A 285,305-nucleotide genomic window follows, 5' to 3' on the forward strand; every position below is an offset into this window, starting at 1 on the left:
CAGGCTTTGTACATGTGTACAATTCAGGTCAGGTTAACCTTACTGCATTCAACAGTACAGGGGCAAAACACCCTGTATCAGCAGCTGTCCCCAAGGACAACCCAACAACCACCGATGTATTCAGAGAAGCCAGGTACCTTCAAACAAACACCACTGTAAGACGACGACACAAGAAAATCAGAGAAAACTAAATACAGAATGAAATCAAGAGAACAATTTTTCCTTCGTTATAGTTCTTCCTTAGGTAAAGTTTCTGGAAAAGACTGACCGTCTGACCTGAAACTTATCCTAGAGATTCAGAGCTCTGAGCCATTTAATTTTCGAGCTCCTCCCATTTGAACTACACAGTGGACAGAGAGAAGAAGGAGAAAAAATAAAGAAAAAAGAAAAAAAAACCATGGCCGCCTCCATGTTCTTCGTTTATTAGCAACACGCTAACTAGCAATTCCGCTTTTGATTTGGTAAAACTTGCAGAATTCGGAGGAATTGAGAAGACCGCCCCTAGCTCCTGAGTCAAGGTAGAGGTTTTGTTGCTGGTTAAGAAATAGGAGTTAGAAGGAGTTGGGTATAAAAACCACATAGCTCAAATATTCTGCGTTCCCTCAGAAGAACCAGAAGGTCTCTCTGCATTATTTGTGGCTCAATTAAGACCTCAAGCTTCCCAAACTAAAACTAAACTATTATTAACAACATACCTACACATTCATTTCATTCATTCATTTCCAGTAACCACACTGTTCCTGGAATCCCGTTCAGTCTTGCACCAGTACAGAGTGTGTGTGTGTGTGTGTGTGTGTGTGTGTGTGTGTGTGTGTGTGTGTGTGTGTGTGTGTGTGTGTGTGTGTGTGTGTTGCAGGAATACACCCTGGACAGGATGCCAGTTCATCACAAAGCACCACACATTCACACCCAGGGGCCAGTTAGAGTCACTGCCATGTACTGAGATTCGGGAAGAAAAAAGGCCTTTAAAAGGACAAAAGGAACACAAAAAGGAAGCTACAAAACCCTACACAGACAATTTCACACAATACATTTTAACACCATCTTATATAATAATCCATCTCAAAATTAAGGGACTGAACCTTTATCTCCACAACTTCTTGATGAAGATTAATTTCTAATGCTCCCGGATCCTCGTCTCCTGCCCAATTTGCAGCGGTACGAGCACAAACGTCACTGTCACGATGACACAAGAAGTAAAATACTGAGGAAAAGTGGGATGAAAGCCTACATTTCCACACACAGTCTGATTCTCTCAGTTTCCTTTAAATTGATGAAACGTGGTTCAATGAATATTTTAGCCGAATAAACAATATGAAAAGAAAACAGAAAGAGAACAACCCCGAATAAGGAGTAGTAGGAATTCGGCCATTCAAACACGCCCTGCTAAATTGCGAATCATTTGGTGCACTTGAGAATCGCTGCGAGGTGAAACCAACCAGACCTAATGAAAGCAATTCAACAGCACAAACAATTAAAAGAAAAATTGGTGCAGATTTTCAAAAATTAAATAAGAGCACTTTGATAATCAGCAGCTCGAGTTAAACACTTGTGACTGTCAGTGAGAAACTACTGAGTTCTTAGCTTTAAAAGCAACCTTCTGTTCATCTATATGCTTATCATTTCCTACAGTTGAGTCACTTCTGATAAAACCAACTGCCAAATAAACATGTCGAAAAAAATGTATTTAATCTAAGGCATTTATATACCACTTACTTTAAACAATGGAAATTACTTTGCAAATTATTATGTCTGCAAAGGCCAATCTGCTACCCAGGGTTATCATTATTATAACATCAAACAAACAAACAATAAATAAATAAATAAAAATAACCCATCAAATAAATAAAATTATATTTTCACGTTTTTAAAAATGTGATTAGATATTGCAGCCAAAACAATAAATAAAAAAATATTAATTCGTTTTTCATTATTATTTATTTAATCCAATAGTGGAATAGTGATGCATCTTATTGGAAATGGAAATGTTTCCATATAATAAAAAAGCATTATGGTATTTTTGTTAGGATGCTATTTTTATATATATTTATAAATAACACATATCGGCCACGTCTAAAAGTTTATTAAGCAAAAATATTAATATTAAAACTTCTAATCAAGGATTCAGTATTATAAGTAATATTCATATTATTCAGTAATACAAATCTTATAAATATAAACGTCTCATTCACTTATTTTAGCCCGTATGACTTTCCCATCCTTGGTGTTTCACTAACATAACCAACAGGTAACTGATGCTTCCAGCTACTTAACATTTTGTCTTCCAACTTTGGCCACACCTTCTGAGCACTTAAAGATCAGCTCTTTTGCGCATGCGTCAAAACCGCAATCACTTTCTCCCAAGCGACAGTAGGAAACACACAGCACTGTTTTTTTTTTTTTATTTTGTACGATTTACCGAAGTCATCGTGCTGCACAAAGTCGCGTTGTTGGTTTACATGCGCTTTAATTGCTCTTGGTAAATCATTCGGACTAATAACGTGTCATGTTGAAGCGCCTTGTTATTCTAAATGAATGAACACGGATATAAAAGCAACTCCATTGAAGTCATGTTGACGGAATATCTTCATAGCAAAACCGACCTGCAACGCACGCGTCACCTTTTGGGTTCTCTAACCATGATGCGTAAAATAAATCTGGTGTAAAGCGAAATATTTAAATTCCCTACAACACAAAACAACCCTCTACAGGTTGCACCGTAGCAGAAGGGAATTAGTTCAGTAGGTTAAATCTGATCATATGCGTCCTATTGAACATAAATACTGTAATACGATATTAATGTACAATAAAATGCACAATAAAATGTTTTTGTGACCTGTGTGTGTGTGTATATATATATATATTATATGTGTGTGCATATATGTATATATGTGTGTGTGCGCGCGCGCGAGCTGAACTGCGGTGTTGCCGAAACCCAATGCGCGCTTCTGAACTAAATATAGTAAAGTTTAAAATACGGACCATTTTTCTATATAAACGCACATGACGTGTAATAGTCTAGATAATTCAGAAGTGCATGTGTTTTTATAAATCTGTTAGCTAGCTAGCCACAGACGTTTGGAGACGCAGCTCCTTCTCCATAAGCGCGAGCGAAATGTGGGTCATCACCAGGCCTCCGGACTGGACAAGCTACAGGGACAACAAATAATAACAGCGCCGGGTTGTTTTTCCTGGGTTTTTTTCTTCCCAGTCAGCGTTAAAACAAATGCTGCACTAGACATTTGCCTGGTGTCTTTTTTTTATTATTATTATTTTTTTAAATCATAAACATGCAAAACGCCGTCCTTACCTAGTTTATTCGCCGTCATTAGGGGATCTCGCGCTCCTTGTTTTGGTTTAGACGCCTGCGTTGGATTGACTGGAGTTACAAAAACAGCAGGGCCTACCCTGGGCTTCCCGAACGCATGCGCAGTAGGCACTAAGCGACAGCAGTAGCAGCAGCCTACACAATCTGGCAACCCACGAGCGAGCTAGCGCGAGGAGAATATTTAACCACATACTTTTAATATTTTATATAATAATAATAATAATAATAATAATAATAATGATAATAATAATAATTCTTTAGCAGCGCAATCATATGATTCCTCATCATTTTACAGTAATCATTCTGGAAAATATTTTTAATCTTTAATTCCAAATTTGTTTTCTTTTTTGATTTATTTCTATATTATAACATAAATTTATTTTATAATATATTTTTTAAACCGAACGAGCTTCGTTGTGTGTGTGTGTGTGTGTGTGTGTGTGTGTGTGTGTGTGTGTGTGTGTGTGTGTGTGTGTGTGTGTGTGTGTGTGTGTGTGTGTGTGTGTGTGTTATACAAGCGCCCCCAATCTAATGTGTCTCTCATTCTTTTGGCGGAAGGCCAATTAGGTCAAACTCACCAGACAGCCAACCTTGACTGGTAGCGTGTAAAAGTTGTGTCAGAATTCTGAATGACACTGAACTTGTCCAATCAGAGAGTCGTGCGTGTGTGGGCGTCACCATAGGCGGAAGTGTGTGTGCTGATATTCGGAATAACTCACCATTTTATGTTAGTAAATGTTTTTTTATGGATTTTTTGTTTTCAAAAATCACACACGTTTGTACTATTGCAAATATTAAATGTAAAATATATATTTGCATTTATAATTATAATCATATATATAAGAACATACCTAAAATTCTAATTCCTGTATAATTGCAGTATAATTATAAATCCTGTATAATTAGATGTATAATTCAGGATTACTAAAGGGATGAGATATCTTCAAGCAATCCATCCTTCCATTTTCTGAGATCACTCATTCTCATGTTCAAGTGGTAAATATCATACATCTGCCACCAATTAAGTGTTTCTGTAGGTTTCTGGTAGAGAAGGGGGACTCAAGTCATATGACTTGACTCGAGTCAGACTTAAGTCACAAATTTAAGACTTGAGACTTGCTTGACAAATATTTAAAAAAGACTCGACTTGACTTTGACTTGACATTCATGACTTGAGACTTAGCCTACTTGTGACTTGCACATGTGTGACTTACTCCCACCTCTGGTTTCTGGTGAAGTTACAGAGCTTATAACGCAAATATAGGCTCTGATTAGGGAAAGGTATCGATCATAAGAGTTTATGAAACTCCATTATCAAGTAGGACTTTGTCATGACTATATCACCTCAGACCATGTGTCAAAATAGGTCGTGGTCTGTTGAGAACTTTTGTGGCTTAATTCTGAATTATATTTTTGGCCCAGAAACAAGAGAACTCATCCCCCAAAGACCACATTACCTGTGGTGGAGCATGGTGGTGGTGGCACCATACTATGGAGCTGCTTATCCACAGCTAGGACTTGGATAAAGACGATACACTAGAATATATTTTTGCAGCATATTAATACATAATATACAATTTGATGTTTGTAATCACAGTATTTTTTTCTTCCTTACTAGATACAAAAGAGAAATGTATTTATTAATGTTAACAATGTCCTCTCACTGAAAAAAAAATACATCACCTTGACATAATTATGAAATGGGTTTCTTTATGGGGTTCTAATGAACTATTTCTTTATACAGTTACACACACAATCACACACACTTTTTTTGCGTTGGTCCTAAAAAAAATCTAATGGGGTGTATTTTGTTGTGTTATACTGTATATATTTAATACATATATTAAAAACGTTATATGAAAGTTTCCTAGATTCCTAGACACTTTGAGCCATCTAGTGGCCATAATGTAGAGCTTTATGCTGTGTGTTATAGTCTTGTTTTAAACGTAAACACACAGTAAATATAATACATTTAGTTCTTATGAAGCTTATCCCATAAACACTATTTATTAAATTGATGTGTGAGGAACATCATCAGAATTTTTGCTGTAGACAGTGTCAATGTTCTGACTTAATATTAATAATATCCACAAGATGGCACTGGACATATAAATGATATTGCCACACATTCTTTTCACAATGCAAACACAACGCATTAACCTTCATGAATTCATCGTTTAGAAAACTCTTCAGACATCATCTTTCTGCACAGCTTTAAACAATACACTAAATATGGTTCTTCCTCAAACTGTTCCAACAAATTTGGAAGCACACAATTGTACAGGGTGTGTTTGTAGCATTATTACTTCCTCTTTACTGGAACCAAGAGGCCCAAACCTGTTTCAGCCTGACATTGTGAAAAGCTATGAACAAAAAGTGAGCTCCATGAAGACATGGTGTGTTAAGGTTGGAGTAGAAAAACCTGAGTGTCCTGCACAGAGTCCTGACTCAACCCCACTGAACACCTTTGGGATGAACTAAAACCCCAGGCATCCTCACTATTACAACATCAGTGTCCGATCTAATGCTCTTGTAGCTGAATGATTACTAATCCCCATAGTCATGCTTCAAAATCTAGTGGAAAAGCCTGATTGATTTAAAATGGCTTGAATGTGACGTGACACGTACGGTGACCCATACTCAGAATTCGTTCTCTGCATTTAACGCATCCTAAGTGCACACACACAGCAATGAACACACACACACCATGAACACACACCCGGAGCAGTGGGCAGCCATTTATGCTGCGGCACCCTGGGAGCAGTTGGGGGGGTTCGGTGCCTTGCTCAAGCATCATTCGTGGCCGGCCCGAGACTCAAACCCAAAACCTTAGGGCTAGGAGTCAGACTCTCTAACCATTACTCAGCCATGACTTCCCCCAAATATATAGACAGCTCTCTGGCCTTCATGCTGGTTTATCCTTTTTAACAACAAATACAGATTTCACAGGCTCAATACAAGCATAGTTTCAGAGATATTAATTGTTTAACCAATCTTATTACACCCTTTTCATCATTAGAAAAACGAGTGGGTTAAAAACTAAAGTTAAAAATCTAAGTTGTTTAACACAACTAGAGTTTTTGATTACACACACACACACACACACACACACACACACACACACACACACACACACACACACACACACACACACACACACACACACACTCCCACATGCACAAAATGGTGTTCTTATTCTCTGACCTAGTAAAATAACACGAGGATGTGTTTCTGATAGATTTCAAAAACTCTTCTATAACACTTCTGTAAGTCTATAGCTAAACACTGTGAACATCATAAAATTAGTAGTGCAGATTAGAGAAAAGTGCAAATTATATTGTTTGGAGTTTACAAGTCAATGTAAGTCAATGTTTAGATTAAATTTCTGTGGTGTGTGTGTGTGTGTGTGTGTGTGTGTGTGTGTGTGTGTGTGTGTGTGTGTGTGAATGAGAGAGAGAGAGAGAGACAGAGAGAGAGAGAGAGAGAGAGAGAGAGAGAGAGAGAGACTTGCTGCTGATTATAATTCGAAATAAATATTACTTTCCATGACTTTATATATGTTGCAAACGTAAACTGAATGAAAGCAACTATATCATTGAAAATTTAAAGTATGGTTTCAGACTGTTTTGGCAGAGAGAGAGAGAGAGAGAGAGAGAGAGAGAGAGAGAGAGAGAGAGAGAGAGAGAGAGAGAGAGAGATTCACAATAACCAGTTTCTCAAAATCACATTGCAGAATGACTTTAATTTAAAAGACACAACATGTTTACACGATTAAGACCTGTGGACCAAAAAAAAAAGATTTTATTTAATTTTTTAATTAATTCTATTTACATTTAGTATCACTATACACCATATAGGGGTGATAAGCGGACCAAGGATAGGTGCCTCAGGGTTTTCTGGTTCTCCTTAAAGGCTAATCAGCTGCTCCACAGGAAAAGGACCATGTTGTGGTACAAAGACAAAATGCCTAAGATTTACAGCAGAACATACAGGTTAAGAGAAGGTGTTCAGGAAGTGTTCCATTGCTCATTGGGTTTTCTTTTTGTTCTCTATTTTTGTACTTTTTTTTTCTTTTTTCTTTTTTTATTATTATTATTATTTATTTTTTTAACACATATTCTGTCGACCGTCTCCCATTACGCGGCTGTGAAGAAAAATAAATAAATAAATAAATGACTGGATGTACTCTCAGTAACATTGATTTTCCATCACAGTTTGCATCATTTAGTGGTATGACTTTATAAACACATGAAGAACAAGTGAGTAATCATTAATACCTACCCTATATAAGAAGTATCCTCTACTCTGGATAAGGCGTGGGGTCTCCTGTACAAAAAGAACACTTTGTTAGATATACACCACAACACGAGCAAGAAATACAGAACAGGAAACAATTCGCTTTTCGATAAAGTAATGTACAGTATTGTTACCGGACTGTTTCCCATAAAATACCGTACAGTACTATTATTATTCATCCATCCAAACTCCTGCTAGAAGGGATATTTTCCCACTGCTGTATTTTAAGCTACTATACAAAGCAGAAAAGGAACTAAACGACTCAATTTTGAATCAGTACTGAATCAGTATTAACATCACTGGTTTAAGGATCTTCAGTGATTTGATTTGATTCAATTTAAGTTTATTTGCAAAGCACTTTTAAGAGCGGACATGTGCGCCAAGCAGCTTTACGGAAATATATCAATTCAGGATATAGCCTATATTTTTTTGTTTAGAAATGAACCCCTAATGAGCAAGTCAGAGGTGACATTGATGAAGAAAAACTCACTGTCGTTCCTCATCTGTATGACACCGGACAGTGTGATTATAAATCATTTCCCTTCTGTAACTTATATACTGTGTATATATATATATATATATATATATATATATATATATATATATATATATATATATATATATATATATATATATATACACACACAGTATTTACTTAAAAATGTGCACTAATGTGACCAGAAATGTCCTACAAGTTTAAAGTCTATCTTTCTGAAGTTATGAACTGTTCACGGATGGAGCTTTGAATATAAAACCGCATCGCAGTTCATTGCAATTGCAGACCAACTCCATCTTCATGCTTTCTTAGTGGTGATGTCATTTTCCATGATTCTAGTGCTTTTGGCTTAGCTGTGTGAGACATCGAACATTCTCCATGATTCATCTTCTTCTGAATGTACAGTCATAACCCGGACATGGCGTTAAAATGTTCATAAATGTTTTGAGTATAAACAGGATCTGCTAAAGCAAAGCAGGATGTTTACAACCTAGACTTTTTTCTTTTTTTTTTCATTTCAAGAATTGTGCCCCAAAGTCCACAATGTTTCTATCCACAATGTGTATTGCTGAAGCTTTTATATACTGTAAGACCACAGGTGAACATCCTTAAATTGCTTGAAGAGTACAAGCTGCTTGACATGCCTGCTGATGCTTTAGTATCTGTGCTGTACAGTGCTGGTCAGGGCGGATAATTTTAGTCGATAATAACCAGGCAAATGGAAAAGAACAGCTAATTCCACTAATTTTGAAGCACACTGCAACATTTATGCTTGGGAAGGGATGCGGGGAAGCAGAAACGAGCGCAAGTGCATCCGCCAGAGACGTTCACACACACGCTCGGTCTTTTACAGATGCAAACGTTATGGGGAAATTTTGCACAGCAAAGTATACAAAAGATCGTGGATATAAATATTCCGTTGAACGTTAGTATTCATCTTCCTGGATCCCAACAGATTCTCTCACAATCACAACATGAATTAACTAATGAGAAGGAGAACTGCTTATTCTCCTGGGGTCCAGAGGTGCGAGCGAATGAAGTGAATCATTATGGCCAAAGGTGAATCAGAACCTATTAAATAAGAATTAAATTTCCTTTTAGAATGATGTCACCCTGCAGCTCATAACTGAAAAAAAAAACAATAAACAACAACAACAAGCAATGAATGACACAGTGTGACATGGTAGATTACAACCAAATCCGTAATAGACGTAACAGCATTGGTTAATTTTAGTAGTAGTGTGTAACTCTGTCATTACGCTTGCACGATAAGATGTAATGCTGATAAAGTGTCAATTAAGGCATCGCAACTATCTGAGAGATGTAATGTGTGATTCACCAAAGCTCAACACAGCGGAAGTGGAGAAATAGAGAGAGAGAGAGAGAGAGAGAGAGAGAGAGAGAGAGAGAGAGAGAGAGAGAGAGAGAGACCGGGAGAACACGATGCGTAGCGTGATCGAGAGCTAGAGATCCAGATAGAGAGCGCGCAGCGCGCGCGCGAGCGACGACGAGCTCGCGATCTATCATCTCGATACACCTCTACACTCTCTCACATTCTCACTTTCTCTCTCGCTATATAGATCGCGCTTCAGCCTCGACAGCTCTCTATCTTGTGTGTTTTGTGTGTGCTCTCGCTCTCTCTATCCGACTACCCCTATACACTCTCGCTCCCCTCGCCACCGTAGTGTGCGATCGCTCCGCATCGCGCGAGCGCGCGCGCGCTCGTCAGAGCGCGAGCTCGCTCTACTCTCTCGTCTCGCACCTGGCGCCTTCTCGCGTCTCCGTCGCCAGTCGCGCGCTCGATCGCTCGCGCTAGCGCTAGCGACTGCGGCGCGCACGCGCGCACGCGCGAGAGCGCGCGCGCAGAGCGAGCTCCCCGGACGCACCACGGAGCACAGTAAGAGCGCAGAGAGCGAGCGAGCGCGCGACGACGAGCGAGCGCGCGCGCGCGCGCGCGCCACAGCTCCACCGCAGCGCACGTCGACACTGAGGGGGGGAGAGAAAGAAAGACGGCAGAACATGAAATGCAAGAATGAGAGAATATGTGTGTGTGTGTGTGTGTGTGTGTGTGTGTGTGTGTGTGTGTGTGTGTGTGTGTGTGTGTGTGTGTGATTATTTTAGAGTATGAGATCAGACTATATGAAGAGAAAGAAGGCAGAGGATACATACATGTGATGCTACTCTTCTGCGTCTTCTGTTATGGAGCTGCGGTATTAACTGCAGGAGAGGGTGGAACACAGAAGACTGACACACACACACACACACACACACACACACACACACACGCACGCACACACACCCACACACACAAACACACACACACAAACACACACACACAAACACACACACACACAAACAAAAGGGACACAAAGAGAGATGACAACCATGAACAACTGCCAGAAGTATTAGGGTGTGGATCGCAAAGAAGATAGATGATAGAGCAGACACACCCACACACCCACACACCCACACACACACACACACACACACACACACACACACACACACACACACACACACACACACACACACACATCAGCACTTTTCTTGCTCTAACACTCAAAGCCACAGGAGCAGTGTAGTAAAGGAGTTTGTGTGTTTTGGTGATTTGGAGCAGCTGCTGCAGCACAAAAAAATTATGTTTTTGACTTTAATAGAACCAGTATAGCTCTACTAATATATAGTTAGTACACACACACACACACACACACACACACACACACACACACACACACACACACACACACACACAATGACAGTCAGTGCAGTCCAAATAACGCAATTAAAGCCTTTGCCAGGAAAAAGCCTCTGCTTTAGGGTTCAATCATTTCATTAAAGTCTAAATCTCAAAAAAAAAAAAAAAAAAAAATCAGGACCAGCTGATAGACAAATTATTTCCCAGATTCTTTAAAATATTCTAACTTTGGATGAAAACGACAGCAACAACAACCAGCACATTTGGTTTCATCTATAAACATAGGTAAAATATCATTTTATGGCTTATTTTAATAGCTGTATGTACATGTCTAGTGGCTATGAACATCAGCTGGTCCCTTTAAAAATCCTTTATTACTGCAGTGAGTTGAGCTGAAAGACTTGATCGTGTCCTGTTAACAATACAGTGATTATACTCTGAGCTCTTCACCTCTTCAGAAGCAGAAATGATTTATTTATAGAAGTGTCCTTATACTAAATTTATATACTGATATATACTGAACCTTATACGGTGCTTTTTACATCCCAGCAGCAAACTTATATATCATGTCTAAAAATGTATAAAACCTTTACATGTAAAATTTTGACATTTAAAATAAAATCTCCTAGAAATTATTGTTAATTTTCTATTGAAATAAATAGATAGATAGATAGATAGATAGATAGATAGATAGATAGATAGATAGATAGATAGATAGATAGATAAATGTTTTGATAAGCTGAATGATATTCAATTGTAATATAAATAAACTCCATCTAAGAATCCTACAAAACTTCTATAATTATTTTATGTGTTGTAATTTAAAATAATTATAATTTTAACTGCTCTGATTTAAAGAATCTCCTCTTCCAAGCAATATATTATGTTGTTAATCCTTGGATTTGTTATAATAATAATAATAATAATAATAATAATAATAATAATAATAATAATAATAATAATAATAATAACTATTATTATTATTATTATTATTTTATTTTTTTGAATAGTTAATAGTAGTTAATGCTATAATTTTCCTCAAGTAACTAATTGTTCTAGTTCTATTTATTTATTTATTTAAGTGTAATGTAACAACCATATAACATCGACACTGTTAGACAGAAATATTTTAGAGATTTTGGCTCTAAATAATAATTTGAATTGAATAATGCACGCAAACTTTAAGATTTGTGGCAGATCTCGAAAAGCTGTTGGAAGCAGGAGTAAATGTTGTCTTTTCTTAGAAAGTAAAAATAAACTGCCGATTTTTTGCGCTTTCGGTCATGTTAGAGATCACAGCTCTCAAGTAAGAAATTTATAACGACCGGGATTATAACATATCATAGACATTCACGGGAGCAAGTGACTAAGACTAATAATTTAGGAAACTTTATATGAATGTCATTGAATCTGTAAGATGCTTTAATGCATTTTATGGAAATGTTTTGAGGAAACTATATGGAGCCCTGTTGTGGTGAAATGTACAGACTTTAGAGACTGTAGTCATCACCTCAGTAAGAAATGAATGTATCTACAGACCATATAAAACTCCTGCCAGTTCTATCTCATTACCATGATGAAATGTTTAGGGTTGTGACGAACGCAGGCTGTTCAGTCGCTGTCTGTTTTGTTGTAAAGCAACTGTGCAGCTCGACAGCAACACAAACTGCAAAATTGACAGTACTGAAGTAAGACAAACTGAATAATGGATTTAGTTTCGTAGAGTCCCTTTGATTTTCTTTTACTATACATTTGTTAGCGTTGTTAGCCAAGACAGCCAATTAAAGCAAGCTTCAGTTCTGCAGAGGTGAAGTGAAGCTCATTGTTCTTCATCCCTGTGTGTGTGTGTTTAATGTGTACAATGTGTGTGTGTGTGTGTGTGTGTGTGTGTGTGTGTGTGTGTGTGTGTGTGTGTGTGTGTGTGTGTGTGTGTGTGTGTGTGTGTGTGTGTGTGTGTGTGTGTGTGTGTGTGTGTGTGTGTTTAATGTGTACAACGTGTGTGTGTGTGTGTGTGTGTTTAATGTGTACAATGTGTGTGTGTGTGTGTGTGTGTTTTGTGTGTACAATGTGTGTGTGTGTGTGTGTGTGTTTAATGTGTATGTGTGTGTGTGTGTGTGTGTTTTTAATGTGTACAACGTGTGTGTGTGTGTGCGTGTGTGTGTGTGTATGTGTGTGTTTAATGTGTCTAACGTGTGTGTTGTGTTTGTGTGTGTGTGTGTGTATGTGTGTGTGTGTGTGTGTGTGTGTGTGTGTGTGTGTGTGTGTGTGTGTGTGTGTGTGTGTGTGTATGTGTGTGTATGTGCGTGTGTGGTGTGTGTGTGTGTGTGTGTGTGTGTGTGGTGTGTGTGTGTGTGTGTGTGTGTGTGTGTGTATGAAATGCTTTACTGCCTTACAGATAATAATAATACGCAGCTGGGAGACAATGTGCAATGTTGCAGTATAATGACAAGTAAGCAGCAGATTAGTAACAAGAGCTCTTAAAAACAACGTACCGTCCCATCAGGCAATCCAGTATTCGGCTTAGTGTAATGAAATAAAAACTACACAAACGCACATTCAAACAAAACGCACGTTCAGGTCGAGACAAGAGAGAAGACGCACCGGAGGATGTAAAAAAAACCCAGAAAGAAACACAGTAAAACATAGAAAGTACATGTAGGCAAGCGTAAAAAGACGTGCACAGGTACACAAACATGTTTACAGGACCACAGGGAAATAGAAAAAAGGTGGAGGTTATGATGCTGTTAGACAGTAATTAAAGAAATTAGTGAATGTTTGTGTGTGTCTGTGTTTTCGTGTGTGTGTGTGTGGGATCTTACCCTTTTTGTTGTTTCTCGGGCTTCCGGCTCCTGTATATATACAGATAGAGTCAAACTTTTCCTCAACTAGATAATATAATTTGATAATATTCAGTGATTTAATGTAAACAGGAAAGATAGAAAGATTTTACCTGAGATTTAGGCAACAGTCCCTGCATCCAGTCACACAGATCCCACAGTGTGTCCAGTGTCTGCAGGAGAAGTGCAGAGATACCGACAGTTTAACTGCACAGGCTTCATGCTAATGAATGGTTTCAGGCTAACAGAGACGTTTCCTGAGCTTTATACGGAGCCGAGACGTCCTGAGAGAAATGTTTATTTGCAGCATTTAAGGCTGTATGAAAAGAGCCTCACTCACCCTGAGGGGTCGTTCTTCAGGAAGGAGGGATGAGCATGCGCTATCTATCTGTGTATATAGAAACAAACATCAACCAGAAAACCTCAACGGTAGAAAATCACACAAAGGGTCATAAGCTTTAAATGTTAAACTCTCATTGAACTGTTTCTACATTAGATATCACACACACACACACACACACACACACACACACACACACACACACACACACACACACACACACACTCACACTCACACTCACACACACACACACACACACACACACACACACACACACACACACACACACTTACACATACTTTCTCTCATTCTTGCTTTCTCATGTTCTACCATCTTTCTTTCTCTCTCTCTCTCTCTCTCTCTCTCTCTCTCTCTCTTTCTCTCTCTCTCTCTCTCTCTTACTACTGCTTTTTCTCTCTTCCTCTCTCGGTGTGTCTCTCTTTCTCCTGCTCTCTCTCTCTCTCTCTCTCTCCTGCTCTATCTCTCGCTCTCTTTCTCCTGCTCTATCTCTCTCTGTCTCCTGTTCACTCTCTCTCTCGCTCTCTCTCTCTCTCTCTCTCTCTCTCTCTCTCTCTCTCTCTCTCTCTCTCTCTTTCTACTGCTTTTTCTCTCTGCCTCCCTCTGTGTGTCTCTCTTTCTCCTGCTCTCTCTCTCTCTCTCTCTCTCTCTCTCCTGCTCTCTCTCTCTCTCTCTCTCTCTCTCTCTCTCTCTCTCTCTCTCCTGCTCTCTCTCTCTCGCTCTCTCTTTCTCTCTCTCTCTCTCGCTTTCTACTGTTCTGTCTCTATCTCCTGTTATCTCTCTCTCTCTCTCTCTCTCACTTTCTACTGTTCTCTCTCTCTTTCTCCTGGTATCTCTCTCTCTCTTTCTCCTGTTATCTTTGTCTCTCGCTCCTGCTATTTCTCTCTCTGTCTGTGTCTGTGTGTGTGTCTCTCTCTCTCTCTCTCTCTCTCTCTCTCTCTCTCTCTCTCTCTCTCTCTCTCCTCTTTCTGTCTCTCAGTGGTTAGTCTCTGTTTACAATATTTAAACCAAAATAAAGACCAAAATATAGTTATACATTCTAAACAGTATAAAGAGGACAGAAGCTATTTAATTAAATTATGGCTGTACAATAATATCTTTAATGTGTGTATTGTGTGTTTGTGTGTGTTACATGAATTAAAGGATAGCTTTCATACCTGGTTCATCAGCTTGTCATTCTCTGTAGTAGCTAGATCGAGAAACGGTGGAGCACCTATTTAACACACACACACACACACACACACACACACACACACACACACACACACACACACACACACACACACACACACACACACACACTTCTGAGTGCTGAATTAACAGCAATAGCTTTTGTGGATTTATGTAAACACTGTGTTCAGTGTTAGTGGTGAGTTTTGCACTCCACTAGTAATCTACTGTAGAGTTACCAATGGTCAGAAAAGCATTTAGAAAACTACTATAGCCAGGATTTTACTAGACACACAGGAGAGAAAAGTTTACCGATTTCCTTTTTTGATTACCAAGAAACAATCCACTATACAAACCTGAATTAATTAATTGTATGTATTTATTGTATGACTTTATAACTTGGTCAGAAACAAATGTGGAAAAAACCCAGATATCAGATATCCTTGTAGATCAGATATCATTTGTTCCTCTAAAAACATATAGGTTTTGACTTTAGGGGGACATTTGGTTGGTCCACATGCATAAATCTACTGAAAAAAATTCAATTCACAAATAAATCAATAAATAAAACATGCAGCTTTTATTTACAAAATAAACAACCAAACAAAATCTATTATTAGGTTAGAATAAGAATTATGACTTGATATGAATAGCAACACAAACGTGTGTGTGTGTGTGTGTGTGTGTGTGTGTGTGTGTGTGTGTGTGTGTGTGTGTGTGTGTGTGTGTGTGTGTGTGTGTGTGTGTGCGCGCGCTCACGTCAAAACCCCACACTGCACCAATCCTGCGTACAATCAACTCTCCAAATGAAAGTACAAATTTACAAGAGCTTGCGCAAAGAGTTTACACATTAATTATTCTTTTTTTTAATTAAAGCGCACAGATTAAATAATAAGCGCACTGCCTATAGGTCTCAAGTCTCTGTTTACACTCTTCCTGTTTACACAACGGAGAAAAATCAGCCCAAGTGCTAACGTTTTAACGCAGTATTGTGTTTCTTCACAGCTACATTGTGGTCCTGTTGCACTAAAACACTTTATCAACTCATCCTTTTAATTTAAAGAAGAAGAAAAAATAAATCTGGCTATTAACAATAATCAATTTTAGATGAAATTATATAGACTGGAATAGAAAGATTTATTTACTTTAAAGCCAAATACAGATGAAATACAGTCGGAAATGACTAACACACACAAAAATGAATCTGTTTTTGCAGTGTAATATTTCTTGCTTGCTCTTTAGTCTCTCCGCTGTAATACTTTGTTACTTTACTGGTAATTATGTGATGGTTAAAAGTCAGGATTGTGCGTTTTCTGCACCAGTCACTCCTTTTACGCACGGACTCTCCATAACGCGCGCGCGCTGAGTTTCTAGCAATAAAAGGAGGAGTATAAATAAATATAAAACTTGTTCTGTGTTGAGTAAAGAGTATATGGATACAGATATATGTACCTGTGCAGGGGGCTATGGCTGAGATGAGCAGTAGGGCGAGTGCGAGGCTTGTGCTGTGTGAAGGACTCATCGTGCCGACGCTGCCGCTTCCCAAAGCTCCTTTGCGCCACTGGTTCCTCTTCATGGTTCCTCCTGCACTGTTTTCGTATGCCGCAGGTCCTCGTGCTTCAGGCACGTTCTTCCTTCTGATTTCCTCTTGCTTCCAACCAAAGGATTTTGAAGGCTTGAGGTTACACCCTTTTCTGCAGACTACATCAAGTGATCTGCGTCACCGGACCACGCAAACTTGCAATTATTTCTTTACGTGGGGTGGTGTTGTGATATCTCTGTCTTTTTTTCCAGTGGTTAATTAGTTTGTTTGAGTATTTATGACGTTAAGGGTCATTGTGCGTTGCTTTTATGATTGTGAAAGCAACAAACGTACAAACATGGCACTAAATGATACTTTGATTATTGTAAACATTATAAAAAATAAAATAAAAAAAACTCTGGTTTTGCCATCAGAAATTTTAACCATTTTCTAAGACATTAAATACGTATTAGAGGTCAAGCCTAAAATTATTACGGTTTAGAAATCTGCTGTTAAATAAGCCTGTTTCTACAAAAAAAAGGTAGATGGAAGTCCAAGTCCAATACAGAGGTAATGTACAACACAACACGCTCTCACATCCAGAGAATTTAGAACAGTATTTGTGTTTCAGAGAGCAAGAAAATCTACTAGTTGCATTGTTCAAAATAAATGTAAATAAAAATGAAGATTGAATATCACACACTTGGCCACAATATTCTCCAGTAGTTTTCAGCAGTTTGCTATACTGGGGATACTGGTTCTTATTTTAATTAGATTAAGTCCATGCTATGAAAGACTTTAAAGATAATAAAATGATTCTGTTAATAAGAGTGTAGTGATTAGGACTTTAACACGCATTATAATTTACAAACACTAATAATAGAGCGTCTGTCCTGAGCCAGTAGGCTCATTCAGAGTAGTGGTTCATGGGACATGTGAGTAAAGAGATAAAGGAAATTAATAGGGAGTACATGTCTGAAGAGAAATTCGAGAAAGGATAAAACACTGTATATTAGAAAGGTAGAGCGATAACTGTAGGAGAGATCAAGAGATCATCAAAAGAATTATCAAGGAAATATATACTTTAGGAAACACTTACAAAGCTCAGAATTAGAGATATACTTATCTTAACTTATCATAACTTTTTAAAAATTTGTAGCAATGACTTATAATGATGAAGTGTCATAATGACTTGTAGCGATGAAGTGTTATGACAACGTGTAGCAATGGTGTAGGTTTATGATGACATGTAGCGATGACTTCTGATGACAAAGTGTCATGATGACGTGTAGCGATGACGAAGTGTCATGACGAAGTGTCATGACGACCTGTAGCGATGACGTGATGATGAAGTGTGATGATGATGAGTAGCAATGACTTCTGATGACAAAGTGTTATGATGACATGTAGAGATGATGAAGTGTAATGACGGCCGGTAGCGATGATGTGTGATGACAAAGTGTCATGATGACGTGTAGCGATGACAAAGTGTCAAGACGATGTGTAGCGATGACGTGATGATGAAGTGTCATGATGACGAGTAGCAATGACTTCTGATGACAAAGTGTTATGATGACATGTAGAGATGATGAAGTGTAATGACGGCCGGTAGCGATGATGTGTGATGACAAAGTGTCATGATGACGTGTAGCGATGACAAAGTGTCAAGACGATGTGTAGCGATGACGTGATGAAGTGTGATGATGACGTGTAGCGATGACGTGATGAAGTGTCATGATGACGTGTAGCGATTACGTGTGATGACGAAGTGTCATGTAGCAGTGACGTGTGATGACGAAGCGACATAACGACGTGTAGCGAGGACAAAGGATCAGAACTATGTGTGCCATTGACATGTGGTGATGTGGGGTGAGGAAGTGTAATGAGAACATGCAATGATGAGGTTTAACGAAGTGTGATAACACAGTGTCATGACAACAATGATGTAGCAATGATGTGTGATGACGAAGCACCACAATAACGCGTGATGATGACGCATGACATACAATACAGATGTGCAGACGACTTTAATTAACACTCGATTCACTAACAACAATATGAGTGAGGTGTGTGATGATTGAAACATTTATTTATGGTCATTTGTTCTCAATTTAAAATACTATATTCGAAATCGAGTGTAACACATACACAGCGATGTCAATTTAATAACATCTCATTAAGAAAGTCTTGTGCGTTTGGGCTCTCATGGGCTCAACAGATCAGTAATATATGGAATTAAATGGATTATTATCATATGAAGTTGGGATGATGTTATTAATGATCATTGTCTACACAAGCTGTCATCGTCCTGGATGTGCAGCAAGAATGTAAAGTGGGATTTTGAAAATATGTCTAAGGCTGATCTTTAATATTATTGTATATAATCTCTCAGGATTGACACTTACATCTTAAACCGCACATATAAATATCACTCGTGTGTTAGAACGTGTATGTGTGCACTCATGCCTGATAACGCACTGGAGGAATAAGATACGGAGCACAGCTAGGCAGCACTCCACTGGGAAATATACTCGAAATCTAAAAATGAATAAATAATCGGAGAATATCATTTGTAAGAACGTTATTACTAGATCATACACCAGTGTCGAGTTTTATGGGTTTCACTTTGAGGATTCGTTTTTTTTCTCCACAACAAATAAATCCATAATCATAAAGGTGGGCAGAGGTTACAGAAATTGAACAAATAACTCATAAGGTTTAGGATAAATCATGTGGCTAAACTCTTAATTAAATGTATGATAAATACATGGATGAGTAGAAGAAATGTTAGTATATTTGCACCCTAGTCAACCACAGTTCTTACCACTAACCAGTTAATAACTGGCCGCGTCTGCCACTCTTATGGCCCACAAACAACAACCTCTTGCTGAACTTTGATTGACAGTCAAGAAGCGTGGGAGTGACTCGTGTATGTTGCTTACTGTTTTTAATTGGTTTACACCCTTTCGTCTTCCTCTACTCATCCATCTCTCGATCTCTTGCCTCATGAAGACATTTGACCAGTGTCCTAATAACGCAACCAATCATTTTCCGATAGCAAAATGAAGAGAGAGCGAGAGGGAAGACGACAAGAAAACGGTTCAGTCGTTGGAGAAAATGGTTAAACCAAAAAATTCCAGATTAGGTTGAGAGTTTACGCTGTTACTTACAAAACTGTTACACACAAAAAACAAAAAACTTTGTTCTTCAAAGCAATAGCACTTAAAAAGGAAAACTGAACTTGAACCATTGAACAACATTCACCATGCTTCTGAACGTTATGGCTGTCCACAAGTCGTGCCGTTTGTTTTTTCGTCTTCCTTGTATGGATTTACTTTCCTCTTTGCCCGTGTTTTCCACCTGTCCCATCTGGTCATTACTTTCTGCTCTTGGTGACTTTCTACTCTTCGCACCTTGTTTGTTTTGGTTTTTTTTTCTCGTTATATCTCAGACTTTCTTGGTTTCTGTTATGTTTTCTTGTTTCTAAGGTGACTGCAACCATCCAGTTTTCCTGCCAAAAACAGTTTGATTTTCGCACGTCACCGCAGCACCAGCTAGTACTCTGTGCTTTATACGTAACCGTATATTACTAAGCTGTAAAGTATAAATTCTGGAGTAGCCCTGTCCAAGCTAATCATCTGTAAGGGTGGGGATTGTTTAGTTCATTAGAACTATAATTATGGGTGGGGAGCAAGTATTGATTGACTCCTGTAGCCTGTGACCTAATTGCCCTAGCTATTGGAAGGTTTGGATGACCCAAGAGCCACATGGGAAAAACAATGACTCAGTAATGAATCAAGCAGGTGATTACAAAGAGGCTGACTCATACTAATATACGTATACCAGCTCATACCAGCCTTCTTTCCTTTCATAATCATTCCTCCATCCATCATTACATTCATGCCCACTCACACCACTGATCCATCGCTGTCTCGTTTTATGTTTTCGACTGGAACGCAATCTCACTGAATGGCTGCACGTCTCTACTTCTCTTTTTCTTTTTCTTTTTTGTGTCATTATGGAGTAACAATTACTCCAATACTCATCCATGAATGCGTGCTTCATTTGCGCTAATTTATTCCTTCATGTTTTTTTTTTCTCCGTTATTTTTATTCTCCCAAACTCTTATGCTTTCTTCGGAAAATGTAGCTGTTTTCTAAATAAACAAAGCACAAAATATTTGACCAGCAATATCGTTCGGTTATTAAAAATAAAAACGGACTGATGCCGGTGATGCCGGTGCTGCAATTTACGAGGAAATAATGTTAGTAATTGATTATAATTGGCTGCAGCGCAAAGCGAAGCATCATGCCGCGAGCTGGACCGAATGATTCCACCGCAACACTAAAGCAACCTTTAGCAGCGGTAGAGATCACATCGGTTTCATCTGTTGAAGATAGAAATGGGAAGAAACTGGTCTCTGACATCTCCCTCCCTATGAGGCCCACTGACAGGATGTAATTAACCTTATCAATATGGCAAGCTACTGACATTATTTCATTTCTGAATCACACCACGACTGAAAAGATCAATGAGTATAAAAACATGCCAGAGCTGTTTTAGCCGGCCAGGTCGAAGCTATCTTGGGCAATTAATGCTGTGCTTCTGGAAGGATGTGGGCTTTCATACTTTTCAATACTGCCCCCTCTCACTGAAAGCGTGGACGATGATATTTGACGTCTTGTTGAGCTAGAAAGAATTATGATCTATTGACGTAAGTCAATGGGGCAGGTGGTGCAGATCCCTGTCTTGTCTATCACTTACTCACCAACTGTTACTTTTCATTAAATCCTAATTCCCAACTCCGTACATTTTACATTCTGAATAAATACTCATTTTTGAGTGTCCAATCATTGTTAAGTTTTAATTTGACAGATAGGGGGCAGCTTAGTGGTTAGCACGTTTGCCTCAAACCTCCAGGTTTGGGGGTTCGGTTCCCTCCTCCGCCTTGTGTGTGGAGTTTGCATGTTCTCCCCGTGCCTCGGGGGTTTCCTCCGGGTACTCCGGTTTCCTCCCCCGGTCCAAAGACATGCATGGTAGGTTGATTGGCATGTCTGGAAAATTGTCCGTAGTGTGTGTGTGTGTGTGTGTGTGTGTGTGTGTGTGTGTGTGTGTGTGCCCTGCGATGGGTTGGCACTCCATCCAGGGTGTATCCTGCCTTGATGCCCGATGACGCCTGAGATAGGCACAGGCTCCCCGTGACCCGAGAAGTTCGGATAAGCGGTAGAAAATGAATGAATGAATGAATCCTGTGACGAGATTATAAAATTATATATGAGATTATACAGGCATTTAATAGGCTGCTGTTGATACAAATCAGTTGATAATATCAACCGAATAGACGTCATGTTAAACCTAGGGTGATTTCCTGGTTACACACTGACCATATAGTACACAGTCACACAGATGTCACACAGATGAGGATGGGTTTCCTTTTGAATCTGGTTCATCTCAAGGTTTCTTCTTCTCATCATCTCAGGGAGTTTTTCCTCGCCACCGCCACCTCTGATTAGGGATCAATTTATAAATTCAAAATTTAGATCCTGAATTTATGTGTTATTTCATGTTATGAATCAAAGGAAAGGTGAACAAGACAGTAGTGAGAGCAGCTCTGCTGTATGGGTCAGAGACTGTAGCAGTGAATAAAAGAGATGAGACAGAGACGGAGGTAGCAGAGATGAGGATGTTGAGGTTCTCTTTAGGAGTGACGAGGATGGACAGGATTAAGAAGGAGCACATCAGAGAGAGGGACAGCTCGGGTTGGCTGTTTTTTAGGACAAGGACAGAGAGGCTAGATTGAGGTGGTTTGGACATGTATAGAGGAGGGAGATGGTTATATATGTAAAAGGATGATGGAGATGGAGCTGCCAGGTAAGAGATCAAGAGGAAGGCCAAATAAGAGATATATAGATGTGTTAAATGAGAACATGAATGTAATTGTTGTAAGCGAAGAGGATGCAGAGGAAGGTGGAAATAGGTGATTTGCTGCACCTAGTGGACAGAAATGGAAACTGCAACAAATACTAAAAGAAGTCCATTGGGAAAGGTTTTACACTGTCCCACACTCATTATTGCCATCTGTGTGTGTGTGTGTGTGTGTGTGTGTGTGTGTGTGTGTGTGTGTGTGTGTGTGTGTGTGTGTGTGTGTGTGTGTGTGTGTGTGTGTGTTTACTGCTGTTTCTATATTGTTGTACTATCTGTACACTTTGCATTTGTTGCATCTCTGTTCAAATTTTTCCACTATACTACTTTTATTATTTTCCCCAGTGAACAGAGTAGATTTGTATTAAACACAAACACACCTAGCCAGTAAAATGACTCTGATTCAGAGAAGCATCTGCTGTCATATTTATGTCTCTTTTTGGGCTACAACTTGTGCTTCTTCTTTTTGTAACTGGTTTAACATATAATAATCAGACGACTCTGTACAGTAATTGTCAACAGTGGCCACATGTGTGCAAGTCTATACACACACACACACACACACACACACACACACACACACACACACACACACACACACACACACACACACACACACACACACACACACACACACACACACACACACACACACACACACACACACATACACACACACACACAAACACACACACACAAACACACACACACACACACACACTAATTATGCAGTGCTCATATTAAACTGCATAATTTTGCTCTCAGATTTAATTTTATTCCTCAGTAATTGCTTATCATCCTGCATTCCCTCTCGTTGCATGCTAAAATGACAGTTTCAGCCATAGTCTTTTTTTTATTGTCATAAAATCATAAATTTGGACATCCTCCCTGGCCTTATCTGCACCGTTTCTGCACTAATTTGTTATAAAGACATTTCCTTGTGCTTCAAATGTTATGGGAACCTCAAGTCAGTCTTTCAACAGGCGATAACAATAACTGTATGTCTCTGGTTCAGGGAATCATATCAAATTCATGTCATGCAAAGTCAAAGCTGTTCAGGAAAGCTTTCTGAAGCAAATAGGTAACATTAGAAAAATCTCTGAATTCATTCAGCGTTCTTTTTTCATCTCATTCAGTGTTCTTCCTTGCAAAAACCTTAATTTTCAAAATACATAGTCATTACATATGTTATTATTGTACTCGAGTTATAAATGTAGGAGACAACATTCATTCATTCATTTTCTACCGCTTATCCAAACTTCTCGGGTCAAGGGGAGCCTGTGCCTATCTCAGTTGTCATCGGGCATCGAGGCAGGATACACCCTGGGCGGAGTGCCAACCCATCGCAGGGCACACACACACTCTCATTCACTCACACACTATGGACAAACCAGAGATGCCAATCAACCTACCATGCATGTCTTTGGACCAGGGGGAGGAAACCGGAGTACCCGGAGGAAAACCCCTAGGCACGGGGAGAACATGCAATCTCCACACACACAAGGCGGAGGCGGGAATTGAACCCCCAACCCTGGAGGTGTGAGGCGAACGTGCTAACCACTTAGCCACCGTGCTCCCACTTAGGAGACAACAGCTAACTTGTAAATAAATGTGTAGTAAAGCAGCACAGCAGACATTTTGTTATTTTCAAGTTTAGAACTTTCAGTTCTTTTACAAGGATCTGCTCACGTTTAGCTAACACCAGCACCTGTGCACTTTTTAAGTGCCAGTTCATTTGTAGAAACTGGAACTCTCAGGCTTTTTCCATCAGACGTTTCCTGTAGAGGTGAAGACTCCAGAGTGTCGTTTTTCGCTGCTGAAGCGAAGAGTGATTGGATATCACCTCTGACAAAGCCACAGAGCATGATGTCCATGCTAATGTGTGTTAATGGCGGTAATTGATTATCTCTGTCATTAAGGGCTTGTTGGGGCGTCAGTATTAAAATTGAAATAACACAGTTGTAAAGAAATTGGGACTATGCTTAAACATACCAGATGAAAGAAGAAATTACCCCTATAGTGTTATTATTATTCAGAGCCAATTTCACAGACACAGCTAATAACAACAAATGACCAAATTGGATTCGGAATATATTTTGGCACAGAGGACTGTCAATACATCTGAACAGTTAAATTATTCATCCTTTAAGCTAAGTTAATGAATTATGGTAGACAGCCTTCTAAATTGAACAAGAATGGTGATTTTGTAATTCCAAAAAAAAGGTAATTAGGTCTCTTTCTGGACCTAATTAGAAAAGTGATCTCAGTAAAAAGATTTCAGCAAGTGACAGCAAGAGTAATGTGCACGTAATGAAAGCAAACCATTGTGACTATATGAATAGTCTGCTTACAAAACACAGATTATACCATTTTCATGACATAAGAGTAAAATAGGCCAGCTTACCTAAATGCGGTGGTGAAAGAGTGCTGAAGATTTGGACCTCAGTAAGTTGAACTGCTACTGTACTGTGAATTTAGTTGAGAAAATATATGACACTTACTCCACAGACTCGAGTAAGACTGTATATCGCTTGCAGAAAAACTTGACTAATTACTTTCTAGGTAACTTTTTGATATGTATGTGTTGGTAAGCAGCACAAAATCAGCCAGTAACCGTTAATATTTCAGAAATCATAGAAGCAAACGAAAATTCTAATATTTTTATTTCCTGATCATATGAAGTATATTGTTTTTCACGTAGCAAAAGGACTGTTAAAGCAAAGTACTGTATCCCACACCTTCTCCTGTTCGAACGAAGCCATCGATCTAGCCTGCTGTTTTTATTTAATTCTATAAGGCTTTTACACCTGTGAGATGGTCTGCAATGAAAACACTATAATAATATAATATAATATAATATAATATAATATAATATAATATAATATAATGCCCTTTTTTCATTCTGTAATAAATGCTATTTATTTAAATATCCAGTTATAGATAAAATGTAATATCTTTTATATTACATTAGTTTGTGGTTTTACAAAACCAATGTTTTTTGATGATCATTATAAAGCCGTTGATCCATTATAAATGGTTTTGCTGGCGTGGCATACATTACATTCTCATCATTAAAACTAGGTTTAATTTCACCATATGCTGATTTTATAATGTAAGTGCACAATGGTGCCTCTTAGTGCCTAAGGAAGATTAGTGCAGATACTGATTCAAGTGCATAAATATGCTCTCTAACGTTCCACAACAACACAGAAGGTTTAAGATGTAACAGCAAGTAGAAGTTTATATATACTTGGGTGTAACAAAGAGAGCATATTATTAATGACATACACCTTACAGAACATTTATGTTCTTTTCACATATGCCAGCTTAGGAATTAGGAAATCCTAATATTTTGATCAATTGCCCAAATATCTAGTACCAGCTTGCATCCAAGCATTCCTGTAGCACTTATACTACACAGGGTCAATCCCAGGAGACTGTGGGCACAAGGTGAGAGACATCCTGGGCATGGTGACAGCACTTCACAGTCAAATCCATACCCCGGAAGAGGGAAGAGAACATGCACACACACACACACACACACACACACACACACACACACACACACACACACACACACACACACACACACACACACACACTCCTTTGTACCCTGCCTTTTAATATTCATTTCATTTTCATTCGGAGAGTTGATTGTACGCAGGATTGGTGCAGTGTGGGGTTTTCACGTGAGCGCGCGCACACACGCACACACGCACACACACACACACACACACACACACACACACACACACACACACACACACACACACACACACACACACACACACACACAGGACAAATGTGGGATTTGAACCCCAAACCCCAGATATGTGAGGCGAACGTGCTAAATATTGAGCTGTCTGCCATTTTTCTCATCATGTATTGTGTTATTTTGCTGTCCTGACTTTAATAAAGACAACATGGTTTAGGTGACAGAGATCACACCTTTAGGTTCATCTGGAGGCGCTGAATCAGGAAGTGTGTGTGTGTGTGTGTGTGTGTGTGTGTGTGTGTGTGTGTGTGTGTGTGTGTGTGTGTGTGTGTGTGTGTGTGTGTGTGTGTGTGTGTGTGTCTGACAGGAAGTCGAGCTGTTGGAGTGCACAGTGTTTACGACTGCGTCCCTTACATAGATCCTGCTTTCACTCTAAATAATTATGCGTAAATAGGAAAATAGCAACTACAACAGAAAGCTTGTAGTTCAACTGTATTTCCTCGGCACAAGTCTGTTTTGAGGTAAGCTAGTCGAACTAGCCTTTTCTGTATCCGGTATTGCTAAATGTCTAAGCTGACTAGCCAGTTATGTTTAATAGATGTTATTATCAAGAGCGATTCACTGTGTAGCAGACAGTTAATGTCCCAGCTCCGTTGGACGAGCTGTGTTAGCTATGGAAGCTGTATGAGCTGTGTTCGTTATGTTAGCTATGTTAGCTTTGTTTGCTATGTTAGCTTTGTTTGCTATGTTAGCTATGTTAGCTTTGTTTGCTATGTTAGCTGTGTTTGCTATGTTAGCTGTGTTTGCTATGTTAGCTGTGTTTGCTATGTTAGCTGTGTTTGCTATGTTAGCTTGGTTTGCTATGTAAGTTGTGTTAGCTATGTTAGATAAGTTCGCTATATAAGCTGTGTTAGCTATGTTTGCTGTGTTAGCTATGCTAGCTATGTAAGCTGTGATTGCTGTGTTAGCTGTGTAAGCTATATTAGCTATGTAGTTTTGACAGGTATGTATGTGTTTGGTAAGTTGTACACCGTATAACATGTATATTACAACACACGATGTTTATTGAACCTTGAGCTGTGTTTGTTTATTGAACCTAGAGCTACTACAGAATAAAAAAAATGACAGCATCTAATAATTTTGTCACGAATGAGTTTGTTACGTTTGAAAAGGAACCTCCTAAACTGTCAAACATAGTTTTTCTGTGTCGTTGTATACAGTTTCTTACAAGCAAACAAACAAACATGAAGAACAAGAAATATAGTTTTACGTTATATCAAATTATTAAATATAATTTTTTCAGAATTTCATGACTGTTCATTCATCTGATGGACATTTTTTAATCCTGAAACACTGATTACTTATTATTTGTGTGTATATAACATTAGAATGTGTGTGTATATGTGATATAGTGTTTAAATATGTGTATGTAATCTTATTTTACTTTTATTATACTTGACCTCGTTGCATCAGGCAGCATAAATAAAACCACTTGGTCCAAATGTATGTGCTTGAATTATAATAAACATGTTCTTTATTATTTACATAATTTAATCTTCAGCATTTTTATTTACATGGTTGAATTTTATTTATTTATTTATTTATTATATGTTATATTTCTGGCATTTTGACAAAATCAAATTTCATATCACACATTTTTATTTATTTACTTATTTTCAGTAATAAAAAAAACCAAATAATTTTTAACTTGATATTTGAATGTTTCTGGGTTGAATCTATTTAAAAGTATAATATTTTCCAGGAAGCAGAATGACTGCCATAAAACACGCCCTCCAGAGGGATATCTTTACACCCAACGATGAGCGCCTGCTCAGCATTGTCAATGTTTGCAAGGCAGGGAAGAAGAAGAAGAACTGTTTCTTGTGTGCCACGGGTAGGCAATAAAACACTTAAAGCTGTGTGCGTTCTGCGTGGATCTGATATTAGATTTTATTCACATCAGGAATGTAACTTATTCACAGAGCACAAACAGTCGTATGCAAAATTTAGGAACCTCTGACAATTTCCGTGATATTCATTTATAAATATTTGGGTGTTTGGATCAGCAATTTTATTTTGATCTGTCAAATAACTGAAGGACACTAAAGTAATATTTCAGTAGTGACATGAGGTTTATTGGATTAACAGAAAATGCGCAGTATGCATCAAAACAAAATTAGACAGGTGCATAAATTTGGGCACACTTGCCATTTTGTTGATTTGAATACCTGTAACAACTTAGCACTGATTAACTGGAACACACAATTGGTTTGGTGGCTCATTAAGCATTGAACTTTATAGTCCGGTGCATCCAATCATGAGAAAAGGTATTTAAGGCGGCCAATTGCAAGTTGTTGTTCTGTTTGTCTCTCCTCTGAAGAGTGGCAACATGGAGGCCTCAAAACAACTCTCAAATGACCGGAAAACAAAGATCATTCGTCATTATGGTTTAGGAGAAGGCTACAAAAAGTTATGGCAGAGATATAAGCTGTCAGTGTCACTGTGAGGAACATAGTGAGGAAATGGAAGACCGCAGGCACAGTTCTTGTTGAGGCCAGAAGTGGCAGTCCACGTAAAATATTGGAGAGGCGAACAAGACAACGACCCAAAACACTGCTCAAAATCTACTCTGGCATTCATGCAGAGGAACAAGTACAATGTTCTGGAACGGCCGTCCCAGTCCCCAGACCTGAATATCACTGAACATCTGTGGGGTGATTAGAAGCGGGCTGTCCATGCTCAGCAACCATCAAAACTAACTGAACTGGAGATGTTTTGTAAGGAGGAATGGTCCAAAATACATTCATCCAGAATCCAGACACTCATTACAGTCTATAGGAAGCATCTAGAGGCTGTTATTTCTGCTAAAGGAGGCTCTACTAAATATTGATGTGATTTTTCTGTTGGGGTGCTCAAATTTATGCACCTGTCTAATTTCATTTTGATGCATATTGCACATTTTCTCTTAATCCAATAAACCTCATTTCACTACTGAAATATTACTTTAGTGTCCTTCAGTTATTTGACAGATCAAAATAAAATTGCTGATCCAAACACCCAAATATTTATAAATGAAAATCATGGAAATTGTCAGGGGTACCTAAACATTTGCATACGACTTTAACGAGTCTAAACAATGGCTGCACTCGATCTGTAGCATGTCATTTCTCTCCGGTAATTGGTTAAAGCTGTTGTTCTTTTTGGTTATTAGTGACGACGGAGCGTCCCGTGCAGGTTAAAGTGGTAAAAGTGAAGAAGTCAGACAAAGGAGATTTCTATAAGAGACAGATGGCCTGGGAACTACGTGACTTGTCAGAGGTCGATGCCAAAGATGCCACTAAGGTGAGATGAAGGTGGTGGATTGTGAGGAGACAGATAGTTTTAACCGTGGACTTTTACCAATCTTAGGTTGTAAGTTTAGTTTAGTTTGCTCCTTACTTCCTTTAGTTATTGCAAGTTAATCAAGCATAATGTCCCTTTTTTGTACAACATGATGGACTTCATGACATCACAGAATTAGCACAGATTACTGCACTGTTATGCTGCACTGTTATGTTAATTTTAGCAAACGCCCTTATTCGAGCTCTGGAGTCTCAATCAAAACCACATCCTCATACTAGCTCACTAGGGCGGGAACTAAAAACACCATCATGAACATTTTTCTGAAAACCATTCATTGTATATTGTTGGCACCAAAAACGGAAAAACAAACCCGTAAATGAAGACAAAGTTCAACGAATGATTCAACTAGGACAAAATAAATGCCGCTGTTTAAATAGAGGATGAGTCGTTCTGGCTAAAAAAAACCAAATGCCTCACCCTGTAGATGAAGTGCTTGCTTATTATGTTTATTAATATTAATGATATATCATTTACATTCTTTAATAGCATAGAAACGAGTCATAATAACCATCCGCTTTTAGTCTTTCTCTGTGTTTACTCTGTTGAAACCCAGGTGTCTGTGCATTTGAGTTTTGAGGGCGTCACTCAAATGCAAATGTGATGTGTCAGGAACACACTTTGAACTTTACAGATGATCAGCAGACGAAACGATAGTGTTTCTGATTTTTCTCGTAAATCCAGCAGAAAATGTTAGTATGGTTTTGCTTCACAAACATTTACTGACAGTTGAATAATTTAAAGTGTATTTGTGTACCTTTTTAATACTAAACCTCGGCCAACTGACACACGAAGATTTGCCTAGTGAAAACGCATCTCATTTAAATAAGGGAAGGATTAGGATTGCTGTGTTATCAAGGCATTCATATCAAAATCCCACCAAGAATACAATTTTCTTTTTCTTTTTTTTTTTTTTGCTCCTCCTCTCTGAGAGGAAGATAGACGGGTGTAAATCTGGTGTAAATAATTCTTGAGTAATTACACTGCAGTGTATTACCATACACACTCATTGTTTGAGGTCATAACTGGCTGTTCTTGTCTCTCCTCTGTAGGAGAACCCAGAGTTTGACCTGCACTTTGAGAAGGTCTACCGTTGGGTGGCCAGCAGCACGGCAGAGAAGAACTCCTTCATCTCCTGCATCTGGAAGCTGAACCAGCGTTACCTGAGGAAGAAAGTGGAGTTTGTTAACGTCAGTCCCCAGCTGCTGGAAGGTAGTGCCTCACTGAAAAGTCAAGACGTAATAGCACGTGCATCGAATTCAATGAGTGTTTGGATCGTGTCATTGCCAGTACGCATGTATTTAGTCATGGAAAAAATATTCAGTATGTAACTAATAGGTGCATGTAGACTGACTGAAAATGTCTGTTGATGCAGCTGAAATGGACCTTGTTGACCTGAATAAACACTCTCTTTCTCTTTCCCTCTTCTTTTTCACTAAGTGACTTTATAATGCTTTATAACCTCTCTTCTGCACTCTTCTCCCTAAATCTCTCACTGGCCAGAGCTCCCTGAAGGTTGGTACAGTACCTGCTTTTCCTCCTTTTTTTTTTCCATTCTCCATCGCCATTCATCTATTTGTTTGTGTTTTCCCCCCTCATTGAGTTGGAGAGACATCCATGATGGTTTTTTTCTGTTCGAGTTCACCTTCATGTAGCAAAATGTTTTTATTTTGTCTGACATTGAATTTTGCACAAAGAAAGCTTTTACTGACTGTGTGTGAGAAAATATTATTTTTAATAACAGTCTACATTTCTACCCTAATACTAATTAAAATTCCACCCTATGCATTATGTGTACTGTCTAAAGAAGTAAGTGTGTGCGTGTGTGTAAGTGTGTGTGTGTAAGTGTGTGTATGTAAGTGTGTGTGTGTGTGTGTGTGTGTGTGCGTGTAAGTGTGTGTGTGTGAGTGTAAGTGTGTGTGTGTGAGTGTAAGTGTGTGTGTGTGAGTGTAAGTGTGTGTGTGTGTGTGTGTGTGTGTGTGTAAGTGTGTGTGTGTGTGTAAGTGTGTGTGTGTGTGTGTGTGTGTGTAAGTGTGTGCGCGCGTGTGTGTGAGTGTGCGCGCATGTGTGTGAGTGTGCGCGTGTGTGTGTGAGTGTGCGCGTGTGTGTGTGAGTGTGTGCGTGTGTGAGTGTGCGCGGGTGTGTGTGTAATTACAGTTTACTTGTAGATATCTTGTATCATCTCCATCTGTCCATCTTTCTCAGAGTCAGTCCCTAGTGGTGAGAGTCAGAGTGTTGCCGGCGGCGATGAAGACGCTCTGGATGACTACCAAGAACTGAACACTCGGGAGGAGCAGGACATCGAGAACATGATGGAGGTGTGCGAATACGCCATCTCTAACGCCGAGGCCTTTGCTGATAAACTTTCCCGAGAGCTGCAGGTCCTGGACGGGGTGAGTACCTGTAGGCCGTTTATAAAAAAAACGAAAGAAAAATCCTGTTCAATCTTTGTGGTTAAATGTTTCCCTACTTGTCCAGGCAAACATCCAGTCAATCATGGCATCAGAGAAGCAGGTGAACATCCTGATGCAGCTGCTGGACGAGGCGTTGTCCGAGGTGGACGCCATCGAGGGAAAGCTGCTGAGCTACGAGGAAATGCTGCAGAGCGTCAAGGAGCAGATGGATCAGATTTCCCAGAGCAACCGTCTCATTCAGATCAGCAAAACCAACAACGGACAGCTGCTTGACGAGATCCAGTTTCTAGTGGTGAGGAACCATGGATGGATGAATGGATGATGGTGTAAAGACACTGTTGTCGTCTTTGCAGTCAAATCACAGTGCAACACTGTGAAGATCAGTACATTTATCAGACATACTGTATAGAGACAAATTCTGAATCCAACACAGTACAACTGAAACACTAGATTATTTAAATCATGCCGCATAGAAGTCAGCAGTCAGTCTGAGCAAGTCGAAAGACATCGTCTGTGACTTTTTTGTCCTTACAGAACTATATGGATCTGTCTAAAGGGCACATCCGAGCTCTACAGGAGGGAGACTTGTCTTCTCCTAAAGGTATCGAGGCCTGCATCAATGCCTCCGAGGCTCTGCTGCAGTGTATGAACGTAGCACTCCGACCAGGTGCGTGTGAGAAGCGTCCGCAGTACGACATAGACGAGTATCGCATTTTGGGGGAATAAATAAATAAATAAATAAATATCGTCAAAGCAATAGGCAGAGTTATTGTGGGTGAGCATATATAACATGTAACATTGAAGGATTTAAACCCTGCAATGACTGTGTGTGTGTGTGTGTGTGTGTGTGTGTGTGTGTGTGTGTGTGTGTGTGTGTGTGTCAGGTCATGATAGCCTGTGGGCCGTGAAGCAGCAGCAGAGCCTGTTTGCTGATCTCAGAGACAATTTTGCTCGTCGCCTCACAAACCACCTGAACAATGTGTTTGTGCACCAGGTAACGGTCCATGTGCACACGTCTTTTAAACCTTTCGCTTAATTAATCCCTGTTCATTTTCTCTTTCTCTCTCTCTCTCTCTCTCTCTCTCTCTCTCTCTCTCTCTCTCTCTCTCTCTCTCTCTCTCTCCCCCAGCCTTTGACTGTGTTTCTATTCTGATTTATCTTCTTCCTTCTGTGACCAGTCTGCTGCTATTCTGAACTGTTCTGTCTCTCTGTGCCATCTCGCTTCACTCTTAGTTCAACCACTTCAGTCACTTCAAAATGACCATTCCTCAGTTCTATAGGTCGTCCTGTCTGTCACTCCCCGTGAGTACACGTTCCCCCCGTCTGTCCTGCCCACTCTAACCGAACTTGTGTGATCTTCACTGCCTCCACTAACATCCATCGAATGCCCTTGCTTCCACAGAAGCATGTGTGTGGTGTCTAATCCTTCTCAGGATGTCTACAAGCCCATGACCTCACCAGTACCACCTGCAGGCTCTGTCTGTATTTAACATTCTCTCACACACCACCTAGATATGTGGAGGAAAAAAAAAAAGCACTGCATTGTTTCGGTCGATGGGAACCGCCTTTTTTTTGCTTCCTGGTTATGTGGAGTGAAATACTTTTTGGAGTATTTTAAAAAGAAAAAGATGCATGCTATAAATGTGGGCCATATTCAGAGTCGGTGATTTCGCCAACTTGGGTTCAGAATATACACAGAGAAAGAACTACAAACAGTTTCATTCAATTCAAGTGCCCGAGCCGAGGGTCTGAAATATCTATTTACAAGATATAGTTTGGTCAGTTTTGGTTATCTTGAATCAACAGTGTAATACAGTGTGTTAGTATTAAACCCCCCCTGCACACACACACACACACACACAATGCACGAGCACACTGTACATTTTCATGTTAATAAACATTGCCTTACTTTCTTTGCGAGCTGAAATTCGACCGCCAGCTCCCACACGCACGACAGACACTTTGTTGGAATCGCAGTCCTCGTACACGGCTCTAATTTGACCAAGTAAAAAAAAGGTCATCCTGCTCAGGCATCAAGTCCAAGCAGTGATTCATTTTGAGGTCAGAATACTAATCAAGCGATTTCGTTATTAACTCCCGCTTCACTCAACTCTGAGTACGGCCCTGTAGCTGCCCGACGTGAAGTAGAGATGGAGGTTAGTGCGGGGGGAGAGAGGCAGAAAGCACGGCGTTCCATTTAAGAGAGTTAAGCATGCTTCCTAGTGTCAGGAGAATAGCTCTGATTCCCTTACAGGGATGAAAGGCTGACTGGAAGCGAATGTTAGTTCAGACTAACCGTCTGTGTTGGATCATCCCTGTAGGTTTGCCTGTTGTCACTACCGGGTTATTTCTTACAGTGACGTCTTCAGAAGCTGTTTTACAGCATATACAGCTCTGCTTAGAGGTGCTTATACGACGCAGTTCTGTTTTTTTTTTTTTAACCATGGTATGCGTCCGTATGTGTGTAGGGTCACGATCAGAGCTCGGCGCTGTCTCAGCACACAGCAGAGCTGACCCTGCCTAAACACAGCCCACTACACAGAGACCTGCTCAGATACGCAAAACTGATGGAGTGGCTGAAGAACACACAGAGAGAGAAGTACGAAGGCCTGTCCAGGGTGAGCATTTCTTTCTCACATGCATCTCCACCAAACATCATCATCATCATCATCATCATCCTAGGCAACAAAGCATCTCCTGTCTCTACTGTGTCTTCTTGAACATAGACCTACGTGGACTACATGACTCGGCTGTACGAGAGAGAAATCAAAGACTTCTTCGAGGTCGCGAAAATCAAAATGGCAGGAACCACCAAAGAAGGGAAGGGAAAGTTTGGTAAGAATCGTGTCTCTTTTTAAGTGCTTAGTTGTATATTTCCCTCATTATGCAGATTCTACATTGTGCTCAATGTTTGTCCTGTGTTTGCACCGGCCTTTTGCTTGTACTTGTGCATTTGTCTGACTCTAATGTGATCTAGAAGGTAGAGTTGTCATTGCTTGCTCTAATGTTGCTCTTAACGAAACAAACACACTTTAGTTCGTTGACGTCAGAGGCGTCTGGCATCAGACCGGACAGACGATCTGAATTGCTAACGGCTCATTATGAGTCTCAGAGTAAACACTCGGGAGGTTAAACTGTCTGGTGTGTCTCAAAATAGCTAAAATCACAACTTTTTAACGTCTCATCATCATCATACCGCATTATTTATGCACATGTTGTAATCCAGTGATTTTATCCACTCAGTAGAAGGTCAAAGTGCAAGTTCAGGTTCATTATAATTCTGAATATTGTTTGAATTTAGGGCTGATTAATGGGATTGTTTTTAAAATATATACATTAGCAACAATATTTACTTAAATATATTTCAGTCAACCAAATTTAGCAGCTATGTGTCATACTGTACCTCCAATGGACACCCTGGTTTGTTCAGAAAAAAAGAACACCACATATCTAAAAGATTCTGCATTAGTTTAGTTTGCAGTCTCTGTGTCGTGTGCAACATCTTAGGCGTGCAGAATCAAACCGATTCTGTCAGAGCCGGAAAATCTCGTTCATAAGCATGATTCGAGCACATCATGCAGTTTCTCACAAGTATAATGATTACAAATTAAAATCGTGTTCTGTCATGAGTGTAACAGAATTGTGTAAACTAAAATGTTTTTATACTTTTTTCTTTTTTATTACTGTAACATGCAACATGACTCATAGCTCGGTCCATCGAATAAATAATCACTATCTACTACCTACTTTTAACTATTATAATTAGTTAGTTAGTTAAACTATACGAAATGCTGCACTAATATCTATATAGTGATAAAAGACACTCAGGACTCGAAAGCTTTATAACAAGCGTTATAATTCTCAGTACAACGCTATCAGACGGACGAAACTCGACTTCTCGGTTGCGCGGGAAACAAAACGGCGTAGAATTTTGTTTTCGAGCAAAGTCGACTTAGGATAGATACAGCAGAACATGTCATGGTGTATATCTCTGACCTCATGTCTAACCGCTAACCCCTGAATGTCCCACTGCATGTCATGAGCCTAACGTGTCTCTGTCTCTGATGCCTGCCTTTCTAACTGGCCTGCAGCCACGCTTCCTCGGAAAGAGAGCGCTCTCAAACAGGAGACAGAAAGTAAGTACCACGCAGCATCTTTCAACGCTTCATTTTCTCAAAATGCCACAATGCACCTCATGCCATTTGTTTTCCCCTCTCTAAATAAACCCTTCACCTTCTATTCAGCCAATATGCATTAGATATCTTATTTTAGCTATAGGTTTCTGCACTAGTGTGCAGAATAATTTAGCCACACACACACACATACATACACCTTTTTTATCATGTCACTCTCAACAGCTCATGCTTGTCATTCATGTTGCATATGTATCTTTTGCTAGATGTTTGTTTGCAGAGCTTCACAAAATGTCTTTGACGGTCAGGCGGACCTCGAAGGTTTTGTTTGTTACGTTTAGCTTTTTGTATTGCCATTTCACTTTCGAAGGATTTGTTTGTTTTAGTGAACCGTGAGCACATGGAGGCTGTTTTCTGCATTATTCCTGTCTAATATACTGAATTTTAGCATGAGGCGTAGACAAGTTAATAGAGTAAATATATGTGATTAGACGTTATAGGTCGCTGTTTGTGATCAGTTGTAGTTCTTGTGCTTTGTCAGTGGGAGTGTGTACGTCTCTCTCTCTCTCTCTCTCTCCGTATTGTGTCTCTCTGAGTGTCTGTATTCTCTGGGACTCTCTCAGGTCTTCATGCGAGTTCAGGGAAGCTCACTGGCTCCACCTCCAGTCTCAACAAGTTGGCTGTCAGCAGTTCCAACAGCCGTCGTTCACAGTCCTCGTCTTTGCTGGACATGGGCAATATGTCAGCCTCTGACCTGGACGTGGCCGACAGGACCAAGTTTGACAAGGTAAGGACGGAAAGTCCATTACAGCTGTTATGTTAATCGTGTCATTCATGTATTCATCGATGGAGAATTAAAAGCACCGTTGCACGTCGCTCTGGATAAGGCCGTAAATGTAAATCCAGATAAATCTGAATACGCTCTATGTTTCGGTCTTGTTTCCATGATGAGGAGGGCTATTTCGGTCTTGTGACTTCTCAAATTCAATTAAAATCAAACAACTTCGTAGTTTTTCCCGCAGCAACAATTCCATCTCTTCATCTGTCCATTTTGGAAAGTTTTTCCTTAATGTTGCTGCATCAATTCAGAGTCATAAAGTAGGCCAGTGTAGATTTAGGTGGATAAATGTGGACGTTGCCGTCTTCTGCGTTAAGGTTTGGATAAAAATCTTTTGTACCACAGCGCTGTTGAATTCCTAAATCTAATTGGTCAGAAGAAGAAAAAAAAACAGTAGAACCATGATCCTCTTCAAATTAGCTTTGGACTGTTTAGAATACTTTATTGTATTGATCTGAACATGTTGGTGTTTAAGATGGAATTGTAATCGTCTGCTGTTTGTGCATGTAGATATTCGAGCAGGTCCTCAGTGAGTTGGAGCCTCTGTGTCTCGCTGAACAGGATTTCATCAGCAAGTTCTTCAAACTGCAGCAGCAGTCAGGATCAGCTCAGGTGAGTGTGTGTGTGTGTGTGTGTGTGTGTGTGTGTGTGTGTGTGTGTGTGTGTGTGTGACTGTGTGACTGTGTGTGAGTGACTGTGTGTGAGTGTGTGTGAGAGTGTGTGTGTGTGTGAGTGAGTGTGTGTGTGTGCGTGCGTGTGTGTGTGAGAGAGAAGTGACAGAGAGAGAGGGTGTTTGTGTGTGTGAGTGTGAGTTTTAGTGAGGTTAAGCTACATACAGTATTACTCTGGATGATGTTTAGGGAGAAACCACAGATGACTTGGATGGAGCGCTGCAGTCCAGACCGGCCAGTGAACACAGACACTCCATATCATCAGAGTAAGTGAGCACTTGTATCTCTTCAATCATACATACTTCACATAATTTTCCCATAAAGACATACTTGTCATTGTTGTCTTTCTGTCGTCCAGCTTAATACTCGTGTGTGTGTTTGACTCTTTGGCTTCTTTAAACATTCATGTAAAATTCTTCATCATCTACCTTTGCTTCTCTCTCTCTCTCTCTCTCTCTCTCCCTACCTCCATCTCTATCTCCCTCTGTCTCTGTCTTTCTCTCTCTCTCTCTCTCGTCTCTTTCTCTCTCAGTAAGGACATGGTGCGACAGATGATGAATAAGATCTTTCACAGCATCGAGACGGAATTAAACAGTCTGATCGCTCTGGGCGATAAAATCGACAGCTTCAACTCGCTCTACATGCTGGTGAAGATGAGCCATCACGTGTGGACGGCCGAGAACGTGGACCCTGCGTCCTTCCTCAGCACCACGCTGGGCAACGTGCTGGTCACCGTAAAGAGGAACTTCGACAAGTGTATTGTGAGTCAAAGGTCACAGGCAGCTTAGAAAGCTAACGATGCTACAGATACATTTAAATGCGATTTAAACTGGAATAGTTATAATATATAGATCAAAATAACGTCTCTCTACTTATGCCAGAAAATAGTTATATTTCTCTCATAACTGTTGCTAAGATGAGTTTTAAATAATAATAATAATAATAATGAAGATAATGTAGTGTATATTGTCTATAAGTCTATATTTTTCCCCTAAGTCTGGACAAATCAGGCAGATGGAGGAGGTAAAGATCTCTAAGAAGAGTAAAGTTGGGATCTTGCCCTTCGTCAGAGTCTTTGAGGATTTTGCGGAATTGGCTGAGACCATTTTCCGTAACGCAGAGCGACGAGGTGACCTGGATAAAGCGTATGTCAAGCTCATCAGAGCCGTCTTCATGAACGGTGAGACTCACAGCTCAGTCATATTATTCAGCATTGTTTAATGAATATATAAATTTGATAGATCTGTGAGACGGCACAAAAATCCCTTGGCCATGAAAGCGATTTACGGTAGTCTGTATGATTGCTCTAATTGGACATCTGTACATCATTCAGACAAATATTAAGACTCACCGTGTGTGTGCAGTGGAGAAAGTCGCCAATGAGAGTCAGAAAACCCCTCGTGATGTCGTTATGATGGAGAACTTCCACCACATATTCTCCACTCTGTCGCGCCTCAAGATCTCATGTCTGGAGACGGAGAGGAAGGAGGCCAAGCAGAAATACACAGACCATCTTCAGTATTATGTTATTAACTCTCTGGGCCAGCCTTTGGAAAAGCTCAACGTAAGAAGCCATGATTTACAGAACTGATTCTTTCTAAACCACTAAAATGACCTTTTGAATCAAAGCTTTTAAGAGCTGGAATAATCAGTGTGGTCTCAGTTGTACTGAACTTTTCTTTTGTCTGTAAATGTTAGAGCAAGAAAAGAAACTTAGAAGTACTGTACATGTATTCAGTGTGTGCGTGTGTGTGTGTGTGTATACCTACTGTAGCACTTCTTTGAGGGAGTGGAGGCACGTGTGGCTCAGGGGGTGAGGGAAGAGGAGGTAAGCTACCAGCTGGCTTTCAACAAACAGGAGCTGAGGAAGGTGATTAAAGAATACCCTGGAAAAGAGGTGAAGAAGGGCCTGGACAATCTCTATAAGAAAGTGGACAAGCATCTGTGTGAGGACGAAAGCCTTCTACAAGTGAGTGATCCAGTTCTGTTTGTATATGTTGTATATTTTCTGATGAGGATTTTTATTATTGGTAGAAGTAATTATTAATATTCTTATAAAATAGAATAGTAATAATTTGAGTAATAGTGCGCACACAGAGTAGAAGTGATGGCCGTCTGTGTCTGGGAACACCCGGATCTTGTTCATTGTTAACATTTGGTAGTCAAGACTAAAATTTCACAATTACATCCGATATCTCAGTCAATTTTTATTTTGTGCATTTTCAAGGCAACATTATAAAACCTTATTGTACCGGGTTCAACAGATTCAATGCACATTTTGGTTTAAACCAAAAATATCCAAGATGCGAAATCAATAACACATCATGAACAGTGTTGCCATGGTGAGGAGGTCAGATAACATCATGCCGCAGACACCGGAAGGGAGGCGTAATTCCACTATTCATAAATTGCTGTTTGCAACCTAAATGTAGAAATATGCAGCAGCTTTGTGATCGGGTGAAGATTGATGGAGTTCGGGACAGAAAACAAACCACTGATGTGTTTTATTCTGACTAGGTGGTGTGGCACTCCATGCAGGATGAGTTCATCCGGCAGTATAAACACTTCGAGGGGCTGATAAACCGCTGCTACCCCGGCTCAGGCATCACCATGGACTTTACCATACAGGATATGCTGGAGTACTTCTCTAGTATCGCCCAGTCCCACTAGAAGTGAAAAAATTGAGGGGTGTGAGAGAGAGAGAGAGAGAGTGTGAGTGAGTGAGTGAGTGAGTGAGTGAGTGTTTGTTTGTTTGTTTGTTGTGGGATCCATATATGCAGTGCGTCCTAATCTGCGTACATATATTAAAACACTAAAAGCAGTTTTGTCAAGTTCAAGTCTCCGATTAAGTCACAGGATAAAAGAACACTGGACTGGACCCTCTTTATAAATGTGTAATATATAAGTGGATGCAACAATGAATTAAAATGACTGAATTTGCACACACACACACACACATCCCTTTTAACTCCACATTAAATCTGTGTTAATTTCCATAACTGTTAATGTTAAGTAATAAAAAAAATCTCCACATGTAGTTCTGTATTATTGTGTGTGTGCGCGCGTGTGTGTAAATCTGTATGTATATTTTATTGGGAAATGATTTAAATATTGGCTTCATTTTTCTGTTAAGATTGAGAGAATAACCACGGTCATGAGAATTAACAGTGCATTAAGTAAGATTAGGTCTCTAACAGTTATGTAGAAGGTTTGATGAATGATTAATTATGATTAAGTTAATTAAATATTAAGTAAATGTAGCCTATTTTGACAAATCTCTCCTGGGATCTGCGCCGACTTCTAGATTTACATTTATGGCATTAAGCAGACAGACACCAGAGTGACTTACAGTTTTTATTTCAATGTATACATCTGGGAATTTAAGGGTTAATAGAGCTTTAATAAGGGGCCCAGCAGTGGCTGCTTGGTGGAGCTGGGATTCGAACCCATGACCTTCTGGTCGGCAATCCACCGCCTTAAACACTGAGCTACAAATACTGGTCATGGCTTTGAGTTATTTCGACGTTAAAAAACCCGACTATTGTAGCTTTACTGTAGAGGAAAATCGACAGTCCTAAATCACCCCTAAACCAGCTAATCTCCACCCACACCACAGACTACATGCACTAACTACATTTCCCACAATCCCACTTTTCCAAAATACTTTTTCCCCCCATCGAGAACTGAAGTAAGAACTCGGTGAGGTCCGATAGCGGAATGGACTCGCGTTAACTTTGCCACGTTCGCTCTTATTTTTTTTTGTATGAGAACGGCACTGAGCTCGGGACAGAGTGAGTAAGAGACAGAGCGGGAGACAGAGAGAGATTATCTCTCCGCTATGCCGGCACGGAACCCGGAGCGCGAGGCGCGCGGCGCGAGCGGCATTTCTGTACCGCGCTTCAGTCCCGCAGTGAGCTCGCGCTCCACGCACCGCCGCCGCCGCTCGGCCCTGCTGCCCACCGTGCTCACGTTCGCCGTGATCGTGGCGTCCGGAGGCCTGCTGCTGCTCATCGAGAAGGGAATGCTTAACGGCATGCACACGCCAGCGCCTCTGGCCAACGGCAAAAAACCCGAGTACCGGCTCGCGCCGCGGGATCCAGATGTGGACGTGGAATCTCAGGTATGTGTTGCATTAACTCTCTCAAGCGCCACCGGAAACGGTGCAGCCCCCAGCTGTGGGCTACACGAGATCGTAGCGTTTTTTGTCTGCTTATTTCTGCTCTTTCACTGATATTCATTTTAGTTTTAGCCTCACAAACACTTTGTCCTTTGACAGAGACAGAACTCGAGCCTGGAAGCGCCTTCGACCACTTTAACTTCATTATACATTATTTCAGGAAGGTCACATCTGTACGTTAGTCATAACTCCACAGAACTGTGTGGTTACATCTGGAATACCTCAACTTTTTTTTTCTTTTTTTTTGCTTAATCACTAGCTACTAAATGTCACTAAATAAAGGTTTGGATTAAAACAACTTCATAATAAAGTAATCATCACCTGGGATCAGCCTCATTGCTTATGCTTTATAAACCTCTCGAACCAGGACCAGGATTTATCTTAAAAAGAAAAACTGATTTTTTTTTTATCTGAGATTCTCAGCTCAGGTAAATTTTCTACAAGAAATTAAATTTGTCTCTCTTTGTAAACCATTATAATTAGACTAAAAAAAAAAATCCTCATCCTCATGTATTGATTCCTCATCATGACATCAATAACATGATGGAGATCCAGTACAGACGAAAGAAGAGCAGGTTTATTCCGACATTAAGTGCGTAAAAGCAGAAGAGTCCACGTCTTTACTCACGTATTAAATATATATATATATATATATATCCATCATGTTATTGTTCAAAAGCTTGCATTATATATATATATATATATATATATATATATATATATATATATATATATATATATATATATATATATAAATGCAAGCTTTTGAACTATTTGCTCACCTTTTGACCTCCTGGGACGTTTTGTTCAGCTCCCATTGACCTACAGCTGCCTCATGTCCACTTAGGGCTCCTTCGGATCTCTCTATCGCCTGCACACAACCCTTACAGCTCTCATCTAAAAGGGTTGAGTGTTAGTTATAGATGTTAATAACCTTTTTTTTTTTTATACAAATGGGTTCAAAATGAAGATGTGAAGATCATCAAGCTGTCCCATTTCATATACACAACATATACAGCAGAAATATTGTAACTCGAATGCTTATGTAACATATTTACCGGCACGTTGCACTTTACAAAATCACGTAGCACTGAGTTTGTCGTCTATATGCTATTACACGATCATCTGGAGGTCAGTAAATACACCACACACTCCAGTCTCACTGAGTTTGAGGATTACTCCAGAAAGAGGGCTCTGTGAGGTGAATTAGCTGAATCCAGGTTTCTGAAACCAGGTTAAAGATTTGACCTCAACCTCAGGCAAGCAGACAGAGTCAGTATTAAAAGTCATCATCGGCCAAGTGCGGAAAATGTGATTAATTATGGCTTGTAGTGAAGCGACCCTGACCGGGATACAGCGGTTACTGAAAAAGAAAGAACGAATGAAGAGAAACCGCATATGACATTTTTTCAGAATGAGAACAAAATGTGTCAGTGCAGTTGTTTTTTAGTTGTTTTAGTTGTATAGTTTTTAACCTGATAATGAAAATAAAAAAAGTCAGTAAAACAAAAGACAGTTGGTCAAGATGGCGATGACAAACTGCTGATGAGAAGCTAGTGTCGTTTTTAGACTGAAGATGGGTTTATAAGGTTGTGAATTACAGCTTAAATATTCCAGGTCACACTTTATACGTAGGCTGAACTATAATTATCTAACAGGGAAATATATAGGACAAAATGCTAGTTCCTTCTTGCTAGTCCCACCGAAGAGCAGATCAAGCATTGGTTATGGAAGGTGGATCATCAGCGATTCAACAGGACACATGTGCGTTTAAGAGTGATGAATCCTGTCAAATTAGGCTTGTAGTAAATAACAACAGAACAGATTTGCATGTCCTTCTTTCTGTGAAAGCTTGTATTCTGAATCAGAAATCTTCTTGCATGACCCCAATCCTTGTGTTGTACACCTGTAATGTAACTTTGTGTAAACTGCAAATGTGGGAATAAGCTATTGTTTGTGTTAGCTGTGTTGACTGGCTCTAGCTAAACACTGCACACATTATTTTAACCAAATGGAGGACATTTTGGCATGAAAGGAGTTGAGGACACTGTTCAGAAATGAATCACGGTTAGACGTAGACAAAGAAGACATTGTCGGGCAAAATGTCTGGCTCGACTATTGTGAAAACAGCGGCTTAATAAAGGAGCAGAAAAAGTGTTAGACGTTTTGGTCACGACAGTTTTTTTTTTGTTTTGTTTTTTTGGATTTGTTTCTCTGTTTCTGTAACTTCAGACTACCGAAGGAGTCTTTAGGCTGCTGCTACATACACAGCTTGAATTCTAAGAACATCCTACATGTAAATAAATTCCATTTCCCCTCTGACGCAGCGTACACAAGAATACAAAGAAAGCTTTAGAGGAACCGAGAGACTGAAGTCAACATTTTGTCTTGGAAAAAAGAGCCCATGCATGACCATGCCAGTGGAATGCTTAGTGTAAATACTGTCTCGGTTTTAAAATCTGCTGGTTTATCTCTTTATCTTGCTGCTGTGGAAACGGTGAGCAGTACAGCTTGTAGCCTTCTCTGTCCTTCCTGAACCATTTTCTGAGACGTTGCTTCTTCATTGCTGTGGTGTTTAGATGGAACTGGAAACTGCATTTATTTACACCTTTAATTAACCATTAAAAGCAATGCTTTACTGGATAGTTGTGTACTGCATGTGGATGAGTGGAGCTTAAGTTAAACCTGGTGTAGGTCTGGCTCGGAGGTTGCTTTTTATGCTTCAAGTCCAGGGTGCATGTGGTAAAATAAGTGTCTGACAAGCAACGATCCTCAATCCTGTTTAAAAAAAAAAGTAGAGTTAAAATTGCTAAGTAAATTAAAGATCAACATTTTATGGCTCAGTAACATAAAGCTGAAATATAACTTAATGGAAAAGTCGAATACATTGTAGCCACTTGTACGTATCTAGTAGTTCGAGATCTTTGAATTGACGTGTGTTGAATATTACAATAGATAATGTATCCAGCTGATGGCTGATTGTTGTTGGATGTTTTCTTATCCCTTAATAACCACCTCCTTTTCCTCAGATTTTGCAGGATATCCGTAACCGCACTATCCGTGCGATGTGTGGCCACCAGAACACAGCTCACAGCGTGTGGTCTCTCAGTTCACTGCAGAGGAAAACCCTGCTGCAGCACATCCTGGTGAACGAGAAGTATGGCTTCCTCTACTGCTACGTGCCCAAGGTGGCCTGCTCCAACTGGAAGCGAGTGCTGAAGGTGCTGAATGGCGCGCTGGCTGACGTGCACGTCCAGGTAAAGATGGACCACCATGCCGACCTGCTCTTCCTCTCCGACTTCTCGCCTGACGAGATACGCCACCGTTTGAGCCACTACTTCAAGTTCATGTTTGTGCGTGAGCCGATGGCACGCCTGCTCTCTGCTTACCGGAACAAGTTTGGGGAGATCAAGGCTTACCAGCACAAATACGGTGCAGAGATCGTCCGGCGTTACCGGAAAGGTTACGCAAAGAATACAAAAATAGCCGGGGACGACGTGACGTTTGCGGAGTTTGTGCGCTACCTGCTGGATGAGGAACCGGAGCGTATGAATGAGCACTGGATGCCCATATATAACCTGTGTCAGCCATGCGCTGTTCAGTATAACTTTATAGGATCGTACGAGAGGCTCGAGAGTGACGCAGCATACGTGTTGGAACGCGTCGGCGCTCCTCAGCATGTGCAGTTTCCTGAACGTCAGGCGTGGTATAAACCTGTTACAAAGGAAACGTTACATTATTATCTATGTACGATTCCTCAGAAGCTGCTTCGAGAACTTTTGCCAAAGTACATTCTCGACTTTTCTCTTTTTGGTTATCCTCTGCCCAATGTCACCACCGAGTACTGTCGACACTAACAGAGACTTTTATACGAACGCGTATCACAGCCGTTTCCTTTTATACCGTCTGTGAAATTACAGTATTTTGACGTTTTGTTCTATTTCTTTATGAAAAGATTTTGTACAGAATTGGGAATATATTTCATTCTGACCTCTGAATAATGTGTTGGAAAGCTATTTAAAGATTAACCACTATTTAGCACTGGAACAGAGGCAAAGTTTTTAATAACTGAAATCTATTTTTTATAGACATCATGACTAACAGTGTTGCCACATAGTTGGGGCAAATTATTTCAAGTTGTGCTGGGCACAAACTGACTTTACAATGCATCAACAAGCACAAGAGTTTTCATTATCATTTCATTATTTTGCCTGTGTGCCTTTCCCCATGCATAATATTATAAACCTTTTGTTTGGAAAAAAATCTCAATGTAAATACACGTATTATATAGTGGACACGATGTATTAAGCCATATCCAGATGAAAAAGAATCCCCTCTTTGAGACGGTCTTGAGTTAAATCCCGTAAGAATGCGGTCCCTTTCTCATCCGAAAAAAAAAACCATTTCCCATTTGGTTGTGAAATTGCATTCTTAAGAGATGTGAGCCAGAGGAAATCTGGGGAAGTCGACTGTATGACTTAAGCTTGCTTTTAAAATTCAGGAGAACTCTAAAAGCAGACTGAAAGCCAACCCTTGTAATGAGCGCTGCCTGACACGACTGCTTAACAAAGCCATAATTAAGTGAACATGACCGATGTTTACAATAACTACAGACCGACGATGTTTGCTGGGAAAACGTATTGTGTGAATTATCTGTTTGCGTCCATTCATTAGTTCATAATTTTAGCATTTTTTGGAGAAGATTTTATTGTTTCTTAAAGGATCCAACAATCCAATGTGAAGTTAAAGAAATCAAAGTTTTTGTTTAGCAGTGGTCATTTTCCTCCTGAAATCTTGCATCTTCTCGTGTTGATAATAAATAAACGTCTGACTGCTGAGAAAGAAGTGCTGTAAGAAACTATTTACATTTTTATTCGAGTTAATAAGTTAACGATTCAAGTAAACACATAGATGATTTATGAAACACAACACCAGTCATAAGTTTGGAGCTTTCTCATTAACACTGGCAACCCTGAGGACTTTTGTTTGGTCTCCTTCAATGCAAGTCCATTAAAAGCTCTGTACAACATAGATCTGACATTTCATATCAAAATACTAGAATTTACAGAATAATAAAAATAAAATAAGTCCCAGGAAATAAATGAATTACAAATTCATCTATCCATCCTATTACTAAAGCATGTGTTTAAAAGTTCACAGAAAAATAGTAACATATAAAAAAACACTGAGCTCATTTCCTTCAAGATATTTATAAAAAAAAATAATAAAAAAAATATAGACAATCTGTGTCTTTCTGTTTGGCTTTGTGGCATGATTGGGTTTGTCCCTGTTAAAGCATGTCAGTGCATTTGCCATCTAGGAACAATTTAAGTCTTCTTGTTCTCGATAAATACAGAATTAATGCAAAAAGACACCAATCAGCATTCAAGCCACAGCAAAACAAAGTACTTTAACCAGTCATCAAAAGGTTTCTCCTACCAAATTCAAAACAATAGGGATGACGTGAGAGCGCATTCCCAGGGAGTAACACCTTCTGATAACACCCCGCTTTCCGAAGATCCTCAGCTTTTTTCTCTTCTCTCTAGTCCTTAAAACTCACACTTCTGAAATGAAGCACAAATAAGGTCAAGATATACGATACTTCAGTAAGATCTAAAATGTAAGTGCTATCACTTATTTTTCTGTTTAAAACAAAACCAGTGTCGCATCTGGTCTTCTGATTATATTCCTGTTTATCGACTGTGTGATAAGTAAATTTCTTTCTCCATTTCTTATAGGTTTGTAATCACCACAAAAAGGCTCTGTTGTGGGTGGGTGTGTGTGCAGTATGTGTGTGGTGTGTGCATGTGGTGTGTGTGTGTGCGTATGTGTCTGTGCGGTGTGGTGTGTGTGTGTTTTGTGGTGTGTGTGCACATGTGTCTGTGGTACATGTGTGTGCGGTGTGGTGTGTGTGCGTTTTGTGGTGTGTGTGCGCATGTGTCTGGGGTACATGTGTGTGCGGTGTGTGTGTTTTGTGGTGTGTGTGCACATGTGTCTGTGGTACATGTGTGTGCGGTGTGTGGTGTGGTGTGTGTGCGTTTTGTGGTGTGTGTGCGCATGTGTCTGGGGTACATGTGTGTGCGGTGTGTGTGTTTTGTGGTGTGTGTGCACATGTGTCTGTGGTACGTGTGTGCGGTGTGTGGTGCGGTGTGTGTGTTTTGTGGTGTGTGCGCGCATGTGTCTGGGGTACATGTGTGTGTGGTGTGTGTGTTTTGTGGTGTGTGTGTGCGCATGTGTCTGTGGTACGTGTATGTGTGATGTGGTGTGTGTGTGTTGTGGTGTGTGTGCGCATATGTCTGTGGTACGTGTGTGTGCGATGTGTGGAGTGGTGTGTGCGCACGTGTCTGTGGTACGTGTGTGTGTGATGTGGTGTGTGTGTTTTGTGGTGTGTGCGCGCATATGTCTGTGGTACGTGTGTGTGCGATGTGCTGTGTGTGCGATGTGGTGTGTGTGTGATGTGGTGTGTGTGCGATGTGTGTGTGTGTGATGTGGTGTGGCACGTGTGCACCAGATACTACACCAGATACTGATTCACCAACTAGGGAGATATGGAGCTGATTGAGACACACACATTGTTTTCATTTTCTAAAGGGCCTGTGTTTATTAAACAGGCTAAATATTACAGAAACCAACCCACACTGATACTAACATCTGCACAGCATTCTCAAAAATATATTCTTTTATTAAACTCTTTATAATGATAAGAAAAAATGATTATAAGGCCACTTATAGGGGGGGAAATGGAAAACCCACCCCCTTTGTCAATGTAATATAAATGGCTTGCTCGCTTTGTTTTGCTGCGTCTTTATAAACTGCCTCTGGTCTCTTTCATATCCTCTGAACATGCTCTTCCTGTTACGGCAGTTATTTCTCTATTCTGGAGAAGAATATGTCTATTCTTCCTGACCTATATGTTATGGCCAAACATTGTTTAAACAAAATTCTGCTGTTATTATCCATGTTGTGGCTTGTGCACGTTACAGGATACAGTCTAGGGTTTAGCAATGTGAACACCAGTAAGTATGCATCGGTCATAATTTGTTTATTTGCTCTATAGCCATGACATGTATTTATTTATTTTTATTTATATTTTAATAATCACTTTCATTTGCTTACACGAATCGTTTGTGTAAAATTAACCCATGTAAATGCAGCACTCACTCACTTTTCTGGAGATTTTTCAATTAAGCGTTCCGGCGTGCGTAAGGCAGAAGGTTCAGGGGATGATGGGCGTGGACTGTGTGAGGTACTGAGGGGGGAGGAGCTACGCAGTGATGTGAAAGACACACCTTGTCTCCGCATCTCCTGGACTGCCCTTTCCCTGGCGAGAGATGGGTTGAAGAGTCAGTTGTCTGAATTACAGTATGATGTAGATAAATGCTATGAATTGTGCGTAAGGTGGGTCTGAATGTCTGACCGCTCAAATCGCTCTGTTGTCAGTTGCCTCTTCAGCACGTCCATTTCTGTCTGGAGCTGAGACAATTTTCCGCGCAGCTGAGAAACCTCTCTAGCATGACTTGCTCTGTAGCAACCAAACACACAATAATGTTCAATGAGATCCTTTTGCACACAACACATTTTTTACTGCATGTACCAGTTTATAACATCCAGAGAATAGACGGCGTTGTTGACTATCACATCACCGCCATCAACTGTGCTGAGGAAGGAAAACATCAACATTCATACAATTATCTATTTAGCCAATGATGTGGCCGTAGCACAGTATTTAAAATAAAATCATGAGGATGAACTTCAAGAGCTTCGGTTAGCATTCACGTCAAACATCAGGATTGTGGAAAAATGTGATCTTTTTGGCCGGGGCATGGTTGTTGGTGAAAGATCCATAAGATGGAGTATTCACAAATTGCTGATCTCTGGGAGTTGTTAATGAGCAACAGTCTTTAGCGTTTACACAGAACAGTGTAGAAAAACAAAACAAAACAAAAAACTGCTCCAGTGGACGCTGGTTACGTGGGTGGAGACGGCTCTTTGATTAGAGGTCAGGGGAGAATGGCCAGACTGCTCCAAGATACAAGGAAGGCTGTAGAAACTCAAATAATCATTCTACAACCATAAAAACTGGACACCCTGCAGTTTCAGGAAGATTTGTCATTTTGATGAGCTTTTACAAGAGGTGGACTGAGACTTTCTGACACTTACGCTTTGCTGTCTGCGAGAGCCAGGCGGTCTTTGAGCACTTTCAGCTCCGATTCCCTCTCACTTGCACTGAGATGGTTCTGAAACTCTTTCTGTCGGTTGGTGGACAGCAGCGTCTCCAGGTTACGCACGGTCACCTTCTCGCTTGCCAGCTGCTTCTTCATGAGCTCCATCTCTGAACGCACATCCTCCATCTCACCAGTCATCTGAGTTTACACACCATAGACTTTTAATAACTTCTTCAGAGAGCTCCCCCTTGTATGATGATCTGAGATGGTCTGCTTTTAACAGTGCGTATATGTGAATGCTGAGAATGTGTATTCATTGTCTAATACTTACCCTCTCCAGCTCCATGCTCTTGGCAGCGAGTTGTCGTGTGGTCAGCTCTTTGCTGGAGTCTAGTTTAACACAGAGCTCACGTACAGAAGCGAGATCAGCTAGCACTGATGCTTTCTCGACCCGTGCAGCCTGGAGCTCGTCCTCCAGCCGAGACGTTGCCCGCATCAGAGAGGATACCTGAGCCTCATACGCCTGTAGTGCGTTCATGTGCTACACAATCAAGCAAGGAGCCCAAGGATTATATATAGGCCTAAAGTTTTCTTCAGCTTCTTCAGGGTAGTTTAGTAAAATAAACACATTTTCTCAATTTAAATTTGTCATGCAAAAAAAAAAATCTATATACATTTTGCAAAGTAGAGCCACAATTGAACAGACTACACATAGCACTGTTTAATATGGCACACAGAGTCTTCTTATCCCCTTAGTATCCTCAGATGTTGGTACATATTACGGTTGAAAATAAATCAGAAGTCTTCCCAAAAGATTTCCCAAACATCTTAAAGGTAGACTCTTAGCTGATAGCACCATATTTAACCCTTCCCTTCTTTGTTTAGGAGATAATAGACTTATTTTTTATTTCATTCACACCTCAAAACGCTATAGAGGCATATTTCTTTATTTTGATTGTATCCAGAATCTCCATTTGGAATGTAAATAAATATAAAGTCATAAATATTGAAATAGGCAAATTTTCACACTACCTCCTGTATCTCTCGTTCCTGTAGGGACACTTTCTCTCTGAGGTGTCTGCGCTCTGTGTCTGAGGAAAGAAGCTCCAGTTTGATGGAGTTGTTGAGACCCTCAGCCTGCTGCAGTTTTAGCTCGCGCTCCTCTGCGTCCGTGTGCGCCGAGCGGAAACGCTCCAACATCTCCCTGTTCTCCTGTTCCTGTTGAATAACCCACATATAATTCAGCTGGTGTGCTTTCACAATAAAGCTGCTGATTAGTGATATGCTTTTGTCCTAATTTGCACAAATTGCTTCAACTGAAAGAAGCCTTGCTCACTGGAGGGCTGACAATACGAAATACACAGTACACAAATCTTTTTTCACCCGATACACAAATTTGAGAAAAACACAAAACCCATACATCACACTGAAGCGAAATAACAGGACATAAATGTGGCTTACCTTTGATGCTATCAATTTTTCGATCTTGGCCACTTCAGAAATATAGGAGTGGACTCTCATCTTTAGGTCATCCCTCTCTCTCAGTGCCTCTTCCATTTCTCTGTGCACTGCCTTTACACAAGAGCACAGGCACATTGTATATACCTTAATTTTCATAGAGCTGGATTTTATTTTCCATCATGTCCTACAGCGTCTTGCGTGTATACCTGGTTTTCTCTGGTCATGGTGACCAGGTCGTCCTGTAGTCGGCGGTTTTCTCGAAGTGCAATCTCTCTGTCACGGCTGACGGATGAGAGCTCCTCCTGCGACTGATCTAGCTGTCTGCGCAGACTAGCTATCTCCCGCTCGCGGCTGCTCAGCACCCCTTTTAGTTGCCTATAAAATACACACCACACACAAAAAATGCACTGACAAATATAACAAATAGAAAATATCTTTTCTACTACGTAAAGACCGACGCACACCAGACTTGTGTGTTCACATAAACATGTGCTTTATACAAAAATAATATATAATTTATATTATTTATATAATTTTCATATAACTGCACATTCACTCATGTTACAGCCAAATCAGACCAATCAGAATTGAGAATTCAGCCACACACACACACACACACACACACACACACACACACACACACGCACGCACGCACGCACGCACGCACGCACATACATGCACACACACGCACGCACGCACGCACGCACACACATACATGCACACGCACACATACATGCACACGCACACATACATGCACACGCACACATACATGCACACGCACACATACATGCACACGCACACACACACACACACACACACACGCACACTGACTCACTCTAAAGAGTTCTCCATTTCTGTTATGGTGAGACGAACTTCTGTCAGCATCTTCTCCTGCAGAATATTGGAATCTCATGAATTTAGTTATCACCACAAATAATAACTTACATCTCACAAGTGGTTAACTTTATAACTATATGAATAAATTTTCAATATTCTGGCTTTTTAACATGGCCTAAAAGTATAAAAGGGAAGCACAAGGAACGGCATGGAGATTTTAATATGTTGCCTCAGTGGTACGGTGATAATATTTATTATGTGATTAGATGAGTTACTAAGATACCTTCTTGTTTAGTTGGTCCTGGAGTAGGACCATGCTCTCTGCCTTGTGGTCCACAGCCTCCTGCAGTATGTCCTTCTCTCGATCCAGAGATGCAATGGCAGCCTGCAGCACTGCCACCTCATCTTTTTGAGAAGACCCATTCCTAGTCAGGTCAGCTAAAAACACATGAACACCAACCGGCTTAAGATGTGCTTATTAGAAAACCTGTGAAAACTAATAAATATAAATAGTAGAAGTGAGTGTTGCATCGGTCAAATTGTGTAGGTCAAGACCCATAGGAAAAAGAATAATGGATGAATATATGTGAGCATGTTAGTATGATTCCTGAGAGAGACTTACAGATTCTTTCCTCTAATTTGTCCATATGGTGGTGAGCTGCCTGTAGTTCGCTAGCCTTTACAGACAATCTGTGCTGAACATCGGAGAGAGACTTCTCCATCTGCTCCTGCAGCAGTCTACGATCACAGACATTTTAGTTTTCTAAAAGCCGAGGGTTGGTTTAAGCAGCACCTGGAATCCAAGAGATTGTACATCGCCAAAGACACAGATAGACACTCAGTACCTCAGCGTGCTGTTCTCAGACCTTTGCTGGGCCATCTCTTCTGCGTTCTGGAGCAAGGCTGCTGAGCGGGCCTTCAGCTCATCTTCCAGAGCTACACGGCTCTCCTTTAATACGGACACTTGAGTGCGCAGATCTGACCGCTCTCTCTCCAGCTACAGTTCACAAGTCAACTCCAGGTTAAATTGATAAACTTACGGTTACATGTCGGACCTACTGACGTTATATCATAAGACGCCACTTTAATGGATGCAAGTACATTTTTGTCAGGATAAACCATACAATGAGAAATAATAATTGCAATCTCGGGTTATTATATTAAGCTGCACAGATTTTTTTTTTCCTGCAAAGCAATGGTTTCAAAATTATTGGTAAAGATCTATGGCTGTCTTAATCTTGCTGCAAAGGTTTTGTGTTAAATATCTTAATATTAAATGGAATCCAAGATGCCACCAATATTCCCAAAAAACTCTATATATTAAAAAAAAAAAACCCTATAGTGATGGATGACAAAGACAGTTGTACATGTAAGCTACATGAGATCATTAAATAGATCTTTAATGTTTATTTAATTCTTACTATTTAATACTTAACGGCAATCTTGGAATCTGACCTTGTGAGATCTCCAAACCATATCTTATTCTTTGCTGTACACAATTACATTAAATCAAACTTAGGGCCAAATCTACATGCATTAAACACAGCAGAAATACATCAGCAAGTATACAAACATCTGTTACCATCAGTACATAATTACTGATAGAGTAAATAGATTTGTACCATCTGAACTGTGTTCTCCAGCTCCATTATTCTTATCTCCTCCTGCTCTTTGTCTGTCAGAGATGAAGTCTGAGCCACCTGAACGTCAAACACACACACACACACACACCGTTGACTGTTTTGACAATAAGACAGGTTCCCCTTTCAAATGAAATCTAAGAAAGACACACTTACCAGTAACATATATCTACTCCAGAACTTTCAACCTAGTCTCTATCTACCATATCTGTAGTGAATATTCAATTAAAATTTGAATACTGAATACTCACATTTGTATGTATATGTATACAATAACCTCCCATGGGAGATCGGCAGAATAAAAGTTAGTAGACCTTCAGGCTAATTCCCAAAACAATATTAGTATTATATTGTCATATTTTTTCATTTAGAAAGTAGCCTCCTCTCTTAAAAGGTGATGAAGATTGATATTCTTTCAACTAAATATTTATAAATTATTGATTATTGTAAGCACATTGAGTGAGAACAATGCAATCACTGCCCCAACAATTGTGCTACATTTGCACAGTTTTATTCAAATGACTCACCTTTTCTTTTCTTAATACAAAGAAAAGCATTCAAAATGATGGTTATGGTGATAAATTAGACATTACAAATGTAGTAAATAGAGATTAAATTGAAAAGTCATAGAGTATTCCCTTTTGACATTGGTATGGTTTGGCAGAAACAGACAAACTACTCTCCCATAAATTTGCAGTGGTCTACCTCACACATAAATGGTCTCAACAAACCACCCACACAAACCTTGAGTCTCTCACGGAGTGCGTCTCTTTCTGTTGTGACTTTATGGAGCTCAGTGTCTGCCTGCTCTCTCTCCTCTCTCACCCTCTGCTGCAGCTCTGGAGAAAATGTCAACTTGCTACGAACACTCTGCAGCTCCTCCTGGGCCTAAGCACGCGCACACACACACACACACACACACACACACACACACACACACACACACACACACACATACACACACACATACACACACACACACACACACATACACACACACACACACACACATACACACACACACATACATACACACACACACAAAACAGTAAAGACCTATTACATAAACCACATACATATGTAATGTGCTAAACTCCTGTGTTTGTTACCTGCTGATACTGAGTGCTGAGTTGGTCTTTCTCAGTGGTGAGCAGTTTGACTTTAATCTGAATGTCCTCCATGTGTTTCTCAAATTCCAGCAGCATGGCTTTCAGCTCATCTCTTTCTCTCAGTGCACGTGACAGTTCACTGTCTGCATTCTCTCCCTGCATAAAAACAGCCAGCAGAATAAAAGAAACATGATACAATAGTAGCTATTTTTTCCAAGCATCTGTTTCTGCAGCATTGTTAATCAATGTTTGTGTATGTACAGAGTGTATCTTACTCTTACAGGCCAGCTCCCACGCCCTCTGGGACTCCTGCTCTTAGAAGGACTGGCACTGTCTGCCCCACTCCTTGTCTTTCTGTATTTCTCTGCCTCGTGTCTGTAGTGGTCCCTTTCTTCTTCCAAACTCTTTACGAAAGCGTCCAATCGAGATGGAGAGCGCTCTTTTCCACACGTGCCATGCCGGGCACGCATGCGCTCCAACTCCAAAACCATTTCTTTATCTGAAACAAATTCACAGACCTACAACGTGAGAACTGCAAGAAGCATCCACTGACTGATGTATTCTTGCAGATATGATTTAACCTCATTAACAATATCAAGTCTTCAATTCATTCTGCTGTCTTTACACATCCCTTGAATTAAAGATTAGTTCTCACCAGCTCGCGTCATTTTCTCCACTTTGTCCTGCAGTCTCTTCTTTTCCTCTTCCAGGAAATTCATCAGTCCTTCCATCTTCACATTTTCCTCCTTCAGTGCCGATAGCTGATCCATCAAACGGTCCTTCTCGTGATTGCCTTCTGCTTGGTTCTGAAGCGAAGACATGTAAGTATTTTAAGCAGAAACCTTAAATAACCACCCAGAAAAACAAGGATTCAATCATTCAAAACAGAAAGATTTGATCTAGAACATGTTTACATTAGAGAGTTTGCAAATCGTGAGAGGAAAGCCAGACGAATGGACTGAATCTGGAATGGGATGTTTAATAATCACAGATAAGTGACATGTTGCCAGGTGTCTGCATGCTTTTGGCCATATACTTACATACTGCAATATTTAAAAAATCCTCATTTAGCTGGCACTTACACTAAGATACAGTTGAACAGTTTAAGCAGCTCCCTTAACTTAGCAGCTTTAACCCCTGAGCTACCATGTCCTATCTGTGAAGCTAGCCTTTCATACGGCAACAGATGGCTAATTTAACAAATGATTTCCCATGATAAAGTGAGAAGCAGAGTTTCAGGAGCCTCTAATACCTACCTGTCTTAATGTAGAAATGACCTCTTCCAGTGCTTCTGTTTGTTTGTGCAGCCGCTGAATCTCTTTCTGAAAACAGGCAAGGGCATCATAAAGGGAGCATTGTGGCATTCATTAAAAAAAAATATATATATATATATATTCATGTATCGTTTAACAACCCCAAATTTCATAGTTGTATGCATGCTGTGCTCTATAAAAGTTTTGCCCTGTTGCTGAGATTAAGCATAGATGTAAACACTACACATACATATGCAGAAATATTGGCACTCTTGGTTAGAATGGTTAAAATGATTCATTCGTGTTGGTAGTTCAGTCTCGCACTGAAAAATATGGGAGAAATATAAGCTTTAATAAAGTTTATTCCAAACTTATTTTTTCAATCCACCCCTCTCCCGTAAAGGGGACCAACGTCTCTTTGCCAGCATACCAGCAGTGATAGTAATCCAGAGTTTACAGGTTTTCAATGATTAAGGCATGTAACCATGCCACTAGCTTGATTCCTCTGGTCATTAAACCATGTTAGTGTGGATTAGGAGGTATGATTTAAATCACCGTTATGTTTGAAGTTCCACAACCTAGATACAGTTTCTTAAATGTGTGCCTTTCTGAACATCCTCGTATCTGTGTTAGACTTGTGATTTTGTCCAGAAAGGTTCATTACACGTGCTTCTTCATATTTATTTCCCTAATAGTGAATTTGGGCCACTTAAGACATGGGACAATGCGTCTAACGTTTTCTGATACAAACTTCTAGATGGGCAAATAATTGCAATGAGGTTTTGTTTAAAAATGTTGTTTTGTTAATGTTATACAGATTTTTCCATGACCCTCTATAAATGAATTCCAGTTTTATCTTAAAGCAGCACGTTAGAGGTTTCCTTACCCTGGCCTCCTGCAGCTCCATGTCAGCTGTCTCCAACACCATCTCTTTGTCTCTCTCTAGCTGCTGTGCAAGCTGGTCTATCTGTGTGAGCTCACTGCACAGCTCCTGGTTCTTGACGCTTAGGTCGGCCACTTCACTGGAAAAGGTCTTTTTCTTCTGTTGCAATCCTTCCACCTTCTGTTCCAGTGTCCTGTTTGTTTCCTGCAGGTACTCAATCTTTTTAAGAGAGAGAGAGAGAGAGAGAGAGAGAGAGAGAGAGAGAGAGAGAGAGAGAGAGAGGGAGAGATAAAGCTCTTAATGACAAGGCTTTATGAAATAAGTACAATATTAGACATTTATGCAATACTGCTTTAACAAATGTATTATTATATATTGTAGTATTAACTTAAACCAAGTCCTTAGGGCACTTTAGAAGAAAGTGATACCAAAACGTCTGCACTGGGAGGTGTATTGATTAAACATGGCACCTGAGCCAAGTTGGTGCACATATATTTATGTGAACATTTCCTTTATTTCTCCCTGAGCACTCGGAGGAGTGTGTGCGCACATGTGCTCATCCATGAGCAGCCCAAAGAGAAAACCAGAAGAAATAATAAAACAGAATCATTTGTTTGGAACACAGTTTAGAACTCATAATATGCCATGTTTTCTAAACGGCATGCTGCAGCTGTAGTTTCCAGCAAATCATAATCAAATCATGCATAATAGTATTCCAATAATATTAAAGGCATTAATTTAATACAAGTGTAATGGATGTAGGACAACATTACATCATACTTCTGGTGATGAACTTTTAGTAGGGTATTATTCAGACAAATAATGAAGACACATCATTTTGAGCATACTATTTTGGCAACCCAATTATAGAGAATTATGATGAAATACAGTGTTTTCCTTTCTTTTTTTAGTCTGTTCTTTTTTTCCCCACAAAAGAGGAAGCATTTCACTTCATCTTGCAAAAAGTGCAAATTAGTTCCTTTGAATTAAATACATGCAAGTTAATAAGCATTAAGGAGACCTTCAATTTCTTTCTACATGCAATAAAAAAAAAAATATTCGGTACAACATGCAAGTAGTCACCTGTAAGTTTAAGTGAGCAATGAGCTTTTCATTACTGATGTTCTGAGACTCCAGAGAGATGACATCATACGGTCGTCCTCCATCTAGAGCTCGATTCAGGCGCTCGATCTCTTTATCTCGCTCCTCTACCTATGGACAAATAATGGCCAAACAAGCAAAACATTTTTAAATGGAAAGTTACTTGTATTTAAAAGGTATTGTAGTTTGTGATTTCAGGGGTTATCATTTTTCGGTCTCGGTTCTTATGAATATCACACACACACCTGAGCATTGAGGTGCTTGATTCCCCCCTGGGCTCTTTCTAGATCCAACTTTAGTGCTGTCACTTCCTGCTGCAGCTCCTGAATCCTAAAAAACCCCCCAAAAAAACAAAAAAAAAAACAGCAGACCTCACTTATGCAAACTTTATTTAAGCATAAAAAGAACACATCTGTTGATGCCCTTTATATAACGGTCAATCTGGCTGTAGTAATAATCTGTCTCAAACCTGTTGTCTGCCACCTGAAGAAGATCAGCAATGTACGGGTCATCTGGCTGTGCCACGGCTGAAGAAGACATGCCATGGGACGCAGGGAGATGCTCGTCTATCTGCATCCGCTGGCGTCGGAAAGGGATTGGCCTCTTTTTCCCTCCTGTTCATCAAAATAATCCACGCATTCATAACATCATCTTATTTTATAACGTTCTATACTTGGTTAGCTTGTTGAAGCATATTGAATGTTGTACAGCTGAGGTGCATGTGCAGCACATACGAAGTCTGGTGTGAGAGTAGTTTTATGTTATAAATATTTGAAATGCTGCCCACATGCCCAGGATAACTGATCACACATGCTGGAGTCTTTGGGAATGTTTACAGCATTCGATTTATGACCCATGTACAGTCATGAGAAAGTAAGAAATGTTGAACATGAAATGTTTCTCTTGAATTATTACATACATATACATTTTCTATAACTGTCTAGCAGTTTCTGCTATCTAGCGGGAAAAATTTGCAGAATTCTTTCGACTGTGCTATGTTTGCGGGATTTCTTGCATGTGAAGCTTGTTTCAAATATCTCGGAGCATTAGAATAGGATTCGGATCTGGCCTTTGTCTAAACCATTCCATAATCCCCCGTATTTCCTTTTTACCCATTCCTTGGGGGATTTAGTTTATGTTTGTGATCATTATCCTGTAGGAACATCTTTTTCATCAGCTTTAATATTTTGACAGTTGGCCTCACATTCACCTCGAGCAGTCTCTGGTATGAATACGAAATCATAATCAATTGCAAGTTGGCCAGGCCCTGAGGCAGCAAAACAGCCCAGAACTTTTCACCACTATGGTTTAGAGTTATGCGAACTCATGCTATTTTAATTTTTCTGACTTCGGGAACTGTCAGCAAACAATTCTATCTTTGACAAGGTCTGGTCCTTGCAGTAGTGTTCTTTAGCAAGTTTTACTCTGGCCTTTATGTTCTTTTCAGATAGGACAAGTTTCCACCTGGCATAGCTCCCATGTAGATCAATCTGGTAAAGTCCCTATCTAACGGTAGCAAGAGCTACCTGCAGATCCTGTGTTGAAGACTTCTTTTAGCATCGTACGATCTGCTATTGTATAAGATTTCCTGAAGCTCCCCGGCAGTGGTTTCGATACTTCTCAACTTGTAACTGATTTCCCAAAATGACTGAATGAAAAGTATCAGTCAACTTCTTTAATCAACTTCTTAAACCCAATCCCAGAACCACAGGCACCTACTACCACCTTTCTGAAGGCCTCAGAGAGATCTTTTGCTCAAATCCTCAGGTATCAGCACACGTGTGGGTGTGCTAACTTTTTCCACATAAGAAACCTGCATTTCTGTTTATTTCCATTAAACGACAAGAATGTTTTATCCCTTTTATGCATAATTGTTATAATGAAGACAATCTCTGTATGTCCAAAAAGTTTGGATAAAGTCTAAACATGTAATGGGGCTACAATTACTTCTGCAAATGATTGAATTGGATAATTAACTTATGTCTATTTAAGTCTTTTCGACACACAAGCATGCCAGGATCCACAATAAATATTCACACAAAGCTTTTTTTTTTTTTAGATGGTTTTAAGGAAGCCTTCATTTTACAGTATTTGTAAAGGAAACCACACACACACACACACACATATCTATATCTATATCTATATATCTATATATCTATATATATATATGACAAAAGTCTTGTCGCCTATCCAAGCTGTAGGAACAACAACAAATAATAACTCGACTTCTAGTTGATCATTTGGAATTGGATCATTGGAAGTGGCTTATATAAAAGGCAAAGGCCTCCAGATTACGCTTATTATACCAAAATAAAATCTTATCATGCCTTGATTTTTAATTATTTAATTAGGACAGAAAGGTCAGACTTTGCTTAGACAAAACTCTTGTCACATCTTTAAAGAATTCAACCAATCACAGATTAGACCGTCACCTGTAAGAAATACTGTAATTAACACATTCCCAGGTGTGTAGGTGAAGAACCCCAGCACACCCAACCTTCATTTGAAATGCATCCTGACCTCTAACAGCATGTCAAAGATTCAGCCACAGACCAAAGTGCTGATCATTAAGAGCCCGAAGACCAGGTCTCGTGTCTCCTGCTACAGCTTTAATGTAAACTTCAGCAGAGCTACATAATAACTGGTCACCAGAAACCAGCATTAAGCAGAAGACAACTAAAAAAATATGGTGTTGTGTTTGCCAAGGCCCACAGCTTGCAGGAAGGATGGACTGTGGAAAAGTGGCAGGTTTAATTTTCTGATTAATCATCTATTGAACTTCATCCCAATCTTCACAAATACTGCAGAAGACCTATTGGAACCCACATGGACCCAAGATTCACACAGAAAACAGTCAAGTTCAGTGGAGGAAAAATCATGGTTTGGGGTTACATTTAGTATGGGGGCGTGTGAGAGATCTGCAGAGTGGATGGCAACATCAACAGCCTGAGGTATCAAGACATTCTTGCTGCCCATTACATACCACAAGAGAGGGCAAGTTCTTCAGAAGGATGCCGCTTCTTCTCATACTTCAGCCTCCACACCAAAGTTCCTGAAAGCAAAGGAGGTCAAGGTGCTCCAGGATTGGCCAGCCCAGTCACCAGACATGAACATTATTGACCATCTCTGGGGTAAGATGAAGGAACAGGCATTGAAGATGAAACCAAAGAATCTTGATGAACTCTGGGAGTCCTGCAAGAATGCTTCCTTTGCCATTCCAGATGACTTTATTAATAAGTTATTTGAGTCATTGCAGAGACGCATGGATGCAGTCCTCCAAGCTCATGGGAGTCATACACAATATTAATTCTTTTTCCACTGCACCATGACTTTATGTTCTGTACTGTCCATTATTTCTGTTATCTGACAAGACTTTTGTCTACGCAAAGTCTGACCTTTCTGTCCTAAATAAATAATTAAAAATCAAGGCATGATAAGATTTTATTTTGGTATAATGTAGAGGCCTTGCCTTTCATATAAGCCACTTCTGATTCCAATATATTACACAGATGACAGGATATTTTGTTAGAGATTACATTGTTGATGGACCCCTTGTGGTCCACTACATAATTAAAGGGGGTCTGTGGGATTGGTCCTAAGTGGCATTTTGATAATTAGATATTTATAGAATCAGTAAGCCACACTTTTTTATTTCTACTGTTTATTGTTTATAGCAAAAAAAAAACATTAGCAAGACAAACAAGACAGCTTTTAATATTTGCTGAATTTGGTTGTAACAATATAGTAGACAATGTGTGTGATCCCACCTGGTGTCTGCACTACAGCCTGCATGTTCTTCTCTTGCAGCTGCTGAATGCGTTCGCTTTTGGCTTTGCTATCCTTCTCCAGTGCACGGACCTTATGCACATACTGATTGTTGAGGAACTTTAGATCTGAGGTCTCGTGGTCTAGTTTCCTAATAAAAGCCTTTAGTTCTAGTCACATAAAGAAAGGAATCAGGAGGATTTCAGAAATACAAAGTATATTAAAGAACCTGGATAATCTTGGATGTTGGATTTGATGTATGTGATGTAGTGCGGGAAGAACTAACCTCTAGTGGTTCGTCCTTTCTCCTCCTTCAATCTGAGAAGCCCTAAGTGCAGTTCGTTGTTCTCTCGGACAAGCCGGGCATTTTCTGCCTTATACGGCTCCAGCAGAGCGTCGAGATTTCGACTCTCCTTTTCGGTCTTCCCAGCTGAGAGCCTGGCATTTCGAAGACTTTCAGTGGTGTGGACTAAATCACTGGCAAAGTAAATCACTCCACAAAATGAATGCTAAAGTACAAAAACTGAATACACTGCTAAACAAAACATATGAAAAATCAAGACAATCAATTGATCAAATGTTAGAGATGATCATTAGAGCTCACTCACCTAAATAGCTTTTCAACCAAAGGCAAGGACTCGATGGCTAACGGCTGCCTGTAGCCCAGCTGGTCCAGACGCTTTCGCAGATTTATAAATTTGCGCTCTGCATTGGTGCTCATGGTCACGCTCTTGAGCGAATCTTCTGTGGATGTGGATTGTTTTGATTTGTAGTGACAGTAAGTCTTTAAAAACATAATAAAGCTAAATCATTTCAGTTTGGCATATATCCAGCCTAAATAATTCACAATGACTTCTGCATTATCAAGCGAGGCAAGGACAGGCAAATAGATAACAGGCATCAATTTTTTCCTGATATTTCCTTTTAAGAATCAATAACGGACAAAATTTGGGGTTATTTTGCCAATTTGCTGATAAACTGCGATGAGCGATAAATGATAAGTACCCAATTGTGATTAAAAACTAAACCTGTAGAGTAGATAGTGTGAGAAGAAATGAAGAGATACAGTTGGCTCTCTGGAAAAATCCATCAGATTTCACTGTGGTTGTAAGAGTGATGACACTGATGTTGTAAGACTGAGGAGGTCTGGGATTCAGTCAGTGTTCCAGTTCATCCCAAAGGTGTTCAAGTGGGGTTAAGTCAGAGACAGCGCTTAACACGCCATGTCTTATAGAGCTTTGTGAATAGGTACACTGTCATCCTGGAGCAGTGGAAAATTGTAATGCTACAACAAACAGACACATCCTATACAATCTGTGGAATAGTTTGAGAAAGAAATAAAAATAGGTGTGAGGTGATCAAGTGTCCAAAATCTTTGGCCGTTATGTAAGTAGTAGAGGAAAATGTCCAAACTTTGCCTCCAGTTTTTCACCTTCCTCCAGTGTAGCAGCCTATTTACTAATAAAAAAACTTTACTTTTTTCACCCAAGTGTCGTGATAATAGCTACACAAACATGTTCCTAACCTGAACATAAATGATACAGAACCACTTACCTAGTAGTTTTCCTTTTCGATGTGTTTGTATTAGCCAGCTGTCAGCTAGCTAGTGAAGTAGCAGTTTAACGAACATATTAGCACTTAGCTTGACTAGTTAGCTACGTTTACAATGCACAAACAGAGCGGATATTATGGGTTTGGGATTCTGTTTTTCTGCTTTTTAAAGCGCACGTTTTCTCAGTGGGCTTCGGAAATTTGGTTGTTTGTTATTTCTTTCTTTCTTTGCAGCTAGCTGTTTCCTTTTCAGGGTGTATGTCTTCCGGCGGTGGTAACGCTGTTTGAAAATGGCGCCCAACGCATAACAGGATTGCCATAGAAACGAGGTTGTCATGGTTAAACAGCACCACCACGCGGCTAAGTTGTGAAGCGCTGCAGTCTATAATAGCATACTACTCAGAAGGCTAGTATGCATGCGTACTGTTAGAGGTGCAGTCTATTATAGCATACTACTTAGTAGGGTAGTATGCATGCGTACTGTTAGAGGTGCAGTCTATTATAGCATACTACTTAGTAGGGTAGTATGCATGCGTACTGTTAGAGGTGCAGTCTATTATCGCATTCTACTTAGTAGGGTAGTATTCATGCGTACTATGAGAGGTGCAGTCTATAATAACATACTACTTAGTAGGCTAGTATGCATGCGTACTATTAGAGGTGCAGTCTATTATAGAATACTACTTAGTAGGGTAGTATGCATGCGTACTACTGGAGGTACAGTCTATTATAGCATACTACTTAGTAGGGTAGTATGCATGCGTACTACTATTATAGCATACTACTTAGTAGGGTAGTATGCATGCGTACTACTGGAGGTGCATTCTATAATAGCATACTACTTAGTAGGGTAGTATGCATGCGTAGTACTGGAGGTGCAGTCTATTATAGCATATTACTTAGTAGGCTAGTATGCATGCGTACTATTAGAGGCGCAGTCTATTATAGCATACTACTTAGTAGGCTAGTATGCATACTATACTGAGGTAGCTGGTGTGCACAGCGACACCATAAAGGTTTCGATGTACAATGGACTACTTTTCGTGCAAGGCTCCCGGTGCCACACCCTCCGGCACGTGCAGTCGTCGTGCGTGATCCAGCACGCGAAGCCCAAAGCGAGGAAGAGGAGGAGAAAAGGGGGAAGGAGGTAGATGAGAAGGAGGAGGGGAGGAGAACGACGAGCGCGCGCAGCATCAGCAACACACACAAAGAGGTCGGATGGTGTGAATGGGAGATGACGGAGCGCTCGAAACAGGACTGATACACACCATCATACGCACAGGGAGGTAAGACATTTGTCGCTTCATTGTGATGGCTTTAAGCACAGACGCATAGCTTTGTCTGTGATGTTGACCTTGTCGAAGCTCATAGTGTTGTATAGACTGTTCCGTACAGATGTAGGGGGGTGGGGGGTACTGTTGGGATGGGGGGACCGGGGCACGGATGTGTCGACGTGCATCTTATTTAAATGTAAAAAAAAAATAAAAAAAAGCATTATATACCATAATATACACAAGTGACACCTTCTTATATCCTATTTACGCCTTGTGTTGTTTGTCTCTGTCTCACATCTTGTGTTTTCTCCAGCGTCTCATTATGGCTTATATTCTAAAGACATCGCCCATCATTTTCCATACAACATAAAGCACCATATTAACGGGGTTATTTTGTCCTGTCACCAACGTGTGTGTGTGTGTGTGTGTGTGTGTGTGTGTGTGTGTGTGTGTGTGTGTGTGTGTGTGTGTGTGTGTTTTGTTTGTTTATCTATTTCTTTATTTTGTATGAGCAGGAAAAGTCATGGTGATTTAACCCTATGATTTATTTGCACATAGATGCATTTGCTTTTCAAATGTACAGATCAGCCGTGCCACCTTGTATGCTATTGTGCCAAAAGCATGCCAACAACAGCATGGACAGACCGTCCAGACATCAAGACTGTTCTGTCTTACTGCGTCCTAATAGCTAACAGGAATCAGGTTTCAGAATATATCCACAGCTGTGGAATATCGTGTACATCTGCACTGATTTTTTTTGTTTGTTTGTTTTTTTGTTTTAGTAATATTTGGTTTTCTGCAACAAACCCCATGCATTTGTGCGATGATGTCATGTTTGTACTGTAGGCCCACAATACGCTCCCTAACAGGGTATGACATGTATGTACGTTCTGAACTGTTCTCATATGTTGACAAATAGGTGCCTTAGTAATGTAATAGAGTCTAGTGTAAGCTATATACACTCACAATGCACTTTATTAGGATGACTATACTGATACTGAATAGGGTCTGGCTTGCTCTCAAGAGGCTGAATGAGTCTGAGGCTGAATGCTTTATTGCATGGGTTCCACAAGGTGTTGGAAACATTTCTTTGAGATTCCGCATCATTTCAGGTGCACTTTCATAGGTTTTTTGTTTTATCTCATCCAAAACATGCTCTATTTGATTCAGATCCGGTGACCAGTAAAGACCACTAAAGATCAGTGAACTCCTTGTTCGTGAAACCAGTTTAAGGTGACTTCTGCATTGTGACCTGGCACATTAAGATGTTGGAAATTATAGTCATGAAGTCATGCACATGATCAGTGACAATACTCAAATATGCTGTGGCATTCAAGTGATGATTGATTGAGATGATCAGGACCAAGTTAGCTTTCCCACACCATTTCAACACTTCCACCAGCCTGGACTATTGACACAAGGCAAGTTGGGTGCATTGATTCATACTGCTAACAACAAATTCTGATCAAAAACAGTCCAGTTTTGGTGAGTCTGTGCCTACAGCAGCATCAGTTTGCTGTTCTTTGCTGACAGAAGCATTGTAGACGATAGGCCTCAAGGTTTGACGTGTTGTGCACATTGACATGCTTTTCTGCTCATCACAGTTATACAGAGAGGTTATGTGAGTTAGTCTGGTCATTCTTCAGTAATCTTTTACATCAGCAAGGCATTTCTATTCACATAACTACTGCTCACTGGATGATTTTTTCTATACTGCACCATCTTGAGATACTGTTGTGTGTGAAAATCCCAGGAGATCTGCAGTTATAGAAATACTTGCTTTTGGGTCGTGTCTACACAATTCGATGACCTGATCGGCTGCCACACGATTGGCTGATTAGATAACTGCATGAATAATTATGACTCCAGGTCTTCCTAATAAAGTGCTCAGTGAGTGTAATTGATGTTATGATTTTACACATTTACACAGGTTCAGATTACAATTACACACCACAAACAGCTAAAAAACATATAACGTTGCATTCGGTGGTAAAATGACAGTGACATAAATGACAGGTATGTTTAGATTTTAGGCTTCTCTCAGTCACCAAGACAGGCTTATAATCTTTCTGCTGAATCTCATGTCAATTAAAGTTTGTTGCCCAAATGTAAATAAATGGATAAATAAATGAAAATTAAAAACGGGGGGCACGGTGGCTTAGAGGTTAGCATGTTCGCCTCACACCTCCAGGGTCGGGGGTTCGATTCCTGCCTCCGCCTTGTGTGTGTGGAGTTTGCATGTTCTCCCCGTGCCTCGGGGGTTTCCTCCGGGTACTCCGGTTTCCTCCGCCGGTCCAAAGACATGCATGGTAGGTTGATTGGCATCTCTGGAAAATTGTCCGTAGTGTGTGAGTGAATGAGAGTGTGTGTGTGCCCTGCGATGGGTTGGCACTCCGTTCAGGATGCCCGATGTCGCCTGATATAGGCACAGGCTCCCCGTGACCCGAGGAGTTCAGATAAGCGGTAGAAAATGGATGAATGAATGAATGAATGAATAAATAAAAAACAGTGCTTATGGCCATATTTTGAATTATATTGTCTATAAACCATGTCATTTGTAATTAGGTTAATATTACTAAAACATCTTCAAAGTCTGACCTGAGGGCAAAAACATTGATTTCTTCTCAGACTAATTTGTCTTATTTTACTTGACCCAGACAACAACCTTGCAGAAATGGAAAAATATCCGAACGTCAATGTTCTGATCAGAATAAACGGCGGTTTGCTGTAAATGCTGTATTTAATGTATCAGAAGACGAAGACTGCAGGACACCTACGGTATGTCTGTTTCAGTTGGACAGACATGATAGAACTAAAACAGGAGGAACTTGTGAAAGCCTTAAAGTACTTGGCGCTCTATAAATTACTAAAGGCTCTTATTAAGGATTTTCACAGGATAATATAACTAGTCATCTGTGATATTAAGGAAGTTTCATTTAGGAACAAATTAGCAGATAAATAGCAATAAACAAATGTGTCATTTGTGAAAAGCAGGATTAATAATATCTGTAAAGTAGCGTTGGTTTCTTATATATTGAGAGTTTAGTGTCGTAGTGACAGTGGGGTTATTTTTATTTTTACATTAGCATCCAGTTGGGCTTCTTCTGGGTGAATTGCCCCTATGTGAATGTGACTTTGTGTGTATGTGTTGGATTATTTAGGATTGTTGGTGCATCCACGCTACACTTACTAGCCGCACATTATTGACAAATATGATTTAGGTATCTCATGGCATTCCTTGTAAATTTGGTCAGTGAATAAAAATACCTTTGGCTTTACTGTTTTTTTTTTGTTGTCGTTATTTTAAAATATGCAACACGATATATTACAAGTTAATGAAGGCGCAGATGCCAGTTAGGTTCACACTGACATATCAGAGAGCTGAATATAATATTTTTAGCCAAGGGTTACTGTCTTAGTGCCTCCAGGGAAGCAGAAATGACCACAAAATCTGTGATATTCTGAGTAGCTATGATTTAGGGCAGATTTTGCGCAGATTTGGGTGGAGACGTATCGCAGGACGTCACAACGCGCTTTGAGCCGAAGCTTTCTTCCATTCACGTGTGGATAATACAGTATAGCTCAACAGAAATTCATTACATACAGTACGCGCCCTTACTGCCAGGAGTTTAAAAGAAGAGTCATGTGCTTGTGATTTCATCAGTTAGAAAGAAAAAGCACAAAGCACTAAAAGCAAGTTGCATCAAAAATTTGGAAATAAAAAGCCGCAAATAAATCAAGCGTTTTTAACCGAAACGATCGCCAAATATCTTTTTTGCATTTCTCACATTGCTATGTTTAGGGTGTAAAAATTGACATAAAATCTATGTGTATATGATCATTGTCCTTCAGTCTTGTCAGTTCAAGACAATAAATAGGGCAATCGATCTATTTATTGATCCCAGGAGATAAAATCAAATGGCCCTTTGGCCACTGATATATATTCATTAGTATAGATACAATCATATACTGTGACGCCGAAACCACCAGAGATTCTGGCTACATGGCCTCCAGGCTACGCTTCAACTAGGCCAATCCAAGCACGACTAATTTGATGTATACATCAGTAGGAAAAAAAAATCTTGCACAATTAAAGAGAAACAGCAAATGCAGATTATCGAATTGTGGTTTTTCCGAATGAGACAGTAAAGTGTTGAAATACACAATCGGGGCAGTAGGACATGCTGATTGATTGTAAACGATTGGCAGCTCGATCGTGTGTCCCTGAACGACGAGAATACACGTGTACACGTCGGGAGCCGAACCCTTTCATCCCTCACACAAGGAACAGAACATAGCTGATACTGACATGCCCTATTAGCTGGGAGGGTTTTTAATAAATGATACCTAGAAGGCAGAAAACTGTTTATGATGGATGTATTTAACGCTTTGGTTATGCATAGAGTGTTTTTTTTTTGAACGAGGGACAGCCTTCTCTGTTAGATGAGCCCTGCTGAAGGGAAAGAGGGAATTATTGAACAGTGAGCACACCTGCACACACACACACACACACACACACACACACACACACACACACACACACACACACACACACACAAACAAACACACACACACAAAAGACATGCTGAGAAGAGACAATACAGAACAAAAGATATCAGACTGCTGGTTTGATTTTGATTGAATTCTACTCAGAGAACAATACTGACACTGACAAGAACGCTGTCAGAGCAAGAAAGGAATACAAAGGAAAAAAAAACAGTAAACAAGATATAAGACGGAGAGGATAGACATTAGACAGACGGGGCAAGTTGCCAGTATATTAGATAGTAGACACCCTCAAGGTGTATATAATGAAGGGTTAGTAGGGCTTTAATAAAGGCTATGTCTGTATGATTGTGTGGGTGAGACCCTGATATTGGTTTTTCAGCTCAGAAAGTCCCCATTGCCTCATTCATCAGATTCCAGTTGTGTTTCTGCTGGCATGGACTTTACTTTACATAGATAACGTGTTTGTTATGATTAGAGCGAGAGAGAGAGAGAGAGAGAGAAAGAGAGAAAGAGAGAGAGAGAGTGATAATTTGCTAAAGATACACTTTAATTACATTTCTCTCTTCACCTTGATATCTCTTCTAATTTTATACAGCCTCAATACAGTGTAAGTAACTCACTGTGATGATATGAATACACACAGGGACTAAGGCCTAGGAGTGCTTTCTCTCTCTCTCTCTCTCTCTCTCTCTCTCTCTCTCTCTCTCTCTCTCTCTCTCTCTCTTTCTCTCCCTCTCTCTCTCTCTCTCTCTCTCTCTCTCTCTCTCTCTCTCTCCCTCCCTCTCTCACATGTACCCACTTTCTTCTAGCTTGTTGTTGTGAGAAAGAACAACAGGATGCTGACACATACCACATATTTCAGCATATAAACACACACTATCTCTAACGCCACTCAAAGTGAAATAGTGAAGCGTCTCTGATTTCACTGAAACCACAAAAACAAATTGCCAAAAAAAAACAACCTCAGCTAACCCGTGTCTGTGTCTGAGAACAGCGACCGCATTCCAGCATGAGCTTATTACAAGAAGAAGAAAAAACAACAACAAGAAGAAGAAGAAACGTCTAGGCTCTTTATGTGCCTTGTTATTTAATGCTTATTACAAGGTTATATTTTGTATTTCTTTTTTTTAAGTCAGAGAGGCAGCGTGCATTCGATCATTTTGTCATAATGGACAATAATGTCACGGAGTCAGCGGCCACCCAGCTAGCCTCGGCGCAGAGGTGCACGTTTAGCAGGTCAGCGAAATCTAACATCTGCTAACGATGAGGCTAAAAAGCTGCAGTGGCAGATTGGGCTTCACTGCCTTCACTGAATTTGATAAACCAAGCACTTCAGATGTGCTATCAGAGTCAGTTTTGTTTTTGGCCATTCGTAAGAATGTGTGAAAGAAAATATTCACCCTGAATAACTTTTAATTGACTTTATAGAGCAAGATTTATTCACGGAAACCCCTGAAGCATAGGAAGAACAAACAAACTCCACATACACACACACACACACACACACACACACACACACACACACACACACACACACACACACACACACACAGAGGAGGCAGGGATTGAATTCCCACCCTGGACATGCGAGACAAACATGCTAATCACTAAGCTACCAGATCACCTCCTTTTTTTCCTTTTGGTTAAAGGTTTACTACATTACCCACAATACTGTTCAACTACCTGCTGCAAAAAAACCCAAATCTCTACCTAAAGAGAACAACACAGCAAATTTTTATTATCCAGGTCTTTCACCTTCTCATCTATAGAATAAATAGAAGCCTTTATTTTTGTCACACATACATTACAGCACAGTGAAATTCTTATTTTGTGAGGTTGGTGTCAGAGCACAGGGTCAGCTATGATTTAGTATCCCAGGAGCGAGGAGGGTTAAGGACCTTGAAGCTCTGCCAAAGCCCCAACAGTGACAGCGCTAGGGCTTAAACCCCATCCTCCAATCAACAGCCCAGAGCCTTGACTACTTGAGCCACCATTGTTCCCCTGTACTCGTTGCCGATCAGCTTCCATAACTTTCATGTTGACGCTGCTGTCATTTACATTTACACCATTTGGCAGATGCTCTTATCCAAAGTGATTAACATTTATCTCTTTTATCCAGCTGAGCGCTTGGGGTTTAACGGCCTTGCTAAAGGACCCAGCAGACACAGCTCGGAAGTTCTGGGATTTTACCTCACAACTTCTAATCATTTGTTCAACACCTTCATTGGAAACGGTGAATAAGTGAAAATGCTTTTTTTTTCTTTGGTAAAACCTGACTGTTATCCCTTATGTCTGAAGTTGCTGAAATTTCTTTTGTCCTATTAAACACCTCGGTAACAGTCTGTATGGGAGTTGTCTTTTATGGGCAAACGTCTTGCCCTGTTATATGTTACATGTAGAGATTTATTTTGGTGTTTATGACGTAGTGGGTAGTTGTAAGTGGGTAGTGGGTAGTGGGTGGGATGTGGAAGCTCAGTGGTTAAGGTGTTTGACTACTGATCGGAAGATCATTGGTTTGAATCCCAGGTCCACCCCTGAGCAAGGCCCTTAACCCTCAATTGCTCATGTGTATAAAATAAAAAAATAAAAATGAATAAATGTAAGTCACTCTGGATAAGAGTGTCTTGTGAATGTTGTAATCCTTCCTTTACAGTGTTGCTTTTAAAAGGTGGGGCTCATATCGTAGCTTTATATAGTATAAATTCTAGGCGCTAGAAATTTTGACACGTTAGCTAACTAGCAAGCTAAGCATGTTACGTTCGTACTTAGCAACCCTTATGTTACTTAGCAACCCTTATGTTACTCATTTTTTCTGGAGTAATTTTGGGATGTGTTAGGTCTAAACAAAGATGTTACATGGTTAGTTCTGAAATATTTCACTTCACACTGTAAAATAAGGCATGTGTGTGATAGACCTCGCATTCCACATAGTCTCAGAGCTTAAACCTCAGCGTAAACGAGACACTGTCTGAATTTCAGCAGATTCTGACCATAAAATAGGTCTCGTGTGTGACCCACAATTCCTGATTTGTCTCTGAAGCAGCGAAAACCTTTATGAGCCTTTATGAGGTATATTATCTATGTAAACTATCACGATATCGCTTAATGTCATTAAAGCCCTGCAACAGAATGAACACAGCATTTCCTGTGCTGCGTGTCTTTGGCTTTAAAGCACTGGTCTGTGTCGTCAGAAGCAGCGTTATAAAACCATGCCAGCCTGTGGCCCAAGATGGATCACTACGCTTTTTGATGTGCAGTGAGCCCAAGCAGCACGTCCTATTCCTACATGACTATTTAAAACCGGAACATCACAGAGAGACTGATTCAAGAAGGGAAACTCATTTTAACCCACACATGAGCATTTCGCTCGACATACTGTTTGTCCAGTCCATATTTAATTCAAAGTTAGGGGTAACTAAGAATCGAACAAAATATCTACGAATACGAATATCTAACTATCGTACTGTAGCTATGTTACTGTTTGTGAGCAAAGAACGCTGAAGCTAGTTAACTCAAATAGTTTGATTGAAGCGCAAGGTATTTAGTGTTAGAAACTATACATTGCTGTGGTGTACCACAAGTTTCTGCATGTGCACAAGGACGGAAGCGCGCACACACGCATGCACTCACTCACACACGTCTTGTGTTAGCGTTTATATCCCTAGAAAGGGATTTTAAAAACACACACAAACATATAGACACAGATTAACAACTCTTTGTGACATTTCCACAGACATATCACTGAGAAAGTAATAAATAATCAGGTTATAATTATTTGTTCCCTGTGCTTGAACAAGTGGAGAAAGAAGTCTTCTCCCTACTGACTTTTAGCACAAAAGAAAACCTTTCGTACGATAAATGTAACCTGTTAACCAAAGACTATTATCCTGATATCTTTTAATTCGCTTTGGACCCAGTTCTACCATCTTCTTGTTTTAGCTTGATGCAGGCCAATAATTTGCCCCTTTTGACACCCAGTAGCATCTTTCCCACAACCACAGGACACATCTTCCAACATGGCTGTACACACTAAAACTACACATCGCATCGGTTAGGGTTAAAAAAAATGTTTAAAGAAATTTTGTTTATTTAAATGCAAACAATGACTTTTTTCACCATGCAGTGTATCAACAGCTCCCGTCAACATTCAGCAGAACCAAGCAGATACTACACAAGAACCCCAGAATCCTACCTTAACAACAGGCAGAGATTAAATCCAATAGTCTGATCTCTCGCATTTAACAACATACCAGCCTCCGTGAACCGACGATGCGGTCTGGCTCTTTGTAAGAAATATCCTACTAAATGTCTTGCTAGATATTCGTTTACGAATCAGAAGAAAAAGGACGTGAACACAAGGACAAACTACAGTACTGTGGAGCACAGATACTGTTATATAACTCGAATGCTAGAACATGCAGCCCACCTCGCATGTAAAGCCCAATCGAGTGAAAACGAAGAAGATAGTCAGACTCAGATACTGTTGTTACATGCGACATGACGTCCGAGCGCATTGTCGCGGTAGCTTTTTTGTTGTTGTCGAAGGGTCAACGGAATACTTCATGCCGAGCGTTCATCCGTTTTAAATGTACTCTGTATTAATATATTGAATCATTAACGCTTATACTATAGCGTTATACTATTGTATAGCAGCTTAGACAGCAGTTTCAGCTGTAACATGAATGAGTTTTAATATGTTATTGTTTCTATAGTTAAAACTCATACACAGGGAATTGTTAAGTGGACACTTCACAATATCAACACATAGTACATTCGCCTCACACCCTCATCGTTCGGGGTTCGATTCCCGGCCTTGAATTTGGAGTTTCCGTCTTCTTCCTATGATTTGGATGGTTTCCTTCTCCAGTCCACAAACATCCGTTGAAGGTTGATTGATCTCGTCCATAATACGTAAAAGTTCCTGTGTTTGCCTCTTGATTAGTAAGCACCTTGTTCCAGGGGGTACTCTCCTTGAGGCCCCTGGGATAAACTCCAAGCTCCTAGAGACCCTGTGTAAGATAAGCACTACAGAAAAAGGTTAGATGGATGGATGATGTGGTGACGTGGTGACATTTTGTTAGGACAAAATTCATTTAACATTTATGAAAGGAGTCTTGCTGATAAGCTTTGTAAGAAAAAGTCTTCAGGACAGAGAAGTTTACGCTTCTGGTTTCTCTAGACAATGACAGGCAGTGTTTTTAAGGGGGAGGGGGGGCTGCTACAGGAACTGTTTATCACGGTTTTTAATGTCATATGCTAAATATAACCTGTTTCACTTAGTGCTTAGCACCTGGTTCTAAAAAACAGGAACTTACTGGTCTTTTAGATGTACCACAACATTAAATTTACCTATAAGCAAGCCAATAAAATGTTCATTAATAAACACATTGTGTGCTTATATAAAACAAAATAAAGCAGCATGTTGTGCCATATCCCACCTCCCTCCCAAGCTTATGTTATTATTGTACTGTATTGCAGTACAGTACAGTCTGCTGTAAGTTATTTCTTACTGAGCCAACACTTTTCAGCCTTGTCCATTGGTTGGCTAGTATAGAGAAAGCACACTTAAGCAGTTGTGTTACACATTTTGTGGTGTCAAGAAGTTAGCAAGAGGGTGGCTTAGTGGTTAGCACGTTCGCCTCACATCTCCAGGGTTGGGGGTTCGATTCCCGCCTCCGCCTTTTGTGTGTGGAGTTTGCATGTTCTCCCCGTGCCTCGGGGGTTTCCTCCGGGTACTCCGGTTTCCTTCCCCAGTCCAAAGACATGCATGGTAGGTTGATTGGCATCTCTGGAAAATTGTCCGTAGTGTGTGAGTGTGTGAGTGAATGAGAGTGTGTGTGTGTGTGTGTGCCCTGTGATGGGTTGGCACTCCGTCCAGGGTGTATCCTGCCTTGATGCCTGATGACGCCTGAGATAGGCACAGGCTCCCCGTGACCCGAGAAGTTCGGATAAGCGGTAGTAAATGAATGAATGAATGAATGAATGAATGAATGAATGAAGTTAGCAGAATGGCATCTAAAAACAATGGAGATATGGCAAAAGGACAGACAATTGTGAAAATTGCATGTATTGTTTGATTAACAGCTTCAAACTGTGGTGGCTATTGCTGAGAAGTAGCGCATGAGCTTTTGTTTACAGTGAGGGTGAGAGGTCAAGCATAGGATAGTGCACTGACATTAAACACAGCGTTCAGGCTCCCGCGGTCCGGTTCTCCAAAATATTGTCTGAAGTCGGCTTAAAAGCTAAAAGTTCATGGCCTCATTCTCAGGCACTGTAGATCAGAAAGGATGCGAGCTGGTGTTATTCGAAAGCTACTGAGGAGCTCTTTTTAACGGTCCTAACGTGGCACATGTTGGACATTTGCGAAGGCTATCAGTCACACGATTCCTATTTTGGTGATGTTGTAGAAAGGCTGTCTGTAAAAAGGCTTTATGATCATACAAAACCTACACCTAAACTGAGAGAGTTAACTGAGAGCCCTGTAACCTCAGATTTGGATTTGGATTGGTTTACCTTCATCTCCCCATGAAGACAAGATAAATGTCCTCAGGAGGTCCAAATTATCATGTATTTCTTTCTATCTTCATGAGGACCTGGTCCCAGTAAGGAGAGGAAATCTCTCTCTCTCTCCCTCTCTCTCTCTCTCTCTCTCTCTCTCTCTCTCTCTCTCTCTCTCACACACACACACACACACACACACACACACACACACACACACACACACACACACACACACACACACACACACACACACACATATTTACAGTTTTTCAACAATTCTGGTCTTTGTGTGAGTCAGGCAGTTTAAAATGATCAATGCCCATCTGTTCCTCCTGCCTTGTGAAGCTGGCTGAGGAACAGAGTGGCATTCTGTTAGCAGAAACAGAGATGGCTGTAGAAACCAAACCATACCACCTCAGTATCACCCACTCTCTCTCTCTCTCTCTCTCTCTCTCTCTCTCTCTCTCTCTCTCTCTCTCTCTCTCTCTCTCTCTCTCTCTCTCTCTCTCTCTCACACACACTGTTTGGTAATGCTCATAAATATACATGGACACATACTGCACATACTGAACATTATTTCCTCTTCGTTTTCGTTTTCTCACGCTCACAACCCTACATACAGACACGCTTTCCCACACACACATATCCAACGCATGCAGTATACATACTCAAGAATTTTTATATTATTATTATTATTATTATTATTATTATTATTATTATCATTATTATTATCATTATTATACATTTCTCCTACTTTTTAAAGTATTGAAATTTTATTTGTACAGTAAATATAAGTGGAGTAAAATGCACGTGTGAGTTGACCAACACTCCCAAACACTCTTCAGGTCGCAAAGTGACACCTGACTCCAGATAATGCCCCAGTTACACAACAGCAGGGAGGTGGAATGGACACACACACACACACACACACACACACGCACACTTAGATGTCCTTTCACTAGGATACTTCCATAAGAAGGTAAGCCTACGTTTTTGTAGCTCGCATCCGTTTTACAGCTTCCTTTTCTACATGTTAAAATGTTCGTCTCTAAAGGACTGTAGTGTAGCCTGTTAGAGCACAATGCACTTCTGTTCTCAAGACAGCTATTATTTACCATCCTTGTCACTCTGAAATCCTCACAGAGGTCTGTGCTGTTGTTCTACTGTAGCGTTCGGGATACAAAACGACTACACACGAACACATCAGAGATTTTACTGGGGGATTTGTTGGAGTTACTAAATAACAAATCGGATGAATAGCTGAGTACGGCCATCTCTTTACTGTGTTACAGAGGAGTGTGGAAATGTTAGATATCCAGGTTGTTATTGTTTTATATTGTACAGTATCTTTGGGTTAAATCCATTTATTTGTATTAGATAATGATCTGCTGTTTGTTTGGGGATTTTTTTTTTTTTGCATGTACTGTCATTATTATTTGGCTTTAAATGTACATATGTGTATGTGTGTGTATGTGTGTGTGATCCTACACTCTTAAAGGTGGAATGGTTTATACAGAACTGAAAATAATTCACTTGTTTCATATAATGAACCCCAAAATGGTTCTTTATGTGAATAGGTTTCTTTGACTCCGAGTTAGAGGATGCGTTAAGAATAAGGGGTTCTTCTTCCGTCTGCCTCTTCTTCCTCCTCTCCCCTTTTCTTCATCCTCTTCCTTCTTTTTCCTCCTCCTCCTTCTCCACCCTCTTCTTCTTCTTTCTCCTCCTCCCTCTTCTTCTTCCTCCCTCCTCTTCCTCCTCCCTTTTCTTCTTCTTCTTCTTCCTCCCTCCTCTTCCTCCTCCCTCTTCTTCTTCTTTCTCCTCCTCCCTCTTCTTCTTCCTCCCCCCTCTTCTTCTTCTTTCTCCCCATCCTCTTTCTTCTCCTCCCTCTTCTTCTTCCTCCTCTTCTTCCTCCTACTTCTCCCTCCTTCTACCTCTTCTTCTTAAACAAACTAATTCATCTTTTTTGAAATATTCTTATTCATAAACACATGGTTTCAAATCATCTCTTTATTCTGAGATACAGTTCCACACATATGTAATGGCACTAATTTTACCTTACATTACATACTCTACTTTTTTGTGTGTGTATGAAAACGTTTTAAATTGGCCAAGTATATGAACTACTCTAAATAGAACCCTAAGTATGGACTTTTTCTTAATGTTTCTTCAGCATTATTCTGTTTTTCCTCCTCACCTTTATTCCCTCAGTGTTCTCGAATACCAAAAGGAAGTAGCTTTGGTAGAGTAATGTGGAAATGACAACACGAGCTTTTAGTATCTTAATCCATTCTTACAAACCTGTTGCCAAAGCTAGCTTAAAAAATTCATCACCCAGATTCACCCTTCATCTTCTTCCATACATTACCTTATGACTAGCGGTTATCACGTAAGGCTCTTGGGCTTCTGTTTCATCGTATAAACCTCGTCATCACACATCAACCCATGACATTCATATAGACCCGATTCACAGGCTGTGTTATATTTTTCTCCTAAGTCTCAAGGTGCAGCAACAGGTGATTGTAAAGCTACCTGAGGAAGACCGATCCCATGTTCCCTAAGGTTTTCCTTCAGTGGTATGCGGCATTTTCTTCTTGTGCAGCTAAATTAGGTAAAGGTGCACTTTCACGCACCGGACATTGCATCACTATGTATGCCTGCTTTGCTACAGCATTGCCCATAAGCTGTAAAGCCGCTCCGCTGCAATGTAAAGACGTAAGGCGTTAGAAATTTACTGTGTTTTTTTTTTTTTGTTTTTTTTTAAATATGTCAAAAGTGTCAAAACTGTTCCATTACTTTAGTTTACCATGTGGAGAGAAAGTGTACATAAAGAAATATACAAATACAAATACAGCAATTAATATTCTAGAAAAATAAACAACTATGAGATAAAAAACTATTATACCCTGCAAAACTTTTTTTTAAATACGCACATTTGGCATGACTTGAATGTGTTTAGTTTATAAATATAATCATTACCTGGAGCTTACACATGAGATGAAACTCGAAACCATAACGCTGATGTTTTAAAACAAAAGCATTATCACGGCACTGTTTATTAGTCGTGGCTTAAAGAGTTGAATTTAACACTATACTTAGTCATACTGTAGTTCCTGTAACCTTTTTACTTTAATACCGAATTCACGAATTAAGCACGTATAATAATAAACCTCGTCTTTTATTTAAAAAAAAAACACGTCTTGGTTGAGAAACGTAATATTTTTATGTGAACGATACATCTTATTTTTTCACATTCCCTCTTTAGTGTATTAAAACAGGGGGACACGGTGGCTTAGTGGTTAGCACGTTCGCCTCACACCTTCAGGGTTGGGGGTTCGATTCCTCCTTGTGTGTGTGGAGTTTGCATGTTCTCCTCGTGCCTCGGGGGTTTCCTCCGGGTACTCTGGTTTCCTCCCCGGTCCAAAGACATACATGGTAGGTTGATTGGCATCTCTGGAAAATTGTCCATAGTGTGTGAGTGAATGAGAGTGTGTGTGTGTGCCCTGTGATGGGTTGGCACTCTGTCCAGGGTGTATCCTGCCTCGATGCCCGATGACGCCTGAGATAGACACAGGCTCCCCGTGACCCGGGAAGTTTGGATAAGCGGTAGAAAATGAATGATTGTATTAAAACTAACGCAATGCGAAAAGATAGGAAACTATCTGGCAGTGTAACGGTACCAAAGCTATGTTTCCGTCGATTTTAATTCTTTAATGTATTAATGAAAAAAATGTACTTGTCAGTAGTCCAATGCTTCGTTCACACATGCACTGAGTCATAGTGACCAATTGGGATATTCATTGATCTCATGACTCATTTTCAATTTGACCTGGACAAATGAGCCACAGCGATGTGTAGTTAGTAGACGTGGGCAATAGGAGTTATGCTAGTAGAGGTCACGTGAGCCGTCACACCGACACACTGTTTCTCCATCATCTCGTATGATGCAGTAGATATAAACGCCAAAATCTCCCTCCAGAACGTTTCATTTTGAAATATTTGAAATGCTAGTTTCTCTGCCCACTAATAATAAATGTTGTTAATATGGCAACCATTGGTAGAAATGCCTGAAGACTTGTATATATAATTTATAAAATAAAATCACTATGTTTGAACGGAGCTTTAGATTATGTGGCGCGACTGTCATGTGAGCTGTTACTATAGAAATAACAACATATTATAAAGCGTGCATTAATATAAACCTGTCATTCATGTTACAGCCGTGGTGGTAGAATTACCTAAAAATCATTAGCACTTAAAAGTTGATAGCTTTAAACAACCCGTATTTGAAACGTTTTTTTTTGTTTGTTGTTTTTTTTGCAGTGCACTGTGGGATTTTTTAGGGAGCGATCGTTCCACAGCACAGATTTAAAAGGTGCCCTGACTAGTGAACTAGAGCCGATTGAAACACGCCCTAAGACTTTGAATCGTGATGTAAAGAGAAACTTAACCTAAGATCAAAACACTTATAATCATTTCACAATTTTATTTTAAATTAACATTTAACAAATGATTCACATTATTTAGACATGAGAAAAATCACACATGAAGGATGTTTACTAAAGTACGACAAAAAATATGTACACAGAATTAAATGTGCAACAGCATAAAATCTAAATTTATGGAACTCTAGAAATTAAAAAAAAAACAAAAAACACAAAAACAACAATAAGTATTAAAAGCCAGAGAAAACTAAGTGAGCGTTGAGGGCGTGTCACGGCGGATGTGCGTGTTACGTCTCGGCTTACACCGCTAAGGTTACTGTCCTCTCCATTCAAGTCTGCCAAATTTGCACTGAGCGTGAGAACTGCTGGCTTTTCAATAGACTGCTGCTCTTTTATGTTTTTCTTAACATTTCTCAATTCTATTGGGGGAAAAAAAATACTTCTGTCGAAAAATATATCAGGATGCCGATGTCACATTGGCATTTCGCTCATATTTACTGATTTAAGTGAAGATACCTGAAGCACAATAATTATGAAGAAGAGGGCATTGATATCTGATAGTCTGTTGGTCCAAGTGACACAAAAGGAATAAGTGGACGGATTTAATAGACAGCAAATGAGCATTCAGGCCTCAAGACTGATGTGTTGGACAAGGGTAATGATCTGAGTGACTCTGACAAGGGCCAACATGGGTCATGGGGACCCAAAGCTCAATGGCACACTTGAGTCACACAGCTTCAGTGGCTCTGATAGAAAGGTGTCAGATGTTAATGTTATGTCACTATCTAGTACTACTGTAGCTAGAGAAGTTTAGCAAGCTGACAAATCAGTGATGTGATAAATCCAGAAACCTGGGTAGACTGGACACAAGGCAGGAACACACACACAGGATGAGACAGCTAACCTTACCAGCTAGTGCTAAATAAGCAATATTAAACTATGAGTCATTATTGTAGATAGTTTCACAGCGTTTAAAGTATCGAAACTTTTGACAAGGAAACACTGGGACCTTTGAGTTTCCTTAAAACGTAACAAATCTTCATACTGCTTCGTAAACCAAGCAGAAAGCCCCACAGACAGCACTCTATAACTGAACACCGGTCTATTCTAGGGTCCAGTGGACAAGCCTAGTCTTACAGAATTATTATATTAACCAAAATATAGTGATATCAACCAAAATAAGTAATACATCCTCCTCACAGATTCAGGGTTTCCCAGACCAGACCTGAGCACAGGTTACTGTCCGATTAATGCCGGGTTTCTTCCTAAATCCAATAACAAGCCCGGTTGATAAATATATGATTGTGTACGTGCACAGTGCTTTGAGACTGAGGTTCCATCCAGGGTATTTTCCAGCCTTCCGCTTCGTATTCCCAGGACAGACTACAGATCCAATGTGACCCAGACTAGGATAAACAGCTACTGAAAGAGAGAGTATGAGTGAGTTAGTGAGTGAGTGAGTGAGTGAGTGAGTGAGTGAGTGAGTGAGTGCAGTAACATCAGACAGAAACACCAGCTTCTATTGTCAAAGCCAGTAGTTTGTATCTTCCGGTTCATAACAAGCCGACGTGTGAGCTTACCTGCGAGTGCACACAAGCATTAAAGCAGTCCAGACACCCAAGTGCCACAAATATGTGAGGTGAAGGCAGATTCAAGTGCAGACGAATTTATAGTGAAAATGCAACAAAAATAAAAACACCTAATACATTAAATATGGAACTATGAAAATGCAAAAAACAAAGCCTATCAGTGACAAACAGCATGAGGAAACAGGCAGAAACACAGCAGTGTGATCAGTAATATGGAACATGGTCATGTGACTTTCTGGGGCTGATGGGTAACGTAGTTCAGCTCCCAAATGATCGCCAAATACTAAATTAAAATCATATGTAATTAATTAAATTTGTTTAAAATAAATAAAGATAAATTCAATTAGTAATAATTTAACAATCAAGTTGCATTTTGTTTGTATCTTATTTTTTTAATGATCACCAAATTCTACAAAATAAAATCATGGTAAACAATGGTAAACTAAAGAATGAATTGGAAATTGAATTAGTTGATAAATAGCTTTAATTTAAATGACAGAATTATTTGTAAGATGTTTCATTATTTCTTATGATTCTTTTTCTTCTTCTTCTTCTTATTATTATTTATTGTACTTACTGTATGCAGTGCTTTGCAGAATTACAGAATGCTTTCATTAGCGCAAATATGCTGACTAATGACTACACTCATAAAGTGATACCATTATGCTTCTGCCGCGCCAGACCCGGTGTGTGTGTGTGTGTGTGTGTGTGTGTGTGTGTGTGTGTGTGTGTGTGTTGCATATCTTATCAGGAATATCAGGAAGTGCCATGAAATCCGCTGCGCAGGATTGATGTGTCGTCCTCAATTTGTCCTCAGTATCTTTGCGTGTTTATCTCAGAATATTAATGATTGTCTAGACATTTCTAGATGTCCTAGACATTTCATTAAAATGATATTTTCTGTTACAGGAAACAGGGAAAAACCCAGCTAAGATTAGTGTGCACTTGCATGCTGCATGAAGCTGAGTTTGTGGGCTAAGTGAATCATGCTTCTGTTAGCCAGAAAGCTGCAGCTGCGCGCGCGTGTGTGTGTGTGTGTGTGCGCGCGTGTGCATGTGTGTGTCTCTGTCTGTCTGTCTGTCTGTCTGTCTGTCTGTCTATCTGTCTGTCTATCTGGCCAGGGATCTGTTTCCTAATCTGAAGCACATGCTGTACTTTGTGCTTTCTAGCATCATCCCATTCACAGCTTCTGCAAAACACACACACACACACACACACACACACACACACACACACACACACACACACACACACACACACACACACACACACACACTAACTCATTCCATGAATGACAAAAGACTCATATTCATCTCAGTCGTGATACAGTGTATGAATAGTTTATATTACATGTATATTATTGTTGTATATTATTATTATTATTATTATTATTATTATTATTATTATTATTATTATTATATTGCACTGCAGGGGAGTAGAAAACCGCAAAAACTCCCCAGTCCAAAGACATTTGTTGTAGGCTGATTGGCATCTCTTAATTGTCTGGAGTATATATATATATATATATATATATATATATATATATATATATATATATATATATATATATATATATATATATATATATATATATATATACACATTAAACATTGTGCAGTTAGCTATATAGGTTGGTTTGTCAGGTGAAGCGTTTCCCCACAGAATCTGAACACTTTTAAACTATCAGTCTCAAGGCCATTTTAATGAGTTAATGCATTCGAGTAAATTTCTGTAAAATAAAGTACACTGATTTCATACAGGTCACTGTCTGGGGAAGGAAAATAATATAGATCACTTATCACATTTACTAACAAAAGAAGAACATGGAAGCAGCAGTTTTTTTCCCTTAAAAATTAAATTTAATTAAAAAAGGAAAAGATTTTTTTAGAGGAGAATCTGAGAGAAGACAAATGATACATAAAAAAAGAAATAAAGAAATAATGTCATACCGAAGACTTACTTTATTTAGTGCGTTACCATTTATTCCTCTCTGTAGTAAATTGCTCTATATGTGGAAAACGTTTTAGATAATTATTTGCGTTACACCAACGGCGTCCAGTCTAATCCGGTCAGGTCCGGTGTGGGTCTGGGTTTTCATTCCAAACAAACAGGAGACACACCTGATTCCACCTGTTTAATCAGCTGATCTTGAGCATTCAATAAACTCAGGTGCGGCTTCTGATTGATTGGAAAGAAAGCCTGCATTTACATTCACACTGGATCATTCAGGATTAAATCAGACATCCCTTCTTTTCAACGCTTGCGTGTGTGTGTGTGTGTGTGTGTGTGTGTGTGTGTGTGTGTGTGTGTGTGTGTGTGTGTGTGTGTGTGTTTGGATGTGCTCAGGTGTGCATCATTCTATACTGTAAGATGATAACAGTAAGTATCTTCATCTCCAGTCATTAATCTGAATCTAGCAATTACTCCCTTGACTGGCTCATCTACATTATCTATAATGTAGTAATGACCTAAATAATCTAATGACAGCTCTCTTTCTTTCCATATTATCATTATGATGGAATTAAATTACACACACACACACACATACACACACACACACACACACACACACACACACACACACACACACACACACACACACACACACACGCACGCACACACACGCACAGAGGTGTGTAACTTGAGCCTGTAATTCAATTCCAAACTTGAACAAATACTCTGTCTGCCATTCTCTTTTGCCAAAGCAGTAACACATTAATTGCATTTTGTTTAATCCACTTGTTTAAGGAGAATTGATTACAGATGTTTTTTACTCCTTAAAAAACAGAGTGAGATAGACAGGACGCTTGGGGATGGAGGAATATAGTGACGTTGAGGAAATAAAGTGGTAAAGCCGTTGATGGCTTAAGTGAGGAGAGGAATTAGGAATTAGTAAGCTGAAAGATAAAAGGAGAAAAAGTTCAGTTAAGGTGTGTGTGTGTGTGTGTGTGTGTGTGTGTGTGTGTGTGTGTGTGTGTGTGTGTGTGTGTGTGTGTGAGAGAGAGAGAGAGAGATCAGACGCAGGTGAGCCATCAGCATCATGGTCTCCCTGAGCAACTGAGAGCTCACATTTCTTCTAATCTTCCTCACCTCCTCCCCCATACACTCCTCAAATCCAAACACTTCCACTTCTCTTCACACCAGATCCAGCACAAATATCCCACGTGTTCATATTTCTCCTCACTCTCTACCTTTGATGCAGGTAAAAAAAAAAAGCTCTCCGTAACCATGGTGATGGACAGTAAGGAGGCTAAGCGTGACGCACGTGTAGAAGTAACCTTATCTGAAGGCCCAGGTAAACAGAGCAGCCATCTTAAAGAGACAGTGCTCCAACCAAAATTATGTCACTGTGTTAAAGTGGAGCAGTTAAAGGTGATAATTACCTAATTTAGTGCTGTCTCTTTAAGAGGAGTGTGATGCTGATGGGGTGTAAGTGCTCATTAAAGCTTACAAAAACCCACTCAGGACTTGTGTGCCGTGCTCCGTGCTCTTCCGGTATATTCCGTTGCTGTGTTTCGTGTGATGCTGTGCATCTTATGATACTACATATCATTACCTTTCCATGATTTCAATTTAAAGTGTCATCTTATTCCAGGTCCAGCTCGATGTTTCGAAGATGTTTTGAGAGGAAAGAACTCTGTGCTAAATGAATAAGGCAATATAATGTTAAGGAGCCATTAATAACTGTTTTATAGTATATTGAGATGAAGTAAAGTCTGTAAGTAAAGAATAAATAATAAAATAATAAAAGAACAACGACATTAATAGGATAGAAACAAATCCAGAAATTGTCAACAATACGCCAGGTTCATACACAAAGGTTTGATATCAGAATGCAAACTCAGTCCAATCCATGAATTGAACTTAGAAGCATGAGAAAGATCGAGTCATCATACATATGGCTCAAAATTTACAACATAAACGGGCGAATGTTGAGACTTCCATAGTGTACCGATAAAACAGTAGGAGAAATACACAGACGTCCTACTGCTTTGCTGAGATTCCTTGCATTGATTCCATGCAATAGGACAGGTGGTGTAAGTGTTATAGGTGTTAAACTTTGTTCCTTTTGGTTAAACTGTACTTTTTTAACAACACCTGAGCTGACATGTTGAAGGTTTAAACAAGAAAAAGAAGGTGTTTTTTTTTTTTTTTTTTTTTTGTGGAAAATATATATCCAGATTTATACTACACACATATACTGATCAATAAGTGGAGCTGTCTTTACTGAGTTGAATGCAATATGTACTGAATTGCACCTTCGAATTGTGGCCTGAAACCTAAAAGTGTTTTTTTGATATGAAGTATAGCTGTACTTGTAGGTTAATTGATGCAGGATTGATGAGGAGTTGTGGCATTGAGCTTTGGGGTCATTCTCTTTTAACAGAGGCCCAAACATTTTATTTGCTTCTGTTTTGTGGTGCTCATGTTCAGCATTGACTGCCTTTGTCACTCCACAGTTGTGGTTAATGACTCATATAAAAGTAAATTAGTCATTGAAAAGTAAAAATAAAAGCGTTTGTAAGTAAATGGTAATATCAAACCCATCTCTGTAGTGTTATGTTTCATGAAGAACATACAGAACAATGACAAAGCATAAAAAAATCTGACAATTTAATGTATTAATGTTAATTAATGTGTTAATGCACCACGCAGGGTAAAGAACTGAGTGTGTGTAAAGTTTTGAACAGGTTCATGGTGTACGTTCAGGAATTATTCTGTCTTGTGAAATATACGTGTTGCTTGTTGTTCACTATAATATTTCTATTCCTTAAATTCGAGTTGATCGTTATTTTCATCATTGGTGTAAATGCACTGGTGAGTTTAGATGTACTGAGCTGTTCAGTGGATTTGTCTCAGTGTAATTTTTTGATGGTGTGGATTAGCGTCATCGCCTCCGGTTGTTCTGTAGTATTGAGTCGAGTGGCACAGATGCGTCAAGCGGCACCAAATGCCTCTCTCCTGGCAGAGTGCTGTCCAGTTCAGTTCCACGCCTCAGTGACTGAACATGCCTGCAGAGGGAGAGAGAGAGAGAGAGAGAGAGAGAGAGAGAGAGAGAGAGAGAGAGAGAGAGAGAGAGAGAGAGAGAGAGAGAGAGAGAGTTAATAAGTGGATAAATAGATGCATAAGAGTGGCGGAAATGGGGCTCAAGGAACTGGGAGAAACACAATTCTCTAAAAGAGTCTGAAAGAAAGAAAGAAAGAAAGAAAGAAAGAAAGAAAGAAAGAAAAAGAAAGAGAGAAAAAATACGCGATGGATGTAGATAAAGACGAAGCGAGATGAACAAAGCGATAGAGAGGGAGAGAGAAAAAAGGACTAAGCAAATACAGAATATAAGTGACGTGACATACGGCTAAGTACAGTGACCCATACTCAGAATTTGTTCTCTGCATTTAACCCATACAAAGTGCACACGCACAGCAGTGAACACACACACCGTGAACACACACCCGGAGCAGTGGGCAGCCATTTATGCTGCGGCGCCCGGGGAGCAGTTGGGGGGTTCGGTGCCTTGCTCAAGGGCACCTCAGTCGTGGCCGGCCCGAGACTCGAACCCACAACCTTTGGGTTACGAATCAGACTCTCTAACCATTAAGCCACGACTGCTTAAATAGAGATATAAACAGAAAGAGGAAGAGTGAGAGGGCGATAGAGAGACCTGAAGAAAGAGAGGCAAACAGAGGCAGGAGGATAGAGAGAGAAGGGGGGGTTTTAAGTATAGGTCTTCACGGGCCCACTTAGATCCGAAAACCCGAGGTCCGACCAGAGACCCGAGCGGGTTCGGGTCTAAAAGTTTCATGTGTACCTCGGACGCGGGTCGGGTATAATAATATCGGCGTCGGGTCTCGGGTAATTTAAAATGAATGTGTTTTTACCGAACGGACCCTAGAAGACCCGAACTACTGTATCTCGGGTGTGTTCATCGACTCGAGTCCTTTTCCAACCTCTTCTCTGTTTGCCAAGACCGCTTGCGACATGTGGCTGGTGACGTGTGGCTGGCGGTAAACTACAGTAATTTTCGTTGAAACACACCTGTCAATCAATTTTGAATCCATGCTGTAAGCTGTTACTTTAGTGTAGAGTAAGGCAACATTCGGGTCCAGTCGGGTTAAAAAAAAAAAAGCCAACGGGTCGGACTCAGGTTTGTCTCGGGTCGGGTCTTTCTTAAAAAAAATAAAAATTATGCACGTCGGGTTCGGGGGAAGCTTCAGCACTGTCAGAATATTGTTGAATATTCGGTCTTGTCGAATATGTACAGTATACTGTATAGCATGAAAACTAGCAATGTTACAGAAACGACTCTACTCGAAGTGGTGATTTTAGAGATCTTAAAGATCTAGAGATTTTAAAGAACATCACAGGAACACATGAATCACTGACACTGTTGTCGTTCTTCCACACGGCCTTTGTGTAGTAAAACACTATTTTGTAACTCTACACTTTCTTTCCACTTTTAGCCTGTAACAGATCCACCCAGGTCCCTAAACGCATTTACTGTGTCAGTGGTGTAGGGTGGCCCTTTAATGAAAGAGATCACTCACACACACACACACATACACACACACACACACACACACACACACACACACACACACACACAAATGCAGACATTTGAACTAGACTCTTATCTATCCATCTCTATGGGGTTTATGGTTGAACATATTTCGATGGCAGGCCCAGACTTATAGAAGAAACCAAAGGTCCTTCTCTTATCTTTAATTCAACCCTGTTACATGGAAACAGTCACAGAGAATGATTCGGAATGACATGGCTGTGAAAGTGTTGTGAAAACTCTGTTACAATTGGTAGGTCAAAATACTTTTTTTTTTAATGTAATTTAATTTCGAATATTTTACATGAATACAAATCTGACATTAAATTCGAGACCTACTTACTGTATTAGCAAGAGAAGTGAGAGGGAACGTATAAAAAAATAGCTTTCGGTTTTTAAAATCCACGTGGAAATGTGGACATATTCGACTGCTGTAGAAAATGATTAGAATGAAATAAATCCTCTTATTCACTTTAGATTAAATTCGCTTCAGCAGATGAAGAGGTGCAGAGCCGGGAACGGGTAAAATAACGGGTTTCATAAATATTGTAGTTAACCAAATCGATTCTTTTTAATAACCGTACCATCACTTTGCGACGACTTTTGTGATCGTATCACAGAGTTTGTGTTATGATAATAAATTGCTTGAGTTGAAATGAACTGAACACAATACAAATAAATTGGTGTGTTGAAATAAATAAAAGATGACTCATTCTAAACCAATCATTTTATTTAGATGCAGTTTATAGTGTCTAGATATTCACAATACAGCACCCAGTATTAGCGTGGTAATGAGTTCATTTGATGTGGACTTTAGAATAAATGGACTTTGGACTTATTTGATAATAACTTTGATAATAACTTATAGATTATAAATAATCAACTAAAAATAGTCTGTGTATGTATACGTGGTTAAAATTTGGATAATGAACTGAATGAATGTATATAGAAAGGATTTGGATGAGTGTGTGTGTGTGTCCTGCGATGGGTCGGCACTCCGTACAGGGTGTATCCTGCCTTGATGCCCGATGACGCCTGAGATAATAGGCACAGGCTTCCCGTGACCCGAGAAGTTCGGATAAGCGGTAGAGAATGAGTGAGTAAGTGAGAAAGGATTTGGGCAGAGCATCCTATATATTTGCTCTACAAAATACAAAGAACATAACACTATACATTTCACTCAGATGAACCCGAATCTCTGCCTGCGCTTTTCTGGTTAAAGATGCCCTGCCACACGCATTTCATTACTTTTGTGGAAAAAATGCCTTGGTTACCTTCTTTCAAGCCATTCTAGTGTGGTATAGAAAGCCTGCAGGAAAACTCAGCTCGATTTGCGCCGGTTCTCATTAATATTCAATGAGCCATGCTGCTTGGCTCCGATTGGCTAACCGCTAGGATATGAGAGCATGACTATTCATTCACACAGCGCAATAAGTAGCCTAGGCTAGAGGAACCTTGTTTACAATCACCTGGAATTGCGGCAGAATGGCTTCTTCAGGTATATTGACGTTCAGCCATCCTTGCTGTATAGGAAACTCATGAGCTACACGAATTCTGTGGGCGCGGTCTCAAATGGGAGAGCTCATGAATAGTAATGAGCTCCATCATTTCTACGTCACTCTGAGCAGCTTTCCTAATTGACCTGATTTCTCCGCTTATTTCTTTTCAGTGGCTAGAGCTGACCGGGGAGGTAGCAGATCATTTTCAGTTCAAGTAAAAACGGTTTTGTGTGGAAGGGCACCTTTAAAGCAAAATATGCATCCATAAAGCACACATATCTCCACTTCTCATGGTTCATCACTGCGAAATCTAATATTGTATAGGAATTTATGAATAACATTTGTTAGATCGTCTTATATGCACCCCAAAGCTGTATTCAGTGCAAGAATGCATTGTACAGTGAGCTTTTCCACTGAGAATTAAGTACATTTTGATTAATCATGGTGGTTAATCACAGCGGGCAGCGTTTCTGTCGTATTGCTCAAGGGTCCACAGGGTTTTAACTTGAGCTCGGCTTAATCGTGTCGATATTCGTGTGTGCATCTTTGTGCATTGAATAACTTTAGCCTGGTTGTCTGTAAACCTTCGAATGTGACCTTAACTTTTAAAATGTATCTGTTGATTTTACATTGTGACAAATTGGTGGTATAATTTATATATTTCTTCAATTCCAACCGATTGCTTACTGTTAGCTATTAACTTCGAAGCATTTTGCCTGGTATCTGTAAATGTCTGTAGTGTATGAATGGGCGTTTGTGCGTGTGATTGCTCCCTATGACCTTGTGTAGCATAAATGCTACAGAAATGGATGGATGGATGGATGGATGGATGGTAAGCAGTTGGAAACCAGACTTGAAGTGTGTTTGCTCAGAGTTCCGACACAAACAGCATAAAAACATATATGTATATCATTACGTTCTTTTCGACTTAAAAACAGAACTTCAAAAGGATGCGTGTGTTATGTTATAATTCTCTGAGGCTGGATTAGGTGTGACTAGTGAGTGACATCATCTGAAATAAACCTCAGTGGGTTTTTTGTGTGTCTTGGTTTAAAAGACGCAAAAAAAAGTGTCATTATTCAGTAAGTGAAATAGTCGATTACCGATACGCACTTACACTTTCATACCTTCACGCCTTCACACTTCACTCACAGTCACAGAACTAAAATTGTCTCTTTCATCACATGATGATGATGATGATGATATCTATTTTCTGACTTGCAGACCGGCGGCGGCCAAGTAAATTCCAGCCATTCCGCCGCCTGTTCGGGAGGAAGAGGAGGAAGGAGACAGAGCAGGGGTTTGAGGATCCCAAACTGAAACCCAGCCACTCCACTAGTGATGTTTGCAATGGGGTGGTCTCAGGCCTGGATGAGTCCAAACAGCATCTGAGGTTATAGAGCTGGCAGGAATGTTCCTAAATCATTCGGAAAAAATGAATATGAAATACTAGCGTTTCTTCAAATATTGACTTTCATGACGCATCAGCTTTTTCACCTAAATACTCTGTGTGTGTGTGTGTGTGTATGTGTGTGTAGCGAATTAAATCCCCTGGGGTCTCGAGCTTTTTCACATGAAAGCATCTTCATCCCTGAGGATTCTGTAGAGAAGCCGGGCTCAGATTTGACCATGTCTCAAGAGAACGTATCAGACAAAGTCAGGAACCTGCAAGTAAGTGTATTTAATGATTCTCTTATACAGATTAATATATGTGCAAACACATATTTTAAGTTGGATAGGCTGTTACAATAATGGAATACAACACCTCATTTCATGCTGTTACAGAAGATAATTAATGACTGATGGTGTACACATAACAAATCAATCAATCACAAAAATTGCAAATATGAAGCAAACAATAATACTAAGCATTACATAACTTAAATATATTTAAAGAAATACAGAAATTAATATAATATAAACTTAGAAGTTCAAGCACTCATCAACTCCGAATCTCCCCATGAGCTGTTGGATGCCGCGCTGAGCAAAGAGCCACAAATTAACGATCTAACACAGCTGTGGAGACAAAGCTCCTACCACCCTACTACAAGGAATTCTCAACAATCACTATTTTTAAAATTTTTGTATTTTCAAATACAACCTAGCACCACTTAATCACATGTACCTCATAATATAACTGAGCTCTATATCTTGTGTTTAATCCTACAGAAGCAGATAGCTCATAATATAAAGTTCGGTCAGAAACCTCCCTCACTAAGAAAAAGTGAAGGAGACGAAGGCAGCTCGGATGAAGAAGACGTACCGAGAAGTCCGTTGCGAGTCCTGGCACAGGTGGAGCCAGAGCCACAGGACTCAGAAGCCAAGGAAAATGTAAGAAAAAGTCTTAAACATCAAAAAAAATGGACAGAATGCTCAGCTGTAAGAGAGACTAAAGCATGTACGGTACACCGAAGGTTCGTGGATGCCTGATTATCACACCCATATTTGTGTTATGAACATCTCATTCCAGATTTATTCCCCTGTTTGCTGTTTTAATGTGATCCTCTCTTCTGGGAAGGATTTCCACTAGATGTTGGATTGTGGCTGTGGGGATTTTTGTGATCATTCAGCTACAAGATCATTAGTGATGTTGGGTGAGGATGTCTGGGGTGAAGTCAGAGTTTCAGTTTATCCTAAAGGTGTTCAGTGGGCTTGAGGTTAGGGCTCAGCACTCCCATTATCGTGCTGGAACAGGTTTGTGCCTCTGAGTACCAGTAAAGGAAAATTGTAATGTTACAGCACTGTAACAACTGCAGCAAGACATTATACGTATATATACGTATGTATACAATTATATGCTTCTGACTTTCTGATAATAGTTTGAGGAAGAACCATATATGGGCGTGATGGTCAGATGGCCACATATTTTGGGCCATATCAGTTATATTGTCACTTATTAATAATCATTTCTGTACATATTCAAAAACTTTTTTGAATGTCACCGCTTTATACTGTTACTCTTTACTGTTCCATATTTAGGTTTCAGCTGGTGCCCATGATGTGGTTCAGTACAGGACCCCTGTGAAATCCCCTCGTACAAAGCGTCCTCCTCCGCCTGGTACGATTGAATCGATTAATCTAGACGCCGTTCCCCAGTCCGCTCCACGCTTGGACAACACTGCTGCCAAACATAAACTATCCGTCAAACCGAAAAACCAGCGAGTGTCGCGCAAGCACCGCAGATTCACGCAGGTAAGAAAAGAAATTCTTTGATGATGCATGGGAAGGAGGGAAAGTTTAATAACATTTTACATTTCAAAATATAAACCAAGAATTGATCTTGGAAGCAAAGGGGTCAAAAATACCATCAAACAATTGTATAGCATAAAAATAAAAAGTGTCAAAACAGCTATTGATCCATAACAGGAGACAAACAATTGGCAAGACTTTGCAATAATAGCTCCATGTTCAGCATAAATAGCATCCAACCAGGAAGTGACCAGGAAGTGATGTGCAGCAGAAGTAACACTAATAGTCCCCCCCCCCCCCCCCCCCCCCCACCCAAAAAAAAGAGAAAATCTCACGTGTTTCTTTGTCAATTTTAGGAGTATCTGGAAGTGCAGGAAGAGACAGAAGTGCGCAAACTTGCAGATGAAACAGAAGTTTGGAGAGAAGGGCATGTAAGAAGCCACTGGACCAGAGATGACCAAGAGCTTCCTGAAAAATCTAAGAAGCTGAGACTTCATGAAGAGGAGCTGGAGCATCTTGAGCTTCAGAGAATCCAGGAGCAAGAGAAACAGAGAAGGAGAGAAGAAGATAGAAGAGCTGAGGAACTGCGACTGGAACAGGAGACAATGCGCAGAAAACAGGAAGAATGTCAGCGAAGGGAGGAGGAGAAGCAGAGGCAGTGGGAAGAAAACATGAAGAAGGAAGAGGATGAAAGGAGAAAGAGGGAGGAGGAGGAGGAGGAGGAGCAACGCCTGAAGGAGCTGGAAGAGAGGAAGAGACATGAGGAAGAGGAAAGAAAAAAAAGAGAAGAAGAGAGACGGAGAGCAGAAGAAGAACGAAGACAACAAGAAATCATGGCAGAACGCCATTTCCTGGAGAAGGAAAAAAGAATGAAAGAATTGGAGGAGCAGAAAAGAAAAGAGGAAGAGGCAGAAAAACTAAGGCTTTGGGAGTTAGAGAAAAAAAAGGAGGAGGCTGAGATTAAAAGAATGGATGATGAAAAGAAAAGGAAGGAAGAGGATAAAAGAAAGAGGCAGCAAGAGGAGATGAGAGGTCCTGAGGAGCACTCAGCATCCTCTGATCCAGAGTGGAAGAGGAAAGCAGAGGAGCTGCGATGGAGGGAGATGGAAGAAAGGCAAAGACCTTTCACTTTCAAAGTGTCCTCTGGTGAGAAGCAAATCCTGTTCCAGAAGGTTAATCTAACACCAGTTACACCAGTACCGGCTCAGCAGGGAGAAGTTGCTGCTGAGATCAGGGAAGGCACCGCAGGAGTTCCTGATTCACCGACTTTATCTTCATCCCTGTATGTTCCTCACACTGCTATATTAGTGACTGGAGCTCAGCTGTGTGGTACGGCAGTGAATCTCGATCAGATAAAAGATACGGCCTGTAAGTCTCTGCTTGGTCTGTCAGAGGATAAAAAAGCCTTTGGGACACCGACAGGGAAGAACAAGACATCACCAGACCGCAAGTCTGGAAAAACCAAATCTTTAAATGAAGCTTCTTTATCTGCAGACCAGTCTAGTGCTGCTGTCCTGGCAGAGTGGGCTAGTATACGATCCAAGATTTTTAAAGGTGGCCTAGATGGAAAGTACCAGGAATACCCAGACAAACAGGTGCAGAGCCGAACGACAAGCGAAGACATCAACGAGCCACCGTTTCCTCACACTAATCTCAGGAAAACCGTGTCAGCAAGTGCTAAGTTTTCCATCACTCCAGCCAGAAAGAAGTTTGCTGACTCTAATAAAAATTCTGAGGTTTTTAGTCAGGAAGAGACAGAAAGAGGTCATGGGGAAGTACCCTCTACAGATTTGGCTCCTAGTCAGCGTCTACATTCACCTTCCTCTGCTAGTAAAAGTCAGAACAAGGGAGCAAAGATGGTCCGTATCTCAGACAGTACAGAAGAATGCAAGTTTGCCAAAGATCTCCCTTCCTTCCTGGTTCCAGGTCTGCCACATGGATCCCCGAAAGCTCTGACATCTGAAACGGGACCCTCGAGACAGCCGTTATCAGAGGACTCGGACACAAAGGATTATGGGGAACCCAGAGACCAGAATGGTGAAGAGAGGCCCTCACCATTTGGTATCAAGCTGAGGAGGACCAACTACTCCCTTCGTTTTCATAGTGAGCAATCCACAGAGAAGAGGAAGAAAAGGTATAGTGCAGGTGACAGTTTTGAAGGAGTACCAGTGCCCCTCACGTCTACTGACCAGTACTCTGAGCCTTCTGCAGTCTCTGAGAAGACCAGTATTACCTCTCCACTCGGAGAGAGTGAAATGAAATTCCAAGGAACCTCTGGTGTAGAGTCACGCTTCAGACCTGGTAGAAATGCTTCCTCTTCGGCATGTAGTGAACGTGACAAAGTCAACTCTAAGCCCCCACTTTATCAGAAACCTGCCACGTTTCCCAAACCATCCGATGGTGCCACACCTCCGCCTTCTCCCTTACCTAAACCTAGTAGAAAGACTCCTGGGGACATGCTTTCCCCAAGATCAAGTGGGCCAGAATCGCCAGTCTCCGAAGAGCACGTTGATCAAAAATTAGAGCCCTTAGAATCCATGCAGTGTCAGAGGAATTGTCAGGGTGATGATGAGCCAAAAGAAAAGAAGTCCTTCTTTCCATCCATCAGCATTCCATGGAGAGAGAAAGCAGATCGAAGGACTGAACTAATAAGAAGAGGCAAGTATAATCTTGACTTAAATGTCATCTTAAATGTCTCGAACACAAACAAATATGTGTACAAATGACATGCAATTCTATAATAGCACATGATGTACCACAATCAAAAGCTTACCGAATATCGTTCCTTCCAAAAATGGAAAAACACTGTCCGGAACATTGTTGTGGTAATTTTGCGGTCTTTGCTAAGTGTGTCTCGAGTGGCTCTTAAAGTAGATGCAAATTGTGCTCCTGTCTCCTTTACAGAAAAGCCCTCTCTGCAGAGTAGGCATTCCTTAGATAGCACACGGACACAGGAGAGGGAGACGGGACCATTATGGATCACTCTGGCTTTGCAGAAGCAGAAGGGTTTTAGAGAACAGCAGCAAAGCAGAGAGGAAAGGAAAAACCAGAGAGAAGCCAAGCTGGCTGAGAAACAAGCCAGGGACAGAGAAAGCGTAAGTCTACGAGCAACACACATATCTGTTCAACCTGTAGATCCAAGACATCAGAGCACACAGTACATGACTTCTCTCAGATTCTCTCAGAATAACCGTACATTTCAAACCACACGACTTTAAACAGACAGGCATCGGAGGTTTCTTACTACTGTGCTTGCAACTGGTTGCAGAAGTTTTCACATTATGGGATTGTTAGAAAAAAAAGTGCAGGGATCTACTATGGTACGGGAAACATCTCAGGGTTATCTTACAGGGTGGAATAGTAAGCCCTACAGAGGGGAAGGGGAATGGAAACTCCAGTACTCCAAAGGCACAAACCCCGGAAGAGAACAAGAGACCAGACACGTTACTGACTCGCTTCGATCGTCGTGACAACTTAAAGAAGGCCAACACCTTACCTACATCTGTTACAGGTGCTGTTTTTTTTTCTTTTCTGTTCATTAGTACGTCTTTCAAAAAAATACACACACGTCAAAGTCGAAAATAATAGTTAGATGTAAAATGTAATCAAGTCTATTGTACTTTTTGTTGTTTTCAGTTGAGATCGCAGACTCTACACCATCACCTCCAGCAGCAAAGGACATAACAAAGCGCTTCCCACCCAGTGACACGCCACAGGTTTCCACCGAACCAGCTTGGCTTGCTCTCGCCAAGCGTAAGGCCAAAGCATGGAGTGACTGCCCACAGATCATCAAGTGATAGGTTCATTTTGAAACAAGCTTCTAATCAGCTTGTTTATTCCCCTGGTATCATTTCACCAACTAATTACAAACTACCACAATACACACCTGGAGGAAATCTGCATTCACTTTGTGGTTGTTGGTTTTTTTTTTGGTGCCATTTCCACCCCATAAAATGGGTAGCAAGTGACATGTATAACTAAAACATTGACATTCTTCTAACATTCTAAAACGATCCATAACCACAGTTATGTTTCCGATCATGCCGCCGATTAAACATACAGTTCCGGATTCGAGAGACAGACGTGAAGAGCAAAGCATCTCAGTTGAACTCTTTTATTTATTTATTCTTTAATTCGCATTAAAGTAAAATAAAATGAAATGAAATAAAAATACAGCTTTCGATCGTATATCTTCTAGTCACGACCCAGGAATCTAAGCCCAGCAGACCTATTCCTAGCAAATCATTTGTCGGAATATATTAGGCATGCGTAGTATACAGAGAAATATTACTGAAACAAATGTCTTCTTTAACAGTTTGAGATAAACTCTTTGGGGAGTCTTTTAAGAATTCACTCAAGGGCTAAAGCTGCCCAGTAGATATCACCATGACAACTATCTTACTTCACCCCCTGATGTATTACAAGCATGGATACTGTTTTTGTATTATTATTATATATATTTTTTATTTATATAATCAAGATACCGGTCCTGCCATCTTTCAAAAATGTATTTGTTAAATTGTCTTAACACCTGTTGTCTAATATGGACAAGCTCAAATCTCATGTTTTATTTTTAGTTTTTTGTGTGAATATTTACTTATTTGATATCTTGGCCAAGATTTTCACTGTGTGACAAATGACAACTGGTCATTTAAGCCATCACCGAAAATAAGCGTTAATGATGACGGTCACTGTGTTTACTTGTGTAAATAACATACATAGTAAATGTTCTGAACAACACTTCTGTTAAACCACCAATGTTAAATCACTTAACTGGAAACCATTAAGCAAAAGAAAAGTTAACGAACTCTCTGCTTGCTCCTTGCACAGTGTTTTATGTCCTTCAGTTTCTTTGGAAATAGTTCATCTTCAACACAGACTGCTTGCTTGCTGTAATAGGTACACTGTTATCCCGTAGCTTGTCCTAGCGCTTCTCGTATCTGACATTAAAAAGCAAGTCAGTAGGAGATCAGTGCTTTATAAGGAAAGGAGGAAAAAGAAAAAAAAAACAAAAAAAAAAACGTCCTGCTGGGGGAAGACTAACCAATGACTTCGCAGAGGAAATGACACGATTCTCAGAAAGAACAACAGCTTCGAACTAATACAGAGCTTTTGGTCTTAAAACACAGCAAAAACACACCAACCCCCTGTACTTAACGTAATATTTTGTACGTATGTATGTATGTAATGTATGTAGGTATCTATGTACAGAGGTGGACTGAACCGCACTGTGTTCCTATGAAGATCCCGGAGTTCCGTCGCTTTGTTTTTAATTCGGTCCCGTGCAATCGTGTAGCGTCACAAACGGTGTTGTATGTAACATTGAAATAAAAGCAGTTTGTTGGTAGTCGCACTTTTTATTTGTTCCATTTACAAAAGGTTCTCATTAAAGTAATGAAAAACCCATTAAAGACATGGTTGATGTTCATTCATTCATTCATTCATTTTCTACCGCTTATCCGAACTTCTCAGGTCACGGGGAGCCTGTGCCTATCTCAGGCGTCATCGGGCATCGAGGCAGGATACCCCCTGGACGGAGTGCCAACCCATCACAGGGCACACACACACACACTCTCATTCACTCACACACTACGGACAATTTTCCAGAGATGCCATTCAACCTACCATGCATGTCTTTGGACCGGGGGAGGAGACCGGAGTACCCGGAGGAAACCCCGAGGCACGGGGAGAACACGCAAACTCCACACACACAAGGCGGAGGCGGGAATCAAAGGTGTGAGGCAAACGTGCTAACCACTAAGCCACCGTGCCCCCTCATGGTCGATGTCTTGATTTGAAATGCCTGTTTTTGACCCTAATTATAACTTAGGAAATATTACCAAATAATACGGACATTTGTACAATTTTATTTATAGAGTTTTATACGTACATTATATTACAGCCATTTACACATTTCATCTGTAAAACATTTTACACTTGAGAGAAGCGTAGTCTAGGACTTATTCTATCCTGCTAGTCAGTTCCAAGCAGTACACGTAATCATTCCGACATCCCACGACTAAAGCATGACCCCACATGACAGGAGAAGAAAAGAGTTCTCCAGGTAAAACGAAAGAGGCTTTCCGTGTTCCCTGTTCCCCATCTAGTACCCACAAGGTTCCGTCAGTCGAAGCCGCGGCTACCAGGGTTCTCAAGCCCCAAGGAGATCCGTCGAAAACAAACGGACTGGAATACACCTTGCCTGAGGTTTGGAATCGCCATAGTAGCGACCCGTTAGCAGAGTTGATGCAGTATACAGAGGAATCGTGCGACCCACAAAAAACAGCTGAACAAGACGGTGATAATGTCGTGCAAACGTCATCGATTCTCTGGTTGATTAAAGGTGGCGGTGAGGTTAGGCATGGCGATGAGAAGACGGGTCCATCGGTCAGAAAATCCCATAACTGAGGAGAGTTAATTAAAGTAATTAAAAAGTTCACTGACATCTCTATAGAAACTTTTTCCATATACATTCTCTTACCACATTTCCATCATGGCTTAATGCAATGATGCGTCCGTTCACTGAACCCACGCAGACGCAGGAGTCAGAACACGAAGGAGAGGAGAAAAATGGAACATCGGTGGAATATGTCCACAAGACTGTACCATTGTCCTATAAAACAAAACAAATTAAATATTTAAACGGCTTTTTATTGTTTTGATGTTTGTCACACTTTAAATGGTTCAGATCATCAAACAAATGTAAATATTAGTCAAAGATAACACAAGTAAACACAATGTGCAGTTTTTAAATGGAGGTTTTATTAAAGAAAAACAAAATCCAATCCTACATGTCCCTGTGTGAAAAAGTGCCCCTAAACTGGTTGGACCGCCAAACCTCTCATCTTTGTAGAATTGTTGTAATTCTGCCACATTGGAGAGTTTTTGTGCATGAGCTACCTTTTTACTGTCACGCCACAGCATCTGAATAGGATTCGGGTCAGGACGTTGACTCGGCCACTCCAAAGTCTTTATTTTGTTTTTCTTCAGCCAGTCAGAGGTGGACTTGCTGGTGTGTTTTGGATCATTGTCTTGCTGCAGAACCCAAGTTCACTTCAGCTTGAGGTCAGGAACAGATTGCCGCACATTTTCCTTCGGAAGTCTTCCAGTTCTTGAACAGCAAAACAGCCCATCACACTACCACCACCATATTTTACTTTTGGTATGATGTTCTTTTTCTTAAATGCAGTGTTACTTTTACAAGCTCACCTTTCCTCTCGTCGGCTCACACGGTATTTTCCCAAAAGTCTTGGGGATCATCAAGATGTTTTCTGGCAAATCTGAGACGAGCCTTTATGTTCTTTTTAGTCAGCAGTGGTTTTTGTCTTTTAGCTCTGCCATGCAGGTCATTTTTGCTCAGTCTAATGTAATGAACACTGACCTTAACTGAGGCAAGTGAGGCCTGCAGTTCTTTGGATATTGTTGTGGGGACTTTTGTGACATCTTGGATAAGTCGTCGCTGCGCTCTTGGGGTAGTTTTGGTCGGCCGGCCACTCCTGGGAAGGTTCACCACTGTTCCCTGTTTTCGCCATTTGTGTATAATGGCTCTCACTTGCGTCTTTTCCTCCGATAAGAACCGGGTGCTGGTTCAGAGCTAGTGCTTGTTCAAAGTTGGTTCCACTGGCAAACCTTCCTTCTAAGAACCGATTTGCCTTTCCACAGGCTAGAGAGCCATCACAGCGCCGAGTGTGACGTCACTGTATACGTGTCACGTGTCCCAGCAACTTTAGCGCAGCAGCGGCAAACACAAACACAACAACAACAATGGCGGATGTTGCTTTACTGTTAATGCTCATGGCTTTGTGAACCTACATTGGCATCCAAACACGGCGAATAAAACGTGTACGTGCGGCTCCGTGTAATCTGTATAAACGGAGGTTGTAATCGCTAAAGTACATAACGTTATTTTATCATTAACACAGATAAAATGTAGCCTTAGCATGTAGCTACCTACTATCATGTGTGCTGATAATGTATCATATCATGGTAAAGTAAAAGTGTATTAAACATTAGTATACTTAAGGTACATTATCAAATGCGCTAACAGTAGCCCCGCCCACAGCCCCGCCAACAAGCTGTTCTGAAGTCTAGACCAGCAACGTTTTGGTGCTACTTAAGAACCACTTTTCCTGGTTCGGAGCCGGTGCTTTGGCGGTCGAAACAGAAAGAACTGGTACTAAATTAGGCTCTGGCTCCGGACCAGCACTCAAACTGCCTCGGTGGAAAAGGGGCAACTGTGGTTTGCCGAGTCCCAAAGCTTTAGTAATGGCTTTATAATCTTTTCCAGCCTGGTAGATCTCAATTACTTTCTTTCTCATTTGTTCCTGAATTTCTTTGGATCTCGGCATGATGTGTAGCTTTCGAGGATCTTTTGGTTTACTTCACTGTCAGTCAGGTCTTATTTAAGTGATTTCTTGATTGCAAACAGGTGTGGCAGTAATCAGGCCTGGGTGTGGCTAGAGAAATTGAACTTAGGTGTGATAGACCACAGTTATGTTTTAATGGGGGGCCAAAACTTTTTCACACAGGGCCATGTAGATTGTGTTTTCCCTTAATAATACAAACCTTCAATTGAAAACTGCATGTAGTGTTTACTTGTGTTATTTTTGACTAATATTTAGATTTGTTTGATCTTAAACATAAAAGTGTGACAAAAAAAAAAACAGGAAGGGGGCAAACACTTTTTTTTACACCACTGTATATAAAAAGAAGGCTCGATAATCACCGGATTGAGGCAATGGAGCTGTCCTCTTAGTGTGGCCGAGTATAGCCGTCTGGGTGAGGAGTGGACACAGGGGGAAGAAAACACCGCACCACCGCCACAATAGTGCTTCCACACACACTGCTTCATCTTAAACACACGAGATCAACAAACATGATATTAAAAACAAGCAGTCTTTGAAAACACCAAATGATATTCACTGAAGTATTAAGTAGATGATAACAGCAGTCTGTACCAGAGGTTCTAACGCGTAGACATGTCCATCATGGGAACCGATGATAATCAGGCCGGTATGAGGGTCTACAGCAGGGGAACTTTTCACTGCGTCTCCCGTCTTAAACACCCAATGTGTCTCTCCCGAGTCCGTGCTCAGAAAATACACCTGTCCATCATAACACCCTGAGAACAGAGGCCTGGCATAAGACCATCAACAGTAGTAGGAGCTATTTGTTCACCTAATATTAGCACGGTCAAATCCATCAGCTTTAATAATCCAGGCTTTAACAAATTCATAATAAGTGTCTTCTGATCTTAATGCTTCTCTTAACTCTCATGTTCTTCCTACGGACAATAAACAGTGCATAAATTCACTAACATGTAAGTATTTAAAATATGCACCTATCTGTATCATAGGGGGTTTTTTACACCTGGTCACTTCAGGCGTTTTCTGTGATCAGATAGCTATCCGTTGGTAAAAAGACCAGGTCTGAAGGTCTAACGTTTTCGAGACGGATATAAATCCGATCGCTCAAACCCCTTCAGGAGGTGGTCTGGGACGCGTTTCAGATGAAACTGGACAGGTGTAAATGAATGTGGTTGTTCAAGCCACATACGTCAGCGCTAAACTCCTCCCAAACGGAAGTACGTCATTCGCAGGTGACTCACGAGTCGTGCATCGCGCCAGAAACAAATAAATGTAAATGCTGTTTTTTGTAGCATAACCATCATAAGTTTTTTCGTCGTCTTTTAGATTGCATTCTGAAAACCGCATACACCAAAGCGTGTTCCATTTCAATTACCCCGGAAATGAGGTAAAATATATTAGCATTTTGGGCAGGAGTAGAAAGATCGGATCGATATCCGATTCGCCGAGACGCGTTTATGTGGCCTGATGTAAATGGAACAGTTTTAACAAATCAGATAGCTATCGGGTCAGAGACAACACACGAAGTGACCGGTTGTAAAAAGACTCCTAAATATAAACTTTCCAACGTTCAATAAATGTCTCTTAAAATGCTTCTCATGCTACGTTGACACGTACAGCGACACACAGTGACAAAGCAACTGGAGATCATTCATTTTCAATGGGAACTGGTGGCTTACTGTGCGTAACAGTGAGCCTCGGTGACTAGATGTGGGCGTGTCCATATCAGCAACATGACAATGCTGAGAAAAGCTTACCTTTATCTAAATACGGAGAGACCCCGTGAAGGGACTACCGATGGGAGTCAAGACCGTCGAGGTCATGTGATCCATGCGAAAGAGCAAACACTGCTTCTCCTGATAGGATGCAGATAATCGCTGCTGAGTTTTATACACAAACACCAAATCTCCATGCAGAATGATTCATTTTAGAAGTCAGAAAACTGATTTGTTGTCAAGTCAAATGTTAGTTGCTCCACCTGCTGTTCAACGATATTAAGAGTAGGAGTAAGACCGCCTACTGACGACTTCATAGTACAGAGTCTGGCGACTTGCAGAGATAAAATATCACTGTACGTGTCAACGTGGTTCTAGATAATCTTAAACTCTAATATGCTATATTGCGGAAACAGAAACTACATTCCTCCAGATGTGCACTTGAATGGGTACGAATACAAAATGGGGGTTGTGTGATCAAAACTTAATGAGCCAAAGATGAATAATCAAGTTTTTGGATAAACAAGACATTAGGGTCAAAAATCAAGCCGTTCGTTTTAATACTGAATATAAGTGAAGAAAAAACTCGTTTCTAATTACAAACCTACTGCCACCAGGGTCCCACATTTTGAGACAGCAGCAGAAGACTCCAGTCTGTCCCCTAACACACGCTCCCACACCACCGCTCCACTGCTGAGGTCCAGAGCCTGCAGTCTGTGTGAGTGAGAGCCGATAAACACAGTGGCTCGCTCAGGACCAACCAGTAGCGCTGGTGAAGCGTCCACACATCTGCCCGTGTCAGAACTCCAACACATCCGCAGGCCCAAAATTTGATTGTCTTTTCTAATGCCTGCTTGTGAAGTAACACCACTGCTTTGTCCATCCCATGATGGTGTAACGTAAATGTCCGTAGATCTTACAGAACAACTGCTCGTGGCTACAAGACTTGATTTGTTAATAGATAAAGGGCTGAGATCAGCACTCGGATACTCCTCTTGTATCCTGTCCATGCTGACACTCAGTCCTTTTGGATTTCTGTTTGGAAAGTAATCCCAAGATACAACTCCAGCTCTACGAACAACTACAAATCTCTTCCTGCTGCTCTCTGAGGACGTCTCCGGTGGCAAAATCCCCTCAGGACCAAAGTTCGTCTCAGCTTCTGTGTGAAATCTCCTCTTATTCAAAACAACAGATGCAGAATCTTCAGACAGTCTCTTGCCTGATGTCTTCATAGGATTTTGGTGGGTTGCGGTGATGTGTTTCAGGACATCTGAAAAAGAGCCATCTAGGATGACCTCCAGCAGACCTACAGAAGAGGTTTCCATGGAAACCGTGATGTAATCCAAGAGGCGCAGGGCTTGGAGAGAATCCCCGCCGCTTAACATGAAGTGTGCATCGTCTGTGACAACCTCGTCATCACAAAGTCCTAGACATTCCTATCACACACACACACACACACACACACACACACACACACACACACACACACACACACAATATCAAGGACAAAAAAAGCCTCTTATACCCGAGTTTCATCTGAATTAATCACAAAAAATGAAACATTTATCAACATCTGATTTTTGACCAGGACACCCGAGACAAACAAACTGGGAAAAACAGTTGCAAAAAAGTGGAGGCATGGTTTAACAGGAGTGTAGAAGGAGGGTATAATCCCTCAAGATCTAAATTGTGCCACGCCATTTGCCCTGTCCCCGGGTGACTAACATGCGGAGTGCCAACGGGGTACACATCAGGCCTTGGTGATTGTAGCTGCTTAAAGGCGGGGTCTCGGATGTTTGAAAGCCAATGTCGACATTTGAAATCACCAAAACAAACACGCCCCTAACACAAATAAGCCCCACCCCTGTATTGATAGCTCCGCCCACACATACATACGTAACCCAGGCAACTAATGGAAAGAAACGTGTCTTTATCATAGCTGAAGGGAAGAACGATACGATTGCAGATAAACAAACAAGCAAAAATGACACACAAGCATAATCATGTAAAGGACAAAGGCATATATTAGTTCTGTGTAACAAAGCAAAACCAACGTTACTCACCTATCGAGAAGGAAAAAAGCGCCTCGGCGTCTTAAGTAAAGTCAGCCACATATTCACAGGTCGGAGTTTCCCGAGTCAATAACTCCTGAGCTAAACGCTGTTACTACACAAAACACAGTTGTAGCTGCCTCTCTACATTACTACGATAGAAAAGAGGTGTTATTTGTGTAGTAACAGCGTTTAGCTCAGGAGTTATTGACTCGGGAAACTCCAATCTGTGAATATGTGGCCAACTTCCTGCTCCTTCAGTTCTCTCCAGCGCTGGAAAGCTGATCCTATATTAACACGTCCTACTTCTTGCCTTATCGTAAGTCTTTCTTCGCTTTCTTTCTTTGTTTTTATCCTCCATGTCAATGTTAAACCCGCTTTCTGCTAATGTCACACATGCGCACTGAACACTCTCCCCTGAACTTAACACAAGCCCCACCCCTTTCTGCTCATTGGCTACACGTTTGTTTTGATGCTTGTTTTGATTTTTGTTTATTATTTAGCCCGACTCAGTTTTCTGAAGCAGTCCCTGCCTTTAATTACGACTGCTTGTCGACTCTGATCAACCGAGGCTTCGTTTAAGATTGCATTGGACAGTAGTGATGGTCGGGTGAATTCAGAAGAACATATGCACTTATCTTGTGGAGACTAAAATCCTAGAATAAATTATATGTGCTGGCTAGTCCTTGTATTTTCCAACCAGAAACTTTAGGCACCGATTAGCCACGGTTTACTCAGTTAGCACTAGTTTTAGGAATGTCCTATTCTGACCTGTAAAGCAGTTCACAGTGTGCACGTGACTGTGGCAGACATCTTCCGGGTGCATCACACAGTACCGACTAAGAGGAGAGGACAGGGGACTCCAGCAGGACCTTCTCATCACAGAGCCACCAGCAGTCCTGAGTGCCTCTGGTTCACTTGCATCAATCAGGTGACAAAAATCGATAGAGAGAATGTTTCATGGGCATGTTAACATTCCTTATTGACGCGGTTTAGTTGTCACGTCATGACAACTAAACCGATGAAGTAATAATCCTGCCGTTGGTTCCAGACATTCACAGGGAAATGATTTTCTATACAATTCCTTTAGTTTGTTTATGTTTGGTTGTGCATTCTCAGTGACGTGCATCAATTGTGTGCATCTTGCTTTGAATGTCAGCTGGTGAATCCATCAACTACCACAAACTAACCAGAGTGCCCTCTTCCCCTTATTATGGAGGATGGACATGGGGAGAATTAATGAGTTATGGATCTTTATAGAGAATGATGGAGTTATGGATCATTTCTTCACATCTGTGCATCCTGAAGCAGTGTCTCAGTAAAAGCATGGCTGAGCGAGTGTTTTTGGCCTGATGGTGATGGTGGATGAAGCACATCTGTAATTTATTTGAACACATCTGTACTTTGTTTTCTCTGCATGGGACTCAGAGTGTTTGTGTGTTTTTGTGTGTTGATGTGATCAAAACAAAAGCCCACGCCAGGGCTGTAAAATGTTTGCTACTCGAGATTCATTACAAAAGCTTGTTTACGCTTTAACGTAAGATCGGCTGAGTTACGTGAGACACACACTACTGAGATTGTTACAATAATCCCACAAAAACACTGATTCTGAGTCTGATTCACTCTGGAAGTTGTCACAGTACGGAATACTGACTTTACCGGCTCTTTCACAAAACCTACCTGAGGATTTAACCATTTAAATCATTTATAATATAAGTTTGTCATGTATTTTAGATTATAAAGATTTTGGTTGGTCATCCAAGCAATAAGTCATCTCCGTACCTTCCATAGTGCTTGAAGTCTTTCTCTCATAGTTTCCATGTCTCTTGTTTTGTTGTGCTTCCCATTAACCTCTTTCTGTCTCTCATACATCCTCATCAGCTTCTCCATGGCCACTTTACCTAATGAATACACAATTCAACACAAGCATGAGAGAGATTTTTGTCCTAGACGGCTTCATCTTCACTGCAGAAAGGGAACAAATCCGTAACTCATTACAAAGAAATGTGTTCCAACATTCATTCATTCATTCATTTTCTACCGCTTATCCGAACTTCTCGGGTCACGGGGAGCCTGTGCCTATCTCGGGCGTCATCGGGCATCGAGGCAGGATACACCCTGGACGGAGTGCCAACCCATCACAGGGCACACACACTCTCTCATTCACTCACACACTATGAACAATTTTCCAGAGATGCCAATCAACCTACCATGCATGTCTTTGGACCGGGGGGAGGAAACCGGAGTACCCGGAGGAAACCCCCGAGGCACGGGGAGAACATGCAAACTCCACACACACAAGGCGGAGGCGGGAATCGAACCCCCAACCCTGGAGGTACGAGGCGAACGTGCTAACCACTAAGCCACCGTGCACCCCTATGTGTTCCAACATGCAAGGCTTTTTTATTTTTATGAGGCATGCGGCAATAAAACGATACTGTGATTTACACAAGGAAAGAAAAAAAAAAAAAACACAGTGTACCGTGATTAGTTAGCGGCAAAGCAGGGATCAGTAATACGGTATCTGGAATGCTGTGATTGAGCACAAGTTGCGACAGCCCTCGACGCACTTCCGTCTCAACACGCATGTTTTCATTGTCCATGTGCTGTTCTTGGTTGCTGCTCTGTTCAGATGACCTGGTTCTTGTGTCAATTTTGGGCACCACAAAAGCCACCAATCTGCTACTCTTGTGTAGTCCGACCACACCAGCTTCTACCTGAGGCAGGCTTTCCATGGCCTGTCATGGAGAAGACACATTACAATACAGAACAGTGGGTAGATGAAGATAGACTGATGAAGGCTTTGTTCTTTTATACGAAGCTCAAGATACATTCTTGATATTTTCACTACGGGTATCTCACCTGCTGTAAAGCATCCAAATGTAGCACCTGACCATGACGTTTGACCAGTCGGTCCTTCCTACCCAAGTAAAAGAGGTGCGAATTCTGCACCATCACCCAGTCTCCTGTAGCACGCATCACTCCTTCGGTAGCAGTCTCATCGTCTAGCAAGCATACCCGCTCCTGACCGCCTGCAACGCAGTTCAAATACACACTCAAATACTTCTGCTAACATGCAGGATTACACGCAGAACTCATTGGTGCTACACTTGTACAGTCCTTTATTTTACAAACATCTGTGCCTGAAATACCCCCAAACTTTACTCCAAACTGGAAGATCAGTCCCAAAATCTCATCTGCTGCTTACGATGATTGTTGGGAAAATAATTCTCCCTATTATTATTATTATTATTATTATTATTAATTATTATATATATAATATATTAATAATTATATATATTAATATATATTATTACCTATAAAGACTTGTCCCTCTCCTTCAGTGACCAGACGTCCATTCTCGTCTCTCACTTCCACAGCAGTGTCCATAAGCGCTTCCCCCAGAGGCACAGATTCACCGTCCCTGTCAAATACGACACTCTAAATTACCCACAATGCACTGCGCTAAATGCAGTTTCAGCTTGCGTATCTCAAAGTACTTTACACCTTGTTCAGCACTTTATCTCGTATAATACACTTTAAATTATGCCTCTAAAAGCTCAGGGAAACTTCTAAATGTGAAGAGAAACGTTCATCGTTGATATATTACTAATGACACACTCCTGTAGTAAAGATCAGTAGAAGTCAAGCAGTATTCACGTGTGGTTTGAGGAGACTGTGAGATCGTCTGGCAGTTTGTAGTAACAAGCCCAACAGGAAACCTCTGTGGTGCCGTAGAGATTAAAAATATGCGTCTTGTTGCCTGCTTGTCTCCAGCTGTTGAGGAGGAATAGCGATGGACAAACCTCTCCCCCCAAAGCCAACACCCTCAACGAGGAGCCTGCACTGAGTATCTCCTCCTGCAGGACACGTCCCCCAAAGCGCCTCATTAGAGTCGGAGTGGCCTGATGAACAAACGAGACTAAAATGAGAATTTCATCCAGCAAGAAGAAGAAGAAGAAGAAGGATATTTTATAATATTTATAATTTACTACATTTACAATGCAACTTGTGTGAACGGGTGTTTCAGCTTAGTTAAAATAAGTTACATAAAAACAATAATGCTTAGTAATTTAAAGAAAACTAAATCAGATGTGGAGGGCACGGTGACTTAGTGGTTAGGACGTTCGCCTCACACCTCCAGGGTCGGGGGTTCGATTCCCGCCTCCGCCTTGTGTGTGTGGAGTTTGCATGTTCTCCCCGGCCTCGGGGGTTTCCTCCGGGTACTCCGGTTTCCTCCCCCCGGTCCAAAGACATGCATGGTAGGTTGATTGGCATCTCTGGGAAATTGTCCGTAGTGTGTGAGTGTGTGAGTGAATGAGTGTGTGTGTGTGTGTGTGAGTGAATGAGAGTGTGTGTGTGTGCCCTGCGTTGGGTTGGCACTCCATCCAGGGTGTATCCTGCCTCGATGCACGATGACGCCTGAGATAGGCACAGGCTCCCCGTGACCCGAGGTAGTTCCGATAAGCGGTAGGAGACGAATGAATGAATGAATGAATGAATGAATGAATATCAGCTGAAATCTTGAAAAGCTCTTTCATCTCTAGCTTTAGAAATATCTGCTGTGTTTTTTTCATTAATGAAGCTGATGCTAGCTTTTGGATTAGTTCAAGCTTGAGTAACTCCCTGAAATGGAAATGTTCTTGTAGACACTGACCTGGAAAACAGTGGTGGCGTTTCGTCTGAACAACACATTAGCTAGTCGCGCAGGCATCCTTCTCACAACGGAGGGAACCATCAGAAGACAAGCTCCAGAAGCCAGGGCCAAGAACATCTCCACCACCGAAGGGTCGAAGGTTAAAGGTGAAGCGAGGAACACGACATCATCCGAGGTCATCTGAAATAAAGAGCTGAAGAGATCGAAATTTTAGCAGCTCACAGTCAACAAGTTTATATGGCGGAAAGATCAAACAGACAACATGGCAAAATAATTATAGCAACATCTGGCAATGATAAAATCATTGCTCAGATAGGGTTTTTCATGGTAGTCACGTAAAAGTAAACGTTATAAAGCTATTCATGCCTTTTATTATGTGTAAAATACAGAGCTCTCAGGTAAACTCACCCGAGATGTACTATGTTAGGCACAATACACTTGTGAGGAACCTTTACTATTTTAGGAAGCCCAGTTGTTCCAGATGTGTGCAGAACATACGCCAACTCTTCCGCCTGCTCTTTCTTTTCACGATCATCAGCACTGAGACCCTGCTTTTCCTCCTGCTCGGTATTTAATGGCAGATTATCTTCCGTTGGCCGACTTTCGCTTGCTACAGGCAGTGTTGGTGGATTTTTGTGAAGCTTTACTAACGTAAGCTTAAGCGTTGACCAGACTTCAAACACTTCGACTGACAGTAGACTGGAAAAGGCACTCTGAAATTGCTGAACAAAAAGAAAAAGGTAGGAAAAGGTGAAGAAGGAAAAAAAAAGTCAAAAGTAAAACCTGCTTTTAGGGTTTTTATATTTGCATATAAATAACTTTCAAGCTGCTTCACATGCAGAGCCCCAGAAAAAAAAAGAATACTCAAATGTCTTTCTGTGAGCTTGTGTGGTCCAACAACCATGTATAGAGTGTAATTGTTAGGCAGCAGTGATAGACACACTTTTCCCAGTTCAAATGTAGATTAAAAACTCTTTAGTCAGGTGTAATCCCATAATATTGTGCACTATTACATCAGACTTGCACATTTTTATGAACAGCAGATATGTTAATCCCTCTCCACTGCTTCTCTCTTTCTACCCATCCCGAGGCATCCAGACATTGTACCAGCTCCGATCGTCTTCGTGCGATGGAGATTTTGGACCTCCACTGAGACGAGGCCGACTCTGTGAAGATCCTGAGACATCTACAGATCTACCAGCTCCAGTTGGACTCTGTGATACTAAAGACGAGATGTGAACTCCATGTGATCCTTACACCAATACAACAATTGTCTGACTGTATATTTGTAATAACACCCTCCAGTGTCACCCAGATGAGGATGAGGTTCCCCTTTGAGTCCGATTCCTCTCAATGTCTATTGTAAAAAGCGCTATACAAATAAACTTGAATTGAATTGTTGTGTCAACACCGAGAACAACGGTTACTATAAAGTATTTTACTATTAAAATGTGTGTGTGTAAAGTATATGGTTTAGGCATATAGCTTGGGATTTATCAATTAACCAATCAATCACTCACATAAACTAAACAAACATTTTTGTCACATATGTAAAATTCAGTGTTACAGCTATTACACTACAGGGATGGAGCTGAATAACAAAACCTATCTAAGTTAAAATGTCCAGATTGAGAGCAAAGCCTCTTTCTGTGTTCACTTAAATTCACTTTAAGAAGAACTGAGAATAGTTTGTTTAAAAAAAAAAAAGATATGTGGAATAACACCGTAAATGCCTTTCCTGTTCATTTCATTCTAGTTAGTTATACAGTAGCTCAAAATCTAAAGGTACTCAGTACCTGCAGCAAAGTGCTCTGTATCAAGCAGAACTTCAAATGACATCTGTCCATTATTCTCAAGGTAAGCAGAGGTGGTGAGAGCGGGTCCAGGGGGACATAAGCAGCAGGCACCTGCAGGACACTGACCAGTGAAGAGACCGTGACTTAGAGGGAAACTGAAGCAATAATGTGAGTTGAAAAATTCGGCTCATCATGTTTACACAGAATGTGCATAATATGGCCAAAATGATGTGGACACCTGAGCAATCACACCAAAGTGAATGTTTGTTGTTATAATAAGCTCAATTCATACAGGGGGGCTTTCCACCAGATGTTAGAGTGTGTCTGTGGGGATTTGAGTATTGTGTATTAGTGAGATCTAGAATGAGGAGGTCTGGGGTGCAGTCAGTGTTCCAGTTCATCCCAAAAGGGGTCAGTGGGGTTGAGTCAGAGTCAGTTCTCAGTGCAGGACAGTCTAGTTCCTCCACTCTAACATTAACACACCATGTCTTCATGTCAGCTCACTTTGTGCACAGAGAAAAGGATTACATCCTATGCAATTGTTCTCCAACAGTTTTGGGGAAGAACCAAATCTGGATGTGATGTCAAGTGTCCACATACTTTTATCCATATAGTGTATCACAGACTCACATACCCAAAGATCCAGACCGGAAGGAAGATGTTCACATCACAGAACACACCGAAAACCTTTTCATTCTTCCCTTCTGTTCCTTGCAGATTTGTGCACAGCTCGTTTCCCAGAGCTACGAGTTCATCATATGTCAGGTGAAGAGCAGGAGACGCGCCGGTGTCGAAAACAGCAGCACGATTAGAGCCGTGATTAACAGCAGCCTCGTGCACCATCGCGTGTAAACTCTTCATGATTACACCGTTCATCCGCCGGTAACCAATTTAAAATCCAATGTAAAACATCTCGTTTTTAAAATGAACCATAACACGAAAACGCTATGACAGCTCCAAAACATACGCATGGCGTCGCGTAGAAATGACGTAAAATCACGTTCTCTCCAAACCGCCAATCAGTACAGCCCATTTTAAGTCTGGGGAAATTTGAATGTTTTTTTCTTTTTCAGATTAACGAGTGACGTTTTTTGCTCAACTCTGTCGTAGAAGCGGTTTAAAGCTTGTTTACACTTTTATTTACACTTTTAAATGGAGATCGTGAATCAAGATGTATTTTCAGATCAGTTTAAAAAAAATGCTGAAATATTTAGAAACACGATGGAGCGGATTTTCCAAAAAGTGAGTAGCTTTCTCTTGGCTAATGCTAGCCTGGCTAATGCTAGTTTGGCTAAAGCTAGCAAAAGTAAAGAGTTCAGATAGATTGTAAACAATAACAACACATCATCTCTTACAGTACTCGAATTTAGATGATCCGGGACCTGAAGTCTGTTTGAAAACAATGACCGTCACATCTGAGAAGGGTGAGACAATATTATGGCGATGGATATTTTAATAACGGTTTAATAACGGTTTTAATCCCAAACCCTACGGGGGGGTGTTAATGAGTTAAAAGCAAAAGTGTGTGTAGTCCTGACCATCACACCCGTAGGGATGTGGTACCCTAGTGTTTAAGATGCTGGGTTAATGACCGAAAGGTTGTGAGTTCGAATCCCAGGCCTACCAAGCTGCCGGGGTAAAGCAGTGGCAAGTTGGTGGATCTGGGATTCGAACTCCGTTGTACAAATTGAAATAAAATGTAAGTCGCTCTGGATTAGTGCGTCTGCTAAATGCTGGAAATGTAAATATAAATACCCATATGTGAGCTTTTCCTCAAAGATCGGAGCGCAATTGAAATAATGAATGTCACAGTAGCATTACAATTACAAGCTGCACCTGTTTCCGCATGACAATGTATAAAACTGTGAATACAGTGAGCTCCAGACATAAAGACATGATGTGTTAAGGTTTTAGTGGAAGAACTCGAGTGTCCTGCACAGAGCTCTGACTCAACCCCACTGAACACCTTTGAGATGGACTGGAACTCCGACTGAACCCCAGACCTCCTCACTCTTACACCATCAGTGTCTGATCTCACTAATGCTCTTGTAGCTGAATGATCACTGATCCCCACAGACACACTCCAACATCTAGGGGAAAACCTTCTCATAGGAGTGGAGCACATACATAACAGCAAAGGGGGAAGAACTGGGATTGGGATCCTGGGCGTCTACATACTATCGGCAGTTTTGCATACGCTCGTGTCTGTGGAAAGTTCAGGAATAAAACATTCTCTAATGGCTTCAATATATATCAAGAATGGAGGGTTGAGTCAGTGTGTATGCATGTCTCAGGCTGTGTTTTTCTGCAGGTTCTGTGCCTTTGAACAGTATTACAGGAGAAAAGGAGCTACAGCACCTAAAGGTTAGAAGAGATCACATAACATTTAACAACGTTCGACCAGCCGTCTGCTTTTGATGGGCATTTAGATCAGTAAACATACAAAGTCTGTCGGTTAGAAAGGAAAGGTTGTGTGTTATTGTACCGCAATTTACAATGAAAATAGCTTAAAGGTTGAAACTTGGAAGAAGGTAATTTGTTTATGATTCACAATTAAATTAGAATAAATAATTTTTAAAAAAAAATGCTTCTGTGAAAAAAAATGCTTCATCTAAAAATGAATTATGCTTCAGTTTTTACACGTCTGGCTTAATCCAGGACATACTGACTTTCTTTGCTTAAACTTTGCTTAAAAGTTTCCTCACATGTGCTTTGTTTTTTACAGAATCGGCTCAAAAATAAGCCGTTGCAGGGTAGGTTTGATTTTCTGTATACTTATTATTAATTGCTTTGCAATAGCTAATCCATTCCATGCTTTTTTTTTTTTTTTTTTTTCCTTTTTCATCTAGTGTCAGATTTTTCTCAGGAAGAACACACACTCTTGTATCAAAACGTGACTTCATCTCTGTCTTCATGTCAGGTGGGGTGTTAAATAATACACGTCATTTTTTTCTTCTCATTTCAACATATGATGTAATCGGACTTTTTTCGGGTGTGGGCAGGATGGTTTCTATAATTTGAGTTACAGATAATACATTTATCAACAGATTATAAATGATTATTTATTTTTAAATACATGGATTTTTTTTAATTATTATTAGTAGTAAGTAAAACATTTGTCGTTTGTCTTAATTCAGATGGATGAAACCTTGGTTAATATTGACCGTTCCAATCAGACAGAAAACAGCACTAGCAGCCAGTGTAAGAGCTCCAACCTTTATACTTCTACACCAGTAACCAGTTGTGTACAGCTTTGCATATAACAGTTCTTATTAAATAAGTGTAGAATCTGAATCCACCCTAACAACACCACTATGCTTGCCTCGATAACAGTGTGTGGTTCGGAGGCTTCTCATCTGTTCGTGAATTCCGCGAGCAGCTCTCGTAGCTGCTTATGGGATGAGTCGGCTCAGCCTGAGGAAGAGGACCAGGATCTGGAGAGAACCTTAAACAGTAACGGCAGCACTCTATTGGATGTCTATCCCAGCATGCTTGACCAGATCGGCAAGGCGTACCGACGTCAGCACGTGAACAACGTGGCTAGCGCTGTCTTGCGCAGGTATCATCGTAGGCGCTGGCAGTCTTCCCAAGCACAGCAACACAGTCATGGTTTCAGCAAGAATCATAATCTCACGCTGAACAGAACAAGAGAGGGTCTGCACACTGCCCCAAAACCAGCCCGTGATAACATCACAAATCACCAGAAAAGTACATTCAAATATCAGGGATCTTCACCCCACAAAAGCAAGCTAGACTTTTCATCACTGCAGGGTATCAATAGTACGTCCCATGTGTCCACAGCTTGTTTTTATTCGCCAAGAAAAGACGATGCAGAGAAAACTACGGGGGTGGAAAACCGATCGGCCCGTTGGACAGGCCAGTGCTCGAACAGCAAGTCGCCACATCATCGACCCGTTCGTGTGCTGGACCTTTCAACGCCTCCGTCTCCTGGTTCTTCCTCTCCTCGTTGTCGTTCACCAGATCTCAACCAGACTTTTATTATTGAGCCCGTCTCTTTGCCAAGATCTCCCAGGGTTCCAGCCCCATCCGTCTCTGGCGCAGCATGGTCACCATTAAAAATGGCCAGAATGTTATCTCTTGCAAACCAAAAATGCAACTCTGTTAATCCCTCGCCATCGTACCATTACTCAGGCCTGCGCCGTGACCACGTTCGTTCTCCTGCCACCTCCCCTCAGAGAGCTATCAGTGCCTCACTTTCTCAAATAAGGAGTCCTTTAAAGACCAAAATAAGCGACCAGCAAACATCCTTCTCCTATCTCAAACAAGCATCACCCATGATTCATACCTCGGAGGTGTTTCGATCTCCTTACCGAGGTCAGAGATATCCTCCTTCTCCTCATCAGAAGACTCCAACCAACCAGCTGAAGCAGCAGCCATCCTTCTCCAGCCACTTTACCCCATCCTCTTCCGTCTCCCGGATCGATGCCGAGTTCATGAACCTTTATCATCATTTTATCTGTCGTAGAACAAACCCTACATCTTCCTGTCCCCTCTGCAAAAGGCGATCCGGAGTTCAGAATCCTGCTTTCTCCTCCAACAGCATGTCCGCACTCTCTCTAACTCCGGTACGAAGCCGACTTAAGAAGAGACCTCGTGAGCCAGAGGTTGTGGAGTCACTGAGATTTAAGCGTTTCCGCGAGAGCTGTTCACCACGACGCACCTCACAGTTCTGGCCAAAGCAACAGCAGCAGCAGGAGGAGAACAGATATGTGAATTCTGCAATGGTGGATCCCAATGAGGACAAATACACCTGGAACAGGGCTCTTCTCTTGCAGTGTCCCAGCCCAGGATTTCTCACAGCCATAAGACGAAGTGGGTCAGAAAGCAACAGATGGAGACTAGGATCCAGACTAGACTTGCAGACACGCTACTCTCCATCATGGGTGAGACGACGTGGGCAACGCAGTATGTTAAAATGACCTAATTATCACTTTTTGGAATAATCTTTCATTTCTCATGCTTGCAGAGAGAGTCGTTGAGATGTGGTGCTGGTGAAGGTGGGAATTTTGAAATGTCCGAAGGCAGTAAGTACCAGGATGGTGGCTGTTTCTGTTAATCCTTCACTCAAGCTTTGGTGTGTGTGTGTGTGTGCATGTGTGCACCAATTTGATTTAATGAACTAAATGGGTTTTAAAAAGGTACTCCTTTTTAGGGGACCTAATGAATTGAATAAATAAACAATCTTAAATGAATAGTCATGATTGTCATGTTTTGGTAGCAGTTCAATGACAACCTGATCTGTAGATGCCACATAGTGGTGTGTAGACACATCTAATGAAGTCCTTTTGCCTTTTATTTTATTTATTTATTTATTGCATTTGGTCTTAAGTTACGTTCCCACATACAGCAACCGCACAACCAGAGCGCATTCAGTTTCGATGAGAGCCGGCGAATGTTAACTACTAGATGTTTATGTGTCCTGCGACACGAACAAAGAAAAGTTGCACTTTATGTGAAATACAGAACGATTCAGAAGCAGCGACTACCAGCGGGAGTGAAGACAGTAGGGGTCACATGATCTTTGACAGAAATAAACACAATGAATTTTCCTGATTTTCCACCTACCTTAATTTTACCTCAGTTCCTGCCCAATAGTCTGGTTAAAAAAAAAAAAAGTAATTGTAGGTTGAGAGGATTGAAGACTATAACCTGCTTCCCCTGAAGGCATTAGGAGGAAAAGCAGAATATTGCCTCTTTATTTATTTATTTTGCATACATCAGCATCCATGATTGCCCAGTGTTGCTATGATTAATGAGAGAGATCATGACCGGTCCATAAAATGTTTCTGCTGTTCCTGGTCTGATGCGTGGACTTTATTTTGAATTAAGATTTTGCAGGTAAAAAAAAGTTATATGGGGGGAAAAAAACAATGTATGTGATCTCTGGTTTATGTTAATGAAACCTGGTTTCAGCCTAATGCTTGATGTTAAATCGAATATATAAATGGACAAAAACAAGGCAACAGATGAAAAAAGCCAGATCCTAGACTGCACTGTGTACACCGTTACATTAGAACACCAGACATGCTTGCTTATTACTTTAGTTATTTAATTTATTTATTTTTTTCCATTTACAGCCAGGTCACAAGCGAGAGCCTGGGATCGAAGTGATGTCTCGGTCTCACCAAGGTAAAAAGCCTACACACCGAAACGCCTGTATTTACTGACTCGATTCATTTCACCTGACTCAATGACCGACTCGATTCTGTACTTTTCAGGCTGTCGAGGAGGCGACTTCTATATTCACATTTCCAGTGATTCCATTTCCCCGTTTATTTTGGATGGTTTGTTTATCACTGAAACAAACATTTTTTAAATATTGTACATATTTGATTATAGCAGTAATTGTGCTCAGGCCTGTTCAGTTTAAGTAACATTACTTTTGAATCAAATTCCTCTAACATAAAAGTTTTTAATATACATTTTAAATCCATTTCTTTCCTGTTAAGTGTACACAATTCTGAAGAGTCTAGCTGGTTGTTATCTTTATCACGCCGCATGTAAGCTGAATTGAATAAATAACTTTTCTACAATGGGACAATCGAGTTTATTTCAACATGCTGTTGTGTGTTTAATTACGCTGGATTGCAACAGGTTTTGTTACACAGTTGAAATGGACCAAACAAAAGCAGCTTTATTTCACACACACATTTACTTTGACAATTCCTCGTGACATTCCTTGACACACGCTTTGTCCGATGTCCGTAACAATGCTGTGGCTATAAGAAAGGCTTATAAGAAAAGAGAGATACAAATGATGAGTAATATTACACAAAGTAAACAACTAAACAGTCTAGATGTAAAATGTTCTTAGTGTAACTTGGAGGCATCGCTGAAACAAGACCGTTCAGAGGTTGCAGCTGCTCGAACCATGTGATTGGTGAACAGAAGGCGTTGGACAGGAAGTGGGGGGAAAATGAGGGGCAAAATAAAGTGCTTAAATTTGCATACAAGTGAACATATTGAAGTATATAGCACATCACGGTAATTGTCAAAATATACAAAAGGGTGAAAAACTGAAATGTCCTTTAGAGAGCAGAAACCCTTGTTATAATGCAATCATGATTACCTTTCATACCTCCCAGTATAATGGAGCTAATCCGTCTGTAATGGTTACCACTCATCACAGGCTAGGTTTTCACGAGGTGCAACGTCGGCTGTTGAGTTGCTGTGTGTTTCATCACCACTCCAGCTCGACGGGGTATTTACCAGTCAGGCAGGCTGTACAGTGACCCAGTTTTGTGCTAGCTTTGCTGCTGGAGCTGATCTGCTTCTTGTCGCATGTCTCAATCCCACTCTGAACTGCAGACACAAGGCCCTCGACGGACAGGTAACGCACACTGGTGGCTCCTACGCAACACAAGAACAGCCACACGTTGTCTCAAACCGTTCTCTAATGCGAGGTTTGTGTGTTAACAGGATGGTTTCACTCGCAATTCACACACAAAAGCAATGGATGGGTTCAACAACAACAAAAAAATCCACAGTGTTGTCAAGCATTTCACAAGGAAGCAAAACTGTCCTTCGAACCATGCTCGAAGGACATTATTTACTCCTGTAAAATAGTGTCCTTAAAAATATGCCGGAATTTAAGTAAACAATTCCAATATTTATCTCGACTTACCAATATAGTTTGCGATGTCCTTGAATTCTGGTTTGTTAGCAATAAGCTCTTCTTTGGTAGGAATGTTGATGCCCATGTAGCAGGGGAACCGAATCGGAGGAGACGCCACACGGATGTGGACCTACTCATTGGTTTTCAGCAAAAGATTAAGCGAATTAGTGAAGCAGAAGTATGTTTATATTAAATGAATGTGAACTTGAATGAAATGGAAAACTCGTACAAATCCTACCTCTGTTGCTCCGGCCTCCTTGAGCAGTTTAATGATGGGCGAGATGGTGTTGCCTCTCACGATAGAATCGTCGACGAGAACAACTCGTTTGCCAGAAAAGTTGTCCGTCAGCGCCCCAAATTTCTTAGCCACCCCGAGCTGACGCAACCGAGTATTTGGTTGAATAAACGTCCTGCCGACGTAGCGGTTTTTACACAGGACCTCGACATAGGGCAGGCCAGACTGGAGAGACAGGACAGTATCCAATCAAGTTATATCACAGAGTACAGAATGATGCATTGGGAGAAAGCAATGGAGTGGTAGGAAACCAGGCTAAACCCAAGAAGATGCTGTGAAGGTAAAAGGCATCAACATTTAATCCAAGGTAACTTTTATTAGTGTTGTTTGTAAACCATCTCCTCAGAGTGACAGTGGCTCATAGACACAGAGAGAGGACCTAAAAATTCCAAGAATTTGAACTTGCTCAATGTAGCTGCAGGTTTTGGTTTTTTCTGTCTTCCGACTCACATCATACCTTGTGATTATGTGTGTGGTTTGTGTCGTGCCCCCCCCCCTAGTCCATGCGCATGCATTTTTCCCCATTTTTGTGCTTCACTCTTCACAGCAGATGATTTGTGTGAAAACTGCAGCCGAAGCAGTGACTATGCAAGAGCAAGTTTTTTGACACTACTGCATACTGGCATGTGTCCAAAGCAACAAAAGAAAAGCAAGGGATTTGTTTATAAAGTGTTTGTTTCCCGTGAACAGGCTGTTAATCAGCGAGTTTACACTGAAGTGCTTGACCATGGGAAAGAATCAGGGCAAAAGGCACACGCACGGCACACGCGCACAACACGGCACACGCACGGCACATGCACAACACGGCACACGCACAACACAGCACACGCACACCTTTTCTCTTCAGGCTCATTTTTAATTTCAGGAACAAAAACAAGTGAAATCCATTGAGCATGATAGACGTGAAGCCCTTACTCTTTCTTTTTTTTTTCTAAACTTTACCTTAGATTAGGAACGAGTCCAAAATTCAGTAGTGCTGTGGTATAATCGGGAATTATTGCAGGAATAATAACATCATACATTAGTAATACATTAATATTATTTATAATTATACAAATCTTTTACCACTTGTGCGTATCCTAAAGCAGCTGGAGTCGCAGACTCGGGCACTGTACTGACCACGTCTGCATCAGTCGGGGCCTCGATGGCCAGCTGGCGTCCACAGCGTTGCCTGACTGTATAGACCATCTGACCTGCAACACACCACCAGAGACTGAGTGAAGATGATGAGGAGTTTGATGCTTGAGTGTGAAACAAAAGCAATCATTTCTGTTACTCATTTAACACAACAGATATAATAAACACAGCTTACTTACAGTGGACTGCATTAGATTCTCACACTACGACTGTTATTTGTATCACTAGATCCAGTGCTTGTACACCAGAGAGCCTCAGAGACCACGGATGTATTTACAGAGTTCTTACTACATAGAAGAATCTAGAATATTAGTGCATAAGAACTAATAATAATAATAATAATAATAATATACAGAATAATATACGTAAACACAGTCCGTTTTGTATCCGGACAATGTCTTAAAAATTGCTCGTTTTATGGCAGCCTTTTTGTCTTATGTAGAAAAGAGGCAAACTTCTGAAATTCTACTTCCGCAAGTACTTTTTCTTTCATTGTATCGACGTGATGTTAATAGTATACACGTGATGGGGAGCAACAGAAAGGCTACATTATGGAGTAATGTAAAAAAAAAATAATTGTACAGGGAATCAGCATTTGATTTGAATCCTTGTTCGAATGATGCACTTACCTTCAAATATGGAGTCTGGCCTGGCAAAGTAGACATACTCAAATATACAGAAAGCTGGGGGATCTCCCTCGGGACGGGGGATCACGTTCAGGCTCTTGACCCCATGTTTGGAGATCTGCACGATTTCTCCAGGTTGGACTTCACGGTAATACCTGTGGACAGAGACACGGGAAGCGTCCACCTGCTGTACCCAAGTGTTGCCAGTTTCAAAGTGACACGGTTAAAAGTCTCACTTGGCGCCGATGGACTGGAAGCTGCAGGACTCTGAGGAGACAACCCAGCCTTCTGTGTCTCCTTCTCCACCTCCTGAGGAAGACGGAAAGTCATGTTTTCATCATGATCCATTCTTAAAATCAATAATATTCTCTCATTTTTATCCTTCCGCTCATTTTAACATCTTTTTTGTACCAGAGCTGTGTAGTTTGGAGATGGGCACCAGCCGTCCGATAGACAGAGGTCTGTTGCCGTACGGGTCTCGCACAGCGTAGATCACGTCTTTGTGCATTATCAGTAAGGAGTACGCAGTTGGTGCCTCAGTCATCAAGTTCTTAATGCTGAAATCAAACAAAAAAAAACAATTATATTGGAATATTCTACACTTTACTAAATTAACCAAGATGTTGAGTTGGAATGAATATAATGGGTACGGTTTCACGTGCAATTAAACAACGACCATTAAAAAAAACTGGTGATGTTGAAGAGAGGGAACTGACCGTGCTACCCAATCAGGAGTGTCAACCTCCTCCATTGGTGGAGTCAGACAGAGCAGCTGAGTAATGAGCTCGCTGTCAGAACTAGTGGAAAGACCTACACCATGTCTCATCACCTATAAAACACATGAATGTGATTTTTTTTTTTTGTAAATGGTAGATTTTAAAAGATTATTTTGCAAAATAAAGTATTAGTAGTTATAATAATAATAATAATAATAATAATAATAATAATAATAATTATAAAAATAATAATTTTATTCCTTTTTATAATTTCCATTTTCAAATCATGATAAACATTTTAATAATTTAATCAAAGAAAATAGGCTTTTATTTTCTGCTTGCAGGCAGGGCAATTATAAAAAAAAAGGTTTTTAGATAATTCGACAGTGATGTTCAGTAAAAAAGGATATATATAGCAGTACATTTTCCATCTAATCCTCTCTATCCTTTTTATCCGTTCCGTCTAAAGTCAATTTTCTAGACTCCACCTGGCTGACATTGATTTTCTTTTAAATAGCTGATGCTGTTCAAATTGCTTGAATGTGTCGTTCTCTAACCACGTAAAATACTTAATATGTATAGTTATCTAACGTTAAATATATATGCGTCTAATGTTATATATTAGATAAGAAACAATAGTCTCTAATAAATAATCTCTGTTGACACAAAGCCGAGGGCACTCGCGTGACTAGACAAGTGCATGAAAAAATGGTGGAGAGAAAGGGGCAGGTCTCCAGGAGATTTCAGTTAATATGTTAATATGGGTGTAAACCACCTGCATGAATTATTATCCTATTTCATTGGAGAGATGCAAACTGCTCTTTTACTTACTACTGAGTGACACTACAATTTTTTTAATTGAAACTTTTTAACCTTAAAATCTGAAAGTTGTAATCGTCACTGGAGATTATGGCAAAGTACATAAAGAAATGATTTGGTATATTTACATGTACATCATTTGGCCGATGCTCGTATCCAGTGTATATCACACGAGCCAAATCTGGTCAGTGTTAAAATTTAAAAAAAACACATGCAAGTGGTACTTTTGAATTGTAAACATTTAAACACCGCCATGGATTCAGACTCATGAACTTCATAGTATCTTAAAAACATAAATAACCGCCTGCCTTTCTGCGCAGTGCAGCAGCGTTGACGAGTTCTCCGTTGTGTGCCACTGCAATCTTGCCATGCAGAGTGTCTACCACAAACGGCTGGCAGTTTTGCAGCTCTGACATTCCCGTGGTGGAATAACGTGTGTGTCCGATCCCCAAGTTACCATATCGCAGCTTCAGCAAATCTTCAGGTTTAAAAGCCGAGCTGACTAACCCCATGCCCTAAGGAGAAACAGAACGAACAACAACGGTGAGAGAGAGAAAAAAAAAAAAAAGATGGATGATCTAAGCTTTCTTTAGATAGGAGTTTGTGAAAAGCTCAAAATACTTTCTCTATTTAAGCATAAGGTTTACTACTTAAAATCAATGAGAACAACAAACATCTTTGAAACAGATATTACCTTGAGGGTGGTGTATGTGGGTGGACTGGAGCCATTACTTGTAACAATGCCTGCACTTTCTTGGCCCCTAATTCAACATAACAAAAGCAGTGTTAATAAATGTCAATAAATGTGCTAATTGCTCTTAAACCATGAGCTTATACAATGTTTTTAATCTTCGGGGTTATGTTGTACAAAGTCATGCATTTCTCTCTTTTTAAAAAAAAAAAAACTACAGTGTCATTTCCCCTCCTTTACTAGCATGTTATTTTAAGTGATTTAATTGGATTGAGTATTTGTTGTTATATCAGAAATTCGACCGTGTTTTTTATGTGGAAAAAAAAGATTAATAGTGTGCATACTGGTTCAGGCAGCGTTGCAATAACATGCCTTGGCATAGCTGACAAATGAAAAAGGAACAGGGTGGAAATGTCTCCCCTCCCCTCCATGCTCTGTTTCTTCCCCTCTTCTTTTCCTCCCTTAAAACCGAGCAGAATCAAACAAGCGTGCTTTTCCAGCCTGTTTTATGACTCAGCAGCTGCCTCGCTTTAAGCCCAAAGGCAGATCAAACTGGTTAGTGAGTGAAGTGGGTTTCAAAAGAAAGAGGGCGGGTGCAGGGGGAAGAAGAGAGAGAGAGAGAGAAATGGTAGAAAAAGAAAGGGGGAAATATTTGCAGGACATTATGAAACAACCTGCCAACTGCATAGAAACAGCAGACATGGCTTTAAAACCTGACAAATCTCTCCCACGCACCCGAAAGCTCTCAGTCGTTATCGCTTTCTCTATAAGTAAGGGTTCGTTCTGCAGCTGCAGCTTTGTTTGCCAAGCCACTTCTCACATTTCCGCGCCCCCTCCCCCCTTCAGCTTAAGCCAGTCACAAAGCCGCTCTCGGTCACATGACCAGTCCTAACTGGCTCAACTGTCTGGTTGCCTAGGACACTGAGCTTAAGGCAAAGGGGGAGGGAGAGAAAAAACGAGAAGCAGAAATTCAACAGAAGCCATTTCCAAGCTTCTAGCTCAAAAGCATGGAACTTAGTACAGAGCACAAAGCAGGCAGAGAGGAGGAGGAGAGCCAAAGAGAAGCAAATAGTCGGTGGGGAGGGGAAGAGGTTAGAGCTTTGCTAGTGGTGTGGAGGGAAAGAGAGGCCTGGGATGAGACTGAGAGCAAGGCCAAGTATGAGGCCATCTCGAGCCGCCTAAAAGAGATGGGCGTGCACAGGGACAGGCTGAGCTGCCAGGCACAGAGCAGAGCCATGGCACTACCTGAATGGAGACCTCCAGCCATTCGTACGTCGCTGGACAACACCATAACCCAAAGGTCTTACGAGATGGACGAGGAACAGATCAGTCCTGCCAGCAGGAGACAGGGCAACTCTTCTCTGAGCAACTTTCAGGAGGGTAAATATATTGCCACAAACTAAACTGAATTTTTTTTTTCTATAATGAGGAACTTTTCTTTTTAGAGAGTTGACCTATTATTCCCTAAGCGGTCAAGTACCTCAGAAAAAATAGTAGTAGTACTAATTCATTCTACAAACCAAAACAAATGCTTACATACACTGAAAATGTATTATTTTAAACACAAGAACAGGTTTTTTTGATGATTTTTTTTAAATAACGAGGAACTTTTCTCTTTAGAACATTTTGCCTTATTTCCCAGAAATTTAGACTTTCAGTACCTCAGAAAAAAAATGTGGTAATAATAATTGATACCTTAAAATTACCACAATTTGTTTTCTGAGGTACTGAAAGTCTTAGCTCATTTTTACTATTTCTTCTGGATGAAGGATCTTCTACACATTTATTTTTTTCCCCTAAGCTAACATCATATTAAACTTATAAAATGTACAGTACAAGAGAAATGAGATGACAAAAGAAGCTACAAATAGCAAGTGCTATAGTCTTGCTGTCACATTTATTCTTTAGTCTCACTTTACCACTCAGCATGATATTACAAACAGTCTATATTTTCCATCAAGGTGAGTGCTTTCGCGTTCATTCACACTATTAACATTATGCGGTCAGATGTGTTCCAGAGTGATCCGATCACAATGAGACACACTGGAGCCCGTTCACACCTGTAATTAGTCAACTAATCCAATCCTAGTTTAGATGTCCTCTAATATTCCACTGTTCTCTCTTATTCAGGGAGTGCAGATCAGCATTTTGTTCCTCTCTCAGGTATGGAGGGAGGGAGACACTGGTCTGATAAAGAGATTCGGGCTCTCCTTAACATCTGGGCTGACAGGGAAATGCAGGTTCGGCTGCAGAGCACCCACCGAAACAAGGCCATCTTCCAGGAGATGGCACGCCGCCTGGAACTCCAGCATGGGGTCGTGCGGGACTGGAGACAGTGTCGCACCAAATACAAGAACCTCAAATATGACTACAAGGTCAGCAAGAATCAAGGTCGAACAATGCGCTTCTTTGCAGAGGTGGATGCAATCCTGCAGGGCAAGGACATTGAGGATTTCCTAGAAGAGGAAGAGGATTCTCCCAGGAAAGATCCAGAGGGAGACCAAGCAGATGAAAGAAGAGATCCAGGAGAAGCTAACTATATTAAGATTGATGATGGTAAGAAAATAAACAGGAGCTAAAAAAGTGCTAGGTATTTTGATGTTCTCTAAATCAAGTCTGATTCAAATTGTTTTTCCATTCTTAGTTCCGATTCTCATTTTGCTTTTGCAACTTCTTATTTTATTACAGATGAGAGTCTGGCAGATATGCAAACAATAATAAATACCGGTTCTCATCACCTCATGACAAAAGATACAGGTGCGTAAACAGCCCAAAATACATATGATTGGTTCAGTAGGCGAGCTAATGTTGTTTACAGTTATACGCATTAACCGGACTTGCTGATCTGCTATTTTCTGATCCAGGTTCAAGTGTATCACCAGGTGCTAGAAGGACTTCAGACGAGGAGAACGTGATCACCGTCCATGATTCGGGCCGAAATTGGTCTGAGGAAGAAGTGGCAGCGCTGCTTAATATCTGGGCTGAGGAGGGAATTCAGCAGCAGCTGCAAGGCTCGACTCGAAACAAGGACGTGTTTGTGCAGATATCTCGCCGTCTCCTTCAGCAGGGTGTAGAGAGGGACTGGAAACAGTGTCGTACCAAATACAAGAACCTGAAATATCTGTACAGATCCTTGCAGAGGGGCAAGGCTGATATCGGAGACACCCGGCGCATCATGAAGTTTTATACACAGCTAGACAACATTCTGTCCCGGCCAGTCAGAGGCCTATACAGAAACCAGGAGATGTTCAGTCCTCCCACGTTAGACGAGCACTCCATCTGCGAGGTGCCTGCACATGAGGACAGTGACATCATTGCCATCGGTTATGATCAGCGGGCCATGGATGATACCATGTTTAGAAGGTCTCCAGGCTTTGGCGCCGCTAGAACAGACAGCATTTTGAGGCCAGAGGAACTCCCTGAGACAGACTACGAAACAGAGGATCAGTTAAATGACATGCTGGTGAGGTCTAAAGATACAAGATACGAGGAACAGCCTTTGTCCAGACATTCTATTACAGCAGGTACATATGAAAGACGCCAGGAATATAACGGAAACTCAGGTAATTACACTGAAGTAGAGGGACATGTACCATTACATTAAAAAAAATCCTGTTAAGTAACTGGAAGTAAAGGGTGTGCGTGTGTGTATGCACAGGTGATGGAGAGACAACATTCACAGAAAGAGAGCATGCTGTGTCACGAAGAGGAAAAAAGCGGAAGGCCACAGAGGAAGGTCCTTCAGTCTTCATACTTTATAATGAAGACATAATTATAAAATAAAATGAATAAAATTAAATTAAAAGAATCTTTACTGTGACTGTAGTCATGTGACTAGAAAACATGAATGTGATATGACCAAGACAAAATAAAAAATAAATCAAAAGTCACAATATCTTTCAAAGCTTAAAAAAGTCACATGGTTTGTGCAGCTAAGAGAAAAAAAGTCTTAGCAAAAAAAAAAGGTTCAGTCTGCGATTCAAAATGTTCTTGATTTTGTCCCTCTATAAAGAGCGTAATATTTCCTAACACTGATGTAGAATATGATATGACTAATAAAAAAATAAATAAATAAAATAAAAAGAACTCAGCAATTAATTTACAGCAAATAAATGAATATAACTGAAAGCTAACACTAAAGATTGTGATCTTACATCCATGTATTAACTTAAGGTTATATAAATTTATTTACACTCTCCAATTCTTGTGTTTACAGATTACAGCATTTTGAACAAAAGGTTTCAGGAAAGTGTTGATGACGGAGACAGCAGCACAGACTGGTCTGAGCACATCGACTATCAGTGCAAAGAGGAGCAGGATCAGTACATTCCGATTATGGAGATCAGCTCTGTGCGCTCTATGGCCGACAACACCGATAACCTGGTGAGCTGATCAGTACAACACACATCAGTACACTGACAATCAGTAATCCGTCGGTTCCTGTGAGGGAAAAACTCTCATCTTTGCCTTTTATTATAGAAACGATTATTATTAGTAATATGGCTCATTATGGAGACAGATACTGTGTGTTACAATATCTACCTTGTTCCTCTGGTAAACAAACTAGTTTCAAATTGCACATTTATTCTGATCCTTATTAAGTACTATAACTGTAATAGGAAACAAGTTAGTTAGAGTTTATAAGTGTTTTTAAGGAAGATTAAGTATACCGGTTGTGTAGCAGTCTTCTATATTTTCTAGATTAATACACACTTTTGAACGTAGGGTGAAAGCTTTAGATTTAAGATGCAACTCATAACAACAGTCATGATGACAACAGAAAGTTTTAACAAAACTCACCACCAGTGTGTTTAACGTTGCTGTGAATGAAATCCATTTTAACCCTTTTAACATTCACCGGGAAACCTGATGGGCTCACAAGTGAATGTCAGCTCTAGGCTTATGTTCCTGTTTTGCATTATAGCGAGTGTGTAGGGTGGGGTTTCTTCTTTTAGATTTTTCTATAATATAAATTAGCTTTTTTAGTCAGTTATGTTAGACATCATTGTAATGATCTTATTAATTTTTGAAACATTACCGTAGTCATATATTTATAAATCTGGATTTTTTAAAAAAAAAAAAAGTATATAGTGGCAAGAATCTTACTTTCAGAACATGCGTAATGTTCATTTAAGGTTGTCTGTCAATGTAGTTCAGGAAACCAAGCTGAGATCAGGGCAATAACTGATAACACGGGTTATAGTGTCATGTGCTGAATATTAGTCCTTGTCCATTCATTAAAAAAAAGTCCTTAAATACTAATTAATTAATTAATTGATTAATTCTATATTTATTCTATAAAAGGACAGTGGTGCCAGTTTGAGAAGTCAGGGCTGAATCTTATGAGAACACGTGCATTGGAGGCTTACACATCAGATTCCTTACACTTTGGAAGCGTTTCAAAAGTATTGGCACCCCAGATTAGCAGATGCCTCCTATTGGTCAGCTGTTTCTGACAAACTCAAGTGGTGTTTGCAAAAAAAAAAAAAAAGTTTCACATAAAAAAAAGTCTTTTTTTTTTCCAGGTGTGCTTTAGTTTTAATTCAGTCTGCCTGTAAAGACTAAGAACACCTAAGTGTTCATGCATTATTAGTGTATGAGGGTTCTTACCTGTGCTGCAGAGCTACAAGCCCCAGGGTTATAATCTGGGCAACTTCAAGCTGTGTTGGCCATTCTCCTGCAGCAACACAGCCGAAAACTCCACATTCTTCTCCGATACCGGATTCTTCAAACTCCATTTCTAATACAACTTTAAATTCCCCCAAAACCTACAAAACTTCACTCCCCGAAAATCTCCCAATCCAACCACGTGCTGCTTCACTGGCGCTTTAGCCGGAATGTACCATCTACAGAAATAGGTGGGAGTTCAAATCCCTGCAGAATCGGCTACAAGACACACGTGAGCTCGCAAACAACTTGTCAGTTTTCAGTTTAGTAAAAAAAAAAAAAAAAATAGATAAAAGATAAAAATCTGTCGGTTAAACAAACTTCTCCTCATTAGAAATCGCAGAGAATTTGCTGAGATATGAACTCAGTATTTGTTTAGGTTGTTGAAACCGTCCCACGTGGTGAAGATGGCGTCACTGACTCTTTTTTTATAAAGTGTCGTAACTTTGTATTGTCAGTCGAGTCTTGTGGCTTCTTTCTCTCCTCAAACCTCACGTGGTTCCTCCATTAAGAGCTTCAGTTTACTGACCTGCAGGTAGCTTAATTTCTCTATTGTCTAGATTTTGGGGTTTTGTGATTAATTATAATCTTCTGATTATTAACGTTTTTGCAGGACAAGAAAATTGTAACCGAAATGGCGTCGACAGGAGGAGGTATGTAGTTGTGTAAAGCTTGCACTGCATTGTGTGTGTGTGGGGGGGTAGGTGGGTGCGCGCGCGCGCCATGCTTTACCCAGATTGCTGCATTGAAAACACCTTGAAAGTTTGTTTTCTTGTTCATTTAGCTGTCATTCTGCGCCGTAACTAACTAGCAGTAACCTGTCGATTGGCTTCCGATATTGTTGTCAACACAGTAATGTTAAAATCACGTGTAACAAAGTAAAGGTTTGATCCATTCATATTTCAGGGAGGAAGCTCATACTTTGTGCATTATTATTATTATTATTATTATTATTATTATTATTATTAGGATCAGAGTTTTAGGTCTTGATCAGGTCATCTACTTGATCATTGTCTACCTTACCACGTTTTGGGGCTTCATTTACTCTTAAACACAAAAACTCAGCACGTGTCCCAGCATGTAATCCATCCAAATCCACAGCTCTAAATCATGTTTTTCCGGTATGTAATTTACAACATTTTAGGAATGGCATACCATCATAATAAGATGCACAACAGTCTTGAGATATGTGTGTGTGTGTGTGTGTGTGTGTGTGTGTGTGTGTATATATATATATATATATATATATACACACACACACACACACACACACACACACACACACACACACACACACACATACATACACGTAACGTGTATATACTTCAGGAAATGCTTCAGAGAATGTCATATATTTATTATAATAAAATAGGAATCAGAATCAGATTTATTGGACAAGTGTGTTATCACACACAAGGAATTTGGTTCCAGCAGTTTGTGACTCTCAAAGGTACACACACACACACACACACACACACAAATTTTATTTATATATATATATATATATATATATAGGCCACTTACAGTGATAAATTCCGGGTTTTTCCTGGGTCAAAATTGGTCTTCGGTGGTGGCTGACCGACATATTTTACATGTAAACATCATTGATACCAAAGTATATTTGAAATGTCATAATTATAAATTCCAAATTATATATAGACTATGCAATTATCAGACACAGATATTACCGGTCACTCTCACGGTCATCCTTTCTTGCGCTCTTTGCAAAAAAACCTGTGATTTTTCCATGACTGGGTTTCATAGTTTTGAAAGAGAAAATCCTTTTTTGATAGACCTGATAATTATTTTAGTATAGTCATATCAATTAAAAAGCAGCATTAAAAACGTAGCGTTAGAAGGTGTAATAGCGTTTTAATAATTTTTTACCATATAAAATTAGCTAGCAACAGCTTGCTTTGTGCTTTGATTTAGTTTCATCTCACTCATCTCACAAACTAAATGATTTTATAGGTAATTTACTACACATTGTCATCGGCCTATACATACTGTGGATTATTAAGGCTAAATTTTACTACACACTCTTGCTAAATGGGGTAAGCACACTTACTTTGTCATTTATGTGTATGTTCTTCTAAGAAGTAAAGATTTGTTACACACCGATTCAGACACTGACGGCAGACGGATTGCTTTAACCATTCATTATAATGAGTCGGCTCAAAGGAGTCATTAGGTCAAGAATCGGACTTTAGTGTTGTGTGGGAATCCTGGCTGTTCAAGACATCGCGAAAGATTTGTCAACACACACAAAACGCTTCATAACTTGGTAGATTTTTTTTTTTTTTTGAGTTTATTTAAAGTTGTTAGCTGCATGTGCTGAATGCTTGTCACAAGTTGTAAGAGAAGATAAGGCAACTTTTTTTTTTACTGCAATTCACACCCAGCGTTAATTCGGCAAAAGTATACTCCCAAAACCCAATTACACATCAAATAAGGCCTTGGTGGGTCAAAAAATTGTTTTGGCAGCCGCCAAAAAAATTTCAATGTAGGAAAAACCCTGAAATTGGGAGACTAGGTGGAATCATGTTCCTCCTCTGCGACTAGTCAACCTTTTAATGAGTTTCATTTGTTTTGCTGTTCTTTCTCCTGCTTTGTAGATCTGAAGCTTGGCAAAAAGCTCAGCGAGGGCAAGACCAAGCAGATCTTTGAGCTGCTAGACATCCCAGGCCAGGTTCTGGTCCAGTCCAAAGACCAGATCACGGCGGGCAACGCAGTGAGGAAAGACCAAATGGAGGGCAAGGCAGCAATCTCCAACAAGACCACCAGCTGTGTCTTCAAGCTCCTACATGAAGCTGGTGAGCTCGGTCACAGGTTCAAGTTGTCCTTTCTATGGGTTGTTTTCACTGAGGTCACGATCACCTACGTAATTACCCACAATGCAACATGTTTTTGTAACTGTGTGGCCTTTTGCTAAATAGCCAATAGACTGGTTTTGGCTTCTCATGTATCAACATTTTATTAATTTGACCGTATCTATGGCAATGTGAGGCTGAATGTCTTAAACCGGTGCATAATGCTTCATTTTACAGTAATGAGCCATCAGTGTTTTATCACAGTCACATTGAATGAGAAAAGAAACCTTGGCCTAATTCAGAAGTCTGTTTCAAATCATTTGTACTTATATGGAGGAACTGCAGCTTGTCTCTAGCTCAAACACGCTTGTGTTTGTTAAATCAGTACCTTGTGACTTGTATTTTGTTGAATTAAATGAAATGTGATTCACACTCCCACATATCCGATCATGCTCAGTTAGTCTGTTTATTGTCAGTATTGTCCTTCTATCAGATACTAAAGTCCTAATCTGTCATGGCTGACCCACCAAGTCACTTTTTGCTAGCGTGAGTGTGGTCAGTTTGATACCAACACGCTTTGTGTTTTTGTGTAAAAACTTGTACACCGTTTCTCACTGACCTCCATCTTCTGTTCTGTCAGGAGTTAAGACTGCATTTGTAAAGCAGCATTCGGAGACGGCGTTCATAGCCAGCCACTGTGAGATGATCCCCATCGAGTGGGTGTGTAGACGAATCGCCACGGGCTCCTTCCTAAAAAGGAATCCGGGCGTCAAAGAAGGCTATCGCTTCTCACCACTGAAAATGGAGATGTTTTTCAAGGTGGGTCTCTACTAGAAGTTTGACAAAGAATTCCTGACACCTTGTACCTCTGATCAATATGTTGCCACATGCTTGTACAAGAACACTGTAAACACAAGTAAATGATTGGATTGCATCATGCAGTTATCAGTGGAGTGTGAAGTCAGTTTGCAGAAATAATATGGCTTGGAAATGTAGTAAAAACAAAGCAGTTTGGCTCTCAGATAAGAAACAGTATTTCTGGAAATGATCTATTATCAGATGATGATTAACCATTACTCCATATTTGATTCATGAATTAAATGTTTGATGGAACCGATTCCTTGCAGGATGATGCCAATAATGACCCGCAGTGGTCTGAGGAGCAGCTCCTAGCGGCCGCCTTCGATCTGGCAGGCCTGAAGATCGGCCGCTGTGAGGTGGACATCATGAGTAAGAGCACAGTGGCTATCTTTGAGATCCTGGAGAAGGCCTGGGCCACCCAGAACTGTACGCTGGTAGATATGAAGGTACATTTAAGATAGTGTACGATAGTGAACAAAACTGTTCTTTTTATATTCACCTACCTTTCCATCATCATTTGATTATTATCCGTCCAAGTGTTAAATCCCAGCATGGACTCGTTCTGTTTCGTTTAGATCGAGTTTGGTGTAGACGTGTCGACCAAGGAAGTGGTGCTGGCTGATGTGATCGACAACGACTCATGGAGACTCTGGCCGGCTGGAGATCGCAGCCAACAGAAAGATAAGCAGGCGAGTTTCACATTCACAGTGCGGGACTGTCATTGCTTAAAGTCTGAAGTCTGACACTTTGTGTGTGTGTGTGCGTGTGTGTGTGTGGTGTTGAACACAATGCTTTAACTTCCCAGGCCAGCTCCCTTTCATCCATCCAGTTATAAAGACTAGTCAAGAAAAAAGCATGTAATCACACCGTTGCCAGTATTTTAACAGCTGATGGTTTTCATGTGTAGTTTGTGCTTCACAAGTACATTTGCTTTATCCTCTAATACAGAAGCAATTAGAAAAGATATTTTCTTGTCCATCAAATTGATATACTAGTGTCTATGGTTGTGCTGGTGTCCTTGTGAACCTTGTGGTTTGTTTCCTTGTGCAGGTTTATCGTGACTTAAAAGAGGTCACACCTGAGGCCATGCAGATGGTCAAGAGAAACTTTGAATGGGTGGCTGAAAGAGTACAGGTACACGCACACACACGCACTTCCCTCACATGCCATAGTAATTCTTATTTAATGACCTGTCATGCCAGGTGAACCTGGTGTATTTAGGACGTTAAACATTCACTTGCTGACTGAAATTGCACAATTTGTCCTCGTTGTTCATGTGAACTCTTCATATCTCTGTGTACCCGCTCTTCTTAACCTTCAATAAAATCCATAGGTTTCACAAGACTTCAGTCTCTGTGACCCTGAACCTTTTTAGGGTTGATGTATCTTGTTTTTTTTGTAATCGTTCCTTTAAAGAATGCCAAATTTTACTGCATTTTCAAATCAAAATTCATTAGCTTTTGGTCCTAGACGTGTGTATAAATATTAGTATGTGGTCAGTACTTTGGCGCCACCACGTGGTGTAATAACAGTAGTGCACAAAGAGCATTTTCATATCTGGCTTAAATATCCCAATGTGCACTGAGGACCGATACTGGGTCTTGTTGCTTACTGCTACCGTGAGCAATGGTGAGACCAGTCAAGCCGTGCTGGAAGATCTGTGAATGTTAGTGTTGTATTAATCCTTTGCCAGGATTCTGCTTGTGACTTGCATGTTTGCATATGCCTTTAGCTGCTCCTGGAGTCACAGGCGAGCGGGAGAGTTGTTGTACTGATGGGCTCTACATCTGACATGGCTCACTCTGAGAGGATTCAGAAAGCTTGCGGCTCCTACGGGATCCTCTGCCATGTCCGTGTCACGTCTGCGCATAAAGGCCCTGATGAGACCCTTCGCATCAAATCAGAATATGAAGGTAACAAAGACGGGGGAAAAAAAGCTCGGAACAGTTTACGTAAAGCTTGTAGTTACCAGTTTGAGGTTTGAATAGAACGTGAATAATAAGAGTGGTAGCATTAAAACCATAGTTTCTTTCCCTATCTTATGTATTACTGTGCTTTTATTTCCTCAGGTGATGGCGTCCCAACCATTTTTGTAGCCGTAGCAGGGCGGAGTAATGGTTTAGGTCCGGTGATGTCAGGAAACACAGTTTATCCTGTGATTAACTGTCCTCCTGTTACATCAGACTGGGGAGCTCAGGATATCTGGTCATCTTTACGCATGCCCAGTGGTAAGTATTATTCTGCTAATATGCACAAGCAATGTTGCACATTTAGCTTGACAATAAACCTTTTGAAAATAGCTCAGATTTTTTGATACAGAAAACACAATTCTCAATTTTATGGTGCTGCACATTATTCTGCAATAAAGTCAGGAAGTATCACTAAGTAATGCACAATTATCCTAAAAGCCTGTTTTGGTTTTAACTTTTCCCCAGAAGCAGAGAGAAGCATAAGGGCTTTACACAAGGGCCCAGCAGTGGCAGCTTGCCTGTGCTGTGGGATGTGGTAGCCTAATGGTTAAGGTGTTGGGCTGCCTATTAGAAGCTTGTGAGTTCGTCTCCCAGGCAGTCCAACACACCTTAACCCCTAGGCTACCACATCCCACAGAACAGGCAAGCTGCCACTGCTGAGCCCCTGATCGAGGTCTTAAACATTCAAGTACTGTTTTTAAAAAAGAGAGAGAGAATTTAGGCCACTCTGGATAAGGATGTGTAATCAACTAGTCAATTTCCAGCAGTTATTGAATTGTGGCTGAACTTTGCATCCTTATAAGGATGTGTGTATGTATTGTGAGTTTCTGGCTCTTCCAGCTCTGATGCCATTTTAGTTGTTCCACTGCATACATGAGCTTTAAAGTGCCTCTCCCAATTGCCAAAATACGTCTCCACCCATTCATTAATGTTCTCTTTCTTCTCTTCTTCAGGTCTGGGCTGCTCAACAGTTCTCTCTCCAGATGCAGCTGCCCAGCATGCCGCTCAGATCCTGGGCCTGACTGATCACCTGGTGTGGGCTAAACTGCGTGCCTCTATGCTCAACACCTGGATCTCTCTGAAGCAGGCTGACAAGAAGCTTCAGCAGTGCAGCATCTGAACACACAGCACTTCCGTTTTATTTTAAGCCATTCCTGCTGTTTAACCATTCCATAACACACTACCGCTAAGGCATTTCACATTATTGAGGCTTGTCATCTAGAGTCTGAAAATAATCTCTGTTGTAGATGGAACTAATAAATGCATTTACAGAAAACATTTGTGTACTAATTCTTCATGCAGCTTAGACATTACTGTACTCAAATGGGAGTCTTCCCATTTTAATTCGGAATGGGATTTGTCCTTAATTTGTTTGTTTTTTTTTGTTTTTGTTTTTTTTACCTTTTACATAGAATGTGGGGGGAAAAATCCAATTCTGAAATTAACAGGAGAAAAAGTGACATATTTCAATGATGCATAGATTTTTTTTATATTTTGAAGAAAAAATTTCGACTTGGATCCGATCATATCAACACCATACACCCCACCCACACACACACACACACACTACTGAAGTCTGTAAACCAGCTGTTCAGAGAGCAAGCCATCATCTGGGGTCCTGGACAACGTAGAACGGAGGAGGCTGTTTAACAGGCCATGACTGTATAACCTATAGAATGCACATACCTAACACTGAAATCTCACTGTAACAACAATAGCATGTTTTTCACTCAAGAGCATTGTTTAACATCTGATTCCATCAACTGATCGTTTTGTTTGATATTCTTTGCTAATGTAATGACCTCTTAAAAGTAAAAATGTTCTAATGAATTAAAAGCAATTGAAATTCAAGACTAATACTCTAGGAAATATTACTCATGCCTGTAATCAAGTTTTTCACTTTTAATGTTATTGACTGTATTTTTATAGGAGCAACTTGTCCTAAAATTAGTACACCCTTTAACTCAAAAAAAAAAAAAAAAAAAATATTTAGGGACTTTATTTTACATAGCTACAACAAAGCTGATGCACACAATTAAAGCATAACTGGACAAATGTAACACTTCTATTCTGGGTTTAACATAAGTTAGTCAGAAACACCTCATTTCAATCACACCCATAGGGATCCTGATGGTATGCAGTCTTTGCTCCACCCATCTACACCTAGAACCAGGAAGTCAGGTGATAAAGAACACAACTCGCCTACTCTCCTCTCAGATGTTAGTAAAATGGCTGAGGACAGTAATATTTCAGTGGACCATCTTCAATTCAGCTGTTCGATCTGCCTGGATTTGCTGAAGGATCCGGTAACGACTCCATGTGGCCACAGCTTTTGTATGTTGTGTATTAATGACTTTTGGGATCAGCCTGTTCTGAAGGGGGTGTACAGCTGCCCTCAGTGCAGAGAAACGTTCCTGCCGAGACCTGTCCTACGCAGGAATAATGTCATGGCTGAAGTGGTGGAGAAGCTCAAGTGGAAAGACCTAAGCGGTGGTTCTGCTACTTGTTCTGGCTCAGAATCTGGAGATGTTGAGTGTGACATATGTACTGAGAGCAAAGCAAAGGCTGTCAGGTCCTGTCTGGTGTGTCTGGCTTCTTTCTGTAAGACACATCTCAAACCTCACTACGAATCCCCTGTTTTTAAGAAGCATAAGCTAGTCCAGGCATGCAAACATCTGCAAGAAAAAATCTGTTCTCGTCATGACAAACTGGTAGATTTCTACTGTCGAACAGACCGGACGATCATATGTGCACTGTGTATGTTAGATGAACATAAAGATCACAATATGGTTTCACTTGCTTCAGAAAGAACTGAAAAACAGGTAAGAGGTGCATTCTCTAGAGTCTAGCGAAACTGTAATCTGATATGAGCATGTTTTACATCTAACAAGAAAAGCTGTGAACACCTATAGTGCTTGTTTTGTAATGACAGTTTTATTCTTATCTCCATTCTGTACATATCATCATCATCATCATCTTTGGACCACAGAAGCAGATAAGGGAAATTCAAAGGAAATCCCAGCAGAAGATCCTGGACAAGGAGAAGAAACTGCAAGACCTTAAACAGGCTGTGAATACTCTTAAGGTAGGTACTAGTCCCAGGGATTGTTGGAGCAGAATTTAATTTCAGTCAGTCGTTTTCTTTAAATGTGAGGGAAAGTGGTTGAGAGGCTGGAACTCAAGCGCTCTTCTCTAACCAGAGCTCAGCACACGCAGCGGTGGAGGAAAGTGAGAGAATCTTTACTGAAGTGCTTCTCTTCATTGAGGAAAAGTGTTATGAGGTGACCGAACTCATCAGGGCTCAGGAGAAAGCTGAACTGGATCAAGCCGCAGGACTGCAGGAGCAACTGGAGCATGAGATCGCTGAGCTTAAGAAGAGAGACACTGAGCTGGAGCTGCTATCAGACACAGAGGATCATGTGCATTTCCTGCAGGTATGGCCTGAAAAATTAAGTAAATGTCAGGCGTATGAGGATTGTCAGGGAAATTAAATAATTATATAATAACCGTTCCATACTCTAACGAACAGTAGAACATTCTGTAACACACAGTCAAACACACCCATATCTTGTAATCTGATGTTATTCTCACAGTACGTAACTTATAGCTTTATTTCTGGCTTCAATATAGAGTTTCAAGACTCTCTGCTCCACTACGAAAACTAAGGAGTCACCCATGATGACTATAAATCGACATATCTCTTTCGACGGAGTGAGCAAATGTCTCTCGGACCTGAAAGAACAATTTGAGGAAGTCTGCGAAGATAAATTCAACAAAATCAATCCAAACGGTAAAAGAGAAAATGTTCAACATCATAACATACTAATAAACAATTCACTTAGTTTATATGCCAAAGTAATGCTTTACACATGTCTATGACGATGGTGTAAAAAAAAAAAACCAATACATTTATATCATATCTCTATCATTGCATATCTCTTTTACACATTTATTCCAAACAAATATACAGAGTTTCATACTGTATGCTTTTAGGGGAAGGACTCTTTATTAGACACATGTTGTTGACTGGAAAGTATTAATTGATAAATTGTATTCAACCGAGCAACAACAATGACATTTAAATAATACCAGCAATGCTGCTGTGCTCATTACACTCATATCAACACCACATACACTATCTGGCCAAAAGTATGTACAGTACACACCTGACTATCACACCCATGTTGAACATCTCATTCCACTTGAAGTCATAATGAGCTCCACATTTCTGTGAAGGGTTTCCACCTGATGTTGGAGTGTTTGTGTGTGTGGGGATTAGTGATGATTCAGCTACAAAAGCATTAGTGAGATCAGACACTGATGGTGTAAGAGTGAGGAGGTCTGGGTGCAGTCTGTGTTCCAGTTTATCCCAAAAGGTGTTCAGTGGCGTTGAGTCAGAGTCAGGGCTCTGTGCAGGACACTCGAGTTCTTCTACTCCAACATTAAGACACCAAGTCTTCATGGAGCTCTGTTCTTTGTGTACATTCTTGTCAGTTTGATGAAGGCCCACGTTATTGTCTGATAGTCGAATGTCTACGTACATTTAGTCATATAGTGTACATACCATCTCGGTGTCAATAAAGACAAATAAGTTGCCTGTGACTTGCTCATTAGGGATATGTACAAATCTTTAATTAAACTTCATTATTAATCTGAATTGATATATTCCACTAAAGCTGCTTTGTGACAATGTCCATTGGTAAAAGTGCTACACGATTAATATAGAATTAAATTGATAAATAGTTGTTTACATGTTGATCTATATGATAGGTTTAACAAATGACATGATCAGTGAGTTTACATGTTTATGTACTTGACATACTGTATATTGCATGTTTTTGCCCTGTATGTTTTTAACTACTTTAAAATGAGATGAAATATCACTACAGTGTCACTAGTTAATGTTTATAATGTCATATTTGCCTGTATACCTTAATAGTTGCCAAAATCCAGATGATTTTTCCCAGTGAACCAAAGACCAGAGAAGAATTTCTCCAGTGTAAGTGTAAAAAATATAATAATAATTAATATAGAACAAAAATTTGACAATATATCTAAATCTAAAAAAATATCTATACAGTTATTAAATTGTTAGATGTACATTATATGTATTTTATATACAGTATATAACATGTTTGAATTATTTTTTTATGTTCTTTAGATTTTTGTCACCTGAATTTTGACCCCAACACAGCAAATGAGGCGCTGTGGCTTTCTGAGAACTACAGGAAAGTATCTCGCAGTGGGAAACTAAACCCGTATCCTAATCATCCGGAGAGATTTGATGGTTACGGTCAGGTGCTGTGTAAACAGAGTGTATGTGGACGCTGTTACTGGGAGGTTGAATGGAGCAGGGGTGGATGGGTGTACATCTCAGTGGCGTATAAAGGGATCAGCAGAAAAGGACGTGGTAAGGAGTGCTGGTTTGGACACAATGCTCAATCCTGGAGTCTGGAGTGTAGTTCCTCCCTGTCGTTCTGGCACAACGACGTTCAGACAAAGATTCCTGGCCTGCTGTCGTCCAGAATCGGAGTGTATTTAGACCACAGTGCAGGAACTCTGTCTTTCTACAGTGTCTCAGATGCGATGAGTCTCCTATACAGAGTTCAAACCACGTTCACTGAGTCACTCTACCCTGGGTTTTGGGTCAATGCTCTTGCAACTGCTAAGCTATGTTACTCTGTAGAATAGAAAAAAATACCCACACCTTATAATGCTGTCATTATGAATATGTGTTATGAGAAATGTGTTCTGCAGTTGTGTAACTGAATACACATGGTTTGTATTTTAATACTAGGATTATAATGACTGTAGCTCAGTAAGTACTGTGGTGGGACAGTTATTACGATTCTGTGCTGTTGACTAGAAGGTTGTGAGTTTAAATCCTTTTGCTGCCACTGCTGAGTTTTTAAATAAAACCCATAGCCTTTCATTAAACTTTACAGCTCATAAAGGTATCTGGCAAATGAATAATTATAAATATTATTAACATAAGAGCAGACTGGAAACCAATTTAAATGTTTACTGCTATAAAATAATATAATAGATATTTATTTCTTTTTGGGTGTAATTGAGTGCAAAAATTGTTTTTATGCTGATATCTATGCTCTGTGTGTGTGTGTGTGTGTGTGTGTGTGTATGTGTGCATGCATGCGTGTGTGTGCATGTGTTTGCGTGTGTGTGTGTGTGTGTGTGTGTGTGTGTGTGTGTGTGTGTGTGCGTGTGTGTTTATTCAAGAACGTAGAAAATGTGTGGGATTTTTATATGTAACATTATAAAACATCCAGTACTAAAGGAGAACATCTCTAAATTTAAAATCATAAAACTTTTACAATTCTATTGATTTCAAAAATCTCAGTAACCAAATTTCTTGTATACAAATATATCTTCGAGACATTTGGGGCACTTAACATTTGCATGCTATATTACAGGAAATATTTCGGGAAACGATAGATGCAGCAGAGGCAGTGCTTTTGGTTTCTCTCTTTCAGCCTGTGAGTGTGGTAAAAATGGCCAAAGCCAGTATTTCATTTGATCAGCAGCATTTTACTCATCCGATCTGTGTTGAAAAAAAAAAGCAAGTATGCAGACTGGCTATGCTGAATTCCCTGTAGGTGTGAATGAGTGAGTCAGTGCATGTGTACGTGGTGCCCTGAGATAAACTGACATCCCATCCAGAGAGAACTAGACCACATTTCAACAACTGCATGGCTTCAATCTGTATAACAGGAAATAACAGATGCCACACAGCTACTATCCAGGCTTACGTTATCTCAAAACTGGTGCATCACACTACTCCTGAGTTTCCCAGCCAGCTTCCTCAAAACCCTTTAGATGATACAGAATACAGCAGCATTGCTTGTTTTCATCCAACAAAAAAATAACTCACGTCACACCCGTATTTGTTTCCTGCCACCCTCACTAAATTCAAGGCCTCAGTGCTCACGTACAAAACCTTGTTTACAACATCACCCCCTGCCTCAGCTTAATCCAGACAGAAGTATCAATACTATCTTCTAACAAATCCCCACTCGAAAATCAAGACAAACTAGCAAAATCTGCACTTACTTCCACTAGCTCTTAATATCCCGACCCTGTGCACTTTGCTCGTCTAGCACTCAGTTACAAATCCTTGTATTCTTGTAGCACTACTTGTATTGTCCTCTGCTTGATGTATCACTTTGCTTGTATCTCCTTATTTATAATTAAAAATTACAACATGTAATTGTACGTAAATGAGTGACGAATAAAACACTTCGGATAAAATGTCTGCTCTTGTATCACTATAACTGATGCTTTAAAAAAAAAGCTAAACTGCTTACTGTGTAATGTTCCAGCATGATCCATATTAGTGCATTAACCAATTCAGAAACACCGCAACGAGCCGCTTCTCTCTGCAGGAAATAAAACTAGGCTTAAGGTGTTGTATCAATAACAAAGAAATCATAAATCTGGCTCGATTGCCAACAACATTACAGTCCAAAACTCTAGAGAAGTAAAGAAAGCATCCAGAAAGGAATGGGATTGAATAGAAAAGAAGATAAAGTTAGATTTATGAAGTCCTGAAGAAGGCTGAGAGTAGAGAAATTCCAAACAGCTTCTGCTTAAGATCTAATTGCTTTGCTTGAGATGTTGTGGTATAATTTCTTATCCTCATAAAATTATGTAATCCTCACATGCCATAACATTACAACACTGTGTTAAGCCCTGTGTGTTTACTTATTAGAAAACAGTTTGGGAATGATCTCAATCATACATACAGTTTATAGCTTTGTTCTGTTTGTTGTTGTGTTTCTTTTGTTATCAATGTGAACCCAATGTCTTTGACTTACGGAATATTTAATGATTTGGTTATTTGGGAAGTCACCATTTGAGAAACTTTGGCATATGACGCACCCTGTCCAGATGAAATAAAATTGTACTGACACTGAGTTAACTCTAGGGGGCGCATGTTTCAATAGATTATACTCGTATTGTGTCATATTTAGAACTCAGCAGAAATATTTCGTCGTTAAAAAGAAAAAAAAACTCTGTAATTTGTGTGACCAAAACCTTTAGTGTTCTATAGATCTGATCTGTAATTTGTGTTTAATTTCATTTATTAAAAAAAAAAATTAATTAATAAAAAATAAAAAATAATAATCAAAACTTCAGGTTTCTTGTTGTATATAAAAAACTATGTACAATAATTTTAGCTTTTTGCTGTTTTCTACAGAAATCTATATTGTTCTTTAGTTTTAAAAGGAACAACATTAATCTTCTGCTGTCTCACATCCGTTTAGAAAGGTTCTACGTGACAGATTCAGTGCTTTTGGTTTCACTTTGACTCGAGTTATAGAAGATAAATGCTCTTTTACTTTCTCTCTCTCTCTCAGACTCTCAGCACAGGAGAAATGGCAGAAGCCAGTATTTCAATTCCTCAGGAGCATTTTTCTTGTTCGATCTGCCTGAATCTGCTGAAGGAGCCAGTGACTACTCCATGTGGACACAGTTTCTGCATGGTGTGTATTAACAGGTTTTGGGATGAGCAAAATCAGAAGAAATCCTACAGCTGTCCACAATGTAGAGAGACATTTGCTCCAAGGCCTATCCTTCGTAAAAGCAACATGCTGACTGAGATTACTGACCTACTGAAGAAAAGTGACCAGCAAACCTCTTTGATCAACACTTTAGACATCATCTCCATTGAATCTCAGGACGTGGAGTGTGATTCCTGCATTGGTGTGAAAGAGAAAGCTGTGAAGTCCTGCTTGACATGTCTGGCTACATACTGCGAGACACATGTTCAGCCTCATCTTGAATCTCCTGCTTTCAAGAAGCACACTCTGGTCGCAGCCTTGAGTAACCTTCAGGAGAAAATGTGTGCTGAACATAACAAGCTTCTTGAAGTTTTCTGCCGTGACGATAAGAGAGTGATTTGCTACCAGTGTTCAAAAGAAAATCACAGCGATCATGATACCATCCCAGTTCAAGATGAATGGATTGAAAAAAAGGTGTGTTATTTTTAAAAATATTATTCAAAGGTATATCTCATGTGTGTGACTGCAAAATGCTTTGTAATTAGATCAAATGTAGAGTAAAGAGACAAGGTTTGCCCTTAATACCCCTTGCATAAAGGTGACTGAATAGATCTTTCATTAATAGAAATACATCGAGGATATACAGCAAAAACATCAGAACAGACTTGAGAGCAGAGAGAAGAAATTGCTGGAGCTAAAGGAAGTGACAGAGGCATATAAGGTAAGAATCACAATTTTCTCCCATTTATTGTGCAGTAAAAAATATCACATGAAGCCCAAACTCACATTCTCGTCCTGGTTAAAAAAACAAATCATAAGAAACTTGCAGGATGATTTCCTCGAATGATTTTTGTTACTGCTTGTTCATCCACCATCTCATCAGGAGCATGCCCCAGTATAGCCACATGGGGGCCATACACACTACTGACTTACATTATGAATTGCTATAATGACATTTATGCAAATTGGATCAGTTTATAATTGATGATTTATGTGAATTTGAATCCAGCCCTGAATGGGTTAATGATTTTAAATTCCATTGGCCGTCATTGTAATTGACCCAATGTAAGCACCAACTACTCTAAGATATCATCATGAGAGTTGTAACAAACATCCCCTCCCTATCGCTGCATGTTCCTTTTGTAGCAATGTGTACAGGAAGCAGTGGAGGATAGTAAGAGGATCTTTGCTGAGCTGCTTGTCTCCTTCGAGAAAAGACAATCTAAGGTGACCGAAATGTTGAGAGCTGAAGAGAAAACTGAACTGGCCCAAACTGTAGGAGTGGAAAAGCAGCTGGAACAGGAGATTGCGAGTATTAAGAAAAAACAAACTGAACTGGAAAAGCTTTCACAGACCAGCGGATACATCCATTTCCTTCAGGTAACTCATTGGTGTTAATATGGTGTCGAGCTAAACAAGTCTGTGGAAATGTCCTGAGAAATGAACACCATATTTTCCCCCAAAAGAGATGTACAGTTCTAATAAATTGTCTTGTTTGTATATTCATCCCTTTAGGCCACAATGTTGTTGTGTTTTATTTATTAGAAGTGTATTTATTAAAAATTAAGATAGTTTTTTAAGATAATTTTTTTATTAGAAATGCTGACATAGATAAAAACATTTGTATATGAGCAGTGGTATAACTTAATCTTTGTCTTTCTCTCTGTATTAGAGGTTCCAGTTCCTGAGTCCTGCACTAGAAATTTCTGACTCTTTTAAGTTCACTCTCAATCACCAGTGGTCCTTTGAGAATTTTAAAAAATCTATCATCCAAATCAAGGAGGACGTAGAAGACATTTGCAAGGAAAAGGTGGAGAAAGTTTCTGAAAACGGTGAGCATTTAAATGTTGAAAGATATACTGGACACAAATATACATTCTGTATTACCAAGTATGTATTATTTCATATTAATGCCGACTGCTTTTAAATGGAATGTTTGCGAATTTCGTACTTTACTGGTGCGTATAATGTATATTTAATACACATGAACAATCAAACATGTAAAAGAACACAAATCCTCCTTCACAGGCCGAATATTTTATTTTATATTTCAGCATTGATCTTCAACCAGATCATTATAATACCTGAGCCAGAGACCAGGGAGGAATTCCTGAAATGTGAGTTTTATTTGTTTAATTACATACAAATTAATCAGAAACTGAAACTAAAATCAGTTTATATGTCGTGTGGATTACAATAAGTGCAACTGAATTAAACTATAATTTTTTTCCTAACTGAATGTTTAACGATTTATAAACCACCTTCATGCTTATTTAACTTACAGTAAATGTTAGGTCATTCTCATTCATTTTATTCTTTATTATTTTTCCAGATGCTTGTGGGCTATCTCTTGATCCCAACACAGCAAATAATTACCTTGAGCTGTCAAACGATAACACACAAGTGAAATGTGTTCAAAAGTCCCACGAATACCCTAATCATCCCGAGCGATTTACCGACTGGCAGCAAGTGCTCTGTAACCAGAAAGTTCCTCTGCGTAGTTACTGGGAGGTTGAGGTAGATGGTGAAACTGGAGTTTCCATTGCTGTGTCTTATAAAGACATCAGCAGAAAAGGATCTAAAAGTGAGAGTCGTTTTGGACACAACGCTCAATCATGGAGATTAGTTCGATATTCTAAAAAAAACTACTGCTTCTGGCACGATGATACCAAGATTGAAATCTCAAGTCCAAAATCCAAAAGAATTGGGGTTTATCTGGATCAAAAGGCTGGAATTCTGGCCTTCTACAGTATTTCTGACAAAATGAATCTAATTCATAAAGTCTCAACAGCATTTACTCAGCCCCTGTATGCTGGGTTTGGGATTGGTAGCAACTCCTTTGCAAATATTTGCCTTCAACCATCAGCAGTTAGAACTGCGGTTGCTGCTGCTGAGAGTTGTTCAAAAATAAAAAAATGAGTTGTTCTCATCAAAGATACAATTAAAAAAAATTGGAAATTTAAATCTAATCTAAAATTAGTCCTTTTGAAGAGCTTAGCATTTGCCTATAGATTTACTGTCTAAAAATCATATCCATTTTTATCTTAGAAAAAAGAAACTAGATTCATAACCTGCACCTCTATTCTTGCAAGTATTCTTACAATCCAAGTGCTTAAGCTTCTCTGCAACAAATGGAAGGATATTATAGTAATGCTCCCATGATCCTTTGACTCCGAAGCAAGTTTCCTACCCCTAACCCCCACCCTGTTCATGCCCCTCGAGGGCAGCTTTACCATGACTGTGTTTCATAACTTGTACAACAGATATAATTATGATGAAGCCCAGTCTTATTTGTTTTGTTATTATATAAGATTTTAGCTGTAACATTTAGCTGTAACATCAGAATGAACTCATTGTAATCAAATTATATTGTACTAAAACTTTGTAATCATTCATTTGTAACAAATAAAAGTGTGTGATCATTTTTTCTTGGTTACTTTTTTTTATTTAATTATTTTCAAAAATACTTTCTAACCACTGTGATGTAAGATTGTGTATTGTGTATGTGCTTTGTTTAGTTATTTATTTACTGGTAGGAGCAACCTGTTAGGCACAGTAAGTGGCATTTGGAATTAATATGAGCTTAAGTTTCAAAGATATGTCGATATTTACACACGGTAAGAAAATCTGTGCGAAGATTCAGCTTTATCAGATGTGTCAGATAAATTTGTCATCAGAGATCATTACATTTGCTTAAATTTATTTAAACAGGTTATCATGAGTACCTTATTTCAACACTGTTCTCAGCTTGACATGTGAACGTGGTTGCCAACTCTTGCACGACAAATAAGCAGCCACAGCTTCATAAACAAGCCCAAAACAAACCTAATATTACTCTATTATTTTACAGACACAAAGTTAACATTAACACGTTAACAACATATTAAATTAATAAACTATATTATATTCTATATATTATATTATAATCTCCTTTTGAGACCTGAATGAAGACATGACATTTTATCACAACTTCACTGTCTATATATTTATTGTACCAACCTTACATGAGGACTGTTAGGTATAATTCTTTTGCCAAACTGCTTCCTGGTTGAAAACATTGATTAAATTTATAGTTATCGGCTATGAATTAAGATAAACATTCAGTAGAAATTGTAATGTACACAACAGCAGTGTACGGGTCTCAGGACACACACACACACACACACACACACACACACACACACACACACACACACACACACACACACACACACACACACACACACACACACAAACTAGCACACTCTAGAGATAATGATATATGATTTTAACAAATCGGCTGCAGGTGCGTATCATGTTGCTTTGTGTACAGTCGTTACCAGGGAAACCCCTATATATTCCCATGAAAGACCAAAGCTGAAATGTGAAGTTTATAATTTTATATAACTTTATAAATGTTCTAAATTTTAAATTAAAAATGTCATCAAAATGAGGTATGTTCTTTCAGTGTAAAAAGTCTAGCAGTATAAAAAGTGTGTGTGTGTGTGTGTGTGTGTGTGTGTGTGTGTGTGTGTGTGTGTGTGTGTGTGTGTGTGTGTGTGTGTTTTTGTGGAATTCATGATGCCTTACATAATCGCTTCACTCTGCCCCAGTGCAGCTGTGGGTCGAGAGCTCAAACAGACAAATTACACAAACCCTCACGCACAGGAACAGATATATCACCAGGAAACTCACAAAACACAGCAATGTTTTTACACTACTTAGTGGAATACCTCGATTTTAAGAGCTGCCTTATAGGATTTTTTGTTTTTCTTCTACTTCTTGATATCATCAGGAATAAAAATCCATCCAACTATCCACCAGGACCGTGGCCCCTACCTTTTGTGGGAAACATTTTCACTGGGCTTGACTACAAATCCATAAACAAGGTAGGTTATATAACACCATTTTTAATATAAATACAATTATCTATGTATCTCTCTTTCTCACTCTTTTACACAATTTTTTATTGTAATTTTATAATGTATTACAAAATTAGGAACAGCATCATTGTATATTTTTTGGTTTGTATATTTTCACTGTATCTCCACCTTTCATTCTTTTCTGTGTTACTTGCATGTATTTAAACTAAGCTTGCAGAGAAGTACGGAGATGTGTTCAGCCTGCGCTGGGGCAGTGAGAAAACTGTGTTTATCTCTGGACATAAAATGGTGAAGGAGGCTCTCATTACTAATCTGGACAGCTTTGCAGACCGCCCTGCTGTCCCTCTGTTTGACAAAGTATATAAGGGACTTGGCAAGTAAAATAGTAATAATAATTTGGGGTTGGGGCATGTACATTTGTGCTTTTGTTGTGTATTAAAGAATAGTTTATTTTTTTAAAGTGTTATTACAAATAATTGTCTTTGATGCTAAATTGTCAGGAAAATAATTATTATACTATATTATACTATTACATTTTTAATTGTTTTGCACAAAATTATATCAGTAAAATGTGATTTAATACAGATAAAAAGGCCAACAGGTAAATATTTAAACAGATCAAATCATCATCTTCTTATTTTTTCAGCTTTTCCGTTCAGGGGTCGCCACAGCGAATCATCTCTCTTCACCTATCCCTATCTTCTGCATCTTTAACACTTGCTCCCACTAGCTTCATATCCTCATTAATTACATCCATATACCTCCTCTTAACCTTCCTCTGTGCCTCGTGCCTGGCAGCTCCATGTCCAACATTCTCCTACCAATATACTCACTCTCCCTCCTCTGAACATGTCCAAACCATCTTAATCTGGCCTCCCTAACTTTGTCCCCCAAACGTCCAACATGAGCTGTCCCTCTGATGTACTCGTTTCTAATCCTGTCCAATCTTGTCATTCCCAAAGAGAACCTCAACATCTTCTGTTCGGCTACCTCTAGCTCTGACTCCTGTCTCTTCTTCAGTGACATTGTCTCTAAACCATACAGCATGGTCGGTCTCACCACTGTCCTGTACACCTTCCCCTTGATTCTCGCTGATATTTTCCTATCACACAGAACTCCTGACACCTTTCTCCACCCATTAAAGGACACTAAAATGATCTTCACAGCTAATGCTAAATATTAAAAAACCACACATGATATCAGCTCTGGGTTTTATTTATGTTATATAGCGGCAATACATGATTATTAACGCACCAGAGTCTCTTTTTCTCTCATGAAATGTGGCTTGTCATGTTACCTAAAAACTATTTGTAAAACTAAGTGTAAAATAGTCTGATCTAAAGACTTCCTGTGACAGAAATACATCTCCAATCAACCTTGTTATCATTGTTGTCTACTGCCCTCCTGGTCCCCTAGGAAACCTCCTGGAAGAAATGGACACAAGACTTGGTGCTTTTCCTTCCGACAGCACCCCTCTGACAGTGCTTTGTGATTTTAACCTCCCCTCTGACAAGCTTCAATCTTCTTTCCTTCTGACACTCAACAGCTACATCCCCATACACAAAGTAGGCAATATCCTGGACCTGGTATTCACCCGTTCTTCCCCAGCTACAGACACAACTGCTACCCCACTACATATCTCTGATTATCACCTGGTATCCTTCACCATCAATCTCCCTATCCTACTATCCACTCTGTTTCCCCTTCGTCTGTAGCTTCTGGCATTTTTTCTTCTCTTCCTGATCCTTTTCCTCACTATCCTTGGACTCAGTCACAGATACTTTCCTCTCCTCTCTTTCCATGGTTGAGGAAAGAGAGGAGAGGAAAGTATCTGTGACTGAGTATTCACATCTGAGTTTCAGATGTGTTGCGCAATAATCTAAGAGAGCTAAGATCATCTGAGAGAAAGTGGAAGAAATCACAACTTGATGCAAATCTTGAATCTTACCATACACTCCTGGCCAAGTTCTCCTCAGACATGACTTCTGCCAAGACTTCCTTCTACTAGGTAAGTCTTGAAGCTTCGGCACAAGACCCTCGGAAGACTCCCTTCCAGATGCTCCAGACCATCTCGCAAGACTTTCTGCCCTTCATTACCACTATCATTAATAGATCCATAGCATCTGGCCAGGTACCAACTACTTTCATGAGAGCAAGGGTTATTCCCATCCTAAAGAAACCTGCTCTGGATCCATCAGAAATCAGTAACTACAGACGGTATCACTTCTCTTGTTTCTTTCAAAAATTCTTGAATGAATTGTCTATAATCAACTGTCTGTCTATCTCTCACAGAACAACCTCAAGATCCCAACCAGTCTGGCTTTAAAGCAGCTCATTCCACAGAGACAGCCCTTTTGGATGTCTCTTTGAAACTACTTGTTGCTAGATCAGCCAAACTGACATTCATCCTTATCCTCCTTGAACTTTCAGCAGCATTTGATACGGTGAACCACAAGACTCTCTTGACCACCCTCTGTAGTCTCGGGATTTGCGGATCAGCTTGGTAATGGTTTGCTTCCTACCTGAAGGACCCTCATATGAAGTAACATGAAGGGGAGTGACATGCAGATTGACTGCTCCATGCAGACTCTCCACTGGCGTCCCACAGGGCTCAGTATTTGGTCCTATTCTTTTCTCCCTGTATACTCACTCTCTTAGTGAAGTTATTTCCTCACATGGGTTCTCTTACCACTGCTATGCTGATGATACACAACTTATCTTCTCTTTCCCACCCTCAGGTACCACAGCTTCTGATCAGATCCCAGCATTTCTGGCAGAAATATCATCATGGATGACTGCTCATCAGTTAAAGCTCAATCCTAGCCAAACTTAACTGCTGATCATCCCAGGTGATTCATCCCCAGATGATGACCTTGCAATATCCCTGCATAACAATCTGCTCTCCCCTTCAGTCACAGCTCGTAACCTTGGGGTAACCATGGACAATCAACTGTCCTTTTCCTCTCATGTTACTAATGTGACTCGCTCATGTCGGTTCCTTCTCAACAACATTAGAAGGATCCGGCCATTTTTTCCACACATGCTGCTCAGGTACTTGTTCAATCTCTTGTCATTTCAAGACTGAACAACTGCAATGCAAGGCTGGCAGGTCTACCTATGAATGCAATTCGTCCATTGCAAATGATCCAAAATGCAGCTGCACAGCTTGTTTTCAACCTGCCTAAGTTCTCGCATACCACCCCACTGCTGCGATCCCTCCACCGGCTTCCGGTAGCTGCACGCATCAGATTCAAAGCTCTGATGCTGGACTATAAAAGCCAAAAACAGACCAGCTCCCTCTTACCTCAAAGCCCTCATCACTTCTCGCACTGCACCCCGCACCCTCCGATCTACCAGCACTGCTCAACTGGTTCCTCCATCTCTCGGGGTAAGAGGTAAGTATACTACAAGACTTTTTTCTGTTATGGCACCAAGGTGGTGGAATGAACTTCCCCTAGTAGTCTGGATAGCTCAGTCACTGGCTATTTTCAATCGACGATTGAAGACCTACGTATTCAACACTTCAACTAGCACATCCTTCCTTGTTTGTTGCATATATGTTTATTATAATTAATTGAAAAATAGAAGAAAATAGAAAAGAAAAGAAACAATTATATGTTTTACTTTGTGAAACAATGACACTGTACAGTCTGTATACAGTGTGCTTGAGACTGAACCAGTCACTTCCCTAACTTTACACATAACCCAATACAAATGACCAAACAAATCCACACTGGTGTTTAACATGTTTTATTGTACATACTGTGACCTTTCATCAACTTAATCAATACAAATAAAGTAAATAAACTTCATTCAGGAATTTCTAATTCTCAAGTTTGTTGGTGTATGTGATATAGTATTTTTGGTGAATGTGACATAGTAATTTATAAAGTAAAGTAATAATATATATAAATATACTGTAGCTGGAGAGACTAAGACTTGTGCCACGCACTGTGCTCTGAAGGTGTAGCTCTGAGTAACGGATACCTGTGGAAGAACCAGAGGAAGTTTGCTACCACACATCTACGAAACTTTGGTGAAGGGAAGAAGACTCTGGAGCTAAGTATCCAGCAGGAGAGCATCTTTCTGTGTGATGCTTTCAAAGCAGAACAAGGTATGGGGTAAGATTCTTGAGCAGGTTTAGTAGCTAATGCAGATTTTTGTATTAACTTAGAAATATACAGTAGCTCAGTTCAGAACAGTTCATTATGAACCATATACTGTATGATGTTTGATACAGATCAAGTTTTGAATAGATATACACAAGCAAGTTATCAATGGGATGTTTTGTACCTGTTTAGGTCCTTTTGATCCTCAGTTTTATCTGAACAACGCAGTCTCAAACATCATCTCTGCACTAGTTTTTGGCCACCGCTTTGAATACCATGATGAGAATTTCCTGAATATCTTGCGTTTGGATACTGAAGCTGTCTTTTTAGCAGGTTTGCCCAAAACTCAGGTCAGCAGGCAGAAGTTTAGCTCTTACAGCAAATCACTTATTATTCACAGTATATTATATGATGCTTTGTTGTGTAATATCTTCACAAAAAGATTTACTACTGTCTGATTTTTGTGTCCTCTGTGGTGTTTGGTAGCTGTATAATGTTTTCCCTCACCTCTTCAATTACCTTCCTGGCCCTCATCAGAAGATGTTTTCAAACTATGCAAAAATAATTGAGTTCTTACAAGTAGAACTAAAGAAACACAAGGAGGATTGGGATCCGTCAAATCCTCGTGATTACATCGACAGCTACCTTCTAGAAATGGAGAAGGTTTGTTTAAGATCGTTCTCTGGAACTTTCTGTGGGTCTGAACTGCAAAAAATGTTGAGGATCCATGAACATGAACAATTTTCAGAAGTATTCTTTCTAAATTATAGAGAAAGAGTGATCCTCAAGCTGGATTTAACATCGATACATTATTGGTTGCAATGCTGGACTTGTTTGAAGCAGGGACAGAATCTGCAGCCACTACACTTCGCTGGGGTCTTCTCTTCATGATGAAGTATCCTGAGATACAGAGTAATTTCATACATATATTAATTCATAAACAACATGATACTTCTGAGTCTAAAAACTATATGCAGTCTTTGCTGCACAACTACTTTTTAAAGTGTCTTATCTTTTCAGAAAAGGTGCAGGCAGAGATCGACAAAGTAATTGGACAGTCGCGCCAAGCCTGCATGGCCGACAAACCCAACATGCCCTACACTGAAGCTGTTGTTCATGAGATCCAAAGGATGGGCAACATCGTGCCTCTGGGTTTTCCAAAGAGAGCCTGTAAAGACACTGTACTGGGTGGATTCTTTATACCAAAGGTTTGATCCTAATCACTAAAAAAATAATAGTTATGTATATACAAATACAATCTAAGAGGGCATAGTAGCTTAGTGGTTGGGTGTTTGATTGTGTGTGTTTGGAGTTTGCATGTTCTTCTCATGTTTCTGGGGTTTCCTTCAGGTGATCCTTTTTAGTCCCTCAGTTCAAAGACATGTGCTGTATGCTGAACGGCATGACTAAATTGCTGGCAGTGTGTGATTGAACGCATGTGTGATTTTTTTTCTGTCCAGTCTGTCCACCCCCTTGTGCCCTGAGTCCGTGTTATAGACTTCAGGTTCCCTCTGATGCTGTGTATGAAAAATCGTACAGAAAATAAATAAATAAAATACAGTGTACCAGGTATAATTTTTTTTCACTTGATAGGGTACAACTGTGACTACAAACCTGTCATCTGTGCTTAATGACAAAAGTGAGTGGGAAACACCAGACAAGTTTAACCCAGGGCACTTTCTGGACAACCAGGGGCAGTTCCTGAAGAAGGATGCTTTCCTGCCCTTTTCAGCAGGTAAAGCCAATATGCTCTATAAATGTCTGACAAATGGATAAAAAAGTAAAATCAGTTAACAGTAATTTCATTTATGTGTCACATAGGTAGAAGAGTGTGTGTGGGTGAGCAGCTGGCTCGTATGGAGCTCTTTCTCTTCTTCACCTCTTTGTTGCAGTGCTTTACGATTTCCCCTTGTCCTGGCGATGAGCTGGATTTGGAGGGCCAGATGGGCTTCACATACTCACCCAAACCTTACCGCATGCGTGTGACCTCACGCTAAGCTCACGTTAAGATCTCAGACTCATATATATCTGATGTCGGTTGGATTGATTCTCAGTTCAGGTGTGAGCTCAGTGTTTGACGGATAAATACTAAAATACACTCTCAAATCATGTTGGATGAACAAAAAATAATTGTTACTGAATTCAATTACATGGAACTGATGTGCATATTGTAAATTGTACTTTGAATTTCAAAATTCTTCATACATAATGTCAGATGATGCCAGTCAATGTGAACACTTTTTTAATGTCCTTGTGTATGGTGAATCAATAAAAAAAAAATTATGAAATTGAAATTATTGTGGTCTTTTCAAAAACATCCATAAAAAGGCATGTGGTGTTCAGTGGGAAAACAGGCCTGGAATTTTCTTCCCCTGGAGCAGAATGTAAATATTTCATGGGGGCCTCTGTTTTATTTGGAGACCACAAGAGAATGACTGTGTAGCCATGAACTTCACGGAACCCTGTACCATGTGCACAAATGTAAGCACATGAGGCTAAGATACATTAGAGAACTATTCAACCATACAGTGCTCTAGGTTACTCCTAATAATGAAGTCCTCGGACCAAGATAGCTATGTTTTTTTATTCTTTATTCGAGCTGTTCACTTTTAAAGAATGGCTGATTTTCACTGGATTTTTCTTGCTCTTCATTAATTTTTTTCTGAACAAATATCCAAGTAACTTTCCTCGAGGTCCAGTGCCTTCGCCTTTCCTGGGAAATGTCACAACAGGAACTGATTATATGACTATGAATAAGGTGAGAGTTTTGTTCTAGTCTAATAATCACTTCAAGTGATAACAATTTGTAGAATATGACAGGATAGAGTTAGTTTGAAAGGTTAAGTCTGTGGTTAAATATAAACTTGAGGAGATAACACTCCTAAAATACACATTGACAAAATGCTGAGTAATGATGAAAAAACATCAACAAATCATTTCTTCCCGCAACTTTTTTACCAGTTAGCAGAAAAGTATGTATGTTTCTGGATATAAGCTGGTGAAAGAAGCACTTGTCTCAGAAAGCTTTGCTTGTTATTTTTCACCGTTATTTGATGATATTTACAAAGGCAGAGGTGAGCCAATCTGAACAGCACTTCAGTCTGTACAGTGTTTGCTGTGTTGTTATTCTTGTTTAGATTATTAAACAACGTCAAATGAAAGGAAAATGAGGCTCTGCCTGCACCTGAGGTTTGATATACATGTTTACCTTTTTATTTTTATTTTTGATTAATATAACTTGATTTATTCTTCTGTATCATGGAACCCGGGGTAAAAAGGTCTCTCATTTACAAATGGCTACTCACAGAGAAAGCACCAACAGTTTTCTGTTAGTTTCTTCAAGAAATTTTGGAGAGAGCAGAGAGACTATACAGCAAAAAATCCAACAGGAATGCTACTTCCTGTGTGGATAATTCAAACAGGAACAGGGTGAGTACTTTTATTAAAGCTCTGTAACACTGATCAGAATAAAGAAGTTACTAAACATGAAACCACTGGCAGTCATTCTTTATCCAAAGCAAGTTATGTTTATCTCATTTATACAACCAACAGTAGTCCAACAGCTTAACCATCTCCTCTTTTGAATTCCATGCCATTTCATTAGAAAGCTCCCCTCTGACAGTGCTTGGTGATTTCAACCTACTCTCTGACAACCTTCAATCTTCTTCCCTCATGACTCTCGTTGATTCATTTGCCCTGACACTTAACAGCGTCATCCCCACACACATAGGAGGCAATGTCCTGGACCTGGTTTTCACCTGTCCTTCCCCAGCTACAGACATGACTGCTACCCACTACACATCTCTGATCATCACCTGTTATCCTTCTCTATCCCTATCCTACCTAAAATGACCTTTTACCCCCTTGCTCTTACCCGCCGCAACCTCCACTCTGTCTCCCCTTCTTCTGTAGCTTCTGGCATTCTTTTTTCTCTTGCTGATCCTGAGTCCTTTTCCACACTACCCTTGGACTTTACCACAGATACTTTCCTCTCCTCTCTTTCCTCAACCATGGACTTTCTCTGCCCTCTGTCCACTAAACCCAAGTAAACCTCTTGTTCTGCTCCTTGGCTTTCAGATGTTTTGCATCTGGATCCATATGCTCTGGATGCATCAGAAATCAGTAAAATTTTTCTTTCAATAATTCTTGAACACATTGTCTATAATAAACTGTCTGTCTATCTCTCACAGAACAACGTCCTAGATCCCAACCAGTCTGGCTTTAAAGCAGCTCATTCCACAGAGACAGCCCTTTTGGATGTCTCTGAGAAACTACATGTTGCTAGATCAGCCAAACTGACATCTGTCCTTATCCTCCTTGACCTTTCAGCAGCATTTGATACGGTCAACCACAAGACTCTCTTATCCACCCTCAGGAGTCGTGGGATTTGTGGATCAGCTTGGGAATGGTTTGCATCCTACCTGGAAGGACGCTCATATCAGGTAACGTGAAGGGGAGTGACATCTGCTCCATGCAGACTCTCCACTGGTGTCCCACAGGGCTCAGTACTTGGTCCTATTCTTTTCTCTCTGTATACTCACTCTCTTAGTGAATTAATTCCTCACATGGGTTCTCTTACCACTGCTACGCTGATGATACACGACTTCATATGATACACGATATCTTCTCTTTCCCACCCTTAGATACCACGGCTTCTGATCGGATCTCAGCATGCCTGACAGAAATATCATCACAGTTGACTGCTCCACAGTTAAAGCTCAATCCTAGCAATCCTACTGGATCCCTCTACTGGCTTCCGGGAGCCGCACACATCAGATTCAAAACACTGATGCTCGCCTACAAAGCCAAAAATGGACCAGCTCCCTCTTACCTCAAAGCCCTCATCGCTCCTCGCACTGCACCTCGCACCCTCAGATCTTCCAGCACTGCTCCACTGGTTCCACCATATCTCAAGGTAAGAAGCAAGTATACAACAAGGCTCTTTTCTGTTCTTACACCAAGGTGGTGGAATTACATCCCCTAGGGGAGTTGAATCACTGGCTATTTTCAAACAAAGGTTGAAGACCTACTTATTCATGAAACACTTCAACTAGCACATCCTTCCTTCCTTCCATCCATCCATCCATCCATCCATCCATCCATCCATTTTCTACTGCTTATCCGGAACCGGGTCTTGGGGGCAGCAGTCTAAGCAGGGATGCCCAGACTTCCCTCTCCCCAGACACTTCAACCAGCTCTTCCGGGGGAATACCAAGGCGTTCCCAGGCCAGCCGAGAGAGTGTCCTAGGTCTTCCTTGGGGCCTCCTCCCGGTTGGATTATGGTATTAAATGCAGTGTGTATGTATAGTCCAGTGTGTATAATGCAGTGTGTGTGTGTAGTCCAGTGTGGATAGTCCGAAGTTAAGGTCAGTGTGTGGCATACCATATTTGGAAGTATGCTGTAGGGTGTATTAGTTGTGACTGTTAATTAGTCTGATAGCCTGATGGAAAAAGCTATCCCTCAGTCGACTGGTGCGGGATCGGATGCTGCGGAGACGTCTTCCTGAGGGGAGCAGAGAGAGAAGTCTGTGGGATGGGTGGCTGGAGTCACTGATGATCCTCTGGGCTTTTCTTATAAACCGCCTTGTGTAGATATCCTGGAGGGAGGGAAGCTCACCTCCAACAATGTGTCTTGTTGATGGTGTTGGGTTTGTATTTACTCCTCTGTCTCCTGAAATCCACCACCAGCTCCTTGGTCTTGTCAACGCTGAGTGAGAGGTGGTTCTCCTGACACCATTTAGTCAGGGTGCTCACCTCTTCTCTGTAGGTCATCTCATCGTTGTCGGTGATCCAGCCTATCACCGTTGTGTCGTCAGCGAATTTGACGATGACGTTGGAGCTGTGTGTGGCTGCACAGTATTTTGTGTACAGGGAGTACAGGAGTGGGCTGAGGACACAGCCCTGAGGAGCACCAGTGTTGAGGGTCAGTGGGGAGAAAGTGTTGCTGCCCATTCTTACCACCTGACTTCTGCCTGTCCGGAAGTCCAGAATCCAGCTGCACAGAGATCTGTTTAGAGTCTGGAGCTTCGCAAACAAGTGTGGCAAGCACTATATTGTTAAATGCTGAGCTGTAGTCCACAAACAGCATTCTCACATAGATGTTCTTATTTTCCAGGTGGGAGAGAGCAGTGTGTAGGGTGAAACCGATAGCATCGTCTGTGGAAGGGTTGCTACGATATGCAAATTGCAGCGGGTCAAGTGAGGCAGGCAGCACAGAGCAGATGTAATCTCTGATGAGTCTCTCAAAGCACTTGCTGAAGATGGGTGTGAGAGCAACTGGCCTCCAGCCATATAGGCATGTGATTTTATTTTTCTTTGGTATGGTGCCCAGTGTTTCACGACCAGGACGAAAACCGCATTCTTCCTCCTGAATCCGAGGTTCGACTATCAGCCGAATTCTCCTGTCCAATACCCTGGCATAGACTTTTCTGGGGATGGCTGAGGAGTGTGATCCCCCTGTAGTTGGAACACATCCTCTGATCCCCCTTCTTAAACAGAGGGACCACCACCCCCCGTCTGCCAGTCCAGAGGCACTGTCCTCTGCCTCCACGCGATGTTGCAGAGGCGTGTCAGCCAAGACAGCCCCACAACATCCAGAGACTTGAGGTACTCAGGGCGGATCTCATCCACCCCCGGTGCCTTGCAACCGAGGAGCTTCTCAACTACCTCAGTGTCCTCAGCTTGGGGGATCGATGAGTCCACAACTGAGCCCTCGGCCTCTGCTTCCTCAGTGGAAGACATGTCGGTGGGGTTGAGGAGATCCTCGAAGTACTCCTTCCACCGTCCAAGGATGTCCCCAGTAGAAGTCAGCAGATTCCCACTCCTTCCTTTTTTGTTGCATATATGTTTATTTAAAAAAAATAATAAAAAAAATTTAACAATGTTTTAGACTCATGGTATATTATGTATGTAACCTAGTGACCCAGAGGTAATGTATGCAATGATAGAGACTTCCGTCTGCAAAATGCTGTAAATATAAATGTAAATGTAACCACTGAGTTATAAATGAACGAATGAATAAGGTCTTAAATATAGAAAGAGTATAGAATTGGATACCCCACTTTTAGAATTGTAAATATAGAATTGTTTGCTATATCATTAATAGCCTCACGTGCAAACCAAACTCAACCTTAATCCTTATCTAATCCTGTCACAACTCATATTAATCAATAACAAGCACCATTTCCAAAGGCCATTCACTAATTATTAACCATACCATAAAAAAAGAATATATAAGAAGTTTTAAGAAGCATGTTGCAACATCTTAGAAAATGACAAACTAGCACACTGTATAGATGGGGATATATGTTTTTAAAGAATCTGCTGCAGGTGCGTGTCGCATTGCTTTGTGTACAGTCGTTACCAGAGAAACACATATATATATATACACACCCATGAAAGACCAATGTTTAAATGTGAGGTTTATAATTTAATAATCTTGTTAATAAAAATGTTATCAAATCATTTTTTACAGTCATTTCACCATTTCATTTGAAGCTCTTAAAAAAGTCTTACATTTTTAAAAAAATTTCCCCAGATACCCTAATTTTATTTTTTTATTTTTTTGAGAAGGTGGTCTGGAATGGAGTCAAATTCCGGCCTGAATTATTATACAATCTGCCACTACTGAATATTGTAGCTACACCTCATACCAGATGTCAGGAAAGGGGTGTGTGTGTGTGTGTGTGTGTGTGTGTGTGTGTGTGTGTGTGTGTGTGTGTGTGTGTGTGTGTGTGATTTGCGCTTGTTTTGCAGCCCCAACCGCAGAGAAGTTTTAGTGACATCTTGAGAGAGCTGTGCATAAACAAATGCTCTCAATTATTACTGAAATGCAGCTGAAATGTCTCCAAAATTATCTGAGAGACTGATAAACTCCTACAGAAAACATTTACACAAGTTATTGTTGCTAACGGTAGTTCTACATGTTATGGGGAATGTAGGGAATTATACATAATTTATGGGGTGTACAGATTTTTGCTCACCGGGTTTCTTATTGGGGTAAAATGATCACACATTAAAAACTGTTGTTGGTTTTATTTTTGTTTTGTATCTTGAGATTATTTATTTGAGACTCTGATGAGGACCAAAAAAATTATTTTAAATATATTTAATTAAATAAAATATATTTAATTGTACACTATGTGCATCCATTTATTGCCACAATTTACATGTCTTTATGATAATAGGCCATATCACAAAGCACATGTCATCTCATACAGGTTCCATAAACATAACAGTGAGGTTACTGTACATCAGTGGCCCATTTAGCAGGTCTGTATGGTATTCCTAAGATAGTGGTCAATGTTAATGTGTGTATGTGAGTGTGAGAGTGTATGTGTGTGTGTGTGTTTGGTGGTTGAGGTGTGTGTGCACAATGAAGTATGTTCTTTCAGTGTAAAATGTCTAGCAACATTAATAAATATGTATGAGTGTGTGTGTTTCGTGGAATTCATGATGCCTTACATAATCGCTTCACTCTGCCCCAGTGCAGCTGTGGGTCGAGAGCTCAAGCAGAAAAAATTACCCTCAAACCCTCACGCACAGGAACAGATATATCACCAGGAAACTCACAAACCACAGCAATGTTTTTACACTACTTAGTGGAATACCTCGATTTAAAGAGCTGCCTTATAGGATTTTTTGTTTTCCTTCTACTTCTTGATATCATCAGGAATAAAAATCCATCCAACTATCCACCAGGACCATGGCCCCTACCTTTTTTGGGAAACATTTTCACTGGGCTTGACTACAAATCCATAAACAAGGTAGGTTATATAACACCAGTGACATTTAACATTTTGTTTGTTTTTTGTCCATTTTTAATATAAATATCACACTTTTACACAATTTTTTATTGTAATTTTATAATGTATTACAAAATTAGGAACAGCATAATTGTATATTTTTTGCTTTGTATATTTTTACTGTATCTCCACCTTTCATTCTTTTCTGTGTTACATGCATGTATTTAAACTCAGCTTGCAGAGAAGTATGGAGATGTGTTCAGCCTGCGCTGGGGCAGTGAGAAAACTGTGTTTATCTCTGGACATAAAATGGTGAAGGAGGCTCTCATTACTCATCTGGACAGCTTTGCAGACCGTCCTGCTGTCCCTCTGTTTGACAACATATATAAGGGAACTGGCAAGTAAAATAATAATAATAATAATAATAATAATAATAATAATAATAATAATAATAATAATAAAAATAATAATAATAATATTTGGGGCATGAACTTTTGTGCTTTTGTTGTGTATTAATGAACAGTTTATTTTTTAAAGTGTTATTAAAAATAATTGTCTTTGATGCTAAATTGTCAGGAAAATAATATTTTTTAATCAATCATTTGTTTCGTTTGTACACTATAAATTTTGTACAGGTCAAGAAAACAAGCACTATACTAAACTACAATAAATACTATACTACCTATTTAATTTTTACTATTACATTTTTTCAATATGGGTAATTGTTTTGCACAAAATAATATCAGTTAAATGTGATTTAATACAGATAAAATTTACTTTTAAAACAGGCAAATACTTAAACAGATCTACAAATCATACATGACATAAATATATACATAACAAAGACATATTATATGGTTATTATAATGTAGTGGAGAAAATGGTACAATCAATAACAATTATGTATTTAAACAGTATAGAACAGTTTATATCTTTTTTAAGCATTAAATATAATTTAGCTTCTTTTACAAACTTTAGTTTCCAGTAACACATGGCAGTGTTTTTAGGACACTAAAATGATCTTCACAGCTAATGTTAAATATTAACAAACCGCACATGATATCAGCTCCGGGTTTTATTTATGTTATATAGCAGCAATACATAATTATTAACGCACCAGAGTCTCTTTTTCTCTCATGAAATGCGGCTTGTCATGTTGTCTAAAAACTATTTGTAAAACTACATGTAAAATTATCTGATTTGAAGATTTCCTGTGACAGAAACACTGACAATTGAGAATTAAGTAAAAGTCTTTTTACAGTAAATCGCAACACTTTATAATTTTATTTATTTATTTATTTATTTTAGGCTTAAATTACATAAATGTCTATCTTTCAGGTCTCCATAAATTTGCTACTGCCATTCAGACTGTAATTGTTAAATAAATGAGTCAAATAAATAAATGAAAAAAAAAAGAAAATAGAAAAGAAACAATAATAGGTTTTACTTTGTGAAACAATGACATGGATATCTTTACTCTGTACAGTGTACCTGAGACTGAACCAGTCACTTCCCTAACTTTACACATAACCCAATACAAATGACCAAACAAATCCACACTGGTGTTTAACATGTTTTATTGTCCATACTGTGACCTTTCATCAACTTAATCAATAAAAATAAAGTAAATTAACTGCATTCAGGCATTACCAAGTTGGTATATGAAATATAAAGTTTCTGAAAAAATAATATATAAATATATATAAATATGTAAATGTAAGGTAGCTTGATTGACTGAGACTTGTGCCACGCTCTGTGCTCTGAAGGTATAGGTCTGAGTAATGGATACCTATGGAAGAACCAGAGGAAATTTGTTATCACACATCTACGTCACTTTGGTGAAGGGAAGAAGACTCTGGAGCTAAGTATCCAGCAGGAGAGCATCTTTCTGTGTGATGCTTTCAAAGCAGAACAAGGTAAGGGGTAAGATTCTTGAGCAGGTTTCCTAGATAAAGCCGATTTTTGTATTAACTTCGAAATATACAGTAGCTGAATTCAGGACAGTTCATTATGAATCATACATGATGTTTGAAATAGATCAAGTTTTGAATAGATATACACAAGCAAGTTATCAATGGGATGTTTTGTACCTATTTAGGTCCTTTTGATCCTCAGTTTTATCTGAACAACGCAGTCTCAAACATCATCTCTGCACTAGTTTTTGGCCACCGCTTTGAATACCATGATGAGAATTTCCTGAATATCTTGCGTTTGGATACTGAAGCTGTCTTTTTAGCAGGTTTGCCCAAAACTCAGGTCAGCAGGCAGAAGTTTAGCTCTTACAGCAAATCAATTATTATTCACAGTTTGACCAGTGTATTATATGATTCTGTGTAATATCTTCACAGAAATATTTACTACTGTCTTATTTTTGTGTCCTCTGTGGTGTTTGGTAGCTGTATAATGTTTTCCCTCACCTCTTCAATTACCTTCCTGGCCCTCATCAGAAGATGTTTTCAAACTATGCAAAAATAATTGAGTTCTTACAAGCAGAAATAAAGAAACACAAGGAGGATTGGGATCCATCAAATCCGCGTGATTACATCGACAGCTACCTTCTAGAAATGGAGAAGGTTTGTTTAAGATCGTTCTCTGGAACTTTCTGTGGGTCTGAACTGCAAAAAATGTTGAGGATCCATGAACATGAACAATTTTCAGAAGTATTCTTTCTAAATTATAGAGAAAGAGTGATCCTCAAGCTGGATTTAACATCGATACATTATTGATGGCAATGCTGGACTTGTTTGAAGCAGGGACAGAATCTACAGCCACTACACTTCGCTGGGGTCTTCTCTTCATGATGAAGTATCCTGAGATACAGAGTGAGTTCATACATATATTAATTCATAAACAACATGATACTTCTGAGTCTGAAAACTTTATGCAGTTTTTAGACATTTAATTTGCCGCACAACTACTTTTTAAAGTGTCTTATCTTTCCAGAAAAGGTGCAGGCAGAGATCGACAAAGTAATTGGACAGTCGCGCCAAGCCTGCATGGCCGACAAACCCAACATGCCCTACACTGAAGCTGTTGTTCATGAGATCCAAAGGATGGGCAACGTCGTGCCTCTGGGTTTGCAAAAGAGGGCCTGTAAAGACACTGTACTGGGTGGATTCTTTATACCAAAGGTTTGATCCTAATCACTAAAAAAACAAATTGTGTGTGTTTGGAGTTTCCTTCAGGTGATCCTTTTTAGTCCCTCAGTTCAAAGACATGTGCTGTAGGCTGAATGGCATGATTAAATTGCTGGCAGTGTGTGATGGAATGCGTGCATGATTTTTTCTGTCCATAGTCCACCACCTTGTGCCCTGAGTCCGTGTGATAGGCTTCAGGTTCCCTCTGATGCTGTGTATGAAAAATCATACAAAAAATAAATAAATAAAATACAGTGTACCAGATATATTTGTTTTCACTTGTTAGGGTACAACTGTGACTACAAACCTGTCATCTGTGCTTAATGACAAAAGTGAGTGGGAAACACCAGACAAGTTTAACCCAGGGCACTTTCTGGACGATCAGGGGCAATTCCTGAAGAAGGATGCTTTCCTGCCCTTTTCAGCAGGTAAAGCCAATATGCTCTATATATGTCTGACAAATGGTTGAAAAAAGTAAAATTAGTTAACCTTAATTTCTCATTTATGTGTCACATAGGTAGAAGAGTGTGTGTGGGGGAGCAGCTGGCTCGTATGGAGCTCTTTCTCTTCTTCACCTCTTTGTTGCAGTGCTTTACGATCTCCCCTTGTCCTGGCGATAAGCTGTGTTTGGAGGGCCAGATGGGCTTCACATACTCACCCAAACCTTACCGCATGCATGTGACCTCACGCTAAGCTCACGTTAAAGGTGGGGTGCACGATGTTTGAAAGCCAGTGTTGACATTTGATAGCTCCGCCCCACACATACATACGTAACCCAGATAACTATTATGGTGGAACCTGTTGGGGCAGCTGACCGAGGGGATATTTTTATCAATAAATGAACTCTATGAGTAATACTATGGTAATACAAATGTGTTTTTGTAGTACTCTGTGTTGTATCGTGAAAAGTTTAGATCCGTTTCACACGGAAGATGTTCAGTTCTCTCCAGCGCTGGAAAGCTAATCCTATATTAACAGGGTCCTGCTTCTTGCCTTATCGAAAGCCTTTTTTCACTTTTCGTTTTTATCCTCCATGTCAATGTTTCAATAGCTTTCTGCTAATGTCACACATGTGCATTGAACATTCTCTCTGCCGCATATTGACAAGACACGCCCCTTTCTGCTCATTGGCTACATGTTTGTTTTGTTTGTCGGCCCGACTCAGTTTTCTGAAGCATTTCTCAAACAACGTGCACCCCACCTTTAAGATCTCAGACACATATATCTGATGTTAATTTGATTCTCAGTTCAGGTGTGAGCTCAGTGTTTGACTGATCATGTTCGATGAAAAAAAACAAATTGTTTCTTAATTCACATGGAACTGATGTGCATATTGGTATGAAGTCCAAGTCCGTGGGATGTGGTTAAGGTGTTGGGCTACTGATCATGGGTTTGAACCCTAGGTCCACCAAGCTGCCACTGCTAGTCCCCTGAGTAAGACCCTTACTGCTAAATGTCGTAAATGTAAGTCAATTCGACAAGCTGTTTTCCAGTGTGATGTACTTTGAATTTCAAAATCCTTCATAAATAAAGTCAGATGATGCCAGTCAATGTGAACACTTTTTTAATCTGATGTTTATGTTTATGGTGAATCAATAAAAAAAAAAAAAATTATGAAATTGAAATTATTGTGGCTTTTCAAAAACATCCATAAAAAGGCATGTGGTGTTCAGTGGGAAAACAGGCCTGGAATTTTCTTCCCCTGGAGCAGAATGTAAATATTTCATGGGGGCCTCTGTTTTATTTGGAGACCACAAGAGAATGATTGTGTAGCCATGAACTTCGCGGAATCCTGTGTACCGTGTGCACAAATGTAAGCACTTGTGGCTAAGGTACATTAGAGAACTATTCAAACGCACAGTGCTCTCGGTTACTCCAAATTATCGAATCCTCGGACCAAGATAGCTATGGTTTTTTATTCTTTATTCGAGCTGTTCACTTTTAAAGAATGGCTGATTTTCACTGGATTTTTCTTGCTCTTCATTCATATTTTTCTGAACAAAAATCCACCTAACTTTCCTCCAGGTCCAGTGCCTTTGCCTTTCCTGGGAAATGTCTTTACAGGAACTGATTATATGACTATGAATAAGGTGAGAGTTTTGTTCTAGTCTAATAATGACTTCCAGTGATGATAATTTTTAGATTAAGACACGATAGTGTTTGTTTGAAAGGTTAAGTCTGTGGTTAAATATAAACTTGATCAGATAACACATTGACAAAATGCTGAGTAATGATGAAAAATCATCAACAAATCATTTCTTCCCGCTCCTTTTTTACCAGTTAGCAGAAAAGTATGGGAATATTTTCAGTCTCAGGAGAGGTCTTACCAAAATCGTGTATGTTTCTGGATATAAGCTGGTGAAAGAAGCTCTTGTCTCAGAAAGCTTTGCTCGTTGTGTTCCACCGTTATTTGATGATATTTACAAAGGCAGAGGTGAGCCAATCTGAACAGCATATTACTCTGTACAGTGTGTACAAATAATGTCAAATGAAAGGAAAAAAGGTTTAATATATGTTTACAATTGGGTTTTTTTTTTTCTGATTAATATAACTTGATTTATTCTTCTGTATCATGGAACCCGGGGGAAAAAGGTCTCTCATTTAAAAATGGCTACTCACAGAGAAAGCACCAACAGTTTTCTGTTAGTTTCTTCAAGAACTTTGGAGAGAGCAGAGAGACTCTACAGCAAAAAATCCAACAGGAATGCTACTTCCTGTGTGGATCATTCCAACAGGAACAGGGTAAATACTTTTATTAAAGCTCTGTAACACTGATCAGGATAAAGAAGTTACTGAAAATGAAACCATTTTTCAAACATTCTTTTTTTGAAGCAAGTTATGTTTCTCTCAGTTTTACAACCAACAGTAGTCCAACAGCTTAAACACTGTTATAAATGAATGAATAAATGAGGTCTTAAATATAGAAAGAATTGGATATGAACTGTTCCGCGTTGCTATACCATTAACAGCCTCATGTGCAAACCAAACTCAACCTTGATCCTTAATCCATGTCACAACTCATATTAATCAACAACAAGCACCATTTCCCAAGACCATTCACTAATAACTAACCATACCCACATCTTCCTAATCACACTAATGCACTTAACATTCGCCTGTCATAGAGAAGACTCGCTATCAGTTGCTGTCATGGCTGTCAGTGATTTGTCCAAGCTTTTTTGGTCTGATTGATATCCTGCTGTTGACTTATTGTGTATAGATTGAGTATATTTAGTCTCAAGCTATATGCTCTTCACTCTGAGTTGCTTTGGATTGTCTGCTTTGATTTTCTTTTCTAATAAACCTGAATTTGCTTCCAAACCATGTGCATGAACTTCTGTTTGATGTTGTAGACTGCTGTTTTTCAGAGACACAGGGAAGACATTGGTTTCATTAATTTAATTGCCTTAGCTGATGAAAACTGGCTTTAACCACAGAATTGACCTGTTTGTCAAATTTAAAATCGCTGTCCATAATTTCACCTATCTTTAACAGAGCATTTAATATAAAGGAGTAATGATCCTAATTCCATTTTAAGGGGCACATACTTGTGAAATATTTGGGCTGTATATCACAATTCCAGTTTTACTCTCATTAACATTCAAAAAATTCAAGGCCATCCACACATCTTTATATCTTTTAGGCAATCCAGCAATAAATTAGGAGAGCTGGTATCATTTTGCTTCAATGGCAGATAAAGTTGCATGTCATCTGTATAACAGTAAAATGAAATGCCATACTTCCTTAGAATAGACCCAGTGAAAGCATACAGTATACAGGGAAATAACACTGGGCCAAGAATAGACCTCTGAGGGACTCCGCAAGGCAGGGTCACAAATGAGAACAGATAGGTAGGATTTAAACCACTCACGAGCAATGCCCTTAATACCAACACAATGGTCCAGCTAGGAAATCAAAATATTATGATCAATGGTATCAAATGCAGCTGTACGATCTAAAGCATAAGAATAGAAAAATCTCCAGAATCTGTAATTCTTGAAATAAAATTATCATTAATAACTTTTAAGAGTGCAGTTCCAGTGCAATGAAATCCAATTAAATCCAGACTGAAATACTCTCTGTCCATGTAAATCAAAAAAGATTGCAGCTGTATACATAATATATGATAATTGGAGAAAACAGATTTGTCCATATTAGGTTTTTTAGTTAATGGTTGATGAATGAATGTTTAAAGTCCAGTGGAACGACACCCGAGGTCAGACTACTATTTATAATTTCAAGGATTATACAGTAGGTCCAATCTGTTTAAAAAACGAGAAGGGACTACATCTGTGAGACACGTGGAGGGTTTCTTATGATCAATAACGTTTTCAAAGAATGATAAAGACACCGGCTCAAACTGGTCAAAAACAGACAAAGCAGAGTTGGTGACAAAGTTCTGGCTAATCTTACCTATAAATTTTTTTTAAAAACTTTGCACAGTCATCTGAAGATTAGTAATTAATTGTACTTAAAAGAGTTTGTGGTTTGTGATTATTACATTAAAATATATTGAAAATTATTATATTCATCCCATAAGTCAGAACTCATTTTACGTATACACTCACGAACACCTACCATGTACGTCATTGTGTATAGAATTACAGACAGTATCTGGTGCACAATTTGTCAGCCCATCTCAACACATCGATGGAGATGGACGACATAATAATTCTAATGAAGACAGTAGTGACAAAGACATAGTAGTGTCTGTAGTGTACTCATTATAATAATTAGTACTCAGGATTCTTGTCTTACATACAAAGTACTGTATGTCCATATGAGATATTCAGATAGCATAGCTTTTGTTGTTGTTCTCCAGGGTAACATTCAAAACAATGCTTTTTCAACTGCAGGCTGTCCATTCGACCCTCTCATCAAAATCAATAATGCAGTAGCCAATGTGATTGGCAGCCTGGTATTTGGGCAACGCTACGAGTATGATGACCTTCAGTTTCAGAAACTTCTCCGCATGAGTGCAGAGTCCGTGTATCTCACTGGTTCTGTGTGGAATGAGGTACAGAATTCAGCTCTGCACTCTAATGAACAAAAATAAAGTGCAACAGCTCAAGTTTAAATATGCTGTACAACCTCTACCCTTCATTAGCAATAAGCAGCTCAATCTGAGGAGATTTTGTCTATATATACACATCACTCTGTGCTTTTCTTTTTTCAGATGTATGATGCATATCCAAGCATAATGAAAATCTTACCAGGACCTCATCACACTATAATATCAAACTATCGCAGACTGGCAGCCTTTCTGGGAGAGAAGATTGAGAAACACAAACAGGACCAGGACCTAAATGAGCCTAAAGATTATATCCACTCCTACTTTACAGAAATTGAGAATGTAATCAAAATGCTTAAGTGCAATGTGCTAAGGATGATATATGGTTTATTTCTGTATTTCTTTATTAAAAATAGGCTAGAGAAGAACATCAACATACACTTTATGGTCAAATATATGTGTACAGCCATATGTACAGCCATATTCTTGTCTTTGTATGTGGTAGCGTTACAGTTTCCCTTCAATGGAACTAAAATGCACAAACGTGTATCAGCATGACGATGCCCCAGGCACAGTGTGTGCAAAAGCTCCATAAAGACATGATGTGTTGTTTGGAGTGGATGAACTCAAGAGCACTAACTGTGACTCAGCCCCACTGAACACCTTTGGGATGAACTGGAACACCGACTGAACCCCAGACCTCCTCACTCTTACACCATCAGTGTCTGATCTCACTAATGCTCTTGTAGCTAAATGATCATTAATCCCCACAGACACACACGCCAACATCTAGTGGAAACCCTTAAAGAGTTAAGCATATTATAACAGTAAATAAGGGAACAATGCCATGCTAATGCCCATGGTTTTAGTATGACCACAAATGGGTGTTATGGTCAGGTGTCCACATGTCTTGGGTTATATTTGCCTGTTCATTCACGTCACTCATATTTTTGTTTAGTGTGGATTTAATTTAGTTTTAATTTCCTTTTATTCGTACTTCCAGAGGAGACATGACAAGGGGGCCCAGTTTAACACTGAGAACTTGGAATGGTGCGTAGTGGACCTGTTTGAGGGAGGAACAGAGACGACAACGAACACCCTCCGCTGGGCTCTGCTTTACATGATAAAATATCCACTGATACAGGGTGTGTGTTTCTGACTGCTGAAATGCACAAAATGTCATTACACTGTGTGGTCAAAAGTTTGTGGAAACTACAAACTTGTGCTTGTTGTGCTCCACTATTCTCTGGCTTTTCACTAGATGTTGGAGTGTGTCTGTAGGGATTAGTGATCATTCGGCTACAAGAGAATTAGTGAGATCAGACACTGATGTTGTAAGAGTGAGGAGGTCTAAAGAGTGAGAAAAAATGACCATAATATTCACTTTCCCTCCACTTAGAGAAAGTCCAGGAGGAGATTGAAAGTGTGATTGGACAGATTCGTTTCCCCACTATGGCCGACAAAGCCAACATGCACTACACCAATGCTGTCCTTCATGAAGTACAGAGGAAAGGGGATATTGTCCCACTGAATATGTCCAGAGTGGCCACAAAAGACACTACACTGGGGGGATATTTGGTACCAAAGGTAAGGAATAATGCATTTTGGTATAGTCAAACCAAAAAAAAAAAAAAAAAAAAAAAAAAAAAGAGTCATTCATTCATTCATCTTCAGTAAACACTTACACTGCTTAAAGAAAAGTTGATTAAACCAAAATATACTTTATTTGATGCTTTACTGATTATTTCTTCTTCAACCAATAACCCACATTATTTGATTTATAATTATTTTTAAAGATTTTTCTTGTATTTATAGGGAACTGTAATGATTACCAACATCTCTTCTGTGCTGAATGATAAAAATGAGTGGGAAACACCAGACACCTTCAACCCAGAGCACTTTCTGGACTCAGAGGGTCATTTCCGAAGGAGAGATGCATTCATTCCATTCTCTGCAGGTACTGTACACGGAAAAATATTTCAAAACTATGTAATTCTACATAATGCATCGTCAAAAACTCACTCATTTACGGAGCCATGGTGTTGAATTTTAAAAAGTCATGATCTTTAAATGCCCATCGTTTGTAGGTAAGAGGATGTGTCCTGGTGAGTACCTAGCTCGTGTGGAACTGTTCCTTATCTTCACATGCCTCCTGCAGAAATTTACATTCAGCTCTCCACCTGGAGAAGAGCCCATTGTGGACAGTCAGCTTGGCTTCACTAAGGTCCCCATACCCTATAAGTTTTGTGCTTCCCCGCGATGAACTTCTTTGGGACAGTTTTGTTGACACCTGAAAACACATTTAATGTTTAACTCTTGTATGGTGTTCGTATTTTTGTTACTCAGCCAGAGTTGGTGGGTCTGGTAGACCTGCTGCATTTTTTGGTTACACAAACCACAATTGTGTGGTTCAACACAATCAAACATTTTATGTTAAAATACTCTACAGATGTTTGCTTCATCCCAATTACAAGCAAGATAAACAGCATATATGGTTAATATTTACCCTTTACCTTTATTACATAACATTTTTTAATTAAAGTGCTTGTTGTTTTTTTTAATAAAATGTAATAAAAAAAGAAAATCAAATTCAATCAAGTTATGAGTGGAAAAAAATCAACAAATTTACAAGGAAGCAAAGTTTTTCAATACTACTGATGTTTATGAATATGGTTCCCACAGAGCCGTACAACATACAAGGGTTAAAGAAAGGAGTTAATATGGAATTTTACTTAGTTCTTTACATTCTTAAAAAACTTGTTGAATTCATGTGTACACTGGTTCCACATGACTGAATTGAGTAACACAGTTCTATCCAACATGATTTGTGTGTGTAAAAAAAGCCCAGAATAAAATCAAACAAGAAACTGACACCTGACAAAAAACTGACACCTGAGCTGAGAACCAAACCCATAGCATCAGCGATAACATCCTCATGACATTTCACGATTAATACTATGTGAATTGATGACGTTTATACTACATCCTAAAATCTAGAAATCATAAACTTGTTTTAGCAAATCTTCTTTGGTTGAGGTATGAAATATTTTTATTTATTGTTTTATTCATCCCTTATTCCGTTTTAGTGAGATGTATCTTTGAAGAAAATATTAAATCTATTTTAATTTTGGAATAATTTTCATATAATACATTTCTTATTCAGCAAGTTAAACGGTGAAACTAAAAAAATGTCCTTTTTGTCCATTGAATAAATAAAATAAAACAAAGCATTTATGGGGAAAATATTCAAAACTGTAGTACATGTCTTGCCAAAGCATTTACAGGTTATTAGGAACAATTAACAGCGGAGAGATGTGATATAGATTATATTTTTTTATTAGCACATCCTGATGTTTTTTATTATTCTAATCCCAAAACCATATTTGTCAGCACTTCTTCCGGCACGTCCTGGTTTGCAACGCTCACTTGATTGCGCATGTGTGTTTTTCTAAGGGTCTCTCTATCTCTTTCGTTCACTCACACACACACACTCTCACACACACACACTCTCACACACACACACTCTCACACACACACACTCTCACACACACACACTCTCACACACACACACACTCTCACACACACACACTCTCACACACACACACTCTCACACACACACACTCTCACACACACACACTCTCACACACACACACTCTCACACACACACACTCACACACACACACACTCACACACACACACACACTCACACACACACACACTCACACACACACACACTCACACACACACACACTCACACACACACACTCACACACACACACACACACACACACACTCACACACACACACACACACACACACACACACACACACACACACACACTCACACACACTCACACACACTCACACACACTCACACACACTCACACACACTCACACACACTCACACACACTCACACACACTCACACACACTCACACACAGAGTCAGTGAGTAACAGGTAGACTTGGTCCATAACATCCCCAGGTAGGGAGACTCGGGCTTGTTTCTACACACATTTTATACCTCTTTTCACGCATGCCGCAGTCCTGTCCAGAACTTCGAACAGGGGGGTTTTATTTTCTTTCTTTATTCTCTCCTTTCTTGGAGAGGTTTAACATGACATCCGGGAGAACTTTTGGAGGAACCGACTGCCCGGATCGACTTGAAAGAAATCGCACCTGATTACGGACAGTGATTCATTCACATTTGTGGATTCGGTTTTTACACCCCACCAGGACTCAACATTTGTTTCGTCAAGGAGGAAAAACCGGACACACAGTGTCCGAATATTATATAAAAATATAAAATGCAACAAAGTTAGTCTGTGATCATTTTGTTTTATAAAATTAATAAGGGCTCATTATATTGAAGTTTTCTGTCCACAATAAACAATGATTTCGCACAATTGTCTGTATGGTGTATATTGATTTTGTAGAATGTTAACTGTGCAGGAACAATTTAGGTCATTTCATTCAATTATTACACATCAATATTATATTTTATGTTAGTTCAACTTGATTAATTAGGCTTTTTTATGTAAATGAGCTACATGCATAATCTCATTTCCTTTCAACAATTAAGAATAAAAAGAAAAGAACAAAAATACTAAATGAAGGATAAAAATTTTACACAGAAATTACTGGAATTAACATGCTTAGTAAAGCATAAATTAAGTGTATGTAGCAGGTACTCACTGGCAGATATATAGATAATCCTCTGATAGGAGTGCTCTGGAAATATTAGAAATATTACAGAGAAATCAGCGACGCAGAACAACAGTTGCTCATTCTCCATTCACTCGGTGTATCTTTATTTTCAACTTCATTTTAACTTTGCATCTGCAATCATGAATCATTTTCTGTGATTTTTGTCTGTTTTGCATTGAAACAGGTTATATCCACATTTGGACAACATGAAGCCTTATATTCTTCAAAGGTCTGTTTTCACATAAATGTATCCTCACATTTTACACGCGTTAACTTATCAACATTTGTATGAATCCAAAAACAAACATTTTCCCTTTAAATCCCATTTTTGGTCTAACATCAATCATGTTTACCCCTTTCCTTTAAACACCTTACATCTTTGTCCAAAAGTTTTGTAATAACTGTACAATTTTTAAGTGTTCACTTTATACAACAGAATAAATCCCATTTACAGTTAAACTGTATTACATTTTCTCTCTAAGAACACAAACTTCAATAATAAACATATCTGTCTCATAACTTGAATCTGTATCATTGTAATATTAACGTGTGCGCGCCCATAACCAAGGCCGCAGCCATAACTGGTCTTACTCTGAACATTCACATTAACCTTTTACCCTTTTAACATTGGACTACACACATAGCTGTTTTCCACATGCACTGAAATAATCCACAAATGCCCCAGAGCCATAAGGAACAAATAAAATAAACAATATGGGGACGTCGGCCGCCATTTTCGCCACTGCGTACTGTTAAACTTTAACTGTTTACACATTTGACACTTTTAGCTTACAGAATACACATCACTGGAGATTCATATTAGCTTATAAACATCTGTAGGTCACATAAAAAGGTGTTTAACTAACCTTAAAATATTAGAAATATTAGAGAAATCAGCGACGAGGACAACAGTTGCTAATTCTCCATTCACTCGAATTATGAGCTCATCTTGCTCTGCATCGCCAATTGTCCCAGTGTAACTCTGTGTCCATTTGATGAAATACATGTCATTGTGTGTTTTTCCTGTAATCTTTCATTAGTATTTAATTATACAAATCAGAGTAAAATAAAATACCATTGCAATAAAGGAAAGGGAACAAAAAGTAAGAATTATATTAAGAAATAAACTTTTGTGAGTTTCACATGTACTACAAAACTAGCTTGCACAAAACAGTCAGTAAACAAAAAGCGATGGCCTGCACGTATATATTGATTGTCAAAGTATTTGGTATCTGTACAGAATTTCTTGGGAGATTTACATTTCATTTAATTTTCACAAACATTTTACAGAAATAGGATTAACATGTGCTCTATTGTAAGTGCTGGTGGCTGATTTTGCAGCCTTAATCACTGATTTGGATGCAGCTCCCACTTGAACTCCGACATTTTAGATAACATCCTATAACAGAAAATTCTAATTTATCCATACTGACACCACCACCAGGCAAATATCTGCACATTAAGGATGAGTTGTGATTGATATAAATAAAATCATTGTAATATGGGATGTCGTTGACTTGACATTCTGTTCTTAGAAAACAATAATTAACATTAACTACTAGGCATGTCCAGATATTTGTCATCTGGAAATGCTTTTGTACTGTTTATGATAAAGTTATGTAAAATAACTGCTCAGTGCTGCAAAACAAACAACTCTGCTAATGCTAATTTAATTCTATTCTGTATAAACTATACAACAGCACAGGCCTATTAGTTACTAGCCTAAACTGGACGGAGACAGGGAGCGCCCTGTAACTCACTGACCTGCCTGCGTTCACAATTCACACGGTGCAGATGGGAGGGAGAGCGGCTGACTACACAGTTTATGGGTATAAATTGATTGATTCTTACAACATATGCATCTCACCAACAGCACTTCTTCCTTGTTCTACTGCACATTAAATCAGCTGTCACAATCTAGTTAGTAATTGTCAAGCTGTATAAACATCTATAGTTCAATAACACTGAGCTCCTATCTGTTGTTTACAAATCATTTAGCTGGGATGGACGTCCGGATCAACCAAAGATCAACTTGTGGAATTTGGTGAATGATCCTCAGATTTGTTCAATCTGCTGGGATGACAGTGGGGAAGGAATCCTGATCTGTCCAGAGGCTTTCAAAGCTGAAGTGCTGTCTAAAGCCAACAAGAAGATCTTCAGAACTACTAATTTCATCAGTTTTGTTCGTCAGCTTAACCTGTATGGCTTCACAAAAGTTTGCCCAGACTATAAGATATTGACAGAAGCGAACTTCATACAGCACTATTTTAACCCCAACTTCAAACGAGCCAACCCGGAGCTTCTGGCGAAGCTAAAGAGACGCACACCTTCCAACAGGGCCAAGCTTGCCACTGGGAAAGATGTCTCCAACCACCCAAGTACATTTCATCCACCTGACATCTCTGCTGTGGTCGGTCAGTAGATGTTCAGAACAAGCTATAATTTATTCTTTCATTTATATATTCATTCATCTTCAGTAACTACTTTACTCTGGTCAGTTTCAAAGGGGCTCCAGAGCCTATCAAAGCCTATCAAAATAAAACTGGGTGCTCTGATTGGGATGCCAGCCCATCACACACACATACACACCAATATGCTATTCATTAGCATAACCAATTCATTTCCTGGCATGTAGGGGGGAGGATGTAGGAGGTATGAGAATCATTGCTGTATCCCAGGATCTTTGGATTCCAACATGCCCTGCTCCCAACAAGAAGTTGCCTACTCCGCTCATTATGGCTCTTATACTGTGAGAGCTGAGAAACTTTTTTAGTTTACGTACTAATCAAAAGGAATTGTCAGTGCAATTATTTTAGCCTGTGTAGCTACAATGAGGTTTGGTAGGAATGTAAACTTTAAACATAAACGTGCTGTAACACAGAGACACTTATTGTCCAGGACTCATTTAGCCACCTCCGGTACACTGGCCAGGATCCAAACTGGTAGTCAGATGATGTCCAGGACGACACATTTAGCCACCTTCTGTACACTGGCCAGGATCCAGATCCCAGGGAGAGTCACATGAACCTGGACACTCTATTCGATGCAGAAGATGAAATGCAGGTCAGGTTATGCAGAAACTATTAAAATACAGTTAATTCAGATTAGATGATCCTCCCTCATTTACAGCCCCTGTGCTAATAGTCTGTGTGTGGGTGTGTGTGTGTGTGTGTGTGTGTGTGTGTGTGTGTGTGTGTGTGTGTGTGTGTTTTCTCTCTATTCAGGCTGCTGATTTCTTCACTCTGCTTGACTTGTGAAGACAGTTAAATATCATTAATTATTGATATTGATATTTATTAAATTATTCTAATCATTAAGCCATCACTTGTATTATTCTGAATCATTTCTTTAATAAAAAAAGACATAAAACATGAATATACCAATAGCTCTTGCAGAGGCATTTAGTATATCAAATGCAATGTGATATTTGTATGAATTTAAAATGTGTACATCAGTCTAATCATAACTATTGTTATTTAAGAATAACTATTTAAAAAATTGTATGTATTGATAATTCTTTTTAGATTTAAATATATATTTAGTGGTAATTTGACAATTATTATTTTAATGCAAATTTGACTTAGCAATAAATTCTAAACATATCTTAAAGATGAATGTATGAAACAATGCACAGCAAAGTGGGGCCTGATGCACGAAATGTACTAAATAATTTATTCAACAAAGTTATTTATTTTTTTGTAGCTTCTATACACTTATTTGGTAAAGATTTGGAAATAAGTTATGAACAATGTTCTAATATTTAACAAAAGATCTGAAACAAGATATTGTATTTATTTTCCTGCACACAAAGCAGTAATAGATTCACAGTAGTGAATCATGTACTTATAGTTGAGCTCCACACACAGCAGTTCTCCAGTGCTCTGCTGCTCAGTCTAAGAGTACGCTGTAAAAAGTGATTCGTTGTCCATAGTGATATAATAAGTAACTATTACATAAAACATTACATGTTTATTTATTTTTTGCTTTTCTTAACAAACACTTGTTCATACAACTTGAATGGTTTGTGAATGTGAACTTGACTATGCATATAGTCAATGTTATGTGACCGCCGTGCCGTCCACGGCACAACAGGGAAAATGACCAATAGGGGATGAGTCTGAAGCAACTTCGTTGTAGCTTTTAAGCATTAAATCCTCTAAATACACGGTTAAACTTATTTTTGTATTAAAGCTTAGACTCTCATTATTTTTTAAGCCCACACACAAAGCATAATATGATTTATAGCCGTCATACTATTTGAATCAAAATTGGTAGTGAACTGAACTAGGCGGCGCTAGACCAGTTGTTGCCTTACTTTTAGACGCTTCCCTTTCTTCACTGGGGTAATATTTTCCAAAACAAATGCTTCACAAAAATCCCCAAGAGTCCAAGGAACTGGAATCTGTAAGCCTTTTAATCCAAAACGCAAATATTCCGTTTCTGACCGAAAACTGGAAACAGCAGTTCACTTCCGTCCTTTGTTTCGGCTCTCACTTCTCCCATGAGGCTTCTAAAACTACACTGTTACGTCAGATTTGTAGTCCAGGGCCTAACGAATCAAACAAGCCCTCACTTGAGCCAATCGGCGCTTGTAGTGCAGAGATAGACGGCTGAGAAGCCAATGATGTCTCTCCATCCTATGTGGGAACCCTCCCTTTGACTGACAATTGCTCCCTCCAGTAGCAATGTAATGATCCGGGACCTTTACAGCTCTTTAGCCAATAAGGAGACGATTCCAACGGTATGCAACATGACACGTCTCTGAGGCCTCAGCTGCGCAGAAAAAGTTGCGCAATGGGTTTATTGCGCAATTCTCGACTTTTTCACACTCTCATAACTCAGAGTGTCAGGTTACAGGCCTTTTTTCACAGCAGACTTCTAGGCAGAGAGGTTCTCTTTGTTTTAGGCCTGAGCATGCAGTCTTTTAATTCAAAGTTATACAGTAAACAAGTAAACAAGAAAAACATGACGGACAGACATGTCCGTAGAAAAATATTTTTATTGAAGCCATTTTTGGGTCTTTTGACTTGAATTTTTTTTTTTTGGTGAAAGCAAAGACATGTGGCACTTGTGTCTGAAACTAGAGAATCTCTTCTTTCCAATGAGACCAGGCTCACCCCTGTGTGTCAAAGTATGTGGGAGCTGTACCACTTTTTGGTGGGTAGGTCATGTAGGCGAAAAACCTGCAAAAACGGGGCGAGTGCCTGATCAGGTTAACACGGGAAATCAAGACAATTCAAAGTGACGTGACATACGGCTAAGTATGGTGACCCATACTCAGAATTTGTTCTCTGCATTTAACCCATCCAAAGTGCACACACACAGCAGTGAACATACACACACCAGGAGCAGTGGGCAGCCATTTATGTTGATAATGTGAGTGTGGACAAAATATGTTAAAAGTATGTTAAATGTAGCATTAAAATGCATTTAAATTTAAAGTATACGTATTTATTTATACTTAAAGTTTCAAATTGTACTTATAAACCTTATAGATTACAGCATGATTGTCTAGGTCGGCATCGATCACTTCCATGTGTTTATCCAAATTGTCCATGTTCACTTAAGATATTAAACTCCCTTAGTTCATACTTGAATAGGCACCATGTCCCTGATGATGTACACACACCTGGGGAGCACATTTCCTTCTCATATCAACATTGTGCCTCCGTCACATTTCCAACAGACACTGACTTGTTCACACATCTCACACAGCATCTAAATAATCATAAAACTGTTGCGTTTTTAACCATGGTGATTTTCAGAAAAAAAATTATGGCACATTTGCTGTTCACAAAAGTAGAAAGCATCCTTACAATTGTCAAGATAGGGGATGACTGGAAAAACATCAATGACAAAATAGCCAGAACTTTCTCCCAAAGTCGTCAGGAGTTAAAGGACAGTCCACCCATAGAATTTCTTCAGCAAAGATGACCTGCCTTGTTTGTCATCTTAAGTACTTATTTAATTACGACTTGTGTTAAAAGCTTTTTGTGTCTGGCTGGCCATTGTCTTGTTGGCCTAGATTTTTCCATTTATTAAATTACAAAGAAGAATTCAGGAGGTTAAAAAGTGTTGAACCTGAATGGCAAACACGGACAAATACACAGACATACTCCCTTCTTTGTTTCGAACCAAAGGAGGAAATGCTGGATGGCAGACGCATAACATTTTAAATATGCTTAATCAGGCACACATTATTTTGTTTGCACATGCTCATGTTTTTAATGTAAATGTTGTTTTATTTATCCACACTTGAAAGCATTTTTATTGTGATTTTCAGAGTAACGCTATGGAAAAACGCCGAGAAGTTGATTGTGATGTTGAGAGTGTAACTTTATCACATGAATTGTTTGAAACTGAAAATACAAATACATACAATGATAAGGTGCATTATCTTTAACAGTTTATTATATTACGTATAAGCATAACCAGTGCTTATAGTGATTACTCAGCACTGTCAACAAACGTGCTATACTTCCAAAAATATGATATTAACTTTATAAAATAGCACCGTTTTGGAAAGCATACACAAATCATTCTAAATAACATCAAACATGCATTTTTACCTACACAAAATGCACTAAACACAATCAAGAGTGATGACAACGAGATGACTTACAGGGAATGCCTTATGAACAACTTTGAACAGAGGATGTCTTTGGATTAATGAATGCCCATAACATGAACGATCTGTCTTTGAAAAAGTTTCTTTGACATCACTAAGAGTATAGTCTTTTACTGATGAGGTCACGTACTACTTTCTTGAGATACCTCATGTGACCACAAAATGTCACTTATCTGCATTTTACACCTGGCAATGCCAGAACAGTGTACCTGTCTGGAAAAAAAACGTAAAATGAGGTGAGTATATGCAATTTACTTGATGTTTGATATAATAAAGCATTTTATTGACCATCAACCATCTGTAAAGTGAATTCCAAACTCATTATCACCTTAACCACAACAACCAGTGGTGTGTATGTGGCAGAGACATGTTTTATATCTTATCAAGAAAGGTAGTTGTATGATGTTATAAATGTAACACTGTTCAAACTTGAATATCCTCATGGGGAAATATACCAGCAGGAACTGCCACAGCATGTGCACAGCATGTGCCAAAGAGAATAGAAACGACCTGTATTATTTTCATGTTTTTAATTCCTTCTTCCTGTATTGTGTTATTAAGAATTATTTATTTTGACATTTTTCATTATGAGTTCTAAACAGTTTAAATATCATGGTTTTGACTTACTATGACACGACATAATGTAAAAAATACATTTACTTAACTTATTTATGCCTTACTCATGGTTCCACACTGTAAGTCTGTTTTCAGCCGTGTTAGAAATTTTCTTGCATATTTGAAATGTAAAGGTTGAACAAATATTCAGTTTTTTTGAAAGTTTTTTATTTTTCCTCATTTAAAAAAAACTTGTTAGTCTGCACTTGTCTGTGACAATTTTGTTTTATAAGATTAATAAGTGCATATTTTATTGAAGTTTTCTGTCTAAAATAATCAATGTTTTTGAACAATTGTCTGTATGGCGTATATTGATTTGGTAGAATGTTAACTGTGCAGGAACAATTTAGGTAATTTCTTTCAATAAATACAAAACAATATATATTATGTTAGTTCAACTTAATTATTTTTTAATGTAAATGAGCTACATGCACAATCTAGATTTGAATTTAAAACAAGAAAAAAAATATTTATTAAATCATGTGCGTGTTACTTATTTTTTAAGTAATTTGGTTGCTTAAACTCACAACATTGTGTATATTTTACAAATACTTTGTTGTTAGTTTTATTTAAAACCTCTCTCACTCTCTCACTCATTTTCTTCCGCTTATCCGAACTACCTTGGGTCACGGGGAGCCTGTGCCTACAGGCATCATCGGGCATCAAGGCAAGATACACCCTGGACAGAGTGCCAACCCATCGTAGGGCACACACACACACACACACACACACACACAAACACTTATTTAAAAACTATTCAAGTTGAATTTACATAAAAAGGGTGATGAAATGGTGCCTACATAGTTTAAGTAAATCCAACACATCATTTTTTTACACTGTAACCGTGACACATAACATAGTACTTAACAAAACAGCAAATAGAAATAAAACATTAATTAAATAATAGAATATTTTCTTCAGGAAATTTCTAAACCTTTTTTTAACAATTAAGAATAGAATGAACAGAACAAATATAATATAATAAAATAGTGATAAGGGCATATTTTATTAAAGTTTTCTGTCCAAAATAATCAGTTTTTGCACAATTGTCTGTATGGTGTATATTGATTTGGTAGAATGTTAACTGTGCAGGAGCAATTTAGGTCATTTCTTTGAATAAATACAAATTAATATTATATATTATGTTAGTTCAACTTGATTAATTAGACTTTTTTATGTGACTGTGTCTAACATTCACCATGAGATGGTTTTTTAACGTTTATTCTTACAACATATGCGTCTCACCCACTTCTTCCTTGTTCTACTGCACATTAAATAGTAGTAGCGCCACCGGCACAGCCAATAGGAAGCCTGCTCACATTAACGCAGGATTGAACTTAAACAACCCTCGAACTTTAATACTTATCACCTTATATATACTGCTGAAAAAATGAAGGGCACACTTCTACTACACACTGGATCTCGATAAACCAAATATACAAGTAAAAACTAAATACTTCACTAAATCACAAAATCATCTGTCTGAAATGTCAAAACTGAATATTCTCAAAAACAGATTCTTCTTCACTATGTTGACCTACAATTTACTACACAGCATGAAAATCACTTAATGATTGTCGCCGTCTCTTGCTTCACTCTGATTGGACAGATCAAAGTGCGCACTTATTCAATATTTCTGAATGACGTCAGCAATTCTGCGCATCCACTTGTTTACATTTTAATTTACTCCAGAGGTCCGCGAGTGCAGAAGAGTTTCACTGTGCAGAATCGTACACTGACTTTAAATATCAGGTATTTGTATATGATATAGTCAGATATCAGAAATAATCCGATCGTGTTTCTTTTGTTACTCAGCAGCCGAGAAAACTCAAGAGAGCTGCTGTTAGCTTGTTGATGATGACAATTTTTGAGTTCTTAATATTTCTTTCTTTCTTTCTTTCTTTCTTTTTTTTTTTTTTTACAAATCATTTGTTAATGAAGATGGATGAACGTGTTAGATAGCCGCCCTGCTAACTAGTTAGCGCTAGAGATCAACTGCCACAATCTAGTTAGCAATTGTCTAGCTGTATAAACATCTATAGTTCAATAACACTGAGCTCCTATCTGTTGTTTACAAATCATTTAGCTGGGATGGACGTCCGGATCAACCGAAGAAACTTTCCCATCAACTTGTGGAATTTGGTGAATGATCCTCAGATTTGTTCAATCTGCTGGGATGACAGTGGGGAAGGAATCCTGATCTGTCCAGAGTCCTTCAAAGCTAAAGTGCTGTCTAAAGCCAACAAGGAGAAGATCTTCAGAACTACTAATTTCATCAGTTTTGTTCGTCAGCTTAACCTGTATGGCTTCACAAAAGTTTGCCCAGACTATAAGATCTCATTGACAGAAGTGAACTTCATACAGCATACTTCATACATATTTTAACCCCAACTTCAAACGGGCCAACCCGGAGCTTCTGGTGAAGCTAAAGAGACTGACCCCTTCCAACAGGGCCAAGCTTGCCACTGGGAAAGATGTCTCCAACCACCCAAGTACTTTTCATCCAGTGCTGAATTCACCTGACATCTCTGCTGTGGTCGGTCAGTAGATGTTCAGAACAAGCTATAATTTATTCTTTCATATATATATATATATATATATATATTCAGTCATCTTTAGTAGCTACTTTACTCTGGTCAGTTTCAAAGTGGCTCCAGAGCTTATCAAAATAAAACTGGGTGCTCTGATTGGGATGCCAGCCCATCACACACACACCGATATGCTATTCATTAGCATAACCAATTCATTTCCTGGCATGTAGGAGGTATGAAATCTAAATACATTAGAGGGAAGGAAATTGGGTATCACATTTATTTTAAAACCTGATATTTCACATTGACAGAAGTCCAGAAGATGGACACTAGGAGCTGCATTGTATTGTAATATTGTTTCAGAATAATGTATTAGTGAGATGTGGTTAACATGTTACTCATCAGTGAGCCATTTGTCAGCCTTCATTGTTTTGTGTTCGTTTTGTTGCAGAGAATCATTGCTGTATCCCAGGATCGTTGGATCTTAATGTGTACTGTAACACAGAACCAATTATTGTCCAGGACTCATTTAGTTACCTCCAGTACACTGGCCAGGATCCAAACTTGGAATCAGATGATGTCCAGGAAGACTTATTTAGCCATCTTCTGTACACTGGCCAGAATCCAGATCCCATGAAGAGTCACATTAACCTGGACACTCTATTCGATGCAGAAGATGAAATGCAGGTCAGGTTATACAGCAAGTATTAAAATACAGTTAATTCAGATTAGATGATCCTCTCTCATTAACACCCCCTGTGCTAATAGTCTCTGTGTGTGTGTTTTCTCTCTATTCAGGCTGCTGATTTCTTCACTCTGCTTGACTTGTGAAGACAGTTAAATATCATTAATTATTGATATTGATATTTATTTATATTTATTAAATTATTCTAATCATTAAGCCATATCTTGTATTATTCTGAATCATTTCTTTAATAAAAAAGACATAAAACATGAATATATCAAAAGCTCTTGCAGAGGCATTTAGTATATCAAATGCAATGTGATATTTGTATGAATTTAAAATTTGTACATCAGTCTAATCATAACTATTGTTATTTAAGAATAACTATTTTTAAAAAATTCATGTATTGATAATTCTTTTTAGATTTAAATATAAATTTAGTGGTACTTTGACAAGTATTATTTTAATGCAAATTTGACTTAGCAATAAATTATAACCATATCTTAAAGGTCAATGTATGAAACAATGCACAGAAAAGTGGGGCCTGATGCACGAAATGTACTAAATGATTTATTCAACAAAGTAATTTATTTTTTGTAGCTTCTATACACTTATTTTGGTAAAGATTTGGAAATAAGTTATGAACAATGTTTTAATATTTAACAAAAGATCTGAAACAAGAATCAATGCAGAAGAATATTGAATATGCAAAGTTTTGCCTAAGAACTATATATAGGCTGATGGTAGTGTAGAACATGTATCAAGCTTTAAACAGTGCCCTAGAGGTTTAACTTACAGAAAATGGTCAGTCATTGCAATGTGCTCTAAGCGGACATCATTTTCTCCACAAACACTTGTGCATACAACTTGAAAATATACATCATAATGTGAACTTTAGACTATGCATATAGTCAAGTTAAAATGTGTGTGTGGACAAAAACTCTTAAAAGTAGGGAAATAAATATTTAAGTATTAAAATGTAAAGTATAAGTTTTACTTTAGTGTCTAAATAAATAGTATCTGTTCCTTTAGTAATGTACATTGTGGTTATTTATATAAGTGTGTGCTTCCCCAAGAGCCTAGCTTTGGTCCAGATCCGAGCAAGGTCCGGTCCGCTTGTGCCAGATTTGGCCCAGATCTGAGCCACGCTACGTTGCTGTCTTGCTCGCCTCAAATATGCATAAGGATTGTGTAAAGTTTGTGTTTACACTAATACACAAATATTTAAATATATATGTGAGGGTTTTTAGTAAATGTACATGTGTCATGTTATTTTTACATGTAGGCTACTTGCATCGAGTTTGCCGTTAGAAACCATCATCTCTCTGTGAACAATTTTTTTCTGAGCTCATTTGAAGCTGCTGTCTATAACTTTTTCTTCTGTCATCAAAATTGTAGCTTTGTAGCTGTAAAATCATGACTGAAAGCTCAAATATAAACTTTTTATTTTAAATTAATTTTTAGTTGAGATTCAAGTAAAGGGGAAAGTTTACTGCATTATAGAACACATATAGCTGATTTTTTTTGTTATGTTTATGTTATTAGTGTTTTGTGTTACATTTTCTTGTGACTCAATCAGAACGTTCTGCATTGAAATTATATGGAGAGGACGTAGTTGAACTCTGAAAATAATATAACACAAAATGTAAAGGTAACATAATGTAAATGTTATGCTATATGTTCATAAATGCCCATCTTTCAGTGCAGCAGCAAAAAGTAAACAAGCTGTGCAGAATTTTGGACGTGAAAAGCACTTGCAGGTAACAATTTACACACACACACACACACACACACACACACACACACACACACACACACACACACACACACACACACACACACACACACACACACACACACACACACACATATATATATATATATATATATATATATATATATATATATATATATATATATATATATATATATATATTAAAACACTTGTGTTAAAACACGAGTGTTGAATTAAAAACATTTTGCCAATTTGACAATAGATGGGTATAATAGTTTAATTACTCTAAGCCTACTATACAGCCCAGTTGCATGCTGCGTAGGAAATACAATAGTTTGGCCATTAGAATGATGTATACTTGCATGCAATTTGGGATGTAGCCAAGTCCATTGATTCACAATAAAAGTGTTTACAGATAATAGGTAACAGGTATTTGTCCAAACTCCTTGAGTATCACTTTAGCCATCTTTTTTTTTTTTAACCAAATATAGATTTCTAAGTAATATAAATGAAGATGACATGTTTTATATCAGTCAATATAATTCTATTATATTTTGTACACAAATTGTGCTTGCCTGATATGTCTAGCATCTATTAATGAGTGTAGTATAAAGCACAAAGTAAAATATTACAGTAATATGAAATATATTATAAATATTAACATTTAGCAGAACATGACTTTTCTTGATGTCTTTAGTTCCATAAGCAGGCACTATATCCAGCAACTCCCACAATGCCTTGCATAAACTGCTCATTACCAAAATGCATTTTTGCAGAAAGGTTCTGCTGCTGTTCAGCATTTTTGCTTTTGTTGAAATCCTTCATATATAGTTTTTATATTAAATATTGATTTGACATGATTTCTGTTGATTTAATGGACCATTAATTCAGTGTCCACTGAGTGTTAATAATCAGAATACTTTACTAAGTCCCAGGGGGAAATTGGGTAACACAGTCATTTTAAAACCTGATATTTCACCTTGCCTTTTAGTGCAGTAGATGGACTTCCAACATGCACTGCTCCCAACAAGAAGTTGCCTCCTCCGCTCATTGTGGCTATTGTCCTGCGAGTGCTGAGAAACTTTTTTAGTTTACATACTAATCAAAAGGAATTGTAAGTGCAATTATTTTAGCCTGTGTAACTACAATAAGGTTTGATAGGAATTGTAAACTTTAAACTTTAATATGTGCTGCAACTCAGAATTTTACCACTTATTGTCCTGGACTACTCATGTAGCCACCTCCAAACCAAGATCCAAACTGTGTGTGTGTGTGTGTGTGTGTGTGTGTGTGTGTGTGTGTGTGTGTGTGTGTGTGTGTGTGTGTGTGTGTGTGTGTGTGTGTTTTCTTCTTATTTAGGATGCAGCTTTCTTCACTCTGCCCACCAATGACTTATTGTGAAGACAGAGGTTATCATTAATTATCAATAAGCCATCTCTTGTTTTTTTATTAATCATTTTTTATTTAATAAAAAATATATAAAACATGAATATACCAATAGCTCTTGCAGAGACATTTATGATATGCAATTTGTATGAAATTAAAAATTTGTACATCAGTCTAATCATAACAATTGATCAATTGATTTAAGAATAATTATTTAAGAAAAACATTGCATGTATCGATAATTCTTTTTAGATTTAAATATAAATGAAATATAAACAAAAAACTGAAATGACAATAAATGCAGTAGAATATTGAAAATGTTCAGTTTTGCCTAAGAAATATTTATAGGCTGATGGTGGTGTAGAACATTTATGAAACTTTACAGTGCCATACAGTGTTTACACAGTGTTTAGCTCTGAACGGACATAATTTATTATACTGTAGAACATGCAAGGTGTAACAGACCAAAGGCTCTGCTGTAAATATGGTTAAAAGGTATAGTTCACATTGATTCTAATGTCAGTGTGAATAATAAATGATGCATTACAGAGTTATGGATGCTTTCATCTGTCCAGCTTAGTGAGTAGAATGTGCTAAGATTGAATTTGTACTAGTATAGGGATGTGATGTAAGGTAGAATGCTATTTCAGTCAAGAACGTTAACAGCAAATTAAAAGTATACAAGGATATTTAAAATAAGTAAAAAATGTATCATGTTAATTATATTTTTAAAAGCTTTTTTAATGTCACATATGACTGAACATGTAGAAACTATGGACTTTATATATTATTCTTAACCATTTGTCTCTATCCTTGACTAAGTGAGTAAGTGACTAAGTGAGTAAGTGACTGAGTGGTGAGTAAGTGAGTTAAAAAGAGTATAGTGCAGTGAATGAGTGAAAGAGTGTGTGAGTGAATGAGTGAAAGAGTGAGTGAGTGAACAAGTGAACAAGTGAGTGAGTGAGTGAGTGAGAGTGAAGTGATTTGTGCATTCTTGGCCCGTAGAAGATCTGCCAATCATAGCAACATAGCAAGTCATGTGTAAGACAGTATTTAGTGTGCAGTATGCCAATATAAGTGTACAGAAATAAAGTACGCCTCCGTATCGGTGTCACAGTTCTCCCACCTCTCACGTTTGTACAAAGAAAGAATTTCCAACAGTAACATTTAAAGTCTTTAATATCAGCCTGTGGCTATGTAGAAATTGTCAGGTTTATTTTAAACAAATGAGAAGTGTTTTGGTAAATATGTATGTTTTAAAGGTAAAGTATAAATTCCAACACATTTTTTCCCCATCAAATGAAATGTTTCAGGCTGAATCATGGTTTATGCATTCAGTCAGGAATTATATTAATGCACAGTCAGGAAATCCATATGAACTCTTCTAGACTTAAAGTATTAAAGCTATAATCATATATTTTGTGTTTATGTATTCTTTTAATATCTTATCTTGTTCAGGCCCAAAAAACATTTTATAAGACATAAAAAACCCAAAGTAATAATATAATCAATCCAAGAAACTTTTTTTGTAGGGGTGTTTATTTTTGTGCAGAAAACCAAGATTTAGATATCCATAGATTATTATTATAGCCATTTCTTTTCCTTTATTAGGCTTTATGGTTGACAAAAACATGTAACACGCAGTAATCAAGGTCAAGCTTTTTAGTGTTTTACATAAGTAACTGAATTTATCATGTTTCAGCATATTTTCTAGGAAAGGATAAAAATCTAATATTCAGTACAATAATAATTAAAATAGAAAGCAAATTAGAGCGTAAGAGACTATTAAAGAAATTAATCGTTAAGAGTGTAAACAGTACTGTGTTTATTAACCCAGTGTTGAGTTACAACCACAAGGCTACACCCACTTTCATCCCTCATCCAGATGATCTTGATTGCTGAGGGCAAAAGTGTGAAGCATCTCGATTGAGGAACAGTGGCTAAATATTTTCCAACAAAAACTAATCACACTTGTATGACGCAACCTCAAATTATTCTGACCCTCTGACTGACCTACAGTTCTTATAAATCTATACTGCAGAAACGAATCATTTACTGGTCACAAATGTTTTCCAATAAAAAAAGTAGACAAAAAAACTAGCCAGAACGCAAGCAGAAAAAAGGGTCACAGCATTTCATCATATAATAGAACGACTGGGCTGGGATGTCATGTCTGTGAGCTGGTGATTTAATCCTGAAATCTGATGCTTGTACACATTAAACCCAGATCAAATATAGAAGAGGCAAAAAGGTTCTGCTGCTGTTCATAAGAGCACACAAAAGTCCAATCACAGTCAAATTCTGTATTAATTAATATTTATTAATTAATTAAGGAACATACTACAAGTCTTTAATGTACTATTATTTACTCTAGATGTTATGTGCTATTATTTACTGTAGATGTTCAATTCCCATCATCACTCTATTCTATGGGGTTCTCCAGTGGCAGAGCATCCAGTTCAATAACTTTTGAAAAGAGGCACACACCACTCCAAAACAAGTTGCTAAATATTTATTTGACCCTAAAGAACATACTACAAGTCTTTAATGTGCTATTATTTACTCTAGATGTTATGTGCTATTATTTACTGTAGATGTTCAATTTCCATCATCACTCTATTCTATGGGGTTCTCCAGTGGCAGAGCATCCAGTTCAATAACTTTTGAAAAGAGGCACACACCACTCCAAAACAAGTTGCTAAATATTTATTTGACCCTAAAGAACATACTACAAGTCTTTAATGTGCTATTATTTACTCTAGATGTTCAATTTCCATCATCACTCTATTCTATGGGGTTCTCCAGTGGCAGAGCATCCAGTTCAATAACTTTTGAAAAGAGGCACACACCACTCCAAAACAAGTTGCTAAATATTTATTTGACCCTAAAGAACATACTACAAGTCTTTAATGTGCTATTATTTACTGTAGATGTTCAATTTCCATCATCACTCTATTCTATGGGGTTCTCCAGTGGCAGAGCATCCAGTTCAATAACTTTTGAAAAGAGGCACACACCACTCCAAAACAAGTTGCTAAATATTTATTTGACCCTAAAGAACATACTACAAGTCTTTAATGTGCTATTATTTACTGTAGATGTTCAATTTCCATCATCACTCTATTCTATGGGGTTCTCCAGTGGCAGAGCATCCAGTTCAATAACTTTTGAAAAGAGGCACACACCACTCCAAAACAAGTTGCTAAATATTTATTTGACCCTAAAGAACATACTACAAGTCTTTAATGTGCTATTATTTACTGTAGATGTTCAATTTCCATCATCACTCTATTCTATGGGGTTCTCCAGTGGCAGAGCATCCAGTTCAATAACTTTTGAAAAGAGGCACACACCACTCCAAAACAAGTTGCTAAATATTTATTTGACCCTAAAGAACATACTACAAGTCTTTAATGTGCTATTATTTACTCTAGATGTTCAATTTCCATCATCACTCTATTCTATGGGGTTCTCCAGTGGCAGAGCATCCAGTTCAATAACTTTTGAAAAGAGGCACACACCACTCCAAAACAAGTTGCTAAATATTTATTTGACCCTAAAGAACATACTACAAGTCTTTAATGTGCTATTATTTACTCTAGATGTTCAATTTCCATCATCACTCTATTCTATGGGGTTCTCCAGTGGCAGAGCATCCAGTTCAATAACTTTTGAAAAGAGGCACACACCACTCCAAAACAAGTTGCTAAATATTTATTTGACCCTAAAGAACATACTACAAGTCTTTAATGTGCTATTATTTACTGTAGATGTTCAATTTCCATCATCACTCTATTCTATGGGGTTCTCCAGTGGCAGAGCATCCAGTTCAATAACTTTTGAAAAGAGGCACACACCACTCCAAAACAAGTTGCTAAATATTTATTTGACCCTAAAGAACATACTACAAGTCTTTAATGTGCTATTATTTACTGTAGATGTTCAATTTCCATCATCACTCTATTCTATGGGGTTCTCCAGTGGCAGAGCATCCAGTTCAATAACTTTTGAAAAGAGGCACACACCACTCCAAAACAAGTTGCTAAATATTTATTTGACCCTAAAGAACATACTACAAGTCTTTAATGTGCTATTATTTACTCTAGATGTTCAATTTCCATCATCACTCTATTCTATGGGGTTCTCCAGTGGCAGAGCATCCAGTTCAATAACTTATGAAAAGAGGCACACACCACTCCAAAACAAGTTGCTAAATATTTATTTGACCCTAAAGAACATACTACAAGTCTTTAATGTGCTATTATTTACTCTAGATGTTATGTGCTATTATTTACTGTAGATGTTCAATTCTCATCATCACTCTATTCTATGGGGTTCTCCAGTGGCAGAGCATCCAGTTCAATAACTTTTGAAAAGAGGCACACACCACTCCAAAACAAGTTGCTAAATATTTATTTGACCCTAAAGAACATACTACAAGTCTTTAATGTGCTATTATTTACTCTAGATGTTATGTGCTATTATTTACTGTAGATGTTCAATTTCCATCATCACTCTATTCTATGGGGTTCTCCAGTGGCAGAGCATCCAGTTCAATAACTTTTGAAAAGAGGCACACACCACTCCAAAACAAGTTGCTAAATATTTATTTGACCCTAAAGAACATACTACAAGTCTTTAATGTGCTATTATTTACTCTAGATGTTCAATTTCCATCATCACTCTATTCTATGGGGTTCTCCAGTGGCAGAGCATCCAGTTCAATAACTTTTGAAAAGAGGCACACACCACTCCAAAACAAGTTGCTAAATATTTATTTGACCCTAAAGAACATACTACAAGTCTTTAATGTGCTATTATTTACTATAGATGTTCAATTTCCATCATCACTCTATTCTATGGGGTTCTCCAGTGGCAGAGCATCCAGTTCAATAACTTTTGAAAAGAGGCACACACCACTCCAAAACAAGTTGCTAAATATTTATTTGACCCTAAAGAACATACTACAAGTCTTTAATGTGCTATTATTTACTGTAGATGTTCAATTTCCATCATCACTCTATTCTATGGGGTTCTCCAGTGGCAGAGCATCCAGTTCAATAACTTTTGAAAAGAGGCACACACCACTCCAAAACAAGTTGCTAAATATTTATTTGACCCTAAAGAACATACTACAAGTCTTTAATGTGCTATTATTTACTGTAGATGTTCAATTTCCATCATCACTCTATTCTATGGGGTTCTCCAGTGGCAGAGCATCCAGTTCAATAACTTTTGAAAAGAGGCACACACCACTCCAAAACAAGTTGCTAAATATTTATTTGACCCTAAAGAACATACTACAAGTCTTTAATGTGCTATTATTTACTGTAGATGTTCAATTTCCATCATCACTCTATTCTATGGGGTTCTCCAGTGGCAGAGCATCCAGTTCAATAACTTTTGAAAAGAGGCACACACCACTCCAAAACAAGTTGCTAAATATTTATTTGACCCTAAAGAACATACTACAAGTCTTTAATGTGCTATTATTTACTCTAGATGTTCAATTTCCATCATCACTCTATTCTATGGGGTTCTCCAGTGGCAGAGCATCCAGTTCAATAACTTTTGAAAAGAGGCACACACCACTCCAAAACAAGTTGCTAAATATTTATTTGACCCTAAAGAACATACTACAAGTCTTTAATGTGCTATTATTTACTCTAGATGTTCAATTTCCATCATCACTCTATTCTATGGGGTTCTCCAGTGGCAGAGCATCCAGTTCAATAACTTTTGAAAAGAGGCACACACCACTCCAAAACAAGTTGCTAAATATTTATTTGACCCTAAAGAACATACTACAAGTCTTTAATGTGCTATTATTTACTGTAGATGTTCAATTTCCATCATCACTCTATTCTATGGGGTTCTCCAGTGGCAGAGCATCCAGTTCAATAACTTTTGAAAAGAGGCACACACCACTCCAAAACAAGTTGCTAAATATTTATTTGACCCTAAAGAACATACTACAAGTCTTTAATGTGCTATTATTTACTGTAGATGTTCAATTTCCATCATCACTCTATTCTATGGGGTTCTCCAGTGGCAGAGCATCCAGTTCAATAACTTTTGAAAAGAGGCACACACCACTCCAAAACAAGTTGCTAAATATTTATTTGACCCTAAAGAACATACTACAAGTCTTTAATGTGCTATTATTTACTCTAGATGTTCAATTTCCATCATCACTCTATTCTATGGGGTTCTCCAGTGGCAGAGCATCCAGTTCAATAACTTTTGAAAAGAGGCACACACCACTCCAAAACAAGTTGCTAAATATTTATTTGACCCTAAAGAACATACTACAAGTCTTTAATGTGCTATTATTTACTGTAGATGTTCAATTTCCATCATCACTCTATTCTATGGGGTTCTCCAGTGGCAGAGCATCCAGTTCAATAACTTTTGAAAAGAGGCACACACCACTCCAAAACAAGTTGCTAAATATTTATTTGACCCTAAAGAACATACTACAAGTCTTTAATGTGCTATTATTTACTCTAGATGTTCAATTTCCATCATCACTCTATTCTATGGGGTTCTCCAGTGGCAGAGCATCCAGTTCAATAACTTTTGAAAAGAGGCACACACCACTCCAAAACAAGTTGCTAAATATTTATTTGACCCTAAAGAACATACTACAAGTCTTTAATGTGCTATTATTTACTCTAGATGTTCAATTTCCATCATCACTCTATTCTATGGGGTTCTCCAGTGGCAGAGCATCCAGTTCAATAACTTTTGAAAAGAGGCACACACCACTCCAAAACAAGTTGCTAAATATTTATTTGACCCTAAAGAACATACTACAAGTCTTTAATGTGCTATTATTTACTCTAGATGTTCAATTTCCATCATCACTCTATTCTATGGGGTTCTCCAGTGGCAGAGCATCCAGTTCAATAACTTTTGAAAAGAGGCACACACCACTCCAAAACAAGTTGCTAAATATTTATTTGACCCTAAAGAACATACTACAAGTCTTTAATGTGCTATTATTTACTCTAGATGTATGTGCTATTACTTTAGATGTTCAATTTCCATCATCACTCTATTCTATGGGGTTCTCCAGTGGCAGAGCATCCAGTTCAATAACTTTTGAAAAGAGGCACACACCACTCCAAAACAAGTTGCTAAATATTTATTTGACCCTAAAGAACATACTACAAGTCTTTAATGTGCTATTATTTACTGTAGATGTTCAATTTCATTTCCATCATCACTCTATTCTATGGGGTTCTCCAGTGGCAGAGCATCCAGTTCAATAACTTTTGAAAAGAGGCACACACCACTCCAAAACAAGTTGCTAAATATTTATTTGACCCTAAAGAACATACTACAAGTCTTTAATGTGCTATTATTTACTCTAGATGTTCAATTTCCATCATCACTCTATTCTATGGGGTTCTCCAGTGGCAGAGCATCCAGTTCAATAACTTTTGAAAAGAGGCACACACCACTCCAAAACAAGTTGCTAAATATTTATTTGACCCTAAAGAACATACTACAAGTCTTTAATGTGCTATTATTTACTGTAGATGTTCAATTTCCATCATCACTCTATTCTATGGGGTTCTCCAGTGGCAGAGCATCCAGTTCAATAACTTTTGAAAAGAGGCACACACCACTCCAAAACAAGTTGCTAAATATTTATTTGACCCTAAAGAACATACTACAAGTCTTTAATGTGCTATTATTTACTCTAGATGTTATGTGCTATTATTTACTGTAGATGTTCAATTTCCATCATCACTCTATTCTATGGGGTTCTCCAGTGGCAGAGCATCCAGTTCAATAACTTTTGAAAAGAGGCACACACCACTCCAAAACAAGTTGCTAAATATTTATTTGACCCTAAAGAACATACTACAAGTCTTTAATGTGCTATTATTTACTCTAGATGTTCAATTTCCATCATCACTCTATTCTATGGGGTTCTCCAGTGGCAGAGCATCCAGTTCAATAACTTTTGAAAAGAGGCACACACCACTCCAAAACAAGTTGCTAAATATTTATTTGACCCTAAAGAACATACTACAAGTCTTTAATGTGCTATTATTTACTCTAGATGTTCAATTTCCATCATCACTCTATTCTATGGGGTTCTCCAGTGGCAGAGCATCCAGTTCAATAACTTTTGAAAAGAGGCACACACCACTCCAAAACAAGTTGCTAAATATTTATTTGACCCTAAAGAACATACTACAAGTCTTTAATGTGCTATTATTTACTCTAGATGTTCAATTTCCATCATCACTCTATTCTATGGGGTTCTCCAGTGGCAGAGCATCCAGTTCAATAACTTTTGAAAAGAGGCACACACCACTCCAAAACAAGTTGCTAAATATTTATTTGACCCTAAAGAACATACTACAAGTCTTTAATGTGCTATTATTTACTGTAGATGTTCAATTTCCATCATCACTCTATTCTATGGGGTTCTCCAGTGGCAGAGCATCCAGTTCAATAACTTTTGAAAAGAGGCACACACCACTCCAAAACAAGTTGCTAAATATTTATTTGACCCTAAAGAACATACTACAAGTCTTTAATGTGCTATTATTTACTCGAGATGTTCAATTTCCATCATCACTCTATTCTATGGGGTTCTCCAGTGGCAGAGCATCCAGTTCAATAACTTTTGAAAAGAGGCACACACCACTCCAAAACAAGTTGCTAAATATTTATTTGACCCTAAAGAACATACTACAAGTCTTTAATGTGCTATTATTTACTCTAGATGTTCAATTTCCATCATCACTCTATTCTATGGGGTTCTCCAGTGGCAGAGCATCCAGTTCAATAACTTTTGAAAAGAGGCACACACCACTCCAAAACAAGTTGCTAAATATTTATTTGACCCTAAAGAACATACTACAAGTCTTTAATGTGCTATTATTTACTCTAGATGTTCAATTTCCATCATCACTCTATTCTATGGGGTTCTCCAGTGGCAGAGCATCCAGTTCAATAACTTTTGAAAAGAGGCACACACCACTCCAAAACAAGTTGCTAAATATTTATTTGACCCTAAAGAACATACTACAAGTCTTTAATGTGCTATTATTTACTGTAGATGTTCAATTTCCATCATCACTCTATTCTATGGGGTTCTCCAGTGGCACAGCATCCAGTTCAATAACTTTTGAAAAGAGGCACACACCACTCCAAAACAAGTTGCTAAATATTTATTTGACCCTAAAGAACATACTACAAGTCTTTAATGTGCTATTATTTACTCTAGATGTTCAATTTCCATCATCACTCTATTCTATGGGGTTCTCCAGTGGCAGAGCATCCAGTTCAATAACTTTTGAAAAGAGGCACACACCACTCCAAAACAAGTTGCTAAATATTTATTTGACCCTAAAGAACATACTACAAGTCTTTAATGTGCTATTATTTACTGTAGATGTTCAATTTCCATCATCACTCTATTCTATGGGGTTCTCCAGTGGCAGAGCATCCAGTTCAATAACTTTTGAAAAGAGGCACACACCACTCCAAAACAAGTTGCTAAATATTTATTTGACCCTAAAGAACATACTACAAGTCTTTAATGTGCTATTATTTACTCTAGATGTTATGTGCTATTATTTACTCTAGATGTTCAATTTCCATCATCACTCTATTCTATGGGGTTCTCCAGTGGCAGAGCATCCAGTTCAATAACTTTTGAAAAGAGGCACACACCACTCCAAAACAAGTTGCTAAATATTTATTTGACCCTAAAGAACATACTACAAGTCTTTAATGTGCTATTATTTACTGTAGATGTTCAATTTCCATCATCACTCTATTCTATGGGGTTCTCCAGTGGCACAGCATCCAGTTCAATAACTTTTGAAAAGAGGCACACACCACTCCAAAACAAGTTGCTAAATATTTATTTGACCCTAAAGAACATACTACAAGTCTTTAATGTGCTATTATTTACTGTAGATGTTCAATTTCCATCATCACTCTATTCTATGGGGTTCTCCAGTGGCACAGCATCCAGTTCAATAACTTTTGAAAAGAGGCACACACCACTCCAAAACAAGTTGCTAAATATTTATTTGACCCTAAAGAACATACTACAAGTCTTTAATGTGCTATTATTTACTGTAGATGTTCAATTTCCATCATCACTCTATTCTATGGGGTTCTCCAGTGGCAGAGCATCCAGTTCAATAACTTTTGAAAAGAGGCACACACCACTCCAAAACAAGTTGCTAAATATTTATTTGACCCTAAAGAACATACTACAAGTCTTTAATGTGCTATTATTTACTGTAGATGTTCAATTTCCATCATCACTCTATTCTATGGGGTTCTCCAGTGGCAGAGCATCCAGTTCAATAACTTTTGAAAAGAGGCACACACCACTCCAAAACAAGTTGCTAAATATTTATTTGACCCTAAAGAACATACTACAAGTCTTTAATGTGCTATTATTTACTCTAGATGTTATGTGCTATTATTTACTGTAGAAGTTCAAATCCATCATCACTCTATTCTATGGGGTTCTCCAGTGGCAGAGCATCCAGTTCAATAACTTTTGAAAAGAGGCACACACCACTCCAAAACAAGTTGCTAAATATTTATTTGACCCTAAAGAACATACTACAAGTCTTTAATGTGCTATTATTTACTGTAGATGTTCAATTTCCATCATCACTCTATTCTATGGGGTTCTCCAGTGGCAGAGCATCCAGTTCAATAACTTTTGAAAAGAGGCACACACCACTCCAAAACAAGTTGCTAAATATTTATTTGACCCTAAAGAACATACTACAAGTCTTTAATGTGCTATTATTTACTGTAGATGTTCAATTTCCATCATCACTCTATTCTATGGGGTTCTCCAGTGGCACAGCATCCAGTTCAATAACTTTTGAAAAGAGGCACACACCACTCCAAAACAAGTTGCTAAATATTTATTTGACCCTAAAGAACATACTACAAGTCTTTAATGTGCTATTATTTACTCTAGATGTTATGTGCTATTATTTACTGTAGATGTTCAATTCTCATCATCACTCTATTCTATGGGGTTCTCCAGTGGCAGAGCATCCAGTTCAATAACTTTTGAAAAGAGGCACACACCACTCCAAAACAAGTTGCTAAATATTTATTTGACCCTAAAGAACATACTACAAGTCTTTAATGTGCTATTATTTACTCTAGATGTTCAATTTCCATCATCACTCTATTCTATGGGGTTCTCCAGTGGCAGAGCATCCAGTTCAATAACTTTTGAAAAGAGGCACACACCACTCCAAAACAAGTTGCTAAATATTTATTTGACCCTAAAGAACATACTACAAGTCTTTAATGTGCTATTATTTACTCTAGATGTTCAATTTCCATCATCACTCTATTCTATGGGGTTCTCCAGTGGCAGAGCATCCAGTTCAATAACTTTTGAAAAGAGGCACACACCACTCCAAAACAAGTTGCTAAATATTTATTTGACCCTAAAGAACATACTACAAGTCTTTAATGTGCTATTATTTACTCTAGATGTTCAATTTCCATCATCACTCTATTCTATGGGGTTCTCCAGTGGCACAGCATCCAGTTCAATAACTTTTGAAAAGAGGCACACACCACTCCAAAACAAGTTGCTAAATATTTATTTGACCCTAAAGAACATACTACAAGTCTTTAATGTGCTATTATTTACTCTAGATGTTAAATGCTATAATTTACTCTAGATGTTCAATTTCCATCATCACTCTATTCTATGGGGTTCTCCAGTGGCAGAGCATCCAGTTCAATAACTTTTGAAAAGAGGCACACACCACTCCAAAACAAGTTGCTAAATATTTATTTGACCCTAAAGAACATACTACAAGTCTTTAATGTGCTATTATTTACTGTAGATGTTCAATTTCCATCATCACTCTATTCTATGGGGTTCTCCAGTGGCACAGCATCCAGTTCAATAACTTTTGAAAAGAGGCACACACCACTCCAAAACAAGTTGCTAAATATTTATTTGACCCTAAAGAACATACTACAAGTCTTTAATGTGCTATTATTTACTCTAGATGTTCAATTTCCATCATCACTCTATTCTATGGGGTTCTCCAGTGGCAGAGCATCCAGTTCAATAACTTTTGAAAAGAGGCACACACCACTCCAAAACAAGTTGCTAAATATTTATTTGACCCTAAAGAACATACTACAAGTCTTTAATGTGCTATTATTTACTATAGATGTTCAATTTCCATCATCACTCTATTCTATGGGGTTCTCCAGTGGCACAGCATCCAGTTCAATAACTTTTGAAAAGAGGCACACACCACTCCAAAACAAGTTGCTAAATATTTATTTGACCCTAAAGAACATACTACAAGTCTTTAATGTGCTATTATTTACTGTAGATGTTCAATTTCCATCATCACTCTATTCTATGGGGTTCTCCAGTGGCAGAGCATCCAGTTCAATAACTTTTGAAAAGAGGCACACACCACTCCAAAACAAGTTGCTAAATATTTATTTGACCCTAAAGAACATACTACAAGTCTTTAATGTGCTATTATTTACTGTAGATGTTCAATTTCCATCATCACTCTATTCTATGGGGTTCTCCAGTGGCACAGCATCCAGTTCAATAACTTTTGAAAAGAGGCACACACCACTCCAAACAAGTTGCTAAATATTTATTTGACCCTAAAGAACATACTACAAGTCTTTAATGTGCTATTATTTACTCTAGATGTTATGTGCTATTATTTACTGTAGATGTTCAATTCCCATCATCACTCTATTCTATGGGGTTCTCCAGTGGCAGAGCATCCAGTTCAATAACTTTTGAAAAGAGGCACACACCACTCCAAAACAAGTTGCTAAATATTTATTTGACCCTAAAGAACATACTACAAGTCTTTAATGTGCTATTATTTACTGTAGATGTTCAATTTCCATCATCACTCTATTCTATGGGGTTCTCCAGTGGCAGAGCATCCAGTTCAATAACTTTTGAAAAGAGGCACACACCACTCCAAAACAAGTTGCTAAATATTTATTTGACCCTAAAGAACATACTACAAGTCTTTAATGTGCTATTATTTACTGTAGATGTTCAATTTCCATCATCACTCTATTCTATGGGGTTCTCCAGTGGCAGAGCATCCAGTTCAATAACTTTTGAAAAGAGGCACACACCACTCCAAAACAAGTTGCTAAATATTTATTTGACCCTAAAGAACATACTACAAGTCTTTAATGTGCTATTATTTACTCTAGATGTTATGTGCTATTATTTACTGTAGATGTTCAATTCTCATCATCACTCTATTCTATGGGGTTCTCCAGTGGCAGAGCATCCAGTTCAATAACTTTTGAAAAGAGGCACACACCACTCCAAAACAAGTTGCTAAATATTTGTTTGACCCTAAAGAACATACTACAAGTCTTTAATGTACTATTATTTACTCTATTTCAATTTCCATCATCACTCTATTCTATGGGGTTCTCCAGTGGCAGAGCATCCAGTTCAATAACTTTTGAAAAGAGGCACACACCACTCCAAAACAAGTTGCTAAATATTTATTTGACCCTAAAGAACATACTACAAGTCTTTAATGTGCTATTATTTACTCTAGATGTTATGTGCTATTATTTACTCTAGATGTTCAATTTCCATCATCACTCTATTCTATGGGGTTCTCCAGTGGCAGAGCATCCAGTTCAATAACTTTTGAAAAGAGGCACACACCACTCCAAAACAAGTTGCTAAATATTTATTTGACCCTAAAGAACATACTACAAGTCTTTAATGTGCTATTATTTACTGTAGATGTTCAATTTCCATCATCACTCTATTCTATGGGGTTCTCCAGTGGCACAGCATCCAGTTCAATAACTTTTGAAAAGAGGCACACACCACTCCAAAACAAGTTGCTAAATATTTATTTGACCCTAAAGAACATACTACAAGTCTTTAATGTGCTATTATTTACTCTAGATGTTATGTGCTATTATTTACTTTTGATGTTCAATTTCCATCATCACTCTATTCTATGGGGTTCTCCATCGGCAGAGCATCCAGTTCAATAACTTTTGAAAAGAGGCACACATCACTCCAAAACAAGTTGCTAAATATTTATTTGACCCTAAAGAATATACTACAAGTCTTTAATGTGTTATTATTTACTCTAGATGTTCAATTTCCATCATCACTCTATTCAATGGGGTTCTCCAGTGGCACAGCATCCAGTTCAATAACTTTTGAAAAGAGGCACACACCACTCCAAAACAAGTTGCTAAATATTTATTTGACCCTAAAGAACATACTACAAGTCTTTAATGTGCTATTATTTACTCTAGATGTTCAATTTCCATCATCACTCTATTCTATGGGGTTCTCCAGTGGCACAGCATCCAGTTCAATAACTTTTGAAAAGAGGCACACACCACTCCAAAACAAGTGTCTAAATATTTATTTGACCCTAAAGAACATACTACAAGTCTTTAATGTGCTATTATTTACTCTAGATGTTATGTGCTATTATTTACTGTAGATGTTCAATTCTCATCATCACTCTATTCTATGGGGTTCTCCAGTGGCAGAACATCCAGTTCAATAACTTTTGAAAAGAGGCACACACCACTCCAAAACAAGTTGCTAAATATTTATTTGACCCTAAAGAACATACTACAAGTCTTTAATGTGCTATTATTTACTCTAGATGTTATGTGCTATTATTTACTTTTGATGTTCAATTTCCATCATCACTCTATTCAATGGGGTTCTCCAGTGGCACAGCATCCAGTTCAATAACTTTTGAAAAGAGGCACACACCACTCCAAATCAAGTTGCTAAATATTTATTTGACCCTAAAGAACATACTACAAGTCTTTAATGTGCTATTATTTACTCTAGATGTTCAATTTCCATCATCACTCTATTCTATGGGGTTCTCCAGTGGCAGAGCATCCAGTTCAATAACTTTTGAAAAGAGGCACACACCACTCCAAAACAAGTTGCTAAATATTTATTTATTTAATTATAAAATGATACAGACAGCTTACTCTAATTAATTAAAGACTGGATATAGCACCTACATTTTCATTTCTATGATTGGTAATTGTTTCTGGTTTGCATTTGTTGATAAGAAAAGTAGACATTTAGGTAGTAGAAAAAAAATTGAGCATTTGGTGTCCAGCACCACGTATTCGTATTTCCTGATCCTTTATCCGTCATTATCATAGCTGATTTTGTGAGCATGCATGGAAGCTGAGAGATTAAATGCATATACACACATCTCTCTAAACAGATACACACTGAGGGGAATAGTAGTATTCATACTTATAATCATACACGTTACCTGACTGCATAGAATACTATCGGAAGTCCAGTTTAGCCTTCGTCATGCATCCTAAACCCAAGAACAAAAGATCGTGATATGTGTCTCTCTCCGAAATAATCATAAACAAGCCAGTAATACAGCTGTTTAAGTTTGCCCTATGTTACTAATTTCAGAGGCTGAAGTGTGCATGGTATAATTAAAGTGTAATATCCTGTAAAATTCAAGTTAGTGTGCTTGGTAACTGTTAAATCCTTGCTTGATTGTTTGTGTGTGTGTGTGTATATATATATATATATGGGGGGGGGGGGGGTTTCCCTAAGTGCTAACGTTCACATTATGGCGCGCTTGTCCCTTTATTTAGGAGTTCAAGGTGTTTAAGGTCACTTAAGTGTGCACTAGAGAAAAAGGAAAACCAGGTATATTGAGTAGAGGGAAGGTCATGTTATCACTTGGAGGAGCTGGCAGGCACGTTGATTGACATGGTGCGGCGTGCGCTGGTCACCTGACGTTGCTGGGCCAAGAAGGACTGACCAGGTGGCACCAGAGAGTTAGAGCAGCCACTCAGACGAGACTCGATCGCCAACTTGTGAAAATTCAGGCTCTGTGCAAACAAGTGTGTGTACGTGTTAGAGAGAAAGACATTGATTTGTACATGTACAATATTTACACAAAGTCTTAAAGAATTTCTCTTTACCTTATTGTACCATGCAGTCACTATCAGCTTCTCCTCATACTCTTTGAGCTTTGCCTGCTCACACTCTCTCTGTGGAGGACAATCAACAGATCATACAGGGCGAGAGGAAAAGGTTAACAAGAAAAACATGACATGGGCGTCGTCTGGAACAAAGTTTAGCTTGATGATGTCCTAAGTCTGTAACCTAATGAACCATGTATTTACTGATAGAGATTTCAAAGCACTTTTGTACATCATTGTGGATAAGGGCGTGTGCCAAATGTCGTAAATGTAAACATGCTGTGTTATAACGATGAATTAAAACCTTCTGACCAATCAGATTTGAGAGCATTACAGGGATGGGATATAAAACATAAAGCCAGATTTAGACCTCAAGAGAAATTATTCTCTTCTCCTTCTCTGACAGCTGGTTCTTCAGGGACTGGATTTCAGCTGAGGCTGGGTTCAATTTTGGGTCCAGTGCTCGGATCACCTGTTAAACACACAAACACACGCACACACACAGGCAGGCACACACAAAAACACACACACATGCACAGACACAATCAGTGTGTATGGAATTTTCTTCCTGTGTCTGTGTAGATTTCTCACTTACACAGATACACACTAAACTAATATACCTATTATGCTATTGTTTTTTATTTTTGTTTTTATTTCTTCAATCACAGTTATTTAGTGTTCAGTTTAAAAGAGTAAACTAGTAAAATGGATGTCATCAGAAGCTACTGGACAAAATACCATGTGGACATAAAATAATTAGTAGCAGCTCAGTGGTTAAGATGTTGGACTAATTATCAATAGGCTGGGAGCTCAGAGTACTTGTGTTTCTCTACACAAGTGAATATGTAGTTTTATGTGTTCTGAGTATCTGTGTGTAATTACATTGCGTGCTTTCTCCAGGTACATTTTGTATCTCTCCTCCATCGCTCTCATGTCATCGTCCTTCTTCTTCAGAGCAGCCATCAGTTCATCCACCTTCAGTGCTGCTGGAAAAGCAAAAGAACCTCAGATCAAAGGTTATATTCATGATCGACTGGAGTTCAGGTTTAAACGGATTAAAATGAAAAGAAACTGTGTGTGTGTGATTTATCAGTAACACTCAACACTTGGGAAAATCCTACATGTACTTTATTGTCTTATAATTAAAGGCATTTAAACGTACGGAACGTATGATTGCACTTTTTGTTTTCAGCTACAGATATCAATAATGAAATCTTGAGTATCAGCTGATTTGATATTGATTCCTTTAAAAACTACAAAGGTTCTGTCTAATTGAAGCACTTCATCCCTTACACTGTAAAGAAAGCTCCAATCTTATTGTATGCGCCATCTGATCCGAGAGTGTCTTTATTAAAATGTCTTTGTTTTTGTTTTGTTTGTTCTTTCTCACCTTGTCTTCAGGAATCTTTTTGTTTTATGATAAATATATAAATAAATAGATAAAGATATAGATCAATAAATAGAGATAGATATAGATAAATAAAAAGTTCGCTTACAAAAATACTGTTTCAAGGATTGAAGAGAATACAATATAAATGGTTGACTGCACAAAATGTGTATTTTTTATTTTTTAGACTTACAGGATTGAGAGACATCCGGCTGTAGGTCCTCCAGTAGCTCCTTCTTCTTCATGATCTCATCTTGTGCTTCGTTCAGCTGCACCCTGTGAGATCGAGCACACACACGAAGCTACAGCTCGGCTAATGCTTAGGCTGGAGGGGACTTTATATTTCAAAAACTTTTCTCGCTTCATTTTCCCGACATGATTTTATTAAAGTACATGTGGTCTTAATACTGTATATATGTGAATTGAAATATTTACCTGGATGATTAGAAACTCTAGGTAAAAACAATCCTGAGTTATACTGAGTTTCACACTGCTCACACTTTACCTGGGGCTAACAATTAATCCTGGCTCTTCATAATCAGACATAATCAGACCTAAAGCCTGGATTAGCCTTCTTCTTATTTGTATATTTGAGCCACCAACAAACATGAATGAACAAATACAGCACAAACTGCTTTTAATAACGTCTCGTCTCATGCTTTCACATCTGCACCACAGCAGGTACTGTTATCTTTCACAGCTTTCTAATCTTTATTTTGGTCAAACTTCCAGTGATTTGTTAAATACCACATTGTTTCACACTGTACAGGTTTAGCCCGGCATTAACATGGGTTAAACGGGTTAAAACCTGGGTTTAGAATGCCGATAACCCAGGATTAACTCCTGTGTGAAAAGCTCAAGAATGGAATAAAATAATGAAAATGAGGCTGTGGCTGATTCTTAAAAAACCCATTCTGTAGATTCATGAGAGTCATGTCAGGTGATTACTCAGAGTGAAACACCTCCTAGAGATGAGCTACATTTCTTCAAGACGAACGTCATCAGAATCGGCATCTTGGATTAATTAATTAATCATCCATAATTCCTTCAGGAAGGGAAACCTAATAGCAGACTGTTATTCATGGCATGAACCTCATGACTAACATCATTACGGAGCTTAACACCATCTGTATGAGTGTGTGTGTGAGTGTGTGAGTGTGAGTGTGTGAGTGTGTGAGTGTGTGTGTGCTCCCATCATTCTTATTATGCTACCAGTGGATTAAGCTACCGATACGGTATAAGATTGTAGATCTCCCATTAAATATCCCGACCAGCCGTCACTTCTGCTTACACTTCCATCTAGTAGTGAAGATCAGATTCCTTTATTGCAACACTACTCATACACTTCAGAAGGCTGATATAACACACTAAATCATCCACAATGAAAAAAATGTCTAACTTACATATGAGCATCCAGCTTCCTCTTCAGGTGAGACTAGAAAGAGGGAAAAAAGGAAGCAATCCACTTAAAGACATTTAGATGCTCATCATAGTGTGGTGTGTAGAGGAGGGAGATGAGACGAGGAAATGTGGACTGCACTGTGAGCCGCATGAACAGTGTGTGTTAGAGCAGCGCACTCACATCGTCGGGTTTGGCTCCCTGGGTCTGGAGAGCTTTCTGCAAATCTTCAACCTGCTGCTGCAGCTCACTGATGCGCTCTCCGTTCAACCTGAGAGAAAATATGGATGTCTACAGCTACAGCCACATTTAATGTACCACTATGATCATTTAGTACATCATTAGAACAAGCACTCGTTTGGTCCTGGAAATTGGGGAATCCTGTAAATGTCATGGACCATTCATTAACAAGCTCGGTGCAGGGAAACCAGTTTTTCCTACCAATGCTGACTCATGACATGATCATAGCTGACTTGTTAACATGTGTTAAACTTTATTAGCTAGCAAATGATTGCAGCTGTGTTCTAAACAGCTGGGTATCACAACGCTACCTGGAGACTGACAGCTAATATGATTTAAAAAAAATAAAATAAGTACCTGCATTTTGATCTTTTTAGGAAAAAAAACGATTTACATACAGAGTTTTACAGGAAACACCAGGTGCTGTGTCTGTTTTCAGTTTCTAGTACAAATGTTTACAGTAGAAACCTTTATTTTATTTGAATGAATATATGTTATGTACGGCAATTAGACATCGTGCACGTAACCTTTTCTGCGGTTTACAACAGAACTGAAACAGATCGGGGCAGTTTTCCTGAACACGTCTATGTTGACACTTTGGTGCAGGAAAGCAAACGATTTATAATTGACATTAGAATTTCATTTATTTGTAAAGTGTTAAATTTGACTTTTGGGTATAGTCCTTTTTCATCTTTAATCTCTTTAATCCTTTTGCATTTTTCTTTTTTTTTAGTCCTTGGGTCAAAGTGTCATTTATTTGGATTTCACTGAAATATTTCCTAATAAACACAGCTAACCGAGATCATAACATTGCCTGTAAAACATAATAAAAGTAAAAAGTACTTTGATAGATTTTAATTCACATTACCAAACGCAAAGCGTTCCCCATTTCTAGAGTCTATCCATGAGGATGATTAAATAAATAAATAAATAAACAAACAAACAAACAAATAAATAAAAAGTAGTACAATTCCACAAAAAAACATACATATTAACACTATACAGTACACCACTCCTGTACTACTGTACACTTCGTATTAGATGGCAGATGATATAATATTGGCTGATAATGTTGTCATTTGCTTAACGTTTACTATATCTGAGGTTTCAGTTATACAGTTTGTCTGAGAGAATTCACTTTCCATTTGTCTGCCATATGCGTGCTAAGGAGTAGAACGACACTTTTTTCACTATATCCAGTATGTGAGTGCAGTTGATGTCAGATGTTTAGACGTACACGATGTCTTACCTGTTCTCAGTTTCGAGCTCACTGCGTGAACGCCTTGCCTCCTCCAGCTGCATCTGGAGCTCAGTGATGCGCCCGTTCTCAGAGTCTTCCTGCTGCACTCGCAGCATCTTGTTCTCATGTTGCAAACGAATGAACTTCTCTCTGTTACACAAAACAAACGAAATAAAGCAGATATCAAAGCTCTCCTTCCTGTCAGAACATATATTATGAATCAGAAACTAATGAGTGCAGCACAATGAAAAACACACAATACCTGTACTCAGTGGGCAACATCTCAGCGGCCAAGTTGTCCCGGCTCGGACTCCCAGTCTTATACATTTCTATAGTTCAACAACATCCGTGGATTTGAAATTAATTTCTTCATTTCAGCTGACATGATTCTGAATGAATTTCTGTGCTTTGATTGATGAGGTTGTGTGTGTGAGACATAGAACCAGTCCTAATTGTTTACCAGCCTTCAGAGGTTCAAGTTTTCCTGCTCCAAACACCTGATTCAGCCCAGGAGCTCATTCTCAATCCCTCATTTGGTTCCAGTGTGTTTGTGAACAGAGAATGTTTGGGTTTCTATAACTGGAGTTAACACTACCTTCAAGTCCTCTTGGAAATATGGTAATTACAAGGTGACTGGGCTTGTTGTACACCAGCACAATGTTGTAATGCTGTATATTTCCACTACCAGTCACCACTATAGTTACAGCACCTACCAGAATGAATGTATTGATAACAGAAGATAAGATATAAAAAATAGCTGATGAGCTCCATATAACTTAACTAAGTAATTAATTAACCAATCAATTTATTTGTTTATTTGCTTATTAATTTGAACTCAGCCTCTTCTTTTTATTATTCCATATGTACAACTCACAGTAGCTCAAAAGCCTCTTATTTTGAAAATCGTGCTGTTTGCATGAGAAAAAGTCAGTGCATCATTAATGATATTTTGAAACACTGTGTTACTTCTAATAACGTACCTGCTTGCAGAAGCTGGTCTTGTTGAGCTTGTGTACAGCGAAGCTCCTCATTGGTCTCTTTTAAAGAGTCTCGCTCAATGATGATCCTCTGGCAGATAGGTATAAAAATACATACAATAAAATCAAATGCTAAAATCGGGGATGAGCTTTTTTATTCTGTGGATATAGAACTGATACAACTTTATACCTCTTTCTCCTTCAGTACGGCTTCATGCTTTTCTTCAAACTCTTTCATCTCGAAGGCCAGATTATCGGCTCTGCGAGTCTCTTCTGACAACTTCCTGTGAAGCTCCTGAACCTGATTTAAAAATATGTAAATGTGTACATCTGCATACCTAGGGTTGTGTATACCACACCTTTTAGATTATACTTCAGTCTTTGGGTAAGATTTTACATATTATTTACATATTTATGGACAAAAAATATATATATCTATAAAGACATATGTTCATAGTCATTCATAGAATAATTCTTATACAAATTTAATATATATTTAAAAAAATCTGCCAAAAGTTTCCAGACACAAAATGAATGAGAAATGATTTTCTATTATACATATAATGGACCACGGAGGTTCTCAAATGGTTCTCTCTTGTATGCTAAATAGTGAGGAAATACAGTAAACAGGAAGCCACCTGAACTTCAGCTGAACTGTGTGCTATAAAGGCATAAATTATGTATACGGTTACCTGTCTCTTGTACGACTCTAGCTGGGCACGAGCAGCGTTGGCTTTGCGAAGCTCCTCCTCCAGACTGACAGTGTTGTGCATATAAGTCATGTTCTTCTCTTCCAGAGCCTTCATCTGTCGTCTCAGGTCGCCAAGATCCTCCAGCTTTTTCCTGTACGTCTCCACAGATGCTTCAAGTTTCACTGCCCGGTCAGAGCAGCTCCTACACACACACACATTCATATGTCAGACTGATCAACTGACTGAACAGATAAATACAATGAGATGATTTCGAGACTTCACAAGTATCGAATATGTGAATTATGAATGTGTGAGCGAGTGAACTAAACATATGAAACCCTCAGGTAAATAGTTCACAGAAGACAATGTAATAAAAAATACACTCCTTTGAGTGAGTGATGCACCTCAGTATGTCAAGCTCGTCCTTCAGCGAGCGAGACTCCTCGGCCAGGCTGGTCAGTTCATCGTTACGATGCTGAAGCTCGACCAGCTGTTTCTCCAGCTCCTCACAGTGAATACGATAATCATCTTTGGCTGCCTCCAGTCTTACAGTCACATAGAACGACATGCAGAAGACAGAAAAACTGAAAAATCTGATTACTTACATGTATTATATTTATATATTTAGCAGACACCCTTATCCAGAGTGACTTACATTTTTATTTCGATTTATACAACTGAGCAATTGAGGGTTAAGGGCCTCGCTCAGGGGCCCAGCAGTGGCAGCTTGGTGGGCAGCTTGGGATTTGAACCCATGACCTTCTGGTCAGTAGTCCAACACCTTAACCACTGAGCTACCACATCCACATATAACATATATGTTGTATATATACAGTATATATAAAAACAACATGCAAAGCAAGCTGGTATTTCTTCATGTTCACATCACACAAATGCAATGGAACAAACAAAACAACCCACAAACAAACCATGCTCAGAGTTTCTCCTGAGTCTCAGACTGGTTGGTTTGTGGGTAATTTTAGAGATCATCTGGAGTGTCCACAGGTAAATGTTATATCAGCCTGAGACTCTAAGCACATCAAACAAACAGCTCTACAATATACACTGGGATAAAACTGTAGTAATCTGCACTGAGCTGTAATTTTCAGACTGTAAAGCTAGTACAGTTAAGGATTGTGTGAGCTCTATAGGCGAAAAAGTACCTGAAGTTCTCTTCTTGGAGCTGTTCTATCTGCAGCTGGAGCTGACTGTGTTTCTTCCCCGACGGAGTACTGGGATCGTCAAAGGAATCCAACTGATTGGTTCGATCCGTCAAGACATCGTTCTCCGCTAGAAGGCTATTCCGCTCTTCCTGCAGAATGGCCACCTGTTTACAGGGTCAGGGGTTAAAGTGGCTGTGTAAATAACCTTGTAGTAAAAGATCTTGTGATTGTCATTACAGGGACATTATTTAGCTGTGTTGCTTGTATTAGCAATAATGTTTCTTGGGGCCTTTTTACACCTGGTCACTTCATGTGTTGTCTCTGATCCGATAGCTATCTGATTTGTTAAAACTGTTCCATTTACATTAGTCCACATAAATGCGTCTTGGCGAATCAGATATCGATCCGATCTTTCTACTCCGCCCAAAACGCAAATATATTTTACCTCATTTCCGAGGGGTAATTGAAATGGAACACACTTTTGGTGTATGCGGTTGCTACAAAAAACAGCATTTACTGTTTGCTGCATTTTCGCTGGCGGCAGCAGCGCATTTTAAGACCCAACGAGACACCTGGGTGAAAGATCGGAGCGCTGGTGGGAAAACATATTTGTTTCTGGCGCGATGCGCGAATCGCGAGTCACCTGCGAGCGACGTACTTCCGTTTGTGAGGAGTATAGCGCTGACGTATGTGGCTCTAACAACCACATGCATTTACACCTGTCCAGTTTCATCTGAAATGCGTCCCAGACCACCTCCTGAAGGGGTTTGAACGATTGGAATTTTATCCGTCACGAAAACGTTTCGGAGGGCTTTTTACCTGGTCTTTTTACCATCGGATAGCTATCGGATCACAGAAAACATTAGGTGAAAGTGACATACGGCTAAGTACGGTGACCCATACTCAGAATTTGTTCTCTGCATTTGACCCATCCAAAGTGCACACACACAGCAGTGAACACACACACACACACTGTGAACACACACGAGGAGCAGTGGGCAGCCATTTATGCTGCGGCGCCCGGGGAGCAGTTGGCACCTCAAGGGCATCTCAGTCGTGGCCGGCCCGAGACTCGAACCCACAACCTTAGGATTACGAGTCAGACTCTCTAACCATTAGGCCACAACCAGGTGTAAAAAAACCCCATTAATTACAGATGGAAAACCGTAACGATGCATTCTTCAAATAGATAAGTATAAAGAAGTATAATCAAATTTCAAAGACAGAATTCCATCAGTACCTTTTTGAAAACAATTCCTAATATTTAAAACACCAATGAAAATGTTATAAAGCAGGAAAACTTTCACAGTAAGAACGAGAGAATATCGAAAAAGAAATAAGTGCATGGATATTAGCTGATGTTAACCACCGAATGAGTCTTAAATGTTAAATTTAATGGTTTTTTTATGTTTTTTTTTAAACAACACAAACACAGCTGCAGCGGGGGATTTGTGAGAACTTCCCCCAGTGTTAGGTTGTTAGGTTGGTTAGGGCAAGGCTTTAGTAAGGTTTCGGTAAGGCTCTACAGCCATGCATTTGGACTTACCTCTTAGTCACCAAGGACACGTTTCTACTCAATCTGTCAAAAATCAGTCAGCAGTGGATCAGCTTACAACAGTGTGAAGAAAAGATTACACTGACTACACAGATAAAGCCCTGAACGTGGCCTCAGAATTTAGTCCAACAAAACCTGTTGTTCTAGGTGTATAATTAGTGGAGGCATTCTACAAAAGCCTGAACAGCCTGAATGTAATATAAAACACTGCAGGATCAAACCTGAACTGTATTGATTTCTGTTTTTAAAATGCTTCATCAATAGTAAGAGAGGAACAACCATCAGCTTAAAAACCATCAGAGCTCATGGATTCGGTTTCTAGAAATGTGGCCTGTAAAGCAATCGGCCTACTTTCAAATGATAAAGGAGCCACAAACATCAGATCAGCCTTTGTTAAAGTATTTCATCCTGGTGTTTGGACAGGGTTGTACAGTACATCAGCTGAAGCAAGGTTTTATCTTAGCTACAAGTAGAATATTTGATCTGGTTCCATGTTCCCCAACAGACATTTACAGATACTGCAAGAAGTTAGTGAGCTGCAAGAACCAACACCTTCACGATCATGTGTCTTTGCCACGATGCCTGCAATCAAATTCCTCACCTGGATGTCGAGCTCTTGGCAGCGTTGAGCTAGCTCATCTTTCTCTGCCATCAGCTCGGTCAAGTCTTCCAGAGCTTTCTTCAGCTGCCAAACACATGCATTTCAAAATCTTATAAAATACACATCAAAGTCAAGACAAAGGATCTTTCAGCATGTAATCGCTCAATCGACTCTCTTACCTGATGTTCAATGTCACCCTGTGGCTCGGTCCCAATCTGGGTCATGGACTCTTTACTCATTAGCTGCAAAAATATTTTACATTAAATTATAATTAGGCAAAGAACGAGAAGATTTAGATTTAGATTTAACAGAGTAAGAAAATAAATTCAATTCAATTTTATATGCATAGAGGTTTTAACAATGGATTTTGTCATACAGCCCTTTTTACCAATGTTTCGTTCAAATGATTTATTGGCACTGATATAAAACGAGTCAGGACTGTTGGTGACAAGACATTAAAGACAATACTGAACATGTGCACAATCAAAACTGACACAAATTCCATTATTTGGCCTCTGGGGAAAAAGAGTTAAGTTTACATTTATCTCTAACAAGCAGGTCAATCACGTGCAAAAGATTAAGTCTATTTGGTTGAAGTTATGGGGTAAAAATAAATCCTATTTCTTATTGAATTTTGTAACAAAGTGCATTTGGTTCATGATTTTACATTTTTGCATTTCACAGGGTGAAGAAAATGTGGAAAAGCAAGCAAAATAAAGTAGCACTAATCTGTCAGATAACTCTCCTAACTAGCACGACATGGAGTTATCAAGCAGTTAAATATGTCGAGAGGAAAATAATGATGCCACTTTACAAGATGTTTTTACTTGAGATATAAGGAGAGAAAGCTACAGCTCAGAGCCAACACCTTTACCAACTACTTGGCAACTTTTTGTTGAGGAAACGGCACAATCATAAATCATCAGCAGGACGAGATACGGTCTATATCTATACCGTCATTCCCTCAATTCCCTTCCATTAGTCTGTATAAATACACAAATAAATGCCACTAGCAATTCTTAAGAAATTAGATGACTGCTGACTAAAATATGAGGCTGGTCTCACACATGATGGAGCTTCCACTTAATTATATATAATATATAAATATAATATATTATTAATATAAATAATATATTTATAATATATTAAGATAATGCATTTCCGATGTAGCAGAAAAATAATTAAAAACAGAAACTTGAATGAAACAAATAGAATAATTAGAAGTAAAAGAAACTTAACGCAGACTGACCTCCTGAATGGCTGTCATGACTACATGCTGCACAGATTCCTCCAGAGTCATTATGATCTGGATATATTCTAGAGAAAGAGTTACAGTCAAACACACGATAACCATCACGAACATGGTTCATCACCACAAATAAAAAAGAACAAGCAAAAATCTTAGCGAGTGATAATATCTCAAATCTTGTCTAACTGTTCCTTATTATAAGAATACAGCAAACCAAATATAAGATTATTAAACTGATTTATAGCCCTATATTACCTATGAGAGCTTGAGAGATTGTTTTACTGTTTTTCTAAAAATCAATGTTTAAAATGAGCAAAATATTTTACTAATAGACCAAGAAAAGTTTAAAAATGGATTAAAATGTCTAGAAAGAGGTTTAATGATTTGAAGGTGCATCCTAAATCCCACGCACTTCTCGGCTCCTCTGTGTAGCATAAAAAGTGTGAGTAGTTTGTTCATACTAAAAATTCAAAAAAGAAGAAGTGCACGTCAAGCACCAAGATGATGCACGAATTTATATGATAAATTGAAGTGTGGAACGTTGGATTCTTCATAGACTCAACGCTCTAGATTTGTTTATGTAGTGAAAGGGGGCGGGGCTACCAGGCACCGATGCTGTATGACAAAAAGAGTTCAAGATGGCCGACGACACTCTGGTGCGCTAGACGAGTTACAGTTGTCTTTTACATTAGCTCACGAGTAGTGATCAGCACAAAAACCCTGTTCCGTTAGAGACTGTGAGACAATAGTGCATAGCATGTAACAGGTCATTTGGGACACAGTTCTAGATTTAGTTTCTCATAATCTTACAACATGAAACAATAGATCATTTTGAATTTATTATATGAAGATATTTTAACCTGTTAGGACCCCATTTCTTGCACTGCGAGCACACAGCACAGAGCAGTAGGGGTAGTAAATCGTCAGATACAGATCAGTAAAGTGGTGATTCGCTGAATTACTGAATAATGCAATCGAATACAGTGCTAGTAGGAAATTTGTGGTGAGTAGAACAGGTACCTTGTTTCCGATCACAGTTTACTGCACAGCCGAGGAGGAGTTGCAGAAGGCGCCCAAGCTCCACGGGGTCGGAAAGTTCGGCCACGCGCACCACATCAGGCATTGGGAAGCCTGAGATCTGCTGATTCAGAACCTAGCACAAAGCACAAAGACACACACACACACACACACACACACTAAATAAGCAAATGATAAAGGAGATGAATAACACTGAAGGAGGCAAGGCGAGCAACAGAGAGAGAAAACGTGGTAGATCAGCAAAATGGAGCAAAAATATGGCATAAGGATAATTAATAAAGAATAAAGAAAAACTTTGCTGCTATCTAGATGGATATGATTTATGTATGAACCAAAGGCACTGCTGTATAGAGGCAATAACCGATGCTGAGAAGACTTGTGCTATCTAAAAGCATGTTCATTCTTTGTCAAGTCTCCACCATACCTCGTTATAGTAATCAACAATCATCTGCAAGATCTTCTTGAGGTTGTTCAACTGCAGAAAAAACACAATAGGAAAAAAAAGTAAGAAAACATTTTTAAAAAAATGCTAGATGATGTATAATGGAAACCCCTCAATGTGGATATTCTGCACAGCAGGACGTTCAGTAGTTTACCTTGAGTCTCAGGTTATCCCCAACATCATCCTTAATCCGCGTCAGCCAGCTGTCACTGAACCAGGACGGATCTCTAAACAAGAACAGGTTAATGGAGTGCGAGGAATAGCACTGTAATTCTGCTGTGAGTAAATCAATTATAAACAACATTTCTGTAAGGAGAAAGTTTCAGAATGTATGACTCCTGGAAAGCCTCGTGCCAAGAACAATGACGGTCTGAATACTAGCGGCAAATGAAGTGTTATAATGTTAAGGTTATAGTGAATAAATTCAACTCCTGTCAGAGATACACTGTAAAACTAGAACATTGTTTTTTTTTTAAATGTATTTATTCATTCATTCATTCATTCATTCATATCCTGTATTTTTTATCTACTGTCTTAGTTTTTGCTCCAAACATCATCTCATGGTTCCTGTACAGTAACAATAAAGCTATCATATCTGTTTAATCTTATTTTAACTGCACAGCAATGTAAATCCTTGATAAGACTATAAACTATTAAGACTGATGTGTATCTGAGTATCAACACTGAGAAGTCTAATCCTGAATCTTAACAAGTTGTATGCAGATATACACCTTTTTTTATATATGTATGCTATTTTTGGTGAGTTCTTGATCAGGAGTGTAGAATGTTATACAGAAAGCACCGTAGTGAGTGCTGCAGGTTTTTTATTTCAATCAATCAGGAGCCACCTGAGTCTACTGAAAGCCTGAGATCATCTGATTAAACATGTGGAATCAAGTATGGCTCATTTTAATTGGAATGAAACCCTGCACCCATACCGGATCTTTCCGGATTACATTATACAACCCTGTTCTTGATGAATATTCACTGCAAGTATATTTTTCTCCACAATCCAAGGCAAATTCAATTGCATATTCTAAAACTTGTAATTATATATTAAGGCACGGTTAACACTGGGGTCCATGTACAGAGTATTAAGTGACTTTAAACCATAAGCAGTCGATCAAAAGCTAAAATCTGACACAGCTGGATTTCCTGAATGTGAATGTCATTTTAAGTAGCCTTGATGTGACCTTGACTATATATATGAATCAATGACAATTGTATTGAATTAATACTCGACGAGTATTAAATTAAAATGAATAAGAATTATCTACCAACAAACACTTCTTACTGAGGGAAAATAAAGAAATGGACCATTTACCTGCATAATTACCACTGAAATCAACAGTAACATTAGACACCAGCATGACATTATTGACTGACTTCTATCTTTGAATATCAAGGCTTATAAATAAATACAATATTTACAGTATACTGATTTGTAAATATGACATTGTTCATCTAGTAATGACTGCATATTTAGCAGAACCTGAAGGCAGCATTAGGTCCTAAATACGAACAGGCAAGAAACATCTCTAACACAAGGGAAGGGAAAACTGAACCTAAGAAAATAATTTTGACCTTGCTGTGACCTTCATGCTGTTTGGATCAATTCCATAATATAATCAGTTCATTTGTTGGCTTCGATACTAATTTCCTATAAATCCTACAAATACACGTTCATGAGATATCGAAGCTAAAGGGAATCTCGGACGGGCGCATGAACAACCAGCAAACATGATGAAATCCCCACCAATAAAAATGGCAAAATAAAAATGTTTCTTACTATTGAACATATCCGTGCTCAAGTAACACCCCGCATAATACCCACCCAAAACATCAACAATTCTATAAAATATTCAGGAATGGAAATGCTAAAAAAAATAAAATGGTTGAATCAGCCATGGATAAAAAGAGAGGAATAAAAGTTGCACTTACATCTGATGCAGAGCCTGTGCCATAGCAGCACCTGTGGTCAGATCCGCCACGGTCGTACATGGTGCTGCGGTGTTAAACGTTTGCAGCTGAAGACATATACAAAAGCAAACCAAATATCCCTGATTACTTGCATGCAAATACGTATGTGCATGCAGTATCCACCCTCATTCCCAAAGACTGCTAGAGTAAAGCGAAAAGGTTTACTTCACTCAAAGACACAGATACTTCTATATTTTTCATGTCATTCAGTTAATCCCATAGCCGTGCCAGGAGTAGAAACACTACATGGTCTGTTGTAGTGTTTAGTGTAAGCAAAAGAGTGTAGAAGCTTATGGAGTACTGTTGTATAGGCTGTGGTTTGTGCTGTACTGTGTCTCAAATAGACAGAAACTACATGAGTTAAACCTATAGGTCAACATGACATATCAAACTGTGCATATTTAAATGAACCATATTCACTATAGTAAAGCATTTTTTTATATATAACTTTGCAACAATAATTCATATCCTAGACAAACATATTCGCAAAAAACAGGATCACAGAGATCAAGACCAACACAAAATAGTCTGCACTTTGTATAGTTCAGTATACATTCTGTTATATTCTATTTTACCCACATTACATATCTCATACTATGTGTCTCTATATGTTTATTATCTGTCTGCAATAATTTATTCTATTCTATTTTTATTATGTGTTTGTCGTTCATTGTTGGCCCTGTGCATTAGTCCACTGTGGGACGAGTAACTAAAGAAAATCATTACACTACAGGTACATCACCAAAATTCCATAGTGATATCATGATTAATAACAATAGAAATATGTATGCATTTGTACTCAGTGAGTGTAGAACCATATCCTTTAGCTTGAGTTATGGAAATGGAAATTACACAACAATTTAACATGACAAAAGCTAATTAATCAACAGGTTGTTAACCTGTCACTTTTAAATTATTCGTCTAACTACAAAGAGAGCAAAAGATCGTGGACACCTGGATACCAAACACCATATGGGCTTGTTTGAACAACATCCCATTACAGATTTATAACATGCACCAATCTACTGTGAAGTCTTTACCCTAGATGTTGCAGTGTGTCTGTGGGGATTAGTGATCATTCAGCTACAAGAGCATTAGCGAGATCAGACACTGAGTGTTTGATAAGAGTTAGGAGGACTGGGGTTCATTCTGTGTTCATCCCAAAGGTGTTCAGTGGAGAATCAGGGCTCTGTGGAGGACACTTGAGTTCCTCCACTTGAACCTTAACACACCATGTCTTCGCGTCACTTTTGCACAGGGGATTTGTCATGCTGGAACTGATACAGTATAAACAGACATTATATACAATCGTGTTCCTTTAACTTTGTGGTTTATGGAAGAATCACTTCTAGGTGAGATGGTCGAGTGTCCACAAAGTTTTGGCCTTATAGTGGCTGCTGATCCAAAGTTATTAATATATCATCAGAAAAAATAAAACCTCCTAAATAGCAAATTAGATAATAATGGAAATATTTAGATGTTTAGACCTGTGATACTTAGCAATTCGGCTATCTATGTTTATCTATGTTTCCATGGAACATGAGCTAAGGAGCAAGCGTTAAATCTGTGCGTCAAATACAAGCATCAGAGCTGATGTGAACGTCTTCACTAAGCTTTAGTTGTATTATAATGTAAACACGGTGCACGACATCAGGCTACCTGCGACAGGTAGTGATATCGTCATTGATTTACGGCAACATAAATACACCTAGAACCAGAGGACGCTCGGGGGGTCAGAAGGATAAATAACAATGAATATAAACTTACCCAAATAATCAGGCTCTCACATAACACCGTTTTGTTCACATCCATCTCTCTAACCGTCGCAGCTCGAACATATATAGTTTTTTCGTCCACCTGTCAACAATGCGCTTCCCTTTTCCGCTGCGTTTGACCTCACCTGGAGGCGGACGTTACGGTCGGCGCGCTCCACGTCCGGGTCTGATGTGAGTGCGCACTGTTTGTGTCGTAATGTGTTGGTGAATCGGAGCGGCGCAGTGCGTGCGCGCTCTGTTGATGCGGATTGGAGGATTGACGGGATCAAAGCGCAGGACTGAGGAGTGAAAAGCCAATTATGCTTTGAGTTCAAGAGAAAAGAACAGCCAATCAGAATGCGGCACGAAAATGCCTGACACTGGGCTTATACATTAAAAATATATATTCAAATCGTTTATTTCGGTAAAATGTATACAATTTAACCGGTATTGCTATAGCCTGGTAAATCCTAGTACTAATAATTTATAACAAATAACTACAAAATAAGAGTAAATGCCTATAAGAATATAAGGACTATAGTATATAAGCTAATAACTCAAGTTGTGGAAAAAATATTACAAAATGCAATAAGCAGGTAAAAAATAAAATGTCTATAAACCTTTGTTAAATATGCAGGTTTTTGTTTTAAAACAAAATACATCATGGCAGATTTTTCCCCCCAAACTTTATTATGATATAGCAACCAACAAGTGAAAATAATGATCATACGGCTGTCATCGCTTTTTGTGATTGTGATTAAACCTAAATAAAGATGAGTTATTTTTTCTAGGATTATCTTGACATGTTACTGCAGACTCCAAATGGTTTATTACCATTACAATGTACCATGGAACACTGTGAAGGCCGTCATCAACAAATAGAGAAAATGGAGCACTGCAGTTAACTGATCAACTATAGTTGTGAATACATTTAAAGCATTTAGCAGACACTCTTATCTTACATTTATTTTAGTTTATACAACTGAGCAATTGAGGGTTAAGGACCTTGCTCAGATAAAGAGTGGCAGCTTGGTTGAACTAAGATTTGAACTCATGACCTTCTGATCAGTAGCCCAACACCTTAACCACTGAGCTGCCACATCCCCTAGAGCTTGAGTTAGTGAATCATGGATAGCTGAGATCTATTTGGTAAAAGTGGAATCACTTTACTAAAGAGAGAAGAAAGAGGAATATGGGTAGAACGGTTCAAGCTATTTAGAAGCCTAGAGTCTTGTAGTAACTGTGGTGAGCAGAAAAGCATCTCAGAACATACAGCACTTTAAGCCTTGGTACGGATATACAACACCACACGAGGAAGCCACATCGAGTTCAAAAACAGGAATTAGAGTCTGTAGTGGCTGAAACTGGACAGTTGGATTTTTTTCAATCCTCAACTGTTCAGAAACTGTGCCTACAGTAGACTTAGACAGCAGATCATCTCAAATCATATAATGACTGTTTAACAAAGATCATTTATTTAAAAAGCACTCTTTTGGAGAGTAAGTGAAGGCACTGTGCCATTATGTTTTACTGTAGTACATTAAATATGCTGAAGTGTTCTTGAGCTATCTAGATGGAAATAATGTATGTATATCTGCAGGAGCAGATATCAGGAGCTGCTGAAAATAACCAGTAAACTTCACATGGACTTGGCATTCACTGCAGCTGTTGAAATGCGGAGCAGTCCTATGACATTCATTCCAGAATAAACGCTGGACTTTTGCCATTTTGGCCCTGGACAAAAGTAAAATGTGGCAAGTTGTTTATTTAGCAGTCGATATCCCACATGAAGTCAAGGTCTTGTTCAATCAATAGCTACTATTTATAAATGACCTGACCTTCTACATTTTGGCAAATAATGTAAAATGTATACATTATCCAGGCAAAAGTTTTATTATGAGGCTTTACAATAGGTATGAAATGGGTACATACAAAGTGACACATAAATCTTAACATAATAGTAAAGAAGGTAAAAAATAGCATTCGATGTGGACTATATAAAACTAAGAGCTATATTTTTAAGTCTATTTTAAGCTTAGCATGTATGTTTACTGTGTGTTTAATGCATGTGTAGATGACAGTATTAACACATGGAAAATTATTATTAGCAAGCTATAGGCTCACCTGAATTAAACCCAAACTATGTCATCTGAGTAGGAGAAAGTGTTACTCTTTTGTCCTTGTCTATTGTCCTTGTGTATGCAAAATAAAGCGTCTCCTAGCAAAGGATGGGATGGGCATTACTCCTTACTACTTACTTTCTATGATATAAAATGCCTATTAGATTTTTCCTCTGATTTTATTTACACTAAGTCCAACACAACATTCCCAAACTGTAAATACATGGGATGCAATGCAAGGGTTTTTTTTTTGGTATTTGATTGAGCCACTCTTGAGCTATCTTGCATGCAAAAAGGGCACTCTGAAGGCCTCTAGTTAATTATTCACCTGCCTGTCAAATTTATTGTGTAGGCTGATGCAGTCAGGAAGCACTGCCTTCTCGTCTCACACTAAGACGCACAGACATGCACACTTGTCACAACTCCTACAGTGTAATAGGTAAGAGATTTAAACCATTATTTGTGTATAATGAAACCTAAAGTGCTTTGTTTTACCTCTTGCCATATAATTTCCAAACATGTTTTGATGCATTCAGTTACATATGTTAAAACTTAATGTTAACTGGACAATGTCTAGTGTCATAGTGTGGTTAGTGTATTGTTTTTACAGGTGTACACCACATTTTGTCTCGTTATTACAGTTTAAAATATCCACACAAATAATATTCACAGACAGGTGGGAACGTTTTGGTGTGCAAGCGTGACGGATGTTAGTGTTGTTATCAAGACACGCATACTTTAAACTGTGTAATAGTTTGTTGGGGCAATAAAGAACACACCTACAATATATCAGTTGCAGATGAAGGCATGGCAGGTCAACATCATTATGTCAAGGATGTTACTGTATACAGTGGGAAACATGTAAAAGCTAAATTATAATTCTAATGGTAAATCTTTAGGAAAGCTGCTAGAATTTAAATACATATTTTAAATGAAAAAAAAAGTTATTTTTAACTGGCTTGGAAAAGGGTTTTGTGACAAAGCAAAGAATAATTAGCTGTTTATAAGAGGAAATATTTTTTATATTCAATGTTTTTTCTGGTAAATGTTAATATTCCAAGGATGTTGTAATATGAGTCAGTAAGCAGCAGTCTTACTACATTACCTGTGATTCATTTATGAAAATCCAGAATTGGTAATGCAGAGATGTTAAAGGTTACACTTTCGAAATCGATTCTTCATTGATTATAATCATAATTATTTTATTCTTGTGTACATGAGTTAACTGATCTAGATGATCCTAAAAACATTTTATTAACATTTTATTTTTCTGACTTTTGTAGGTTTCTGTTGATTTCAGAGAACATCAGCTACAAGGCTGACACACAAGCAACAGTTGAGGTGAACACACACCACACAACACATTGTATAGTAATTGTATTAACTAACTAGCATTATGGGTGCTATGTGTCTATTATCCAGTAAAATACATTAAGCTAAAAAGCCAGATAATTATCAGGTTATGCCATTCTCATTATGAATGAATGTGTAGGTGAGAGAGTTTTTGACCGTGTACTGTACATATAACCACACGATTGATGTAAAATTGTTTCTACTGAAGAACAGAATGAGAACCACTTCCTGTTTTCCTTATTGGTATAACCCAATAAGGAAATGAATATTCATATCGTTTCTCAATTGTTTTAAGTTTAGATTTTCCAGAAATAAGACATTTATTTTACTTTTCAGGATTCTCAAACAGGCATATCTCCAGGTAGAATGGACCTCCACTGTCCTGTATGTTTACATGTAGCCACTTTTCCTGTGGAGACAAACTGTGGGCATCTCTTCTGTGGTGAGTAGAGCATTTAATATACACAGTTAAACTCTAGTCATACTGAGTAATCTGATCTACAAGGTGTCTCCTAAGCCTCCATGCATAGCCGACTGTATGTGTATGGCACTACGTCAGTTGTGTCTATCGGTGACTTGTGATTTCTCGGGTTGATCCGAAGCACTTTGAATTTGTTATGAAGTTTGGCAACAGTGATGAGTTTGATATGTTAACTTTTAAAGTCCATCACAACTGCTTCACAACAGCTTCCTGATCCAGCCATGAGAATAATTTAAATATGTTCTTCTTCTGTCAAAGCAATTTTTAAAGACTATCTAGTCTGTAAAAAGTATAAAATATTTTTTTAAGTCATTTTGTGTTCATTTCCTATGTTAAGAGAGACTTTTAGGACACTCTGTGGATTCTAATGAGTTCTTTATGGGAATAATGATAATCAATTAAGTTATTGGATTGTATTAAGCATAAGACGAAATGGTCTTGGCTTATTGTATTTGTGAAGGAAATCACAGTTCCAAATTATAGATAGATTTACTTAGATTCAGCACAGACTATAAGACCTGATCTCAGGACAGTGTGGAGTGAGAGAGAGAGAGAGAGAGAGAGAGAGAGAGAGAGAGAGAGAGAGAGAGAGAGAGAGAGAGAGAGAGAGAGAGAGAGAGAGAGAGAGAGATGAGGCGTTGGTGTTCAGACATCAAGGAACAGACTCACCAAATGCACTCAGCAGGTCATGTGGCTCCACTACAGCATGTGTTGCGGTGTTTAATATTTAACTGTTGTCATAGCAACAATGGAGAGGGAAAGAAAGAGAGAGAGAGAGAGAGAGAGAGAGAGAGAGAGAGAGAGAGAGAGAGAGAGAGAGAGAACATTACTTCTAAGCAAAAGTAATCATAAAATGGCCATTTTATAGTCGTCTAGTTTTCTAAGATTCTGTGAGGAGAAGCTTGCATATCAGAGTGTTAAAAATCATTACTCAATCATTTCAACATGCACTCTTAGCGACTTGACCTGGTCCCAATCCTCTATTATATATGATAAGCTGTTTAACCAGAGAGGCTGATAAAACCCTTAGCAATGGCAGCTATGCAGCACTGGCCTTTGAGACTATAAACTTGCTGACCTTACATTCATATCTATAACATTTTGTGAAATCCCTTTGGTGCCTGAACCAAAATATTGGCTTCATCGTCATATTTTGTTCACAAACTGAAAAACATGCAAGAGCCAGTGACCCGAGCTGTCTCAAAAAACACAATATACTGTATACAATCTTCGCCACACATATTAGGATTGTAATAATATCTACAGAAATCTGTAGAAACACAAACCCCTTCCCATGTTTGGTGAAGTGTTTGAGGACATATTCCAAGTCATTTTATTTTTTATTATTCACATGACCCAGGACTGAGCACTTTTATTTCCCTTATCTTTCAAGTGACAAGTGACTTTGTGTAGTCTCTGTAATAGAAACACGAATGAAAAATGAATTTATATAATTGGACATAATATTAGTTTATATTAATTCAATATTAAATGTAACGATTATTAGGATTTGTTCACTTTTATTTAAAAAATGTCCTGAACAGAGCATAGGTGTTTAAGTTAACCTTCTTGACATCTAACTCGGTTATCTAGGTCAGTACACAAGGAATGTACGAAATAAAAAAGGTTGTATTTTCAATACCGTAATTGTTCTTTATGGTTATTGAGGTTGTGATTATTTACTCCAGACAATAACCCCCCCCCTCTCTCTCTCTATGTCTATCTCTCTCTCTCTCACTCTCTCTCTCACTCTTTAGCTCCTTGTCTTATATCTTACTGGAAACACAGCTGCTGTTTAGAGGCTATCAGCTGCCCTTTGTGCAGACAAAAGGTATTAAACACATAATAAAAGCATGCCAAATTACACCTATCAAATGTAATTTCCAAGAAACTGTAAAGAGTATCAGTCCTCATCAGTCTATTTATGAGTAGTAATTCAACTATATTGGTAAATAGTACAAAGTAGAAGAAAAAAAATTCTTCCTTAATTTTGCTGTCTTTTGTTTGCATTTTTTTGTTTTCATCTTTGTTTTGTTCCACCTAGGTGAACGTCATGTTTCACCTGTTTCATGAGAGCAGATCAGACAGGAAGGAGAGAGAGGTACTGGGCCATGTTAAAGACTATAATAAACGTTATTCTGGAGCACCAAGAAAAGTGAGTTCCACTTTTTTATTTTCTTCCATGCTCATTAGAATTATAGTTTTGCATTACTTGTCTCCTGACAGTAATTATTATATCTGATGACAGTAATTATTTTCCTCTGCATATTAAGGGATGGCATTGGTTACTGATAGAAACTCTAAAACCTCAGAAACAATAAAATGTTTTATAGATAATAGCTGAGACCAGTTTTACATGCTACCTTTGTCTTCCTCAGATAAGTGAATACATCTTTGATGCTCCTTTCTTTATGCTGCTTTTGTTGCGCACTTTGGGAAACATGGGCGGTTTGGTGTGGCTCTTCTTGCTGAGAGTGGCACTGTGTGGATTCGGGGCAGCTGCATCCTTTGTGTCTCCATTAGAGGCTATGCCCGGACACTTCAGCGGGGCATTGGGGCTTTTAGATGACCTAGTTGTAGTCTTTCTCCTCCTCATCGCCATGATTAACATCCACCAGCAGATGGTGCCAGAAAGGACAACCAGGCCGCACACTGTGGAACATGGAATACTGTCGGACATGTTGTAAAATGGTGGGGAAAAGATATCGAGAAGCACCATGAGAGTATTCTTAAGCGACATAAAGAAAGGAGACTACTGTACTGACCACAACGTGTACATGCACCTTAACTCAGCCATAACTCTGAGAGCAGGGCTGTCAAGTGTCACGCATTGAGAGTCACGAATTTCGGTCTTTTGTCACGCTCTCCTGCCACACATTGTATTTGTCACGCAGAAAAACCTTTTGACTATTTATCATGTATTTAATAAGCCGCACCGCTGTCTCTATGGGACCAGGCAGGAATCAAGCTCATGATTCTCCTGGAGCTAATAGTCGAGCCTGACAAAAAAAAGAGGCTACACAATAGCCAATCAGAAAATAGCACTATTGTATCTGGGTAAGATTTAACATAACCAATTTATTAGAGAGGGTATTTTGGATGGTCGGTTTGTCACTGTTGCCTGTCTTCAAAACTTAAGAGCAATGACTCTGTGTGAATAAGGCAACACAGCGATGCTTATAACAGTGTGTGATTGTCAATAGTTTACTCATAGTGTACACTGGTTATAATTCTCTTTTCCCTGTAACTTTTCATGCAATATAATAAAGTATTTTTTCTACTTTCGTTCTTTGAAAATATCAGACTGGTGAATATTTAAAGATGGTGAACATCTCACACACATCTCTCTCAAACATACATACCAAACAGTACGTGATTATTATAATTTATACACACTTTAATTCTTATCAAAGTTTTACTTCATCGATTCATTTCATGACAGAAAGATGTCAACCTGGGAGATACATAAAACATGAATCCTCACATCCACACTTTTTCAGCTCTTTCTTTATTACAGCAGTTTTGGAACATGAATTCCCTGTAATACAAGATTACAGTTGTGTGCCGTGTCTGCTGAGCTAATTCTGTGCTTCGTGTTATTACCATCATCTGAACTCTCCTCATACTCCACCACTAAACGAGCGTTGGTGGATAAATATTCATTCACAAATTGCACAAAAGAACAGACTGTTGGAAGGTGACAGTTTTCAAGACACTGTATGAAGTTAGAATACTGAAGTTAATGATAACAGATGTAATCACACAAAATCACATGCATACTTAACACAATTTGGTCTTTATCACTGGTTTTTGTAAAATAAACTCAAAATATCAGTGTCCACTATACCATTTTCATGAACTGTCAATTCCTATCCACCAGCAAGCTCTCCCCTCATATGAGTAAACTACCAAACATGATTCCTCTGATGCATGCTGTACCACACTCGGGGGGAGAGCGCTATCTACCTTCTTCCACATACATGAGCTCACAGATGCCAATGATCGGATGAATGTCGCTGTAAGTGACAGGATAGAGATCGTATGCCATCATTCTTACAGTCAATTTTGCTCTATTGCCTTCACGGATGTGAAAAAGTGTTTCCTTATCACAATTGTAAAGAGACAGGTTAGCTAAATGACTGAAAAAAATCTAGTGTTTTATTTAGAATGCAGCCATCGTCAGTTTGTTCATTATGTTTAAGTAATTTAGAAAAAAAAGCTAATATGTAATTCTAATTCTTCTTAATCCAACATACAAATAATCAGGATTTGTTCTCAAATGTAACAGTGCAGTAGACATTTCCATAATCATAATCACTATGATGACAAATCCTCGCTCTGACACCACTCAGCAGCATTGTGGAACATGCTGAGCCAAGGCGAGGCACACAGTGAGGCTCTGAGAGGTGCGGGTGCCCAGGCCCACTGCCAGCCCAGCACCGTGCGCTCTGGATGGGGCATCATGGCCAGGTGGCGGCCATCAGGAGAGCAGATACCCGCTATACCCAGAGCAGAGCCGTTTGGATTCATGGGGTAGGTCTCAGTGGGGGCTCCAGAGTCGTCCACGTAACGCAGGGGTGCCAGAGAGGCACTTATCAGCTTTCGCTGTGCTTCAGGCGAGCGGAATTGCATCAGACCTGCGCAAGAAGATGTTTCATTAACAGGGACTGAAGAAATTTTATGGAATATAATGTAGAGTAGTAATGTAGTGCTAGCTTCTTAATATAACATTTAAGTTAGCTAACAGATTGCAGAGCTGGATAATGTATTGTATTCACACAGGAACATATATATTATAACAAAAAGGGCTGAATAAAAAGGTCAGAGAAGGTCGGAAGAATCGTTAAGTATATCATAACTTTGTTCAGTGTTTTTTTCCCCCATCAGTTTTCATTTGTTCTGAGTGTTTTCACCACTAAAGATTTTTCCTCTCATTTTTAGAAGAAAGCAGTAGGTAAGCAGAAGCAGGTTAATGCTGGACACACCAAATAGATTTTTCTTCCTCTAAAGCCTTAAATATAATATCCATTAGTTCATGCTGCACTTTGTGCCCCAGAAAAAGCATGATAACATACCTCGATAAAAGGATGTATTTATGGCTTTAAATGTTAGCCATGTTGCACAACTTACAGCCAACAAATAAATAAACTTTCACTTAATTATTATGTGTGATCAGATGATACTGCTACTCAGATTTATTTTTTGAGTACATTTACTTGAGTAAATTTGTTGGACAGACTTCAAAAACAAACATGGGATAGAGTTATTGACTACATACCACATCACAAAATCTCTCGCAACAGGAATTATTTCTAGTGTGATGTTCTTAACACAGACAGTCTCACCTTCTCCATGTGCAACCCACACACCCAGGGCAGATCCCTCCATGCCCTTCAGCATAACGGCTGGAGAAGGCAAAATGCCGACACTCACAAAACGCGACTCAAACCGACCGGACTTATTATGGGTCAATGCCACCTCAGAGCCTATGATGAGAGAGTGATGAAGGGAAGAACATGGAAAACAAACAAGCAGGCAACAAAGAGACAAAAGATCTCCATGCATGTGTCATGATGCAATATTGTCACAGAGATGATACAAAACAACATACATTAAGCATGAAAACTTCCAGTCTGCCTAATAAATGTAAGACCAAAACTTTTCAGAAGTTTTCCTCACGAACCTCCATCCTGAGCTCCACCCACCCAACCCAGCAGAGCCAGGAGCTGGCAGCCATTACACACCCCTAGACTGAGTGTGTCATTACGATGTCGGAAACGCTCAAACTCCTCCCGGGCTTTGGGGTTAAAGGTGACAGTAGCCGCCCAGCCTAATAAGACAACCAGGACAGTTTAACATGCATATTATAACATTCTTTGTGCAAAAGCATCAGACTTGTATTGATTATGAAAGAGAATGTACAACATTTCTGCATCTCAAAGTGGTTAACAGAGCAGGAACAAATTAGTTTCCTGATCAGAAACAGCACCAGTACACACAGGTGTCATTTCATCCCTCCGATTTAAACAGAGGCTTTTTTAAAAGATCTACGTCATCGTTTCAGTGAACATGGGAGTGGAATCCTTAATGGTGTGTGCATGTAGTCATGTGTGTAAGGTTCACCTTTAGCTGATCCCAACACATCAGCATAACTGAAGCCACCCACAAACACAACAGCTCGGAACGGATCGAGCGTGGTGGAGCCGGAGCATAGGTCCTGCATCGTCACATCCCACACCTGCAGACACAGCATAATACAGTAAAACACATTCTGCCTAAAATTATAGGGTTATATTTTACACTTGCATGAAAACCATTATCACAAATCACTATTTTTGTAATGCACCTATGCATTTTAGATATTTAATTGAGGCGTTAATATAATTGTAGGATAATTGAATTTTAAATACATTTCCATCTTTGTTTGGGTCAGCGCTTTGCCTAGACTCTGATTCAGACCTGAGGTGTGTAATTTTGTACCTCAAATCCAGCCATGTACAGTGAGACAGACATCTCTCGATCTCCATTGCTGCCCTCCTCACGGATGACTGCAACACGAGGCTTGCCCACAGCTACACAAGATTACAACACCGACATCATGTAAATCAACTAATTCATCAAACATGTGCTTCTTTAACATTATTTTAAAAAAAAAAAGTCTTCAGACTACCTAGCTCTTTTGCTCTGGGTGTTTTAACAGGGTCAAACGTCAGCTTGAGGTAAGGCTGTGTGCGGATAGATAGCCCCTGTTCTTCCTGCTGTACGCACAGTGGATTGGCCTGCAGATACTCCAGCTGGAAGCTTGTGCTTTCCCATAATGCCCTGAGAGTGGGGAGACGCTCATACAGCACTTCCAGTCCACACAAGCTTACCTTGACCTGAAGAACAAGAAATAATTAATAATTATTTCTTTCCTAGACCTCTATTTAAAAACAGTAATAGTATTTTCTCATGTTAGAAATGTCACTAAAACAGAATCTTTCATGACTTACTTCTCCAATACAATAAACAGATTAATATAATAAATAATGAAATACATCTTCGGAACTGAAACAAGCACAAATAGAAGCCCAGTTGGCAGAAATTACACTAGTGTAAGCACAGACAGTGTGTCTATAATGTGCAGAACAGTGTGTCTATAACATACTGTAAATATTATATATAGAAATAAAGGGGATTGTGGAATGGATAGTGTTTGAAATGTGTATGTACCACATTTTGACTTTGTTTCCCCACACAAAGGCTGACAGAAAGGAGAAAAAGGTGTTTCAGTACACGGATGTTTGACACAAGATTCAGGTTTTCTTTTTTCACGTTTCATAATTGCGATTGAAACAGACCTGCTGTATGGAACATAGCTGAACAGTGGTATGACTAAATCCTCTTAAACCGAGCTGCTAGTCAATATTCGGGATGACTGAATGGCATTAGCGCACAACTGCCTATTCACTAGACAGCAGCCTGCAGCATTTCTGTCTTAGTATCTCATCAACATCTCTGAGGTTGCTGTCTGAAAAATGTATCGCGTTTCACAAGTTACATTTGGACAACACATCAAAAAATAAAGGTTAGGATAACAATAACAGACTTTGACTCTGAAAACCTAAAATTTGACTTAATTCATGTGAAAAGGCAGGGAGATATTAGTGCAGAACAGCTCACCATAGAGTCAGGTCCGAAACCACAGGTGGTACCAATCTTGTAGCAACGCAGCCCAGCGTGTGTGTAGCGCTCACACACACGTTCCACATCACTCTCACACACCTCCAACACCAGACCCAACTCCTCGGAGAACAAAGCCTCCATCACTGACGAAAAACAGGCAAGATGATCTTAAAACGTGACTTTCATCTCACAGATTCTGACTTTCAGATTTATACTGACCTCCAACTCCATCAAAAGGCAAGTCAACATCTATCCCACGATTTCCTGCAAAGGCCATCTCCAGTAGACAGGAAAGGAGTCCTCCATCGCTGACATCATGTCCTGCACTCAACAGATGATCTACAACACAAACACAGTATTAAACTCACAAAGGTTTTAGGACGAAGAGTAAAGATCTCAAAGAATAAAGCATCGCACCATGGATGAGTGTCTGGGTGGTGTTGAAGCAGGCTGAGAGAAGGTCAGGATGATCCAGATCTGGACTGCAATCTCCAAGCTGACCATAACATTGAGCAAGAGCAGAGCCACCCAACCTGTATTTACCAACACTCACGGGAACATACAGCAATACACCTGAGAGAGAGGGAGAGAGAGAGGGAGAGAGAGAGGGAGAGAGAGAGGGAGAGAGACCCACTTAGAGAGTATATTTCCCATTATACTGACCTTAATATTTACATATCATAAAAATGCAGACCAACCTTTGCCCTCTGGGTCATCCAGGTCAGGTGTCACAGTAGCAGTGATATCAGGACAAACAGCATACACAGAGATGACCAAAGAGCCTAAGAAAAACAGATCAGCCTCATTCAATTTAGAATACTCAGACACACACAAACAAGTGCAGACACACACACACAAACCTGGTGCTTTGACAGTTTCTCCACCAACACGAGCAGCCATGCTAAGCGAGTCCTTTCCACCATCGACAGCGATGCCCAACTGACCCATGACCTTGCACATTGCCTGGCACGCCTCCCACAGACATGCCCCTTCACCTGGCAACTTTGCCGCCCACATCCAGTTCCCGCTGCACTTTACATCCTTAGAGAGACACAAACAAAAAAAAAAGCATGATGTATTGATACAAAATAAGAATTCCTGAAATGTGGTAGATAATAACTCTTTTAATTTTATTATTTACTATTTATTATTATAAGTGATAATTATCAAATCAATTGTGATTAGGATAGAGCTGTACAAGATAAGCAGTCTCTATGTTGGTGTTAGCCACCAGAGCCACATTTTACCTTGAGATCAGTGACACGTGCAAACACGAGATTGGTGAGGGCCTCGCCCACAGCCATTCGAGCTCCAACCGCTGGGGAAAGCAGGCCTTTAATAGGCTGTTCCCCAATGGCTGTAGCAGCACCCTGGAGGCTGAAGGGTGATAGAGCGACCACAGCCACGTCAGCTAGTGGGGTGTGAAGAGGTCCTACACACTGCTGCTGTGCCACCAATCCAGTCACAGAGCGATCCACCTAACACCAATGGAACAGATCAAGGAGTGAATATCGAGGTTGAATTTTTGGCACGCTTTTTGAAAATGAGTTTTATGATATTCTACTCAAGCAAGATGACCTCAACACCACGAACACAAATACCAACAACAAAAACACCATCAACACCACCATAGTACTTAATCTTTTGTACTTCTGGTTAGATGCTAACTGCAATTCATTGGCTTTGTACTTGCTTGATGATAAAGTAGCATATTGCATAAAGTAGCATATAATCTAATTTAATGTGTCCAAACAAACATCATTAGCATGTTTGGCAACAAAAAGTGACCAAATCCCTGATAAGAGAGACTCTGTAAAGTACAGAAGTGGATCACTGAGGCTTCAGGGCTGTTTTGTTTTTCTTGTGAAGGCTCTTTTAAAGAGTCACGAATTCTGCTGAGTGACTACAATCAGCATTACAGCCCAAAAACCTGTCTGCCTCCATCAGGAGGTTTAAATGGGGCCATAGATAGAGATTTTTAATAAGATAAGCCAAACATGCTTCACAAATCAACCTGTGGTCTGAAACGATGAAAACCGTTACCTTGCACAAACCTAATGTAAAGAAGATTATAAGACTGTGTGTAGAGGAGTGCCCTATTTAGAATTTTTCCAAACTTTGTTTTTTGTCTGTATAATTTTATGTAAACATTTCACTTTTCAACTTTAACCTGCATATCTCAACTCAAAATATAATTTCGATGCATGTCAACTGTCAAGAAGGGTGCCAATATTTCTGGAGGACACACTGTTTCTCCAAAGCAGTCTGTTATTTGTGAAAAGCCTCGATCAGCTTGCAAAGTTGTGGTGCTTATTTTTAATCTGGTTTCAGAAAAATGATTTGTCCAAAATAAATAATGTATTTAAGAAATAATTCAGACACTTAAAATAGAACACCTTGTTGGTGAGGTAGCGTTTGCTGGCCACAGCAGGCAGTCGAAGAACTCTCTCAAGAGCAGGTAAAACAGAAAGTCCGGGAGGGAGAGAGAGAGGCTGCAGACAGGAGGGAACATGGTCCAGCCTGAACTCCTACACACAGAGACACACACACACACACACTCTTAAATATCATGCATGATGTGGAATCCAGAGCACTGGCATTTATCTGAATTGAAGCATTACCAACAGCAGCCAGAAGACGCACTAATCAAGGATGTCTGAGAACTGAAGAATTTTTTAAGAGGTTTCCTTCCACATACCTTCTGAGGCATTTTTCCCAACACCCATTCAAGTTCTAAATCTACAGGGTTCCGTCCACTAATCCCAGCACTGCCAGTGTTGGGGACATCATCCACAAGAACAATCTAGAAGTTAGACACATTACACACACACACACACACACTTACTTTGTTTGCCATATTGTTTTTTCTTTTGTTTTTACAATTAGTAAATGTCATCTACATTCATGTCCTAAAGTATCTGAAAGGCAAGACCAAGTCTTTTATTTATTCATAAATACAGAGGTCGTACGACACGGTGTAATTATCAGGAGTAAGAATAAGGCGGCCAGATTAGAATTCACAAAGGACATGCAAAGACAAGCCACAAAAGCTCAGAATATGAACCTCTGCCAAAGTGATGGCAAACTGTGCAGGAAGAATGGATCTGCTCATGGCCTAAAACATATAAGCTTATCTGTGAAACATGCCGGTGGTTGCAGAACTGATTCTGGAACAGTCTCACTAATCTTTATCGATGATGGAACTTATGATGGTGAAAGCAAAATGAATTCAAAAGCCTACAGAAAATGTATGTATGACAATTTACAGAGCGGGATTTTAGACTGTAACAGTTTGGTGATGTCAGTGGCTCGTGTTCCTGGTGCAGTTATTGCAAGCGAGTGATCAATTAAAATGTTATGTTCTTCTCACCTAAGGACTGGGTGATCTTACACCAAAGGTGCTATGTTCTGAGTCGTTTAACAGATGTAAATATCAGGAAACAAAAACCGAAATTCATATTTTCATCGCAAACCAAAATGTCTTCAGTGTCAGTTTGTTTGTTAGTAAAAACAAAAATAATTACCTTTCAAGTTCCAAAACGTTCAGCGGATTCTGTATATAATATTTTAATCACACCCACCTTTTTATCGTCTGTAATGTTGCCCACAAAATCAACAGGGCATTTCTCCCTCTGACAAACCCTTTCTAGAAAACTCCGGTCAGACGGGCGGAGAAGCAGAGCATTACTCTCCTGATACTCCGCACCCCATAACTCCAAAACACTGAGGGTGGGATCACCTCTCTGCAGGAGGAGGAAGTGGATTATTAGAGATACTGACACATATAATAACTTGGTTATGATCTGTATTAAACAATTTCTATAAAAAAAAAGATCTTATAAATTGGAGCTCACTTTAAATTTGCTGGTGTAGATGATCGCTCCAGCGGGCTCACTCAGCTCTTTCAACACGTTTCCTAGAGTACAGTACACATGAAGTCTCTTCAGCAGGGTGGGGAGTGTAAATCGTATGACACCATATGAAATGATTTAACAGCAAAATGTTCATGAATTAAAAATGACATGTCAGACTTTTCATATTTATAGTTTAGTTGCGTTAAAATGACAAAATTACCATTGCCCCCTGCGCCCTGGTCATGGATACTGCAGATGGGGTTTCCTGCAGCTCTTTCCAGACAGGCCCTCAGAGCTCGATTCATCTTCTGCTCCATTTCAGCGTCTCCTCTTTGTACCGCACCCAAATCGCGATCGCTCGAGTTATCACCCTGTACCTACAGAATCACACACAAACAAAGCAAGGTAAGTAACAACCAGATACATCTGCGAAATGATTCAACGTAAACCCCCAGGAAGATGAACTTCAGAATCTACCTGTACAGAGGACGCAGCTCCTCCCCCTACGCCAATCCTATACACAGGGCCACCTATTTTCACCACCTCCATACCTAGAACCAGAGAAAAATGTTAAATGTCTGGACAGGAGATGCACATACTGATCATTAATGGTGCTTGCAAAGCAGCACTCTTATTATCTTGCCGGACAAAACTTTGGCGCGTAACTTGTCCCTCAGCTTTTGTCCTAGACCCATGAATGACCCACAAATTGACCGGCTCATTGAGGAGAGGTGTGCTATGACTTTTATAAGCGATCGGAATTCCGGAATTTCCGGTACGGAAGCTCAAAGGGGCTTTTTTTCCCCCCACAGATTTTCATTATAAATTTTGCAGATTTATAACTCGGCAAGTTTTACACCAAACGACCAGCTCCTTTAGGACCTTACACTGGACAAATTTTTATTTCAGTAGCATTTGTCCAAAAGTATTGGCACCCCACTGGGTATTCATGTGATGTCACGTGTAGCCCCGCTCCCAAAATAAGCGAAATCAAAAAGTTAGCATAACGTGAACATGTCGTATCAAATTTTATTTTATTATTATTATTATTTTTTATGTCATGAATCAAAACACTCAGCCCGATGAGGGGAACTCACGTCACATGTAACCCCACCCCAAAATAAGCGAAATAAAAAAGTTAGCACAACATGGACATGTCATATATCAAAACACTCAACCCGATGAGGGGAACTGACGTCACGTGTAGCCCCGCCCCAAAATAAGCAAAATAAAAAAGTTAGCACAACATGGACATGTCATATATCAAAACACTCAGCACGATGAGGGGAACTTGCCAAATGCAAGCACCATTCACATTTTCTTCAGGAAATGTACATTCTAGTTTTTCATGCTGTTCAAAGTCAGTGTACACACTCAAGGGTATCTTAATTCAGAATTCCACACACAAACACAAACAGACAACACAGACATTTCATATACTGATGTGAAAGGCACCCCTATAATTTTATTTCTTCATCATGATCCAGAAGTTTTCAAAATTGCCTACCTGACTCCGCCTCCTCTTTCTTCACATGCTCATCCTCAATAGAGCCCAGCCCTCCGCTGAACATGATCGGCTTAATCCATTCTCGACGTTCACCGTTGGCCAAGCGCATTCCAAACGACCGGGCAAAGCCTGGAGTCATTAAAGCAAAAATAAATCCAGCAAACATTTATACTAGGAACGAAAGCAAACCGCTAACATCGTCATATACAGTATACCTGCCAGCACAGGCTCGCCAAACTTGTTTCCGTAGTCTGAAGCTCCATCACTCGCCTCAATAGCCACCTGCAAAGGAGGGGCGAAGCTGGAAGGGTACTCCCAACCGTTCTCCTCCCATGGAAGAGCAAATCCTGTAGCCACATATGTCCAAGAGAAGAGCAGGATTTTCGTGCAACATTCATGCAAAAAATGTTCATGACTTCATATACAGATTAAATTAGCAACATAAGTGCAATAATAGCGCATTCTGAAAACCTGGGATGTGGAGGTTGCCAAAGCAATACCCAGCAGTCCCTGCAATCACGTGTCCACCTCGGCCTGCACTCTGTACATCTCTGATTCGTCCACCAGTACCTGTGGTAGCGCCACTGAAAGGAGCAACCCCTAGAGCACAAAATAAAAACCCTTAACAAAACATCAACAGAAAGGAAAGTGTCTTCATTTTTTTTTCCATCATTAGAATGATTTCTCCAGCCTTAAACTTCCCAGTTTTGAGGAGTCTGTGCCCACTGTAGCCTCAGCTCTCTGTTCTTGTCTGACAGAAAAAAACCCCAACACAGTCTTTTGCTGTCGTAGCTCATCCATTTCACGTTTTAACGTATGGTGTGTTCTGAGATGCTTTTCTGCTCACCACATTTGTACAGGGTGATTATCTGAGTTACTGTAGCATTTTATCAGCTGAAACCAGTGTGGCCATTCTGAAGTCTATCCCAGGATACTCAAAAGTGCACAAGGTGGTGGACATACTAGACAGGGTTCCAATCCATAACAGCACAATCGATCACACACACTTACTGACATCCATTAACGCACTAACAGAACAGTACTACAGAAGTTTAAGTACTTGGGGTCAACAGTCCAGAGTAATGGAGAGAGTGCGATAGAGATAAAGAAGCGAGTGCAGGCAGGTTGAAATGGGTGGAGAAAGGTGTCAGGAGTTCTGTGTGATAGGAAAATATCAGCGGGAATCAATGGGAAGGTGTACAGGACAGTGATGAGACCGACCATGCTGTATGGTTTAGAGATAGTGTCACTGAAGAAGAGACAGGAGTCAGAGCTAGAGGTAGCCGAGCTGAAGATGTTGAGGTTCTCTTTGGGAGTGACGAGATTGGACAGGATTAGAAACGAGTACATCAGAGGGACAGCTCATGTTGGACGTTTGGGGGACAAAGTTAGGGAGGCCAGATTAAGATGGTTTGGACATGTTCAGAGGAGGGAGAGTGAGTAGGAGAATGTTGGACATGGAACTGCCAGGCAGGAGGCAAAGAGGAAGGTCAAAGAGGAGGTATATGGATGTAATTAATGAGGATATGAAACTAGTGGGTGCAAGTTTTGGGGATGCAGAAGATAGGGATAGGTGGAGGGAGATGATTCGCTGTGGTGACCCCTGAAGGGAAAACCCGAAAGAAGAAGAGGAAGCCAATCAGGTAACAACGCATGTCTTTGGATTGGAAGAGGAAACCGGAGAAAACCACAGAAGGTCCTGAAGAACATGCAAACTCCGTACACACACATGACACACACATACATATATATAGCAGGAATTTACTTCTACTGTAATAGATACTTTGTATGAAGAGATGTAGTGCATGTATTTTTCCTTTAAATTAAAAGAAAAATCTTTGTATAATATATAATATGTATAATAATTCCATTGAGACCAGAAATGTGTTAAAGAGCATTTTCAGATTCACAAGTTACTCATCAATACCCAATTTAGTTTAATTCATGCACCACATCCACCCGAGAGTTTCCACATCGTGTCGTGCACTCACATTTTTAGAAACAATTATCACACAGTTGCATTGTAAGAATTGCACAATAGTGTAACAGATTTATTATTTTGCTCATCTATAGTAGTGATATATTTTCTTTTATTATTAACTGTTATTAACAGTTTTTTTTTTTAAATACCTGACACTGTGGCACGAATAAATCAGCTTCATAACAGCAATGTAACTTTTTTTAAAATAAATAAATAAAATGCCTAAACTTCTTGTATTGTGCATCTTGTAAACAGCACAAATCATGTTTGTGCTCTGACCTGTGGGGAAGTTATGTGTTTCTGCAGTGAAGATGACGTGTCTGGTGGTGTGTCTGGTCTTATAGCGGCTAGCCTGCGCAGGGTCGGTGGGAAACATGCACTCCAGCTCCATGCCTTTAATACCACTGTGTATACACACACACATGCACACATAAGCACATACACACATACAGAGTGAACGACTGGTGCACTCAGAGTTGCTCAGTGATAGTAATCATGCTGACAGTCTCTCACTCGCTCACCTGCTGTTATCACTGAACTTGATGACATTGTTCTGATTGCTGTGCTGCTGTGTGTCCATAATGAGGCTGAAAAGTGTGTCCTTCTGCTCCTGGCCATCAATCACCATCTGGCCTCGGAAGAACCAGTGGCGACTGTGCTCACTATATGCGATATTGGAGTGACATTTGTTAATGTGAAAAATGTGATTTCCACAAAAATATTTATAACAAAGAAACTTTTCTGTGCAGAGGAAAAATGTTTTGTTGATACAAACATACTATTAATGGTCTGAGAGAAAAGTTCGGGGGCAGTTAATTCTCAGTAGAATTATCATTATTCTTATTCTTATTCTTATTATACCTCTAAAACCACACACCTGTTGGACTGAGCCAGATCAAAGCATTCAACACTGGTTGGGTTTCTCTTCACCCTCTGAAACAATCCTGTGTAATAGTCCAGATCCCAGGAGTCAAAGGCTAGTCCTGCTCACAAACACACACACACACACTTAACAGTAAAAGGACAATTTCATATAATGAAGTTAAATGTTGTGATCATGATAAATGCATACAACACAAGATGTTCTAATAAGTTAACACATTCACTTATGAGACAGTAATGTCCTACTTCTCCACTCACATTCACTCATTATGCATACTCATTATGTCTCTCTCTCTCTCTCTCTCTCTCTCTCTCTCTCTCTCTCTCACACACACACACACTTTGTGACCCAATAAACACCATTTCCCCTCACCCTGTGACAACCACACTTCTTCCAATTATGCTGAAAGTCATGTGCCCCTGATCCCCTCTCAATCTATTGCACATTAAAAGACACATTGCTCACCAAGTTCATCGTTGGCCCTCTCCAACGCAGCACGACCTTTTCCTAAAATGTCAACCTCAAACACTTCCTGTGGCCGGACATCCACAGAGAAAGATGTGATGGGTTTGGTGTAGACACACTCAGTCATGCTATCGTACAAGAGGCTGATTAACTTCTCCATGTCTTTATCTTTCCTGAGCTCATGCAGCTCATCCTTCAACAGAAGAAAGGATAAGCATGTTTACTGCAAATAGCAGAACACTAAGATCACTTAAATTGACAGTAATAAAGAGATCAACTTCTATCAACATACAAATAACCTCTGATTTCAAGATGTGGTCATTTTTTCCCAAAAAGGTAAAAGAAAAATATAACTACACCTTATAATATAGTAACATCATTTAACAACAATAAAAAAGTAACTGCTTTCTGTAGGTGTTCATTTGTCTGCCACATTGTTTTGGAGAGATTTTGGCCCACTAATCTTTATAGCATTGCGTCAGAGGGGATCTCAATGTGGTTTGGACTTTGACTTTACCATTCCAACACTTTTTTCCTTCTTTAACCATAGAGTTGTCAATTTACTGGTGTGTTTGGGATTCTGTTATATGACCCAGTTGTGGACCAGTTTAAGCTTCTGGACAGACCAAAAACATTTACCTTAACTTACTGTTGCTAAAGGTTTCTAAAGGTGGTTCTACATGTTACTGAATTACAGGATGTACCCATTTTTAGCACCAAGAAAAATTATTATTTTTTTGGAATGAACTGACTTCACACTGAAATCTTATGGGGTATTTTGTTGTCACCTGAAGTTATTTGTTTTTAGAAGTCGTTGATCACACAACTGTTATTTAAGCCTTGATAAATAAAAACATTGAATGAATTGAAGGATTATACTTTCTTTTTTTTCCTATCACTGAAGATTGGATCATCTAAGACAGGCCTGGCCAACTCTTCGCCCGGTTTCATGCGGCTCTTACGTTCATATTAAAGTTTGTATTTGTGTCTTTTTAATGTGCGTGTTCACTTCGCTTGAGTTCAATACGGTATTTTCGTCAAACGTGCATGTGAGTGGGACGAAAATACCTCAAAGTTTCCCAGTAGGAGCAAGATCATTTGTGTAAACAATTTCTGTCAAGTTCGTTCTTAAAATGGCAGGAAAAAAGGTGATGATCATGTGTGCCCATGTGTATGATGTGGCTCTTTGCCGTAACACAGTAAAAAATGTGGCTCTTGGTCTCTGACTGGTTGGCCACCCCTGATCTAAGATGTATACACATGTACATATGTGTAAGGGCAAATATGTGCAGCGGTAGTGCAGACCTTGATGAGGTGCCTGCGAGACAGCTCCACCCTGGTCACCTGGCTCAGGCCTGCACTCTGGCAGATGGACACAGCATTTGTAGACCATGCAGTAGAGAAGTTGAGCCTGTAAGAAGCAGCAAAAATACTATACTACTGTATACTAGCAAAGACTATAATGATGACCGTAGTGTGTATTCTGCTACTGTTCCAGCTACTAGAAACATTACATCTATATTTTTCAGTTATTTAAAGGGTGTTTGTGTACCTGGGGCCAATCTCCACTAGGATCTCTCCTGGCATAGTCGCTCGGAGACTGGGCTCATCAGACAGCCCTGAACACTGAAGAGGAGTAAACAACCAGCGCAGGATATCCCTCTGCTCTCCACTCACACAGTCAGTATCTGACAGAGATACAGCCTTCATCCCTGACAGAGAAAGGAAGCAGCTATTCCATTGGAAACTACACACGAAACCTAGATTTTAATGCTTAAATTGTCAGAATGAGTGTTTCGAACTACATACAATAGACCAATATTCATCTAAAAAAATTAACACAGGGATGAATTCATATTTCTCCATTTAACACAGACAGCTAAATAGCTAGCTTGCCCTTAATGTAATAAAATAAGCTAAATAAGGTTAAAAAAAAAGAAATGAAAAAAATTAGCTAAATACAGACTCTCTCGGTACACTCAGTAGCGTAAATTTAAAATAAAAGTGTTGTGTACACATTTATTTAGTAATCATACCAAACAGGCTTCATGGCTTTGAACTCTTTATATCCAAAAATGTGAATTTTAATACTAATGTAATGTAACTTTAATTTTAATATAAATGTAATGCTACACACTAAGCTAGATATGACTAATATTATGTTTAGCCGTCATATCTAACTTCCCTAAATGCTATTAATGAACTAAATATTGGTGGTTATAAATTTTAGCCGGTTACTGAGTATATGACAAAGCAAATCAAAACCCAGCAAAATCTTCCATGTGCACAAAATTTAAAAATCTCAACCCTGTCCTGTTATTCTTCTCACCATTCACTTCCACATTGTAGCAGAGTTCAGTGGTTATGGTGACCTGTGGATAAAGCTGTCTGACCCTTTGCAGGCTCCGGCCACCTTCTGTATCTGCCCTCCTGTAGAACCGCAAGACTGACATGATTCTGAAGAACACACACACACACACACACACACACACACACACACACACACACACACACACACACACACACACACACACACACAGATGCACACAGACAGATGCACACAGACAGATACAGTTAAAATCTTGCACTGGTATCACAAAGCTCCAAGCAAATGTTGTCATGTTGTACAACACAGAACCATAATATAGCCAGTCTGGAGGCGTCAATCCATGAGAGGTGACTCAATATTAGGATTGAGACAGACAGACAGACAGACAGACAGACAGACAGAAAGAATACGAATGAAAGAAAGGAAAATAGGACTGCTTGTTAGTGTTTAGACCTACAAATGGTAGATAGAAAGAGGGATGCAGCATATAGTTACATATAATGAAGCAAAAGAACCTACAAACTAACCGCATTCATATACCTATCACTGGTAGCTGCTATCTACGCCCAGTATTCTTTAAACAAACGTGTGAGGCATGTGCTGATTCTGCCAATGCTGAAAAGATCATTAAGCTTGAGAGGTTTCAAAATATTCATGATTTAAATCAATAGATTCAGTTTAGCCACCTTGACACTTTAAATATCACATCCATATTAGTGTCACAATAGGGAGGATGCAAGCAGTGTTGCACTTTTTCTTTATCTTTATTTTTATTTAGAAGAAATGTTTTATCTAGATAATTCAGCATGATAAAAAAAAACAAAAAACAAAACTACAGATGTCGACAGATTTTTTTTACTAGAGCACACACAACTCAGAAATTAAAAAATTATACAGGACACACAAAGGTAAAAATGAGATTATGCTATAGTAAACTATACAAATGTCTTACATAGGTTTGTTGATGTTTTTGTTAAAAGAACTTTTAAGTCAATTCCAGAAAAATGCAGAAAAAAATGAATTCAATTCAAAGTGGAGAAAATGTTAATCAGATTTTTAAATGATTTCTTTGCAACTGGAAATTATTACATATAAAGAGATGGCTGTATTTTGATAGGAGTGATTTTATTATAGTTATTATAGTTATTCAATTTGTCATGTTGGAGGATTAGTTTAACTGAATAAAAAACTGTGGTTTAATGCAAGTTGTTCATTTTGTGTCATACAGTCTTACAAACTTCATAGGCACCACTGAAAGCACATCTGTCTGGTCTCTTTACTCATCTCCTGGATCGGAAAACTTTCACAAACCTTTTGGAAGTAATAGAGTGTCTAACTTTGGGCACCAACTATCAACCCAATCCCGTATACAAGCGGATCCTTTAGACTGGGCCTGCTGTTTGAATAAATATACACGTACATGTATTAAGTTTAGGCTTCAATACAAATGTATTCAAATGGACCCTGGCCCAAGATTGATTCCAGAGTAGTACTTTGCCCTGTCTATGGTCTGTGAATAATAATTTTAAAGATTAGTGGTTGCAGTGGGAAATAAAATATCAGGAGATGCTCAAGGTTTCAATACTGGTATCATAATACAATAGTTCTATCTCTGTTATGTATATATGAGCATCTGTGTGGGAAAAAAATGTGCAGGAAAAAAAAAATCAGTATGAACTCAGGGTTAAACAGATAAACGTGAGTGTTGCACCACAGCCTGAAAATCCAGTACTTCACTTATAAGTTCTGCCTCTGTTTTAAACTCAATTACAATGCCATTTGTCTTAAATAGACGTGACATTTGGTCACGTGACAAACGTTCAAATTTAATGAATGAACTCAAGTATTGTTTACATATTTATACACAGCTTAAAGTATCGAGCACTTTTTTACATTGTAATCTAGTCAACATAAAGACAATGTTACTACTCATTCCATAATGAAATTATGCACACGTCTTACCTTCCAGTCTGCTCAGTAACCGGATGAGTTGGTGTGATGAACCTGACAGCGCAAATCTGTACTGTATAATCAGTGGAGTATAGTATACAGACCTATTGACCACTGCAGGCAGCCCTGTACTCAACCCACGTGTCGGAAACTTTTTACCACCCGTATTCCGAAAAAATCTTAGGGATTGGTTGTTAGTATCGTAAACCGATGTCCGATTGGATAGCGACCGCTTACTTCAGGTTTGCAGCCAATCATAGTGAAGAAGGCGGGACTTTTTTGGAGTAGCAGTGGGAAGTTGCATCCCACTTGTAAACTTTTATATTCCGTCTACCGCAGGTCTGTTAATTATACCGTGTGCACATGCGCAATGTTGTGCTGTATCTACATGCTTGTAATATATATTAAAATGTATGTATTGTATACATGACTACTAAACTTTAAAAAGGTACACGTTATACAGCATGTTTTCTTTTGTTGTAGCATTACAATTTCCCTCTCCCTCTGACTGGAACACCAAATCCATCCCAGACTCCCTCAGCCTAGGGTTTTTTATTGCTGGTGCTGGCGCTATAGTTGGTGCTAATTATTCGTTGGCTTAGGGCAACTCCTCGTTAGTATAGTGGACAGTATCTCCGCCTGTCACGCGGAAGACCGGGGTTCGATTCCCCGACGGGGAGAGTTGTGATATCTTATACACATTCTACTCGTGAATATTCATCAAAAGGATGATAATCAAATTATACTTTATAAGCTAATAGTTTGTTGACAATAGACCATTACACCCGTACAGTCACTCTGAAATGATTAAAACTGAAAGACCAGTGCTATTGTTTTTTTTTATTCTCTGAAAGTAAAAAAAGCCTGTCACGCGGAAGACCGGGGTTCGATTCCCCGACGGGGAGAATTGTTGTAAACTTTTATAAACATTCTGCTTCGTGAATATTCCTCAGAAGGATAATAATCAATAAAACTTTATAAGCTAATAGTTGGTGACAATAGATCATTACACCCGTACAGTCCACCCTGAAATGACTGAAACTGAAAGACCAGTGCAGTTTTTTATATTACTTTGAGCACTACTGCGATTTTCATACGTTATTTAAGTAAATACCACCATCTACTGGGAACTCTGAAGAACTTATAGCGCAACTCCTCGTTAGTATAGTGGACAGTATCTCCGCCTGTCACGCGGAAGACCGGGGTTCGATTCCCCGACGGGGAGGAAAGGAAAAACTGGGATCTATTTTTAATAGATGTCGGGTACCTTAATTTGTCTTTTCGGCCATATATAAGCTAATACGTTTATCAGGGCCATATTGCAAACAGTGCAAGACATACCAGTATGTGTGTTACACATATACTTGTGAAGTCCTTACGTAAATAGCACCATCTACTGGGATTAATGAAGTACTTTTAGGACAACTCCTCGTTAGTATAGTTCTATATAGTTCTATGAAAAACCAGTTCTATTGTTTTTGTTATACTCTGAAGGTAAAAACAGCCTTCCAGTAGGAACCTTAACTGTCACGATTCGAGAGTCAGAACCTAGAAATGCAATTTTTTATATTACTTTGACTGCTACTGTGATTTTACAATTTAAGAATAAACAGACGTTAATATGTAAGTAAATAGCACCATCTACTGGGAACTCTGAAGAAACTTTAGCGCAATTCCTCGTTAGTATAGTGGACAGTATCTCCGCCTGTCACGCGGAAGACCGGGGTTCGATTCCCCGACGGGGAGAAAGAATAGTATTTTATGTCTTTATTACAAGTCAAGAACCAGTGGTCATCTCGACTATATTTTATTATTAGTGCATTGTTTCACTATACAGTACATAGCAAAATGAAACAACGGTCCTCAAGCCTAAGAATTGAAGACACCGCATCCTCACAACTGTACAATCTCTTTTTGGAGCATAGGCCAAGCTATTTGCTGATATTTATATCTAGATGTGTTCAAGTTTAAACTTGTTTGAACCTACCTGTATTTCAAGTATTCTTGGGGAGGCTGTACTTTGCACACTGGGAGCTCTTCCAGGATATTTTTTTTAATAGACCTAAAAAACCCTGAAATCTGTTTGATTACTGAACAAACTTAACAGAATCAGGTTTATTGGCCAAGTGTGTTGACACACACAAGGAATTTGGTTCCAGGCTGTTTGTGATACTCTAAAATACAGACATAAATAACACTATACTATACATACATCCATTTTATGAAAAACTGTTCGATTATATTTACTATAATTCTCTGGTTTAAAAGTGAATTGAAGGGGATAATATGAAGATATAGAGGACTAAAATAATCATAATCCGAACTCTTGCATTATTAGGGTGAATGTGGTTTAATAAAAGCATGCAAAAGCACAGCAAGGGGTGTGAACAGCAAACATGAAGCTAAGCCCAGAAAGCTTGATTAAGGAAAATGCCATGAGATTTGATGATTCCTTTGTTTATTTCATATTAAACATATCAAATAGAAAGTAAAACCAGTTCAGCATCAGTAACCAAATTTCCTGCATCTAATATAGCTCAAAAAAAGAAAGCTTAATATTCAGTCACAGTTTGAAGTTTGTGGATTACATGCTCACATATCAGAGCTTCTAATAAGTAAATATCACCATCTACTGGCAAGATGTCACAGTAAGACTATAACTTCCATACATTACAGCAAAGTTTTATCCATCTGTGGCCCTTATTCAGTTATTTTCTTATTTACTTTTGTAACCAAATATTTTTTTTAGTCATCATAGGCAACATTTTTTTTAATCTTTGACCTTTTATTGATCTGTGATTAAAATTGTTGAAAGCTGCTCATTTCACATCACAAGGTTTTGTATAATCGTTGTATATTTATGTATAAATATAATTGTAAATGATATAAATTGATGGTATTCTGAATACAGTCATGTATTTTAATTCTTGTTGATTTTTTTTTTGCCAAAGAAAACATTCTGGGGCCACAAAGCTAAACACTGGAAATTTAACTGCATTTTTTTTTTCTCGTTTGTAAAAAATGCGTTCATACTGAGCTGGAGTAAATGAGATTAACTCCATCCTTCAACAGGAATATCAAACGTCAGTTCTGGAGCACCACAGACTTCCACATATCTCTGTAAGACCTCCCATCTACTAAGCCTCATTCACTTAAGACACAGACAAACAGGAAATGCCATCGTAGATATATTTAATAAATTAAAACAAGGTACAAAAGAAAAACGCAAACTCGTGTACATTTTTCCTCCTTCCCCTCCCCTTTTCTAACATATATATTCATCACTGGTAAACAAAATGGCAGGATGAGGAAAGAACCTTCCCTGCCACACGCACATGACACATTCTGTTGCTGCATGCCCGATTCCCCTGCCCAAAAACAAAACACTCATGCTACATGTTTGCAGGCAGCAGCTGGGCAACAGACAGTGACAGAGAGACTCCCAGCCACTGAAGAGTCCTATTCAGGGGCTTCAAATGGCAAACACGAGGGGACTTATAGGGTAGTATAGATTGTGTTCAGTTCCATAATAAGTGCACTCAACAGTGTACAGAAGCTGCGATTTGGACAAGCAAGTGTACAACGACACGTGTGTGTGTGCATACCTAGACACATGCACTGAAAATAGTGTCTGTTCATATCTGAAATAGACAACGATCACTACCCGTACAGTGTTGTGTGCATGGCTCACAGTTGACCGCTGTCCTCTTTTCATGTGATGTTCTGGATGCTGTTTCTACCCAAAAGACCAACAAGGACATCTAGGTGTGTTTCACAGCTGTTATGGGCTCCAAGAAGCTTTCCCCAGAAGACACCATACACAGAGGAGAAAACTAAATCCAGGACTACATACTGTATTTGACGTTTTCACGAATTAACAAGGGTGTGTGTGTGTAAAACCAGCTCTAACCAGCCTTGTGCATGCTGCTAATTTTATATATTAAAATAATACATTTTCAATCGTTAAAAAAAAGACCATGACAAAGTTCACAAACCACCTCCCAGAATCATGATGTGAGTGGAGGAGAATTAGATTATACAGATGTGTAGATATAAAGCCACGGAAAAAAAAATTATTGGTCCCTCTCTTTGTCAGCAGCAGTATCCATAAGGACTCGCACATGTCCCGAAGTCTGATAGATATACAAGTGTTTATATATGTGGATATATATTTACTTTAGATAGCAGTTTCTTTAAATTACAAAATAAAACATTTAACTACCACTAATTCCATCTGTTGATAAATTCTGCAAATTATCACAAGGAAACAGCTTAGGAGCCACGGAAGATCGAGAACGTGAGAACGGCCGTGAATGGGAGGTGAAGGTTAACAACGCACATGATGAGGAGATTGTGGAGAGAAGAGAAATGGTGAGAAAGATGCAAGATGAATTGTACTGCTTAGATAAAGCAGCATTGGCCACTTTCTAAGAGGATTCACAAAAAGACCTGGTGAGAGCAAGAGACAGGGAAAGAAAAATAAATAAAAAAAATTAAAATAAAAAAACAAAACAAGAAAGTGTCCTCCTCAGGTCCTCACACTGCATGCTCTGAACAATATCCGTCTGTCAAGGCTTTCATTATGCTATTATTCAGGTATGGATTTCCAGGTGGGGGGTCGCTATGGAAATGGATCGCTTTGGCCTTCAGCGCTCAGTACTCTGCTGCGTACTCTGTGCCGTGCAGCCCTCGACACACCAACGTGAACTCTTTCACTATGTCCTTCACCCGTCGCTTGTTCACTCGCTCCCTGAGAGAGAGAGAGAGAGAGAGAGAGAGAAAGAGAGAGAGAGAGAGAGAAAGATCTCTCAATTGATCTGTTATGTGTACACAAGTCAATATGTAACAATACATTTTTATAAAAGGCAAGTGTGAACAAATGTGTGTGCATGTGTATATATTTCTAAGTGAATTGTCACATGTCCACTTGTAATTATTATTTGATACACTGAAAATGAATAGGAGAATTTCGGTTTTGTGGATGAGTTTTTACCGTATAAATTATACCCTATATAATGAGAATTAGCCATAACGTTAAAACCACCTGCTTAATATTGCCTAGGTTGTGCCATGTAGACTACACTTTGTTCCTGCTGTGACAATGAACCTTGGGTCACCAGCTGTTTTTCCTTCTGGTAGGTTTTAACCGCTGCTCACTGAGAAAACCCCACGTGACCTGACGTTTTGGAGAAGCTGACCCAGTCATCTAGTCACCAAATTTGGCCCTTGTCAAAGTCAAAGTCGCTCATAGCCTTATACTTTACCAAATTATCTGCTTTTAACACATCACAGCTCTGAGAAATGACTGTTCACTTACTGCCTATTATATGCCCACCCACTGACAGCTGCCACTGTAACGAGACAATCAATATAATTCACTTCACCTGTCGATGGTTCTATTGCTATGGCTGATCGGCATGTACAGAGCACTCGTGATTTGGTCGGTTGAACGTGGCAGACAGTAATGTATTTTTGGAATCAGTATATACATTACATTCTTTTATGTTACGATTAACATAACAAAATTAAATAAAACAGCCATTTCTGTTGACTGGGACAACTTGAATTGTCAGTGATCATGGTAAAGATTCAGACATGCATAAGCTGTGTGTGAGCAGTACCTAAGGACCTGCTGGCTGAATGTGTCTTTCTGTTCGTCTGAGACTCGGGATGAGGGAAAGCCCGGAGACTGCAGGGCCTCTTTGAGCCACACAGTGAGGAGACTGAAACAGTGCTTATTCATGGAGAACAACACCTCTGCAAACTGGTCCATTAAACTGCGTGAAGACTGACCACCGATTGCCTACAAGTAACAGAGAGAGAGAGAGATAAGGGACGAGAATTGCTAATTCAGCATTGTTTCTTAGATGGATGGGATGAAGGAAGGACATTAAGGTTCTCTTACTGACCTCCAGCACAGCCAGCAATAGAAGTTTTCCATCTTCCTGCACGACCTGGCCCACAGGAGGAACGTCTGCACAGTGCGGCAGCAACTCCGTCTGTCCAACACACATGTTGCCTTACTCAAAAGAATTCTCATGAACCCATTGTAACCATGTAACAATAACATTTTGGGTATAAAACATGAAAAGGATTCAGACTCAGAAAGGTTAATTTACATTAATACAAGCAACTTACAAAGAAGAGGCAGGTAGACTTTACAGTAGGGGCTTCTGGGAATTTGAGTGACAGAATTCCTACAGGAAAGACTCAGACATATTAGATGGCAAAAAGAATAAAAGGAATGTCGTGTGATTTTATTTTTGCTTTTACTGTCTGTTGCGTTATAACTACAATTTGCCGACAAACATAAATCATTTCTGTGTTATGTATTATGCAACATGTTGGTTTGAAACCTTAAAGTATGACTTACCACAGTGGAACACTGCTTTCACGTCAAGGTTCTCGGATAAAAACAAATCGGGCTTCCGTTTGAGAGCCTACAAATCAGACAGAGCCAGTGAACATGGCACACGACATAACTCCAGCTCTGGGTTCCGTGCAGAGCCCACCCACACCCCTACCACAGACATGACCTTCCTCTCCTCTACGATGTGCTTACTCTATTCTGGCTAACAAAAACAACTAAATGTACATCAACTTATTTAATGCAAACTGATCAGGTAAAAGAAATCAACTGCAAAAAAATCAAATACTGAAATTTAACTTAAGTCAAACTAAAGGTGGTATGATTTGAAATTTCCTCTTTTTTTCTCTTTAATTTCCATTTCTTGTCTCTGCTGAACTGAGTAATGCAACAAAAATCTAAGTAACATGTACGAATAAAGACAACCAATGCATTAAGGAACTCATTGAGGATGAAAGGATACTGAGGAAGGGAGGGACAGAGAGGGACAGAAGAACTGAGAGAAAGAGAAATAAACAGATGGACCTGAGGTCCAGCCAAAGGCAGAAATGAGAGGAGGTATGAAAATCATGTATGTATGCCGAATGTAAACCAAATGTTAGACAAAGGGTGCGCCAATTCGATAGCGTTAATTAGAGTATGAATTTAATTAGGGTTTTAATTGGTACTGGGACTGGAGTGATGCTGGGAGAAGGGGCCTTCATAAACGTTCACAAGGCATGTTGAAATAATTCACTCGATTCATCATCCGTGTCATTCTGTAGTGGAAAGAATTATAACGTAAACTGTTGAAATGGTTTTAAAGAACATTGTGTGAATATTTTAATAGGTTGCTAATAATTTGAAAAACAAAAGGTAACGTGTAAAGTTTTAACTATAAATGGATATGATGATTGTTGATCGATGATGTTGTGGATGTTTTTTTGCTCTAACAGCACATCCTCAAGTACAGTTCTTCTAAACAAATGTGACATGTTTTCCATTTACAGTTACATTTAATATTGTTGAACTTCCTGGTACCACTTACACAAGCTTAACACTTACTGAGCACTTTATTAGGAACAGCTAACACATTCATGGCATTATCTAATAAGCTAATTGTGTTGCAGCTAATCAACGCACATCCTGTGTATACGGGCCAGCGGCTTCAGGTAATGTTCACATCAAACATCAGTATGGAGAAAATCTGTGATCTACGTGATTGCTGGACTCAGATGGGCAGGGCTGAGTATTTCAGAAACTGCAGGGATTTTCACACATGACGAAAATGACCAGGTTGGTTCAGGAAGAATACAGTCAGTCATATAATTAGTCTTTAGAACTGAAAAGCATCTCAGAACACAGAAAAACCATCAAACCTTGAGGCAGACAGGCTACAACAGCAAAAAACTACATTAGGTTCCGCTCCAGTTAGCCAAGAACAAAAATCTGAGCCTAAAGTGCTCACAAACTTACTGTAATATTACATCATGTTTGATGTGAATGTGACCTGAAGCTCTTAATCTGAATCCTAATAACAGGCGTGAGTTTACAGGCCTCTATTATCTGCCTTTAAGGCACGGCTTCGTCTAAATGCAATGATGTTGTCTCTATAAAACAACAGGAAGTGTCACTAAAAAATCAATTATAGACTTAAATCTTTAAAAAATCTTTTCTGCGAGGCTTTAGATTATGTGATTATCTGACATACTTGTTGCAACTAGAGAAACAACTGAATATAAAATATTTTTCTAGAAATTTTTATCTTGCAGCAATAAACACACTGACCACACTAATATAGAGCACTTTGGTATGAATAGCTTATATTGTTGTTATAGCTTGCATTGCAGCTACAGTGACATTTCAAAAGAACCCCAAGTCACAGTTCACCCAGTTGAGTGGTTTTTCTCCTCTGAAATGACAATCACATTTCTGAGGGGCTGACCAGTATCGTCAGAACTAAGACTTTTGAAGGAGAGACTGCGTCAATCTTCCAAAAGCGTTCCTTTGTCGGCTCAGGCAAAGAAAGGGTCACCACAGACCCGATATCACAGGGCAAAAAGAAAGAAAGAAAGAGGTGGGGTAAGAGAGAAAGGGAGAGAGAGTGAGAGAGCAAGAGAGAGAGAGAGAGAGAGAGAGAGAGAGAGAGAGAGAGAGAAACCCAAAGTGAATGAAATAAGAAACCAAAAACACACCTGAGCTTGGAGTTGCATAAATGAATCAACAATATCAGGATGATCCCTGGGCCCTAAAATATAATAAAGATGTAACTTAAGAAATAATAAGAATAATAATAATAATAATAATATATACAAACAGCAACGGAACAGATTGAACAGTCATGTAGAAAAAAAAGGCAACAGAAAGGATCTCATTGAAATAATTGCACATGTGAGAAAAAGAGAGGAGACGAGAAGCATGTAAGGCTTTGAAGGCAGTCTCCACAAAGAAAAGGAAAATTGAAAAACCAGAAAAAGTCATGAGTTAGGATAAAGAACTAACTGAAAGAGAAATAACGAGAAACAAATAAGAACAAACCTAAAAGAACCAAAGTGGGTTTGGAGTGGGAACCCAGGAGGCACCTGCTACTGTGACATCTTATTACTTTCTCCTTTTTTGGTTTCTTTTCTTTTTCAAACTTGGTGGTCATTTCTTACAATCAGACATGGTTTCCCAACTGCCCCACCCCAGGGTTCAATGGAAAGCTTGGTAACCACGAGAAAGTGGGGCAGCACCTGACCCCAAAACTTCCTTCCCCTAGCTGTTCCCACACTCCAAACATGACCCCCCATCACAGCCCTCCCTGATCCGCCCCTGAAATTCTCCCAAAAAACAAAACAAAGTCAAAAGAAAACAGGCCATGGTAGGTTCTCAGAGCCACAGTTAAGGGACCTGCTGGAGATCAGTGGGTTAACAGCACACAGAAATGTGATGTTATTTTGTGAACAGAGAGGAAAAAACAAACCAAAGGACAATTAGGGGGACGAGGAAGAGACAGGTACAGGAGAAGATGAACAGCTACTGTCTGGGAAAACATCAAGTCAAACACGTGTGTTACATGTACAGGACTATGGAATGAGAATGTATGTGTTTTATTTATTATTTATTCCCCCCCGAAATAGATATTGAACTCTTCTGATAATGCTCTTCTGATATACCTGTTAGAAAGTGATGTTTGCGAGAGAAAAAGGTGAGTAAAATTGGACTGTAATTGAAGCACTAAATGAGAAAAGGGCGACTGTGTAATGCGTACCTTGCTGGAAGATAGTGAGTGTGACGGAGGTGACCAGTTCAAACAGGGCTTTGATTGGAGGAAAGTGGTCTGACTCGCTGGCAAATATATGCATCATCTGGTGATAAGATGACAAGAAGACGACAAAAAGAAATTTCAAATGCCACAGCACTCCCTCACATACACAGTAACTAACAGAAGTGATTATACCCCTCACATTTTTGTAAATATTTTATTATAACTTTTCATTTGAGACCACTGAAGAAATGACATTTTGCTACAATATTAGGTAGAGAGTGTACAGCTTGTATAACAGTGTAAATTTGCTGTCAGCTCAAAATAACTCAACATACAGATATTAATGCCTAAACTGCTGGCTACAAAAGAGAGCAAACCCCTAAAACCTTAAACACTCAAAGAGCCATTTGGACCCGTTTCCCACAGAAAAAATACCACAGGGAGCCACAAAACCCTTTTGACATCTAAAATAAAGATAACACTGCATATATCGTTGTTTTTTTTTACCTTTATGGAAAGTATAGAAAAAATTTTATTTCTGCAGGCAAACAAAAATATTTTGAACAGTTTGAACTAACCTTAAGAAAAAAGACGCTGGGTTGAAGGTTACTTTCAAATAAAATGTTTAATATATAATTGAGTCCTTCGTATTCATGACCAGGGCTCTCAAGTTTTGAAGACAGGCAAGCATGACATCTCCAACCCCTCGCTTTTTTCATTGGATGTTGCGTTAAATCTTTCCCAGATAGTGCTATTTTCTGATTGGCTATTGTGTAGCCTCTTTTTTGATTGGCTGATAAGTGTCAGGTTCGACTAAGAACTGAGACGCGCTTGAATCCTGCCCGGTTCCACAGTGCGGACTGATACATTTTGGGCGCTGCGGCTTATTAAGTATATGATAGTCAAAAAGTTTTTCTGCGTGAGAATATGATGTGCGGCGGGAGAGCGTGAGAAAAGACCCAAATGCGTGACTGTCACTCTCAATGCGTGACACTTGAACGGTCTGCATGACATAAAAAAATTTAACGTGCCGGCTGCAGCAAACCAAAACTGTGCCTGCTTCTGTGTGTCGGATTTCGCAAGTCGGCAGTTATGACGCATATTTTGAGCGACCAAAAAAATAATAATAATAATAAATTAAACACGGTTTATTTTAATGTTACAAGAGCATCATGATCTTAGAATTCAGAATTATTTTTTTTTTAAAAACTAACTAACAAAAATAAAAAATTTTAATTAAATATTTATTTTCCAAATCTACAGCAGCAGAGGGGTGAAAGAGCCACTTGCAGCTCTGGAGCCGCGGGTTGCCGACCCCTGCCCTAAGTGAAAATGTCCAAACTGGGCCCAAAGTGTCAATATTTTGTGTGGCCACCATTATTTTCCAGCACTGCCTTAACCCTCTTGGGCATGTAGTTCAACCAGAGCATCACAGGTTGCCACTGGAGTCCTTTTCCACTCCTCCATGATGACATCACGGAGCTGGTGGATGTTAGAGACCTTGCGCTCCTCCACCTTCCCTTTGAGGATGCTTAATAGGGTTTAGGTCTGGAGACATGCTCGGCCAGTCCATCACCTTTACCCTCAGCTTCTTTAGGAAGGCAGTGGTCATCTTGGAGTTGTGTTCAGGGTCGTTATCATGTTGCAATACTGCCCTGCGGCCAAGTCTCTGAAGGGCGGGGATTATGCTCTGCTGCAGTATTCATGTCGGCATTCATGGGTCCCTCAATGAACTGTAGCTCGCCAGTGCTGGTAGCACTCATGCAGCCCCAGACCATGACACCACCACCACCATACTTGGGGTGGGCGGTGGTGGGTTGGGGGGTCAGCCTGTCAGTGCTCAGACCATACAACACACACTGCATCAAACTGGTCTGTAGGCAAGAGACACATGTCTTTGTACTCCTCACCTGGTTGCTGCCACACAGGTTTGACACCATCTGAACCAAATAAATTCATCTTGGTCTCATCAGACCATAGGACATGGTTCCAGTTCCCATGTCCTTAGTTCTGCATGTCTTCAGCAAACTGTTTGCAGGCAAGAAAGCATCATCTTTAGAAGAGGCTTCCTTCTGCAATGACAGCCATGCAGAGTAATTTGATGCAGTGTGCGGCATGTGGTCTGAGCATTGACAGGCTAACCCTCCCAACCCTTCAACCTCTGCAGCAATGCTGTCAGAATTCGTACATCTATTTCCCCAAACACAACCTCTGGACATGATGCTAGCCACGTACAATCAACTAGCGAGGCCTGTTCTGAGTGGAATCTGTCCTGTTAAACCACTGTATGGTCTTGGCCACCATACTGCAGCTCAGTTTCAGTGCTTCTTCAGGCAATCTTCTTATAGCCTACTCCATCTTTATGTAGAGCAACATTTCTTTTTTTCAGATCCTGAGAAATTTCTTTGCCATGAGGTGCCATGTTGAACTTCCAGTGACCAGTATGAGAGAGCGAGAGTGATAACACCAAATTTAACACACCTGCTCCCCCATTCACACCTGAGACCTTGTAACACTAATGAGGCACATGTTTGTCCCAATTTGAACATTAGTACTTACTTTTGTAGCCAACGGTTTAAACATTAATGGCTGTGTGTTGAGTTATTTTGAGGAGACAGAAAGCAAATTTACACTGTTATACAAGATGTACACTCACTACTTAATATTGTAGCAAAGTGTCATTTCTACAGTGTTGTCACATGAAAAGTGTACTTACTTCTGTGACATACAGTACATATACACAGTACATATTTACTCGCGCTGCACATTCAAGCCATTATCTTGTATTGTGGCTTGGTTGTTGGTAGCAGATGGGCTGGGGTGAATATTTCAGACACTGTTGATCTTCTGGGATTTTCACACATGAAAGTCTCAAAGTTTTACAGGTTATGATGTGAAAAACAAAAAAGGCTGAGTGCGAGACAGTTCCGTTTGAGGAAACAGCTCGATGATGAGAGCAACCAGAGGAGAATGACTCGATTTGGGCTGTCAGGAAAGATGCAGTAACTCAATCGCCATTTACACTCATGGTGAGCACAAAAAAGCACCTCAGTATGCACAAAACAGTGAAGATGTAGATGAACTACAACAGTCTGTGTCCATAAGGGCTTCAGTTTCCTGTTCCTGGCTGCAGGAATGGAAACTGATGTGTACTTCTGTTGTTGTAGCTCCTCCTAACCCAAGGTTTGATGTGGTGTTGTGCATTCAGGGAGATGATCACACCAGTTGTAAACATTACTAAAAGTGATCATTTGAGTTACTATAGATTTCATGTCAGCTCAGGCTAGTCTGCTAGTCTGCTTATTCTGCTCATAGAATGTTTCTTTTTCCCATCGTTCTGCCAAATCAGTCTGTGCAGATAACAATGGGTCAAAATAGATCATTAACTAAAAATAAAAAGGCAATATCCTAATTTTATAACAAACTAATTTCTCAGATTGTATTTATTGTATCTCTGGCTTCCTATTCACTATATATGCTGTCTACACAGACTTAAACATAATGCCACTGCAGACAAAGTGCACTATATCCCAAGTTGTTAAAAGTATGAGCTGAATGTAAAAAAAAAATATGAATATGAAATCTAAAATTTCATATAATATTCAACGTGGTTAAGTCTTTCTGACTGCCCCACTGCACACACACTGAGATTTCCTCACACATCATGACTAGGTGTAGTACATATGGTACAGGCCTCATGTCCACGTCCACAAAGATGTCCCTGCATGTAACTATGGCAACAGCCAGGTGGATTTAGAGACTAAGTAGGGAATGTCTGGGCCACTATGACTGGAATCCGGAGAACTAGAACATGTGTATATAGTGTGTACCTGACGTGTCAGGTCCAGTGCAGAGGCTTGCGGGATAGTGCTGTACATCTGACCCAGCATCTCACTCAACTGAGACACCATGGGTGCAAAGTCATGCAGTAGAGTCTTCACTGACTTCTCAAAGATAGCGCACACAGCCTGAGAGAGAGAGAGAGAGAGAGAGAGAGAGAGAGAGAGAGAGAACAAGTGAGAGATTTTTTCATAATGTTAAAACTCCAATCTGGTCTACATAAAATGTTTTTAAAGGTTAAATGAAGGAGTCTAAACAAACACGAAATAATGAATTGCATGAACGGGAAGTTAAAATGTGCAGAAAATACATTTGTTTGCAGCACACAAATGTGATCATTGAAGATTGACAGGATGTTGAACACTTACCTCTACAACTTGAGAGTCATTCAGCCATTTACTGAGGACTGTGTGAATGAGGGCAAAAACCTGCTGCAACACCACTACTACCTACACACACACACACACACACACACACACACACACACACACACACACACACACACACACACACCCTGCTCTTAGCAACAGAGTCTTGCTCAGACATATACTTTACTGTTCACTGTATGAATTACGTGAGGGGTGAAAGATAATTTGTTGATCCAGTGATGCTGATGTTTTGTGCCTTTTGTATTGTAGTTGATTGTACCTTCATGTTTTGATGTAAAATGTTTTCTGAAGGAGCAGTGGATATTAGATATAATAATACCACCAGAATCCTAACAATTTTTGTTATAGCCCACGTTTATATTTGGGTCTTTTTGCACCTGAAATACATCTGAATATGGCCAAAAGTGTGTAGACACCCCACCATCACACCCATATGTGCTTATTGTGAACATCCCAGTCCAGATTTATTTCTTTACAAGAGCATTAGTGAGATCAGAAACTGATGTTGTAAGAGTGAGGAGGTCTGGGGTTCAGCCGGTGTTCTAGTTCATCCCAAAAGGTGTTCAGTGGGGTTGAGTCAGAGTCAGGGCTCTGTGCAGGACACTAGATTTCTTCCACTAAAACCTTAACACACCATGTCTTCATGTCTGGAGCTCTGTGCTTTGTGCACAGGTACATTGTCATACTGGAACTGTATTTGAGCCTCATAGTTCCAGTAAAGAAAATCTAATTGAAGTGCAATAACTATGTGCATGCACCACTGAAGCATTGGCAACCACAAACACCATCAAATATTTTAAAATAGCTAAAATAATCAGTACTCACTGGGTTGGGGCCAGTTTGAGGTGGGCTTGATTTGACAGGTGGTGCACCTTCTCCAGATTCCTCTTCCTGCTTGGTGATGTCCAGGGTAGTAAAAAGATTCGACAGCAGGCCCAAGATGTGGATGATAGCCAGTTTATTAGAGGGGTTTGGCTGCAAAGACATGAACAATGTTACTGTATACTTGTTAAAAATAGTAGTGAACAATGTGAATCAAATGTATTCAGATGTATTTTCTATCAACTGTATGTGCTGATAGAATTGAAAGAGGAAAGAATAAAGAACTAATAAACACAGCTCGTTGTTCAGGCAGGTAAAAAGAAATAATATGTTTTGAGGAAACTTTCTTAAGCTTTTAATTATTTCCCCCAAGAAACAAAAAGAGAGAAAGCAGCCATTTTGCAGGTGAGAGCACGAACACTGAATGAGCAGTAGGGGTCGCTGTCTGACAGAGCTGAAAAATGCCTAATCTCAGAGTCTGACGTAATGCCCACCCCTGAAAAGCCAGACATCGGTGCAAATCGTTGTGCGCGTGTTATACGTGTCAGTATCTGCATTTTTATTAAATAGCTGTCTCTAAATAAACAACTTGAAAGGGAAAGCTGCATGTGCATCATGAAAAAACAATTAGATCAGCATGCAATGGCAGTTAAATGTCTGATATACTGAATACAAACAGACCATGTGTGTATGTGTGTGTGTGTGTGCGCGCTGTCTGTGAGATGTGAGGTGCTTTTGTCAGATGGAATTTTTCTACGTTCATTAACCACACTTCATATCTGCCTGCATTTTGCATGTTTTTCCTCTCTAATGGCAATGAAGATGTAGCTGGATCTTCCCATTTTGTCTGCTTTCATTGCTCGGTTTTTATTACACTTAATGGCAAATATTAGCAAACAACAGAGTGGGAGGCTAATGCAACCTGGTCTAGTCGTCTCGAATCTAGTCAGTCCATGGCACCGTGAGCACACAGTGTTCTTTTAGCTTCAGCTGAACTTGCTGACCTTTGTGTGCTGCAACATCATGCTATATAAAGCAGAAGGGTCTCTTCACTCACGAGCATCTCTTCTAATCTACACTACTTATATGAGGCATGTGGCTTATAAAAATGGCATAACACAAGAACAGTACCGTAGTAATATTGTAGTAAAATGACATAATTGTGTGCTTAAACACCATCCATAACACACATATCTGTAACTGAGCCTCAAGCTGTTGTGGGTCTGTGTGTGGGGCATCGTTTCATTAGCTTTAGTTTACCCTGTGGTGTGTTGCTTCTGGACCCAGTGATATGCAATCTGGCCCCACTGAGAAATGTTCCTTAATCATAATCACAACACACACACACACACGCACACACACACACACACAGATACACACACACACGGTCTGTTCATATGGAGCAAGGCCAACATGAGCCAAACATGCCACTTATTCCAGTAGCAAAGAAGACGGCAACAAAAACAATACGCAGACAAACCCCAACTGATGTCTGCAGAGTTTTGATTCGATTTAATTCAGTTTGTATTGGGCTTTCAAAAATGGGCATGGTCACAAAGCAATTTTACAAATAAATACATGAATTCTGGATATAAGTTTTAGATTTAGAAATTTACCCCAACAAATGTAGCTATTCTAGCATTAGGTATCTAGATCACATTGTGCACGTATAATGAACACTTTAACTAGCTCACTTTGTTCAGCTTACAAAAAGTTTTGGGATCTGTGTGAGCAGCATGTCATCCTTCAGTGTCACCACAGTGTTGTCAAGAAACATTGCACCTTGAATGTGCCACAAACAACAATTACGAGTGTCTCTAATAGACTCTCATAGAGTTTCTTGGAGAAGTCATTACTTAAACACTGACAAGACACAAAGCCATAAGAATCTCCTAGAGTTACACCACATGAAAGTGTTTATCCGAATATCATTCCTGTCTTTTGAGATCATTTAGCTCTTTGACATCGGAGCTAACATCAAATAATGACAACACCAGGCAAGATATTTTCGCCTAAAATTGCATAACAATGAATTAAATACCATGATAGCGGATCATTTGATGGATAACGAATGATGAAGCTTTGTTAGCAAAGTGGGGACCAAAAAATTGACGAGGTGATGTGGAAATCACACCCCGCCATTTTCAAAAATATTATGGAATTTTTTATAATTTATTACTGAATATCAATTTACTACAAAGCAACGACTGTAAATTGTAACAACTCCAAATTTGGTAGAGAGGCAAAAATCCATCCTGCTACCTCATAAAGACACACACATTGGCATTATAGTAGAGCTAGAAGTAAAATGATTCGATTTTGATTTGATAAGTAAATTTAATTGGTTCACACAAATCTTGAAAACGCTCTTAAGAGCATCTGAGGAGGTGTGCAAATTTCAGGCCATCCATCGGCGTGGGGTTAAATTTCTCAAACACAGCGAGTGTGATGGAGCTGAAATTTGATTGACTGCATGCTTGTCCTGATCTCTAAATGAATTTCTAATGATGAATTTAAAGAGAATGCCCAACATCAGCCAATGAGAATTCAGCAGGCACTGGGTTAGAATTTAGCTTTTATCATATCCATTCATAAGAAGAGTATATTCATCTTTGTCAATATACTGTAGGTAAACTGGACAGTGTTTGCAAAATAAGCCTTTAAAAGGGTGATAAAGATTTTATTTTCTTATTTTATTTTGTGAAACCGCCGACACAACGATCGTGTTGCATCATATATATAATCAGGCCTTACTGTAAATGTAACGTTCGAGATGTGCAATCAATACTTACTGTCTCGTGAGCCAGTTTTTCCAGCTGCTGGATGTAGGGTGTGATGAGAGAGTGCAGATTGTGTAGAATGTCCGCCACTGGCAGTGCGGATAACAGAAATCCTAGCGCCTGCATCAGCCACATACACTGACTCGTCTAGAGATGGAGAGAGAGAGAGAGAGAGAGAGAGAGAGAGAGAGAGAGAGAGAGAGAGAGAGAGAGAGAGAGAGAGAGGTGTTTCACACTTAGTCAACACAGCACTTCAGATCTGCTAAAGAAATAATGAAGACACTGACCTTGTGGATCTGTTTAATAAGCACTTCCTGCATCAGAGAGACATAAGAGGCAAAGAAAAAAGTGGAGAAAAGAACTGTTATTAGTCCACAATACAGGGTTACTGGAGTTACAGAAATAACATCATAACAATACAGGATGGGAGTTCTTGAGTCTGAGTGTCCTGAATGACACTTTTAGTCATGTCTGTCTACCTGTGACACAGCAACGATATTCGTCGCATAAGGAGGCAGGTCGCATCTGCACTCCCTGCAGATCTTCTTCAGGGTGGAAACGCTAGATATGGAAAGGTCTGGATTCCCTAATGCCTGAAGCACCAGCGGCAACACACTGCTCAACATCACTGGGTGATCCGCTAGCCACTCTGCCAATGCTCCTGCAGATGGACAAGCAAAGACACAGAGAGAGAGAGAGACAGAGAGAAAGTGAGTTCAAATTAAAGAACAAACACCCAAAACAGCTGGTACTTAAAACCCCACATACACACCTATTGTGAACATGACCGTATCTGCAAGCTGTACGTTGTTGATGTTGATTCGAGGAATGAGACCTATCAGGCCGGGAATGACATCAGAGTAGTTCACATCTATCGTCTCTGCTATGGACTGGAAACCATACAGCAAAGCCTCTGTGTGCTGATGAGGCAAGAAAAAGGCATGAAAACTTAGGCTTAGTCAGCGTTTACATGTGAACAAGTCTATATGTATGTGTGGTTTCTGACCTGCCAGGATGTTGGTTGATCTATATTAGTAAGCACTCTGCCTAGCTTGTCATACAGGTTACTAAGCAACTCTGCTCCCAGCATCTCATAGACGTACATCAGGGTGTCGGAGATGTCCACCCTAAAGCAAAGAGTGAAAGTTATTAACAAGCAAAATGTTTGTTCTCCCTGTAAACCTTCTCTTCAAGATGCATTCACTTGTACTAAATGCGAGTCTACTTTGTCTAGACAGCATTACTGTCATCAGTGTCTAGTGTTGTTAACAAAACACGGTGGCTTAGTAGCAGGTTCGCCTCACACCTCCAGGGTTAGGGGTTCGATCCCTGCCTCCGCCTTGTGTGTGTGGAGTTTGCATGTTCTCCCCGTGCCTCGGGGGTTTCCTCCAGGTACTCCGGTTTCCTCCCACGGTCCAAAGACATGCATGGTAGGTTGATTGGCATCTCTGGAAAATTGTCCGTAGTGTGCGAGTGTGTGAGTGAATGAGAGTGTGTGTGTGCCCTGTGACGGGTTGGCACTCTGTCCAGGGTGTATGCCTTGATGCCCGATGACGCCTGAGATAGGCACAGGCTCCCCATGACCCGAGAAGTTCGGATAAGCGGTAGAAAATGAATGAATGAATGAATGAATGTTATAATTTTACCTTGTGTATGTCACACATAAATCAACACCTAATTACATTTTTATGTAAAGCCTAAGCTGATGAAACCATCTATTACAATCTAAACTTAAATTCTGAACTGGACATGTGACTGACTAACTGACAGACTGCCTGGTGGGATCTCAAACCTGTTGGTGGTTCTTGTGAAGTCTGACTACTAGCATCAGGCAGGAAGCTGCTCTGGGGTACTGTGGTGATGCAGGGGCTGGGGTCTGGGCTGGGGTCTGTTTGCACCTGATCTGTATGTGTTTGCTTCTTTAAAAAGAAGTCCGATATCTCTGCCTTTCTTTTCATTTTTAATTGACCCTGTGTAAAAATATGACACATGGATATAATACATTTAAGCATCAAATACAGATTTTTTGTTTTAATTCAAACTCAACTTTAACTACAAATCCCACTATAATGATTGCACTTTAAAATCAACTGTCAGCATAAACGACTACTTTAATCACCTTTATGATAGCTAACAGGCTGTCTGCAATTCCAGTAATCTTTTGAGTAACATTACCAGATACATAGTTTAATAACAACATTAAACACTGACAGCTGTAAAACTAGTTACCTCATATTAGCTAAACAGTTAAAGACTTACACACAGACACTGCACTGTATACGTTTATAACTAGCACAAATGTCAACCTAATGTATATTAGGGCTAAACTGTGGAACGAACTGATCTCTCTTGTCTGATTAATCTGTTAATAGCGTCTAACGTCATTATTGTTGACGCAAAAGACGAGGCGAAAATGTTTTGAATAAAATAAAAACTAAGATAAAATCTCTCTTCATTTTTGTCTACAATGTTCTCTGCTTTTTCATCAGCTGTTACGACATTAAAATATTCTGAACGAGTTCGCGGCTTCGCGCTGTTGCTCAAGTTACAGTTCTCATACGCCTGTGGCTACAATTGTATTGCTTCCGCTAAAGAAAATAGTGCGCTCGGTTAGAATCCTGTGTGTCCATGGCAACGCTCTGTTTTTCATGGCAACGGTGTGTTATAGTTAGCAGCGGTCTGTTATCAAGAAATAAAACAGTGTATGCGTAGAAAAAATTCGTCCACACGCCGCTCAAAAATTTTTTTTGAAAATCTGAGCGCGAGTCCACCGTCTAGGCGGCTTTTTGTGTTAAATGATATTCCCTGTCACTGCAGAGGCGCTTTTATTGTACATGACAGCTCATGTCCCGATGACCGGTCTTTACATTACGATTAAAAGCAGTATCATTAAAGTAAAAAATGTGATGTGCAGTCAAGTTCGAGTGTATGCACTGTTTAAACGAGTGTTCTCAACTTCTCACTGATACTTTTGTGATTCGCGGAGTTTTGACAAGTTTTATAGCCTTGATATTGTTTCTTATTACACACACACACACACACACACACACACACACCCCTACAGTTTTGATCTTAGGCTTTTCATTAATCAGCATTAATGTGTTATTTTTTTAAAAAAAACGAATACAATTTTTTGATTAAAACGAGACTAAAATTAAAAGACTTTTAGTCGACTAAAACTTGACTAACAAAAAAAGATATGTGAATGACTAAATATGACTAAAACTAACAAGGACATTTGGCAAGACTAAGACTAAATTAAAAATAGGTGACGAAATTAACAGTACGTCAAACGAAGACTTCTTTTAATAGGTGAAATGAGATGTCAATCAGCATTAAACTTCCAATGATATCAAATAAAAACCCGGACACCCCTCTGGCTCTGCCACTGCTCCATTGGCAACATTACGCTGAAATAGAGCGTGCGGAGCTGCGTAATGCAATCTAGGAGCAGTGATTCGCCAAACCTCCCTTATTGCAGTCACATACATTTCTTCTATTTTGTAGTAACTAGTAACGAAGATGCTTAGTGGAAATGTATCGGAGTAAAAGTATACATTTTATCTAGGAAATGTAGTGGAGTAAAAGTGAAAGTTGACGTAAATTTAAATAGCGAAGTAAAGTACAGATATGTGAAATTTTTACATAAGTACAGTAACGAAGTATTTGTTACATTACAACACTGCACACCTGTAGATCCTGAACTGCTCCTTTTCATCAGACGACCAGGAGGCGTACTCCTCATCACTAGGGAACTGGGCTTTGTGGAGCAGCACATCCACCAGCTGGAAATACACAGGCCTGTAAACCTGGAGATACACCGCCTGCTTCTCTGCCTCAAATGACATGATGTCATCCTGCAAACAAACATGGAGGACACGCATTCTTCAAACAGCAGACTCCAGCACACTTAACAAGTCTGTCTCTTATATCGGGCTTTGGTGATAATATAGAATGGGATATTCAAGGACACTGTTCATGACATCAGTTTCCACAGATACCCACTCATAGGGCCTATTCTTACATTAATTCTACTCCAGAGAATTAACGAAACTGTTATTGGTTGTTTTTTTTTTGCATATGGCTAGTAGTAATTGGATAAACAAATCATACAAAATTATTACTTTATTTTTTCCAAATCATTATACAAAGAATTTTTGCTCATTTCAAATCCCACCCATGTATGCATACAAACAACCGTTATCTTCTGCAGTGCATGTCAATTCGTTTTGCTGCATCAATTCATCTAAATACCTTTCAGACTTCTAGCTAATCCACAGTCAGCATGTCTTAGTGACGCAGTGCAATAAATAAACCACTGGTAATGGGAAGTTGGGTTCAACTGACTGAGCCAATTACTTCAGTGAACCGAATGACCGATATACCTTAGAAATAAAATATGATATAAGATGATCATCTTTAACTATAGTCAGACAGATCTCAATAGCTCAATAAGGACCGTAGGTTCACAGTTTCCTTTAATCAAGCACAGCTGACAACAATGACGTTCGACTTCTTGAATCGATCAAGTCGTGTATTAGCTCAACAAAGACTAATTCTAGTACAAAATGTGTACATTAGAGAATTGGTTATTGTAAAAAAAAAAAATTCACCCAGAATAGTGTGTTTTAAAATTGTATCAACTCTCAAATTTGATCGAATCAGTTCTATTAGTGGAATCAAATTGATTCATGATTCCTTCACCACTACACCTGAAGACTACGACTCACCTTCTCACCAACAGCATGTGTTCTCTCATGATTATGATTAAAATAGTCAAAAGGTAAAAAAAAAAAAAAAAAAGAGTCTATTTTACTTTCCAAACTTTAACTCCTGGTTCTCAATCTAGTCTACAGATTATGCACAGTGACAGTTTCCTGCGGGGTGGAAACTGGCAAACATAAGGCTGGTACAGAATGTTCAAAAAGCCTTGAAGTGGGCTAACCTCGAAATTGGCACAAACAAGCCATGATGAATAATTACAGTGAAAACAGCAGAGACTGAAGGGATACGAGAGGAGCAACCATTACCTTTAAAGATCATCCTGGCAGAGCCAAAGCATATCTAAATTCTTGTAAATTTAATTATGAAACAGCAGTGAAATCTGGCATGGAGGATCTTTTCATCTTTTTACTTTGGTTTTGAATCTAACGATATAAAGAACGTGAGTATAGACATTACAGTGTGCTCTGATCGTTACTACTTCATAATACAGCATTTTTCTCCTTCAGTAAAAGTACTTCATAGCATGCAAGTGATTGCTAGCCATCTCAATCACTTGGCAGTAATCAGAGGTAGACTTACAAGCATGAAAATTCGCTGACAGTGAGAGAGATTTTGAGTTGCTTAGCGACGCTGTGCTACACGAGTAGATAAGAAAACGTCACGTTTTCTATTTATTCCACTGCTTAGACTTCATGCTCTGTTGCTTCGCATTTTGTATGGAATATAAACAAGAGGAACGTTGTCAGTTACTCTTACCTATCTGTGCGGATATTTTCCCTTATACTAAAATGGGAAAAAATGTTTAGAAAATGCCATAAATTAATCAATCAGTCTTATAAAGTTGCTACATAATTTAAATTGGAATAAGGGTAAGTTTTTAATATGTGCATAAAGCAAACAAACACAGCCATATACCTATGATATTAAGTTCTGCCTCTGTCATAAAAACAGACATATATATTACAGAATAAATGAAACTTTGCGTGCTATGCATTCAGTTTTAAAAGGGTACCAAGGGCAATGATTTGAATGACAGATAAACATAAAAAAGTTGACCTCTCTAATAGATTGTTAGATGACTAATGAATCCATGCTAATTTGTTATGCTATATAGTATTATGTTGTCTGTCCAGCTGTATGTGTAATTTTTTTTTATGTAGGTTGAGTTATTTATACACACTATATACACACTATATGATCAAATATTTGTGGACAATTGACCATCACTCACATTTGCCAGAAATTTGGAAGCACAGATCAACAACAGAAGCAACAGTTTCCCTCACTTGAACGAAGAGGCTCAAGCACTGCATCTGCATGATAAAGCCCCTGTGCACAATGCAAACTCCAGACATGAAGGCATGATGTCAAATGTGGAGTGGAAGAACTCGAGTGTCCTGCACAGAGCCCTGACTCTGACTTAACCCCACTGAACACCTTTGGGATGAACTGGAACACCGACTGAACCCCAGACCTCCTCACTCTTACAACATCAGTGTCTGATCTCACTAATTGTAGCTAATCTCGCTCTTGTAGCTGAATGATCTCTAAACCCCACAGACACACTCCAACATCTAGTGGAAAGCCAGAAGAGCGAAGCTCATTATAACAGTAAAAGGAAGCATATCAACAAGCACACATGGGTATGATGGTGAAGTGTCCACAAACCTTTGGCCACATAGCGTACATACTGTAAAATAAACGCATGTGCATGTACTCACAGTACTCACACATGCACAAACTAGTGGGGAGGAAAAGCTCAGCTTCAAGCCAAAAACAAAACAAATCAGTTTTAAATAGGTCCATACCTGCAAAGTGTACCAGAATGTCAGTGTGAGAGAACTTGTTGTCTCGTTGACGGGATAGTGGCCAGGGATGCCAGTGCAGAACATAATCATATTAACCAGGGCCAAGAAACTCTGCCAGTGCTCCACCTGCTCCAAAAGAGCCCTGTATAATTTTACACAGGGGTGGAGATCATCCAGAAACACATCACAAATCAGTATTGTAAAAATGCAACACATGGAAATATCACATTATGGTTAAGTGAAATTGTTTACATCAGTGTGTCACTAAAGTCTTTGTGTATTGAGTGTGTCACGCATAATTAACCTCAACAGCACACATTTTCACACAAACGGGTTAGAGGATCTGGCCAAAAAATAAATATTTGAAATATTCGTACTGATTAAGAATTATTCCATGTTTACCTTGCCTCTCAAATTTAAGTTGGAATAAAATTCTCAACAATGGAAAAAAAAAGACTTGTTCTGAAGAGATGGAGGATTTTTAAGAATACTAAAGAAAATTAATAAAAAAAAAATCATAAAAACAGAAATCAAGCGGAATTATTGTAGTCTAGTTTTTAACAGTTTTTATGCCTGTAATGCCCTTAACATAAACTTTACACAGAGAGGAAGCTACTGAAGAATAACTGTGACCTTGCTGTAACCTTTTGCCTATTTGGATAAATTCTAAAATCAAGTCAGTTCATTTGCTGGTTACAATGATCATGCAATGTATAGCTCATATTCAGCCAATATGTTATATTCAACATAACTACTCTCAGACAGATGGTCAGCAAAAAAAAAAATGTAAACCTAATGTCTTCACTTTCCATAATTTAAAACTATCCGGCTAGAAAACTCGCATAACAGCGTTCGGGTGTTTAAAAGTATGTGGCATTGTTGCTTTTCCTTCTTTGCATGTGATGAAAACAGAACACACTTTTCGGACAGATACTGTAGAACAGACCGAATGATGATGATGCTTTAAATTCTGTATGTACCTGGAATGGTTTTCTCCCAGTGAGACAGCGATTCGACAGATCCCGTGTGACGTCTCCATATCTCCGTTCTGTACGGCTTCTCGTAGTTGATCCTGCAGCTGCAACACTTGCGGAACCAAATTCAGTAAAGTGTTCAGATACCTGAAGAAAAAAAAACACCTCTTTTTAAGTTTATTAGGCATTTCTAGACATCTAGTTTGTGTCACCAAATTCAAGTGTGTCAAACTGAGCTTTTAACCTTTTGTCTAAAGGACCTTTGTGCTGCTTGATATACAACATACCTGATCTGCCTTAGATTACAAATAAAAACCTCACCCATGAGACAGAGAAAAGAAGGAAACCATGTTTCCTTTCTCTACAGATTAGCAGAAAAGGAGGCAAATGATTTCATGCACACAGTTTGGTAAAACTCTAATTAGAACAATTTTATGAAATATACTGAATAAATATGTAATGTAGAGCAAGGATGGATGTTTCATCCCAAAAAAAAAAAAAAAGTGTAATGTATAAGATGTTTTATATGATGACAATAATGTACAATATTCTTGTGTGTATAATACAAGACTATAATTATTACTGCATTTATAAAAAAAAATAAAAAAAAACCTTTACATTTAATATGAATGCAACACATACGGTATTAAAATCGTGATTTGTAAAAGTGTTAGAAATCGCTGATCTACATGGATTTCCATGCACGACAAGAGCATCAGTTGTTGATGACGAAGATTAGAAGAGAATGAGCAGCCTGGTCAGAACTGAAAGTAAGTCTACAGTAACTCAAACAGGTACTCGTTACAACTGTGGTGAGCAGAACAGCATCTCAACACAGTGAAGAACACAGGAGGAACTTTGAGGAAGATGTGCTACAACAGCAGAAGACCACATCCAGCTTCACGCCAGAAAACACTGCCTAGATCTTCAACTTTCCGGTTCAAAGCAGCGGTTTTGGCTCATAGACAAGTGTGTTTACAGTGGAATGAATCAGTCCCTCCAGTGTTTTGTCTTTGTTGTTGCCCTAAAATTCCTAAAAATGGTTTTATTCAAAACTGAGATGAAAGATTTTTTTTTTTGAAAGACCTACTTGAATTGATTAAATAAGAAGCACATGATTCTAGTTTTAAACGGTCAGTGAAGAGTGTTTGTTGCATGTGAATGGAAGAGGACTGAATGCGTGCTGTGATGACCTCAAAATGACATGTCTTTGCCCAAATCTGCAGTAATTTAGAAAATTTCCTCAAAAAAAAATTCAATAAATAAATAAATAAATAAATAAAAGAATGAAAGGGGGGAAAAAAGACAGAGATTGCTTAATTTTTTCATTCATTTCAGCATTTATTCAATCATCAATCCTGAGGGAACTTGCAGAAGCACTTGAATTCAACACCTTGTAAAAAGGTCTTCTTGTAAAAGTGAAATTCAGACTTTTTGAAAAGAACAATGTGTCTGCTCTGAGTGCCGCAGGGTAAAGAAGTATCTCCAGCTAGAGTCCAGACTGTTACGAAAGACTACGATTTACACAACATACATGAGTTTCTTTATTCTAGGAGACTCTCTTCTACCCTCTATTTGTACTAGCAGGTCTCTATGCAATTATATGAGAGTGACAGAGACATGTTTTGGCAGGAGATGTCAGGTTGAGCACTTTTGGACTAACACTAAGGGTACTCATCTTTTAGCTGCACACTTGATGTCAACTCAATAAGATGCCCATTACATGAGATGTAGAGTACACGGCACTCCACAGCACTCAGTGGAATTACTACAGCATTGTTACATTCTCCCAGAATTCACAGGCTCAAGGTCAGAGACAATCAATAACATGTCAAGAAACAAGATGGAACGCTGTCTCGCAGAAGGACACTTCGCCTCAGGGATCGTGGAGTGGCAGTGAATCCAACCCTTTATACCCATTTATGCCTTACTATTTGATGAGACTAAATTATGCATGAGGGAAGGAAGTTCATGCGATGATGGATTCTATACCTTTTGTCTGAACCTGTTTAAAATGTGATGAGGCAAAGGAGAGTCACAAGAAATACATATAGATAGATAGATAGATAGATAGATAGATAGATAGATAGATAGATAGATAGATAGATAGATAGATAGATAGATAGATAGATAGATAGATAGATAGATAGATAGATAGATAGATAGATAGATAGATAGATAGATAGATAGATAGATAGATAGATAGATAGATAGATAGATAGATAGATAGATAGATAGATAGATAGATAATCTGCATCTCTTTGCCCCGTCTGCATCACATCCTCTGTTCTGGGAATGTGACCTGATGGAATTGGAGGTTTGTAGTGTCTCCAAAAACACATAAAAAACAAACACAAAATACCGCAATGTTCATAATATTAAAAAAGGGCGATTAGTTTCAGACAGAATCTCATTAACCAGAAACAAAAACAACAACAAATAAATTGCAGGATTGCTCAAACATTCTCAGCTACATTGATGTTTCCAACTGATACGAAGATTTCTTTTAATTCAGCTGATTAAAATAAAAGACACCATTTTATACTTTGAGAGATCTCAGATGATCTGGTGTTGCATCACTGCAAATACATAAGGCTCCTTTTTGATTCTTGGCTATTTACCCGTAATGATGTGCAAATTGAAATTTTAAAATGTATATCCTGAAATAATATTTTTCTTTAAAGCTGCCTTGCATCACGTCCGTTACTGAAAATTAACCTAAACAAATAAAACAGTTTTGAATTGCTTCCAATCCATTCATTTTTATAATCTTTATCTTTGGTTTTTCTTCCTCATACAAGAGTGCATCAGAGAGAGAGAGAGAGTAGAATGTTTTATGTTCATTTTAGACATAATGACAGGAATTTGGCCATCATGCATACAACCCAAAGTCTAATCTAAACTAGAGAGAGTTTCATCCTCTATTTCATTATCCTCAAGCTCTTTGACCTCAAATCCAATCAGTTCAATTCAGTCAACCATCTTCATCTCCGCAGTCATTTATCGTCATCTTTCAGCCACCGCCGATCCAAGTGCGTCCATCCGTCCACATCCTGCTTTCCATCTACAGATTTTTGCATCTCTGAGGGATCTGAAAGTTTTATAGTTTGACCTCACACACACTCAAGCAGAACCTAGTGTTCGTCTCTCCCTGTCTCGCACAATCCTTCCCTTTCCACTCCCCCAAAATACTGCAATTATACTCAGACGCCAGGAGACAGATGAAACGAGTTGCCTGGCAACAAGATGCATTCGCTTAGGCCAATTGGAGAAATAACAACAAGGAAAAGCAGAGAGAAGAGACAATAGGTGAAGGAGAAATATGGACATAGAAGATTGACAGTCAAGACTTTTAAAAAACAAAATTTAACATATGAGGGAAAGAATGTGATGCATTAGGGGTATATTGATAACAAGCACACACTGAGTCTCAGCTCACGCTTATAGTGCCACAAGCCCCATCTGCTCTGTGTGAGTGTGTGTGTGTTTTCCCGTACCCCACTGGGATTAAAAGCAGCCATGCTGGTCCCTTGACAGAACACTGGCACTGTGGGTTTGGTGGTACAAATAACATGCAGGCTGTCATCTTATTCTTCGTCATATTTGACTCTTCCAGTTGAACTCACATAACCTTTCCCTCTCTATACTGGTATAGGGTGGAAAAGAAGGAGCATTGGCATTGTCTTCACTCCAGTTGAGCATCTCAGACGAAACCAAACAACATATACAGCCTTACTCTGAGCTGCCAGGTGTTCAATTCCATTTCTTATTGTTTTTTTTGTTGTTTTTTTTTACAAAGCACAGAATTTAATAGAAAACATATTTCAAGCTTTGGAACAGGCATGATGCTAATAGCACTTTCAGCTGACAGAGAAAAAATGGGTCATGAAATGAAAGAATAATAATTAGCAGGCTTTGTGTATAAAAATGCTTTGTTTCTTTGCATATAAATACACACGTCTATACGAGATATAACACACAATAGAACGTTGAGATCCCGAAATTGTTTATCATCAGTCGACACGTCTCACGCATCTTTTTTCCACCGTCACTGCCTCAAAATCTTCTCGCTGTACTTGTGTCCCTAGGACTGCTATAAACTACATTCTAAAGTGTTTAGAAACCTGAGCACTGAATCAATGTCCAATCACAAACCCATCGGCATTAACATAAATAGTGTCTGTGTCCTTTTGGCCAGATAATATCAGCTTCGCCGTGATACAGTGATGACTGAGCACTCTGTGATATGTTCACTATTTTTTTCAATCTGCCTGTTGTGAGTACAAACTAAACAGGCCTCTTCCCTTGCTCTATTTCACATACACCGTCTCGAATAGTGTAGAAGATAGCTGTGGATAAGAAATTGCTGGACTAGTGCTGGCCTTGAAATAGATTGAATTAATTATGCATAGTTTAAAATGATGTTAAACATGCTATGTAGCTGATTACAATAAAGCTTCCTAGCCTCCAAGTGTCTCTCTGTGTACAGAGCTAAAGGGAAACATAGCCTTGTGCTACAGCCAAACGTACTACTAATGATCTGCAAATACAGAAACCAGAAGGACTACGCATTTCACTTTGATTTCGAGGTAGCAGATGGGCATCATTTTCTGGCTCAGCTGGCTTTTTTCCTAATATAACAGAAAGCAGGATATAAATAGGACGGCTCCAGGTTTATAATTATACATGGCAAGCAAAAGGTTCAAACAACAAGACAAGAAAGGAGCTGAGGTGAGGAACACGAGTGTTATTTAATTTTAAGGTGTTGTCGTCATCCCCCGCCTAGTTACTTCTGTTCATGCTAGTACGTTTAGGATTAATGAAAATACACAATCGCCACAGCTGCATGTTTGGGTAAGAAAACTAAAATGAAATCCAGCTCGGACCCATTGCTCCCTGTGTTCGATCCTTTCTTTCTCTCCACCTCTCTTGTGTTTAGACTGGGAGGGGGCGTAATAGGGGTTGCAGTAAGGGAGAGCTCGCCACATCTGTACCAAACACAGCACTAGACATCACCACCTCACTGTCTCCATGGAAACGGCAGCCAGCCTGATCCCCCAACACACCACTCCCCTTCCTCCAGCCCCTCTTGACTGTTCTTGTTTGGTCCCTCATCTTCGTTTTCCCGTCGTCTTCTGATGTCTGATTTTGAGCTGTGCTTTTTCACTTCCTATCTCAGGTCTATGCACACTCACACACACTCGTGTGCATATACGAGCACGTTTTTCTCACTCTACAGTTACTCTTTCCATATAGATTTCACCTTTGACCATTTATAAATAATTAAATCTCCCATAGCTACTAGAAGGCAAACTCTCTCTTATAAGCAAGCTCAGATCTCATTTTCTTTGAAAAAGAATGAGAAAGGTTTCAGTTATTTCATTCCTATTATAAAATATCACACCATTCTAAATTTTCATTGCCTTTTTCTGACTCAGGATCAGAGATGCACACGTTTGTCACTATGAAATAAGTGATAAGGAGTTGCTGGGAGTCTTGTCATTGCCATATGTTTTCAGCTCAAATACACAGCGAAGAAAGTCCTCTCAATGTGTGGACAGATGACAACTTTTCTCTTTAGGTCACTAAGCAAACTGAAGCGCCATTGTGCTGCCCAATCCCATTATCTGTTTCCCTGGAAACTTAAAAGTACTAGCTAAGGTAATGCAATAACACATTAACAGTATGATAAATAAATCAATATGTTTCCAGATTGAGGACAAGCATGAAATCATTTGTGTAATCTTGATTAATTGTGCTGCTGCGTTTCAGCCTCAGTATAAAAATACTGATGTAATGTTGTATGTAAATGGTGAGTAGAACAACCCCTTTTCTCTTTTAATCAAAACCAATTCTACAAACAATCAAATTTCTAATCTAACTCAATGGCTCATCCTGTGTGAGACTCACCTCTGAGAGTCAGGCTGTGAGATGGCATTGACGATGGCCTCCACAGCAGCATCAAAAAGTTCAGGGTCATTCAGCGCAGCAAAGCTGGCTTCCAGCAAACCTTCGCTCTCGTTGAGCGGCACATCCAGCAAGGCCCAGCTGGACAGGCACTTAAGTGCACGCGCCTTCACCGGCGCCGGAGAGTCGGCTTGGCGCAGTAGCTGTTGGAGCAGAGGGTAAACAAATCCCCACTCTCGGCCCAGAGCGCCCCGCACCTGCCCCCGACGGTACTGAGGCAGCCGGCTGGTCTGGAACTCCTCGGGCAACACGGTGAGGAGCTCCAGCAGCGCCAGGCAGCGAGCGCGCCCGTCCACGGTGCTCCCCTCTTCCTGGAAGACACGCACCATCTCAGAGATGGCACCAGGCCACGCCTCGGGCATAGTGTTAAGTGCCAGTGAAGCCAGGGCCACACAGAGCCGAGTCAGCACGATTTTAGAGCCTGAGGCAAACAGCGCAATCTGGGAGAAAAGCTGCGTCTTGAGGGTGTCGTACTGTTCAGCAGGGATATCACTCCAGTAGCGTGAGATTTTGGTGTGTAGAGCACTGGCACCAAAGTACTGGATCTCAGGGACCTGAGCAAGGAAGTGGAAAGAGAAAAATATGACATAGTTACTAGACTTACAGTCAGTTCTGAGCATCGCCATGGCAAAACAATGCAAAACACTATTGCGTAAAACACTAAACTGTGGCTTCTTTAGGCATTCGATTAATATCTAGTGTAATATTATATAATCAAATTGTTCAATCATGTTGTGTCTGAAATTTCAGTTATGGTTCATTTATTTCAAAGATATGCTGATATTCAGTATAACAACACTTCTGCTTCTGTGACACTACTTCAGAATAGAGTCCAATTAAAGCATCAACTCAATTATTAAAGCAATTAAAAAGCCTAAAGGGCATTACTTTGGAGGTTTAATGTTTTATGATCTTGTTTTTATCATTATATAAATATTCTGCAAACCTTTTAGTAAATGAGAAATAGGCAGATTTCAGGATCAGCTTTGTTATACTTAGAAAGGGTTAAAGGCTATCATTTATTATCATTTCAAAGTATTAAAGGTAAAATACAGAAATTGTGTTAGTGAACCCATCACAATGAGCACCGGAAAGCATTGGAATAATAAAAGCAAGGGGGGGGGGGGGGCCTAGAGCTAGGCTCTTAAACCTCAACTGCTCTGTATATAAATAATATATATGCAAGTCGCTCCGGATGCCATAGATGTAAAAATATAAATGAAGGGGGGAAAAGAAAGCAGCAAATGGGATGAGATAAGCAACAAAAGCAACACATTGCACAATACATGTTGTACAGAATGCTCTCACCTTGTCAGGACCGAGCAAAGCCCAACAGAACTGCCAGGCCTGAGGAGAGATCTGAGCCTGCATCAGCCACTTCTGAGCCAGGTTCTTATTCTCAATGTTCGGGTCATAATACAGCTGGTGGAGAGCCTGAGATACAGAGAAAAACAGGGGAGAACAAGTCAGACATGGTTATATACGAGTGAAGAACATATCTCAGGAGTCAGGGATAATGATTCTTGTCTCAAATGGGATTTTGATGATCTATGGCACAAAAAGTCAACGTACAACTAGGTATCAGGCTACTACTACTCTGTGAGTCGTGAGAACACAGTTGAGCTCAGCACACTATCATTTAAATAAGAGACAGAAATTCATCCCTCAGAGTGACAGATAAGGAGAGTGAAGACATGACAAAGAGGAAGGAGAAGGAGAGTGACAAAGCTAGGGAGAGAAAAAGACTGCAAGTAAGTCAAGGAAGAGATCTTAAAAAAAAAAATGTGATTAATTAAAGAATTGTGGTTTGTGGTAAGAGCCAGAAAATACTTAGACGGATTGTTAATTACAACAAACGGGTTCTGAGAACAAACACAAAATCCTTAAATGTTAAATACTCTGTAAAGCATCTCAAGCTGCCGGATCAGCCCTGGCGTGAAGCAGAGTAGCTGCAGAAAATTCTAAGCAACATGATACAGAATGAAACATCTGACATTTAAAGTTCACTATTTAAATGCTGTATAATCAGCAACACAAGAAGTATATTAGAAAATAAATGAATTAGATGAAAAGTTTTACTTTTGTAATTTAACCAGTAAGAGGAGCTTTGGGGAATATAGGAGATTCGCTATTAATTGTTCAGTGTCTTTGGGAAATGTGTCCTGAAGCCTAAACGAAGGTAAGAACTCATCTACCGTCTGAGTCATGTAGCAGCTAATATACAATTCTGCACAAATGTCAACCTTAGTATAGAAAAATAAAGATACACGAACACAAAACGTGGATCGTATTTCACCGGTTTTAACTTGAAAAGTTTATTCTGTGCACTTCAGGAACACTGGAAGTGTGTGTGTGTGTGCATTGTTTAGTTCCATCTTGCCTTTTGATATAAATCCGTACTACAGAGTACATGGTTTAGATTACAGTGACCCCTCGGGCATGTTGCTATGACAACCTCCAGCTACACTGGTTCCTGTGCATTAAGGCATCTGCACCGCTGTGTGCTGGGCCTGAATGACTGACAGTTAGGCTGGAGCGAGCCAGGTTCTGTATAAAAGAGCGAGTGTGAGAGACGAGAGATAGTGAGAGGTGCTCGCGGATGACTCACTCTCTGTTCTTGTGTTGCGCACCACTCACCCGGCCATTAATCACAGAGACTCCCTGCGGTGCGAACGTCCACGGACACTGCATTAGCCTTAGCTACGTAACACCCACGGTCTGTCTCCCAGCTAATTTATTCGCCTGACATCGCTTCTGACGACAAGCGCTGGAAACAATATTAGATACATTTATTAAAAAAATGTTTTTTGGAATAATTACGATCGTAGCTACAGACTTCAGGACAACGTAGAAGAAGGCAAATATATAATAAGTTAAATTAGGTGTTGACTCTTTCTGGATTAAGTGCTGCTCAAATATTGATATTAAATTAAAAAGAATAACCGACGATTTTGATATTTGTTTTATATATAATCGAGTCCCTGAACAAAACAACCACCACACTTTTCCCTGTTGATAAAGAAGAGGAACAGAGAGCACTTAGAGTGAAGTACCGTCTCAATCTAGTTTATATAATCTATGTATCCTGAATATAGTTGAAGAAAAGCAGTGTCGGAAAAATATGTATAATATTTGTGTTGAATAATATAAGCCATAAAGAGGATCAACTGTTTTCAGAAGCCTCTCGATGCCTTTGGTTTCATCCCTTGTTCACTGATGCGTATCACATCTTTCACCAGGTAAAATGTCTAACTACCTAATGCTGAAGTGCTCTGAGCTACCAGCCATGCTGCCAAAGTCACAGAGTAGGAAACATAAGCTGAGGATTTGCCTAAACTTGGTTATTATTGGTGTGTTTGTGTATCTGTCAGGGAGAGGGCTGACTAGAGTAACATGTGGTTGATAAAACAACAAAATGTGTTAGGCGTCACGGTAAAGGTCACAGACGGACCTCTCTTGAAAAACAGTGAGGAGGCATTTTAATTGCTCATTATATAAAGTCATTACATCAGAAGCTGCCGCTGCTGTTTTTTAATTTCTCATTTCGAATCTGAAGGTCCGGTGTCTCAGGTTTATGTGTACATTTCCATTTGTTCCCGTGTGTGTGTGAAGGATGACATTACAGTGTGCTTGTTGACTGTTATGAGCACTCAGCGTAGAGAAAAACACACCTCAGGTTGCTACTGGCAACCAATTCCCAGTACACACTGTGCAAGATATAATTAGTCAAGCTTAAGCTCCAACACCCCCTCCCCGACACACACACCTTCCTACACCGTCTGACCAGAGAATGTAAGAGGAGTTCATTGAGTGTTTCGCCATTTTAACACACAAATTAAATCCTCCTTGTGAAATACGGCCTATACCTATAAAATAATCCAAAATTCCTAATATTTTACTACAAAAAAAAGAAAAAGACAACAATAATAGAAGCTCTCTGTTTTAAGATTTGATGAACTTTATACAATCCTGGACATTTCAATGTCATATTAATAAACTAAAGAGGGTGAAAGTGCTGCTTTTTATTTTAACACAGCCTTCACGTCATCATTATATCACCTCCCTTAAATCACTGAATTATTTACAAATTTGATGTAATGATCATATCTTAAAGATTATCCTGGCAGACTCAGAGAAAAGAGCACCTTGTCTTGTGTTACAAAAACTTCAGACTCATAGCAGAAGGTCTGGACACAACAGCAGAATTTATTGGCCCAAAATGCCATATGATTGACATGTAAATCAACCAATCACAGTTCGTTTTGTTCAGTATAATGTTTAAGGGCATGACAATGACAAAGTCGCTACAAACAGACTGGAATGTAATCACAGATCTTTGTTTATGAAAGCTGTGCAAATCAACAAACCTGTGAACTTCATATCATTTGGAAAATCCAGTGTTTAGCTGATCCACATGAGCGTCACGACGGCTTTGTTTCAAGGAGGAACGTTGAAGTGCGACACACACGTCATCTGGAAATCCAGTGGTATCTAATCAATCAGATGACAAAGTGCTTCCAATTTTGTGCGCCAGATGCATCAGACACTTAGCCAACAGCTCATAGGAACGAACTCAGCGGCTGAGATTACCAAGTACCAAGACAATGTGGGGATTTTTTCAGGTCCTTTTAAGGTGGTTTTCATAGTGGATACGTTAGTCTTTTCTTAAATGATATGTCATAATCAGCTAAAACACATAACCGAGTACAAGTTGCATTCATATTCGTGGGAATTGTAGCACGTGGTTCTTGGGGTCAGCACCGGGCTGCGAATTTCCGCTCCACCTTAATAGATACGACTAGTTCTACAACAACTGTTTTCCATACTAGTATACATTCACTTTTTATACAATATTAAAAAAATATTAATTAACATAGAGAGGCCTGGTGTAAAATCTGGTGTAGACATGAACTGGACCAAGAAGTATCCAAGAAGTAAAAAAGTAAAGCTTTTTATTTCTTTTTGAAAAGTAATAGTCAGTATTAGAAAAGAGGGAAACTTGTAGATTGGTAACCTTGTGTTTGTTGCTGAGTCATACTACTCTTGTGTGTGAGTAGACATAATAAATGGATAAATAGGTAAATAAAAATAGAAAAATAGTTTATTTATCCATTTATAGATAAACGTCAGGGTTCTGAGAGAGTGAGAGAGAATTTTTTTGATTTGAAAAACATTCAAATGTGTTGGACAGGAGGTCTTCCGAAGTAAGTGTTGGGAAACTGAGTATTAGAAAAAAGTGTTACTGCAAATCATCCTCATCGACAAGGTGGAAAAAACTCCAAAACTTTAAAATCCAATGGAGGGACATCCCGTAAACGCTGGTGTTCGTTCATCCAGGACATTTCCAGAGACATGTAGAATCTGGGCTAAGGCTCAGGGACAATCTTCTTGTGGCTTGTTAGTTATTGCGGTTACTAGGACACTTTCCCATTGCCACCCGACTGTAGCAACAGCTGAGAGCTTAACAGCAGTTGTAAGCACACAGCGTAGGTTGAGAATGCAGTTACTCAGCTACTAATCTAATATCAATAATCCAACAACAAGCTGAGATACATTTACAAATGATTTAACCAGCAGTTTACTGTACGTTATGTCTATATTTTCTAAAAGTTCCCGTCAGGCACATTGTGCCTCGGCTGCTGTGTTTAATGCAGCAGGTGGAAATATGTGCAACAGTTAAAGCACCGATGTGAATCAAACCAATGTGACATGAGTTTTTTTTTAAATGATGCTTGACTTGCAGCGTTTATATAAAAATAAATAAATAAATAAATAAATAAATAAATAAATAAATAAATAAATAGCCCGGTGCATCCTCTTTATATCTGAGCAGTACCGTATCAGAACGTTCACTACCAGCCACCCGTACATCTCACCAAACAATACACAATACCACTATCAGAGGCACAGATATTGAGGCACACAACAGTCTTTGTCCAACTGTAGAGAACACAAGAGAGCTACATATGCAGACACACAAAGAAAGAGGGGAGGACAAAAAAACAGAGATTTATAGAAAAACAGGTGACAGACTTTCAGACGGCAGCATTAAGCATACAATCAGTTCCAAAAGTATTGGCACCCCCCATTGGTGCAGCATTTCAGTTTCTTTCCCCAGGCAATCACCCTGATCAACAACTCACCATAATTATATTCACTGCTCCTTATCATAAGTACTGCATTATCAGAACTGTCAGTCATCACATCATCTGTATATTACACACTACTGCTGCTGTATATTGTATATTATAAAAAAAAGCATAATATTGCTATTTGCACTACCACACTTTATGTACATAACTGATTGCTCATATTCTATATTCATATTTTATTCATTCTATATTCATCTTATACTCACCCTGTCTATATTGTTAGCCATTGTCTGCATTGTTTTTTTGTATACTATAGTGTTATTTATGTCTGTACTTTTGAGAGTCACAAACTGCCGGAACCAAATTCCTTGTGTATGTCAACACACTTGGCCAATAAATCTGAATCAGAATCAGATTTATTGGCCAAGTGTGTTGACACACAAGGAATTTGGTTCCGGCAGTTTGTGACTCTCAAAAGTACAGACATAAATAACACTATACTATAGATCCCCCCGAACACCACCACCCCCGTGCATTATCCTGCTTTCAGATCCGGGGTGTGTGTGTGTGTGTGTGTGTGTGTGTGTGTGTGTGTGTGTGTGTTGGTGTTCGGGGGGGGATCTTCAGAGACTCTAGTAAGCTAAGAGAAAATGAAGACTCAGCAAAACCGAAAAAGGCTCTCTTTAAAGATAATGACTTCACACTAAAATGTTGGTCAAGCATAAAAGTATTCTAACATATTCTATTGTTTATAATTATATTAATAATTATAATCTATTGTCTAACACATTCTACAATGATGACTTTAATATGTTAATAAATATGAAGGGTAAAGCCTACCCCCCCAACTTTTGAAGAAAAAAAGGATCACCGTTCAGTATCATCCCAAAAGGAGTCTTTGTGAGTCACTTACCTTTGATACATTTACATTTATAATAATCAGATTTTCTCCTTTCAAGAAGCCTAAAGTCTAAATTTGAATCATAATGCAAAGCAAAGCAAAGTTGGTAAAGGCTGATTTGAAAGGAAAAGCAGAGGCTTGTTGCATGTTCTGCTCTCCAAGGAATAGGGTCAAAAATCTAAAAAGGATTTTGCTGAGCAAATGTGCGGAACAAAATTAGATAGATTATAGACAGATTGGTGAAAATCTGTGAAATTCCCACTCAGGGAAGAAGAGCCATTTATTGTCTGTAATATCAGCCAACTACAGTCTCCATCTTTCCTTTTCCCATTCATGAAACCATAATCACAACAATCTCCTAAACCCGAGCTTACTTCTTAAATCTGTCTCACTTGCTCTGCTCTTTAAAAGCTTGAAGCTGTTTTCTTTACTGTGCCTGAGAATCGATAGATGATGACGTTAGGATTCAGCCAGCCGAGACAGCTAACCGTTCACAACTGGTATTTTCATGTGTCTCCATGCTCTCCGCTGTTCACCAGTGACAGCACCAGACACATCGAGCACAAGTGTTGTAATATTAAGTAAAAGGTATCTTCACCACCTCCACCTTTTGTCTAGCATTCCTGTCTCTCGGTTTAGTCTCCTTTGCCAACCAGAGACAACACACACACACACCCCTACGGTCCTCATAAAATGCAATGGATCAAAAAAAGTCAGCTTGGCACACCAGCACTCTAATTTTTTTAAGTTTCAGTTTCAATCTATCATCATCATTCAGACCTAAAGTTGGCGTGATAGAAAAGACAAAGCAGCTTATATCAGGGGTACGGTTACGAGAGACTGTACAGGATAGAAATATAACACCAGATTGTGACGACCAAGTGAGAAAGTGCCATCTTTAGCTTATGCCCATAGCTTACGCCGTGTTTATTAACTTCAGAAAGACAGCGGGAAGGTTTCGACAGAATTAGAACAGTTTCCATCACATGTTCATTCATCAGGTGCATCCTATTTCCATCCAAATATCACACCAGACCAAAATATTTTTCTCTTTCACTTCAGCATCAATGCTGTATTTGCTCTAATGAAGATCAGATGTGTTTAATCCTTTAGCCTTTTCGAGAACTAAGCACAGAGCACTAAAGCAAACATAAAAGAAACCGGGATTCAGCTTCATCAGCTTACCTTCATCTACCTTTAAACTCATCTGAATACCTTAGTGTGACCAACTAAAAAAAACACCTGACCTTGGTAATGTTATATACTCACAACATTACAAGGTACAAAAATTTATTTTAATTTTTTAAATTTAATTTACTAACCCTAACCCTAACCCTAACTAGATACAAGATAAATATAAACCACAGATAAGTTGTATTTGCTCTCGACTGTACGCTCCAATGATTTTAACAATATCATGGAAAATAAAGTGGTAAATGTGGAAACAAATCAAATATTCAGCTACTTTGGACTGAATTTTATATCTCTGGAATAATCTTATAATGTCTGCTAGCAAAAAAAATTATGCTTTCTTTCTCTTTTTTTTTTGGTCTTTCCTTTGGATGTCATATGAAAGGTTTGGTATCATTTCTTCCTTGTTCTTCTACACTAAAGCTTCAACTGGGGGAGAAAAAAACATGGTGTACTAAATAATGCTGAATTGAATTTCTGGCTGGGAAAAAAAACGAATAAATACATAAATTTTTTTTAAGATCAATCTAAGAGATGGTAGGTTTATATCAGATGTATAAAGATGTACACAATACAGTAGATAGTGATGCAGATAGTCAGGGGAACCACAGCAGGTTCCTCCTGATCATTTCTTAGGCTTTATGGAGAGTCCTGAGGCTTAAGGACGATGTAAACATGATTTTCACTCCATCATCATATGTGTGTACAGATTGAAATCATTGAGTAAAAGCATGTATTTGTCCTTTTCTCACCTTCTCTACGTTGTCCACGGTGAAGTCGGCGGTAGTCGCTGCTGTCCTAGCCGGTGTCTCCATGCTGTCTGTAAGCGTAGAGCCAGAACAGGCGAACATGACAGATACTCAGTCTTCCGTTTGTTTTTAAAACTCGTAGATTTGGGGTTATTTCTCTTCTTTCGATGATTTGTCAGCGACACCTTATCTATCTGAACAGGAGTCTCGGATATTCAGCTAGCGAGTGAGCAGCTAGCATTGCTCAGCCATGTTGTTTTCTATTCTACTATAAACGCCCAAGGTCTGGACCTCTGTCTCTGTGTGTCCTCATTATAGGGCAGTTTTCCGCATTATTATCTACGAAGGTATTGAAATTATCTTAAAAAAGAAGGCTGTTTCTATTCTCAACATTGCCGTGTGTCTACAAATCCGTGGTGGTGGTGCCTCCTCCTCCTCTCTCCCTCTTTCTATGTCTCCCTCCCTCTGTCTGTCTGTCTGTCTGTCTGTCTCTCTGTCTGTCTGTCTGTCTGTCTCTCTCTCTTTCTATGTCCCTCTCTCTTTCTATGGCTCTCTCAGTCTCAGTCTGTCTCTCTCTCTCTCTCTCTCTCTCTCTCTCTCTCTTTCTCTCTTTCTCTCTTTCTCTCTCTCTCCAATCCCTACAAGTGTCCTACATGGAGCATGAAAAAAATTTCTTCTGAACCCTGTTCAACCCTATTCAGTGCTCTATAAGTCATATATTTTGTCTATTTACTTTTTCTTTCCATATTATTTATTTTCTTTCCATAAAACCCTTAAACCTATTTTCATTCAGGCAACTTCATTGCACATTCATCTTTTAATGGTCCATCATATTGCATTCTGGGAATGAGAGTTAAAAAAAAAAATTTGCAATGTAGCCTAATGGTGACCCCGTGTGATATTTCACCAGCATTGCATGTGTGTTAATGTGTGGTCCTACATTATAAGAGCAAAATATTTGTAGACACCTGCTTAACACATCCACATGGGCTTGTTGCTGATTTATTTTTCACATTTCCTGTTATATTAACCTCCATTAACTATTTCTGCCAAAAGTTTCCACTAGATGTTGGAGTGTGTCTGTGGGGCTACAAGAGCATTAGTGAGATCAGACACTGATGTTTTAAGACTGAGGAGATCTGGGTTTCAGTCTGTTTTCCAGTTCATTAGTCAAGATGAACTGGAACTCTTTTATTGTCATTTCATTCATATATATATAAAATATGCACTACAGAACTTTGCTTACTAAAACTGCCAGACACAGGAACAGTTTCTTTCCCCAGGCAATCACCCTAAGTAAATCAACGTCTCAAAGTCTCACCATAATTATATTCACTGCTTCTTATCATAAGTACTACATTATCAGAACTGTCATCACATCATCTGTATATT

General features: G+C 39.2%; 18 protein-coding genes and 3 non-coding genes across 41 annotated transcripts in view; 13 read left to right on the forward strand and 8 right to left on the reverse strand.

Annotated features, from left to right (window-relative positions):
* Positions 1-3,461, reverse strand: part of clocka (clock circadian regulator a) — a 60,069-nt gene extending 56,608 nt beyond the window's left edge. For all 3 annotated transcript variants that reach the window (XR_007138078.1, XM_027146154.2, XM_027146153.2), the window contains exon 1: positions 3,311-3,461. The gene's annotated coding sequence lies outside the window, so the exon portion shown is untranslated. The remainder of the gene's footprint in view (positions 1-3,310) is intronic.
* A 3,959-nt stretch (positions 3,462-7,420) lies between these two features.
* Positions 7,421-16,873, reverse strand: nmu (neuromedin U). The gene is made up of 9 exons (XM_027146144.2): positions 16,633-16,873; positions 15,168-15,223; positions 13,993-14,040; positions 13,766-13,825; positions 13,635-13,664; positions 13,308-13,355; positions 10,290-10,364; positions 7,610-7,654; positions 7,421-7,472 (listed from the first exon to the last, which is right to left on the reverse strand). Exons 1-9 carry the CDS (start codon positions 16,754-16,756, stop codon positions 7,428-7,430), a joined length of 531 nt encoding a protein of 176 aa, XP_027001945.1. The 5' UTR covers positions 16,757-16,873; the 3' UTR covers positions 7,421-7,427.
* A 9,787-nt stretch (positions 16,874-26,660) lies between these two features.
* Positions 26,661-40,831, forward strand: exoc1 (exocyst complex component 1). 7 transcript variants are annotated; one of them, XM_047801474.1, is made up of 21 exons: positions 26,669-26,860; positions 28,102-28,233; positions 29,551-29,681; positions 30,791-30,950; positions 31,242-31,253; positions 31,944-32,131; positions 32,217-32,444; positions 32,687-32,819; positions 33,037-33,146; positions 33,386-33,454; positions 34,621-34,770; positions 34,879-34,987; positions 36,244-36,288; positions 36,909-37,072; positions 37,634-37,735; positions 37,984-38,060; positions 38,327-38,555; positions 38,791-38,974; positions 39,159-39,358; positions 39,569-39,763; positions 40,312-40,831. In XM_047801474.1, the coding sequence occupies exons 2-21, from the start codon at positions 28,110-28,112 to the stop codon at positions 40,462-40,464; spliced, it is 2,763 nt and encodes a 920-aa protein (XP_047657430.1). In that variant the 5' UTR covers positions 26,669-26,860; positions 28,102-28,109; the 3' UTR covers positions 40,465-40,831. The 7 variants fall into 7 exon arrangements, with proteins under 7 accessions (XP_047657435.1, XP_047657430.1, XP_047657432.1 ...); XM_047801476.1 differs by lacking the exon at positions 36,244-36,288; XM_047801475.1 differs by lacking the exon at positions 31,242-31,253 and having other exon boundaries at positions 26,670-26,860.
* Positions 40,832-41,207: 376 nt separating this feature from the next.
* On the forward strand, positions 41,208-46,813 carry chst14 (carbohydrate (N-acetylgalactosamine 4-0) sulfotransferase 14). Its single transcript, XM_027146134.2, has 2 exons — positions 41,208-41,914; positions 45,001-46,813. The coding sequence occupies exons 1-2, from the start codon at positions 41,633-41,635 to the stop codon at positions 45,826-45,828; spliced, it is 1,110 nt and encodes a 369-aa protein (XP_027001935.1). The 5' UTR covers positions 41,208-41,632; the 3' UTR covers positions 45,829-46,813.
* Positions 46,814-46,817: 4 nt separating this feature from the next.
* Positions 46,818-64,048, reverse strand: cep135 (centrosomal protein 135). Of its 5 annotated transcripts, none has more exons than XM_027146123.2 (26): positions 63,740-64,048; positions 62,794-62,929; positions 62,472-62,662; positions 62,188-62,355; positions 58,890-59,034; positions 58,666-58,750; positions 58,403-58,531; positions 57,323-57,538; positions 56,440-56,505; positions 55,839-55,989; positions 55,465-55,682; positions 55,184-55,339; positions 54,819-54,962; positions 54,057-54,134; positions 53,280-53,431; positions 53,057-53,172; positions 52,718-52,872; positions 52,433-52,488; positions 51,804-51,972; positions 51,598-51,708; positions 51,169-51,354; positions 50,468-50,677; positions 50,132-50,334; positions 49,389-49,493; positions 49,137-49,292; positions 46,818-47,535 (listed from the first exon to the last, which is right to left on the reverse strand). In XM_027146123.2, the coding sequence occupies exons 2-26, from the start codon at positions 62,904-62,906 to the stop codon at positions 47,514-47,516; spliced, it is 3,501 nt and encodes a 1,166-aa protein (XP_027001924.2). In that variant the 5' UTR covers positions 62,907-62,929; positions 63,740-64,048; the 3' UTR covers positions 46,818-47,513. The 5 variants fall into 5 exon arrangements, with proteins under 5 accessions (XP_027001924.2, XP_027001922.2, XP_027001925.2 ...); XM_027146121.2 differs by having other exon boundaries at positions 55,459-55,682; XM_027146124.2 differs by having other exon boundaries at positions 49,133-49,292; positions 55,459-55,682.
* A 689-nt stretch (positions 64,049-64,737) lies between these two features.
* cracd (capping protein inhibiting regulator of actin dynamics) lies at positions 64,738-98,639 on the forward strand. Of its 3 annotated transcripts, XM_027146117.2 has the most exons (10): positions 64,738-65,022; positions 78,515-78,628; positions 91,328-91,496; positions 91,642-91,774; positions 92,273-92,434; positions 93,083-93,295; positions 93,649-95,950; positions 96,197-96,387; positions 96,644-96,803; positions 96,929-98,639. In XM_027146117.2, the coding sequence occupies exons 2-10, from the start codon at positions 78,568-78,570 to the stop codon at positions 97,087-97,089; spliced, it is 3,552 nt and encodes a 1,183-aa protein (XP_027001918.1). In that variant the 5' UTR covers positions 64,738-65,022; positions 78,515-78,567; the 3' UTR covers positions 97,090-98,639. The 3 variants fall into 3 exon arrangements, with proteins under 3 accessions (XP_027001918.1, XP_027001920.1, XP_027001921.1); XM_027146119.2 differs by lacking the exon at positions 78,515-78,628; XM_027146120.2 differs by lacking the exons at positions 64,738-65,022; positions 78,515-78,628 and adding an exon at positions 88,705-88,857.
* Positions 98,640-99,139: 500 nt separating this feature from the next.
* On the reverse strand, positions 99,140-112,887 carry aasdh (aminoadipate-semialdehyde dehydrogenase). The gene is made up of 14 exons (XM_027146128.2): positions 112,512-112,887; positions 111,878-111,998; positions 110,490-110,803; positions 110,082-110,274; positions 109,085-109,329; positions 108,742-108,848; positions 108,287-108,456; positions 107,907-108,162; positions 107,207-107,325; positions 103,978-104,809; positions 102,250-102,413; positions 102,018-102,143; positions 99,774-99,905; positions 99,140-99,696 (listed from the first exon to the last, which is right to left on the reverse strand). Exons 1-14 carry the CDS (start codon positions 112,751-112,753, stop codon positions 99,253-99,255), a joined length of 3,465 nt encoding a protein of 1,154 aa, XP_027001929.2. The 5' UTR covers positions 112,754-112,887; the 3' UTR covers positions 99,140-99,252.
* Positions 112,888-112,914: 27 nt separating this feature from the next.
* si:dkeyp-117h8.4 (uncharacterized protein LOC572032 homolog) lies at positions 112,915-118,431 on the forward strand. Its single transcript, XM_047801480.1, has 10 exons — positions 112,915-113,119; positions 113,235-113,301; positions 114,189-114,241; positions 114,603-114,630; positions 114,727-114,797; positions 115,015-115,078; positions 115,211-116,781; positions 116,865-116,922; positions 117,976-118,027; positions 118,117-118,431. The coding sequence occupies exons 1-10, from the start codon at positions 113,030-113,032 to the stop codon at positions 118,154-118,156; spliced, it is 2,094 nt and encodes a 697-aa protein (XP_047657436.1). The 5' UTR covers positions 112,915-113,029; the 3' UTR covers positions 118,157-118,431.
* Positions 118,432-118,510: 79 nt separating this feature from the next.
* Positions 118,511-129,893, reverse strand: ppat (phosphoribosyl pyrophosphate amidotransferase). The gene is made up of 11 exons (XM_027146132.2): positions 129,408-129,893; positions 123,801-123,867; positions 123,415-123,621; positions 122,288-122,400; positions 121,983-122,128; positions 121,808-121,880; positions 121,575-121,726; positions 120,874-121,001; positions 119,752-119,973; positions 119,523-119,643; positions 118,511-119,248 (listed from the first exon to the last, which is right to left on the reverse strand). The coding sequence occupies exons 1-11, from the start codon at positions 129,533-129,535 to the stop codon at positions 119,079-119,081; spliced, it is 1,527 nt and encodes a 508-aa protein (XP_027001933.1). The 5' UTR covers positions 129,536-129,893; the 3' UTR covers positions 118,511-119,078.
* On the forward strand, positions 124,790-136,381 carry paics (phosphoribosylaminoimidazole carboxylase, phosphoribosylaminoimidazole succinocarboxamide synthetase). Of its 4 annotated transcripts, none has more exons than XM_027146130.2 (15): positions 124,790-125,177; positions 125,928-126,353; positions 126,486-126,554; positions 126,662-127,360; positions 127,456-127,533; positions 128,014-128,180; positions 130,078-130,117; positions 132,080-132,277; positions 132,915-133,093; positions 133,402-133,581; positions 133,711-133,824; positions 134,186-134,269; positions 134,868-135,048; positions 135,205-135,363; positions 136,059-136,381. In XM_027146130.2, exons 1-15 carry the CDS (start codon positions 124,805-124,807, stop codon positions 136,223-136,225), a joined length of 3,114 nt encoding a protein of 1,037 aa, XP_027001931.2. In that variant the 5' UTR covers positions 124,790-124,804; the 3' UTR covers positions 136,226-136,381. The 4 variants fall into 4 exon arrangements, with proteins under 4 accessions (XP_027001931.2, XP_047657428.1, XP_027001932.2 ...); XM_047801472.1 differs by having other exon boundaries at positions 127,456-127,528; positions 128,012-128,180; XM_027146131.2 differs by lacking the exons at positions 124,790-125,177; positions 125,928-126,353; positions 126,486-126,554; ... (1 more) ...; positions 127,456-127,533; positions 128,014-128,180 and adding an exon at positions 129,879-129,999.
* A 733-nt stretch (positions 136,382-137,114) lies between these two features.
* Positions 137,115-142,717, forward strand: LOC113642594 (E3 ubiquitin/ISG15 ligase TRIM25-like). Its single transcript, XM_027146185.2, has 6 exons — positions 137,115-137,927; positions 138,095-138,190; positions 138,306-138,539; positions 138,736-138,895; positions 140,045-140,104; positions 140,267-142,717. The coding sequence occupies exons 1-6, from the start codon at positions 137,241-137,243 to the stop codon at positions 140,794-140,796; spliced, it is 1,767 nt and encodes a 588-aa protein (XP_027001986.2). The 5' UTR covers positions 137,115-137,240; the 3' UTR covers positions 140,797-142,717.
* A 706-nt stretch (positions 142,718-143,423) lies between these two features.
* On the forward strand, positions 143,424-147,049 carry LOC113642552 (tripartite motif-containing protein 16-like protein). The gene is made up of 6 exons (XM_047801481.1): positions 143,424-144,098; positions 144,250-144,345; positions 144,771-145,004; positions 145,297-145,456; positions 145,679-145,741; positions 145,957-147,049. Exons 1-6 carry the CDS (start codon positions 143,451-143,453, stop codon positions 146,541-146,543), a joined length of 1,788 nt encoding a protein of 595 aa, XP_047657437.1. The 5' UTR covers positions 143,424-143,450; the 3' UTR covers positions 146,544-147,049.
* A 1,151-nt stretch (positions 147,050-148,200) lies between these two features.
* On the forward strand, positions 148,201-154,889 carry LOC113642572 (cytochrome P450 2J2). Its single transcript, XM_027146145.2, has 9 exons — positions 148,201-148,492; positions 148,697-148,859; positions 152,451-152,600; positions 152,788-152,945; positions 153,082-153,258; positions 153,366-153,507; positions 153,616-153,803; positions 154,189-154,330; positions 154,417-154,889. Exons 1-9 carry the CDS (start codon positions 148,310-148,312, stop codon positions 154,590-154,592), a joined length of 1,479 nt encoding a protein of 492 aa, XP_027001946.2. The 5' UTR covers positions 148,201-148,309; the 3' UTR covers positions 154,593-154,889.
* Positions 154,890-160,984: 6,095 nt separating this feature from the next.
* Positions 160,985-172,358, forward strand: LOC113642589. The gene is made up of 18 exons (XM_047801949.1): positions 160,985-161,360; positions 161,574-161,736; positions 163,106-163,255; positions 163,438-163,595; positions 163,736-163,912; positions 164,020-164,161; positions 164,283-164,470; positions 164,763-164,904; positions 164,994-165,166; positions 166,378-166,566; positions 166,757-166,910; positions 167,069-167,218; positions 169,333-169,493; positions 169,653-169,829; positions 170,491-170,632; positions 170,887-171,074; positions 171,303-171,444; positions 171,575-172,358. The coding sequence occupies exons 1-18, from the start codon at positions 161,178-161,180 to the stop codon at positions 171,748-171,750; spliced, it is 2,955 nt and encodes a 984-aa protein (XP_047657905.1). The 5' UTR covers positions 160,985-161,177; the 3' UTR covers positions 171,751-172,358.
* Positions 172,359-202,750: 30,392 nt separating this feature from the next.
* On the reverse strand, positions 202,751-219,753 carry hook1 (hook microtubule-tethering protein 1). 2 transcript variants are annotated; one of them, XM_027155178.2, is made up of 22 exons: positions 219,505-219,753; positions 217,699-217,784; positions 215,912-215,984; positions 215,740-215,790; positions 215,298-215,430; positions 214,278-214,345; positions 213,208-213,270; positions 213,029-213,112; positions 210,873-211,036; positions 210,114-210,254; positions 209,710-209,911; positions 209,208-209,318; positions 209,021-209,108; positions 208,303-208,369; positions 208,050-208,190; positions 206,744-206,831; positions 206,565-206,596; positions 205,355-205,437; positions 204,657-204,757; positions 204,145-204,246; positions 203,775-203,843; positions 202,751-203,681 (listed from the first exon to the last, which is right to left on the reverse strand). In XM_027155178.2, exons 1-22 carry the CDS (start codon positions 219,547-219,549, stop codon positions 203,526-203,528), a joined length of 2,148 nt encoding a protein of 715 aa, XP_027010979.1. In that variant the 5' UTR covers positions 219,550-219,753; the 3' UTR covers positions 202,751-203,525. The 2 variants fall into 2 exon arrangements, with proteins under 2 accessions (XP_027010979.1, XP_027010978.1); XM_027155177.2 differs by having other exon boundaries at positions 204,657-204,760; positions 219,505-219,751.
* Positions 219,754-221,947: 2,194 nt separating this feature from the next.
* On the forward strand, positions 221,948-226,730 carry si:dkey-183n20.15 (RING-HC_RNF170 domain-containing protein). Its single transcript, XM_027155126.2, has 6 exons — positions 221,948-222,050; positions 222,895-222,952; positions 223,301-223,406; positions 225,203-225,276; positions 225,490-225,600; positions 225,824-226,730. The coding sequence occupies exons 1-6, from the start codon at positions 221,968-221,970 to the stop codon at positions 226,130-226,132; spliced, it is 741 nt and encodes a 246-aa protein (XP_027010927.2). The 5' UTR covers positions 221,948-221,967; the 3' UTR covers positions 226,133-226,730.
* A 206-nt stretch (positions 226,731-226,936) lies between these two features.
* Positions 226,937-244,254, reverse strand: pfas (phosphoribosylformylglycinamidine synthase). Its single transcript, XM_027155163.2, has 29 exons — positions 244,092-244,254; positions 242,130-242,257; positions 241,353-241,512; positions 241,106-241,211; positions 239,801-239,993; positions 239,330-239,435; positions 238,974-239,114; positions 238,732-238,856; positions 236,943-237,071; positions 236,687-236,818; positions 236,472-236,600; positions 235,442-235,515; positions 235,185-235,341; positions 234,965-235,026; positions 234,692-234,853; positions 233,809-233,913; positions 233,507-233,638; positions 232,358-232,588; positions 231,971-232,151; positions 231,809-231,892; positions 231,528-231,683; positions 231,330-231,449; positions 231,108-231,253; positions 230,116-230,323; positions 229,926-230,017; positions 229,569-229,683; positions 229,129-229,275; positions 228,791-228,931; positions 226,937-228,082 (listed from the first exon to the last, which is right to left on the reverse strand). Exons 2-29 carry the CDS (start codon positions 242,251-242,253, stop codon positions 227,763-227,765), a joined length of 3,978 nt encoding a protein of 1,325 aa, XP_027010964.1. The 5' UTR covers positions 242,254-242,257; positions 244,092-244,254; the 3' UTR covers positions 226,937-227,762.
* Positions 244,255-244,687: 433 nt separating this feature from the next.
* Positions 244,688-244,759, forward strand: trnad-guc. Its single transcript has one exon. It is a non-coding gene; the product is annotated as a tRNA-Asp (tRNA).
* Positions 244,760-245,232: 473 nt separating this feature from the next.
* On the forward strand, positions 245,233-245,304 carry trnad-guc. The gene has a single exon. It is a non-coding gene; the product is annotated as a tRNA-Asp (tRNA).
* Positions 245,305-245,753: 449 nt separating this feature from the next.
* trnad-guc lies at positions 245,754-245,825 on the forward strand. The gene has a single exon. It is a non-coding gene; the product is annotated as a tRNA-Asp (tRNA).
* A 1,429-nt stretch (positions 245,826-247,254) lies between these two features.
* On the reverse strand, positions 247,255-284,435 carry ipo13b (importin 13b). Of its 3 annotated transcripts, none has more exons than XM_027155107.2 (21): positions 283,917-284,433; positions 276,289-276,414; positions 274,924-275,534; positions 269,020-269,160; positions 268,040-268,181; positions 265,197-265,363; positions 262,513-262,633; positions 262,279-262,426; positions 261,986-262,167; positions 261,794-261,820; positions 261,519-261,653; positions 258,730-258,879; positions 257,884-257,964; positions 257,506-257,643; positions 253,679-253,775; positions 252,621-252,673; positions 250,453-250,519; positions 250,218-250,276; positions 249,989-250,078; positions 249,701-249,882; positions 247,255-248,829 (listed from the first exon to the last, which is right to left on the reverse strand). In XM_027155107.2, the coding sequence occupies exons 1-21, from the start codon at positions 284,013-284,015 to the stop codon at positions 248,733-248,735; spliced, it is 2,913 nt and encodes a 970-aa protein (XP_027010908.1). In that variant the 5' UTR covers positions 284,016-284,433; the 3' UTR covers positions 247,255-248,732. The 3 variants fall into 3 exon arrangements, 2 of the variants coding, with proteins under 2 accessions (XP_027010908.1, XP_027010909.1); XM_027155108.2 differs by lacking the exon at positions 283,917-284,433 and adding an exon at positions 281,339-281,466; XR_003441820.2 differs by lacking the exons at positions 247,255-248,829; positions 249,701-249,882; positions 252,621-252,673 and having other exon boundaries at positions 249,995-250,078; positions 283,917-284,435.
* Between the last annotated feature and the right edge of the window lie 870 nt (positions 284,436-285,305).

Source organism: Tachysurus fulvidraco, chromosome 16, assembly GCF_022655615.1.
Source record: "Tachysurus fulvidraco isolate hzauxx_2018 chromosome 16, HZAU_PFXX_2.0, whole genome shotgun sequence".
Lineage (NCBI taxonomy): Eukaryota > Metazoa > Chordata > Actinopteri > Siluriformes > Bagridae > Tachysurus > Tachysurus fulvidraco.

Excerpts from the sequence above, each read along its gene's own strand:
- LOC113642552 (XM_047801481.1), top strand. The coding sequence starts at position 143,451 with ATGCTCTTTTACTTTCTCTCTCTCTCTCAGACTCTCAGCACAGGAGAA. Across the intron at positions 144,346-144,770 it reads AAGTGACAGAGGCATATAAG|CAATGTGTACAGGAAGCAGT; the intron begins GTAAGAATCACA and ends TTCCTTTTGTAG. Across the intron at positions 145,742-145,956 it reads CAGGGAGGAATTCCTGAAAT|ATGCTTGTGGGCTATCTCTT; the intron begins GTGAGTTTTATT and ends TTATTTTTCCAG.
- cracd (XM_027146117.2), top strand. The coding sequence starts at position 78,568 with ATGTTCCCTAAGGTTTTCCTTCAGTGGTATGCGGCATTTTCTTCTTGT. Across the intron at positions 95,951-96,196 it reads GACTGAACTAATAAGAAGAG|AAAAGCCCTCTCTGCAGAGT; the intron begins GCAAGTATAATC and ends TCTCCTTTACAG. Across the intron at positions 96,804-96,928 it reads CTTACCTACATCTGTTACAG|TTGAGATCGCAGACTCTACA; the intron begins GTGCTGTTTTTT and ends TGTTGTTTTCAG.
- si:dkey-183n20.15 (XM_027155126.2), top strand. The coding sequence starts at position 221,968 with ATGCAGTCAGGAAGCACTGCCTTCTCGTCTCACACTAAGACGCACAGA. Across the intron at positions 222,051-222,894 it reads CAACTCCTACAGTGTAATAG|GTTTCTGTTGATTTCAGAGA; the intron begins GTAAGAGATTTA and ends TGACTTTTGTAG. Across the intron at positions 223,407-225,202 it reads CTGTGGGCATCTCTTCTGTG|CTCCTTGTCTTATATCTTAC; the intron begins GTGAGTAGAGCA and ends CTCACTCTTTAG.
- cep135 (XM_027146121.2), bottom strand. The coding sequence starts at position 62,906 with ATGAGCACCAATGCAGAGCGCAAATTTATAAATCTGCGAAAGCGTCTG. Across the intron at positions 62,356-62,471 it reads GAAAGGACGAACCACTAGAG|AACTAAAGGCTTTTATTAGG; the intron begins GTTAGTTCTTCC and ends TTATGTGACTAG. Across the intron at positions 54,963-55,183 it reads TCAGCACTCAGTATCAGCAG|GCCCAGGAGGAGCTGCAGAG; the intron begins GTAACAAACACA and ends GCGCGTGCTTAG.
- hook1 (XM_027155177.2), bottom strand. The coding sequence starts at position 219,549 with ATGGATGTGAACAAAACGGTGTTATGTGAGAGCCTGATTATTTGG. Across the intron at positions 213,113-213,207 it reads AGGGTGACATTGAACATCAG|CTGAAGAAAGCTCTGGAAGA; the intron begins GTAAGAGAGTCG and ends TGTGTTTGGCAG. Across the intron at positions 209,109-209,207 it reads CCGTACTGAAGGAGAAAGAG|AGGATCATCATTGAGCGAGA; the intron begins GTATAAAGTTGT and ends CCTATCTGCCAG.
- ppat (XM_027146132.2), bottom strand. The coding sequence starts at position 129,535 with ATGGAGTTTGAAGAATCCGGTATCGGAGAAGAATGTGGAGTTTTCGGC. Across the intron at positions 123,868-129,407 it reads CTTGTAGCTCTGCAGCACAG|GGGCCAAGAAAGTGCAGGCA; the intron begins GTAAGAACCCTC and ends ATGTTGAATTAG. Across the intron at positions 119,974-120,873 it reads CTTTAGGATACGCACAAGTG|TCTGGCCTGCCCTATGTCGA; the intron begins GTAAAAGATTTG and ends CTGTCTCTCCAG.
- LOC113642594 (XM_027146185.2), top strand. The coding sequence starts at position 137,241 with ATGCAGTCTTTGCTCCACCCATCTACACCTAGAACCAGGAAGTCAGGT. Across the intron at positions 137,928-138,094 it reads CAGAAAGAACTGAAAAACAG|AAGCAGATAAGGGAAATTCA; the intron begins GTAAGAGGTGCA and ends TTTGGACCACAG. Across the intron at positions 138,540-138,735 it reads ATCATGTGCATTTCCTGCAG|AGTTTCAAGACTCTCTGCTC; the intron begins GTATGGCCTGAA and ends GCTTCAATATAG.
- si:dkeyp-117h8.4 (XM_047801480.1), top strand. The coding sequence starts at position 113,030 with ATGGAGATCGTGAATCAAGATGTATTTTCAGATCAGTTTAAAAAAAAT. Across the intron at positions 114,631-114,726 it reads CAAAAATAAGCCGTTGCAGG|TGTCAGATTTTTCTCAGGAA; the intron begins GTAGGTTTGATT and ends TTTTTCATCTAG. Across the intron at positions 114,798-115,014 it reads CATCTCTGTCTTCATGTCAG|ATGGATGAAACCTTGGTTAA; the intron begins GTGGGGTGTTAA and ends GTCTTAATTCAG.
- aasdh (XM_027146128.2), bottom strand. The coding sequence starts at position 112,753 with ATGAACGGTGTAATCATGAAGAGTTTACACGCGATGGTGCACGAGGCT. Across the intron at positions 110,804-111,877 it reads TACAGAGCACTTTGCTGCAG|CAATTTCAGAGTGCCTTTTC; the intron begins GTACTGAGTACC and ends CTTTTTGTTCAG. Across the intron at positions 104,810-107,206 it reads GACTTCAAGCACTATGGAAG|GAATGTCTAGGACTTTGTGA; the intron begins GTACGGAGATGA and ends TGTGTGTGATAG.
- pfas (XM_027155163.2), bottom strand. The coding sequence starts at position 242,253 with ATGTCAGTCTTGCGGTTCTACAGGAGGGCAGATACAGAAGGTGGCCGG. Across the intron at positions 233,914-234,691 it reads ACATTACAGACGATAAAAAG|ATTGTTCTTGTGGATGATGT; the intron begins GTGGGTGTGATT and ends TCTAACTTCTAG. Across the intron at positions 231,684-231,808 it reads GGATGACCCAGAGGGCAAAG|GTGTATTGCTGTATGTTCCC; the intron begins GTTGGTCTGCAT and ends CCTCTCTCTCAG.
- exoc1 (XM_047801474.1), top strand. The coding sequence starts at position 28,110 with ATGACTGCCATAAAACACGCCCTCCAGAGGGATATCTTTACACCCAAC. Across the intron at positions 28,234-29,550 it reads CTGTTTCTTGTGTGCCACGG|TGACGACGGAGCGTCCCGTG; the intron begins GTAGGCAATAAA and ends TTTGGTTATTAG. Across the intron at positions 39,359-39,568 it reads AGCCTTTGGAAAAGCTCAAC|CACTTCTTTGAGGGAGTGGA; the intron begins GTAAGAAGCCAT and ends TACCTACTGTAG.
- paics (XM_027146130.2), top strand. The coding sequence starts at position 124,805 with ATGGAACTTAGTACAGAGCACAAAGCAGGCAGAGAGGAGGAGGAGAGC. Across the intron at positions 127,361-127,455 it reads GGAATATAACGGAAACTCAG|GTGATGGAGAGACAACATTC; the intron begins GTAATTACACTG and ends GTGTATGCACAG. Across the intron at positions 133,582-133,710 it reads GTACGCTGGTAGATATGAAG|ATCGAGTTTGGTGTAGACGT; the intron begins GTACATTTAAGA and ends TGTTTCGTTTAG.
- LOC113642589 (XM_047801949.1), top strand. The coding sequence starts at position 161,178 with ATGTTTTTACACTACTTAGTGGAATACCTCGATTTAAAGAGCTGCCTT. Across the intron at positions 163,596-163,735 it reads CAGGTTTGCCCAAAACTCAG|CTGTATAATGTTTTCCCTCA; the intron begins GTCAGCAGGCAG and ends GGTGTTTGGTAG. Across the intron at positions 163,913-164,019 it reads ACCTTCTAGAAATGGAGAAG|AGAAAGAGTGATCCTCAAGC; the intron begins GTTTGTTTAAGA and ends TCTAAATTATAG.
- ipo13b (XM_027155107.2), bottom strand. The coding sequence starts at position 284,015 with ATGTTCGCCTGTTCTGGCTCTACGCTTACAGACAGCATGGAGACACCG. Across the intron at positions 261,654-261,793 it reads TTATTAAACAGATCCACAAG|ACGAGTCAGTGTATGTGGCT; the intron begins GTCAGTGTCTTC and ends CTCCATCTCTAG. Across the intron at positions 249,883-249,988 it reads TATTGCTGGCTGTGCTGGAG|GCAATCGGTGGTCAGTCTTC; the intron begins GTCAGTAAGAGA and ends TGTTACTTGTAG.
- nmu (XM_027146144.2), bottom strand. The coding sequence starts at position 16,756 with ATGAAGAGGAACCAGTGGCGCAAAGGAGCTTTGGGAAGCGGCAGCGTC. Across the intron at positions 15,224-16,632 it reads AGCCATAGCCCCCTGCACAG|GTGCTCCACCGTTTCTCGAT; the intron begins GTACATATATCT and ends TGTGTTAAATAG. Across the intron at positions 7,655-10,289 it reads GCAGAAGAGTAGCATCACAT|GAGACCCCACGCCTTATCCA; the intron begins GTATGTATCCTC and ends CTTTTTGTACAG.
- LOC113642572 (XM_027146145.2), top strand. The coding sequence starts at position 148,310 with ATGTTTTTACACTACTTAGTGGAATACCTCGATTTTAAGAGCTGCCTT. Across the intron at positions 152,946-153,081 it reads CAGGTTTGCCCAAAACTCAG|CTGTATAATGTTTTCCCTCA; the intron begins GTCAGCAGGCAG and ends GGTGTTTGGTAG. Across the intron at positions 153,259-153,365 it reads ACCTTCTAGAAATGGAGAAG|AGAAAGAGTGATCCTCAAGC; the intron begins GTTTGTTTAAGA and ends TCTAAATTATAG.
- chst14 (XM_027146134.2), top strand. The coding sequence starts at position 41,633 with ATGCCGGCACGGAACCCGGAGCGCGAGGCGCGCGGCGCGAGCGGCATT. Across the intron at positions 41,915-45,000 it reads ATGTGGACGTGGAATCTCAG|ATTTTGCAGGATATCCGTAA; the intron begins GTATGTGTTGCA and ends CCTTTTCCTCAG.